Source organism: Ailuropoda melanoleuca, chromosome 16 (assembly GCF_002007445.2).
Source record: "Ailuropoda melanoleuca isolate Jingjing chromosome 16, ASM200744v2, whole genome shotgun sequence".
NCBI classification, from domain to species: Eukaryota; Metazoa; Chordata; class Mammalia; order Carnivora; family Ursidae; genus Ailuropoda; species Ailuropoda melanoleuca.
In genome coordinates, this window is record NC_048233.1 from 34,205,260 (window position 1) to 34,478,809 (window position 273,550).

At 36.5% G+C, this 273,550-nt stretch overlaps 1 protein-coding gene across 5 annotated transcripts; it reads right to left on the bottom strand.

The window, feature by feature from the left end:
* Positions 1-58,299: 58,299 nt before the first annotated feature.
* ADAMTS20 (ADAM metallopeptidase with thrombospondin type 1 motif 20) lies at positions 58,300-233,698 on the bottom strand. 5 transcript variants are annotated; one of them, XM_034645963.1, is made up of 39 exons: positions 233,263-233,698; positions 232,346-232,707; positions 220,422-220,584; positions 193,654-193,910; positions 180,439-180,522; positions 179,820-179,944; positions 178,456-178,496; positions 162,498-162,603; positions 160,523-160,669; positions 158,545-158,686; positions 157,045-157,149; positions 151,802-151,947; positions 150,531-150,649; positions 150,233-150,369; positions 148,063-148,180; positions 145,938-146,033; positions 142,757-142,923; positions 142,476-142,605; positions 135,980-136,106; positions 134,015-134,225; positions 133,711-133,875; positions 133,074-133,238; positions 132,148-132,267; positions 131,451-131,558; positions 130,356-130,520; positions 129,953-130,243; positions 129,110-129,271; positions 127,513-127,689; positions 101,346-101,513; positions 92,477-92,650; positions 92,231-92,401; positions 86,832-87,032; positions 86,150-86,279; positions 85,851-85,945; positions 85,671-85,765; positions 85,025-85,158; positions 79,254-79,345; positions 61,493-61,597; positions 58,304-59,158 (listed from the first exon to the last, which is right to left on the bottom strand). In XM_034645963.1, exons 1-39 carry the CDS (start codon positions 233,351-233,353, stop codon positions 59,069-59,071), a joined length of 5,682 nt encoding a protein of 1,893 aa, XP_034501854.1. In that variant the 5' UTR covers positions 233,354-233,698; the 3' UTR covers positions 58,304-59,068. The 5 variants fall into 5 exon arrangements, with proteins under 5 accessions (XP_034501857.1, XP_034501854.1, XP_034501855.1 ...); XM_034645964.1 differs by having other exon boundaries at positions 58,305-59,158; positions 86,832-86,897; positions 150,468-150,649; XM_034645962.1 differs by having other exon boundaries at positions 58,305-59,158; positions 150,468-150,649.
* Between the last annotated feature and the right edge of the window lie 39,852 nt (positions 233,699-273,550).

A 273,550-nucleotide genomic window follows, 5' to 3' on the forward strand; every position in this document is an offset into this window, starting at 1 on the left:
TATTTCTTAGACTCAAAGAAGATTATGAATTAGTAAAATCTTTCATTTAAAAATACAATGACTTATAAAGTCAGTTCTGGAAGACACAATATCATACCTACATCATTACAATGTAATAATTGCACCATAGATAGCAAGAAAGAGAATCATCTATCCTTTGTGGGGAAAGAAGTCAAATCTCTTAACCCAGTCTTGGAAGACAGTGTTTCCTTAGCAGCCAAATGTTGTGGTTGTGGGAAAGGCATTCTGGGCCAACACAGACACAAAAGCTTAAATTTGGGGGGAACACAAGCTGCCACATAATTTAACCTTCTCCGGGAATATGGACCTTAAAAGAAAAAGAAATCATTTGAAAGCCTTGGGATCTATTTTCTTAAAGTTTTGTTGAGTTTTATCAAAGCTCCTTTTCTTTCCTATATTTAAAACTACTTCAGAACATCAGAAATGATAGCAGAATTTTAAAGGTAGATTGACTATTTAGTCATTACTTATTCCTTTAAAACTATTCCAAAGATATTATTTGATAATTATAAACTTAATTACCTACATATTTGGAGAGATATTCATTTGTTTGTCAGCGTTCTGATAGTTTTATAGACAGAACAGATGACAATTGGCTGAAGATTTTATTTTTTTACTTTTTTAAAAGATTTTATGTATTTATTTGAGAGCACAGAAGGGCAGGGTTGGTGAGGGCAAAGGGACCAGCAGACTCCCCACTGAGCAGGGAGCCCAGGACCCTGACATCAAGACCTGAGCCAAAGGCAGAAACTTACCCAGCTGAGCCACCCAGGCACCCCTGAAATTTTTAATTAAGTATTTTAGATTTATGCAATACCATCCTCTCTAATTATATCATTTTTAATATAAATGCCTTGTCATTGTAATTCTTCATGTACTTGGGGATTCTGCAAGTGAAAAGACATTCAAATGCAAACTTAATTTGAATATAAAGTATATCTTAACTAGTTTCCTGATCTAATGATTCAATCTCCCTAAGTTACTAAGAATACTGATTCTATTTAAGGATAATTATAAAACCTAAATAATTTAAAGCCTGTATGACTTGGTCAATTTCTGCTGGCTAGTAATTATAAATATTAAAAGTATGTATTTGCTAATGACAGTGGCCTAGATAAATTCTAGTTTCCCTTCTGTACTTAGAGTTAGCTGGTAGTCATTGTTTATAGAGTTTGATGATTTCTCATTATTCTAATTGTGAAAGCAGTGGAGTATGCAAATTAGCAGAAAAACCTCCTACTGACAAACTATGCAAATGAAACATCAGGTGAGTGGATCTATTCTTTCGTGTCATTAATCAGTTGATTAAACTGTCCTAGAATGCAAACTGACAGGGCTGACCCCACCTTTCAAGGCTCCAAAGAATCACTTATGTTGCCAATAATGTCACCAAGACAAGAAATGCATGTGCTGTGTGTTTCCTTTGAAAAGCCTGGAGGCTTTTCCTTATCCTGGTGAAGACCCCATACTATAGCTTATCTATAATAGTATTTATAATAATAGCATCAGAATCGCAAAGCAAAACCCGGGGTGAGTGAGCGGCTCCACATGAACACGACAGTAGATGAGTTTTCCAGGCAGCAGTTCTGAGGAAGAAGACCTGTAGGCAAAGAAAGGGGAGGATTTCAAGCATTGTTTGTTTTCTTTTTTAACTTGGCTTTTCTACACTCCTTCTTCTAAGACGCCATTTGTACATACAAATCACTTTAGTTTATTTTTAAAACCCACACAGAGAGATATTGTTTTGTTGTGGTTGCATCCGAGTCAGTAGAAGCCCAAAGCCTCCCATCGTGAGAGGAAATGAAGCCTGGCTGAGTCTTTAAGAGGCCTCGGTATACATGTGGCCCCTTTCATCTCAGGCTTGTAATTGCTGTGATTCAGCCCCAAGCCTATTTCCAAAGGTAGCCTACTGAGAAAATCCTCAGTATCTAACCCAAGATACATTAAAGAAGTTTGGTTCCACAAATGAAGCAAAGATTGAATTTACCTTAACAAGCAAAAGGACAAAGTCACTTCCCTCATCTGAAGCTGTCCGTTGTCCCAGTAAAACTGTATTGCTGAAGTCATCCCCCTACTTGGAGAACCAAGGCACTTTGATAAAACACAACATCAAGACAGATCAGATCCCAGAGCTTCCAAACGAATTTTTTTGAAGGTGCCCGTACCTGGAGAAGCTTGCGTTGTAGCTTCCGTTCTCTCAGGAGTGGCTATTGGCCCACAATGCCCTTTCCACAATCCTCGCACTTGCCTGAGAAGGAAATGCTTTTCTTCTAACATTGGACTAAGAGTATCCTCAAATCTGGTTCCCTTCTCCCAAAGGGTAGAGGGTTGCCTTCCTTCTCACTACCGTTGAAGCAAGAGATTGCTAGGGTGTGTTACGGTTTTGCAACCGGGCCTCCAGATGAGTCAAGACCGTCAATTCCCTGAGGGCTGGGTCATTCTCGTGCCCTTTGCATCCTTGGCACATAGCAGGTGCCAGACCCGAACAGGAATGTCATGAACCGAGGAAACATGGTCTGACCATGTGTCAAAATTTAGACGCAGAAAACTGGATCCCTCCAATGCTGATTCTAATCTCTTTGGGTGGTGATCCATTCTCTGACACTATCAAGTGAGTACAAACGTGTCTCCCCTGAGTGGGGGCATTTAACCACTTCAGAACTGCAGACATTCCTCAGAAACAGAAGAGGAAACTAACAGTTAAAGAAATTGAACTGAAGAAGGAGGGAACGATATTATTAAACAAAAAAGAGTAAAATCTTTTTTTTCCCCCGAGATTTTATTTATTTGTTTTTGAGAGAGAGAAAGCACGAGTGGAAGGCCGAGGCACAGGGAGAGGGAGAAGCAGGCTCCCCACTGAGCAGGGAGCCCCACGAGGGTCTTGATCCCAGGACCCTGGCACCATGATGTGAGCCGAAGGTAGACGTTCAACAGACTGAGCCACCCAGGAGCCCCTAATATAAAAAATCTTTATAAACTATCAGCTCTTATACTGTCATTTTTAGAATATCTGACAAGGCTAGCAGATTTCCCCACCTTCCTTTATTTCTTTTTGGGCACTGCACCTGCAGATTGCCTAGAAAACAACATTTTGGGTTATTTGGGAGAGATTATTCCAAATTTCTTTGTAGAAATATATTTTAAGAATCTATGTGGGACATTGCTATCCTTGTACCATGGTCTCTCTAATGCCTATAACTTGCCTATAATTAAACATATTTAACAACTGGAAATAATTTAATATAGGAGCAATTGTTAACTCAAAAACATTTGAAATCCTTCTTATTTTTGGAATAAACCAAGCTACAGATAACAGAGAATTGCTTACTAAGTGATATGAGTCATTGTGCCCAGAGATCATCAAAGCATTCTAATAATTCCAATCATTTGTTGAATTTTAGGAATTACTGGTGTGCTTTTTTGTTTGATGTCCTTGTTACTAGTTCGAGGATGCTTCTCTCTGAACTACAACTGGACACAGGCAGCCTGATCTCTCCCCATTAAATTGGTAGTATTAGTTTCTTACTGGTACTGCGGTGCTGGTGGTGAGAGGCTGGGTGCTCTGAGTGTATATCCAAACACCTGACCCAGCCAGTGTCACTCACTTGTCTGCCCTGTTATGTGCCTTGCCGCCCTCATCAACTCTGGGCCACTCCAGAGCAGGGGATGAATGACATAGATGTTTCTGTCACTGGCCATCTCAGTCCATTCTGCAGCTGCTGAGTCGCCCTCACCTGCAGGCACTAAACACCTGGGCTCAGGATCCTAAATCATTTACCATCTGGTACAGAAGCCCTTATTTCACCGCTCGTGTGGCCAGTGTGTTTGGAGAGGTGCTTGGCAGCTGAACGGCAGCACTGCCCAGAAGGCTCTGGTCTTCATAGGTAACTATATGATGAAAGTCGGATTTTTCTTAAATTAGCCAAGTAATCATCTAGAGCCTGCCTAATAATTTCTAGAAACTTGGCTTTGACACCCATGAACATCAAATGAAAAGGTGAAATAGACAACTACTTACACTGTCCAATTTCCGTGAATTAAATAAAAAGTGCTCAGTACAAAGCAAGAAATAGTTGTATTTTATCTCATTTAATCCTTCTATCATCTCTGTTTTGAGATATTACTATGATCATTTTGTAGGTGGGAAAACTGAAGCACAGAAAAGTTGGCAAAATTGCCCAAGGAACAGTACTCTGGAAGGGGAAAGGCAGAATTAAAATCCTCATGACGTGTCTTCAGAGTCCGTGCTTTTAACCACTGGGCTCTACTGTCTTCCTAGTAAGTCAAGTCATTTTCTCTAAATGACCAGCTATGTATGGTGAAATGCACAGAACTGTGGTCTGAGTTCTGCTCTCATCACTTACTGGTTGACACTTTAGCAAAGCTATATTGCATCACTGTAAACTTCCGTTTTCTCACCTCTAAACTGAAAAGCATAAAACTTTCTTTGAAACAGTTCTTATGAGAGTTAAATACTATAATACATAATGTAATTCTATTGTACCTGGAACATGAGACATCTTTGATGAACATCAGTTCTGTCATCTAAATACAATGCCTCTCAGCGCTGTGAAGGCAATTGGCCAGATCTGGTTCCTTGACATAATCATAATGACAACCATTCTCTAACTACTACATACTCAAGCTTCATAATGTGGCACTCACATTGATTCATTTGATCTTAATTACCTTCAATATGCATGAGATGTTATTATTATTATCATCCCCATTGTACAGGTGAGGAAACAGGAGCAAGAAAATGAAGAAACTTGCCCCAGGTCACACACAGAGAGTGAGTGGTAGGGCCTGGATTTTCACACAGACAGTCTGGCTCCCGAGTCTGTGCTCTTAGCCATTCTGTTCATTCTTAGCATTTACTAGGGTTTCAATAAATATTTGTAGAAAGAATGTATAATTCCAGAAATTGCACGATTATTATTTCTCTCGTTAGCTTTATGCCTTCCAATCCTTAAGTAATATGAATCCTAATGGTAGACTGTTATGATTTTTTGACTCAAACTCATGAATTTGTTTATGGATCCCATAAGGATAACAGACTTTGATAGAAGAGAGAGAAAATTACAAACAACAACAAATATGACTATTAGAGACCCATTTAAGAAGCTGTATTAAGACATGAGATCCCAAACTTGGGTTCCAAATTTTCAGCAAATGGGTAAAATAAAGCACAAATCAGAAAATAATTGAATTGCCCTTCATCTTTTGGTCTGGATTGTCTCAGGAATGAATCAAATTATTATAAATAATTCTTAAAGTCTTCTGTGCATTTTACAAAAGGAAAATCTTCTTTGATAAAAAAAATATTTTTGCCTAGATTGTCCTTCAATTGACTGGCAGTTTAGAATTTGTTTATACATCATTGTTCAAGTTAGCCACCTGAAAACTGTTAGATACAAATACTAATAAACCTAGTTCTTCCTAAATATAAAAACCCATTGTTTACCATGGTTCTTCAATCTCTGTTGTTGCTTTTGAGGACTTACACAAAAAGTGTAAGTCCAAAACAAACTCCTAAATATCTTCAATGATTTTTAAGAGATAAAGCTTCCCTAGTTAGATCTATTTTCTCCGTCTTATTGATATTATCAGTGAAATCATTCCATGCATTGAATTTGCCACTAAATTTCCTCACATTTACTGTGTCGGGAAACCATAACCTGACAAATGGGAATTGATTTTAACTATATTATACTTTATGGTGGTAAGAATTCCTTTTAGACCTGAGAGGTTGTCTAATTGACCAAAGTCACATAACTAGTACTTGCTGAGGCTAGAGTAATCTCAGGGCTATCTCAACCTAATGCTGGAGGACTAAGTACTCCACATGTGTCTAAATGGCAAACTATCCAAAAAGCGTTCTGTGGAAAAGGAAAGGATCTGAAGACTGTCAAACCTTAACAAACTAATAACCCAGAATTTCGGCACACATCAATTTTTGAAGCAAAACTTCTTCAGGAGAGATGTAGGCAATGCTCATTTCTTTAGGTCCAATTTTGAACTCTTGGGTGAAAAATAACCATTTTGGACTTGTTTGAGAGTTAACAAATGAGAAATCAAGTACAACCTATTTTGAGCTTCAGACATGCTTTCAAGCGGAAAATTCAGAAGTCGTTTAGAAAGACAAACTACACACTGGTACCATCTCGGGTTCTGGAGTCAGACCATCCTAGGATAAGTCTTGCTTCTATCTTTATTGAATTTCCTCTTAGGTCTCCTCATCTTTAGAGGTCTGTTGTAAAAATGAAATCAAGTAACACAAGTAAAGTGCTGAATATAGTGCCTGGCTGAAAATTCTCCAACCCTCCCCCAAACCTCCCATCTGCCAGCTGTTTGACATTGGGCAATCCACATACTTCTCTATGCCTGTTTCAATTCTTATGTAAAAATAGGAAATACAATACAAATTTTAAGGGTTTGTTATAAGAATTAGGAAACACAAAATTTCTGACATTTAGAAGGGACTTAATAAGTGGTAATTGTGATTAGTATTAAGCAAGTCTCAATTTTGCAACACATATTGTGTATGTAAATAGTGTGTCGTGTTTAAATTTTACTCTACAATTTTTAAAAGAGCTCTTGCAAGGCTAAAATTCAGCAAGGAAAAGTGAACTTGTACCTCTGCAATGTTGATGTGTATTTGAATGAGGAAAATAGTTAAATAAATCCTGTTATTTTAGCTTAAATTGGTTCAGAAGCAGTCAAAGTACAGTCCTAGGCTAGGAGCTGGTTTTGAAGGTCAGTCGTCCAAATGATTTCTTTAAAAGTATCTTCCAAAACTCCACCTTATAGAAAAGGCACAAACTTCCGCTTTTAGGTTCTGAGTTAGTCAAGCAGAATACTTTATAATTTGAAAAGTAATTTTCATATCTGTGTGTTCTGGATGCTCCTTTTGATTCTTTTGACTTCCTTTTCTTGATTTTTGGCCCTTTGAACTATGGTCAGTGTGGAAATGATTCATGATTTTGTCCCAATGAGGGAGGACTTCTTGAAGTCTTTTTTGTCTTTTCCTGGTTTTACTCCTGCGCAACACAGTGCTGTTTGGCAATGAGCACCACCTGAACAGTAGAAACTATTTTTTTAAAGTTGCTATTTTGTTGAACACAATAGAAAATTAATAAAAATTTGACTTATAAAAATAAAAGTACTATCTATTTTCTCCCCAAACTTAAGCCAACAAGACTTGCAAACTACAAGCTAATGTGGTTTCATTGTCAGGCCCTATGTAGACACAAGATGGCTACAGCATATCCAGATCCTTCATCTTCATCCCAGAAGAGCGATGCCAATGTACAAAGTCCTCAGATCCATTTGGATTGGGGCTTCGTTGAGTCATATGCTCATTCCTGAATTTGTGTTAGAAGGATGGCCTTTGGTTGATCGGTTTAGGCGTAGGTTACAATCCCTCCCTTAATTGGTCGATGGGGTCCATCAAACCACCTACTCAGAGAGGGGGAAAGAGTTGGATCCCTAAACCAAAATCAGGGGTGACTACCAGATGAGTCAACAACTAATGTCTACCATTAGACATTCATCCTATTTACAAAATCAGCTCAAGTTTCTCTCCCATGACGAGAAGGTTAGTTCCTGAGGGCAGGGTTCCCATCCCAGCCCCTGACATGCAATAGGCATCAAAACGGTACATCTCTGCAAGCTTTATTCCCCTTCGGCTTCTTCTCAACACGTAGGCAAAGTGATCTTGTCAGTAGACAAATTAGATCTGATGATCCTAGTGTCTTTCCAGTTCACGTCAAGTAAAAGCCAAACTGACTGCAAATGACCCAAAGGGCACCACACTCTTGTCTCTCCATTACTTCTCTGCCCTCATCTCCTATCTCTTTATCTGTGCTCTGCTCCAGCCAGTCTGGTCCCACCACTGCTCCTCCAAAATGACAGGTCAGCTTCCAGTGTCCCTCTGCCTGGAACGTTCTTCCCTCAGATAGGCATGAGGCTCACTCCTTCTCTTCAAATTCCCTTCAGTTAACCTTTTCCTGGCCAGCCTGGCTTCTATCTACTCCATAAACTCCCATTCCTTCTTCCCTGCTGCATTTTTCTCCATAGCCTTTATGACCACCTGAAACACCTACGGTATTTACTATTTGTGTTGTTGTTCTATCACCAGAATGTAAGTGCCATGAGGTCAGCGGTTTCAGAGGCTGTAATTTATGACTCTATCATTGAGTAAATATCCACGGAATGAATGGATGATGTTGCCTTCTTTCATTCATTCCCCCAGGCCTTAGTGTGGGAAACGTCCCCTGGCACGCCATGCCCTGGGAAGAGTGAGGCACTCCTATCCTGTACTTCAATAGCATTCTCTCCATCACTCTGGTCTCTACAACATGGCTGCTCTTACCATCACTCACTTGTATTTCCCTAATGCCTAGCACAGAGGACGTGCTCAGTAGATATGTAAATAAAGTTGCATGAAGAACGAATGTTTTGAGTGTGGCATTAACAGTGAATACTCAGAAAGATTTCAGGGAATCTTATATCATACCAAGCTGTCAGTGATCCCAGAGAGAATAGTAAATTCACAGGAAAGCGAATTTTATCATGTGACTATCTGGGCTATCATCCCACTCATGGGGAGTTAGGTAGATACCCCGACGTGCCTATTCTAAATCAAACCAAAGACTCCAACTTTTTCTAGCCATTCATGTTTTCTATTTCTCCTTCAGTGCCCTTGCCCCAACACACACACACACACACAACCTGAGACAGTTTATCGTCCAATACGGCATATTACAGCAATACGTTCATTAACATGAGTATAGTGACAGGAACTATAAAACTTCTAAGTCTCTTGTTTTCACGAAGTGTTCTGAGGAATAAGAGGTAGAAGTCTGATCTAACATGAGAGAGAGTGGGAGGGAAGAGGGAAAGGCCCAGAGGTGATGCAGCTATGTAGACACCCACCTTGGCCCAGTAAACCAGGCTGGCCTCCAGCATGACTCAGTTGGAAGCCCCCTCAGAAGACTTGGCTAACGTTACTTCCTGGCCCAGTCAGACTTGGCTCAAGAGCTGGAACAGGCCAAAACCTGCTAAAGAGCCCATTAGCCCGTCCAACAGGAACTGGGGGCAGGGAAAGAGGAAATAGGGCAAGAACTGAAACCTTCTGTTAAAACAATATTAATTCCCCATAAATGTCGTCTTTTATCAACAGAGCTCACATTGAAGACTTGTGAAAGGTCTGAAGTTCAAAAAAGGATTTTTTGGTGTGCTGGACACTCTTCCTTACCCAATATACCCAAAATAAAACCCAGAATAATGTTAAGTTTCTAACAATTATAAACTTGAAAATCTTAGAACATCAAAAATTCCCAAAAAACAGGGTCCAAAATAATCTGACACAATTATTCTAGTCCACCAACACTGTATGTAAGTAGTTTGAAGATATCTTGTTTGGACATTCGACTACATTTTCAGAGAAACAAATACATCTATAAATGTCCAATGAATTGGGACAGAAGCCAGTTACATATGGAATTGCACTGAGAAACAAAGGTAGCTCGCTCAGAACATCAGCTTCCAATACTGTTTTTAAGACCTTCTAAGTAAATACCGACTTTTTAAAAATTGCAGTGCTATCTACCTAGAGTATTGGGAAACTTTCTGATTTTCTTGGATGATCATACTATTACTATATGTCAAAAAAGACATCCTGAGATTGTGAAGATAATTCACTGAATCCTCGTGACAGCTCTCAAACGTTAACATTATCCCCACGTATACAGCTGAGCAAACAGAGGCACCGGGGATGTAAGTAGCTGTCCTCATACAGCAAGCAAGCTGTAGAGCCAGGACTTAAGGTCCACACCACCTGGTTCCTAAGATCAGCAGGTCAGCCGTCTCACTGGCCATCTTCTCAGTGAATAACAGCCATTTTCAGTCATCACTGAATCCTTCTAGCGTGTCTTACACTGAAAGCCAAAGATGCTGTTTAGGCATTAAATGTGTATCCTCCACCCTTGAAAGAAGCTGAATCTCAGTAAGTTACTGCCTTCCTGGAAGCATGTTGGGCCATCTGTATGTCCTTCCCAAATTCCCATTCTGTGACCATGTGCTTCTTTTTGGTGGTTCTTGGCCTTGGCTCTTATTCAGATGTCACACTATTACATTTGTTCTATTTGGCTCTTGTATCTTCCTCTCATATCAGGAAAATGACTTTGCTTCACACGTCTAATGTGACTTATCTCTCAGAATAGGCTTAGGACCTGCTTCTCTCTGTTCTGCAGCTGGGATAAAACAATCTGGAGGCCCAGCATCGATTAGAATATTGACAGTTCCATAACCCAATATACAATATGCTACAGTGTCTTACAGACACATTTTCCCCCGTGGGCCGTGACCAAGAGTATTTATGTGTAGGAACATTCCAAATGAAGATTTTATAACAATTTCTCAAAATGTCTGAACTCATCCTTAAGCTCTTTTCAAATCTTCTGAAAAAGTGCGAATTCTGTGCCAGGCATCTGCAACACACAACTTAACTCTCCTTTGGCTATTTAAGTTTAGTTGAATTGCAGACTGGAGATTTATGCAGATGCCACAGTCCTACAACATTCTAAACCAGTCAGTGGCTTACTGGGGAAGATTAAACAGTCATCACTGTCAGCTTTCTTTTTGTCCCAGCTATGATTTTATGAGCAGCGGTGCCCAGAGTTACAAAAAGGGAGCCCGGATATCTCACTCACTGGTCTCTGTCCAGACTCAGCTAAAACTTAACAGACAATTATGATTTTGATTTTGGAATTAATTCAACAAATATCTGTTAAATATAAATTATACACAAAGTGGTGTGGTAGGTTGTGGAGATATAAGAACAAACAATAAGAATAATAACAATAGTAATTGTTACTATTTTTACTTCTAATGCTAAGCTCTGTGCTCAGCACTAAAAATTTATTTATTTCATTTGCTCCTCATAACATTATAATTATATTGTGATGAGCCTAAGTCTCAGTAAAATAACTTATCCAAAGTCACACAGCTACTATGTGAAGGAGCTGGATTCTAATTCTGACTTCAGTCTGAATCCAGGGTTCTCACTTTGACCACTCCACGTGAACACACATTTATAGACTAGAGATGAAACAGATGTGCATATAAATAATTTTGTTTATTTAGTACTGTTTCTGCTTGTCTTTGGCCCACAAATTTAAAAAGCCCTCTCTGGGGGCACCTCGGTGGCTCAGTCCGTTCAGCGGCCTGCTCTTGGTTTTGGCTCAGATCATGATGTCAGAGTTGTGACATTGAGCCCTGCATGGGGCTCCACACTCAGCGCAGAGTCCATTTGAAGATTCTCTCCCTCTGCCCCTCCCCCCCAACTCATGCATGCACTCTCTCACTCTCTCTCTTTCTCTTTCGCATGTGTGCTCGCTATCTCTCAAATAAATAAATAAATCTCAAAAATAATAAAAATAAATAAAAAATAAAAATACCTCTCTGGTAGACACTCTTAACCTCCCTCGGTGTGGGTGGGGCTAGAGAGTTCTGCTCCGCAATGTTCAGAGTTCAGCCAAGCTAGTGGGGTAGCTCCACACTGAGCAGTATGGGAGCCATTGCTCCCAGGGTATTGTAAGGCAGCAGAACTGATAGAAGTATCTTATCCATGACTATGTGACCTTGGATCTTTTATTATAACTCGTGTTGACTAAGGCCACAGAGCGAAGGAAACAACAGCTGTTGTTTGTTGTTCACTTACCGTGGCAGATGCTGAAGTGTAGTGTCACATGCTCCTTCCCCTCCCACCAGTGTGTTACCATTGGAGCTTCACCCTGGACTGTCATCATCCTGATTGAAAAAGGTTTCCCTCAGGGACAGGTGGCTATGGACTACTAGGCAATTCTGTCCATCACTGGTAATGTTTTTATTTCTTTTCCATGATTGGAGCTGTTCACTACAGAGTTAAAGCCTAGAATCATGGCCAGATACTAAAGAGCCTTGCAGGCCATGTTGAAGAGTTTAGGATTTACATTTTATATCATTTTATTCCAAATGCCTGACACCCTAACATGGTTTCTTCCCAAGGGCTAGCCATAAATTTATATTAACATTTGATTAAGTCTCTCTCTCCTTGACCAAACCTAAGTCAGATTTCTCAGAGCCCCTTTTTGATTAGGTCCCAACCTTAGGCTCTGTCCTTGGCCGACTTAGGCCAGTCTTAGCAAGAATCCTACTGGGTCAATTTAATGATATCTTACCACTCCAGCTTACCTTCAACAAGAATCCTGACCTGTCAGGTGACCCAGCACCCCCTTACCTTTGGTACTCCCTCTTAGTAATTTTCCATCCACTATCCCTCACCCTGTACTTTGGTTATAAATTTCTACTTATCCTTGTCATATTCAGAGTTAAACCCAATCTCTCTTCCCTGATGCAAAACTCCCTTGACAAAAATATTTCCTACCATCTTTAGCAAGTATCACAAAAAATTTTTCATTAACACTTTTTAATGCCTTTCTTCTGTTTCATTAAAAATATCTTTTGGAATCAACCACTTTTTGTGAATTTTTGATTAATTGTGACAGCTGTGCCATGTGTTTCTGCAGAATTTTTAACTTCATACCATTACCTTTCCAAATGTTCGCAGAACCAAAAGAAATTGATTTTTAAAAATACGGACTCAGTAGAATTATATATACTAAGCTGCTTGGAATACTTTATAAATAATGGTCTGAAACCTGTCAAGTCCCAGAATTAAGCTTGCAAATAAACTCATAATGATTGGCAGTATTCTTTGATAAAAAAAGTAATACTCAGCAGTGTAAAAAAAAACTGGTCTGTAAGTAAGCTCAAAGTCAAGTAAAAGAGCTGAGCATCTTTAATTTGGAAAAGAAACACTAGGCCTCTAATCAACTTGTAGACTTACACCATTTTTCCTAAACATGACGTTGTTGTTAAAGTAATTTTAAAATCTTTTTAATTTAAGAAATTTCACATAATAAAGATGTTTTGAAAACTGTATTTCAATTCAGAAAGTGAGACTTCTTATAATCATACCAAAAAATTACATTTCCTTTCACTAGAATAGATTTTCATGTTTTCTTCTTACTTTCTGAAAATAGTGTTGGTAGGTTAGGTGATAAGCAGATGGACCACACCCAGAGAATGGAGAAGACCAGTTGAATTGTTAACATTCCACTTTCCTGCCTTAATCTCCCTAATCTGATTGCTCAGATCACTCATACCAGGGTCCTAAACTGCATTAAAATGACCACCTAGGGGGCATTTCTAACTACTAATGAGATAAACAGGGTGTGTTGGGTGTAATTCTAAAGGGCTTACATAACTCAGCTAGGGCCTCTGGCAGTGAGCTTACCAAACTGTTTTTTTTTTTTTAAACATTTATTTATTTATTCGACAGAGATAGAGACAGCCAGCGAGAGAGGGAACACAAGCAGGGGGAGTGGGAGAGGAAGAAGCAGGCTCATAGTCCAAGAGCCTGATGTGGGGCTCGATCTCATAACGCCGAGATCACGCCCTGAGCCGAAGGCAGACGCTTAACCACTGTGCCACCCAGGCGCCCCACCAAACTGTTTTTAGACTTCAGGATCTTCTTCCTCCTCCTCTTCTTTTTCTTTAAGAACTTCGAGCATAGGAGCAGACTCAGTCCATACCAACTCTACCTAGAGCCTACTCTTAATGCAGGTGTGAGGCTGACAGACACCTCTTGCGAGGATATTATTTTATGGTTGATTCTAACTTTTACTATAGGGAGCTGTGAGTAGACTTTCTCCAGGTAAGTAGAGGATGAGGAAGAAAAATGCCAAAAGATTTTGTTGTGTAAGTTCCTGAAACTATGATTTGATTTTCTATAATTATGAAAAAAATCAAGCACCATACATAAATAATAACCACCCATGTACCCACAACTGAAATTTATCAAATGTTGGCATTTTTGCCTTAATTTTTAAAAATCTTTTTTAAATAAAGTATTTCATATTATTGAAGCTTACGGTGTACCCTTTCCTCAGTACCCGTTACTTTATTTCCTTCCCAGATGTAACCACTATCTTAAATTTGTAGCTGATTATGCCCATATTTTATACTTTCATCACAAATGATATATTCATTAACAATATGTTGTATCTTTTGTATGTTTTAAAAAATTCTATTCTGCATATATATATTCTTTGTATACTTAAAATAATATGCCATATATATAATTTCGGTTGGTATTTTTTTTTTAAAGATTTCATTTATTTATTTGACAGAGATAGAGACAGCCAGTGAGAGAGGGAACACAAGCAGGGGGAATGGGAGAGGAAGAAGCAGGCTCATAGCAGAAGAGCCTGATGTGGGGCTTGATCCCATAACCCCGGGATCACGCCCTGAGCCGAAGGCAGACGCTTAACCGCTGTACCACCCAGGCGCCCCACGGTTGGTATGTTTTTAATGTTCCATATTGTTTTATACCCATTTTCCCCTGCTGATGGACATTCAGATAGTTTCCAACTTTTTCCCATTATAATAATTTGATTTAGGTGGTTTCCAACTTTTTCCTATTATAATAATTCGACTTTGATGCTTTCAAGTTGAACACAATTTTACAGAATGTCAACGTCAAACATAGCCATTCCACGGTAGTGATGGATCAGAACACAAACTAGCTGTGCTTACCATGTAATCATGCCTGAATATACATAAAACATGAACACTGTTCAACAAAAATGACCAAACATCCCTCTTTAGCTAATATGACTGACAGCTTCTTCTTTACCAATTATAGCTTTAGACTCATTCTAGACTTCTCTCCTTCTAAATAAAATCTAATAAAATACGTGATCATTGATTTATCCCACTCCTGTACAATTCAGAGCAAAGCCACACTTCTTAAGCCCTCTCCCAAACCACCTAACTCAAGGCTAAATCCACAAGTTCTTTCTAGTCTCTCTTCCTTGAGCACCTCCTGGTTCCAAACTGAGCATCATCCTTCATGCAACAAATAAGAAACCCAAATTGTTCAACCTTAGGTATGTTCCTTGTGGCCTGTGGCTGGACAGCAAGGACACGAATGAGGCTGAACATCTTTTCACACTTATATTGGTCAGAATAACCGTCAGAAGTGTGAGCTGATTTTGTCTCCAAGATAATCAGAGAAGCCAAAGCTCTCTAGGGTCTTCTTTTGTTTCATTTTTTGTTTGTTTGTTTGTTTTCTGAATTGTCTCTTTACGCCCTTTGACCATTTTTCTAGTGCCTTATTTTTTGTTTTGTTATGTATTTATTGTCCTTTATATTTTCTAGGTATAAAACCTTCACCAATTGTACTGAAATGTGTATTTTTATATAGTCATCCTTATTGATGTTTTTAATGTTGTATGATCCTTGTGACCCAAGAAATTCTTCCTTATATAAAGGTCATGAATATATACTGTTTCTCTTCTATTTCTAATACTGAAGTTTTCCTTTTTTTTCCTGCAGTTTCACTACTAATCTCCTGCAATTTATATTTGTGTAGGGTGAAAGGTAATAATATGATTCCATTTTTTCCCAATCTGAATAACAAACTATGCTTTTCTCTTCTTTTCTTCTTTTCTTTTTCTTTCTTTCTTTCTTTCTTTCTTTCTTTCTTTCTTTCTTTCTTTTTCTTCTTTCTTTCTTTCTTCTCTTTTCTTTCTTTCTTTCTTTCTTTCTTTCTTTCTTTCTTTCTTTCTCTTTCTTTCTTTCTTTTTCTTTCTTTCTTCTTCTTTTCTTCTTTTTTAAGTAGGCTCTACAGCAAGCATGGAGCCCAGTGCTGGGCCTGAATTCACGACCCTGAAATCAATAGCTGAGCTGGTATCAAGAGTCAGATGATTAGCCAACTGAGCCTCCCAGGTGCCCTGAATGACAAACTATTCTGGTAAAATACATTGGATAATCTTTCCTTTCTCCATCCCTGTATCTGATATTTTTCAAGTTTCTAAAGATGTGTGAATCTATTTCTTGATTCTGTCCTGCCCTATCATTTAGTTTGTTAATAAACTTTAATTTACACTGTTTTCATCATCATTGTGCCCTATTCTTTTCCATCAAAACACCTATAATTTGTAATTAAATGTTTATGTGTAATATCTAACTTCTTCGTTAGACATTAAGTTCCACATAGTAGACTGTTTTGCACAGTGCCCGACACACAGTAGAGACTCAATATAGATTGTTGAATGAATAGATAAATGAGTAGAAGAATAAATTAATATTAGAATAGAGCCATAATATGAAGTCAAATGATCTGACCTTTATCGGCCTGTGGCCTCCTGCATGTCCCGTTCTCAACTCTTCTAATTTGGGAAGATTATTGGGGTTCTACAGATGTCTTCTCAATTTACTTATTGTTTTTGCTGTTCCTCAGAAAGAAAAGTTCCAAGTTTGATCTTATTGTTTCATTTTTATTTCATCCCACCTGTATTTTATCAAACAGAGATACTTAAATTTTCACGCAGATGAAGATTTTCTTATTGTTTCTTTCCTGCTTTTCAAAGTTTTCCCCAGTATTTGCAACAACTTCTTCCTTCATTTCATAATAATAACCTCAATACTAATATAATGAGTACTATGGGCCAGGGTCTTCTCTATATATACTGTAAATGTATGAGTTCATCTAATCCTCACAAATATACCACGAGGTATATGCTCTTATTATAGCTGTTTAAAGAGGAGGGAAGGAAGGCACAGAGAATGGAAGCAGCTTGCCTAAGGTAACGCAGCTACTGCATGGTTAAAACAGGATGTGAACCCAGGCAGTTTGGATTGGGGGAAGGAGAGAATTTAGTCTGTGTTTGTAACTTAGTTTATATAGACAGCGCTGATTCTATACTTTGAAATGTATTTCTAATCATATTACTTTTGTAAAGGTTATCTATTAATTACATAAGAGGGGTATTCAGGGGGTGGGTCTTGCTTCGTTCCTGGAAACTGTGGAGCTGGCCTCTCCAAGCCTACACAGTTACAGCTTCAAATCCTAACGGAAGAAAGATCCTCCCTCTTTCAGAATCTCTATATTAAATAGTATCTCACATACACGTGCATAGGTATACATTACCTTTTCTCTCTTCTCTGAATTACCTGTTTTTTCTGGAGTCAGATGTTCTTGAGTGTTCAACTGACAAGCTGCCTTTTGCATTGCATGAGATGGGAGCTGGCAGGTGAAATCAGGAGAGGAGTCAGCAACCACCACTCACCCTCCTAACTTGCCCTCCCCTGCATAGTTTTTCATCTCTTTTAGAAGATATTTTTTTTAGCCTGCTCTTAAGGTCTTTGTACGCATTAGAGTTGGGGTTGGAGTTTGTAGATTTAGTTTGTATTTAATAATATCTTGTTCTCCAACAAATGTTAGTGAGGATGCGGAGAAAGGGGAACCCTCTTACGCTGTTGGCGGGAATGCAAGCTGGTGCAGCCACTCTGGAAAACAGTATCTTGAGTTTCCTCAAGAAGTTAAAAATAGAGCTACCCTATGACCCAGCAATTACACTACTAGGTATTTATCCCAAAGATATAGATACAGTGAAAAGAAGGGGCACATGCACCCCAATGTTTATAGCAGCAATGTCCACAATAGCCAAACTGTGGAAAGAGCCAAGATGTCCACCGACAGATGAATAAAGAAGTTGTGGTGTATACACACACACACACACAGACACACACACACACAAATACAACGGAATATTACTCAGCAATCAGAAAAGATGAATATTTACCATTTACATCGACGTGGATGGAACTGGAGGGTATTATGCTGAGCAAAATAAGTCAGTCAGAGAAAGATAATTTTCAAATGGTTTCACTCATATGTGGAATATAAGAAACAGTGCAGAGGATAATAGGGGAAGGGAGGGAAAACTGAATGGGAAGTCATCAGAGAGGGAGACAAACCATGAAAGATTCCTAACTATAGGAAACAAACTGAGGGTTGCTGGAGGGGAACTGGGTGGGGGATGGGGTAACTGGGTGATGGGTATTAAGGAGGGCATGTGATGTGATGAGCACTGGGTGTTATACGCAACTGATAATTTGTTGAACACAACATCTGAAACTAATGATGTACTATAAGGTGGCTAATCGAATTTAAATTTAAAAAAAAGAAAAATAAGTAATACCTTGTTTTGAAGCATACAGTCCCTTAATCAATTTGCAGCCTTCTCTTTGCTCCCATCACTGTCCCAAACAGAAATAGTGGAGGTTCGATCAGGAAGAGTGAGTTCCCACTGGTTTGTGTTTCAGGAAGTTTTAAATTTCACGCCTATCTTTCAGTTGGGATTTCTCATCATCTCTGGGCCATTAATATCTCTGTGCTGCTATAGACTTATTTTCTTTGGTGCATCTTTTCTGTACTTTAATGAAATAGAGAGGTATGGTAAATTAAATACATGTGTTTCTTTTGCCGTCTTCAACTGGTGATCAGAACAGAACTTATAAATCCTTGAGAAAGATTTCGAATTTCCTTATATGTGTCATTTGACTTTTACAAGTATAGAAAAATTAATTTATACATGGATACCCTAAACAAAATAGAGCCATCTACTATAACATAACTAGAAGAATGCCAAAGATCACAAAGTAGGCAATATTTTGCAGGAGCTTTCATGACTTCCCACTTGCTTCTAATACATTCTGCCACTTGCTTTCATCTGCTCATTTTATTTTGGAATTAATTCTCCAGGGTAGTGTGAGTTCTTTTTTTCCAGAAAAGGTGAAACAAGGAATAAAACATTTTTCTAAAAATATACTAAGATAGCAATGTATATTTTTAAAAATCTGTCCACAGCCTTTAACATAGCTAGTTCAATCTATCAGCCTCAAGACAAAGTATAGGAAATTATTTTTCACAACTTTTTCTTACTGATTATAGAAGTAGTTTATGTTCATTATAGAAAATTGTGGAACACACACACGCATAATGAATGAAATAAAAATGAAAATGTCTCCTAATCCTATCATTAGAATGAAGAATTTCTTAAATCTCTGCTTGACCTGTGACTTCTCAAAGTGTTTAATAATGATACCAAGAAATGTATCAAACATTTTGCTCATCTGGTCTTACTAATGATCAGTCAGTAAGTTACTTTCTCACAATCATACAGAAAGCTGTCCTAATGAAGACTTTAGAATTCCTTTTCTTTTTCAAAGGCAGAAGTTAGACTCAAAAAATCTGACAAATTATAATTTTTTTAAAACATTCTGTCTCTCTCTCTCTCGATCAAAATAGGGATTCTTCAGCCATTTGGTACGGACTCTAAAAGTCAGCAATTCCAAACCTGGTTTGTCTGTATTTTTCCTCTTTTTGTTTGTGCAAGTAAGATTTGAAAAATGCATGTGGGTTTTGAAACTCCTGCTGCGCCAGCCACGATTTCCCATAAAAGGGGGAACATTTATTTGTGTATATGAAGTCCTGGACAGCAGTACTTGGTCAGACGTGAGACAGATGTATGTGTGTACAGCTGTTTGTGTTTAAGGACAGAATACAGACATAAATAAGGTTAGATATCCTTGGTTTGATGCTAGAATATTTTCATACACCATATTCAAAGGAATATCTGTCATAACTGAAAACAAGGGGAAATTTATCAGAAACAGAGCACAGACCCTTTCGCCAGAGCCAGGATAAACAAAACCAATATGGGCCTATCAAGCTATGGTCTTGTAAAATAAACTTCATTGTACAAAAGAAAACCACCTTATTTATTCATAAAAATATCGTCAGATATTAAAGTCAGATAGTACTGTCTTCTATGAAATTAAAGAGGAGAGCTAGATTTTTCTGGCTTGTCTGTCAGTATCAGAATTGCCATTATGTTTAAAGCTAATAACTCTAGAAAAGAATGCTTCATGAGAGAGTTACCATTACTGTTTTTGCCAGTAAGCTTCCTTTCCTAAGACAGACTATCAACCTTTTTCTTTTCTATGAAAAAAATAAAGTTTATTTTGAAACAAAACTGTCACTTCTATGGTATATTTCAATGTAAAATGATTCCCAGAAAGATGTTTTTCTCTGCATGATACAAAAAGCACAGAATAAAAATGACAAATCTGAGACCTAAGGTCACAGAGACTTTTAGAGAGTCTCAGAATTGTTTTACAGTTATGATGACCCAGAAATTTGAGGAATGCCTCAGGAAAAAAAAGGGGGGGGGCGCTAATGGGGAATTCTGCTAATTGCTTTATTTATTTAAGTTCTAACTCTTTAGCCTAATCTAATTAAGAAAAATCATTTGCATTACATCCTAGCTGGATAAAATAATTTATTTGTAAAGCAAAATGCATTCAAATGAATTTTTCTAGTGGTTGGTCTAAATAATACTCATTTTCACACTATATCTGTCAAGGTTTTCACATCTCAAACCCTCCTTTCCCTCTCCCCAGGTTTTCCCTCCAGAAAAATCCCATTAAAACTTCAGAGCAGGCCTTCAAAGTAACTGCACACTTTGTTTAGAAGGTGCTCTTGTTTTGATGAAAACCCTAAAACAATTCCTTTAAAGGGTTTGTTGAAAAGAATCCAAGACACAGAGATATCCATAAGACTGAAATGCTATACTTTATTTACATAAGTTTGGACTTTGAAGAAGTGTTTTGTTTTGTTTTCTTGTCAACCCAATAAATCATATTGAGAATCATGGGTGACTTACAATGTTTAAGACCCAAAGAAGACAACTTAGTCTGTCCTTTTAACCTCACTCTGGTAATTTGGCCATTATTAGTTTAAGTCATATGATGAAAACAGAGGACTAAAAAATAGAATTTGCTGTTGTAATCTTTGCCTGGATAATTAAGGTAGTCCACACTGTGTCTAAAAGTGGATACTCGCTAAACTTTTATAGGCCTTCAAAAATTGTAAAATCTCTTTGATACATATCTATATCATTTGTGTAACATAATTTTTAGAAGTACATACTTTGTGTCATTATATGTACAGAAAAATATAACAGGAAAACAATGAAAAGGGAACAAAATTATGGAGCAATGAAAAGTCCTCCCCCCCCATAAACTTGAAATTAATACATGAAGCAGTGTTAGAAAGAAATTTATATTATAAAATAAGATATGCTTTTTATGGCCATAGATAAATGGTAGCATCATAATTTGGAGGAGGAAAGGTTACCCTAAAAATTTAAATATTTCCAAGAGGAAGCTTTTAAATTATATTTTGTATGAACTTCTTTAGAGTGTATGCTCATTTTTTGATTTGATTATTTTATTCTCAATCTATTGTTATTCAGAGTACTGTGTCAACTATAAAGACTGAAAGCTGCTAGCAGAGAAAGAAAATTTGCAAATTTACAAGGTAAAACATTATTTCAAGTCAAAGGAAAAATCATGCAACTATGGTGACGCAAAGGATTTTTCTGACACCTGCTTAGTGCCATGCCCGCTGACATAACACCGACAACACCTGACAGTGGCTTATTTGCTTGTTTGTCCTTACCCCACTTCCTTTGTACCGTGAGCTCCACAAAGGAAGACAAGACCCTATCTTAAGTCATTCTTTTCTTCCACACACTTGGACAATGTTAGTTTTGCAGATGAAAGAGGCAGTTCTCCCACATGGAAAATAAGAACAATATGTCACATTCCATCCGCTGGTGTCTCCACTCCCAAGGGTTCCATGTGGAGCCTCCTTCGTGCCACTGGAGCAACACCACTCCATCCTGCTTCCACAGACATGCGTCATAAATAGACCCTCTTCTTTGGTCTCTCTGCCGTAACTCCATGCCAACACACACACACACCACATTTTCTTTAAGATTCCTGAATCACATAGGAATTAACTAGTTTGGGCTCTGATTTCTCCCCACTGGGCCTAACAGTCTCTCTGAAGCCCACCCAGCAGTGCATTTGATTCTAGAGTTTTGTCAAGTGGCTACTACCTGCCAGGACCCATCAGTGGCTTGCCCACCCAGCTCCTGGCCAATGAGATGTGAATGTGGTAGAAAAGAGTGACCAAGCGCTGGGTCCACCTCATTTTAAATGAACTATCCCAAACATACAGAAAATTATGATATAATGCATATCTGTGTGTAATAATCACCAGTCCTATTATATCTCAGTATTTTGTCATATTTTCTTCAGATCTCTGTCCTTTTTAAAACATAGAATAGATATGGTTAAGCTCATCATGCCACCCACCCAGAACCTATCTTAAACCTCCACCCATGAAGGTCAACACTAATCCACATTTGGTGCCTTATGCCCTTGGATAGCTTTGTGCATTTACTCGAACTGAATGCATCTATAAACATTGTATAGTACGGACTTGCTTGTTTTATACAAATATATAGGTTTCATATTCTACATTGAATTCTACAACTTTTCTTTCAACATGATACGTTCGTGATTTATAGATGTTGATTTTGAGTTATCTCTATGTTTGTGCTCAGAAGTATATAAATAATTTAGAACCTAAAATGTACTCTTTATAATGTTTATGCATTCTGGAAGGAATACATTTATTGTAAATAACTAAAATATTTTTCCAAAATATTGCATATAACTTCAAAAGTATGTCTTGTTGCAAAACTGCCAAATTAAACTTCATGTTTGGACAAATGCTAGCAGACAAGCAATTATTTTGTAGGAAATTTCCCCAAGAATGAACAAGAAAGTTGACATATGATACTGAATGGCATACTCATTCCTTGCTTGCAGTTTTGTTTTGTTTTTTTAATTTTATTTGAGAGAGAGAGCATGAGCTGGAAGGAGGAGCAGAAGGAGAGGGAGGAGCAGAAGGAGAGGGAGGAGCAGACTCCCCTTTGACAAGGAGCCCCACAGGGGACTTGATCCCATGACCCTGAGATCGTGACCTGAGCTGAAGACAGATGCTTAATCGACTGAGCCACCCAGGTACCACTCATTCCTTACTTGTACCAAGATTCTGGATAACCGCCAATATTCATCAGAATAATTTAGCAAAAAGAGTTTTCTTCAACAAAAATATTTTTTAAGCAAACAGAAATAAAAAACTAAATATATCCACGTATATTTACTATTAATATTTGGAGTGAAATACATTGACAATATTAATTTTAATTATTGAAATACTATTTGATACTCAGAAAAATATAATTATCTTCCCTCAATTTGTGTGGAGTATATCTAGTATTAATTTTTTTTACAAGTAAGGAGTACACTGCTTAGATTTCCTAAATCTGCTGTAAAACTTATAACCACAAGAGAGTGCATTGAATGAAAAATCCATGGATTCACATTGTTGTTCTTAAATTTGTGATGCAATGGTAATAAAGACCCAAATATAAGAAGGAAGTGGTGGACAGAAGATAGAATATTGAATCAGCTGTTTTATATGTTCCATTAACACATTGTCTGAAAGCTTATAGTTGTTGATTTTCAACCAAAAGTATTTGTAAACTAGGCTTGCAAGTTCCCTCTGACTTGTAACATATTATTAGCATTGACAATAACAATAAAAGCTCCATCTTACTGAGCTTTTAATATATTCTGGACATTATATATAGTGTACATAATATACAGTGTATTATATGTAGAAAGATAACATTATAAATATTGCATAATTTTCTTGATAATTCAGTAAGAAAAGTTTGTGTGGGATTTTTTGGTTTGGTTTTTTATTTTGTTTGTTTTTTCTTTGTTGTTGTTGTAGTTGATGCTTCATTTTATGGTTTGGGAAATTGAAGTTTAGAAAGGTAAAGAAAGGGGAGCCTGGGTGTCTCAGTCAGTTGGGCATCTGCCTTCAGCTCAGGTCATGATCCCAGGCCCTGCCTTGGGCTCCCTACTCAGCAAGGAGCCTGCTTCTCCCTCTCTTCCCTGCCTGTGCTCTCTCTTGCTATCTTTCTCTCTAATAAATAAGTAAATAAAATCTTTTAAAAAAAAAAAGGTGAAGAAAATTTCCAAGGTCCTCCAACTAATAAGTGGAAGATCCAAACCCAGACTATATAATTCTAAAGTAAGGTTGCCAAATTTAACAAATACAGATATAGGACAATCAGTTATTTTGAATTTCAGGTAAACAATGATTTTTTTAGTATAAGTATGTCCTGTGCAAGATTAGGGACATATATATACTGACTACTTATAGTTTATCTGAATTCATATTTATCTAGGAATTCTGTGTTTTAACTGGCAGCCCTCTTCTAAAGCTGATTGAGAGTCTTTTTTTTTTTTTAAGATTTATTTATTTATTTGACAGAGAAAGAGACAGCCAGCGAGAGAGGGAACACAAACAGGGGGAGTGGGAGAGGAAGAAGCAGGCTCCCAGCAGAAAAGCCCGATGGGGGGGGTCAATCCCAGGACTCCGGGATCACGCCCTGAGCCAAAGGCAGAGGCTTAACGACTGATCCACCCAGGCGCCCCACTGATTGAGAGTCTTAACCCTATTATTCAGACTCTCAAGAACTGGAAAGATTGCCCTGGATGAAGAAGGAGACAGCCATTATTTTGCTTTTCTAGACAGGTGAAGGTCAGTTGTAATTATCTAGTTGCTCCTTCAGCATTGTCCAATAGTTCAATGGTTCCCAAATTTTAATGGATGCAAACATCATCTAAGGTGCTTATGGTAAATACATATTCTCCACCAGAGTCTTCAGCTAAGCCTAGAAGTATATATTTTTAACAAGCACTCCAGAAGTTTCTGATGTAGGCAGTCTTTGGCCCGTTCTCTGAGGAAGAGTGAAATAGCTGGCCCACTCAAGAGAAAGGTAATGTCATTGGAAAATATACTAGAAAAAGTAAAAATCATTTTAGGAGCCATGTGGGTGAAGTCTGACTAAAGTTATTAGAAATGCAATCTGGAAAAACATAAGTTGAGAAAAGATCTGATTGACCTTCATGTTGTCATGACACCCAGAAATCAATGATATTTTAAAAAATGGGGTAACCAAGTATACCAATGCACATTTGATAGTCTACTCTTATTCTTCTGGACACTGATCATGGGAATTAAGGCTGATGTCCTTGAACATACCGTAATACATCATATTTTAATATTTCCTTTCCTCTACTGCTTAGTAACTCCTTTTCACACAAAGCCTATTGAGGTTGGCCATTCAGGGTAGACACATTTCAATCGTTCTGATCTCCTTCCAGATTTTGAATTACTTACTGATATTTAGAATCATCATACAGATTAAGAAAATAAGAATCAACTTAAGTAAATCAGTGCAATTGAAAGTTTTTTTTTCTTTTTTCCTTTTTTTAGAGAGAGTGGGGAGGGGCAGAGGCAGAGAGAGAATCTCAAACAGGCTCCATGCCTAATGTGTAGCCAGATGTGGGGCTTGATCTCACAACCTTGAGATCATGACCTAAGATGAAATCAATAGTTGGACACCTAACCGACTGAGCTACCCAGGTGCCCCAACTAGATGTTTTTCTGCTAAATGCTATAAAGGAGTTCAAATCCCAAGAAATCTTAGAAAGATATAATTAAATTACTTGTTTAAATTACTTTGAGATTTCACCTCTCCACATTCTTTCAATTGCTACCTGTAGACATTTTAGTATCCACATTCTTTTTTTTTTTTTTTAAAGATTTTATTTATTTATTCGACAGAGACAGAGACAGCCAGCGAGAGAGGGAACACAAGCAGGGGGAGTGGGAGAGGAAGAAGCAGGCTCATAGCGGAGGAGCCTGACGTGGGGCTCGATCCCATAACTCCGGGATCACGCCCTGAGCCGAAGGCAGACGCTTAATCGCTGTGCCACCCAGGCGCCCCTTAGTATCCACATTCTTAACCACTGTAATATACTTCCTCACCTTAAATGTACACATTATTAAAAAAAATCATATTTCAATAATTGATAACAATGAGGGCCAGAATTGGGGGAGCAGTGTTAAACATGGATAAGAGAGAACAAACACTAAAGACATGCTGATGGTAGAAATCAATAGAACTTGGTAATTAAATATGTGGGGTGAGTATAATATCAATTTTTCTCTATTATTGTCATTATGATCATTTTATTAGTAATTCTGCCTTGCTAAGTAGTATGACATGCATCTTTTTGGTAACTATTAGACTGTGAAGGATTCATTTTCTTTTTTCATTTAATTAGGTGATGGCTGGTGATGGCTCTTCTTGTAAACATTCACTCATAGGCACTGTCCCACTGCCCCTGATTTGCTGTTTTATCCTTCCTAGGAAGACCTGAATGCCACCAGGATACAATAGATGTCCAAGACTTTCAAATGAATATTGATTGTATATGCTATCCAAATGATTCTCTCCAGTTGTGTATACGGAAAGACAATGTGAAGTAGCCTTGAACCCGCAATAACCCTCAGAGCCACGGCTCCAGTAAACAGTCACGGTGACTCTCCAGAGATATTAGGTGTGAATTATTTCCCAACCGTATTAGACTCTGAAATCCTATTTTTCTGAGGATCCTGTCCTGGATCTGATATTCCATCAATACGCATGTACACACATACTCACTTAGAACTACTTTACATAAAATAAAAACAAAACACAACAACAACACAAAGTACTTTATGTTAACATGTTCTGAAGGAATGGTGGAAGAGAGGTTTCTCATTTCTCTTACATAACTTAAAGGAGGAGTATTGAGTAGCCATTTTCTTCCTCCACAAAGACATTGTTATATGTTATATGTCGTCCGCTTTTTCTAGATAGCTGAGTTGCTGGGTAAATGGGATGGTGCTATTCTGTCCTTGCTAGGAATGATATATTCCCACCAGTAAAGAGCATGTGTAATCCCACCTACCTGGTGAATTCTGGGTCCTTTTCCTGTCCACACGAGTTTTTTGGTTTTTTGGGTTTTTTTTAAAGCTTTTTATTTATTTATTTGACAGAGATAGAGAGACAGCCAGCAAGAGAGGGAACACAAGCAGGGGGAGTGGGAGAGGAAGAAGCAGGCTCATAGCGGAAGAGCCTGATGTGGGGCTCAATCCCATAACGCCGGGATCACGCCCTGAGCCGAAGGCAGACGCTTAACCGCTGTGCCACCCAGGCGCCCCCCACACGAGTTTTTTTTAAATAGGTTTATCAATTTCTTCAAAATGCCTGTTAGGATTTTAAATAGGATTGCACTGAATCTGCAGATTACTTTAAGGAAGATTGCTAAGTTAACAAAATTGAATCTTCCATTTCATAAAAATGGCCTTACAATTCATGAAACAGTCCCTCCATTTATTAGGTCATCTTTATTTTATAAAGTTTATTTTTCAGTCTAGAGTTTCCATTTGGTTCTTTTACGGTTTTCTTTTTTTTTTTTTTAACAGAATTTCCACTTCTCCATTGAGACTTTCATCCATTGAAAGCATGTTTTTTTTTCTTCTGCCTGTTTGTTTTTGCTGTTTTTTTACTTTATTGAAGACAGTTATATCACTTTTAAAAACCTTGTCCTATAGTTCTAACATGTAGTTCCTCTTCACTAAACTAATTTTTTCCCCTCCTGAGAATGTGTTTCTTTTTCTTGGTTTTGCATACTTTGGGTAATCTTGGATTGTATTCGGATTATAAATTTTAAGTTGTGGAGATTCTGGATTGCTTCTTCTGTTTTAGCAAGTAATTTTCTCCATTAGGCTTGAACTTCAAACTCTTCTGGATTTCTTGAATGGCCCCGCCATTCCAGTTTAGACATTCTGCCTTTAGCTAGGCTGCTCGGAGTCTACTTCATGCATGCAAGGTTCGGGGAGTCAGAAACTTGGGCAGACAGAATTTGGGGATCCCGTTTTTGGCTCTTACCTGTGTGGATCAGGTTTTGTGGATACATGCTTCTAATTAAGCTGGCCAGGTCTAGGTCTTTCCATGTGGATCCCCACCCCTCTCTATATCCCGTGTATGGCATTTAGTCCTGGATAAGAGCTATCAAGAGGGGAACTTCCTCAAAGAGAGCTCCCTTTGTTCCTTCCTTTAAGGAGGATTCCCCATCAGGTCTGTCTTCTGTTCACCGCCCAGTACCTTCAGGTAATTATTTTATGTGTTACTTCTAGATGTTATAATTACTTTCTATAGATTTCCTTTTTTTCTGGTAGAGTCTTAGCCCATCATTTCAAGAAATGGAACTCCCTACTTAAAAACTGATCTTCCAAACTACAAAGATATTATTGAATCTATGCATTCAACTTGGACTTATTTGAAATACTGTCTTTATCCCAGTAGAAACAACTCATTTAATTACTGGTGAGCCCAACCTGACTAGACACTCTCAATTATTCAGGGTTGGTCATTCATGAACATCTCAATTCCAGGAATTCTTTACTTTTCCATTACACCATAGTATTTCCTTTTCAGTATGGTTATTGACCTACAATTTCAAATAGTAAAGTTGGAAGTAATCAACTCCTGGTCATTGCTTTCAACAAAAACAAATAGGAGAGAAATTGGCCAGTTTTGACTATAGTGAGATTTAAGGAATTCCACAGGACCTATTTTCCCACACTACCCTTGATCCTTGTTTCTGTTTGAGGTGTACAGCCTGCTCTCCCAAGTTGCTGCTTAAAATTAATTTTAATCTCTCTTTTTATTTAGTGGATTCACCAGATTACTCATTGCATATTTATTTTCTCAACTTTTACTTCTTCCCAGTTGTATTTTTTCTCTATTTATCTCTATTTTCCATGTTTACTTCACTTTTAATGGACCACCCACCAAGCCTGTAACCTACCCCTGATAAAGCTTTTTAATTGAGCAGTCCTTGTATTCTTCTTTCATCCTCAAATCGGTATAGGTTTGTGGCAGAGACAGGTTACAAAAGCCTAAATTTCTTTCCTTCTTGACATCATCCATTTTCTCCCAACTAACTTAGAGTAGTTCTTGAAATAGTGTAAATATTTGCTTAGGATTTTATCCTAATACTCCACTCAGTGAGACATCGGTGGTAAAAAACAAAACAAAACAAAACAAAAAACAGCAGGGACATGTCACAGGGAATTTTCTACATTCTACAACTTAATGACTGAAGGGAATCTTTATTTAATTAAAATTTTATATCTGTCTTAATTCCGCTCATAAACAACACTGAATTTCTCAGGGCCCTTATTTGCATTTTCCATTTCCTTTACATTAATGATGTCTTGAATTCTTGGCTAGACCTCATCAGAAAAGTCATTTTCCCTTGAGTATGAGTAGCAAATGGAGTATGCCTCTTAGACATATTCTACATTTCCCAAAAGCTTCAGAATAAAGCAAGTCACTGTCAGGGCCATCATCAAGGGGTGTCCAAAATCCCATAGGTCTAGACATCTAATCAGAGAGCTCAGAGGAGACAAATAACCTGTCAATGATTATGTTTTTAAACGTTTTTGGTTTGTTCTTTTTTTTTTTTTACCTGTAGGTTAAAAGAAAGATAACTTGCAGTTCTATATGAATCGAAAATAGTTACGCAGTTATACTCCATGTGAGACACTGTTTAAGCACTTTACCAATATTAGCCCAAACATGGTGGGTTCTATTATTATCCCCATTCCGTTAAAGTTCAAAAACTTGTATAATATCCTACACCTAGATTTGGCAGAGGTGGGGTTTGAATCATTTGGCTTTAGAGGCTGTGTCCTCATACAGTACACAACACTGCGCTATCTTTTCTGTGTCATTTAGGTCCTAATAGAGAAGAGCACTCGCCAAGAAAGGACTCAGATCCAACAATAAATGAAATAAAGATGCCAAGATAAAATAAGGTACTCAAAAAATCTTGGAATGTATAGTTAAATGTAAATGAATGGTAATAAAGTGAATGGAAACAGGTAATGTGTCAGATTACACCATATGAAATTGCCGTTTTTATATCTCGAAATGTGTGCGTATCAACAATTTCAAATGGTTCAATCAGATATTAAATCAGGATTCTTGAAAACAAAATTCAAAGGAAAAATCTAATATTAGCTTGGAATTAAAAAGATTAGCTGTTTTAGTACGATCTGGGAATTAGTAAGATGTGGCTGGGTGAGATGGCAGAAGTGAATTATTCTTAAAGATCTCCCCTGTCAACGAGGAGGCACGGGGAAGTAAAACCGTGCTCAGGTTTTAGCTTAGTGAGGAGACACACAGCTGGGAACAAGAATGCCTTAGTGTGGTAGGCACTGGGTTAGTATCTTATTTTTGCAGAAAAGGGGAAAAATATGTGTTTGATTACAAGCATCAAAAAAGGAAGGGTGTTTCTGAGGAACTGACCTTCACTGCAGGCACGTAGCCAGAGTCTGGAGAACAGGCGGGTCAGGAAGGGTGGTGGGTGTCCAGGACCCCACCCTTTGCAAAGCCGGTTGGTAATGGCAAAAAGGAATTTCTCACACCTGGTCAGAGCCTCCCTCTCTGTGGGTGGTATCATCCACAGCTGTACATAATCTAAAGATGCTAGTGTCTTTTATGAGCTGCCTCTGGTGGAACACAACAATGTAAAAAAACTGTGACCTAAAGAAATTGCCCCACTTTGAACTCTAGGCAAAGTTGTAAACATTGCTGACATATCTTGATGTCAATTTGATTGTATTTTCTAGCATTCTTTCTTAATTGGTTTTGACTGGACTGAGACATACTGATGACTACAGTATTCTTAATAATTACAACTTTCCAAAAGTCTTCAAGAAACTAGAGCACACTACTAAAACTGCTTGAGATAAAAATTTAAATATGACTTTAATGCTTATGAACATGAACAGTTAGAAGATAATTTGAGGTAACATCCAAAGAACTGTATTTGTCTCTAATGTCCATTTGATGTCCCTTATCTATTGAACAGGATGCTGAGTTATCATACATTCTATGCTTGTGTAGTATCTGGAGTGCCCTTGAAGAGCTGGAATTTCCTTTTTACTTTTTGTACAGAATTAGTATACTAATGGAAACAACACACTTAGATCCAACTCCAGGATTATTGAAGAGGGAAATGGAGAATTCAAAAATAGGGAAAATACTAATTTGAACACACTGTTTGATATGTCTATTCTAGCATGGTATACCAAATCTAGTGAAAAGAGAAGGAAGTGTATTAATAAACTCACATTAAAACAGAGTGAAAAAAGAAAGTTACTTGAATTGGAAGTAGTAATATGATTTAAGACTTTCTGGGAAAAGGGGACTGATTGAAATCATTTGAACCTGCTATATGCTACATGTACATGAGGATGCTTGAAAAAGACAAAAAATATAAAGTATGCTAGAAAAATGTCATACCTACAGATGGGAGTCGTCAAGCGGTCAGTGATCAATTTCTACTAAAAATGAAGTTCAGAGAAGATAAATCATTCCATTAATGACAATGATCAAATAGAGTTAACCCATGAGCAACGTGGGGGTTGGGGCACCGACCCCCAACACAGCCAAAAATCTGGATATAACTTCTGACCAAAATCTTAACTCCTAATAGCCTAATATTGACTGGAAGTCTTACTGAAAACAGAGGTAATTCACACATATTTTGTTGTTTTATGTATCATATACTGTATCCTTACAATAAAGTAAACTAGAGAAAAAAAAAGTTAAGAAAATCATAAGAAAAACTATATTTATAGTACTGTACTGTATTATTGAAAAAAAATCCATAAATAAGTGGACCTGTGCAGTTCAAACCCATGTTGTTCAAGGGTCAACTGTACTTTGATAAGTTTAAGTGATAGATTACATCCTCCTCCTTATACTCTGGCTGTGATGTGAAAAATATTAAGGAAACAACCCAAAAAAGAAAGAAAGAAGAAAAAGAGAAGATGAGGGCTGTTGAGTTGACACAGATGGAATTTTAGGTACTAGAATGGGTAGCAGCAGCTGACTGCAGACAAACTGAAGCCCTAATCTGCTGAGGAATGCTCTGGGTTTTTGGGAAATTGATCTTCGTTGTACCCAATATCTCAGTGAACATTCTGGAATGTGCTGGAATTGTTTACATTAGCCACTTGCTTCTCATGAGCGGGCCAGTCTTCTGAACAGGCAGATGTGAGGGAGATCAAGAAATAAAGACTTCCATGAGAATTGCAAAAGGAGCTTCTCTGTCTAGTAGAATCCTCATTCCTTGTTAGTGATATTCACATTCTGTATCCTTTGTCATTAAAAACATTTCGCATTTTCTTCTGTTGGCATCTCTCCATCAATAACACCATCACCTCATTGTAGAAAACGTGATAAAGTTTAACAACAAGTAGAGTGGATGCCAGAATTAAATTCTAAATTAGCAAGTGGAAAAAAGTTTTTAAATAGCAAAGTCAAATACACAGCAATATAAAGAGGACAAAAATAAAGTCATATACATTATTTGTGTTGGGGACGACTCTGCCGCAGAGTCCTAGCTGGACTTAGAATCAAATTGACATGAGAGAGATAAACAGGAGAAAATGAAATTTAATAGCCTGATGTTCGGGGAATCCACACAGACATGAGATTCCAAAGACAATGGAATATTGGGCTCTGGAGAGGGGCAGGGCCTGAGGATACAAAGGGGAGAAAGGGGAGAAAAGCCATTAGCAGGAAGGTGAAAGGAGGTGTTTGGAAGAACAAAGGTTATCTTATTATGCAGATAAGTCCCTTATGTAGTGGGGGAGCATCTTCCTGGTACAGGCTCTTCTTTCCCATGTAAATTTAGGCCTTGAGGAAGAGGCAGAGAGCTTTTCCTGCATTTGCTGGGTTTTTATTACTTTTAACTCAAAATAATCATTGTGGGTGTTTCATCCTGCACCCCTTCAACTGAAAAACTGAAAGTGATCAAGATTAATTTCTATCTTTATAGTTTTTAAATTGTACTGGTATCAATGAAAAATCAATTATTTTGCTACAAAGGAAGCCTAGATGAAATCAAAATAGTAGGGATTTTGCAGATCATAAATCATAAATGTACTGATCATAAATCAATAAGATACGAAAAGGTAATGGGGAAACTTAATTACATAGAACTCTCTGGAAATTAAGAATTATCTTTCTAAAGAAACTTTAAATCACAAGCTAAAAATTAAAATTTCAAAATTCTTAAAGAGATAACATTATACCAAAATATAGGGTATAGCTAAAGTAGGAATACTTTCAAATTTAAAGAAGTTACATGGTATAAAATTAGAAAAAGACCAACAAAATTAACCAAAAGAAAATACGTAAACAAAGTTAATAAAAAAAGTTGGAAAAGCTAGAAAACAAAACGTTTAAGAAAGTATAGATATATCCAAATTGCATTATTTGAAAAGGCCAACAAGAAAACAATTCCTAGCAAGACTGATTAAAGGAAAAATACAGAAAGAAAAATGATACAAAGTTTAGAAATGAGGAGACTATATCATGCAGTTGGTAATACAAGAATTATTAAAGAATGCCATGTACAAATTATGATAGGCATTTTCAAGACCCAGAGGAAACTAATTTCTTTGCCAAATATAAAAATTTACCCGAGAAGGAGCAGAACGCTTATATAAACTGGTATAAGAGAAGAGATTAACAACGTGTGGTAGATTTCTCACAGTACATACATCCGCACCCTGGTCGTTGTGTATTTTTTCACCTCTTGACTTTAGGCTTGGCAGTGAGACTTTCTTCAACCATGAATATGTGGGTGAAGGGAAAACATGGCACTCTGAGCCTAGCCTTTCAGAAGCTTCATTCAGGTGTTTCTGCTCTCTCTCTTTGCCCATGACACAGCCACAAAAAGGATACGGCCTCCCTAGCCATATCTCCAGGGAGGATGCGAGGGACACAGGAGACAGAAAAGCCAGCCAAGCCCAGCAGAAACCAGTGATCTCCAGCACATGTGGAGATGAATAAGCAAGATCAACTGAGATAAGCAGAGCTGCCTCAGATGATGTGCAGACCTCTGAGAATAAAATGCTGCTGTTTAAATTTCAAAACGTAGAGTTGGTGTGCTATGCAAGCATTACTGAGTAAAAGGGAACACATACCAATGCTATGAAAGTTCTTACATCATAAAGGGCACAAATACAAGCTTTCACAGCTGATTTTCCCTAATCTTACATACAGATAATTTCAGGATAAATCGGATCTCTCCTAGACCATAGTAAAAGAACATAGAGCTTCTTAGTTCATTTTATCAAACCAGATACCTTAACACCAAAACGTCCTATAGTAACAAAGAAAGAGGGAAAAAGAAAGAGGCAGAGAGAGAGTTAGAGAAGAGGGGGCAGGAGGGAGGGATAGAGAGAGAGAGAAAAAAGGGGGAGAGAGAAAAAACTATAGGCCAATTTCATTTTTTTAATACACAGCACAATTTACAAATACAATATTAATTTAAAAAATCTGATTAGTAACTGAAAAAATTAACATATTACGACCAAGAATGGTTAAGGAATGTAACAGTTCAATATTTTCTCTCTTCTCCTTCTGGCATAACAATTCTATGTTTATTAAGCTGACTAAAGTTGTCCGACAGCTTTTGAATGCTCTGTTCTCTCAGTTTCTATCCTTTCTGTCTTTGTGTTTCAGTTTGGGCCATATCTTTTAACCTGTCTTCAAGTTCACTCACTAATCTTTCCTTAGCTCATTCAGTGTACAAATGGGCCCTAACAAGGGCATTCTCTCTTTCTGTAACCATCCCTGTTACTCCTAGCATTTCCATTTGATTTTATTTTGATAAATGTACCACGTGTACTTGAAAAACAATGTGATTATGTTTTATATGTGTGCTAATTAGATCTTCTGTACTTTCTATATTCAACTGAGAAAGGTGAGTTAAAGTCTCCCATAAGATTTATGATTGTGATATCTTTCTGCTGGAAGCTATCATTATGAAATGTTCCTCTTAATCTCTAATAATGCTTTGTGCCTTCAAGTCTACATTTTCTCTGTAAGTATGGACACACCAACTTTATCTTGGTTATTATCTGTATGATATTGGTTTTTTCCCATGATTTTCTTCCTGAGCTTTTTTTGTGTACTTACTTATATTTAAGAGGTCTCTTGTAAGTTGCCTGTAATTATCTTTTGGTTCTTTATCCAGTCTGACAGTCTTATTCTTTTTTTTTTTTTTTTAAGTAATCTCTACATCCAATGTGGGGCTTGACTTCATGACCCTGAGATCAAGTGTCTCATGGTTTATTAACTGAGCCAGCCAGGCACCCCATGACAATCCTATTCTTTTACTCAAACTATTTAGTCCTTTTGCTGGTGGACACATAGATGTTCAGGAAAGGCCTTGTTGCCCTGCTGCAGGGAACATTATCAACAGATAGCCTCCTGCTGTCAGCTCCTTCAGTGTCAGCCTCAGCTGCAGAGAAGCACTTCACCCAAGTCCTTCTACTCTTTCTAGTGCCACATGCATCTGGTGATTGAGCAACTTCTAAAGGCCCTGGCCATTTCAATCCAACACTAGACAACTCTGTGGGCAACACCCGCTCCAGAGCCCCCTGCCAGTTGGTAGAGAATTTGTTGGGCCTGAATTTCAGTCATCCTCTCCCCCTGCCCTATTCACCTACCTCTTGAGTCTCCCCTGTTCCTAAACCATGGCCTATGATGGAAACTTGACAGATCTCTGTCACCTCAACCCTGTCTGTTGGAGATCCAGCTCTGCTCTTCAGACTTTTCTAATCTCTGTGCAAAGCAGCTCAAATATGTCAAATTTCTTGAAAGGGGGGCCTGTGGAATGCTTTGAGATAGGTCTGTGTTTCCTAAGTACTACAACACAGTTATTCTGCCTGTAAAGCCTGCAGGCCTAACTCCTGGCCTTCTGCACATTGCAGAATTCTGCAAATATGTGGTGGGGGGGAGGGGAACAGTGAATTTGAGACATCACACCAGACCCCTAAACCAGTACAAGCTTTGCTGATTTCTATTCCCCAAGCAGAGATTCTTTCTGCTTAGGTAAGCCTAAAGTGGCCTATGCCCACACTCAGAATCAGCAGAATCCCCAAGCAGGAAAAAAAGAAAACAGTGAGGGATCATCAGCTCACCTCAGGAAGGTTCTTTCTCTTCGGAATTTCAGTTGTTCTAATAATCTGTACTTACACAGCTGTCTGATGACTTTAAAAATAAGATTTTAAAAAATTATGCAACTTCTCTAGTTGTTACAGTGGGAGTATCGGTTTGCTGTGACCTCCCACATCCTACTGGAAGTGCAAGTCCCAGTTACTGATAAATCTTAATATTAGTATTTCCCTTCTTGATCCATTCCACTGCCAAGTCCCATTGATTCCGTTTTCCCAAGGCGGTTTGAATCTTGTCCTGTCTTTTTCTTTCTGTGGCCACCACTTTAGTTTGGTCATTCCCGGGTGGTTACCCATGACACCAGGTTCTCCTGCACACCTTTCTAGACTCCTCTGTAGACTCAGCATTGTTAAACACAGATCTAATGATTTTGATTTCCAGCTAGAATTTTGCCCCATGATCTCTCTTGTTTTATGATTCCTATTGCTCATGGTTCACTCAACCCAGACTAGTTAGAGTTCCATTACCAAGCTCCACAAACTGCCACTATTTGCCCTTGTCCGTGTTACTCTCTTTACTCAACAAGTTATATTTAATCATTTTCCCTCTATACATCTGCTTATAGAAATCCTCCCCATGATTCAAGTCACTGTTAAATGCTGCCTCACCCATGAAATCTTCATTTATGTGCCAACAAGTTCTCCTGATTTTGCCTTCCTTTAAATCTTCCTTTTATCTAGTTTTAACTTGTCTTCTGGTGTTTACTAAATCTATCCTACCTTATATTTGTGTATCTCCACTACTAAAATGTAGAATTTCAAGGTCAGGGACATATCTGTACTATGTTGCATAAAATACATATTAAATAGGCACATTTGGCACAACGAAGAATAACTAGCATTTGTGAAGGAACAAGAGAGTCACATGGGTGATCAAAAATAAGTTGATGTCTAATTGTATAGAGAGATCTTCTGATGTGGGACCCCATTCTCCCCTTTTTTCACTTTTTCTCTGTATCTTTGAGATATTCGTTGTGGGACGTATTCAGATTACCTGCAATGGGTGCTTGGACCAAGGTAAACCTGCTGGACTTTTCTCTTTCAGCTTGATCATCTTTAAGTTATTGTTATAGAGAAGCATGCTTTGGAACAAATACAAAATATTGCTCTAAGCAGCATAATATGTTTGTCTTAATTTAAAAGTCAAAGTTTAAAAATTCAGTATTTGTCTGCAAAGTGCTTTCAGCACCTCAGAGGAGTAACATAATCCAAATACAAAGTACCATTATGTTGTTGTATTCAGCTTCCCAGTTTATGAGGTCATGCCGACTACTCACGAAGTTGGATACTTCACATTTCTACAAATCCTTCCCAGAAACAGTCCCACCCTACATAAAACTGCTAAGTGAAGATTCTTAGTTTTAAAGTAAAAATAAATAAATGATGAAACTGGGTAAAATGATCTGTTAAACTTCCTTGGAACAAAGGCACATCAATGAGAAACTTTATAAATGAAGCAGAGGAACACTTACTTGTGCATCAGCTAAACTCCTTTGTCTATCGCCTGCAGAGTATCAACTGTCATGTTCTGTAAAACCGTGAGTTATGAGTCGCCAACAAGTGCTTATCATTGCCCGTCATCAGCCTGTGTGGACTTGGACTTGGGGAAAATAAGCACAAGGGTCTCAAGCTTGAAATGATTAATAACATAGTTGAGAGAGATCACAAAAGGAGAGTTCTTTCCTATCATTGCATACTCCGGTATAAGCTATTTTGGTTGTGTCTACATAAGAAAAAATAAAACTACCTAATTCGGTAACTTGGTTTAAAAATAGACACATTAATAGATAATAGAAGCTGTGCAACCTATATTTAATAATATAAATCATGTAAATAAAACAAGATATAGGTTCCATAATTTACATAATTTTAAACAAATTGCCTTTATCTCTAAACTCCAGAATTAAGTTGAAAAGCAGCTGAGGGTGAGCAGAAGGGTCAAGAGTTTGGACTTTGAAACAGGATTGCCTAGGTTCAAATACCCACCGCAACAATTAGCTATGCAGCCTTCATCAAGTTAGTTAAAATCAAGGTTCCTATATACTGCTTACCTTGATTGGGGTGTTGGCTACTGGCTGTACACATTTATTAAAAACCATTTAACTGAACACTTAAGATCTGTGGATTTTATCTTATATACATTTTATCTCAGTAAAAAAGAAAAAAGTTAAAACTCAGCATTCCTGTAGGAAGGGAAAAATCACAGCAGTTATGACATATGTTTGTTGTATAGATTAAACAAGATAATGTATATAAGATGTCCCAGAAATCGTAACTAGGATCATTTGAATAAGTGATCGAAATTTCGCAAGGCAAATATTTTTTCCCCTTTAAACTAATGAGGAAACAGAGTCTCAGAAATGTGCACTACCTTGTCAAAGATTTGAAGCTGAGCTTTAAATCCTGATCTGTTAAATGCCAAATTTTCTCCAGTCTAAAAGAATATTAGTATGGACTTTTTAAAGGAAGTTCAGCTGGAATGAATGAATAGTTTAGTTCAGATCCTGGTCTTTCCTTGTAGCTTAACCCTGGGAAAAGAGCTCAAATGATTCAAATGTTTTAGTTAGAAATATTCTGTTCACAGAAAATTCAAATTTGAAAGTTTGCAATTGAAAACCTTATAATAGGGCACAATAGGGAGGGATGGCAACATTAAGGAAGATGGAAACTTCCATCTTGCTTTCTGTTAGCTGCTAAGGGAATATTTTGTTGTTTCAAATATGTTTAGACTGGTAATTTTCAGACTGACAGACTAATGGATGATACTACAAAACAGATAAAAACACTTTATGGATGTCTTCCTTCAACATGCGGTGAAATACACAGAAACATGGAATTGGCTGCAAACGTGTTGCATATATGGTTTGAATAAAAAGAAAACCTTCATGAACTATATGGTTTGTCTATGTGAACCTATTTCCAAATGATACTTTGTAGGTTATGAAATATTCACCTAAATTATTCCCATATAAAATGTATCTGTAAAAATTGTTCCACTTTTCTGTTAAGTCACAATTGAATTTAGTTCCACTTTTTAGCTATTCACTTTTTGCCATATGAATATTATCTTAAGAATTAAATAACATTTTAAATTAATCATCAGCTTTGATTCTATGTAAGTATTGTAAACTCACTCATATAATTCATTCTGATTTTTGAAATTTTGAGATTTTAAAGAAATTATGTAAACAGTTTGACTATTCTTTTGAAACCTCATTTAAAATACTTAAATATCAGCATCTTCATATAAAAAAATCAATGTGTTTCTTGTATTCACTCATTAATATAGGCTGCAGTCACACTCAGAAAGAAAAAAAAAAGCCTGCACTAAGTGTGGTTAGTGTACAAAGGCATCCTTAAGAACTTTCAACTTAGCAAAGGGAAATAGAATTTATGCTGAAGTGACTATAGTAGAAATCGGTATTTAAGGACATCATTTAACCTAAGAGCAGTGGGAGCAAAGCAAAAAAGATACTTCTGAAAAGGCAATTTATTCTACATAGAGAAAGCTCAAATTTGAAAATATCATATTTAATAAAGTAAGGATATAGATTTGACAGAGGATAATTCAGTGAGAGGAATTAAACAAGAAGAGACATAAGAACACAAGAGCAGAGACTCAAGAGTAGGAAAATAAATAGGAAGATTAATGGCAATTAGTCTACACAGTTCAGTTAGTAGAGAAATGGGCGATAAGTATTATGATGGTTGCAACCAGATTGTGAAGGTCTGAGAATGCTAAAATATACAGGCTGGACTTCTGTTTCCCAGTCTGTGAGATCCTGGCTTTATCTTTGTTCTATGTAGTGATTCTGAAAGTGTAGTCTAGGGAACCCTGGGGGCTTCCATGAGACTTTTAAAGAATCTACACATCAAAATTATTTTCATTAAAATACTAAGACTTTAATAGCCATTGTCACTCTCATTGTCTCACAAGTTTACTGTGGAGTTTTCCACAATGTGTGATATCACAAAAGATTGAACGCAGAAGCAGATATAAGAATCTAGGTGTCTTTTCTTAAGCCAGACATTAGGAGATTTATAAAAACATAAACATATGCCATTCTTCTCAATAACCACATTTTTGGAGAATATAGTTATTTTCCTAAAACCATTATTTATATTAACATAATGGTTTATTATAGTTGACAATAAATATATTTTAAGTTGTCACTTCTACTCCTAAATATCTATATATATTATATATTGATATAAAGCTCAGTAGATATAGACCCACCTAAACCAGCGTTGTTTGGGGTCTTCACTAATTTCTAAGAGTTTAAAGAGATCAACCCAAACGGTATGGAGAACCGTTGCTCTAATAGTAATTTGGCTTTGATATACACTCAATCCTGACCCCTAGCGGATACATCCAGCAATTGTGGGATACAAGGAATCTGATTCAATCACCAAAATAAAAGGACATCATTAGGAATTCCAGTGTCAATTCTTCCAGGCACTTCATTCAAACTCTTCTATCAGGGGTGCCAAATCCAGTTTCAGCTAGACTCCCTAGGGCCAGGATCTCCCAAGATATCCCTGGACTGGACCTTCAGGATCACCTGTGAAGCAGGCTACAGAGGAGAAATCTTGGGTCTGCCTGGGACTCCCAATCACGTCTTGTGGTAGATCCCCTCTGTGTTCTATCGAGTTCCATATTGTTCTTATGAACACTGCCACTTAAGGTTCTCGTTTTAGTAAATTTGTGGTGTACTTAAGTTTACAAAGAGGCATCATAAAATGGTCATTAAAACTCATACGGTATCAGACATTTCCACTCAGAATCTCAGTTGCCACAGACTAAGGTGTTTTGCCACTAGTACATAACTTGTCAGGCAAAAATCGAGAACCTTGAAGTTTACGGGGCTTGTTCAGGGAAAAACGAAGTACCTGTGCTTAGACCTTACTTAATTCATCAAACAGCACTCTGCCCTCATGGAGCAGGGAAGTGTGGATCCAATCTGAATGTGAAAGGGCATCACCAGAGACTGCAAAACCTAGAATATTTACTATTGACCATTGACAGAAGAAGTTTATCAACTCCTGTTTTAGATCAGTGCTTTTTAAACTTCACCAAATTAATCTTACAGGAATCTTGTTAAAATGCAGATTCGAGGGGCTCCCGGGTGGCTCAATAGATTAAGCAACAGTCTGACTCTTGGCTTCGGCTCAGGTCGTGATCTCAGGGTCCTGAGATGGAACCCCAGATGGTCAGGCTCTGAGCTCAGTGGGGAGTCTGCTTGAAGAGTCTCTCCTTTGGCCCCTCCCATGTGCATGAACCACCCCCCCAAAAAAAATAAGTCTTTAAAAATATGCACAAAGTCAGTGGATCTGGGGTAAAGAATCTTATTTCTAATTAGCTCTCAAGAGATGCTGCTGGCTTACTGGCCACCACAGAAAGGGTGTGAAATGCAGAACCTCGGACCCCACAGCAGTCCCACTAAATTGGAAGCTGCATTTTACCAGAATCCACAGGTGATTTTCATGCTCATCAGTGATGACACCAGAAGCACTGGGGTAGATTTAAAAAAAAAAAAAAAAAGAGCATGGCTTTTGACTTCAGACAAAGCTGAATTGGAATCTCAGTCTTCCTTACTGGGAATATTGGCATGCAATTCAAGGCCTCCAAACCTCCTTTTCCTCATCCTTAACGTGGGGACAAAAATACTTTCTCCGCCCACTCTATAACTGTTAGGAAAATCAAAAGAGACCACGGAAACAATTTATAAATAATAGCGAACATGTATTGAGGGTTTACTCCATGTAAGCCATTATGGTGAATACTTAACAAACAAAGAGAGGTTCTGAGAGGCAAAGCAACTTGTTCAAATCCATACAACAAGCTAGAGAAGGGCAGAACTGGTATTCAGTCCCAGCCGGTAGGTGCTTGCTCCTATACGCCTGATAATCATAACTGTGCCACCTTAAGGGTCTTCCAGCCCTATTCAGATACCTGTGTCAATGACTTCTCTTTTTTCACAAACACATTCCAAGACACATCTCCTTGCGTAAGTGAAAGAAATATAGAATCTGGGCCACTAGGCAAAATGCTGCAAACTATAGTACACACACTTGACCTTCCCCAAAAGTCAAAAAGCAGTGGAGTAAATCAAAAGTTGTCCTAACCCATGTTCAAACAACTTTGCTTAATTAAGTTCAGGCTTCCAGAAAACCAGGAATGGCCAACTTTTATGATGACGAAATGACTTATTGAAGGAGATAGCAGCGTGCAAGTACCCCAATTATATAGTTTCCTTGTCTTTAAAATCACCTTCGAGTGTTACTCTCAGGACAGTTTTGGCACCAAAGCCACCATCTGCTTATAATTTCCCTAGTGTTTTCATGGCTTTTTCAGTCCTTGCTGTTCTGCTCAGCAGGAAGTCAAATTGCATGAATCATTTTCACCAGGCAGTCCCCAACTCTGCAACTCACTTTCATTTTTCTTTCCTGCCCTTCCTAGAGGGTCACAGCCCTGGAAAGCTTTCTTTGAAAGAACACTTTATAAAAGATGCAACAGCATCCTCTACTGACAGTGGCTCAAAGTGCCAAAAAGGGGCACCAACGCCCTTTCGTATTTGAGTGTAGTTTGGATCATTCCTTCTTTAGTGCATTTATTAGTTTTTATTTTCTTATTTTATGGGGTTTTTGAAAATGAAATATTGGTATTTAATCTTTTAAACCACTTTACTGAGGTATGACTAACATACGGGCAATTGTATATATTCAATGAGTACAACTTGATTAGTTTGGAGATAAGTATACATCCCAGAGACCACCCACCACCACAGTCTATGCTATAAACATACCCATCGAACCCAAAAGTTTCCTTCTGTCCTATTTATTATTGTTGCTATTGTTATTATTGATAGGAATACTTCACATAATATCTGCCCTCCCAGCAAATTTTTAAGTGCACAATACAATATTGTAAACTATGGGCTCAATGCTGTACAGTAGATCTCTAGAATTTATTCATCTTGCATACCTAAAACTTTGTACACTTTGACTATTGCCTCCCCATCCCCTCCTCCCCCCACAGCCCTTGGCAATCACCAGTTTCCTTTCTGCTTCTATGACTATTTTAGATTCCTCATCTAAGTGGCATCATGTAGTATTTGTCCTGTGTCTGGCTTATATCACTTAACATAATGCCCTCCAGGTTTATCCATATTGTTGCAAATAGCAGGATTTCCTTCTTTTTCAAGACTGAATAATATTCCATCGTGTTATAAACCACATTTTTTTAATCCATTTATCTGTCAATATACATTGAGGTTGCTTCTATATCTTAACTAATATGAATAATGTTGCAATGAACCAGATGGCCTCACTGGTGAATTCTACCAAATATTTAAAGAAGAATTAATGCCGATCTTTCTTATACTCTTCCAAAAAATAAGAGGAAACACTTCTAAACTCATTTTATGAAGACAGTATCACCCTGATATTGAACCCAGAAAAGAAAAAGACACCACGAAAAAAACTACAGGCTAATATCCTTGATGAGCATGGATGCAAAAGTCCTTAAGAAAATATTAGCTAATAATTTTAATAGCCCATTAAAAGGATCAAACACCATGATCAAGTGGGATTTATTCCTGGGATGCAAGAAGAGTTTGATGTACACAAATCAGTCTGATATACCACATTAACAGAAAGGATAAAAATCACTTGATCATTTCAGTAGATGCAGAAAAAGCATCTGGCAAAATTCAACACTGTTTCATGATACAAACTCTTAACAAATTAGGTATAGAAGGAACTTTACACAATAAAATCCACATATGACAAACCCACAAATAACATCATACTCAAAGGTAAGCACTGAAAACTTTTCTTCTAAGATCTGGAACAAGGCAAGGACGCCCACTCTCATCACTTCTATTCAGCATAGTACCAGAGGTCTTAGCAACCATCAAGAAAATAAAAGGTATCCAAATCGGAAAGGAAGAAGTAAAATGATCTCTGTTTGAAGATGACATTTTATAGGTAGGAAACACTAAAGACTTCACCAAGAAACTGCTAGAACTAATAAATGAATTCAAGAAAGTTGCAGGATACAAAAATCAACATAGAAAAATCAGTCGTATCGCTATGCACCACCAACAAACAATGTGAAAAGGGTAGTGCTTTTGAACAGTAAAATATAATGGCTTTCAGCAGAATAGCATACCAATGATTTTGAAAAGCATATAATTCTTCTCTCCAGATGGCATAGTCTTGCTCCAGAACCTCAGGGCCTTGCACTGTGATTCTTCCACCAAGTCTTGTTACAAAATTCACATATTTTCCCCCACCATCGATACCTCCAACACTACAGAGTGTGTCAGATCACATGGCCCAAGTGGCAGGGTCACTGTCACATAAGCTAGTGTAAGGTCCAAGGTAAACTCACACAGCACCTACAGCATAATAAGTATGTAAGCGGTGTTTCTTGAATGAGAGAATAGTTGAACAAATGACATGCTTTCAGGGCGGGAAGTCTTAGGTCTACTTCTGAAATTTAATTATAGTTTAGACATTTCCCAGACTTTCTTACTAAGGTGTGTAGAATAGAATCTCAATAAAATAGAGCTCTGACATTGTCAAATATATGTTTAACTCAATAAAGAGAAACTATTTATAACCTTCTTGATAACAGTAATAACAGTATAACTAATATTGTAGCACTTTGGAGGAACATTTATATTGTTTACATTTGCTATGCATCCTCAAATGTAGCTGTAGAAAAGCTATCCTTGGAACTGACAAGATTGGCAGCAGGTATGTACCACTAAAAATCTTCACTTGGATATCATGTTTTTATTTTTAAATAAGACTCCGTGTATTTTTAAATTTGTTAAAATCTTTCAGAGACTCAGGTCTTTTATCTTGCCTAATTGCGAAACTCCTATCTCTATCCTCAAATTTTGTTTAAGAAAAACTCAAAAGATTCAAGAAAATCATGATGACCAAGAAAATAAATTTAACTATTTTGGTGGAGTGTGATTTGACCTAAGTTTAGATTTAGAAACAGAGCTCACTCTCTCTCTCTCTACATTATTCGGAGAAGTACTTCTAGCAACACTGAACACAGATTGATACTACATACCTTTGCATACTCATAATTTTATGTTTTGTTCCTCCTTGCTTCAGAAACTGATTCTGATTTATTCAAGACAAAATAAAGTGTATCTGGTTGAAGGCAGGAAAAGGGCCAAAATCACTCCAATAGTTGGTGTATTGAAGATTCAGTGACGTAACAGCAGTCCACTGGTCTCCTCAGCTTGCTGTACTGAATGATATAGGATGCTCTCACTGCTGCCTCTGTGCCTTGATGGTAGCCATCACCAATATCACCGTTTGTTACTAATCTGGGTTCTCCACTGCCTCTACTCCCCAGAGTCACTAACTTCTGACTAAAATCAGAGATGGTACTTCTGATTGATCAAATAAGAGTCACATGACTGAGTCTTAGCTGCAAGAAAGGTCAGGAAAGCAAATATCTGATATTTTCAGTTTCTACACAGGGAAACATGGTCCCCCTGATAAAATGGGGCATTCATGGAACCTAGAAGAGTTAGTTGAGAGGCTGTGCACCAAAATAAATGATGACTGTCCTCCAGAATCCATCTCCAGCAAGGTTTTAAGGTAGACTACACCTTTGTTCTAAATTCTGTGCAACTGTCCTTTTCAGTTTCTTTCTCTCATATCTCACCCAAAATCCCAAGTCTAGGATTTGCCCTGCTTCTACTCCAAAGACACAATGCTTCATGGGTTTTTCCTTTGGTTTTGCTTTTTGCTTTTTGTTTTTTGGGTTTTGTTTTGTTTTGTTTTATGGCCAGTCTGAACTAAAACAAAAGGGAAGCAGAAGAAAACACACACAGAAAACTCTCTCTACTACTTATCTTATTAGAAGGCTCTGAAAATCTACGTGCCAAATTACATACTGTGTGATGGCAGGGACTCTGTCTACTTGCTCAACCATTCTTAGCGCAGTGTCTGGACCAGAGTTGGTTTCTATAAATACATGCATAATGGCTTCGGGAAATTTTTCTCTCCCTAATTAGACCACAAAGCTAGGCTCTGGAAAATTCAGTGTTTCCTGGCTAGCTATACCTTATTTACAGAGAGCAGAGAGGTACCCCATTATGTGGCAAATGTGATATATTGGTAGTGGTTACCCCTGGAACTATACCAAGGAGAATTTTGAGGATACATCTGCACTGATTAGTAGAAACGTCTTGAATGATTAATGCTCACTCAGTGTACCAAATGGAAGAGTGCTGGCACACTTCCTGGTATCTGCCATCTCTGGCATAGATAAAAAGAGATTATTATTATTATTATTTTATATTTTATTCGTTCAAAGCAAAATAGGGTTTCTTCAAAAGACACCTTTTGTAAAATGATGGAAAGACAGAACCAAAAAGAAGAATGAATACTAACTTAGGGGATAGATAAGTGTCTGCCTCTAAAGATAGTTTTATGCTAATGTAAAAGAAGTTGACTACCTTCTGGCTTGGCTGGCACTTTAACAGACATCATACTGAGATCATCTTTTTCTGTCGTCCAGGTTTGATGAAGCTGCTAAGAAATCACTCGGCATTACCTTCCAAGATGGTGTTATAATAGGTCACACTGTTGCATTCATTATGTGGTATGTTGAAAAGGAATAGAAATCAGGCAAGGGGAAAGAGCAGATGAATAGGAGAAAGCGTAGTCAGAAGGGACAGAAATGGCAAGTGCTAAGTGAGACCAATACTGAGAAATCTAATCTATAAACTGTACTGTGGTAATTATTTCCAAGGTGAGGGGTGGTGCCTAATTTAGAACAGGTCAGGAATACAAGCAGTGGTATTGAGTAGATGAAAGCAACAGATTTAGGTCAGATTGCCCATGGAGATCTAACTGGAAACAGCACACGAAAAAGCAAAAAGCCTTTCCACTATCCCCGAGGCCTGAGGTTACCAAAGAAGCACACTGACCACCTTCCTACACATTTTTGTATATGAGCCGCTCTGATCAGAGGTACAGAGAGAGAGGCAGCCAGCCATTGTTGCACACACCCCTACATACACACCCATTATTTCAAGCCTTTCATCCTCAGGCAAAGCAATTTCCAGATTTAAAAAGCCAGTTCCTTTCTCCTTTGGGGAACCAGATATTAAAGAGCAGGAAAATAAAAACAACAACAAACCCCAAAACTGCTTTTAAATTTACAAAGCTAGTGTGCATGTTCAGGGAAAGGCACAGACTCAGAAAAGACTTGAGAAGACTTTAAATTTACACCCAGACTGATCCTTGGCACAGAAACAGCCTATGTCAATCAAGATCAAAAGAGAAAAAAAATAAATAACAAACCCTGGGTAAAGGGGAGAATCCGATTACCAGAATTACCACATAATTCAAATACCCCGTTTTCAACAAAAAAGTCATAAGACATACAAAAAGACATACAAAAAACATAGGATGGTGTGGACCATTCAAAAGAAAAAATAAACCTACTATGAAACTTCCCCTGAAAAAGGCCAGATGGTAGACCTACTAGATAAAGACTTTAGAACAGTTGTCTTAAAAACGCCCAAAGAGGGGTATCTGGGTGGCTTAGTTGGTTAATCCTGTACCTTTGGCTCAGGTCATGATCCCGAGGCCCTGGGATTGAGCCCCAAGTCAGGCTTCCTGCTCAGCGGGGAGCCTGCTTCTCCCTCACCATCCCCCACTACCCCCTGCTTGTGCTCTGTCAAATAAATAAATAAAATCTTCAAAAATAAAATGTTCAAATAACTAAAGGATGACATAAACTCAAGAAAACAATGTAGAAACAAAATGGAAATATCATTGAAGAGAAAACCTAAAGAGAAAGCAAAAAGAAATTCTAGAACTGAAAAATACAATTTATGAAATACAAAATTCACTGAAGGGATTCAATGGCAGATTTGACTAGGCAGCAGAATCTATGAACTTGAAGATAGGACAGTTAAAATTATTAAGTCTGAAAAACAAAGAAAAAAGACTGAAAAAAATATTAATGGAGCCTAAGGGACCTGTGGGACATCATCAAGTGGACCAACATACAGATTGTGGAATCCCAGAAGAAGAGAAAGTGGCAGAGAAATAAGGGCCAGAAAAATTCCCAAATTTGATGGAAGACATTAACAAAAACATCCAAGAAGCTCAATAAATTCCCAGATGAATTAAAAGAGATCCACACTAACATGCATTATAATCAAACTGTTCAAGCCAAAATCAAAGAGATAATATCAAAAGTAGAGAGAGAAGCAATTCATTATGTACAATAATCCTCGATAAGATTATGAGCAGATTTCTCATCAGAAGTTTTGGAAGCCAGATGCAATGGGCTGATGTATTCAAAGTGCTAAAAGAAAAACAAACAAACAAAAAGCTGTCAGCCAAGAATCTTACATCTGGTGAAAACTATCCTTCTAAAGTGAGGGAGATTAAGACAGTCCCAGATAAATGAAAGGAGGGAGTTTGCTACCATTAGACTTGCCCTGCAAAAAACCCAAAAACAACAACAACAAAAAAAACTAAAAGGACTCCTGAAGGTTGAAATATAGAACACTAGCTAGTAATTCAAAGCCATAAAAGACATAAAGATTTCAGTAAAGGTAAATAAAAGCTAGTAACAGTGGGTTGTAACTCCACTTATTCTCTACATGATTTAAGAGCCTATCACATTATAAAAACTAATTATCAGGTTATGTTTCAAGACACGCAATGTATAAAGATATAATTTTCTGACATCAATAACTGAAAGTAGTGGGAAGGGGCTGTAAAAGAACAGGTTTTTTTATGTTATTTGAAGTTAAGCTGCTATAAATTCAAATTAGAGTGTTATAACTTTAGGATGTTAAATATAATCCTCACAGTAACTTCAAAGAAAATAGTTATAGAATATCACAAAAGAAAATGAGAAGAGAATTAAAATGTTCACTACAAAAAAGAAAATCAACTGAATACAAAGGACAACAGTAATACAGGAAATGAGGGACAAAAAAAGTCATGAGGTATATAGAAAAAATAGAAAATAAAAGAAGTCCTTATCTGTAATTATTCTAACTGTAAGTGGATTAAACTCTCCAGTCAAAACACTGAGGGTGGAAGAATAGGTTAAAAAAAACAGCAAAAACAAACATGTTGTCATGTTTTCATGTCAACTGCTATCTACAGGAGACTTATTTTAGCTCCAAAAACACCAATAGGTTGAAAGTGAAATGATGCAAAAAGATATTTCATGAAAAGAATAATCAGAAAAGAAGAGACTATACTAACATCAAACAAAATGAATTTTAAATCAAAAAAGTTTATGAGACAAAGAATGACATTATACATTAATAAGAGCTTCAACATAGCAAGATATAATAATTAGAAACATTTATTCACCTAATAACAGACTATTAATATACATAAAGCATATATTGGCAAAATTGAAAGGAGAAATAAACATTTCTACAATAATAGCTGAAGATTTTAATACCCCACTCTCAATAATGGATAGAAAACCCAGACAAAAGACACCTGAGGACTTAACATAATAAACCAACTAGATCTAACAGACATATATGGAACATGCTACCTAACAACAACAGAATATACATTCTTCTCAAGTGCACATGGGTCATTTTCCAGCAAGGACAATGTGTTAGGCCACAAATTAAGCCTTAATAGATTTTAGAAGACACACATCATACAGAGTATCTTCTCTGACTGCAATGAGATGGAGTTAGAAATCAATAACAGAAATAAAACTAGAAAACACACAAATCTATGGAAATTAAACAATATACTCTTAAACAACCACTGGAGCAAAGAAGAAATCACAAGAGAAATCAGAAAATAATTTGAGATAAATGAAAATGAAAATACACCATGCCAAAATTTATGGGACATAGTAAAAGTAGTGCTAAGAGGGAAATTTATAGCTAAAACACTTACATTAAAAAAGAAGATCAACAATCTAACTTTACAACTTACAAAACCAGAAAAAGTATAAACTAAAATTAAAGCTAGCAGGAGGAATGAAATAATAAAGATCAGAGCAGCAGTACATGAAACATGTAGTAGAAAAACAGGGAAAAATAAATAAAACCAAAAGTTGATTCTTCAAAAATATCAATGAAATGAAAACCTTTAGCTAGATTAATGGAAAAAAGAGAAAAGACTCAAATTATTAAAATAAGAAATGAAAATGGAGACATTACTACCAATTCTACAGAAATAAAAGGGATTATAAGAGAAAAACATGAACAACTGTGTGCCAACAAACTGGATAACCTAGATGAAGTGAACAAATTCTTAAAAACACAAAACCTCATCAAGATGGATATACAAAGATATAGAAAACCTGACCAGACTTATAACTAGTAAGTAGATTGAATCAGTAATCAAACACAATGCAACAAATTAAAGTCCTGGACCTGAAGACTTCTCTTGTGAATTCCACCAAACATTTAGAGAAGAACTAACACCAATCCTTCTTCAACTTTCCCCAAAAAATTGAAGAGGAGAGAGCACTTCCTGACTGCTAATTCCCCCTTTGAAGCCAACACTGCTCTGATACTAAAGCCAAACAATAATGCTATAAGAAAACTGCAGACCAATAGCCTTATGAACACTGATGCAATGTATGCAGTGGGAGAAAATATTTGCAAATCATGTATTTGATAAGGGACTAATATCCAGAATGAAAGAGTAACCATAACCAGAATTTCTACAACTCAACAACAAAAAACAAACAACCTGATTAAAATATGGGCAAAGTACTTGAATAGACATTTCTCCAAAGAAGATATACAAATGACCAATAACCACATAAAAATACTCAAAGTTACTAATCATTAGGAAAATGCAAATCAAAACCGAGAAACCACCTTATATTTATTACTATGGCTAATATCAAAAATAAATAAATGTTGATGAAAAGAAATTGGATCCCTTTTGCACTGTTGGTGGGATTATGAAATGGTGTGACCACTATGGAAAAGAGCATGGTGGTTTCTCAAAAAAGTAAACACAGAACTACCATATGATCCATCAATTTCACTGCTGGGTATACACTCCAAAGAAATTAAAGCTGGGTCTCAAAGAAATATTTGTACACCCATGTCCATAGCAGCACTACTCACAACAGCTAAAATGTGGAAGTATCCTAAGTGTCCATCAACAGATGAATGGATAAACACAATGAGGTATGTTGATGAAATTAAATATTACTAGCCTTAATAAAAGGAAGGATATTCTGACATATGCTACAACGTGGATGAAACTTAAATAGGGCATTGTTATCTAATGGATAGTGTTTCTGTTTTACCAGATGGAGAGTTCTGAAGATGGATGGTGACAATGATTGCACAAATATGAGTATACTGAATACCACCAAACTGCATGTTTTTAAAAAATGGTTAAGGTGGTAAATATGTGCATTTTACCAAACAAAAATCTAAAGAAAAAAAAAAAACCCAACTGAAGTGCATGACCTAGTACCAATATTTTACAGATTAATATTCTCAGCAACAAAATGAGAAAGATACTATTAATATCTCAAATTTATAGCTGCAACCATGAAATTTGGAAAGATTGAGGGATTTTCCCCAATGTCACAGAGCATACATAACCAGAGCTGCAGTTTAGATGCCCCTGACCCCCGAGCCTGCCTTCTAGTCACTACAGTACTTTCAGAGCTATCTTCTTTATTTAAAATGGAGGGGGAAGCTAATTTAGTACTTTCTACTATTCAAAACACATTCACAAGCAATAGCTCATTTGACCTCATAATCTTTATGTTAGGAGCGTAAGCAAGGCAATTTTTCTTCTATCTATCTTACAATTCACATTACAGAGGTTCAGATGGCGTGCTTTGTTATGAGACCCCACAGATAGAAAAGAGCAGAGCATGTCAAAAACTCAGGTCTTAACCATGAAACACAGGGTATTAAACTGTGAAAGGAGCTTATCTTTGCTTTGTTTGCTAATTTGAACATTTTCTGTATAGTAAAAATGCAAGCGTAGAGAGGTGATGACTCTCACAGAACTGTGTTTTTTACTCACATTGATTACTAAATAGCTTTACCAATATAACAAAGAGTAACTGCCAACTAATGTGCCAGACACAAATTATATGTACAAAATTTTGGAGCTGAAAAGCACCTGAGAAGTTATTTATTTCAAATCCCTTATTTTACAGCTGACCAAACAGACCTAATGTTTCATGTTACACTATTTATTAATATTAGAGTATGGTCTAGAAAGCTGCAGTATCCCCAAACCCTTGATCTTATTTCAAGTTTCTTCGGTTTATATCATAAAGATTCTCAAAAAATATATATGTATATTGTATTCAAAACAACTTCTTTATTTGCTCTTGAAAGCCAAGGAAGATTTTATGTCATTAAGAATGTTGTCAGATTGAAGCAGTGAAAAGAATAATGCACATTTATATGACAAAGACATAGATATAGATATGATATGGATAGAGGTATCACTATTAAGGATAACTCAAAGACAGTTTGCCCAGTGCATGGCAAGCAGTTGCTCTTCAAGCTCTTCAGAAAATTGCAGAGAAAAATCCATTTGACATTTTTTCTTTATTCCACTGAGAAATAGTTAAAAGTGGCCAGCAGATGCCACTGTTGTCAGTTGTAAATAATTTTTTTACATTTCAAATGAAGGAGATGAGTCATTACAGAAAAAAAGTAATAGGTTAAGCAAAAAAATAATCATGTTATCTTAAAAAAACAAATGACAAAAGTCATGCATAATTCAATCTTTTTGTTTACCTTTAGTTAAATACTTGGCAACTAAAAGACATGAATTATTAGAAAAATTAAGGAAAACAGTCTTCTTTGTTTGAAAATAATGCTCATGCTTAAAACTTGGAAGTTGATGGGATGACCAATGTTGTCTAATGCTGTATCTAATATCAAAGATATGTTGTATCCCGATGAATGACAACAAAGAAACATAAAATTAAAAAAAAAAGGAACTTCTGTTGTTATTTTGCATCATAAAACAGTTTTGTATTTAGCAAACCTATACTAAGTTGTAAATGAGTTCTTACTGAAAATATGCTATTACATTACTATCTTCTATTTCCATCAATGTTTGTAGTTATTAAGTCTTCTTAAAATAACTTAAAACATATAAATTAAGGCAGACCTACATAGCTTATTCCTTGAGGAAAAAATAATCATTGTGGCTATTGTGTACTTCTAGGATGACCTCACAAATTTCACAGTGGAACCTGATTAAACTCTCTAGGAATACCTGTACCTTCCTGAACATATTCTTGGGATGCCTCTTCATCATTTTTTTAAATATCAATCACTCCATACATCTGTAAACTATAGTTCATATAGATTTTCTCATATATTTTCACATAGAATTAAATTCTTGAGTATTTTAATTTATTCACAATGAAATATCAAATCTATGCTAATCAACGTTAATCTATGCTATCAAATCTATGTTAAAAACAAACACAGTTTCTGTCCTTAAGCAAATAATAAGGTGGAGAGAAAGAAAGTCTTTGTGTTTAGACAGATCTGCACTTTGCTGAAGTTTCTGTCACCACATAAAATGATCTGTAAAATGGTGATGCTGCATAAGGTTGTTATAAAGACTAAACTAGATAAGGATGTAAAGTGTCTCTCATTATCTGCCACAAAATACTAGATAAATAAGTGCTAATTTTTATTCAAATAACAATGTGGGAGAGCAGGTAGGATGAATGGTCAAAACCCTAATCATATACAAAGTAGAAAACAATAAGGGAGATAAGGGACAGAATATATGCAAAATTAAAATTAAAATATTCCAGGGGCACCTGGGTGGTATAGTCAGTTAAGTGTCCGACTCCTAAGTTTCAGCTCAGGTTGAGATCTCAGGGCGCTGAGGTCAAGCCCTGAGTTGGGCTCCATGCTCAGCGGGGAGTCTGCTTAAGACTCTCTCCCTCTGCCCTCCACCTTCTCACTCTCTCTCAAAATAAATAAATACATCTTAACAAAATAAAATAAAACAAAATACTCCAGACAGAACAGTCTAGGAATTTTTATGGAGAAGGTCACATTGAGCTCATACTTGAAAGAAAGTCAAGCATTTAAAGTACAGAATAATGTGAGATAGTTTCATTTAAGATAAAGAATAGAATATGAGAGAACCAATGAATGGCACTCAACCCAATCATCATTCCTACTAGCAGATCCAAAATAGTGTATTTTAAAGTCTGTTTAGAAATTAAGTGGTGAAAATTCTGAATTTCATAACTATATTACCGTTATGTTAGAGATTATCTGTTTTCTTAACAAATACCTACTAAAGTATTATGGAATAAAAGGTCATGAGGTACTCAATCTACCCTCAACNTCGATCCCATAACACCGGGATCACGCCCTGAGCCGAAGGCAGACGCTTAACCGCTGTGCCACCCAGGCGCCCCTACCCTCAACTTATTAAGAATAAATAATATGTGTATATGTATGTCTGTGTGTATATATTGAAAGAAGAAGATTGATGGAGCAAATGTGGCAAAATGTTAAAAATTAGTGAATCCAGCTAAAGGACATATGGGAACTATTTGTGCTCTTCTTGTAAATATTTGTAAGTTTTAAATTATATCAATATTTATAGATGACGTTTAAAACAATGAAGGCGAATTGAAGACATTCAGGTAAATGAAAGCTAAATTTGTACCAGCAGATTCAAACTGTAAGAAATTATGGAGAAAATTCTTCAAGCCGGAGAGAAATTATAATAGAAACTCACATCTATAGGAAAGAAGAAAGAGCAGGAAATAATAAATATGTGGATATATAAAAAGAATAATTGTATAATATTTATTTTAAAAGACTACGTGGCTAAAACAAAAATTTATATAAAATGTATTTTGGGTTTATAACTTTCGAAGTAAAGTGATAGGTTAAGGATATATACTGGAATCCCTAAAGCAAACACTGAAAAAAGGAAAAGGGGGGGATACATAAAAAGAAAATATAAAAGTGAGCAAAAAAAATAATCAATTAATTCAAAAGAAGGCAGAAAAGGAGGAATAATAGAAGAAAGAATGTATGAGACAAATAGAATACAAATAACAAAATGGCAGACTTAATTCCAACTGTATTAATAGTTGTATTAAATGTAAATAGCCTTATATTCTTCAAGAAAAAAACCCAAATTTTCAAACTGGATTTAGAAATTTAAAAAGCACAGAACAATTATAAGCCATTTACAAAAGGCGTTCTAAATATAAAGATATATATTGGTTAAAAATAAAGGATGGCAAGAGCTGTATCATGCCAATGCTAATTAAAAGAGAGCTGATGTAGTTATTTCACTAGTAATGTAAACTTTAAGCGAAGGAGTTTTGCTACAGATATATAAGAATATTTCATAAGGAGAAGAGTGTCACTTCATCAAAAAGACATAACACTCATAAGCACATAGATACCTAATAACAGAGTTTCTAAATTCATGACAAAATTTGGCAGAACTAAAGGAAGAAATAGACAAATCCACAATTATAGTTGAAAAATTTAACATTACTATAATAGAATATCAATATTAGGATTATATTAATAGAATAATTAATAATTATCAGTACTATCGTTAGAAAAGTAATCACTATTACAATCAGAAAAAACCTCAATCAATACTATAATTGACACTACAATTTTAAAAATTGTATCTCTCGATAATTGATACAATTGGAAAAATAATAAAAATACAGAAAAGATTTGAACAATAGAATAAACTAACGACACTACTTACTTACATAAATCTACACAAAATAACTGCAGAATATGCATTATTTTCAAGTGCACACGGAGCATGCACCAAGACAGATCACATAGATCATTAAACAAATCACAGCCTTTCATGGAATTCTCCCTCTCCCTTTCCAAATGCTATTCAGAAGTTAAAAGGAAAAAAAAAACCCCAACAGCTCAGAATATGTAATTGTGCTTGGCAATTAGGAGTTCGTTGTGATTTTAGTGAAAGCAGTACCAATCAAATATTGAGGGTTGGAAGTCATGTCATAACAGACCAATGCTCAAATGAAAGGTGAAGATGAAGAGACCATGAGGATAGCAGTTTCTCTCAGGAAGTTTCTCTCAGAAAATAAGAGGAAGAATAGTGAGTAGTGATGGGTTAGGGGGGAGACATGTTTTTGTTTTAAAATAAAAGAGGACCTAGTGTATCACCCTAAGGGAAATAATTCAGACAGAGAAAGACAAATACCATATGATTTCACTTGTATGTGGAATCTAAGAAACAGAACAAACAAACAGAAACAGACTCATGAACACAGAGGACAAACTGGTGGTCCCCAGAGGGGAGGGAAATGGGGGGGAATGGGTGAAATATAGTTTGTAACTTCCAGTTATAAAATAAACAAGTCACAGGGTGAAAAGTATAGTTCAGGAAATACAGTCAATAGTTTTGTAATAAGATTATATGGTGACAGGCGGTGACTATACTTATCGTGGCTAGCACCGTGTAATGTTTGGAATTGTGGGGTCCCCAGGGGGTGCACCTGAAACTAATAAAACATCGTAAGTCAACTCTACTTCAATAAAAAATTTAAAAAATAATAAAAAATAAAATGGAGAGAATTGAACACGTTGTTTTTTGGATGAAGACAAGGAGCCAGTAGGCAGAGAAAGAAAAGGGAGGGAGAGAGAATAATCTCTGGGGAAAGGTTCTGGAGAATTCAGAGTGAGAAGAAATCAAGAGCAGAGATTGGGGGACTGGCCTTCAGCATAAGCAGGGAAATCTTTCTCCTTAAAGAGTGGGAAAAATAGATAAAATACACGTAGAGAATGCTTCATCTTAAATGATAAACAAGTATAGAAAATTTCTATGCACTGCATATTAATATTTGCAACTAATTTAAGGCAGAATCGAAAGCATGATTTTGATAAGAGATTCTCAAATGTTTTAAATCACATTCACATAAAATGCTTTACTCCCTCATGTGTGTTTCTTTCTCTCTCTCTTTTTTTTTTTTAATGAAGTGAGGCGTGGGGTGGGGGGTATGAGAAAGGCAGTATGGGAAAGATGGGGGAGAAGAGAGGCAAAGAGAATAAAAATGATCAAGCAATTCTCAGAAAAAGAAACCTAATAGCAAGATATATGCATAAGAATCCTCATCCAATCTAGTAATCAAATACAAATATTCAAACAATGAAATACTATGCTATACCCCTGCAGATAAGATTTAAAAAAAAAAAATCATGTACCAATGAGGATGTGGATACTTTAAAATTATTACACCTTACCAGTGGTAATTTAAATTGATTTAACTGCTTTGGATAGTACTTTGACAATTTCTAAGGAAGTTGAAGACGGATGGGTAAAACACATTATTGTTTACAAGAATCTGCTCCCTCCCCTTAGGAGAGAATTCTAAGTCTTCACCCAGTTCCCTGTGCCCAGCAATCCTCCCCTGTAGGAAGAGTATATTTCCCTGACCTAATGACGAGGATTTGGGCATGTGATTTCATTTGGCCCATGGAATATGAGTATATATTTAATGACATGAGTATCCCTTATATAAACAGAAGCTTTTAAAAGCATTGCAAGTTTTTGTCAGCCTCCTACCATATTGCCTCTGCCAGGAGAAGGGTGTACGGCAGATATGAGCCATTTCCTTTCCAACTGCAACAATTTGAATAAAAAGTTCTTTGAATTTCTGGAGTGGTTTTAGGGTTATAGAATTTTTTGGTGAAGGATTCTTTTTTTTTTTTACATGTAAGGAAAATGAAAACAAAATGCTAACATATCACACAAATATGTTTATTATTTAAATGTTCATAAGCTATAAGATTTTATGAATGAAACATTTCTAGAAAATGTTACATATTTTGTATTAATGATTGTAACTGGTTTAAGGCACATAGTGCAAAATACTTCATTTCTGATACAGAGATCCCTAAATGTTTATCTAACCACATTGGCACAAAATTGCTTTAGTACCTTATATGGCACAATATATTTTTGGGGGAAAAATGTTTGGGGAAAAAATAAATAATAAATGGGAAAAAAACTTTGTGGGTAAAACTAGTATACTACTATTTACTGGCAAAAATCTATTAGTAGATTCATTTTTTGGTTTACAGAATAAGTTGCCATAGAAAAATACTGATTCTTTTAAAATTATATTATTATATAATACACAAATTATTCACCTGAAAAAAATCTCTTACTACCTGAGAATTTGCCCACAAATACTTAATTTTTATACTATCTTTTATGTTTTGGCTTTGAGTAACCTCAGATATAAAATAACTTGAACATCCCTAATAAAAATTTTGTATATGTAAACATAATTTTGTCTACCAAAATAGGATTTTCAAAATTTCGATAATTCTCACTGCTTTAGTTGATTAACAAAATACAGTACATAACTTTGAGAAAATAGATTTTTAAGAGTAAATATATACATATATGAGTTAAGGAGACAATATAAACATTATAAAAACAATGTATTGCTCTTATAAGTACAAATTAGAGGTAGGTGTTTTAAGTAAAATTCTATTATATCATAACTTCTGTGTTATATCCACAAATTTTCATATTTAGTATTTAACTCAAGCATATATTTTAATATAAAAGTGTACTGCATTTTTAAGACGATTTTTATTTGAAGCACCATAACCCACAATTTAAAATTAAAGGAACTATAAAACAAGGTATCTAAGCTGTATCAGTAGAAAGTATAATGGCTATGTACTTTTTGGTGTGACTATGGATTTGTTATTTACCTAACAGATTCAATAATGTTTATAAGTATTTTAAATAAATTCATTTTCCTAATTTTTACTTGCTCCATTTTAACAAGTAGAATAAACATTCATTGTATGGTACAATACTGAGTAGACATTTATATGTGTGTTTATAGGCATAATAACAGTCCAAGCTGTTCGTTAACAGCAACATTTTCTTGGTATAATTCATTCAAATATCTCTGTATATTATACCATAAATTATTTTGTCCTTTTAAAAAGTTCCTAATTAGAGTCATATATCTGTTGAGTTTATTTTGAAGGCTTTGGAAAAGTTAACCAGTGATTTGATTCCCTGATGAGCACCCTGAAAAAAAAAAAAAAGCACAGACATTTTGGACAGGGATATCTCAGGAAAAGAAGAGAAAAGAAATGAGCACCGGTTATTTGCAGATATTCCAGAGAATATCTCCTCATACTTCCCACTTCTGAATGTTCATACTACTTGAACTGGGAGACCAGTAGTCATGTGAGGAACACACTTTCCACAGAACCCTCCACATCTGCCGTAGACTTTGGTTCCATCCTGAAAATAGGAAGAGGCAGAAATATAGGAGAATCGGGCACAAGCTCGTATCTGTGTATATAGGCAGAAAAGCAAATGCTTTGAATCATACGGCTGAAATCATTACAATTACATTTGAGGTCAAAGATCATACCATTTCAGGATTAGTTGAAATTGGTGGTCATGGAAATCAGATAATCTGAGATTCATATTAGCTACTTGATGATTACAAACCACATTATAATTTAGACAACTCGTCTCAATCCACATATTTTTCATTGAGGTGTCTATTTGCTTCAGTGAGGTTGTTAAAACCTCTCCAATTTGCTGTCCAATATTTACATGATTTTATAGGCTAAATAAGAAATATATTATACAAACTTGACCTTAAATGTATATGAGTCACATTCTCCCCCATTAACCTCAAACATCTCATGGAAGCCTTAGAAACACAGCTTGAAGTACAGAATTTGTGATAAAATGGGGGAGAAAACTAGACTGAAAACAGTAATTATAATTAGAAGAGAACTAAGAAGGGAGTTTGGGGGATTTTTGTTTCTTTGTTTGTTTTTTTGTTGTTGTTGTTGTTGTTTTTTTAAGAAAAGCAGAGCCGTTCACTGAGGAATAGGTTGACGGAGGCTGGTGAGAGGGGTGGGGCAGATGTTCTCTCTAGACTGCTTTCCATCCCTTGGTCCAAAAGTCAAAGGACTGAAGACAGTTTGATAAGATCAGGCAAAAACAGTTTGAGCTCCTATACGAGTTTCTGGAGAAAGTCAGGTTTTTTTGTTTTGGGGGTTTGTTTTTGATCTAAAGAGGGAGGGCCGAGAAGGAAACTGAGTTCCTAGAACATTTTGGGATAAAGACTGTTTTGATATCAGGGGCTTTTGAAGTTGCTTTTTCTTTCAAAAATTTTTCTTAGCTCTCAAGAATCTAAGTAAACAGAGAAGAAGGGAATGGCAGTAAAAATTCCCATTTATGTACATTCCTATTCCCGGATTGTTTAAATAAACCTAATCTTCATTAAATATCCCGGCAAATGAAAAGAATTTTGCATTTCCATATGTAAACATGAATTCCACCAGTCTCAGCTTCATACCAGGCCACATGTTTCAGGAAATACTTTCATGTGCAATATTTTTGATCAAGGTAGAAGCTGTCAGTAGATTAAATAATTAACCTTTAGAATGGAACTTAAATAGACGCAAAAGGAATGATTAGACTGAATATTCATATCTACTGATGACCTCTTTACAAATAACCAAAAGATATCTAAAAGCTGGATAAATAAGGTCAAAATATTTCATTGAGCTCTTTTACACTGAGACCTGCTCAGACTATACTTTAATTAATTTATTTTCATTCTTCTACCAAAGGGGAATAGACCTAAATATGCCAAATAAAAATTTAAAAATAGCTGTTCATTCTAAAAGCTGACTTCTTACCCAAATGACAGAACTAGTGAAAAATTTAAATCCTTTGTTAATTAAAACTCGGTTTTGTAGTCTTCAGAAATAGAATGTTTTAGTCTATGAATATCAGAAAATTGAATTTCATTACAAATAATATTGATACAATGTAAAAGAAAGAAAAACCGTAAAGCAGAATGGGCAGGGCCGTTGATGGTGTGACCGATGAGCAACATAGGTAAGAACACTTAGAAAATAAACCCTGATTTACTATAAATAGAGTCAGGCTATCTGAGACACGGTCACTGTAAGTATCCGGAACCATTCGGGAAGTCTACGTGCCAGTACACTATACCAGCAAAATTAAATGTGTCCTGCCTGTAAAAGCCAAGTACAATGTTACCTGCATAAAGGCAGAGGAAAATATGCATACAACCATAAAAATAGTCCTAATTCTTATAAAAAAGATAAAGAATATATGCTGAGTGAAAAGGGCCACGCCCATCACTAAATCAAAGCAGTGAGGTAAGTAAACCAAAAACCTACTCCACTTTGAAATATTAAAACTTTAATACTTAATACTTTAATACTTAAAATACAGCTAACAGCATTACCTCTTTTTGAAGTACGTGCATTTGAAGTCATTAGCCCCAAACTTGAGCTAGATAGAATCTATATGCCCTGGCATTTGATATTTCAGGTTCAGATATCGGTAGCCTATACATGAATTTATATGCATATAAGACCACATATGTACATTAATAAAAATGACCCCGGTTTCATTATTTCATAGATTAATATTATGCCCCATTATATGCAATATGCCTCACCTATGCAATAACTTATCATCATTAACTTTATAACTCTAAAGTTAAGGTAAAGTGCCTTTAATTCTATTTCACAGCACAGAAGTATTTCAAACACACATTTTGGTTCCAGCAGGACTTACTTGTGATCTGTGTATGGTGACAGAGGCATAACTCCCTTGAGCAAGCCACTTTGCTGTGCTGGATATCTTCATCCCAGTTCCTGCCAAGTTAATGCTGAACTGTCCCTAGATTGTAAACAAAACAGATGAAATTCATAAAACATTTAAGAATGCTCTTGGAGAGAAACACCTGTATTTGAATTATATAAGGCCTCAAATTGCTTTTCAAGGGTATTCCTTTAAAAAACGAAAAAAATATTTCTTTGAGAGAGGGAGAGAGTGCACGCACAGAGGAGGGGCAGAGGGAGAGGGAGAGAGAATCTTAAACAGGCTCCACGCCTCACCCAGAGCTGGAGGAAGGGCTCAATCTCCTGACCCTGAGATCATAACCTGAGCCAAAATCAAGAGTCAGATGCTTAGCTGACTGAGCCACCCAGGTGCCTCAAAATGAAAGGATATTGATACAACTTTACTCTAAAGGAAATGAACCACCTAAAGTTTTTCAAAAATTGATTACAAACACGTCTTCTCAATATGAGATATCTGAATCTATACTATATAATGTGATTTGTGCAAAAGTAACTCTGTCCAACCCTAGGACTCTAAGACTCGACAGCTAGAGGTAGTGTTCCTGGAGCAATAGGCAAGTCCTAACAGAAGTGGTGTTCATAGGGACTAATACTAGACTTTACATTTCTCCAATTTCTATATTTGACCCCCTCTTGCTAACTTCCCTGATAATTCCCTTGTTTAATATATTTTCTAGAATCTCCTGTCAATGGGCTCTTCTCTGGTGCTGTAAAAATATTACTGCTTAACCCCTCACACAAAGCTACCTAATGCATTATTGTCCCAGCTATTAATTCTTTTTAAAGTACCCAGAACTGTATATGGGATGTGTGATGCCACACGATTTACACACAGTGTGTGAGCCCCCTAGTGGCTTTATGATCGAATTCTTTTCAAGACACAAGGGCCATTTTCATGTTAAAATATTTCAGATTATCTCTGTTAAAAATTAAATCTTAAATATCTGTGAACTGAGAAAATGTGTGACTAAAATGGGTAAAAATCTGGCACATTCATATGATCTTGCAGTACAGAATTACACATTGAAAAATAGATTAATTAATGCTAATTAAGCCTATTGCCAATATTCAGATACACAAAGATTCAGATCACTCTGAATTATCACTGATTATTATTATGATCACACTGACTATCACTAATCTTAGATCACATCAGTATCTCCCACAGCCTAAACCTCATGAATCTTGAGCAAGGCTGTGATAAAATATTAGGGGTTACATTATGTGAATGAAAATATTATCTTGTCATGAAAGCAAAAGTGAAATAGATTTCAAATATATGTATTATAAATTATTACTATTGCTAAAAAAATTATATACCAATTTAGTTTATTCCTAAGAATTCTAAGTTATTTCTTATTAAAATCAAAATAAATTCAAATACATTTATAATACAATTTTAATATATGGAGAACTTTCCCTATAAAAGAAATAATGTTTAGATAAATTCCAAAGAAGATTTCTTATTACATACATAATTTAGTTATAAATTTAGAATATAACCTAGATATTTCATTGGTGTATTCTCGGAGTGTAGAATATGGCTTGGGTACTCAGTGTTTTTGAAATAATTAAGTGCAGCATTACAAATATTAAATTTTAGCATTACGTACACATAAATACACAAATACACGTCTAAATCCTTCATATGCCATGATAATGAATGACATTAACACTAGACACATTGGTATTTTATATCGGTAAGTACTTGAAAAAGAATTAATTCTAACTACTTCTCTAATAGTTGAGAGTCAATCTGATACAACCTTTGCAGTGAATATCTTCATCCTACATCAACTCCTAAGTGGGTTTCTCACCAAATAAAGTTCCTCTAAAATAGAAATATATTCTGTGATGTAGGTTTCCCATGACCAGGCACTTATTGAATACCCCAGTGAGGCCACAGAGTGTTTTCACAACCTAACATTCTACACTTTCAGTAATTCTTTACCTCCTTGCTCAAGGTTGCTTGGAAGCATTCAAATACATATATACTGGCAGTGAAAGGAAAAAAATCCGACTGACTATTGAGAGACTTAGGTGGTCATTAACACAACTGGTTGGACAACAAATATCTATTGCTCCATTTCTCCAGACTAGTTTCATAAGCTTTATGTCCTTAGTCTTCATTAAAAAGCAACATAATACGATCTCAAAGAAATGGTAAAACGATTCGTCTGAAATTTGAGATAGTATTGATAGACATAAAAATACATTTCACTTACTCGTTCAAAATTACCTGAGTGACAGACATAGTGTCAATAACTGTGGTGGTACAAAGGCAGATCTCACTCTAAATCTTTTAAATGAAGAACAGATTGGTAGTTGCTGGGGAGGTTCCGGGGGAATAGGTCCTCACCCATGGTGAAAAGATACAAACTTCCAATTACAAGAAAAATTCTGGGAATGTAATGTGCAGCCTGGTGATTACAGTTAATAATACTGCACTGTACATTTGAAAGTTGCTAAGAGCGTTGCTCTTAAAACTTCTCATCCCAAGAAGAAAATTTTGTAACTGTGTGAGGTGATGGATGTTAATTAAACTTCCTGTGATGATCATTTTGCAATATAAACATAATCAAATCATTATCTTCTTACTTTACACTAATGTAATGTTATATGATAATGATATTTCATCAAAAATGGGGAAAAATAAATAAAATAGTATATGTATATAAATAAATGTAATGACCTGTAGAGAATTATAGGACATATTTACTTATTTCCATATAACATAAAAGGTACTGGACACATTCAAAAGTAATAAATGATTGGATAAATTATTTCAGTTCCATATTTCATTTAATATTAAAATGCAAACGTTCTTAAACCTAATCTTTAATTTAAAATTAGTTCAATATAGCTACTAAAATTATGGTTTTTTAAAGCAGTATGAGATTTACCATCTCTTCTACTCTCAACATTTTTTTTAGATTAGGCAAACAGAAGGAGTAAAATTCTAATAGCAAAATCACAAGTGGAAGGTGATTCAAAGATTCTATAATTGAACAAATTGGAATATCTGTCCTTGAATTATTAACTGCATCAAAGAAAAAAGTACTTATGGGCATAAAAGAAGAACCATAGAGGGATATACAAGTTTTAATGTTCTGCTTCTCTTATTGACTGGTTGGTCCATGGGTGTTCATTACATCATCATACTTTTGTAATTTTAAAATGTGTTGTACATATTTTATTATGAATGGGCTCTATTATCTAATGCAATTTTAATAAAAATTCCATTGGGAATTTTTGTAGCTCTAGAGAACTGACTCTAAAATTTATATGAAAAGACAAAGAAATTAAAATAGTTAAAACAATTTTTAAAAAGACAATTTTTAAAAGTGTTTGAAGGACAAACACTACCCTATTTTAATGTTTATTATAAAGCTATCATAACCAAGACACTGCTGCGAGAGGTATGTAGATCAATGGAACAGAACAGTCCAGAAATAGACCCACATAAATATGTCCACTTGGTTTTTGACAAAGGTGGAAAGGTAATTAAGTGGAGAAAATACTGTCTTTGCAACAAATGGTTTTTGGACAATTGGATGTCTACAGGTAAAAACCATCAGACTTCACATAAAATTAATTCAAAATCAATCATAGGTCTAAGTGTGAAACTATAAAACTATACAAATTTTTTAAGGAAACATAGGAGAAAATCTTTGTAACTCGGAGTTAGTCTAAGAATTCTTCAATATGAAACTAATTGCAAAACCCATATAGGAAAAAAAGTAATATATTTGATTTCATTAATATTTAAAATTTTTGCTGTGTGAAAGACACTTAAAAGATACAGTTCAGACCAGGAAAAAAATATTTGCAAATGTCTAATGTAACAAAAGACTTGTATCCAGTATATGTAAAGAAATCTCAAAAGTAAACAGTAGGAAATGAACAATCCAATTTTTAAAATAAGAAAAAGACTCTAACTTCACCAAAGTGGATATGCAGAGGACCATTAGTGAAATGCAAATTAAAACCACAATGAAATTCCACAGAACATTGGGGTTGGGGGACAGAAAACTTGATGATACTAAGTGCTGACAGGGAAGCAAAGCAACTAGAACTTTAATCTTCACTAGTGGGAATACAAAATAGTACAGCTAATCTATAAAACAGTTTCGTAGTTATAAGTCAAACATACACATACCATTTGACCCTATAATCCCATTCATAGGGTATTTAACCCAGAGAAATGAAAATATATGTTCACACAAATACCTGCACACAAATGTGCATATCAACTCTATTCATAATCTCCCCAAACTGTAATCAACTCATATTCTTCCAATGGATGAATGGACAAACTATAGGACAACTATACGACATCTGTATGATGGAATAATTTTCTCACCAATAAAAAAGGAACAAATAACTGACACCTTCAACAACACAGATGAATCTCAAAGGCATTATGTTAAGAAAGCCAATCTTAAAAGGTTATATATTGTATGATTCCATTTATATGACATTTGTACGACATTCCAGAAAAGGCAAAACTATAGCAACAGAGAAGAGATTAGTGTTTACCAGGAGTTAGGTCCAAGGGAGAAATTGACTCGATGAAGGGAGTGTGAGGAAACTGTCTTATATGCTAATTATGATGATGGTAAAATGAATCTGTACATATGCTAAAACTGTATACTAAAAAAGGTATTTTTTCTGTATGTTACAAAAATTTTTTTAAAAATGTGAATGGGTATAACATTTTATTTAAAGAATAAATTTTTCAATTCGCTTGCAAATAAAATCCAAAACATGTTATATGTAAGAGACACACTTAAAATAAAGTGATTCATAAAGGCTAAAATTAAAAGGATAATCAAGACAATATACCAGGAAAATGAACATAAACAAAGAAGAGGGACAGCAATCCTAAGGGACAAAATAGAATTCAAGTCTCAAATCAAGAAAACATGACAAATAAGTACTAGAAACCATAATCTACAATGAAGAAATAACACGTGAATATTATGAATTGAATAACACAGAAACTTCTATGAAGCAAAACTACAGGAGATGCAAGTAGACATAGATAGATAGAAACCCCAAACAGGAAATTTTAATATACCACTTTTAGTAACAAGACAGATCAAACAGGCAAAAATAAGGAGAGAGAGAATCTAAACAATATAATAAAAAAGGTAGACCTTATGGATATATATCAAACTCTATATTCTTGTAGTAAAAAAACACATGGTCAAAATATTTAACTGGCTCTGAATATTCAAATAGATGCTGCCCATGATCTATTGACATTGCCAAATGTGGTTATTTCTCTTGCTCCTATGTGATCAGTATCAATTACACAACAGCTGAAGGGATACACTTTGGGTTGTGTTGTCAAATTTTTGTGGCTCTTTGAAAAGTACCAAACATTTTACTTTACTCCACTTTTGATATATGTATTCTAAAGTCACATCACACTCCTTAACTTCATCTTATATTGCAATGTGGCAAAGTTTATTTTCCCTAAAGAGTGCCATATGTATCCATTCTCTTTTTAGCATTCATGTCCCAGTGTGCCCTGTCATATGCAAACACAGAGGATGTGGTTTTGATGAATCCCAAACAAAAGAAGTTCTTTCTGTGACATCAAACATCTGGAGAGTATTCATGCAAATGTTGTATAACTTAACACAAAATCTGGTTTATATATTTGACAGAACATCTCTAAGAATACTAGACATTTTGTATTTTTGGTAACAGAAAACTCAGTCAGTTGAATAGAGAATGAATATAGATGGGCAAAGTTCCTACCAACAGCATGTACCTATTTATTCCCAATAACATCTAACTTGGGAAATAAAACCTTGCATTCACATTCCAGAAATATCTGGAGAACTGTGTGAGGGAGGCATCTCACCTTGATGAGTAGAAAGGAACATTTTATTACTGTACTGGTTCTGCTTCTGACTTTCTCAAGGATCTTGGGTAGGTTATTAACACAGAATGTCTGTTTCTCCTAACTGTAGAGTGGGATTATCCAGTTTACATCTTTCTCACGATATTATAGGGAGGAAAAGGGGGAAACACTGAAACTGAAGAAAAGGAGTTAGAAATTCATGGAAATAGCTATCTTGCCATTTAAAAACCTGATTGTGCTAACACCTCTTATTCAGATTCCATGCTCATCAAGAAATCTTCTGTTTATAATAATTAACTTTCTGTTATTTCCCATTAGGAAAGTTAAATGAGATAAAAGTTTTGATTCCACTTGACAGGTATATGATTTACTTGAATATCAGCTCTCTTGTGAATTTTGTTGATGTCTCATTGACCAGAACTTACTCAGTTCAACATGTAATAAAAAGGACTAGATTCCCAGAACTTGGCAGCCTCTCCAAAGTAATGGCATCTTTGAGAACTTGTATCACACTTGCCACAACTCTACGTGGCATTCTCAAGTATTTGATGAGAAGGCACAGCTTACAAGAAGGATGTGTTGCGGGACAAAGTTGATCAGTCTTGACATGGGTTGATCATTGGAAAATGAATAATTTCTATTTAATCTCTATTAAATCTCTATTTAAATGAAAGTGTTATTTAAAAAAATCAACTTTTAACTTTTTGAGGAACCTCCGTACTGTTTTTCGAAGTGGCTGTATCAACTTGCATTCCCACCAACAGTGTAAGAGGGCTCTCCATTCTCCACATCCTCTCCAACATTTGTTGTTTCCTGCCTGTTAATTTTTGCCTTTCTAACTGGCATAAGGTGGTATCTCATCATGGTTTTGATTTGAATTTTTCTGATGGCTAGTGAAGTTGAACATTTTTTCATGTGTCTGTTGGCCATTTTTATGTCTTCTTTGGAGAAGTGTCTGTTCATGTCTTCTGCCCACTTTTTTGATTTGATTATTTGTTTTTTGGGTGTTGAGTTTGAGAAGTTCTTTATAGATGTTGGATACCAGCCCTTTATCTGTAGTGTCATTTGCAAATATCTTCTCCCATGGGTTGCCTCTTAGTTTTGTTGACTGTTTCCTTTGCTGTGCAGAAGCTTTTCTCTTGATGTAGTCCCAAAAGTTCATTTTTGCTTGTGTTTCCCTTGCCTTTAGAGACCTGTCCTGCAAGAAGCTGCTGTGGCCAATGTCAAAGAGGTTGCTGCTTATGTTCTCCTCTAGGATTTTGATGGATTCCTATCTCACATTGAGGTCTTTCACCCATTTTAAGTATATCTTTGTGTATGGTGTAAGAGGGTGGTCGAATTTCATTCGTCTGTATATAGCTGTCCAATTTTCCCAGCACCATTTATTGAAGGGACTGTCTTTTTTCCGTTGGATATTTTTCCTGATTTGTTGAAGATTAGATGACCATAGAGTTGAGGGTCCATTTCTGGGCTCTCTATTCTGTTCCACGGATCTATGTGTCTGTTTTTGTGCCAATATCATGCTGTCTTGGTGATCACAGCTTTGTAATATAGCATGAAATCTGGCAACGTGACGCTTCCAGCTTTGTTTTTCTTCTAGAGTTACCCTATGACCCAGCAATTGCACTACTGGATATTTACCCCAAATATACAGATGTAGTGAAAAGAAGGGCCACATGCACCCCAATGTTCATAGTAACAATGTCCACAATAGCCATACTTAGGAAGGAGCTGAGATGCCCTTCAATAGACAAATGGATAGAGAAGATGTGGTTTGTATACACAATGGAATATTATTCAGCCATCAGAAAGGATGAATACCCAATATTTGCATCGACATGGATGAAACTGGAGGGAATTATGCTAAATGAAATGAAATAAGTCAAGCAGAGAAAGACAATTATCATATGGTTTCACTCACATGTGGAACATAAGGAATAGCATGGAGGACATTAGGGGAAGGAAGGGAAAACTGAAGGGGGGGGAAATCAGAGGGGGAGATGAACCATGAGAGACTATGGACTCTGGGAAACAATCTGAGGGTTTTGGGGGGGGGTCAGGGGATGGGTTAGCCCAGTTATGGGTATTAAGGAGGGCATGTGTTATAATGAGCACTGGTGTTATATGCAAATAATGAATCACGGAGCAATACATCAAAAACTAATGATGTATGGTGACTAACATAACATAATAAAAAAAAATCCAAACATGAGTAAAGATTTTGCTGAGAGGGACATCTGGATGGCTCAGTTGGTTTAATGTCGGACTCCTGATTTTGGCTCAGGTCATGATCTTGGGTTGTAAGATCAAGCCCCATGTCTGGCTCTCCACCCAGCAGGGAGTCTGCTTCTCTCCCTGTCTCCCTCTCCCCCCTCTCCTGCACTCTCTCTCTCTCTCTAAAATAAATAAGTAAATCTTTAAAAAAAAAACTTGCTGAGAATGCTAAAAAGTTTAGATTACACATTCTTGACTTTAGAAGATGTGCCTGAATAGACAACAGTATAAGACTTCAGAGTTCATCAAGGTAGGAACAGTCCTGGGAAGAGAACTGAATAGAAGATGTGGATCAGAGAGTCACATTCTGGGAAGTAGACCAATCATCTGCTAGACCAATATATGCAAACTGGTAACGGAGAAGAATGGACACGGATAGAGCTAGCCAGCTTCAAAGATTGAATGAGAACAAGAGCCTCCCCTGCCAAGTTATTTACCTTTAAATGTATAGACAAGAGAGGAAACAAATGGCAATTTGAGAAGCCCTGTGGCCTCACTCTCCTGCAAAAAAACCATAACTGGTAAAAATTATAAAATATAACAACCATTTAAAGTCTCTGAAAATTATCCTAAGGTTATACAACAAATGGAAAAACATTAATTCACAAAAATTTTTATCTTGGTAAAAACAGTGAGTGTCCATGCACTCTCCTCCTCTCCTGCCCTCTCCTCCTCCCTCAGCAAGATGACAGTTTTACTCTTGGTGGGAACACAAGACTATTTCCCCAGCCCCCTATTAGGATTAAGTTTTCTCCCTGGGAGGGACAAACCACCAGCAATTCTCATCTTACCCAGTTCATAAAAGCTCTATTACAGGCAAGAGTGGCTGAGGCTCTGCCACTCAGTCCCTACTCATAGAACAGAAGATATATCCCAGGCATGGTAGTCTAAGAACACAAGTCTCAAATCATCCCTGTTCAAAATCACTGGTAGGGCAGAGGTTCTATGCTTAGAAGGGCAAGCCAAAAAGACCAGGTGCTATGATTCAGCATCCTGCTTAAAAAGTGGGATTGTTACTCTGAGAAGTTGACCCTGTCCCTAGATCCACAGAATTGGTGCAATGTTTCTTCCTTACGAGAGAGTCAAGACGTAAGGACAAAAAGTTCCATAGCTTTTTCTAAGGGGTATAAGCTTCATTTGAGAGAGAGCATGGGGGAATTTTAAGCTTAAAGATGCTATTGAAATCAAAATTTTAATGGTGCTCAGCTAAGAGGAAAGTGGTGATCGCTCAAGGAGAGCAACACACAAAATGGTAGATCAAATTGTAGTTTAATAGATAGAACCAAGTAAAGAGACAGCTAAGAAGGGCTCCTTTTGAGATCTTACCTGACCTCAAAGACTGACCTGTAATACCACCCTGGCCAAAGGCTTCAATTTAATTGAATCAGACGTGGAGTAATTTACTCCTCCAGGATGTTATTGAAAGAATAGAGAAATCATCTAGCAATTAGGGGAGACTAAGAGCTGAGTATGATATCAGTAGATTTAGACCAGCTTAGAAACTTAATACGGAGTCAGGAAAAAGACAGAGATCCCAGCTAAAAACACTGTCACTCCAGGAGGATCAGAGTGACAGTGTACATGTCCAAAGCTGTGCCTTCCAAGGAGTGATATTGACAACTGCACAGGGAAAATAGATGTCACTGACATAGTCCAGCCAAGGAACTAAGCAAATAAATAAGCAAGCAAGCAACAAGTCCTAGAGGGGAGGGGGAAATTTAGTGTCCACAGTTACTAAAATACATGCTCTAAAATGCTCAGTTTTCAACAAAAAACTGAGATATGCAAAGAAACTGGAAAGTTTGACTCATATTCAGGGAGAAAAGGCATTCGAACTGCCTTTGAGAGGTTTCAGATGTCTGGCTGAGCAGATAAAGACTTCAAAGCAGCTATTATAAATATGTTCAAAGAGCTAAAGAAAACCATGTTTTAAAGAAAGGTATGATAATAATGTCTCATCAAATAGAGAATATCAATACAGAGATAGCACTTACATTTAGAAAAAGAGAAAAAGGACAATTCTAGAGTTGAAATGTATAATAACCAAAAACAAAAACTTCCCTGGAGGGGCTCAAACAGTAGATTGGAGCAGGCAGAAGAAAGAAGTGAACAGATATCAATAGTAAAGATACAATCTGAAGAACAGAGAGAAAAAAGAATTAAGAAAAATGAACAGAGCTTCAGAGAAACAAGGGTACACCATTAAATGCACCAACATATGCATAATGGGAGTACCAGGAGGAAAGAGAAAGGAACAGAGAATATGTTTGAATAGATAATGTCTGAAAATTTTCCAAATTTGGTGAAATGCATTAATCTATACAACCAAGAAACTCAATAGATTCCAAGTTTGGTAGATGCACAGAGATCCACATCCCAATATGTGATACTAAAGATGATGAAATTCAAGACAATCTGAAAGCATCAGAGATAAATGACCACATACATAAGAAGCCCAATGAGGTAAGTAGCTGATTTCCATGTTTTTATCTAGAAGCCAGAAGACAGTGGGGTAACATATTTAAAGTGTTGAAAAATTAAAACTGTAAGTGGAGAATTCTATAACAAGCAAATCAATCTTTCAAGAATGAAGGCCAACTAAAGACATTTCCAGATAAACAAAACAGGATTTGTTTACTAGTAGATCTGTTTTACAAGACATGCTAAAGGAAGTTCTTCAAGCTGAAATCAAGTAATACCAGACATTAATACAAAACAACCAAAGAGTACTGGTAAAGGTAATTTTGTAGGTAATTATAAAAGATGCTGTAATTGCACATTTGTTTTCCTTTCTTCCCTTAACTTATTTTAAAACAATTGCATAAGCCAATGAGTAGATTATATTAGTGATCTATAATGTATAGAAATGTCATAAATTTGATAATAATGAAAAAATGAAGCAGGTGGAAGCAAAGCTGTTTGGGAATAAGGAAATGACACCAGCTAATAACTCAAATCCACAGGAAGAAAAGAAGAAACCTAGAAATGCTAAATATAAAAGTTCACATAAAAATCTCTATGAATATGTAATTTCTCTCGTTACTTCTCTCATATTCTCTAAAACCATAAAATTATATAAAGTTATTATAAAAATGTATTGTGGGCTTGTTACATATGTAGCTTGTATAACAAACATAACACCACAAAAGGGAAGAGAAAATAGAGCACATAAAGGAGAAATGTTTCTGTGTTTCACTGGAATTAAGTAGTATAAATATGAAGTCGATTCTGATAAGTTAAGATGTATTTTGTAAACTCTTCAGCAGCAATTAAGAAAGCAATTAAAAAATATAGTGAAAAAATTATAAAGGAAATTAAAATGTTACACTCAAAAACATTCAATTGATAAAAAAGAAAGCAGTAAAGAGGGAATGGAGGAACAAAAACAACAGAAGACATATAGAAAACAAAGTAAAATAGCAAATATAAATCAAGGCATATCAATATCATAATTCAATCAAAGGCAGAGATCCAATAAAATGCCCTCTATTGGATACACTTTTAAAATCCAAAGATATAAATAAACTAAAAGTAAATGGGATAAAATTATATATCATGTAGTATCTGTGAGAGGAATGGCCATTGTAATGTCAGACAAATTCGACTTTTAAAACAAACAAACAAAAAATGCTATTTCAGATAAAGAATAACATTTTATAATGATAAAAGTGTCAATATATCAGGAAATTACGATGATTATAATCATAATCATATTTAAAAGTCCCAAAGTAAATGAATAAAATACAAAATAAATGAAACAATAAGATTAAAGTGAGACACAGACAATTCAACAATAATTGCAAAGTTTTGGTGAATAGAACAGCTAGGCAGAAGATCAACAAGGAAATGGAAAAGTTGAACAATACTTGAAACCAACTAGGCCTCACAAGCCTCTATAGAATATTTCATCAACAACAGAATACACATTCTTTCCAAGCACATATTGAACATTTTCCAGAATAGCCATATGCTGGTGCCATAAAACAAGACTCAATGCATTTAAGAGGTATAAAGAATACAAAGTATATTTTCTAATCACAATGGAAAGAACTCAATAACAGAAGGAAATTTGGGAAATTCACAAATATGTGGGAATCAAACACTACACTCTTAAAGAACCAGTAAGTCAAAGAAGACCTCACAGGTGAAAATGGAAAATACTTTAAGATGAATGAAAATTAACACACCATACACCAAAACTCAGAGGATGCAGCAAAATAAACACATAAAGGTACACTTAATCAGGATATGCTTATATTAAAAGAGAAAAAAGGTATATCAAAAACCTAACCTTCTACCTTAAGACACTGGAAAAAGAGCAAATTAAATTTAAAGCAAGCAGAAATAAAGAAATGATAAAGAATAATCTGGAAATTGATTAAATAAATTAAAAAACAGAGAAAATCACCAAAATCAAGTGTTGGTCTCTTTGTTCCTACATATAACCTGCCAAAATTAAAGCAGAAAGAAATAGAATATTTGAACAGACCAATTACCAGCAATAAAATGAAATTAATAATAAAAAACTCCCCAAAAATAAAAGCCCAGGACCATATGGCTTCACAGGGGAATTCTACCAAATATTTAAAGAGTTAAATTTAACCAAATATTTAAAGAGTTAGTACCAATTCTCCTCGAACTGTTACAAAAAATAGAAGAGGAAGGAAAACTTCTAAGTTCATTCTATGAGGCCAGTTATCACCCTGACACCAAAAGCCAGATTGACACCACAGAAAAAGAGAACTACAGACCAATATCTCTAATGAACACAGATGCAAAAATCCTCAACAAAATACTAGCAAACTGAATCCAACAATACGTTAAAAAATCATTCACCATGATCAAGTGGGATTTGTTCTTGGGATGCAGTGGTGGTTCAATATTCATAAAACAATCAATGTGATACATCACATCAACAAGAGAAAGGATAAAAACCGTATGATTATTTCAATAGATTCAGGAAAAGCATTTGACAAAGTACAACATCCATTCATGATTAAAAAAAAAAAAAACCTCTGTAAAGTAAGTCTAGAGGGAACATGCTTCAACATAATAAAGACCTTATGTGAAAAATCCACAGCCAATACTATACTTAACAGTGAAAAACAGAGCATTTCCCCTAAGACCGGGAATAAGGCAAGAATGTCCACTCTCATCACTTTTATTCAACATAGTACTGGAAGTCCTAGCCACAACAGTCAGACAACAGAAAGAAATAAAAAGCATCCAAATTGGTAAGGAAGAAGTAAAACTCTCACTATTTGCAGATGATATGAGACTACAGGAAAGCCTAAATATTCCACAAAAAAACTACTAGAACTGATAAATGAGTTCAGTAAAGTCGCAGGATACAAATCAATGTACAAAAACCTGTTGCATTCCCATATACTAATAATGAAGCAGCAAAAAGTGAAATTAAGAAAACAAGACCAATTATAAGTATACAAAAAACAATAAAATATCTAGGAATGAACTTAAACAAAGAGATAAAAGACCTACACTTTGAAAACTATAAATCATTGATGAAAGAAAAATTGAAGACAACACAAAAAACGGAAAGACATTCCACGCTCAAGGGTTGGGAAAAGAAACACTGTTAAAATGTCTATACTACTCAAAGCAATCTACAGATCTAATGGAATCCCTATCAAAATACCAACAGTATTTTTCACAGAACTAGAACAAACAATCCTAAAATTTATATGGAACCACAAGGGATTTCAGATAGCCAAAGTGACCTTGAAAAAGAGAAACAAAACTGGAGATATCACAGTTCCAGACTTCAAGTTCTATTATAAAGCTGTAGCAATCAAAACAGTATGGTACTGACACAAAAATATATGCATAGATCACTGGAATAAAACAGAAAACCCAGAAATAAACCCAAGATTATATGTTCAATTAATCTTTGACAGAGGAGAAATGAATATTTAATGGAAAAAGACAGTTTCTTCAACAAATGGTGTTGGGGAAACAAGACAGTTACACGCAAAAGAATGAAGCTGGGTCACTTTCTTGCACCATACACAAAAATAAACTAAAAATGGATTAATTACCTAAATGTGAGACCTGAAACCATAAAAAACCTTGAAGAGAGCCTAGGCAGTAGTTTCACACTGGTCATACCAACATTTTTCTAGATATGTCCCCGAAGGCAAGAGAAAAAAAAGCAAAAATAAACTATTGGGACTATATCAGAATAAAAAGCTTCTGTACAGCATAGGAAACAATCAAGAAAACTAAAAGGCAACCTACTGAATTGGAGAAGGTAATTGCAAATGACATATCCAATAAAGGGTTAGTATCCAAAATATATAAAGAACTTATATAGGGCACCTGGGTGGCTCAGTCGGTTAAATGTCTGTCTTTGGCTGAGGTCATGATCCCAGGGTCCTGGGATGGAGTCCCACATTGGGCTCCCTGCTCAGTGGGGAGTCTGCTTCTCTTTCGCCCTCTGCCCCCCACCCGCTCATTCTCTCTCTCTCTCTTTCAAAAAAATAAATAAAATCTTTTTTTTAAGAACTTTTGTAACTCAATATCAAAAAACCCCAAATAATTCAACTACAAAATGGGCAGAAGACATGAACAGACATTTCTCCAAAGAAGACATCTGGATGGCCAACAGACACATGAAAAGATGCTCATCATCATTCATCATCAGGGAAATGCAAATCAAAATCACAATCAGATATCACCTCATATCTGTCAGAATGGCTAAGATCAACAACACAAGAAACAACAGGTGTTGGTGAAGATGTGGAGAAAAAGGAACCTTGTTGGTGAAAAGGCAAACTGTTGTAACCACTGTGGAAAACAGTATGGAGTTTCCTCAAAAAATTAAAAAATAAAACTACCATATGATTCAGTAATCACACTAGTGGGTATTTATCCCTAAAATACCAAAGCACTAATTCAAAGGGATACATGCATCCCTATGTTTATTGCAGCATTATGTACAATAGCCAAATTATGGAAGCAGCCCAAGTGTTCATCGACATGAATGGATAAAGAGGAGGTCGTGTATATAAATTTATACACAATGGAATATTACCCAGCCATAAAAAGAATTAATCTTGCCATTTGTAACAACATGGATAGATCCAGAGAGTATAATGCTGAGTGAAATAAGTCAGACAAATTCACATGATTTTACTCATATGTGGAATCTAAGAAACAAAGGAAAAAATATACAAACAGAAGAAATGCTTTGAGCTATAGAGAAAAAACCGATAGTTACCAGAGGGGAGGTCGGTGGGGAGAATGAGTGAAATAGGTGATGGGGATTAAGAAAACATTTATCATGATAAGCACTAAGTAACGTATAGGATTGTTGAATCACTATGTTGTACTCCTGAAATATAACACTGTATGTTAACTGTACTGGAATTAAAATTTAATAAAAAGAAAAAAAAAGAATTATTCACAAACTCTTCCAGAAAAGTAGAAGAGGAGGGAATACTTCCCAATTCACTTTACAAGGCCAGTATTTCCCTGATAGCAAAATCGGCTAAGGACCTCACAAGAAAATGATTAGGTCAGTGTCCCTTATGAAAACAGATGAGAAATTCCCAACAAATCAAATAAAATCTAACAACATATAAAAAGAATGATACTACATGGCCAAATGGGATTTCTTCTAGGAATGCAAGGTTGTTTCAACATACAATACTCAACCAGTGTGATATACCATATCACTACAGTAATAGACAAGAGCCACAGGATCACTTCAGCACATGCGGAAGCATTTCAGACACCAACACTCTTTCATGATAAAACCACTTAAATTAGGAATAGAAGGACACTTCCTCAACTTGACTGGCGGCATCTACAACATATTCACAGCTAACACATTTAATGATGGAATGAATGTTTTATCCCTAAAATCAGGAATAAGACAAGTATATCTACTCTCATCACTTTTTTTTTCACTCTCATCACTTTTATTTAACACTGCTCTAGAAGTTTTAGACAGGATAATGAGGCAAGATAAAGAAATAAACAGCATCCATATTGCCAAGGAAGAAGTAAAACTATGTTTATTTATAGATGACATCACTGTGTATATAGAAAATCCCAAAGAATCAAATAAAAAACTATCATAACTAATAAATGAGTTAAGCAGGGTTTCAGGATACAAGACCAATTTATAAAAACTACAGGCAAAAATTAGTGATTTATTTGGGCCCTGCATCTGGGGGTCTTTTTACTGGACAACTCTCCCTTGTCAGAAACCTTCTTTATCTTGAGCTGGAATCTTCTGCTCTATTAATGCCTCCTGGAATAACACACTGACCTCATTCCTCTTTCATGGAGCTCTTTAAATATTTAAGGACAGTTACCATAACCTCCCATTCTTTTCCTAGCTACTTTCATTTTCTTTATGTGACATTATTTAAACACTCCTTTCCCTCCCCCCCCCCGGTTGTTGCCTCCTACTCCTAGATAGATTAAAAACTTACCTTTTTCAAACAGCAATGTAATATTTTTTAGTGTCAATACTGTGTTTGGGTACTTTATGATTATATGGGGTGGTTTAGAAATTACTCCATAATCTATGTGAGCCATATTGGACTCATGATGTTTGAAAAAAAACACCTAGGTCTTTTTCATATGACATCAACAGGTTATATTTGCATTTCTGGACCTAAAATTTATAAATTTATTCCAGTTAATTTTTTTCTTAGTCGTTTGAGCCCATAGCTCTAATGTGTTTTGTCTACTTTAAAAGTCCTTCTATAGTATAGAAAATGCACTCTCTTTTCAACATAAGCATACCTTCTCTGTCATATGATGAAAATAGTGAATGGGAATTCCCAAGAAGAGAGGGCTCTGGCAAACCATTAGCTACTTCTCTTGAAAATATCAATATTATAATTATTACTCCTTGCATATGATTTTTTCAATTAGTGATGAATCTACCTAACCATCCTATATTAATCTAGCTTACATTTATCCATCTTATCATAATACTATTGTTCACATATACTTTATAAAATCTCCTGTTAAAGATGAGATAGTGAACTACTTCTGGAAAGCATACTCTATACTGGAAATCACAGAGATGGCATAAAGGGTGTATGAAGAGAACTCTGGAAATGAAAAACAAAATAAGAATGAAGTCATGGAAATACACTATTTCACAAATAAAAGTTACTCTGGGATTAGTATGGACCTAGACAGCTAATAGAGCAAATGTTAGCAGCAGTGTATGGAGGCCACATGCCTGTGATCCATTCCTTCACTTAGTTATGTACATCCATTCATTTCCATAGGCTGGGTGGAAAGACTAAAAATGAAAATGCATGATGGAAGGAGAAATAGGCTCTGAACAATTTGAAATCCTTGTTATTGCACCTTTCAAACAAACCTAAAATTGGCAAAGATGCTTTTCCTCCAAAATTTATCTACCACCTTTGAAATAAAATTCATATAGGAAATTTGCATTTTTCTACTTATGTTTCTCACAATATTCTGGTCAAGAAAACTCAGAGAAACAGTATCCATTTTTTTTCATGTGAGGGAAAAATAAACAAATATGAAATACCTGTGGGCACCTGGCAGCACTGTAGCAATCTCCAGCTGTGGCAAATGGCACTGCTTTTCCAAATATTGTCTGGGCAAAAAGAAGATCTGTGGCTAAAAAAAATAAATGAAGCTTTTTAGCACTGACACATTGCATATTTTCCAATCTTCACTGCAAAATATACAGTCTTCATATTATATTCTTAAATATATTTATATAATTAATTCAAAATTTTAAGCAAATATGCTATGCAATTATACATGTATTGGCTTTTCAATAAATAATTTTTAATACAAAAATGTTTATCTCAAAAATTTCCCTAAAAATGTCAGGGACGTGTGTAAATTTAGTTTTAAAAAACTAAATGCCTTATTATATTTTACATTATAGTGAATATCAAAAATAAAGTGGGGTCAGGAGCAAATTATAGAAGAAAAAAACATTAAAGGTTAATACATCATGACAAAGCCACCTGAGTGCTTATAAGCCATATATATATATGATGTATATATATCAACTCATTTAGGCAACTCAAAAACAAAAACATCCAGCTAAAATATTTGCTATTTTGATTTCTTTTTTTTTTTGAGTAGACAATGGTATTTTAATTGAATAGTAATTCCACTGAATAAACACAGTATATAAAAATATAAAACAGAAACCAGATTTGAGTGTATACTGTTTCTGTGGATCTGGCTTATTAGGAAAGTTTTATTGTGCTATTTTGATTTCTAATATTACTACATTATGCTATTTTCTTTTGAATCTTACTTTTGCTAACATCATTAGCAAAATTTCCCGATTGGCAATAATGCTGGAGATTCTATATGAAGTATTAAAAATAGAGTCATAGAATCAAAGTCAGGTTAGAAGGAACCCTAAAAGTCAACTTGCCCAATCACTTATTCATGCTTGAATCAAATAATATTCCAATCAACAGTCTTTCGGTCCGTGGCTCTCACCTCCACTAATGTTGTTTCAAATCACTTCACTTTTCTTTTCAAGAAGACTGAAAGATCCCTGCATGCCCCCATGATGACACCAGTTCCCTAGAGGCAATCCCCAAAGGTAGCATTGCTGGAGATACCATATCACCAAGGGCAGTTTCCAAGACTAGGAGCCTTTCAGTTATATGCCAGTCAGCTTGTTCCAAATCATGAGAACCAGCTGGGTGTGTCTCTTCCCAACATCGTATACAATGAACTCATGTTGGTAGCTTAATGTTAGCATGGGTGGGAATATATATGACCATGGACATTGGCAAATGCTATATAACAGACTTCGTTTCCTGGCTGTTAAATGCTGGTTGTTAAACATTTATCCACACGTCAGTGCTTATGCTGGCAGTTACGGGTTAGGCTAAGGCAGAGCAGACACAACTTTCAAATCAAGCATCCTTTGCTATCTCCGCCATCATAACCTGGATAACCCAGAGATAGCTCTAACTCAATATGCCCAAAATAAATGCATTATCTTTTTCTCCAAACTTACTTCCTCTGCTATATTTCTCATCTCACTGAACTATGTCACCATCCACCCTGTTATTTTGGAAATCTTTCTAAATATTCTGTTGCTAATCCCCATATTCCTTCTGTCTGAAAATCCTACAAAGTGTACCTCTTTAATACTTCTCAAAGGCTCACTATTCTGAACCATGCCCCTCTTTTAAGCCCATATCATTTTATATGTAGATTATTATATTAGCTTCTTAACATCTTCATGGATACAATTTGTTCTCCTTCTAAGTCTGGTCCCTCCCCTGCTGAAATTTTCCCCCAGTGGTTCTCATAATCTACAAAATTCAATTGTATAGTTAGTACACATTGTTCTTTATGATCTGCTCTCTGAGAACTTCTCTAATAAGCTGCCATCCTCCAACCTCCATTTAATTTATGATTAGAGAAAAATGGACTTTTTATTCTTTAATGGAACCAAAATGATTCACCTTTTCAGGCTTTTGTTCATGCTGTTCCCTCCTCCTGAAATTCCTTTTCTCCAGTTCAGTTAATTCAAAATTTTTTTCAAGATTTCCTCAAGATAGCTTCTTGAGGAAAGTTAAAGACTTTTTACTCAACAAATATTTTTTTTAGAACCTATTGTGAATCAGATATTATTTTAAGTACTTAAGAACACTTCAGTGGAGGAAAGAGGGGTTGATGGAACCTGAGTCCTTCAGAGTGAGACAGGTAATAAAATAAATATTACATTATATTAGGGGTGATAATTGCAATAGAAAAAAATAAATCAGTTAAAAGGAGAGAAACGGATTTTAGAAGTGGAGAGTGGTCCAGGATGGCCTGATTGAGAAGGTGAAATTAAGCAGAAACACAAAGGAAATGAAGGAGTAAACCTTACAGGTAACTGTAGCACAATTGGTCCAGGCAAATAGAACAAAGTGTAAAGGCCTTAAGGTGAGAGCATGTTTGATGTATTCAAGGAACAGCAAAGGGACAAGTATGTTTGGAGCAGAGTATGCAAGGAGAGAGCAGAGAGGTGATGGAGGTGGGGAGGTCATGTTGAGTTTCGTTGACTATTGAAAGGATTTTTTATTTTACTCTGAGTTAGATAGTAAATGTTTGGAGAGTTTTAATCAAAGTTCAGCGTTGTTAAAAAGATGAAATGTGGAAATGTATAAAATATGATGTGGCTTATGTTTTATAGGCTCACTCTGGCTTCTCTGTTGAGAATGTAGGTCAGGAGGTGGGAGAGTGGTAAAATACTGAAATAGGAATACTATAATTTTAGTAGGCATAATAATCCAGAGGGAAATGCTGTGGACTCAGATGAAGGTGGTAGCACTGAGGTAGTGAGGAAGTGATATTTGATATCTGTATTAGCTCAGCTGCCGTAACAAACCACCATGAACTGTGGCTTAACCGACATAAATAAATTTCTCTAAGATCTGGAGCTTGAAAGGTAGAGATCAGTGGGCCGGTATGGTCACATTCTGGGGAGGCCCCTCTTCCTGGCTTGCAGATGGTCGTCCTTCTTGCTGTGTCCCCTCATGGCAGAGAGCTCTGGTATCTTTTCCTCTTTTTAAGGGCATTAACCCCATTATGAGGGTCCCACCTTCATGACCTTGTCTAAACCTAATTACCTCCCCATAACAAATATCATCACACTGGGGATTAGGGCTTTATCATATGAATGTTGGGAGACATGATTCAGTCCATAGTAACACGTATGTTAGCGATTCACCTGACAGAATTTGATGATGGATTGCATGTAGGTGTGAGAGAAAGGGAGGAGCTAAGATGTTGCTAGATTTTAGCTGGAGTATCTAGGAGATTATACGTGGCATTTCCTGAAATTATAAAAATTTGAGATGGAAAGAGTGGATGTGGGAAGAAATACTGAGAGTACAGTTTTGGATACATTGAGGTTGAGATGCCTATTGGATATTCATGTGGATTTGCTGCGTCAAGAGCAATATTGAGTATTCTAATGTTGAATATTGAAGTTTAGGGTAACAGTCCAAATTGGAGACAATACATTTGGGACCATCATTTGAAATCTATAAGTAGCATGAGATTCCCAAAGTGATATCTGTGTCCTAAAGCTCAACATTCAGTGTGGTGGAAGATGAAGAGTAACCAGTCAAGCTGAGAAACCATGAGAAAGACAGAGAAAGTGGCCAGGACAAGAATCAAGTAAGATAAAAACCAAGAATTTGTCATTGGTTTTCGAGAAATGGAGGTAGAATTGGTAATTTAAGAGGGAAGGGAAAGTTTGCTGAGCAAATGTTCTTGAATAGGTACAAAGTGATGAAACTAGAGCACAAGAGAGAGTTCCTTAGGTGGGAGTGGGAATAGTTCACCCACAGTAAGCAGGAGAGAAGGAAAAGTCTGTAGGTAAAGATTTGGGTAGGTTGTAGATGGGGTGGTGGTAGGTTGTGGAAATGCTCTTCCAGTTGTTTTTATTTTCTCAGTGATATAGGAAGCAAAATCATCAGCAATGAGTAGATAAAATGAGTAGATAAAATGTTAGAAATTTTAGAAATTTGAAGGCAGAGGAGAAGATGTTAGTTAGGCATTCAGGGGAATGGGGGTGGAAATGGACTAGGGAAGGGCAAAAGGATTACTCAAGCAGCATGTAGATTCGTAGTCATGCATTTAAGGGGAGATCAGTCAGAAGGGCAGTATATAAGGGGCCACATTCATGTTTCATGTTGCAAGTGAAGCACAGGGGAAATGTTTAATCAAGACTGGGTTTTCGCCACCCAAACTGGAGGAAAGAAAAGAGAGACCAGGACTTTGAAAATGCATACATTTGACATTATATTCTCAGGGCCCAGCCTAATGCCTGGCAAATGGCAGTGTTGTTTGATAAAATAATGAAATATAACAGCTTAATAAACAGCAAATAAGTTACCAAGTTCCCCTTATGTACTTAGCAGTACTACAACATACATAACAACCAACATTTATTGAGCATTTACTATATGCAAGGCACTTACTAGGTATGTTGCAAGTATTATCTTTTAATTCTCACCAGAAAGGAAAAAAAGAAGGAAAGAAAGAAGAAAGAAAAAACACCTGAGAGGCAGCTTTTCACTTTACAGATGAGGGAATTTAGGCTTAAAGAGATATTTCCAAGGTCACATAACTGGGAAATGGATGCAAAGAATTTACTCCCAGACAGTCTAACTCCAGAGCTGTAAACATAACAGTATAATGCTTCCCCAGTGCAGTAACAGTGAGTGTTCAGGAAATGGTAGCTATTATTACTAACAATAATAGTTCATCATCATGTGACTATGATTTGGAGATTATGTACTCATGCATTCCCTGTCTCAATAATTTTTTTGTTTCTTCCTGTAGTTTATACACCATGTTAGGTACTGGTGATTCAATTGCAATTTAGTTTCTGCTTCTGAAATGAACTTCTTTGCCTTTTCTTGTAGGTATGCAAGCTCCAGGATGGAAGGCTGCATCATGTTCAGTGTGTATTGGGTTCCATAAATATATTTTGATTTTACTATACTCTAAATTACTTCCCAGAAAGGCAGCAGGTACAGAAGCTAGGATCTGTGGGTGGGACTTTATCTCTCAGTGCCAATTACTAACTGTATGAATTGGGACAAGTCACTTAACTTTATAAATACATCTTAATTTCATCACTTGCAACAATGTGATGCAATTCTGCCTTAGCTAGTACAGAGTTATAAAAAAGATCAAATGAGACAATTTATAGGAAAATACTTGACAAATTGTGAACTGAAACTAATGTTAATTATTACTTTAAGCCCTGCAAAAGGCTTATACAACTATGTTGAGGATATTAACTTCCTTGTCCTTAATGTAATTGGGGATTTTAAGATAGAGGCTTATATCTTGGAAGGGCAGCATCTTATCACTGTCATTACCACTACATTTTTATTAAGTGTTCCCATGGTCCATGTTATTGCAAAGGAATTCTTGTACCCAATAAGTTCTTTTTAAAAAATTATGGGGCGCCTGGGTGGCACAGTGGTTAAGCATCTGCCTTCGGCTCAGGGTGTGATCCCGATGTTATGGGATCGAGCCCCACATCGGGCTCCTCCGCTATGAGCCTGCTTCTTCCTCTCCCACTCCCCCTACTTGTGTTCCCTCTCTCGCTGGCTGTCTCTATCTCTGTTGAATAAATAAATAAAATCTTTAAAAAAAAATAAAAAATAAAAAATAAAAAATAAATTAAGCAATTACTGCACAATGGTAGGCCCTTCTATATACCCTGGCTACCACACATGCCAGCATATTGTTGGAATTTCATTAGCAAATAGAGACTTTCTATTTTGGAGATTCAGCACTTACTTTTAATTTGCATGGAATTGAGATCAACTCTTATTTTGCTGAAAACAGTGTGTCCAGCAGCCAGGTAGTCATTTTTACACGCACAGTCTTGCCTCCTACTTCCATTAAAAGGACATTCATATGGATTTTGTAGTCTGAAACAACATTAGAATATTTTTGTATTATATGCTGTAATTCCCCCATCACGTAGATAAATGGTAAACTTTGCAAGTGGGAAGATACACTCTTCAATATTATACTGTCAGTAAGTTAAATGAGAAAGAAGTAAAAATCACTCAAAATTAACATATAATTCTCAAAGGGAAGTTCAAGAATGGTTTATGGAAAATAATTCAGCTACAGTTCTCCTAGCTTTTATTACGTATTAATTACATTTCTATTAAAATACACATAGCTCGTAAACTCTTCTCTGTTCCACAGCTCATCCTCAGTGTTCTTCTTAGTCAATCTCTCTGTGGGCACGTTAATACTCAAGTCTTCAGTATTCAACAGGCATGGACGACATCTGGCTTAGGTCCTAATATGTCCACCTGCTCCAAAATTACTTGTCCCACTTGTGAGATGCTCAAGTGCCACTCTGAAAGCTGGGACTTCTAATTCTCTTGATGGACCATAAAAGTGCACACATAAGCCAAAAGTCTCGTACCTAACACCATACACTTCAGAAAAGTTGTCTTCTTCACCTTTGACCAATGATAAATATTCCTTGGGGTTCTCCAAGTGCATGCCTGCGCAATAGATCTAAAGGGAATATGCAAACATTTAGAAAAGCTTTTTCTAGTCAACAGCCAATGTTAAAATCAAATGCAAACTGTTTTCAAAATACCTTTATTATTCTTCCATTAATGTTAAGGTAATAGTCACCATCCTTGGTAATGTTGTTTTTTACTTGGATTTCTTTGCAGCTGGTAAATGTTTTACCTTCAAGGACAAGTGAACACAACTTATCAACACTGAACAAATTACAAACAGAGCATGAATGTATTAGCTCAGTCACACAAATATTAATATGCTCTGAAAAAACAAACGTCTTGTTTTGTGGAACATATGACTTCTCCAAATATTTACTTTGAAATTTTAATTAAAACTTCCTAGGAATGTAGATTTTTAAAGTCTATTACTTACAGTCATTGACGTAACATTTCTTTTGAGCATCTGGTTTTAAACGCTTTAAGCAGAAGTTACTGGACCAACCACTTTCAGCCATGCATTCTACTCTTCTCTCCATTGTCCCAGCTCCACAAGTCACTGAGCACTGTGAAAAGGGTACAGTTTGGCAGTGAAGTATACAATGGACAAAAGAATGCTGGGATCATGACCTGAGCCGAAGGCAGACACTTAACCGACTGAGCCACTCAGGCGTCCCTTGATATGCATTAATTAATGATGGTTATTAAGACTACAGAGATTTTCTTATTGTTATATGCTAAGATTGCAAAGCAATATTCACTTGCTTTCTATCAAATTGGAAATGGAATATAGTGCCAATGACTTTGATTACTCATATGTTAGATCTATTTACTTCTTCACTTAACCAATAAATATTTCTTAAGCATCTACTCAAAATACAAGTCACTGTGCAAGACTCTCAGAGGAACAGAAGTAAGTTGTTAGTTATGGTCCCTGCTTATAAGCAGGTTATAGCAAGCATAGAAAAAGAAATATTTATACAAGTAACTGATAGTGGTTTTTATAGACAAAAGGGGTAGGAGACAACTCTGAGATCTAGTTAGACATGCAGATTACCAGGCATCTTACACCTAGAAAATCTCATTCAAAGGCTTTCAATTCATAATTATATACTGACCTTGCTCCATCTCCCCACTTTCCAAGTGGCCATATGCAAACAGCTCCTAAAATTGCATTTGTAAACCTGAGGGGAAGGCAGCACAGGACATTCTCGATAGTCTATAGGCCAAAGCTGATGAAGCTTATATTTCTCAGTAGGCCAGATGGCAATGCAATATGTAATCCTTTGTCGGTAACTAAATCCACAGTTACCTGCACACTGAGAAATACACAATTATAAGGGGAGAAAAAGATGCCCTTAAACTAAGGGCCTACTATTTGCCAGGTGCTAATATGTACTAGGCTATATCATTCCCACAATAATCTTATTTATTAGCCAAATTTACAGATAGGTAAACAAATGTCCAGAGACATTAGGGAACATTTCCAGAGTTTGCCAATAAGTGGAAAGGATGCTAGACTGTCTATTTGTAGTGCCTCTGTTTTTTGTTTTTTTTTTTTTAAGATTTTATTTTACTTATGTGACAGAGAGACAGCCAGCGAGAGAGGGAACACAGCAGGGGAGAGGGAGAGGAAGAAGCAGGCCCCCACGAGGAGCCCGATGTGGGACTCGATCCCGGAACGCCGGGATCACGCCCTGAGCTGAAGGCAGTCGCTTTAACGACTGCGCTACCCAAGCGCCCCTTGGTTTTGTTTTCTGTTACACTGTAAGAGTAGTTTAATTGGATGAAGATTTATCTCCTGGTAGACAACTTCAGAGAAATGGAACATATTAGGGGTTCTTACCTGAAATAAAGAATAGTTATTAGCCTTAACTTACTAGAAACTATATAAGAGTTAGCATACATTTTTCTTAAAACATATAATGTGATCTATAATACAATTTGACTAAAATACATAAGTGATACAGACTACATTAAAGATAAAAAAAAATGGGCAAACAGATTTTTGCTTCCAGCAATAATGGGGTAACATGAAATAAGTTGCCTTCTAACCTGAAGCAATAAAAACATCTGGAAAAAATATATCAAACAATGGCTTTTCAGACACTGGACATTTGGCAATAAAGTGATACCTGGGAGATGGAAATAAACCAAGTGATCCTATAACAGCTCTAGTCTGCTACCTGCTACCTTGAGAGAGATTCCAGGTCTTGGAACAAGAAAAGGAAACACAAGGGAACAGCGGAGTTCTGACCAGTGCACACACACATGTGAGGACACCAAGTGAGGCCAGAGAATGAACCAACAAAAGATACAAATTACTGAATCTGGTACTCACATGGGACCAGATAGAGTGCCTATTCCCTCCAGCTAGACTGGAAAACTTTATATACAAGGAATAGTAGGTAGAGGACTCAAAGGGGTCTTGCTACAGTAGAGGGGAATAATTAGCCTTAGACCAAATAATGCACTGGTCTGACCTAACAAATCTTAAGAGCAAGACAAGAAGGGATCGAACTGTTCCCAGAGAGAACAACTTCATTCTAGAGTGAAGCTTAAAATATATGCATAGGAGTAAGAAATATCCAATAGCCATAAAGGTAAAATTCATATCTAACACACAATCAGAAAATTAGTGAGCGTGCAAAGAAGCAGGAAAATATAACCCATAATGAGGAGAAAAATCCATCTATCAAAACAGACCAAGAGAGAGTGAAAATATCTAATGTAGGACCTCTGAATATTCTTCCCTCCATAAAAGCAATGAGAAAACTGGCAAAATTTGTCAGAATTAACTTTCCTAGAACTTTGAAAATTAACCAAAGGCTTACAGAGATCCGGGAAGCATTTATTTAAGAAACAAGGCTAAGTCTCAGGAGGAAGAGGGAGTTTTGTGGTGTTTTAACTTACCGTATACCCATTATCCCCTCTCTAGCTCCATAGTAGCCTTCAAAATCAATAGTCCTGCAAACGTGGTGAAAACCAGCAGCCTGGCAGCCACAAGAGAGGTGGAACTGGGTTGGACATCCTTCAAAGCCTCCTTCCCATAGAACTGTCATAATTTGAACTGTTTGATGGTTTTCTAGAAGATCCCACTTGCAAGGCTGCCTTTATTTGACTTGACTCAGAGCTTGCCCAGTACTAAAAACCTTTTCCCTAGGGGTATTTGTTGAACCCAATTAAAGGCCACTGTTTAACATTGCAGCTTCCAGAGCAGGGATAACGGAGCAAAAAATAAGCTAGTCAGAAAAGCTTAAAAGAAAACCTGGGAAACGAAATGTCTGTAACAGCTCTGAAAAGCTCTAATATATTCATAGGAATCTAGAAGTCTATGGACATGCATAGGTTGTGCTCATGTCCAGGACTCCACACATGCTCGGGAAGCACCTGGGAAGGGCCTACATGCTCATCTCTGACTGACATCTAAACTATGCACAAAAGCAGGATGTAAAGCTTAAGGAACAGTTGTCAACTCCCTGGCTGAGTGTTAGAGGTGCCTATACATACAGAGCTTCTTGGCAAAGGCTGGAGATTGGTTCTAGGTATCTAAGGAAATCTCTATTCAATTAATAGCTCACAATTAAATGAATCAAGCAAAAGCTATAGCGACTACACATGACAGAGGATACAGACTTTACAGTGAGATTTAAAAAAGTCCCTAAACGGGGCGCCTGGGTGGCACAGCGGTTAAGCGTCTGCCTTCGGCTCAGGGCGTGATCCCGGTGTTATGGGATCAAGCCCCACATCAGGCTCCTCCGCTATGAGCCTGCTTCTTCTTCTCCCACTCCCCCTGCTTGTGTTCCCTCTCTCGCTGGCTGTCTCTATCTCTGTCGAATAAATAAATAAAATCTTTAAAAAAAAAAGTCACTAAACAAACAAACAGCAATAACAATACATTCTGGGATGGAGAGAGAAAGAACAGCACTGTAACAAAGAGACTGAATTAAAAATCAAAAAAACGTTACACAAAGGAAAGCCCAGGACCAGAGCCTTTGCTGGTAAATTCCATCAAATGATTGAAGAAGAATTAGCATTAAACTTTCCAAAACTCTTCCAAAAGAAAGAAGAGTAGGGTCACTTCCTAATTCATCCTACAAGGCCATTATATCCCTCATACCAAAACCAGGCAAAGACATCACAAGTTAAGAAAACTATAGACCCATATCTCTTATGAATGTAGATACAAAAATCTTCAACGAAACACTAGCAAAAAATTCCAGAAACAAATAAAAAGGATTATTCACCATGACCAAGTGAGATTTTTTTCAGGAGTGTGTAAAATATGTAGGATTGCAAAATGGTGCAGCAACTGTGGAAAACAGTTTTGAATTTCCTCAAAAAATTAAACGGTTATCATAAAACTGAGAAATTTTACTTCTAGGTATTGACCCAAGAGAATTAAAAGTGTTCATAAAAAAAAAAACTTGTACTCAAATGTTCTTAGCAACATTATTCAGAATTGATGAATAAACAAAATGTAGCATATCCCTAAAATGGAATATTATTCATCCATAAAAAGGAATGAATGATGGCTATTTACTACATCATGAAGGAACCTTAAAAATACCATGCTAAGTAAAAGAAGCCATATACAAGAGATCACATATTGTGTGATTCAATTTATGTGAACTGCCCAGAGCAGGAGTATCCATAGATGTAGAAAATAGGTTAAGTGGTTGTCCAGGGCTCAGGGGAAAAAGGAAATGAGGAGTCACTACTAATATGTATGGAGTTTCTTCTTGAGGTGATAACATTTTCTAGCATTAGATCATGGTCCTGGTGGCACAAACTTGAGAGTATATTAAAATACTGCAATTGTAAATGCACATACATAGATGTTAGAATTAGCAGAAAAGGACATTAAAAAGTTATTCCTAATTATAGTATATTCAAAAAGTAGAGACATGAAAGAACTAAAAAAGCTGAAATCAAACTTCTAAAGATAAATATTACACTGTCTGGGATTAAGAAAAATAGAGAGGATGGCTGGGGCGCCTGGGTGGCACAGCGGTTAAGCGTCTGCCTTCAGCTCAGGGCATGATCCCGGCGTTATGGGATCGAGCCCCACGTCAGGCTCCTCTGCTATGAGCCTGCCTCTTCCTCTCCCACTCCCCCTGCTTGTGTTCCCTCTCTCACTGGTTGTCTCTATCTCTGTCGAATAAATAAATAAAATCTTTAAAAAAAAATAGAGAGGATGGGAATTAATGGCAGATCAGACATCACAGAAGATTAGTGGACTGGAAGAGAAACATAAACTGGAATATTATGTAATCATCAAAAGGAATAAGCTATTGATACATACTGCAAACTGACTGAATCTCAAAATACTTAATAATCATCAAAATAATCTACAGGGACTCCTGGTTGGCTCAGTCAGTTAAGTGTCTGCCTTAGGTTGTCAGTAGTTCCATTCCCTAGGTTGATATGCATACCATTATCTGCCCCCTTATTCAAATTTTTTAAAAGATTTTGTTTATTTATTTGAGAGAGAGACAGAGAGAGCTCGCGCATGAGCAGGGGGGAGCAGCAGAGTGGGAAGCAGACTCCCCACTAGCAGGGAGCCCCATGTGGGGCTGATCCCAGGCTCAGGTTGCGATCCCAGGGGCCTGGGATAGAGTCCTGCATCGAACTCCCTGTTCAGTCTGCTTCTCCCTCTGCTCCTCACCCCCCTCATTCTCTCTCTCTCAAATAAATAAAATCTTTAAAAAAATTATCAGACAAAAAATAGTACATCCTGTGTGATTCCATTTATGCAAAACTCTAGAAAATGCAAAATAATACAGTGAGGGGTTCCTAACATAAAAAAAACAGATTAGGTTACCTATAGTTGGGAAGGAGGGGGAAGGAAGTATAAAATAGCACAAGGAAACTTTTGGGGTGATGGATATGTTCTTTATTTTTAATATAGTAATGGTTTTATGGGTGTATATACCCATCAAAACTTAGCAAGTTATATACTTTCAATATGCGTGGTTTATTGTTTGTCAATTATACACCAAAAAGCTCTTTTTAAAAAGCAGGCAACTCCTCAGGGCCAGTGTGCCACACTGTCCCGGTAGCTGATTTCACACTTAGCCCCAACTGACACTTAGAACTGAACTAGCACAGAACTAAACTAAAGGTTAACTAACGTGCATGTTACTATTACTCTAACTGCACCACCCAAATGTCAGTGGTTCCACTCCCTAGGTTGATACGCATACCATTATCTGCTCCCGTAGTCAAAATTCTTTTAAAGATTTTGTTTATTTATTTGAGAGAGAGACAGAGAGAGCTTGCGCACAAGCAGGGGGGAGCAGCAGAGTCCCCACTAGCAGGGAGCCCCATGTGGGGCTGATCCCAGGACCCTGGGATCATGATCTGAGCTGAAGGCAGATGCTTAACCAATTGAGCCACCCAGGCATCCCCTCCAGCCCCCGTGTGCAAATTTAGAAACAGTTTCAACTGCATCAACTTTGAGACTCAGTTGTTTTTTCCAGGAGCAAAATTTCTTAACTTTCTTTCTTTGCCTTACCTGTGATGAGTCTCCTGTTACCACAATATACCTGCAGGAAGGGTTCCTGCACTTTTTGATTGAAAGAGGTCTGGTTGAAGGATCACAGAAACTCTCATTCACTTGAATGTTTTGTGTATCAGTGCACTTCACTTGCCGATGTGTCTCTTTTTTGTTACATGATGTTGAACACTAGAAGTGCAATGACAAAATGAATAACACATCCTTTCATGCAGTGTTTTTGAAAGTCTGCTTGTCGATACTCACGTTCAGCCACTCTCCTGCCACCCACTGGTACTGTGTGCAGTCCTGATGCCAACATTGCTGCTGAAAATAAGGCCGGGTGGATCGATCACACATTTCTTCAGCCACCCGACCAACGCCTCTGAGTCTACAGTACACATCCCTTTGCTGAACTCCAGAGCCACAGGTCACAGAGCACTACAGAGAAGCCCAGATGATTTGAACAATTAGCTAACAAATATCAAATTATGTAAAGATGGCAAAATAGTACCATGGCCTGTTTTCTTGTTTCTTTCAAACATAGCCTGATATTACATCAGGCATTAGATAGAAAATACATGCAATTAGTATTTTTAAGACTGTAGAGTGTGAAACGTCTATACAAATGTGCAAATAAATTTTCTTTATTTTGCAATACCTACTCAAACCTTATGGACACTATGACAAGCTATGTGACAAGTTGTATCAGTCACTCCATCCCAACTGATAACTCTCTATTCTGACTTAAACATTCTTAATATCTTTTGAACTCACTGCACAATGAAGCTATTCTATGACATTGTTTTTATTTTATTTATTTTTTAAAGATTTTATTTATTTATGTGACAGAGAGATAGCCAGCAAGAGAGGGAACACAGCAGGGGGAGTGGGAGAGGAAGAAGCAGGCTCCCAGCGGAGGAGCCCAATGTGGTGCTCGATCCCAGAACGCCGGGATCACTCCCTGAGCTGAAGGCAGAGGCTTAATGACTGCGCTACCCAGGCGCCCCTACGACATTGCTTTTAAATATCATTTAAATCCTTATACTATCTGCATAATCTCCCTCAAAGGAATAATAATTTTCAAGCTTGTGTTATATTCATCTTCATACTTGCAGCACCTACTACAGTTTGGGGATCCAAATATTTGCTAATCTGTTGATTCGTGATTATCTTTCATTGGACAAGTGTTTGGGGAAGTTCGTTGTATAAACTGTAAACTTAGATCATCTTGTCTTAGCATTTCCAAATCTCATTTTCCTTATGTGCACAAAGAAGATTCTGTATTATTTGTAAAATGTCATAGAACATTTCCATACATTTATTCCTGACAACAGCTCTACCTCTGACAAGCAGTGCTGAGGACCTGAGATCCTGCCTCTAGTTAGCAAGATGAGGCTCAGTTATTTCTGATTCTAGATGCCAAGCTGTCTTTGTGCTGCCTGAGGGGAATGGGGAAGGATTTGGTAACCTCTCAGGGCCCTTGCAGTTCTAAAATGCCAGGTCATATTACAACAGAGCTTGGCTACAACCAAAAGCTATGGTGCCAACATTAATAAAGTGTGGAGAACGCCCAGGGGTATTTAATTTGCAAGTTTAGTTTTCTATACTCCTTGTGATTCCAGAAGGGATTGGAAGTCCCACTGAGGAATATCTGTGGTCTCATTACTGTTCCCTGTGATACTGTAAGGGTAAAAAAATCAGGTCCTTTGGGGCATCTGAGTGGCTCAGTCAGTTAAGCGTCTGACTCTTGATTTCCGCTCCGGTCATGATGTCGGGGTCATGAGATGGAGCCCCACATCAGGCTCTGCACTGAGCGGGATAGCTGCTTGAAGATTCTCTTCTCTTTGCCCCTCCCCTCATTTGTTCTCCCTCTCTCTCTCTTGAAAATAAATTAATAAATCTTTTTTAAAAAATCAGGTCCTTCACCAAGTTCTATATTTCTGCAGGAGTCTCAGAGTGGCAAATTTCTTTTTCCACAACAATAAATATATATCTGCAGAATATGGATTTACCATGAATGAAAAAATATTTAGATCCCACAATAACACAGAACTTGGTTCACCTTGTAGACTTGAATTCCTCATACAAACTGTTGTTGCATTTTACTCCAAATATGCTTGAAAATTTAGAATTATAAGCAGTATAAGCAGTGGGTATAAGCAATGGGTATAAGCCATAACCACTGACTTGAAAATAATTTATATACATTTTTTAAACCTATGAAGAATAGTATTATCTACATAGCTTACACTTACCTTCATTTTATGCTTAGGCAGTTGAATTTTGCCCCCATTGAGTGTTTTCACAAAAAACAGCTCCATTGTGTGGAGACAACAATAATTTAATGTATGTTTTATTCAGGGTACAATATTAAGTAGACTAAAATGTCTGGAGGTAGTTTAGCTTATCTGAACCTCTTGTGAAAATGTTTAGCCAATAAAAAAAGGCTCCTGCAAACATTTTCCAGGGATAATTTCAGAAATATAAGCTACATTTGAAAAACTTCCTGCCTCTAAACCTGAAAAAAAAATTTCCTGGAAAAAATAATTCACAAAACACAGCTTAGCAAGAAGTTCTAGCAGACAAATATAATTTTCTAAAATTCAATAAAACAGTGGTTTATTGGTCCTCTGGTTATAGCGCATGTTTAGAAAAATCTACTGTGACTGTGGGTAACTACTATGTGGACCTCTTCCCTAAAAGGAAAAAAAAAATGGTCTACTTCTTGGAAGAAAACAAGTAACCTTTTGCTTTTCAGTTTTTTTTTTTAAAGAGTACAAAAAAGTAAACTGATGCAATTTTAGATTTGAACAGAAAAGAGAATATATGGCTTAAATGAAGTATTTCTGAACCAAATGTCATCAATAACCCTAACTGCTAGATCCAACAAAAACATTTCAAATCTTTTCTTAATCTCATGGACACATCCAGCAGCACTGACCACTTTATGTGGAGCCATTCCAGCTGTGATTGAAATCCCTTCTGGTTCCAGGTACTCTATTCTTAAATCGCTCCTTCTTGAGAGTCCTTAACTGACTCTGTTTTCTCAGTTAAGCCTTAAATGTTAGCATATCCGGGGATTCTGTTTATAACCTGGTTCTCTTTATACCCTGAGCGCTCCTGAGCAGTTTCTTTCATGCACCAATTTTCTAAATCTGTTCTCTCCTGCCTCGATCCTAATTCTGACCTTGACATTTACATTTGCATGTGTTTGCAAGAATGCTTCATGTGGGACACCTGGGTGGCTCAGTCAGTTGGGCATCTGCCTTTGGCTCGGGTCATGATCCCAGGGTCCTGGGATCGAGTTCCACATTGGTCTCCTTGCTCAGCAGAGAGCCTGCTTCTCCCTCTCCCTCTACCTGCCGCTCCTGCTTGTGCCCTCTCTCTCTGATAGATAAATAAATAAATAAATAACATCTTTTTTTAAAAAAAGAATGTATTATGTATTTACAGAAATTCCATATGTTTTCTACATAGATATGTCAAAGGCACCTCAAATTCAACATTTCCAAAGCAGAAATTTTGCCCGGCCAGGTCCCCCTACAGTGGTGGATGTTGTGAAGATATGATTACTCACTCTTTAGTCGAGTGACTTACAAGCATGAATTCTCAAGGAATGCTTCTAACTCTAAAACAGTCACCCTTATTTAACAGCTTAATAGAATTACTTATTTATAAGCATGTTCCATATTATCTTTTTTAAAAATCCAGAGATCTAATGTGAAGGCGATATGAGACCGTAATTACAAGTACAACACAAATGATTGAATATACTAACTCACCAATGCTGCATAGTTAATTCAGACAGGAAAAATCAGCCAAATATCCTATTTATATGTAATATACTATAATACCACACAGACTGGCACTTGAAAGACTGGACAGTGGAATTGGAGAAGGTGAATTTTAGCCAATCCACAGGTACTGTAGCCATTTTAGCTACTGTAGAGCAGGCTTAAAGAAATGTTAGAACGTGCATTGCAAAAATAGGTTCATCAAACTGCTATTTCAGAAATTATTTAAAATGCAAATATGAAGTCTTCTCTCTTGGTGCATTATTTATTATTTCCTATTAAGATTTAGGTTTTGATTTCCTCGTAGTTATTTGTGACTGTGGCTTATTTCAAGTGAGTCAATAATGGAGCAGTAGTATTCGCAATAGTAGAGCATTTGGGGTTAGGAGAGACTCTAGGAATATGTAACTTCAATTTCTCATCAATTTTGAAATTCCTTTTACAGCAATAGTAAACGAAGGGCCATCAAACCTACCCATACTTTCCTATCCTCAATCGGGGTACATTCACTACATCCTGAAAGTGGTCATTCCGTTTTTTGGGTGACTCTAAGGTTAGCGAATACTCAGTTATTTTGAGCTGAAATATTCTTCGTTAAACATTTACCCATTGTCCAGAATTTGTCTTCCTTCCCAACACAGAACAAATACATATTCACTTTCATGGGCGAACGTATGATGGTATAAGGCCTAAAACAGTGATAGCTATTTTATGACCAATAGGAGTTGACCAATAACATCACAGAGATGCCAGTCCAGCACTTTGACATTATAAAGCTGCTGAATCAAACTTAAAACCAGTGACCTAGTTTTGTTATGTAAAGAAGAAATGTCTTTGAGTTTAAGCCAATAAACATCAGGGCTTTTCCAACTTGCAAGAGAACACAGTGGGGCTGACAGAATAGTTGTAACCATTTAATCGTACTTCTCTGGGGATTTGGTAAATTTGTCAATGCTTTTCTTAAAATGTGGGTCCTCTGGAATAGGCACTGCTCCAAAAATCTGAGCAGGATCTGCACCAAAGATATGAATGCTATCCATCATTTATATAGCCTAATATGCTGCTAATAATTTTTTTTTAATTGCATTTTGTGGATGTTTAATGTATTTATCTATTGATCACTGGAAAAAATTGCCCATTCTTATCCAGGTAGTGGGGTTTTACCTGACAAGAAAATGTCATTCTTCAATTAAAAAAACAAAACAAGTCATATTAAGTAAAACACTTGGAATCACTTGCTTTGCCTGTTTTTAGCTGTTAGAATGTATTTAAAACTCTTTGAAAATCCACACAGCATTAGATAGTGATGTGTTCCTTTTATACCTTTTAATAAACTCTTTAAAATTATTTACATGGGCAATCTAACCTTAATATTTGGAAAATGTTTTACTGCATTAAAGCAACTTATGTCCTTACTATTCTGCTATATCTTGAACATAAGCAGCTTTCTCCCACCTGAGGGCATTGGGCTCTCCACCTGGAAAGTTCTTTTTTTTTTTTTTTTAAATTTTATTTTATTATATTGTGTTAATCACCATACAGTACATCCCCAGATTCCGATGTAAAGTTTGATGCTTCATTAGTTGCGTATAACACCCAGTGCACCATGCAATACGTGCCCTCCTTACTACCCATCACCAGTCTATCCCATTCCCCCACCCCCTCCCCTCTGAAGTCTTCAGTTTGTTTCTCATAGTCCATAGTCTCTCATGTTTCATTCCCCCTTCTGATTACCCCCCTTTTCTTTATCCCTTTCTTCCCCTACCGATCCTCCTAGTTCTTATGTTCCATAGATGAGAGAAATCATATGATAATTGTCTTTCTCTGCTTGACTTATTTCACTTAGCATTATCTCCTCCAGTGCCGTCCATGTTGCAGCAAATGTTGAGAATTCGTTCTTTCTGATAGCTGAGTAATATTCCATTGTATATATGGACCACAGCTTCTTAATCCAGTCATCTGTTGAAGGGCATCTCGGCTCCTTCCATGATTTGGCTATTGTGGACAATGCATAATATGCTGCTAATAATTTAAACAACTACAGCATATTTAATATATGATCAACTAAACTCTATTATGTTCCCTAAGCTGTAAAATCCATATATATCTTATACTTATGCAACATACTTTTTAAAAAATATAAATAAGCTTGCAATGAATTCAGTGCAACATAGAAATTAGATTTCTATTGAATGCATTACTCTGTGTGACACAACGACAAGTTACACTTGTTGACTTTAGGTGCCCTCGTAAGAGTGGAGATATGTTGCTAAGGAAATGTAAGAATGAGCTGATGTATAATGATAATAATGTAATAATTATGACAGCAACTATAGTAAGGAAAGCTCAGATAGACCTGTGTTCAAGTCCTTCCCCCTCCACACACGCGCGCACGCGCTCTTTTGGTCTGTGATCTGTGCAAGCTACTTAGCCTCTTTAGTGGTTGTTTTCTCCTCTCCAAGCAATGTCAGGAAGTGACTGTCCCTTGTTGCTCCCTTCCTATTTACATTTCTTCACCTTTCTTGCAGAGATAAAGATATTTCTGTCTTGAAAATCTTCTTGATACATGCCTTAAACCAGAGAGTTAGTCATCTCAGCCCACTCAAAGAAAGGCCATCTTAAGTATCAAGAAAGAGGAGAAAGGAAGAGAGTGAGCAGGCAGCATAGAAATCTAAGAACAGAACTACTAGCACCAGCCAGAAGAGAGAAGCAGAGTTTACTCAGCCCCAGAGCAAAAAAGACATCCTCCCTGTCCTGGGGCTCTAGCCTATCTTCAATGGTAGAAACATTGCTTGGGAAGAGGGAAGAGGTTCTGGGGGTTCTTGGTCAGTGGCTATGGGGACTCAAGATTTACTATCTTTTCAGGTTATAAGAGATATATATATGTATACATCAGAAATTTCTGAAAATATATAAATATGGATTTATGTATTTTGAAAATATAGAAAATATGGAATTGTAGAAATACAAAATCACTTAAAATGCTAACATTTAGCATATAGTTTCAAAAAATATTTTTCAGGGGCTTTGGGAGAAGTGGGCACTAGCTAATAAATTTGTGAGATTTTGGAACTTCTATCACCTTTGGTTCCAGCTCTGATCTTAAACACGTAAAAAGAAAATGATGGGTCTCAGAGAAGGGGAACCAGGCAAGTGGTTGGTATCAGGCGACTCTAGATGCAACAGGGTTAAGTGAGATTCTTTAGGGCATCTTCCTAAGTTGTCCAGCAGATTTGTCATGATCAAGGGGAGGCAAGAATTCTAGACTTTTTTTTCCTGAGCATAAAAACTATATTTGGATGGTACTGAACTAAGTAGATGGACCACAAGACAATGAGGACTCTAGCCCCATGCTAGCCTTAAAAACTTGAATATACAAGCAAAGCTAGTATTCCCAAATAGGTAAAATTAAGTTTTTTTTTTTAAAAAAGCAAAACAAAAAACCTTTCGGTTTCAGAAAGTGGGGGGAATTTTTTTTTCTTTTTAAATGATTCTAGTATTCCCTTTTCCTCTAAAGGTATACATCTGGAGCCAGAGGACAAATGGCTGTGTATACTAATGTCTGTTTCTGTATAGCAGCAGTCACAAAAATGCATTACTAAATCCTTTCATTGAAAAATGATCTCAAATACCAAATGAAGAGTATTACTTCAAAACTCATTTGAGCACCTCTGTGGTCACAATTTGCTAAATGAGTCTTTCCATTTGAGGTATAATGTAAAATAGTAATAAAATGAAATTATTTTATAGTGAGTGATTATACTAAAGCAATGTTACAATTTATACAGTCAGAACAAAGTAGCAACCAGTGATTATCTCGTAACTACCTCTGAAATTACACTTCTGCTGAATATATTATTACATGTAGTGCAGTGACAGCCTGCAATTGTTAACTTCATGTGGGTACTTTTTATAGAATAAATCAAAAGCCAACAACTTCACAAATGGTCATTTGTTTCTGGCAGAGATTTGAGGGCTGTGTGGGTGTATGAAGCTAATTTCTATGACAAGGAAAACCAATTCAAAGAGAAGAAAGCAGACTCTGTACAAAAGCATCTGTGTATTTTATAGTCTTTGAATATTCATATCTGTATCTTAGAAACCCCTTAAATAGGTTCATCTAAGTGAGTCTTACATAATTTCATACTTGATGGTAAGCCAAGGCCAATTTGTCAGCACTGATGATTGACTCGCTCTTACAGGGCTGGAGGTCAAGGGTAAGAGACCATCCCTCGTGAATACCGACCACAGCAGCTGCAGCAGCTGCACAACCACAAGGGAATCCTGGCGAATCAACAGGAATGATGGTGGCCAAGAAGAAAAAGTCTCTTTCACTTCCACACCCATCCCCCCGTGCTTCCCGGCTGATGTCAGAATTAGGAAGTCTCTGACACAAGCTGGGTTCAGTGACTTTACAGTGTTTCACTATTGGGAGAAACCCACTTTGCCATAATTCTGGCACATCGTGGTCCAGATAAAGTAAGGCAAACCCTGACCTTAAGCAAAAAACCACAATATAACAAATATATAAATTAAGAGTTGGAAAGTGTTTTTTTTACAACCAAATCACAATATTCAAGATAAGAAGTATTCAGCTAGATACTAATTTAGGTGCTTAGTGAACAAGTTATTCATTATCCTTGAGATTCAGTGGCCCAAGACAATGCTGAAGAAGTAGGCATGGGTTAGGTTGTAGACTGACCATGGAGACAATGGCCAATCACAGAAGATAGTAAGAGATACAAGGATATTTGAGCTATTCTAGAGCTCACAGTATATGCAAGTAAATAATGGCAAAAATACATATAGGGAGGATATCATACACCCAGGAATGGTGATGAACTAGACTGGAGGGTTTGCACGGAGATTCAAGAGTTACTTTGGAGGAGAACTGGAAGAACCTGTTGAGTGACTGACTACAAGATCGAGGGAGAAAGAGACAGAATGACACAGTGTTTCTTTCTTGAACAACTTAGTAGGTAGTAGTGGCATTTATGAAATAAATTAAGTTAATGGGAAATCTTTTAGATCATAGCCTTTGCTAAAGCATGAGCAAGTAGACTACCTGGAATAATACTATGATTATCAGTAACCCCCTGCCCCTGGTATTCAGTAACAGAATTTCTTGTAAAGTTTACAGCCACCAAAAATAAACTAATTTGTTATTTAACTATAGACTTCACAACTGTACATTATTAATTAAGAGCATAGTGCAAAAAAATGTGTAACAGAATAAGACACATTTTAGTGGAGTAAAACCTTCAAGGTTATTGAAGCAAACTTGAGATTTTCTTTTTAAATGCAAAACTACATTTATAATTATAAAATATAGCACGTACCTCCTTCCATCTATTGGCTTTCCATGAAGGGCATCTGACAGATCTACAAGCTTTGTGAGTTCGAGGTTTCTGTAGATGACTGCAATATTTTTCTTCTAATTTCCCTTGGAATTGGTCAATGCAAAGCACCTCACGGTACTTTAAACCTTTACCACAAGAAGCTGAGCACTAGAAAATAAACACAAATACACTTAATTTTATCTTGACTAATTTATCTTCAAAATGTACAAAACGAAGAATCAAAACATCATTTCTTTGATGTTATCATTAAGGTATACTTTTGATTTTTCTAATTAGAATTTATAATCTGTCCATCTGCCCTGGACCATCAATAGATGTTGATACCATAAGGTATCTATTAATTCCATAAAAAGTACTGATTGACTACAGTATACCAGGCATTCTTCTGGCACATAAATGTTTTAGATCTTTTAAGGGTAAAGACTATCTGCAGCTAACTCCTGTTATCACACATGATGATTTAATTTTAATTTTGTACAGTTACCACTTATTCTATTTTTAACCCCATGTTTCCCACACTGCAAAGTATACTTCGGATGATAAAAAAAAAAAGGCAATGATTTCTCAATGCAGGGATGGAGAAAGGAGAAAAATCATTTTTTTAAGAGCAATTCAGTTCAGCTTTGTTTTTTGCATTAGTCTGGGAAAATATCTCTGTACCATCAACCCGCCAATATACTCAGTTAAAAAAATATAAAATCTATGTAAAGATATAAGTGAAATAATAATTTGACTTCATGTTTCAGCCCGTTGCCATTTAAAGAGTGAGGTCAGGGCAATGTAGTGGAAGAGCTTCGGTTCTGGTATTGAACACCAGGTCTGCCTCTTACTACTTGCGCAACTCCAGGCAAATTTCATCACCTGTCCAAGACTCCATTTCCTCACTTACAAAATGGAGATAATGACACCAATACTACAGGTTTATTATGAAAATAAGATCAAGAATATGAAAGGTCTAATCCAGTCCTGTTACATGTGGTGCATGCTCAGTAAATATTATCTTCCTCTTCTGTTGTCCTTTATATAGTCTCAGGACATCAGCAATTTTCAGCGTGATATATGTACCAGGGAAAACTTAAACAAAGACATGGATTCCAGACAACTCCTCTCATACCTCTGAGACAGCTGTTCACATATGGTTTCATTTAGAAACGTATACTGAGTTCAGAGAGCATTAGATAATATATTATGCATTTTATCTATCAGTTCAAAGACTGTTAGACTAATACAAACTATTAGATGATTAAAATATTTTAAATTAAAAAATAGTTGGGGATAATTTATCTTTTTATATTATCTACAATACTATATTTCATTTGTGTAGATAATTAATTTAATACAGTGCCTTGACTATTAAGATATTATTAGCATATCCAAAATGTTCCCTTTAACACAGCCTTACATGTCACTTAGAACATACTTAACTCTGTGAAAATCTCTAAGGGATCTTTATAACTTGTAGTAAGTATGCATTCTTTCCTATTGACCTTCTCTTTTGGATCTACCTATATGTCTACTCTTCCTGACTTGGGTACTTCTCAGTTTCTTGTCTTCACTGTCTATTTTTCAAAGATATGGCATGTTTTACACCAAAAACATCACATATTATTGAGTATCAAACATATATCATCAAGTAGTACATGTACATGTTCACACATGGAAAAAATGGTTTTCTCCTTAGGTATATATTATTTTTTCTAAACTTTAGGCTCTTTAGAACAGAAGAAAGCTCATTACTCCCCTGTTAGCCTCTTTTAAAAAGTAAGCATTACTGTGAATATTTAAGATCAACACAGTTGTTCTCATGGAAGATGTAAAAATATTTAGTATCTTATTCATTCTATGAATATTATTGAGTTTCTACCATATACCAAGCGTTGCAGATTCATTAAACATCTCTTGTTTTTGCCCTTGATGTATTCTCAAAGTGCTTATAATCTAAATGACACATACTACTGATTGGATGAATACCAAACTAGATCCTAGATAATATTAAACCCAAGAAAAATCAAGAAAAAACACAAGACATAAAGACCATTAAAATAATACAATAAGAATTATGAATTTAAGGAATTCTGAAAAATAGCCACTCCTTTCTGGGCAGTTGGTAAGTACTCAAGGAGAAGGTGACATTTAAACTCAGTTTTGAAGAAGTAGACTTGTTGATGGAAAAGATGGATGGTCATATATTTGTTTAATATCCTTATCTAGACATTGCCCACATGCCTGTTTTGTATAATTCTCAGAGTTCTAACAGTGCCAAGAATCCAAGTATCACACAGTAAGTATGCAGTAAATTATTGGTATTTCTGATAAGAATGACCAATTCATTTACAAAACTATGTAATATAAGAGGGGATACTGAATATCCTCCTTTAGAATTCAGCAATATATTTCCCCTATGAGCAATATCTATGAATGGAATGTAAGCTCACACATTGTAGTACTGTGTCAAAGTCAAGATTATTCTTCACAAGACTGAATAGTGTCTCCTACTCTAACTCAAGATCTTCTTTCTCTTATTATTCTAATCTTTAACCAAGACTATTATTAAACATAATTTTAAACATTTTTTTTGCTCAAAAACTGACAATGGCTCTCTATTATCTTTAATAGTAAATAAAAACTTATCTTCTTGTTTTCTTGATCCACTAAATTTCAGTCAACATACTTTTCTGACCTTACATTCTGTTACTTTTCAACATGCAGTGTTGCTCTACTTAGGCATATGTTGTATTCACTCAACAAGAATGCTTAATTCATGTTGTTTCCTTTTACCTCAACTAATCACTTCCCCTGGTGCTTTCCAAATGTGACTTATCCTTAAAGCTCTAAGTCAGCTCCACATCTAAGGTAAATACATATCAATCTTTCACTTCTCTGAATTTTTCTGAGTCTCACTCTGTTTTTTAGTATTTCATCATTTTCTACTTTTGTCACATGCTTTATCTACCCAGACTTCTGGAGGTCAAGGACCTTTTAGAGATTACCCACATCACCCACAAAATGGCAGGTACAGTAAATATTGGCTGATTAATTGATGTTGATCCTTGGTGTAAGCATTTATTTGTTTTTGTTAAACTCTAAAGTGATTTATTAAAACATTTTAAATTCCTTGAAATGTATTTATTGGTTTATAAACACAAAGTTTCTCTAAGACAAAAAGTACAAAATCAAAGAACTGCAAAATAAATTATGCTTGGTCATACTTTTAAAGTAGAGCTTTTTTCCTCAAGTTTTGAAGAGGAGTAAATACATTATTTTATCATGTCCGATGAATTCCATGTGAGGATTTAAGTAAAAGAGAACATGTTATGCAAAGAATAATGTTTTAGTTGGCATGAGGTAGTCATGAAGTAAATAAGTAGTGAAATGCTACCTTTTTCTCAAACCACAGTACGTTCTGAGTTGTAAAGATACCACAAAAAATTCTTTTCTCTGGCACTCCAGCAATTTTTGTTTTGTTTTGTTTTGTCTCTATTTTATATTCCTGATACGATCCTACTGCTTTAAGATTTTATTAACACTGTATATGTTCCAGCATTCTTGTCAAAAGAGCTCTTAAAAATCACCCTTATTGGGGCGCCTGGGTGGCACTGCTGTTAAGCGTCTGCCTTCGGCTCAGGGCGTGATCCCGGCGTTATGGGATCGAGCCCCACATCAGGCTCCTCCGCTATGAGCCTGCTTCTTCCTCTCCCACTCCCCCTGCTTGTGTTCCCTCTCTCGCTGGCTGTCTCTATNATCTCTGTCGAATAAATAAATAAAATCTTTAAAAAAAAAAAAAAATCACCCTTATTGTCCTTAGTTGACAGAGCCTTAAATTTTGAGATATAGTTTCATGAGTACCATGGAACAGTAGATATAGGGTACAATCCACTTCAGAAGTAGCAACATTAAATACAAGTAACCTGAACTGACGATTCCTATAAATTAGGTAAAGACAAATGTCTATGTAAGGAAAAGAAAACATTTAAAACAAATGTAGAATTTGCAAGCCCTAAAAATGCAATAGAATCTCCAGAATTGTGCAGGTTGGATGGCACTTTCGATTCCAAGATGGAATTTTGGAATTAATCATTCTAATATGGTTAGCTTTGGAACTAGTCTATTCAAGTTTTTAAAGTTATACGTAATTCCAGAATAAGATTACTTTTGATATTCAAGGTGCGGATTCTTTAGTTTGTTAACGATATCACAGAAGAGTGAATCAATTGACAGTTTGTGAAAGATGTTGATTCTAGACACTTCAATTGTTAAACAATATAGGGCAATGAAGTTTATTTAGCTCCAGTTCTAGGAAATGGAAAACATCACCATCGGGTGCATGAAAAGATGCTCAACATCATTAATCATCAGGGAAATGCAAGTCAAAACCACAATGAGATATCACCTCACACCTGTTAGGATTACCATCATCAAAAAAATGAGATAATTAGGGGCGCCTGGGTGGCACAGCGGTTGAGCTTCTGCCTTCAGCTGAGGGCGTGATCCCGGTGTTATGGGATCGAGCCCCACATCAGGCTCCTCTGCTATGAGCCTGCTTCTTCCTCTCCCACTCCCCCTGCTTGTGTTCCCTCTCTTGCTGGCTGTCTCTATCTCTGTCGAATAAATAAATAAAATCTTTAAAAAAAATTTTTTTTAAAATGAGATAATTAATGCCAGTGATGATGTGGAGAAAGGGAATCCTTGTACACTGCTGGTGAGATTGTAAACTGTTACAACCACTATGGAAAATAGTACAGAGGATCCTCAAAAAATTAAAAATAGAACTACCATATGAGCCAGTCATTTCTTGAGAATTTATCCAAAGGAAATGAAAACACAAATTTGAAAAGATATCTGCACCCCTACGTTCATAGCAGCATTACTTTAAAAAGGCAAGACACGGAAACAACCTAGGTCCATCAATTGATAAATGGATAAAGAAGCTGTGGTATACATATATACTATGGAATGTTATTCTGCCATAAAACTGGAGAAAATCCTGCTATTTGCAACAACATAGATGGGCCATGGGGGCATCATGCTAATAAGTCAGAGAAAGAGAAATACCGTATGATCTCACTTATATGTGGAGTCTTCAATAAAAAACAACTCAGAGATCACATTTGTGGTTACCAGAGGTGGGGGGAGTTGAGGGGGAAACTGGAGAAAGGTGATCAAAGGTACAAACTTGAGAAGTACTAGGGATGTAATGTGTAGTATGATGACTATAGTTAACACTGTCATAATATATACAGGAAATTGTTGAGAGTAAATTCTAAGAGATCACGAGGAATTTTTTTGCCTTTTTTATTATATCTATATGAGATGGATGCTAACCAAACTTATGCCAATGATCATTTCATAATATAAGTCAAACCATTATGCTGTAGACCTTAAACTTACACAGGGATGTATGTCAATTACATCTCAATAAAACTGGAAAAAAATTAGATGAAGTGAATTTTTTCTATATTTCTAGATATCATATCATCTGTTAGTTATCTGCTGAAAATGTAAAAACTCACAGCCATATGGCTGGGTGTCATAGCTATCCAATTGCTTACTGTATGGCAGGTATTTGCTAATTTCCTCATACGAACAAGGAAAACCCACTACCAGGTGACAAAATTGTTCACACAATCTTTTTGTTTTAGAAGAGCTAAACACACAGAAATGAAATCATACCCATTACAAATCTAAATCCAAATACGCTTTATTACAAACCAGAAATCATTCCCATTAAGTGCAACTGAAGAAGCATCAAATTATAATGTATAAAATGGAGCGGTTTTGACTTAAACACAATTAGAGCTAAAATATAATCAGGTATTGGAGTGTCTCTTGAAATAGTTTGAATTTGTTGTGTTTTCCTTAGCCTTAAGTGACAATTCCAAAACAATCAATGAATTTCTCAATATAGGGACATGTATTATTTATCTTTATTTTGATCTTTTTCAAAACTGGACTATGTTATGCTTCTGTAGTAAAGTTAAAATTTTTAATGGAAAATTTTGACCATAGCTACTTTGCAAGAGAATTTTTTTAATGTTTTGGTGATTATATGTTAAATGTCTTTATAACATTATCACAAAACAAGATTTATGAAATGATATAATAAGGAAATGATAGTTTCAGATCAAGACAGACCATAAATTAGATATTTTGTGGAATAAAACACTTGTGTGTGTGCATTCATGCATGTATGTTTTATCCTTTTTGATTTTTAAGAAGCCTGTAATATTCTCTAAATAAAATAAGAGGCTGCATCTGTACCCCAGAAACAGCATGTTTTTTGAAATCCTCAGCAAGCCAGTAACACCCACATATCTAAGAGCCCAATTATAGTAAAATCTTAGATATGAGTTTTATACGATAACTCAGTAATAAGGGGCATTCCCCACATTGGTGGAACACTATTTTCAATTGAGCTCTCCTCAGTTATTAAAGAAGTAAAACATTAACATGGTTAGAATAAATAGCCAGAATATGCTAGAATAGGGTATTCCTGTGTTTAAACAAAAAATGACAAAATATGCATATTAAGAGTAGGATGTTAACTCTGCAAAATAGTACTGCTACTGTTCCTTTAATTCAATGCATATGTGCACTAAAAAGTAAGATACTAAATCTATCAACAGGAACCCTATTCATAGTATTTCCTGAAAGGTTATACTTAGAGTTAAGTGGAGTTTGAAAATTCTTTTTAACCTGTTACAGACATTCTTTGACTATGCAGCTTTAATAAACCAAGACAGCATTTGGTCTTAAAAATAATCACTACTGAAATAGTTCATATTCTATTGCATTGCCTGTAATTGAAAATTTGCAATTTCAGACACTTAACATTTTTTAAAGTCAGATTCATTTGCAAAAATGTTTTGAGTCCCAACTGAAAGGGAAAAGAAATATATTATTAACAAATATAATAGCAAACTTTCTTTACATTCACATCGTTGTGCTAATTATAACGTTTTAATTTCTATTTCATGTTCTAAAATGTTACTTCCAAATATATATGTATATTGTATATATGTATATATTAATGTACACAATGAATTTACAGTTCTAAGCTAATATGATTACCTCATGTGTAATTAATTTGGCTAACTCAATTGGAAGTACTAAACATAATTTATTATAAGATAATTGGTAATATTTTTTAAATTATGACTTTGGAAAAGTTTTGTGATTATTTTCACTTTCAAATATAAAACCTGAAGTAAAGTTGCAATAATTAAGGCAAGTACATTAGAGAAATTTTTACTTATCATATAGTATTTTCTACACATAAAATATTAGAAAATCAGAATGAAAAATCACCTCAGTGAAAGATAACTAGAATACTCAATTATTGGATTAGTTTTCTTTAATAATAAGATGAACAATCACTACAAACAGGTCAAAGTTAAACTCAGGTTAATTTTGTTATATGGAATAGTAAATGTAATTCTAATTCAAAATATAAACACTATCTGTAGCAAAAGAAATAGGAAGAACTATCATTAGTTTAAGTATTATAATTTATTCTTTTAGCTTTCTTATAGTTTGTATGTACTATAAAGGGATAAGGAACATTTCAGACTGTTCCATAAAATCTGTTTAGCAAGTGGAACTCATCTAAAGAGTTCCTGTTTAGAGTTTTTATTGGCTCATTGAGTAACAAATCTTTGCAATTATATGGTAACAGGAAAAAATGGTATTGTCAATATGAGAATAATAGAAATCTTGACTAATTTCAATAATTCTTTTGGGGCCATTATTGTAAGTTTACTCACAAATCACAACTGGGGTGTTACTTTTGTAAGACCATATGGCACATTCCATGATGAATGGAATCCCCTGGGAGCCTACATCCAGAATCATGAGCATCTGCCTCCCTGGATGGAACAAAGTAGAAAACTATTCAGTGTGGGTAGACCAAAAAAAGAAAAAAAAGTAAAAAGATCAGAAAAATAACTAAAGCATACCTTTAAAGAAATAAGGACTTTTAAGGCATTACTATGGTAACATTTACAAAATTCTTAAAATCAAGTGCCTGCAGAATAGCAGGATTTACCATTTCAAGTTTCTACAAATGTTTTTGTGTTAGCTGTGGGAGTTAACAGAGATAAAGCCAAGTAGTTTGTTTTCAAGTAGGGTTATAAAGGTCTGAAAAGGAATATGTACGAGAATTCTCAGATGAGAAGTAAAAAATGAGATCTATGAATGCTTGATAAGACAAAGTCAGAGTTGAAATTAAAAGAACAATATCCATTGAACGTATTTGTCTATTGATCATATGTAATAATAGTTGTGATGCAAGAATATTTTAGGGATTAATTTCAATGAATTTAAGCTAATTTCAAAATTATCCTAATTAGATTAAAAATGAATTCTTTATGTCAAATTTCAGGTGGGGTTTCATGGTTTTTAAAATTGCCAAGTAGACAACAGAATAAAAGGGCATGGGATTTGGAATCAGACACCTACATTTGAATCTCCATTGTCAGTAGTTGAGCAACCTTGGGCTAGATGCTTAACCTTACTGACCTTCAGTTATCTCATCAGAGAGTGGAATAATACCTATCTTAGGGTAGTTGTGAGATTAAAGGGTAACATATGAATAACCTAAAACAGTGCTTGATGCAATTCTTTAAATGCATATGAACCTTCGATTCCCCCTTTTCTTCCTTTCCTAATCCTGAGGAAATATAAAATGGTGAAAATACAATCAATGACATGGATTTCTCTCTGAAACACTTGAGTGGAACATAGGGATTTTTCAAGGTTCATACAGATTTCATTCAATGGTGAGATAGGAGGGTAATCACTCCAATGGAATTCCAGTAAGAGCCTATCTTGTTATCCCGAAAAAAACAAAACAAAAAACAACAAAACAAAACAAAACAAAAAACTCTGCTTACCTGGATACTGAAAAACACATCAGATACAACTTAAATTATAGTCACAGTGGGCATAAGAGAAACTGGAAGGGAAGGCAAATAGACATCTGTTTTAAAAAATTAACCAGTTATGGGGCGCCTGGGTGGCACAGCGGTTAAGCATCTGCCTTCGGCTCAGGGCGTGATCCCAGCGTTCTGGGATCGAGCCCCACATCAGGCTCCTCCGCTATGACCCTGCTTCTTCCTCTCCCACTCCCCCTGCTTGTGTTCCCTCTCTTGCTGGCTCTCTGTCAAATAAATAAATAAAATCTTTTAAAAAAATAAATAAATAAAAATAAAAAATTAACCAGTTACAGTTAAAAATGGTGGAGTGACCATATGTATGCATTTCCCCTTCATCAATTTTTTTCACCGCACAGAGTGTATCAAATAGATTTCAATAACTTTGGAAGATCTAAAGAGGATAAAAGGAATGAAGACGACCAATATGAAGGAAGACAAACTTGCACCTGCAGAGCCCAGAGGCTCAGCAATGGATGCAAGGAGGGGAGCTGCTACTCTTCCACTCCTCATTGGCCAGACCAGAGGCTTCTTCTCTGCAGAAATTAAATGTGTGTGTGGGAGAGCTTTTGAATTGGGAAAGCTGAAGGAAAAATAGTGGAATTCTACACATTGAACTCTTGGCCCTTACTTAGTTTCTCTGCCCATATTACCCTTGCTCACAGACAGGGCATTAGAGGGTCCTTCTTCAAGAAATTGGGTCTCCAAAAGAACAGACCTTCAAGTATTGACTTACAGGGAAAATCAGTTACCAAACTCTACCCAAATGCAGAGTTTCCAATCAATTTTCTAGTGCCTATTTTTTAAATAATAATGAGCTACAGAAAATCATCAACTTTTAAAGAAAATCTTTGGTAGGAAAAACAGAAAACTATTCCCACCATCACCTTAAAGAAAAGGTATGAAGGTTAAAGAGATAATCAAGAATCACCCCTCCAAAAACTATAATTAATGTAAGAGAGTAGATATTGTTTGATGAAACAAGAATAGGATATTATGACCTCAAAACAACCAGAATGCAAGAAAAAGCTTCTGATACTTAAAAACATAACTAAAATAACTCAGGAGATGGTTTAGATTTTGACAGTTTTCCACTGAGTAAAACCAAATGGTAAAGATAGCAGAATATAAAGAGAATTAAAGGATCAATCCAAGAATCCCAATATCCAACTAGAACGAGCTCAGTAAAGAAAACCATTGCATAGAAATTATAAAAAAAAAATTCTGAACATAATTCTCCTTAATGAAAGAGCCTAAAAAAGTGACTAGCAAACTGAATTTTAAACACACAAAGTTGCCTCATCATGTGATATTAGAATAACAGGGATAAAGATACCAAAAGCTTCAGCAGCATAGAGAGAGAGATAAGGGCACATCGAACAGATCAGAATTCAGAATCACCAGAGTTCTCAATAAATAGGTCAAAATGCTGGAAGATAATGTCTAAAATATTCTAAGGGAAACTTTTTTATTTCCCTCATGTGGAATTTAAGAAACAAAGAAAGATAAAAAGGTGAAGAAAAAAAAACAACCACCCCACACCAGACTTTTAAATATACAGAACAAAATGGTAGTTGCCAGAGGGGAAGTGAGTGGGAGATGGGTGAAAGAGACAAAGGGGATTAAGAGGTACTAACTTCCAATTACAAAATAAACAAGTCACAGAGAAGTATAGCACACTAATTTAAAAAGATGTATGCACCCCTATGTTTACTGAAGCATTATTTACAATAGCCAAGATATGGAAGCAATCCAAGTGTCCATCCACAGATGAATGGATAAAGATGTTGTGTATATATACAATGGAATGTTACTCAGCTATAAAAATGAATGAGATCTTGCATTTGCAGCAACATGGATGAACCCAGAGGGTGTAATGCTAAGTGCAATAAGTCAGACAGAAAGACAAATACCATATGATTTCACTCATATGTGGAATTTATGAACAAAGAAAAAGCAGACAAAAAACACTCAAATACAGAGAAGTGGTGGTTGCCAGAAAGGCAGTGGGTAGGGAGATGAGTGAAATAGGTAAAAAGGATTAAGAGTACATTTATTGTTATGAGCACTCAGTAATGTATGGCATTATTGAATTATATTGCATACCAGAAATTAATATAACACTGTATGCTAATTATACTTCAATAAAAAATATAGAAAAAATTGAGGGAAATTATTCTCAAACTAGAATTCTATACCTATCCAAATTATTAATCAAATACAAGGATTGATTAAAGACCTTTTCAGGTTTTCAAGATGGAAAAATGTTATCTCCTGTTTTTCTTTTTTTCAGAAGATGTGTTAAAGTGTTTGAGAGAAGAAATTTTAAAAAGAAATATCTGATGCAAGAAAATGTCATCCAAGTTGAAGATGAGCAAAAAGACTTTCACAGGATGAGAGAATGGGACAACAAGGTTAAGTTCATCCAGGCCAGGTCAGAGAAGGAAGATTTTGGAGGAGGGTGTCTGTCTACAAAGCACCTAGGAGAGAGGAAATATCTGGGCACTTAAGAAAAAATGTTCATGGAGATTTTACATACCTGTTCAGGCACTCGAGAGAAACACTAGTGGTTGGACATTTAAAAAACTAAGCAATTTTAAAAAACAAAGCTATTAACTCCAGGAAAATTAAAGAGTTGTATAAAAAGGAGCAATGCATGACAGTACAGACACTGAAATTAACTGAAATTTACCTGGAAGATAGGATTAGTGGCCTATATAAGAGAGTTATAATCTCAGCCTCTAATAAATGAAGCCAATAGGTAATTTTTTTGATGCAACAAGAAATAGCAGAAAAAGCCTATTAATTGGAAATATGGAGGCAAATACCAGAAAACAGGATTTAAAGATTATTTCTGGGGTAGGAAAGACTGCAACAGGAGATAGCTTTTTCTTCATCAACATTTTAGCACCATCTCTTAACTATGTACAGGTGTCACATCAATAAGACTATTCGAAAACTATAATCGATGATATTGGGTTCACTAATGAAGATTAAGGTCAAACTGGAGAGTTGTCTATAGAAGTATATTCTAGAGCCCTATGCTCACCCTGTCATGGAGGAGGCTATTAGCTACTTTATGAACACAAGTAAAGTATGCTTCCTGATTTACCTGTGACATGAAGTTGAGAGAACTTATTTTAAGATTTTTTTTTTATTTGTTTGACAGAGAGAAACAGCCAGCTAGCGAGGGAACACAAGCAGGGGGAGTGGGAGAGGGAGAAGCAGGCTTCCAGCAGAGGAGTCTGATGTGGGGCTCGATCCAAGAACGCTGGGATCACGCCCTGAGCAGAGGGCAAACGCTTAATGACTGCGCTACCCAGGCGTCCCCGAGAGAACTTATTTTAAAGTCACATATGAGATTTAAATAAAAACTTGAAACTAAGAAAAAAAAGTCAGCCATGAGAATTAAAAAGTAAATGAATTGAGGATAGAATAAAAATAAATATACTAGAAATCAAACTTCTATACCATGGCTTAAAAATATTCTCTACTGCTAAGGATAAATAAAATGATTAATGACAGTATCACATACAGGTTTATACTGATGTAAGATCAGTATAAGAAAAACTGGGTGACTACTAAAAACAAATTTGATGCAATATTGAATATATTGGGTGCAACCAAGGGTTGCAATATTCTTTACAGCTAGAGAATTTTGCTAACAAATGAAATTCTAAATGTCACATTTTGAGAATAATAACAAAGAAGATTGGATGGTTAGAGTTAACATAGATATATTTAACCGGGAACACAGAAGAACAGCTGTCTTCAAATATTTGTCCTGTGGAAGATGAATTTAATACATTCTTACTTCAGTGTGCAGAATGAGAATTACAGGTGAATCTTTCATACATATCGGTTTCAGCTCAAAAGCAAGAACAACCATATAGTTTTCCTGAAAAGAAGTGGGCTATGTTGTGTTTTGGCATGTTTTCCAATTTTAGAAAAATTTGCTAGACATGGAAACTATGCATACTTCAATTGCGAAAACTGAATTTATGCTTTGTGTAGGATATGGAAATTGAAATTCTCTCCCAATTTTAAAGATGGGATACTAAAAAAAAAGAAAAGAAAGAAAGAAAAGAAAAAGAAAAAGAAAACACTACGGTGTTTTTCAAGTATTTTAAGAATCACAATTTAACTGTTTAGATATGTATTTAATGGGTTGACTTAAAAAAATTCAATTGTTTGCTCAAATGAAAAAATGCAATTTTTTTTTTTTTAAAGAGAGAGCAAGCTTGGGGGTGGGGAGAGGGGGAGAGAGAATCTTAAGAAGATTCCATGCTCAGCATGAAGCCTGACATGGGGCTCAATCTCACAATACTGAGATTATGACCAAAGTCCAAATCAAGAATCAGATGCTCAACTGAGCCACCCTGAGGCTCTGAGAAAATGCAAATTTCTGCATACCTGGATTATGGGGGCATCTCTGGCAGAAGAATAGGTCATTCCTTAGTTCTTAAGAATTATCAAATAAATCTCATAGTTTTATATATTGCCCCTCTTTTATTAACATCAGTTACCTGAATGAAATCCTGAAGTTATTACCAGACTTCAAAATTTTAGTTTCTGAGAAAATAGCCTTCCAAAAAAAATCTGCCTTTTTTTAATAACCACAAGCTAAAATTTTTCCAACTAATTTCTCTTTTAAAAAGATCTCTAGGATTTTCCTAAGCATTAAAAAATATGTAAAAAACATTTCCCAATGTGTGAGATTTACTCACAAGTTTTCTCCATGTTTTGACTTACAAACTATAAAATATTCTCATAATTCGAGCGACAAATTTGAAGACAATACTGAATTTCATAAAATGCAAAAAAATCTCCAAAGTTCTCAATATAAACCCTAATCTTAAATAACCTACTCTACCATATCTAAATAAAGGGATTATCTTAACATAACAAAATTGGATATTAGGATGATTTTCATGTAGAAATTATGTGGCAGCAAAAGTAGCTAGACTTTCTACCAAAATATACCCACACATTAGATGTTGAGGAATTAGAATTCTAAACTTAAGAAGAGAAAGCAGATTTATGTTTACTGAACAAGTAAATGCCATGTAGAAAAAAAAAACATGAGAAAATATATACAAAGATCTTTTAAATATGCAATCTGTTTTATATGAATGAGATAGAGTTGAATTTTGTTTTACAAAAATAACACAGAAAGGACATCTTCATATAATAGAGCTCTTTCTTCAAAATTTTTGTTGTTGTTCTGATACTATGGGGTGCCCTGTGGATCAACAGAGATAAGAGCCTCCTTCCAGTTTCATCTAAAATTCAGATCTTGCCAATTTCAACAAAGAAATGCTGGCATGGAGAAAGGAGCCCACATGAGCTACTGTTTTTGAGCCTGGTCCCTAACACTGAAGAATGCTCAGGACTGAGGAAGGAGCCATGCCTGATTAACTTCCATACGACTAGATGTGTAAGTCCTCCAAAAGCCCAGATGGAAGAATGGGGACTCTCTCTGGTGGCAGAATAGGGAGTCATTTTTTTATTAATGTGGCATTTTTATAATGTGACTTTTATTCTTTCATTCTCCTAAAAATATAGTACATTACCATTTACAGAGCATAATTTGCATTTTAATTCTTACACTATATCTAATGGTATCCCCAACAGAATGTTTAATTATTAATCATAGAAAATACTTTCTATGGGTTTATGATAGACAAAATCTACTATAGAAAAAAACTTCCATAAGTATATGTTTATACCTTGAAAAAAATTACAAGCTAGTAAGAGAAATTATTCTGCTGTGGGCAAGCCTTCTTCTGAAAATTTAATGACTGCGCCAAAGTTATTTTCCACAGAAATCTAACTGCTTGATACAATATTTCCATTATTTATATTTTGGAAGTAGTTTATAGTGCTTGCTATTAAATAAGATCCCATAAAAATGAACATTTGTCTCAAAAATAAATTATGACAATCATCTCTACTTCTTGTGATGAGTACTGGGTGTTAGTAGGTGATGAATCACTAAGTTCTACACCTGAAACTAATATTACATTGTATACTAACTGGAATTTAAATAAAAATTTGGAAAGGAAAAAATAAAAACATTTATAGCCAAGAAACAAAAGGCATTTATATATGGCCAACTTTTTAGCCTTCTGTAAAATTCTTACATGTGACTCAAAGGTTTTTATCTGATATTTTTAATTTATAATTCTCAAAGGCTTTTTCATATTTAGTTTACATAATTACTAGTTACTGTTAATAAAATGCATTTATATTTCAAATCTTCATATGAAGAGCCAATTAAAATCAATTATTTGTCTTAAGATAATTTCAATTTGCTTCAATATTATTTAATTTTTTCATTGCTTTTTCTTATACTTGGTTCTTTCATACTCAGTCATTAAAATCTTTTCCAGATAATAATAGCAGTCCATCTGTCAGTATATTGAACAGCAAGTTGTAAGATATATAAAATGTATGCTTTAAAAACAATAAAACAAATATCCACCTTCCAAGTCAAGACACAGGATATTATGCCCAAAACCTTCCATGTCCCTCTCACAATGGCACTCTTCCCCCCTTTTTCAGGGACCACTGCAACCCCTAATTTTTATTAATTATATCCTTCCTTTTCTACATAGTTTTAAAATTATGTTGTATCTGTAAGGTTTCAAACTGGAAAGGAAAACCACTATGAATATTATGAAATATGAGTTATATGAGTTAGTCCTTACACAACTATAGGAGGAGATGAGGAAGAAGTCCAAAACGGATCAGAAAAAATAACCATGCCTGGTGGTATTATCAGGTCAGAGCTGGCAGGATGGTGGTCATGTCCAGCTACTAGAGTGGAAGTACAAAGAGGTTTGGTGGAATATTCAAGGGAAGGTTATTGGCTCTTGGGACTGTTGCCTCGTATGGAATATGCACGTACGTTTATATTTTTAAAAAATATGTAATATCTCATCTCCTGATCCATTCCTATTGTTCTCCCCCATACCAAGTGCTTTGTAAATATCACTAACACACAGTAACTGCTATGTAAATATCTTCTGAATAAGTTAGACATTCATGAAGATTATTAATTTAAGTCTGATAATATCAAGTATTGACAAAGATGTGAAACAACTGGAATTCTCAACCACCCTCAGAAAACAGGTATCTACTAAGCCCAAACCTATGCATACACTGATCTGCATACATATGCTCGCCAAAAAACACACGGGAGGAATGTTCCTAACAGCATTATTTGTAAGTCTCAAAGTTAAAACAATCCCAAATGCTTATCAACTGGACAATAACCATCTAAATCATATTTGCTTATTCATAAGTTGTACAATTGTATATTCCTACTAGACCACAATGACAATCTACAATTACAACATGAATCTCACAGATGTAATATTGTGACTCTCAAATTATCTAAGTTCGATTTATATAAAGTTCAAAGGCAGGCATATTTGAGGTCTGAATAGGGGTTACCCTTGTGGGGGAATAGTGACTACAGTAGGGTACACAGGGGAATTTCTAGGGTGCCGATATCCTTGGTTTGGGTGCTGACTACATAGGTGTGTTCACTTTGGAAAATTCACTGAACTGTACCTTTGATTTGAAATTTTGCTGGATATATTTCCATAAAAGTTTACTTAAAAAAAAAAAAACACCAGTCCAAATTGATTTCTCTTATACTACAGTATAACTTGCTTCAGTAGATCTTGTTTCAGATTGTTCAGTGTGTTATCAGCCTCAGATACTATTTGGGTTTTTAGCTCCTTGAAGAAAAATAATTACTGGATAAGTCATAATAAGCAAAATACATCAAGCCTCTATGTAATAGGCCCTATTGCCAACCACCTTACCTACATTCCATTTAACACTAAAAAATGTCCTCCTTAGGGAGTCACTGTTTTTATCCCGAGAAAACAAAATCTTAGAAATATTAATTTGCCAAAACTCTCTCCATGAACTCAAACCTAGGCATTCTGCTACCACAATGTTTACCCCTAACCACAAGATCTAGGATAAACTTAATATGTATATCACAGCAGGCTTAGGAATAATGATCTCTCTCCAAATTCTTCTGGTAAATGAAAGTTTACACTTTTCTTGTTGAAATTAAGATTATATTCCCTTATGTGAGACTAATGTAAAACCAGTTTATGCACCATCCATCTGTAGTTTGTAATCCTAGTACTCCAGATTAACTTCTTGACTCATTGCCCAAACTCAATTGATCTCAAAAGCTTCCATCATGACTTTTCTCAACTTTACTCTCTTAACAATAAAGCTCTTGATAGGATGTTCTCCTGTATATCTTTTCCTTCCATCTCCAAATGCCATCTTATCTTTTGACCAAAAATAGTCCATCAATACCTCTCCTGGCTGCTTCTACTCCACAATTTGTGTTATAACTATAAATATGTGAATAACTGAATGGTCCCTAAATCATCACCCTTAAGAAGAGCCCCCTCTTGAACTCCCCATCTTTAGTCTGTCATTTTCAATGTGTTTGTTTTATGAGAATTACCTAATCATCTTCCTAAAACACAACTTTCACATCCACTCCAAAAAATTTAATGGTTAATATATATTCAGAATTTTTAAATTTTAAAAAATCTTTTAAGCATGATCCTTATTAATCCTCCTTGATATGGCCCCAAGTCATAACTTTTTCAAGTTATTTAAATTTCAGTTAACATACAGAGTAATATTAATTTCAGGTGTAGAATTCAGTGATTCAACACTAGAACACCTGGTGCTCATCACTTAGGACACTAAGTGTCCTCCTTAATTCCCATCACCTATTTAACCCACTCCCCACCCACCTCCCCTCTAGTAACCATCAGTTTGTTTTCTATAGTTAAGAGTCTGTTTCTTGGTTTTCCTCTTTCTCCCTCCAACCCCCGTGTTCATTTGTTTTCTTAAATTCCCCGAGTGAAATCATACGGTATTTGTCTTTCTCTGACTGTCCAAGTCATATTTCTAAACTTACGCTCACCCCGTTTCTCTCACAAACCCATCTGGCCTCTGGTTTTGCTAGGGAATGGTCTTCCACCCCAAGTTCTCTCCACCAAGGCCAATACATTCTCCTCCACAAATCCTTCCAAGTTCCTGCAACTGAAAGCATACTTTCTGACTGCCCATGCCATGTTTCTGCCTTGTTACTTGTGTGTATATTTAATTTCCCCTGAACTGTGAGTCCTTTGAGAGGAACACGTCATTCTTCAGTTTTCTACAATTCCTAGCCCAGTGCCTGATATAGATAGGCTGTTAATGATCTCAAATGGATCGATGATTTTTTTTTTTTTTTTTTGGCAGTTCAGTGGCCACCATCACCTTCATAGTTACTTTCAAAGTCTGAGTTTCCCCGGGGTCACAACTGCAAAATATCAAAAGTCCAGGAAATCAAAAGTAGTTCAGAACTGTCTTAGAGGACCACTTTGGAACTCAGTTAGCTGGTAAATAATTTATGTGGTTTACCAAAAACTTTGCAATATTTCATTTAATTCTCACAAGGATATGTATATCATGATGTATGAGACTTAATACAAAGGTCATATTACATTTTGATGTGATAAAGTACCTTCCTAAACATATCCTACTAGATTTAGGATTGAGGCAAATTGGTGCAGGAATTTAAGAATCTTTTAAGAACAATTTTTTCTCAACTTTATTCTCCTGACAACCAGGAAGCAGATGGTACCTATGAAGATAAATTAGGTAATTCCAATCTCAACTGTAGTTTGAGGTTTTAGACAGGTTACTAAACTGTTATGCCTCATAGAAAACTATGAAGATCTAAGTCACAGTCTCTAAAAAGTCTCTCTCAGAGGTGGCAAGGTGATTCAATGGAGTACCAACAAAATTTCTTAAAAGAATTTTATATGTGTTTATCTAAAATAAGCCTTACCATATGGGTTTATATACTAACCTGACATATAACATACTTACGGTATCCTGACGGAGATCATTACTCTGCCATTTCACTTTATGTACCAACTGCTATTCATACATGCCCACTTATATGTATAGATTCAATACTCTAATGAGTGACAAACTTTTAGTTTAAGGCTCAGAGTTTTGCTGGTTGTGCTCAAATTATCAAAAAGGCTCATAAAGATGAACTGCTAATTTTTCCATTACAAAAAGAGGCGTGCTCCAAATTTGATTTTTTTCTATAATGAGTAATACCTAATACTTTAAGAAATAGACCCATAATTTGTCCTTTAGAGGATACACTTAAGAGTGGATGAGACAGCAATGGTTTTTGGAAACTACTTCTTCTGAACATTTTTAAACATTTGGAAGTGTTTCTAGTATTATGTGATTTTGTTAAATATATCAACTATCAAAACTTTGAAATGTGTATTTTTAAAGTTTTGAAGCAAAAATTTTGATCTTTCAAAGTTTCATTGAGTTTTAACACTTTGTTAAAACATATATAAAGCTGTACACCAAAAAAAACCAATCTGATTAAAAATGGGCAGAACTGAATAGACATTTTTCCAAAGATGACACACACAGATGACCAAAAGGCACAAAAAACTATGTTTGCTATCACTAATCATCAGGGAAATGCAAATAAAAATCACAAGAAGAGATCACCTTACATTTAGCAAAACGACCAGTATCAAGAAGACAAGTAGTAAGTGTTGGCAAGGATATGGAGAAAAAGGAACTCTCCTGCACTGATGGTGGGAATGTAAACTGATGTAGCCACTGTGGAAAACAGTATAGAGGGTCCTCAAAAAATTAAAGAAAACTACCATATGATATGGTTATTCCACCACTGATTTTTACTCCCCCCCCAAAATGAAAACACTAATTTGAAAGGCTATATGCACTATCTTGGTTGTGGAATTATTTATAATAACCAATATATAGAAGCAAACTAAGTGTCCTTGATAGATGAATGGATAAGGAGGTGGTATATATACACAATGGAATATTAGTCATAAAAAGGATGAGATCTTGCCGTTTGTGACAACATGGAGGGACCCAGAGGGTATCATGCTAAGTGAAATAAGTCAAGGACAAATAGGATTTCACTTATATGTGGAAACTTAAAAGCAACACTAAAACAGAAACAGACCTGTAAATATAGAGGACAAACTGGTGGTTGCCTGTGGAGGGAGGGGCAAAATGGGTGAACGGAAGTGGGTACAGGCTTCCAGTTATGGAATGAATAAGTCACAGGAATGATAAGTACAGAGTAGGGAACAAAGTCAATAGCATTATGATAGCATTATATGGTGACAAATGGTAGCTACACTAGTGGCGAGCATAGCATGGTGTATAGAGTTGTAGAATCATGTTGTACACCTGAAATTAATGTAACATTGTGTGTCAACTCTACAGCAACAAAGAAAATTACAAACCTGAAAATATATAATTTATTCTAGTAATTTTCAAGAACTGAATGACATCATGGAAAATGGAAATTTGTCACAGAAGTTTCCATAATTTTTTTTTGCATTATTGGCAACTGGATTTAAAAATCAGTTACTAACCTCCAACAGGAACACCCAGTGATTAAGTTTTCTATATGGAGGTATGTATTTTCATGTGGTAATTTTTTCAGCTATGGAAGCTACAGAAATGACAAATTGGGATAAACCAGATTTTTAAACTGCTTTGACAGTGTTGAACCAAGATTTTCAAAACTAATGAAACACTATCCTTTTTTTTTTACAGTTTTTTTATATTTTTACTTTTTTATAAGAATTTTTTATTGTGTATGCTAGTCACCATACAGTATATCTTTACCATCCTACCTTTTTAAAGTGCTTAGTTAAGTGCACTCCTTAGTCCCCATCATCCCACTACTTTTTAAAAATGAGATTACTACCACAGTTCAATAAATTATTCATTAAAAAATATTTCTTATTCTAATTCATGTTTGTATGTTTCATAAATCACTTATATATTAGCTTGTAATGTCTAAATATAAAAAGGCGACATGATCAAAACATGTTACAGAGAAAGGTTATCTATGATCAAAAGATTAGAAATCAACTACCTAGAAAATGTCAAAGAGACTCTTTATAAGATTAATACCAAAGTCTTTGTTGTTCCTGTGATTATATAGGAACTAAAATGGTTTTCTTCCTAGTGACAGAAAAATTAGGGTATCTAAATGAATATTAACAATGCTGTATGTCCTAATCAGGGTCATCATCGAGCACAGAGATACTGCAGAATACTGAGAATATGTGGTTCTAAAACATCTAAAAATCTATTTCCAGAGATTCTTAAACATTCTCAGGCAGTATGTCTGGGAAAAGAGAATTACCATAGAAACTTGTCCATTTTAATATAGATGTATGAAGAAAAACATGGCATATAGCCATTTCATGTTGAGTTGTTTTAGACTTAACATTCTAACTTCATTCAATAGAACACACAAGTCTCTTTTATGATCTCATCAGTATATTATCTACTTAAAATTTTCTTAGGTTTTACATTTCAAAACTGCAAGGCCCATTGGTGTCTCCAAAATTATTTTCATACCATCCTATATCTTGGTCCATGTTCTTTTTGGTGAGATGTGAAATCCACCTACATAAAGGAGGAAAATGCTGCAATTATGCAAAACACTATTCTAGCACAGGGACTTAGGACACCACTCACCTCTTGCCAGGTTATAAAGGAATAGATTCGACTAGTTTAGGCTTTCTAGAAAAATCTACTGGCAGAATTATTGTGTTGTTAAGTACCATCCTCATTACTAATTCCTGGATAATAACAACCTATTAAGGTCTTAGTATTATGAGTCCTCAACATACAGTTGCTGAAATCAGAAAGGAATCCCATTCTGCATTCTGATCTACTTAGTACATTCATCACTTAACTGGTAACTTCTTGTACACGGGGATTGTGCCTGATTTGTCCAGTGCACAATGCCTAACTTGTAGGGGATGCTCATCTTTGGGAGAAGTCAATGAATGTACTGTAGAAAGAGTAACAAATAAATGGAAACATTAGTTCAATACTTACTAATAAGGTACGGGAAACTATGATAAATGAGGAATAAAATAGATTTCAAGCATTTACCATGGATATGTAGAACTTTTCCAAATTTAAGAAAACAACTTATTACTATAAATAGTTTTACTGAGTTCTACACTCCACAAAGAATTGACAGTTTCTTGAAACCATTTCCCACACATTACCTCTCCCCTGACTGCTCCTGGCCTTATGGAGCAACAGAGGCAGTAACAAGTTTCTTCCTGAGTGCATTTCGTCCTCAGTGAGAGCTACACTGGAAGAAGCCTCCCAACCTGAGTTCAGACCTTCAATGTTCTTCTGTTACACAAAACGGTGAAGGTGACAAGCTGCAGATTTACTGGGTGTGTGCTGCTACCACATGCTCATTGCTAAAAGTTTTTCTGTTTGTTGTATTCCATCATATCGTATTAGAGGTTTAGTATAGCGCCTGTGTATACACATTTTAAAAAATAAACACTTTGGGGGAAAGCACTAGAATCTAGAAGATTCGAGTATCAAGCTTTCATTTTTTAAAATGAATTTTCTCATTTGTGGAAGAAAAAAAACAATCCTTAATGGAAAAAAATATGCCCTTTAGTTCTCTGGTATCATCATTCACCCCAGAACACAATGGAATACACATTTTCTTACCAAACAAGATTGCATTCTAGGTAGAGAATAAAAGCACTCAGGAAAAATGAATCAGCTAAATGAGACTTACTGAGAAAATAGAGAAATTATTATAAATTTACTTAAAGAGCATTTGCTAGAACAGTTTGATTTTTATGTAATGTTCCTTAGTATACATGAGAAGAGAAGAGAAAAATAAAACTTTTACTCACCTTTTAAAGACTATCTGGGTCATGAGCTTTTACCTTACCAATAAGTAAGTTTACATCATAGATTTTTATTGTTTATAAGATATAAATTTTCTAGTATTTAAAATTGATAGCTAAACAATAGATCTTATGTTTTTAAACACCAATGTTAGTTTCTAATGGATTTAAAATATAACAATATCTTAAATACTCAAATTACGAAAACGTACACTATTCAGCAAATAAATGTTTAATAAGAAATTAATAGTTTGTTAATTTAAGAAAAACAGCACCAAGAGAAAGGAGGCATTCATTATAATACAGGATCTGTTCAGGGACTTAAAACATTTTAGGTATTGATCCAAGTAGTAAAAATACAACATACATATGAATTATGCAAAGCACAAAGCCACAACACAGGTCATTAACAAAGGTTAAAATACAGTCATTTCACATTGACTAATCACAAAAATACAGTCATTAAATTAACAGACATAGGTTAAGGTTTGTTTCCTTAATCATGCTTATAAATTATTACAATACAAGATTTTCCACAAGATGGAGAAAATTTAAATGTATATTTACAACTTTCTTCCTAGTTACATTTTAATGATTTAACACTTATAATCCTGCTTTAAAATGAAATGTTTGAGATTTCCTGTTATTCATATATGTATATGTATACATATACACACACGCTTGTAATTTTCTAACCTAGTGAGTAGGAGCTGCTGAAATTAAAGTTACCCTTGAAAAAATATTAATCTGATATGTTAATAAGAGGTATTCTGAAGTCTGGCTAATATGTAGCAACACAAAGAGGTAAAAGGTTATATCTAGTTTTAACAACAACAAAAGAAACTTCAGATCCCTTAAACCCTTTTAATATAAAAGGCTAATTTAAGGAATAAAATTCTTCATATAATAAAAGAAATCCAGGCACTTTAAGATATATGTACTTTATACCTATAAAAAGTGAATAAATAAGTTTGCAAAAACTCTGATATAAACATTGTGATTTTTAAAATTTCACCTTCAATTTATGAAAAAAAAGAAAGATATTACAGTTCCTCACTAGTGCAAAGACTGAATTAGTCAATGAGCTCCTTTAGCAATAGGCGTGTAGTAAACAATGAAGAATGTGTACTTTTGTGTTACTATTTTGCAACTGTGGTTATTTTCTTGGTTATTGGTTTTTGTGAGGTTGAAAAAGTTATCTATGCAGAGAACTTTACCGAACATTCAGGTTTTTTTCACTTATAATATCATTTACACACAAAGAGCATGACATGAATATATTGAACTAGAATACTAGATCCCTTCCAACACCACATATAAACATTGTGTGACAGTGCACACCTCAAACTTACACATGACATACCAAGTATATCTCAAAACTGGAAAAAAAATTGTCTAATACCCTAGTGAATAGGTAGAGAAGGTTGATAAACCTTGTAAGAGGTTTTAAAATATTAATCGAAAACATCTAAAATTGACCCCAAATGAATATTGGTAATTCTAATAGTCTATAACTTTAAGTACATTTTATGCTAAATTTAAAAAGCCTCATGATGTTTATTAGGTAGAACAGGGGTCAGCAAACTTTTCCCAGAAAGGCCAAATATAGTAAATATTTCAGGCTTTCTGGGCCAGTCTCTATTTCAATAATTGTAGTACCAAAAGCAGCCATAGATAATACCAAAAAAAAAAAAAAAATGGGGAGGGTGGGNAAAATGTGGATGGCTGTGTTCCAATGAAACTTATTTACAAAAATAGGTAATAGGCCAGATTTGGTCCATGGGCCATAGTCTGCTGACCCCTGAAATAGGAAATATGATTGAAACAATTTTAGGTATTTTGATACCTAGCACAAATGTTTACTGCTTTATGAATTAATGAATTGATGAATGAGTAGGAAAATAAAACTTTTGTGCTCGGAAACAAATGCCATTACAATTTAATCTTCTAATTAAGTGGTCAGGAGCCTGCTTTCCTAATTAGGATAAAACTCCAAGAAAGCAATCCATAGTCTTATTAAGAACTGGTCTTGCAAACGAAAGCCAAAAAAAAATGAAAGACAATGTAACAGATCTAGTAAAGAGAAAGTGAATTTTTGGTGAAAGATAGCTAACAAAAGGCTTTTTATAGTTGAGTTCCTACATTATTTCAAATCTCTCCAAATAGACTAGAAACTCCATAGGAGTAAGAGATGGGTCTTTTTTTTTTTTTTCCTCTCTGTAGCACAGTGCCTAGGATATAGATATAGGTCAATATTTTATTAAGTAAATATGTGAATGCTTTCCTTGGCAAAATATGTTTTTGTTAGTTCCAACAAAGTGATGCACCAATTTAAGATCCTCCTATAAAGTTACAATTTCCTTGTGTTTTCTATCAGTCACACTGACTACAAAGAAGCATTTCAGCCTGAACTAGAACTTGACTTATTCATCAAATAGCATGAGTTTGAAATTTAGGTTTACATCACAATGTAAGGCTTTGACGTGGGAAAAGCAAACCAAGTGCAGGCATCCGGTTGGTTATAAAGCCAGAGTGATAATTATTTTCCAAATAAAGAACTGTATAACTTTATAAATTATAAATAAATACACTTATCTGTTTCTCACCTGGAAAAAGTGTACTTGGTTGTTTAGGATTTAAAATATCAAAAGTGACCAAAATGCTAATTTCAACATATTTATATATTAATTATTCTTCAAAGCCTGGATATTTGAAATATACTAAATAAATCAGTCATGAACAAATCTAAAGAATTTTGTCTATGGCTCCAAAAAAAATAAATTAAAACATCCCCAAAACACAGTAACTCCACACAGTGAAGAAATATTCATATAAATTACTATATAAATATTTTTCCATGATGTAACAAACTGTAAACAATTCACTTTAAATTTCTCTATCTTTTAATATTTTCACATTTCCAAACAAAATACTACGTTTAACAATGATAAAAAAAAAAAAGTTTTAAAGAATGTTATTTGCTTTTGGATCAGTTACCAGACATTGACAGACAAAAGCCACATACAGTTACACACTTAAACAAGACACAGCCTTAATTTGCCATTGTAACAAGCACAATGTTAACATTATATACAAATGTATATGGTCAAACATTTACAATTAGAGGACAAGCCAAAGATGTACTGGAGGAAAATATTTCCATTAGAATAGTGCTATGGTTCAAATTACTTATAAAAAATAAATACATGTAAAACTATTATATATATTATAGTACTTGAAATTGAATGGATTCTTCTTTCAAACTATCAAATTTAATACCACAAGCCAAGATGGCCAGTAATCTGCTTAAAATTAAAATCAGAAGATACAGCATGTACCATAATTGATAAACAAGCAATTAAAGTAAAGGGGGCACAGTAAAACAAAACAAAACAGACAAAAATAAGAATACTATCGTACCGATTTCCATGGTCCCCGATGCCATGTCACATCATCAGGGCAAGCATGCACATGACATTGTACCACACTAGCTGGCTTGTTTAAGATTTCACAGTTTTGCTCTTGTGACATTTGGCCATTGGGAAATTGACATATTACGAATCTTGACTTTATTCCTCCTCCACATGTTTGTGTACACTAAAAATAAGAAAATTCAAAACTATGTGGTTTTAAAGACAATATTATATTTCTTTATTCAATGTTTAATACATAAGTATTAATGCTAGAATTTTCTTCCTGGGTAAAAAAAAAAAGTTTTAGTTCTATAATTAAAAAAAAAAAAAAAACCTAGACAAACTTTTGAGAATTAGTACCATAAAATGTTTCAGTAAGATATCAACAATCTGTAGGATAGACAAACCTGATTTACTTAAGTAATAAGTATTAACTAATGTAGGATAGCCTATCAATAGATTACTGGGTAACGATGAAAGCTAGTAAGATAGACCTAAATTTATAAAGAGGGAAAGATGTTCAGTATGTGTCACATGAAAGCAGCAGGTGGCAAAGCAGCCTATGTAATATGAATCTAATTGTGGAATCCACATAAGACTAAAGTCTGGAAGCAAATGTATCAAAAGTTAAAAATCCTTATCTCTTCATAATTTTTCTTTTTTTTTTTTTTAAAGATTTTATTTATTTATTTGACAGAGAGAGAGAGACAGCCAGCAAGAGAGGGAACACAAGCAGGGGGAGTGGGAGAGGAAGAAGCAGGCTCATAGCAGAGGGGCCTGATGTGGGGCTTGATCCCATAACGCCGGGATCACGCCCTGAGCCAAAGGCAGACGCTTAACCGCTGTGCCACCCAGGCGCCCCTCTTCATAATTTTTCTTATCATTTCAATTTTTACAATGAGCGTGTCTAAACTCAGGAGTAAAAATGCCATTTTCATTTCGGAAATTGTAAAAGAACATTTTTAAAATGTACTTGGTATTTATTAGCACCTGGTCAGAAGTGGTCAGAAGTGTAAAATATATACTAAAGATCATTAGACAAAAACATTTGACTAATTAGTTGATTCTGTTCATCCAAAGCCAATATAAATCTTTCTTATTCTTTCTCATACATAATATAGGTGAGAACTACTTTAAAATTCATGAGAACTACTTTAAAAATTATCTTCATATCCCCAGTGTCTAGAAGAATGCCAGGACAGGAAGTGCTCGATAACTGACAACTGTCTGCTTAGAAAATCCACCACATGAATGGCTCGGTAATAGGATATCAGCATGGCTATATATTAATCTAATTTTCTATCTTTATATCAATCAAATCTAAGAAAACAGTAATATACTAATTTTAGAGAGGCATTAGTGGTTCACACACATACTGGTTAGCATATTAGACTCTGTTAAAAAAAAAATCTGGAGTATTTCCTATCACATAGGAGTGATTTATACCAAGACGGTCTATCAAAAGAACAAGATTTTCCTAAACATAAAACCTTTCTGTGTAGTATTGTGACGTAAGATTATCCCACAGTAACGGTGTGAAGTACTTAACTTTCAGTCTTCAGAGATTCACCATCTCCACACATTTAGAAAACAATATGACTTACTTCTCCCCAGCTTCCATAGCTCCACCGCGGACAGGGACCGGAGTCGCAGTGCTTGGCCTCTGGGGGCCTGGAGGCTGCATCACAGTAACTGGCACTCTGTCCGTCTTCATCCTGGCAGACCACAACTCTGTGCTGAACACCTCCAGCACAGCTGCTGGAGCACTGACGAGGATAAAACACACACTGTGAATGCCACATCATGAAGTTACACAGTGGAAAAAAAAAAAAAAATCAGTGTCTGGACTCAGACTCAAAATCCCCCTCACCAGCATAATCTGAGTCGAGAAAAATCTGCCAAAAACACGAGTGTATTAGAATGTGTTGAATAGTAAAATTTGCAAGGGCCAGTTCAGCCCTGTCCTAAGTGTTAAGTAGAAAGGAAGTAAAAAAAATAAAAATTAAAAATGAAGTCACTTAACTTTGATATTGTGTTTCTGTCTCAACTTTCATGTAAAATAAAAGCTACAATTGTACCTTTTATAGTTTCATGGTTTTACACCCACTTACTGCACTATTACAATAATTTCTAGGTTTTTTTTTTATAAACATTTACAGTCTTAACCTCTTAAAAAATTATTTTGTTTTTGTTCTAATGGACTCTAATCAGATTGTTTTTAAGTGCATTCCTCTGTAATCATAATATCACATTAGTGTATAGTTCAATTAGAACTCTGGGGACTTGTCAACTGCATCAAAAATCACTTAATCCTTTTAAGATTTAAACTATTGATCTTCAGATAAATTTAGCATTAAAAGTATTTGATGTCATTACACACATATCTGTTAAAAGGCTATAATATAACAAAGTTACAGAATTAATATAACTCAATAAAGACAACTTACTGATCCCCATGGTCCTGTTCTCCATTGGTTTCCTTTGATTGACGGATGGACCCCCTGATTTTGATTATCTTCTGGTTTGTGAGTTAATGGAAAATTCCTGCCTGGAAAATGGCTGGGCTGCTCAGAGGAACTTGGAAAGTGACTGTACATGGGTGGGCAGGCTGCCAGGTTACATTCTTGTTCTATCAAAGGGCGAACTGCAGGGTCACAGTAATTCTCATTAATTGGCTGATGGTAGTTGATGCATAAAACTTGTCGTGTTGTTTTTCCATGGCCACAGGAAGCTGAACACTGATCACAAATTTCGCCAACATTTAAAATTTAATAAATTACATTATTATACTAAATATGAATTATATTTAAACTTTTCATTTTGTTTATTTTTTCTCATAAAAATACTTACAGGTGACCAATTCCCAGTTTGCCACTCCCCACAAGGGTTAAAACAAACAGATATTTCAGCAGGTCGGGGTAAATGGGCACAGTAGGATTCATCGGCTATTCCATCGTAAGCATCACGACAGCTTACATAGCGGGCTTGATTACCTCGCCCACAAGACACAGAGCACTTTAAAAAGAAAAAAGAAAAAAAAAAAAAGATTATACCAAAGTGTTATACAGTACCTCTCTCTGGTAGCTTTTGCTCAAATTTCTAAGACATGAATTTTCTTGAAAAAAAATTTTAAATGGTATCACTTGGTTTCACTTCTGAGTCAAATAAAGACAGGGCAATGAATACCCCACTCAGTTTAGATTATATATTTGCAATGAGAATAAGATACTACTCAACTTCTTGGAATACTGATTATCATTTGCTAAAAAGATACAGAAAACATTTTATGAGACGATCTTATTTTAAATAACTTCAAACATCTAACAGGGTTGATATAATCCCATAATTAGAATATTCAGAGAATACCTGAAGCTTACTAATATAGCTTCTATATAAGATTAAAGCAAAGCATATACTCCAAATAAAGGCTGATAAAAAGCCTAATTTTATGTCTGCTCCTTATAACCACCTGTGAGATAAATATTATCATCCTCATTTCGTAGATGAGAAAACAGACCTAGAAAACTTCAATTTCTTGCCCAGAGACACAGAGCTCTGGGTAAGAGCAGGCTAGAGCAGCATTTAGCCATTAAATTATCTATTTCTGAATGCTACACCACTTCTACTCCATTGAGCTACCTGAGAATAAACACATAATTTTAATTTGGCTAACCTGAAGCAACCATTTTATTGATGTATAAAAGCCTCCATAATACAAACACTGTTTTTTTTTAAGATTTTATTTATTTAGGAGAGAGAGCACTGGCGGGGGGGGGGGGGGGGGGAGAGGGAGAGGCCCAAGCCGACTCCCCGTTGAGTTGGGAGCCTGATGCAGGGCTCAATCCCAGGACCCTGAGATCATGACCTGAGCTGAAGTCAGATACCTAACCAACTGAGCCACCCAGGGCCCCCCAAACACTGTAATTCTTAAAGGAATTCACTTACTGGGGTCCAAGAACCATGTCGCCACTGGGCTATCTTTCCTATGGGAACAGCTGGCAATGAAGTGGCCCCAATTTTAGGGATAACTGGGCAAGGTATGACTATACAGTCCTGTTCAAAAGAAAAATGCATCTCAAAACATCAATGAATTAATCACTCTGATTTATATTACATTCTATACTTCATTTCTTCCACATGGCTAATTCAAGAATAGCTGCATAATTACTAATTCATAATATAAAAGTTTTAATTGTTCAAAAGTACAAAGTACAGTCACGGGCTACAAGTGGATAGTACAAATCTGAATCCTAAGGTTTGGCTCATTCTATCTGATGGTTGAAAAGAAAAAGAGCAATAGTCCTTCAAAAATACCACTGAGCTGAAATACCTTGCAGTGCACATAGAACACTACCCTCAGAGGGTACAACACACAGAATTCACAACAGATACTATCCTTCTGCAGTGCGAAGAATGAAAATACCTAAGTTACATGAGTGAGCCAATGGCAGATAAAAAGTAAAAAAATTAATTAAGCTATAAAGCCAAAGCTGGCAACACTTTAAAAAAGATAAATTCTCCAACACACACGTGCACAAACATGTTTTTCAAGGGATATTAGTAGGAAAAATATGAAATAAGTTTAACACATTAATCCTCCTGTAACAAATCTGTTTATCATCCATGAAGAGGTGTCCTTTACCTGCCTGTCACTTGGGCGGCTGGCTCCATGGCACACTCTGTCATCTAACACTGCACTGAGTAGCTCATTGACACATTTAACAGCACGCACCTGATACCCACGTCCACATGTGGCCGTGCACTGGAAGAATATAAGGACGTGTTAAACACCGCTATTCAAAAATTGTAGGAGCTTACTTTTCTTAATACAGTTAATATACTTTCAGATCTTTTTATTAGTCCTTCACATCAGATTCTATATAAAATTAGCAAATGTTATCAATACACATTTATTCCAATGTAGACAGATAATATTGAAATTAAAATGAACAAGCGTTATCGTATCTTTAAAAAGTTACGTAAAAATGTCAATAGAGTCTTGATATTTTGGGGGCAGAGTTAATATAATTAGGAGGATACATTTTCAAAAGCTACCTGGTGTATGTATGTCTTTTAACATGCTAAATAAATGTCAAAGATTTGAAGAAGGAAGAGCATAAAGTTAAATGGAAGATGAGACAAGGTTTCCATCCACAGTGGCAACCTCCATGGGTTAACAGACTGTCCAACTTCATCCAGCCTGACCACTGCTCATCCTGAAAATTCCTAGCTGCCTGTTTGGCAAAACTTCTAAACAATGCCTACGCTAAATGCAGTAAAGCTAATTCAGACACAGAAGTTGAAAATATTTATAGTTTAAACAAAGCTGAAGAATAAATTTGCAGCATTTTGGTTAACAAGTGAGTTCAAAAGCAAAGCTGAATTATTTACCACAGCTGAACTATTTACCACTGATAAAATTGTGTAGATAAGAGTTTACATATCAAGGATATTTTTCCAAAAAACCAACCCCAATTTAGCTGCATCCATTAAGAGAATGAACACACCACAATGTTGGTGCTATTCTATAAAGATGAATTAAATCAGGAAAACCATTCTCATACTCACAGAACCCCACGGTCCTACTTGCCAGGAAGCACATGTATGAAGCTCACACGGTCTCAGAGATTCAGGTTTGGTACTTGGATTACAGAGACCATCACTCAAGTGATCTTCATTCAGCTGACACCACACTTGCCGCTGTTTTGTTCCTTTTCCACATGTAACAAGACACTGAAAGAACACAACTGATCATTATTTTCAATATTAGTCAACATAAATGCCTAAGAAAATGACACAATGATCAAGTCACACATTAAAATGCACACGAAAGACCATTCCTAACATTTTCCCTTCAGTCCTCCAGAGATATTCACCAGGTAAAATCAGCCACTTGCTGCCCAAATCCCAGTGCAACATCCATTTGTCCTAGAAACAAAGGTATAAAACTAACCTTAAGTATATATCTAAAGCTACTGTAGACACTGGGACTTTATGAAAATGGTTAGTGATTAAACACCAATCAATGTTATTGTTAGCCAGATAGTATAAATAATTTAAGAACAAACCATTAATTTGTTATTGCCTAGATAATAGTTATTTACAAAGCAAGGACAGATTATTTTTCACTTCTTTAAAGCCTTAAATTGCAAAGCTTTCCTACAAAATATTATAACATTTCTTAGCCTCATCTGTTCAATGTTACCTCACTCCACTCACTAGTAGCCCAACTGGGACAGGAAAATTCATTGCAATTCTCGGTTGTCACTCGGGGAAGCTCTTGGCATTCTCTGTCAGCAAGATGGTGACCAAAGTTATTTATACAGTAAGATTCTCGAGACCTTTCCCCTCCTCCACAACTCCTGGAACACTGATTTAAAGGACAAAAACAAAAACCAGTGGTGATAAATGAAAAAAATTAGATTTTAACAAAAATACACTTCAGAGTAACAAATATTTTTTAAAAAGGGGGGGGCCAAATTTTCTTAAGCATTACTGGTTATTCATACCTGGGACCATTCTGAATAATGCCACCTTGTTAAGACACAGTCACCATGGCAGGGCTCTCGTGTGGGAGGTTTAAGTTGGTCACCACAGTAGCGGTCATCTACAGGAACAGTCTGTCCTTTATGAATGGAATACTTCATGCAGTGGACATCCAAGGACCTATATCCTCGACCACAATGGGATGAACATTCACTTTTGCCAATGATATGCCACCTAGAAAAAAGGATGCTATCACATTTAGGGATGCCAGTTAATGCAATTTTAAAAAATGGATTCAGAGAAATTCATGCATACGATTCAGTTTTGAAAATTCTGTTAGAACTGATCGACAAGCCACCTGAAAATACTTGATATATCATTGGATGAAAAATTCTGACATAAGCCCAAACTTTCATTTTTTTTTTAAAGATTTTATTTATTTGACAGAGATAGAGACAGCCAGCAAGAGAGGGAACACAAGCAGGGGGAGTGGGAGAGGAAGAAGCAGGCTCACAGCAGAGGAGCCTGACGTGGGGCTCGATCCCATAACGCCGGGATCACACCCTGAGCCGAAGGCGGACGCTTAACCGCTGTGCCACCCAGGCGCCCCAGCCAAACTTTCATTTCTATAGATGAGAAAATGAGGCCCAGAGATGTGTGTTCACATGATACAAATGCTTGACTTCCGTTAGAAATCATTCTCCCCCCCAAAATAAAATCTAACTTGCTCTCCAAATATATAAAAACGGAGGTGGTCTGGTTAAAGCTGGAGATAGGCAGCATTCTACCTAGTGACTTCACTCTGGTATTTGGTGGTGCCTTTGGAGGTAGGTCCAAGGAACCCCACGCTTTCCCAAAAGGCTTTGAAAACAACCGGGTTACATCAAGATTACCTAATTACTTAGTGGCAGATTTAAGACCGAATATATCTGACTCACAATCAGGTAGTATCTCTATGCAACCACATTCAAGTATTTCACAATCAGGAAATATCTGGGAATCCGACTGCACCAATAAGACCAAGACTTCAACAGTTGGCACGCTAGGTTTTTGTAAAGCCTATCACATTTTCTCATTCTTGTAATCTATTTTTAGATATGTTTTCAGAGAAAACATTTTTTTTTCTGCAAGTAAAAATCTTCTAGTTTTTGCCAAATTATCCCAAGTATAGTCTAGCAATCTATCAAACAATAGGAGTGCAACAGTATAACAGAGCATAGAATTCACAGAGTTTGTTTCAATTCCCAATAGCATCTGGAGGATTTCACTGTGCTTCACTCCATGGCAATAAGTGGATGAGACTTACTCAAGCAGCTCTTCCATTAAGTCTTCAAACAACATAAATATATAAAAATGATCTTCCTTGCTGAATGAGAGGTTCTGGCCATCCCTGAATGTTAATGGTCACTCACTAGAACGGGTTGTTCTGAGCTTGGCTCTAAGACCAATTACCGCACCCTGCCCCCACAACCCCCACCAAAAGACAGGTAATTTAAAAGTGGATATTTCCCTCTCCATAATCTAGATGTTTCTTGATGTTTAATGGACAAAAATTGATAAGATCAAGAAACTAATCTACTGATTCTTTAACCCTCAAACTTTTAAAGTTCATTGGTTCATAAGTTCACAGGGAATTACACAACATTCCACACTCTACAAAATTTATTGTTTCAGATCTTTAAACCATGGATTTTAAGATTAGAGTTTACCCATATATTTTACAAATTTGTATCCATTTCCTACATAAAATTTTGAGACCTATGTACTGGTATTCATCAAATACTATGAACAAACATTCAAATCAGTTCCCAAGTTTCACAATAGATTAGTGAGCCTGAAATTTTATACTAGCAGGGACACAGGACAGACATTAATTACACGTCCATCTGAGCAGGCTCTGTACTAGATGCTTTCCATCTTATCTCACTTATTGATTTTAACCTGGTTACATTATACATAACTGTTTACATCATACGTTTTTCTTTTACCTTAGTTCACAGTCTGTATTGCACCTTTCGGTCACAAACAATGGAAGTGGTAAGTGGTCGCATCTTTGATCAGACACTACCATGTGATCACTCTTCCGGATGCAGGTAATTTTTCTTCTGCGAAGACCTTCGCCAAAGTCAAAAAGAAAGTCCTTTTTAAGCAGATGTTCTAGAATTATTTACTTCTGCTAATAGCTGAAAGGATTCAGCTAAGAAAGCAAAAAAATTCCAACACAGGATACAGGGTAGATGAGGGTATTAATATAGTCAGGAATGACTTTCTGGAGTAAGCAAGCTGAATCCTGAAAGATTGAGGAGTTTGCTTAGTAAAGAGACAAAAGGAGGGTGGGCCAGATATGGAATAGAAAGAAATTCATTAGAGCTGGCTGGAGCAGTTAGTGGAGAACTGAGTCGTCAGCGTTGGCACTGATGCTATGTACTACATTATTTATTCCCTATTTGCTTCCTTTTTCCTCATTAGAGAATTGCATATCTCTACTTACTACAATGTTACTATAATTTCCCATGAGAGGAATATACTTCCCAGTTCACTGACTGGGCTTATGCCAACCAACTGCAAAAGGATGTGACTCTTTCCATTTCTAAAAAGGTCTAGGGGCGCCTGGGTGGCACAGCGGTTAAGCGTCTGCCTTCGGCTCAGGGCGTGATCCCGGCGTTGTGGGATCGAGCCCCACATCGGGCTTCTCCGCTATGAGCCTGCTTCTTCCTCTCCCACTCCCCCTGCTTGTGTTCCCTCTCTTGCTGGCTGTCTCTATCTCTGTCGAATAAATAAAATCTTTAAAAAATAAAAAATAAAAAAAATAAAAAGCTCTAAAAGCCACTATATACTTCTGCCCAGCTCACTTTCCCTTTCCCCTCTCTCGAAAACAGCCTTTCCCAGATGGGGTTGATCTTTCAGCCTGGAATCATGAATGGAAAAGATACAGACTTTAAAAAGATCGTTGGTTGTCAGGTTTGAGGTGGCATAGAGGGAGGGATTTTTAGGGCAGTGAAAGTATTCTGCATGATACTGTAATAGTAGATACGTGCAATTAAACATTTGTCAAAACCCATAAGATGTATAACACAAAGAGTGAACCCTAATGTAAACTATGGACTGTAGTTAATAATGCATCAAGTATAACAAATGTGCCTAATTCAAGATGTTAAAAGGGCAATGGGAGGGGGGAGGTGAAAGAGGAACGTGTGAATTTTCTGTACCTTCTGCTCAATTTTTCTATAAACCCAAAACTGCTCAAAAAATATAGTTTTGTTTTGTTTTGTTTTTAAATGACACGGATGCAGATACCAAGCTGAGAAGAGTCATAGTCAATTAGCAGCTAAAACTTAGTGGGACCAAGAAATAAACCTTTGTCTTTCAAAGCCATTGAGATTTGCTGGTTGGTTGTATGCAACATAAGCACAGTGAAAGCAAAACTAAGTAATTATAATGGGCCAGCGTAGACAAAACTTTACACTTTCTGCAATAAGGAGACAGGACAAAATTTAAGCAGTCAGTGACATGATCAAGTTTCTGTTTCGTCAAAGTTCAACTGTATACTTTGTTAGCTAAACATGAACATGCATGTTTATCTTTGCTCCTTCCTAAATACCATCTGAAAAAAACCATAAGGAATTCTGAAAAGGAATAAACCTAAAAGAACAAAAAGAATAAAAAAAGGAAACACAGTAGGTGAGAAAAGGAAATATTGAATATGAAAAGTGGATGGAAATAACTAACACAGCCAAGGAAGCTGAAACTTAAGCCTGTGGAGGAAACAAGTGAATAATAAACCATTCAGTCCATAGAATCCAAGAAAATCCCAGGGTTGAAAACACCAGGTTCTGCTGAAGAGGTGAATGTGTGAAGGGTAGGCTGGATAATGGACTGAAAAGTATTTATGAAGCATAGTTAGACTCCTACCCTTCTAGTCAATAGAAATAAAATGTGAGCCACGTATGTAATTTCACATTTTCTAGTGGTCATGTTAATAAAGTAAACACAGGTAAAATATTTAATATTAATATGTTTAACCTCAAGTATCTAAAATATCATTTTTACATATCAATATAAAAATTGATTTTTTTTTCCATACTGAGTTCTCAAAATCTACTGTGCATTTCACACTTACACCACATTTCAATGGGCTAGCTACATTTGGCTAGTGGCTACCATATTGGACGGCAAAGCTCTAGAGAAACTGAACTTGAAGGCATAGACGTAGCTCGGGGAAGCAGGGGAAGCACTGTTCTAAAAATAGGGGAATTAAGAAAAAGTCTCCATACTGAATGATGAGAACAAGGCCTACTGGACTCTGTTTCTATTTCCCTCTGGCCCCAAGCTTTTATGGTTCCCAAGTCTCCCTGCTGACCATTAGAAGATGAGAAGATTCTGCTCTTGAGAGGCTCTTTACCCCCCACAAAAGATCAACTGACAATGACATGTGGGCTTCTCCTCCAATGACACATGAAAGGGCCATTGAGTGATCCAATTACTCTATAATGAGGTCCTACTTGACTTGTCTGACCAACATGGAACTTTCAATCAGTGTTTTAGTCTTAAACGTGAAAAAATTAGCTGAGGATCAGCAGATATTTCAGGAAATCCACTAACACACACGAGACCAAATAAACAAAAACAAAATAAAACTAAAAGGAAACAGATTATGTCAGAAGAAAATTTAAAGACTGATTAATACTGTCAGAGACACATATCAAACATCTATGAAACAAAAGCAAGACGTTAATGTAAATTCAGAAAAGTAATAATGCAAATAGTGATTAGTCCGGGAAGTTGAATATCTAAAATAAACAAATTTCAGAAAGATGTAAGAGAAAATTCAACATGAGGAAATTACCAAAGAAATCACACAGTAAAATTTCTCAAGTCAAAGAATCTGTTTCCAAATGTGAATGGCATCCTAATGACCTAGTTAAATAGATGAAAGACACACCAACATCAAGGCAAATCGTCCTGAAATTTCATACCACTAGAATTAAAGAGAGGAGCCACAAAACTTCTACAATGGAAAGTGTCACACAGAAACACAGGAAACCAGAAAACAAGATTTTCAACCCTCTAAAGTGTAATAATCTAACTTAGAATTTATTCCAAACTACTGATCAAATGTGAGAATAGAATAATGCCATTTTTGGATATGAAAGGTCTCAAAAAACTACCTCTCTTTCTCAGGAATATCCTGAGGGGTATATTCCACCAGTGGGGGAAGTAGAAAGAGGAATTCATGGGATTGAGGAAACAGGGAATCCAACACAGAAGAGAATCCCCAGAACAATAATGAAAGGGAAGTTCAGGATGACAGCCTTGTAAAAGGACTAAAAGCAAAAAACCAAATTAGAGCAAGAGAAAAGGGGGCCGTATTACCAGTAGACTGATTAAAAAGTAAAAGAAAATTGAAACTGATAGATAATGCACTCGAAAATATTAAGATAAAATTTATAGCTCTCAAAATTTGGGGAACTCATGGGGCACCTGCGTGGCTTAGCCGGGTAAGTGTTTGCCTTTGGCTCAGGTCATGATGCCAGGGTCCTGGGATAGAGCCCCACGTGGGCTCCCTACTCAGCAGGGAGCCTGCTTCCCCCTCTCCCTCCCTGTTTTTATTCTCTGTTGTTACCTCTCTCAAATAAATAAATAAAATCTTAAAACAGCGACAACAAAGTTTGGGAACTTGTTACATTCAGTACACAGAATAACAAAACTGAGGGAATTTCATTTTTTATTTTTTTAGAGAGTGCACGTGCACACACACAGGGTGGGGGAGGGGCAGAGGGAAAGAGAGAATCTTAAACCGGCTCCATGCTCACAGCGGAGCCTGATGAGGGGCTCGATCTCAGGACCCATGAGATCATGATCTGCACTGAAATCGAGATTGGGATGCTCAACCAACTGAGCCACCCAGGTGCCCCTGAGAGAATTTCCTTCTAGAGAAACTAAAAAGTGATGCACAAAGAGGGAATATAATCATAGTATACTCTGTGGCAACTGAACGAATAGTTTTTTCCCCTCCAGCCCAGAATTGTTGAAGAGATCTCCTTCTGGCTCAGACACCCAAACCATTTCATCAGGTCACGTCCAACCTTCTATTTGGATCTTGCTATTCTTTACTTTGTGCGTTCCCCACATTTTTGCATGTTCCTTCAGTCACCTGATGTTGGGATTTGTTCCTAGCTCCCTGTATCCACTGCCCCAGACCAGTGTACCCACTCAGTGCTGGAACGCTGCTCCCTGCTCCCAAAATCTCCATTCCCTTTGTAAGGCATATCTAGGGTTCTTCTGTCAAATGAATTTCTTCTCCATTACCAAAACTTTGTTCCTCCTTCTGGTATTTATGCCAGTTGGTCTTGCACCATTTATGGCAGCCTCCCTCCAGAGACACCATCCCCATGAAAACATCTATTGCCATGCAAGCATTCTGAGCACCACTATCCCAACATCACAGGACCAAGCCTGTGTTTTTTTTCTGAATGGGACACCATGATTTCTTTGGACCTTGAGGTCAGTTTGTTATTCTGTCCCTCACATTCCCATCACCCATGGTCACTGCCTCTGGCTACCCACCTTATTTCAGCTCATTTCTACAGTTCTAAGCACCCTCTCCTCTGGACCACTGTTCCCCTAATTCCCAAAACTTTTCTCCAGTCCCCATGAGAACTACTTTCCATTGCACCAAACTCCCCTGTACCTTCAGGTTGAATCTCCTCACAAACTGCTCCATCTTTTCTGTGGTTCTCTGTGCATGCCTGTAGCACTGCATTTACTACCTATGCCAAGAAAATCTACTCATGTTGGTTTTATCCACTACAATTTAAAACTTGAATGCAGAATTGGGGTCTTAATTAAAAACTAATTAGTCCCTCAAACTTACTGATTTGAAAAGTATTACACAATTAAGTATCCATAATTACATATTTCCCAAAGACTCCAGTCTCTTCGTTTTCTTTCACTACTGTAAATGTCCCTGCTTTTCCATTTCCCGCCATGCTCCTTTCAGTTATTCATGCCAACGGTACATGTATTTTCTTGTGGTCATGGAAGGAAAATAAAAGAATGAAAGGATGTCAGATACCCCAATACTGAAAGGAGGAGATATGTTACTGAGAAAGTATATGGAGGGGAGCGGGTGATAGAACACTTATTTCATTGGGAAAGAGTATACATTAGTACTCCCTCATCTGTAGTTTTGCTTTCTGTGGTCTCCATTACCTGCATCGACCACGGTCCAGAAAATTATCTACTTTCTAATGTACCGTCTGAAGGTCAATAAAGCCTAACGCTGTCACAAAGCCTACACAATTCACCACACTTCATCTCATCACATGGGCATTTTATGACCTCACATCATCACAAGAAGGGTGAGGACAGTACAATAAATTTTGAAAGAGGCCACATTCACAGAACTTTTATTAAGTACAGGTGCCCCTTCAATGGCATGCATTTGAACTGTGCAGGTCCGCTCGCACATAGTCGAACTGAGCAGGTCCGCTCGCACATAGTCGAACTGTGCAGGTCCGCTCGCACATAGTCGAACTGTGCAGGTCCGCTCACACATAGTTTTTCGATAAATACACTATAGTACCATAGGTGTAGTTTGTCTTCTGAATTTCTTAATATTTTTTCCCTACCTTGCTTTACTTTAAAACTACAGTACTTAATACATATAACATACAAAATATGTGTTAACTACTTGTTATCGGTAAGGCTTCCAGTCAACGGTAGGCTATCAGAATTAAGTTGTTGGGGAGTCTAAAATTTACATGAATTTTGTTTAAAGATTTATTTATTTGAGAGAGTGAGCGAGTGAGAGCACGTGAACAGGGGGAGGAGCAGAGGGAGAGGGAGAAGCAGATTCCCCACTGAGCAAGGAGATGGACTCTAGGATCATGACCTGAGCCGAAGGCAGCCACTTAACTAAGCCACCTAAGGTGCCCCTATATGTTAAAATTTTCAGTACATGGGGTGTTGGTACTCCTAAGCCCTGTATTATTTAAGGGTCAACTGCATATTGTTATAATTGTTTGATTTTATTATCAATTATTGTTAATCTCTTACTGCACCTAATTTATAAACTTTATCATAATACGTATGTATAGGAAAAACACAGTACATAATGGAGTTTGATACTATCCACAGTTTCAGGCATCCACTTGGGGTCTTGGAATGTATCCCCCACCAATAAGCTGGTGTGGGGTGGATTACTATACAAGTTAGAGAAGCTTCTTCTAACTCTAAGAAAGAATGAGAGAAAAAAAGCAGTAATAGAGAATGTTGGAAAGGAGAGAGATAAATGAGGCTGTTAAGTATCAGAAAGAATGGGTAGAAAAGTAGAAGAAAAAGGGTAGAAAAACCTCTGTATGTTGGTGTGGTGACGTGTGTGTGTAGACAGCTGGAGGACGCCACAGGCCAACTGCCCCAAAAGTACTCCAAGTTACACCAGCATGCACAGGCCAACTTCTCTTTTACTTAATACCAGTGTACCTTGACACATCTTGATACAATCTTGCCACGGTCCATATGGATCCCACGTGAATAGGTCGCTCTTCTCTTCCACAGGTATGTTGAAGGAATATCGTACATCAGGGTTGTACAAATTACCCACACACAAAACCTCAAAAGAAATACACAGGAGCATATGATTAAATCATAAAAAGATATTCTTCAAAGACATCATTTTTATGTTTAATAAATGCAAAGCCCTTAACCATCAGTTTACTAATAGGATTAAAACTAAGTCTTATTAATGACTCTTGAGAATTTACCTGCAAAACAACTTCTTCTTCCAGCCGATCGGTACTATTAATTCTTTCAATTGAGCTGTTTGAACCACTGTATTCAAAAATAGCTCCTTGTATGTTGATTTCTTTCTTTGACATACTTACTACAAAATTCCCATTCAAAAGAAAATTCCCTTGACTGTCAGATAATGCTGTAAAAGAATAGTACTTATGAATAGTAAAACAGTACAGTCAACAATACAGAAAGTATTTTAACTTTTAAAATGCAAATCATTTTCTGAAATTACTGTAAATATAAATTAATTTTGAGGAAATAAACTGTATTTTACTACAATGTGTTATCTAATCCATATGAAGGGAAGCTACTGCATATCAGCTGAAGATCTTAAATTTACCCTATACTTTTCAGAGAATGTCAACTTTCAAGAGGCCTGCAGCTTCAGGAGTGACATACAAGATGAGGAAAAACAGAAATCAGAGAGCCCAGGACACATCAGCTCAATCAGTCCTGGTCATCAACGGTGAGGAAAAGACCACCACCCAGACAGCTGCAATGTTCCATTTATGCTTCTCTTGGAAAAAAATGTACAAAGCTATAAAATTCTAGGGGTCAATATTCTAAGGAGCTATGCAATGACCATACGATTCTCTGTATAAATGTCTGGATCTTTTTCATGGAGAAGAACTCTCTCACTATTGACATACATTGAATGACTGCTTTCCAGAATACTCCTATCTCTCCGTTCTGGCCCCTTGTTCTCATTCCCATTGACGTGTTAATATAAGCCTGTCAAATATGCATTTGTGTATACTTATATGCTATATAATGTAAAAGACATATATATCATGTATAAAATTTTATGTGTAAATACATAAAATAACCTAGTATGCACTCACAATTATATCCTTTTAAGACATAAAATTGCACGGTGTCCACGGTAGTGGGGTAGTAAAGTGAAACTAAATTGGTGTTAGAATAATGGGTTTAAATTCAAGCTGTTCCAATTAATTCCTATGTGATCTTGGACAAACCACTTGCTTAGATTCCTAACTGCAGCAGGCACAGATATTCCTACTTTTAAATCAGTCTTTTAAATCACAAATTTGGAAAATGTTTGTAAAAGTAAGTTGTAAAGCACCGTGCACTTAATTTTCAAAAGGATATATAATATTTGAAGTGTTATGCTAATAAAAATTCTGTACTAACCAAATACTATTTTGCTTCCTTTACTTATATATTTTTCAGTGGAAAAACAACCTCTTTGGGAAACATTTGTTTGGCCTTCCAGGGAACTCTACATCCAAAGCATACAAGTTACCTAGCACTAAGCTTTATAATAAATACTACACCCCTGGAAAAAGCAACCTCGAAAGGGTTATCGCCAAATTTGGCATTTCTGTGTCTGTATGGACTGTCTTTTCATATTACACTGAGTTCAATCAAAAACCAACACAATTCTATATTTATCCTATAAAATGAGAATTCCTCTAAAGAATCTGTACTTTATCAAAAGTGGATAGGTCTATTTAAGGAGCTATTAGTTATAATTAAGAGAAATAAAACTTTATGAGAAAAAATATATACATTTCACTGCTTTTGGTTACCAAAGCCAATTTCATAAATATAAGTGTTTACAAATCCCTTCTAATATTTTCACGTATTTGCTCAAGCTAGACTTTGATAGTTCCATGAGTACCTCTTTTACAAAGTATATTGATACCTTATTGGTAAACATTTCTAATTTTTAAACTTGGGCAGAACCTGTTGTCCATTCCTAGGAAGACATAAATATCACATTTGGAACCTAAGAGCAACATGGTAAATATGTACGATATGGTTGCATACATCTATGTATATGCACCCAGGTAATATTTTTGGCAAAAAAAAAACTGCAACAAGATGTAAAAGGAAAATATATCAAAATATTTACATCTGATTTTGAGAAATTTATTCTGCTCTTTTTTTATAAAGGGGAAATTGACATAACATAAAATGAACCATTTTAAAGTGAGCAATTCAATGGCATTTAGATATTCATGTTATACAACCACTACCTCTAACTAGTTTCTAAAACTTTTCATCATCTCAAAAGGAAACTCTGCAACCCTGAAGCACTTGTGCCCTTTGCATTTGACCTTATAATGTCAAATTTAAGTCTTGTGATAAGCTGTTCATTATAGATTCAGATTCCCCACTTAATAGCATTGATAACTTGGGCCAATATTTCACATTAATATGAAGCAGGTATTCTCAATATCAGCTCTATACCACCCGCTAGTCCAGCTTGGTGAGTTGCTGATAAAGTCAATACTAAGTTATTTCCCAGACAGAAGGAAAGGTTTGTAAAGCATTCTTTTCATCTTTGGGCCTAAGTGAAATTTTTTTAAGGCTAAAAGCTAATTTCTAAAAATAAACATAAAAGAAGCCTATACCCTAGAAGTAGCTAAAGGACCATACACTGGGGCTATATTCATTAACATTTAAAAATCTGAAATCAATTGTTTTTTTGTCTTGCTTTAACTTAAGCATTTTGTTTCAAGTTTTTATTTAAATTCTAGTGAATTAACATATAATGTAATGTTGATTTCAGGAGAATTCAGTGATTCATCATTCACATACAACACTCAGTGCTCATCACAAGTGCCCTCCTTAATGCCCATCACCCATTCAGCCCATCCCCCCCCCACAACCCTCAGTCTGTTCTCTATAGTTAAGTCTCTTGGTTTTGCTTCCCCTTTTCCCCCTTCCCCTCTGTTCGTCTGTTTTTTAAATTCTACATGAGCGAAATCATAAGTGCTTAAGTCTATATTTAAGTACTTTGATACACAGTAGAAACACTTAATAAAATTCTTTAAAGAACATTTAACCATAAAGAAGTCTATAATTAATTTTAGATAAGAAGAAAAGAATTTTCTTCTAAATATACATGCAACTTTACCTGAATATAACCTTTGGTTATTTAAAACACTCTTATGGGGAAAAAGCAAATTTTTCAGAATTTTGTTCAATGTTTTTAAAATAAGATATAGCATATAACTCAAGAGGAAAACATGTATAGGAAGTCAAGATGATTTAAGCTCAGTGTGAACTGAAATGCATGTTTGTTCAAGGGACTCTTCTTGCCTTCTAAGAATTTAGATCAACCGCAGACCTCCACGAAATTGCACACGAATCACGTATTTGTTGTTTACTAGAAATGTTTACCAAGGTAATTGTCATCTTCTGGTTTTCCAGAATAGCTGTGCTGAAGAATATCAATGTTTGTTGCTCCTGTGGGAATCTTGACAACAACATTATAACCTGAAATATAATTTTATATATGTTAACTTTCATAAGCTGATGGCCCAGAGGCTATGATGGCTGAATAACTGAAAACATGAACAGCACAGTCAGACTTAATTTTACCTTTGAAAAATGATACAGTGTTTACTCTTTCTGAATTCATGCATTACACAATTAATAAGGATTGAGAAAAAATGATTGTCTAGAAATAGAGAGTTTGGGATCCTTAAGGTACACTTTTTTCTTAAAAAATTCTGAACACAGAACGAGAATGGAGTTAATAGTATAGTTCCTAAGATATTTGGAACACATTCATTTTTAAATTTAACACTAATACTTTTAGATTTTATACTTCCCAGTGAGGAAAAAATAGAGAATCTCAAATGTTATTCACCAGTCCAAAAGATATCAAAAGAGTTGGTCATTGCATTACGTTTACACAGAGATTCAGTGAGCAGGAAAATAACAAAACTTAACATTTTTTAAGTTTTTAGTTTCTAGTGTAAGCAGGAATTCCTATAGCTACCCCCAAAATTTTACATTACTTTCAAAAGTCTACTAACAAATTGTCATGAGAAAAATAAAACGTTTATGTGAAGGAAATGAAAATAATATTTCTATTTTATGAGACCAAATTCAACAACACTGGCAGTGCTCGAAAGATGAAGAAATACTACATATTAACAAAAAAGTGTTTTCCCTACACAACACTCATTACATAGTTTTCCAAATAGTCTCAGATTTTAAGTCAGCAATTAATTTTGCTCTAGAGATTATTCTAAATTGTTCCTTTTCCTTATTCGTTTTTCCTTCAATACATGAGTAAAAGGAGTTGTATGAATTTTTCTCATATACAAACTTGATAAATATGGGATGAAATTAAGAGGAAGTTTTTAAAAAGATTAAATTTGCAGCCCTGATGTGAGATTACCTTGTATATTTTTAGAGTGCTTTTCTTTATATCTGTTTAAGGTACTACATTTTAAATACAAAGTGATAAATGGTCTGCTGATTCTGCATACACTATATGCATATTGGCTGAAACTAATCCGTCTATAAGAATAATTTTAATTTATGGTTTTTTCACTATAAAATATTCCTACTACCTCCTATTTATGTCGTTGCAGTTATGGTTTTTGAAGAAAGCAATTCCTCGGCATCACAAATGTGAAAGACAAATGCTACCACCAGGGGGCAGAAATGTGACAAATGCTGCTCTGTACAAATGAGTTTAATATCTTTTTCCATTTGCAAACTGATTAATTCATAATACAATTTTGGCAAGGTTATATATTTGATCCTATTTTGGCAGATATGGTTTTAAATAGAAAAAAATTGTTTTTCAGTGAACACAGCCCAAACTTACATAAATGTGCCATTGGTTTTAACAAGGGATCAAATGTGTATGGCTCCCGTGAAATAATGAATCCTAACTACAAAAATAATGTCATATCTAGTAACTAAGATTCATAAGCATCAAAGTATAAGATGTACTTCTGATACAGATAAAAATATAAATTTAGTGTTTTAAATTGCACTGCTTTAATTGAAGCAATTCATACTAACTTAACACTGTTCACTGATCATTTTTAATACAGCAATAAGAAACACAGCAGATAAGACAGGTTATAGAAAAAAGTGGTTCAAATGATGAAAGTAATTGAAAGCAAGTTTCCTGAAAAAAAAAAAACCATAAATATATGCATATCAAATTACAAGAACAGCAATAAAGACACTATTAATTGAGGGACTATTCAAACATCATTGTCAAATAGCACCGGAATTACTCTAATAAATGTACCTACTTGTATTTTCAAGAATCAGATGAATTCATTAATACAAGGATACATCTGGTATAATATTTTATATTTAAGAATATAAAATATTTTGTTTTTTATATTTATGATTTTTATATTTAGGAAATTTTTACTAATCATTTTGAACTAAGGGTACAGAGAGGGTAAAATAAAAAACCATTATGCCTTCATTATATATGCTATTATTATATCAAATAAAAGGAAAAATTAAAAACAAATACACAGCTTACCGTAATGAGCACTGTTGAAGACACCTGCCATCGTCCTGCATGAAGAGTTATCCCCACCACACACTCCACATTTGTCTCTCTTTGCCTTGGAGTTTAACACGTGATCACAGCCAGCTTGCTTCAAAATAACAATGATTATAATCAGTATTATAAAAGTGACTCATTATAAATATGGTGCTTCCACATACCCCCTTGCATCAAAAATCACATGGGATGGCATTTAAAAAGGCAGATTCCCAGATTTTCTGAATTAAAAGTCCTTGGAGGTAGAACACTAGGAATCTGCATTGTAACAAACATGGACAATAATTCCTATGTCCACTGTCCATTTAAGCCATTCTTTAAAGAAATGTAATTCAAAGAGACAAAAAAGTATGATTATATAGGTAACACATTTAAAATAACTTCAAAAAGAGGTCTTTCATGATTTTTAAACTTATGATCTTAGAACTCTGGAAATAAATTGAGTACACTTGAAAATTTATTTCTCCAATTAATAAACAGCCTAATAAGTTGTGTTTCTGTAAAGAATGAATAATTGGATAAAGGTTGAAAGTGAATGGTTTGGTTCAGGGGCTTAAAAAAACAAGTGCAGTTCTCCATGCAGATACACTACAATAGCTCTTAGTTCTTTAGAACGCTCCTCTGAAGTTTCATGATCAGTAAAGAAAATTTCATAAGCCTCATTCTTTTATACACAATGTGCATATTTCCAAAATGAACTTCAACCAGATATGTTCTGAAAGTAATATGCATCTGCAAGTTCAGATAATCATTGTTTTTCATTGTGTAGGGCTTGGTGCTGTTAATTTAGATAAAACTTAAATTTTTCAGGCCACTGAGGACCCTTTTTCTAGTCTCTTGTTTCCTTTCCTTTGAACAGCTCATTAGACCTTTGAGTGCAAAGCATTTTATCACCAGGTAACTGGTAATAGATGTTTGGGTAAGAAAATTGGTACCTTCACCCAAAGAATGAGTTCATAATATTACATTTGTATTCTTTGGACAGAATTCATTATCCTAGTTCTCAAGCTCACCATTTTTAAGAACACCTTCTGCAATGCGTGTGCTTCAATGTAGGGTCTCATCTGCTTCTCACCTAGAATCCGAAGTGGCCGACCCATCTCGAATCCTCTCCTAACCCAGTATATTCTGAAGATTCTAACGTGCAGATCAAATCACATCCCTCACTCAACTCCAAATCCTTCTAGGCACCTCCAGGACTTTAGCAAAAAGGTGCATTTAATAGCTAGTCCCTACGTCCAACCAGTCCTTTAGTTCCTCACCTTTCTAAAACCTATTCATCCTCAATAACTGGCCCAAGCCTCACACCCTCCATGGGCATTCTCTGAACATTTACACACTTCCCCACAAAACACTCCTTCCTCAATATCCCTCTGCCACCTTGCTGATGACCCCATAGTCCTGCATTTAGATTGTTCATGTGTCTATTTCCCCACAAATCTGTGACCACCTTGGAGTTTATGGCTCTGTTGTAGTCTTTCATCCGGGTGACTAGAACAGTATCCAACATTTAGTAGGTACTCAGTGAATGTCTGTTGAATATACCCAGGAAGTAAAAGACAAGGATGAAAAGAGGGAGGGGTGAGGGCTGCCTGGGTGGCACAGCCAAGTTAAGTGCCTGACTCTAGGTTTCAGCTCAGGTCATAATCTCAGTTATGAGATCGAGCCCCACATTCGGTTCCACATGGCATCTGCTTAGGTTTCTCTCTCCCACTCCCTCCACCTGCCGCTCTCTAAAATAAATAGATGTTTAAAAAAAAAAAAAAAGGAAAAGAGGGAGGGGGGAATAACACCAGTGATCAACGAGGAGGGGTCACCAAGGAAGGTCACATTTGAAGTAGCCAAAGGACTTTACAACCCTGTGTGCTAGTATTTTCCATCTTTTTAAGAAGCCAATTCTCATGACTGGTTTTGTTTTTACCATACGCAAACCAAAATCATTAAACTTGTCTTAATGTTGAATGAGTCACTCTTGATGACAGAGAGCTGCCTAAGTGACAAAGGCTTCTGACTACACTCCTCAAGATAGGGTGATAGCACTAAAGGGTGCTGTGCTGGAATTCACAAGAAAGTATTCTGAGGTAATATTTGGTTAGAGAAAAAGAAGACTATTCTGACAGTCACGTTAAACGTTAAGTTCACTTACCCGGCAGAGGCCTTGAACACAGACGTCATTAGTTTCGGTGCCACAAGGAGTGCCGTCAGCAACCCTATCCTTCAACTGGTAGAAGTTAGTGGTTCCAGCAACCCGACAATACAGTTTACAGCGATCTTTTATGGCAACTGTAAGAAAAAGTTAAATTTGGGGTGTACGATAAGACAGCTGTATGTTCCTAGGTCTTAAGAAATTTTTTACATCAAAAAATATTCTAACTACTTACTCCCACTGTATTTTGGAAGCCACCTCACATTAGGGGAAAGACCATTGATGTTGAAATGTTTACCATCAAAATCAGAGCACTGCTTCTCTCGAAAGTCTTGCTTGCCTTTTGGACATGAATCAGTATTACATGATCGAAATTTCATCCTGCGGCCCACACAGTACTTTCCTCCGTTTCTTGGCCTAGTCAAATTCATTACATTTTAAAGCACATCAGTACAATATTCTTTCTGCCATTTCCTTCTAAAACTGTTCCATTCTGTCCCAGGATCTGGAAAACCACCTATGTCCCACTCACACTTTTTGTTTAACAGAAGTATGTTACATGGTTCTTAAGCAGTTCAATGGCTAATAAACTGTAAAAATACTCATCTTCAGGTGGATACCGTGGCCTGCAGGGCAGCAATGATAACTTATTTGTGACTTGGTGAACTCACAGGGAACTGATGGGAATTTGTTTAAAATGTAGGGTTTGTTCATTTTGCGGGGGGAGGGGGTACAAAAAGACCCAGTGAACCACGGATGATAAAGACGATGCCATGTTGAAGAAATATATGGGCATCTTTGTTGTATATATACTACTTATCACTCACTTCAAAGAGTTTCGTGGCATTAATCTATATCCATCCATCTCTTTATTTCAACTTATGCTGGAAAATAAGAACTCTTTTTGTCAGCATTTTTTAAATATAAAGACTTCTGGCATAATTTAGATATTCTGAAATTCAGACGAACTACATCACTTCAGAGTGTGTCCTATCTATGCATTAAAAAGTCTTTATTGCTTACTAATTTATATAACAAACACATTTATAAATCTTTATGGAATCTCTATATTCTTTTAAATATTTCGATGAGGGGGAAAATATGCTTCAGAACTTATTCCAGCTAAAAACACTGATGCATCTATAACAGGAGAAGCAGAGAAAGAAAATACAACATGTCAAACTACATAAGACAGTAAAAAAAAAACGGGTAATGAAAATACGTATTTTATGCAGAAGAGCCAAGACACCTTTAAAGAAGCCAGGAACTTCAGTGGAAATACAGTAAATGTAAAAATGCCATTATAGTACTGTCATTTTTACAACTTTCCTCAACTTTACACTAAATCTCCATTCATATTGTAAAGATTAAGCGAGTTATTTTATTATTATTATTTTTTTAAAGGTTTGAATCTACCGAGATAAGGGAATATGGCTTAAAGTATTCCGGAAGTTTTCCAAATCTCAGAGACTTACAGACTGACCTCCAGTTTAGAAGTGAATGAAACTGATGTTTACTTTCTGGTGCCTTGAGATAATCTTAATTTACAGTGACATAAAAAAGACATACTCGGGGCGATTACAGAGCCTGGTTGTGCTCTTGATTCCACCTCCACATGTTCTTGAACAAGAGCTGTATGGTCCCCATGGTCCCCATTCACCATCTACAGGACGTGCTTCCATTTCTTTGTTTACACACAGCCCATGGTGGCAATGCTTTAAAAAACAAAAACACAAACACAATGATTCATATGCACCCAATTAGAATATCAGTAATTATAATAGTGTAAATATCAATAAAGAAAATGTATACAAATGAAAGCACAATATTAATTCAGAAATGTGATTACATTTGACGCTCATAAATATTTTCTGAATATCTGCTAAGTAACTGTAAAAAGATCTGTGGAATGAAGAAAGAATAGGAAATTTCCCTTGCCTTCGAGATTTTGAGTCTCAATGGCAGAGGGAAGACCTGCTGTATGGGGAAAGTATAGTAACATGGAATTTTAAGTGAATAACACAATATATGTCTGTGGTTCTGGTTTTCTGTGCAAAGATATAGATCACTGTCCCATTCTTGTACCTAACTTTTTACTTCATCGCATCCAAAGTCTCAATGACCACTTTCTTACTTTCATCAAGAAAATGGAAATGTACAGAAGAATCTGCTCACAGTCTCCTAGTACTCCTTTTACCCACCGAACAGCACCTGGGCTCAGTACTCAGCCTTCCCACCTGTTAGTGTGTGTGAAAAATCCAGGATCCTAGGGAAAGTCAATCCCTCTACCTGTGCACTTAATCCCAACCCCTCACTGCTCAAAACAGCACTCCTACATCATCACTGTTCCAGTCTCCTCTAGATCAAAGCTAACAAAAAAGGGGTCCATGCACTGTTGCCAGTCTATGAACTAGTCACTGCAAGGAGTACGGAAATTGAAAGCATTTAGAAACGTTATTGGGTTTTGACAGTAATTTCATGCTTATCAAAGTTAAAGTTGGCTTATATTTGTTTTCATACACAACATAAAATTTACCATCTTAACCATTTTTAAGCATACAGTTCAGTGGCATTAAAATGCATTCACATTGTTGTGCGACCATCACCACCATCAATCCACATAACTCTTCATCTTTCCGAACTGAATCTTCTATACCTTTGAAACAATTAACTGCCCCCATTCTCTCCTCCTCCCTCCCTCAGCCCCTGGGAACCACCATTCTACTTTCTGTTTGTATGTATTTAGCTACTCTATATTAATATCACATAATTAAAATCATGCATTTGTCTTTTTGTGACTAGCTTATTTCACTTGGCATACTGTCCTCAAAGTTCATCCATGTTATCCCATGACAGAATTTCCTTCCTTTTAAGGCTGAATAATATTCCATTGTAAGCGTAGATCACATTTTGTTTATTCATTCATCATCCATGGATGGCCACTGGGTTACTTCCACCTCCTGGCTATTGTGAATAATGCTGATATGAACAGGAGTGTGCAGAGATCTCTTTCAAGACTCTGTTTTCAGCTCTTTGGGATATACAATATTTAGGTGCTGCTGGGTCAGATAATTCTATTTTTTATTTGAAGATGTGCCACATTGTTTTCCATAGAAAAATCTGGCTTACATTTCAAATGTCTTTTTTCATTTTGTTTTCCTAGTCATTTTTATCATTTTTTAAAACTATCAGTTCAAATTATCAGAAATTTTTAAAAACACTGGTCCTTTACTACAGATAATTTGAGAAGTACTCCACTGGATCATTCTCAATATACAAGCATACTTATTTCCCCTCCTTTATTTCTTAAAGATTTATTTAGAGAGAGAGTACGTGCACAAACGGGGAGGCAGAGAGGGAGAGAAATCCTCAAGCAGACTCCCCGGTAAGCGCTGAGCGTGATGCGGTCTCTACCCCTGAGGTCATGACTGACTCGAAATCAAGAGTCGGATGCTCAACCCACTGAGCCACCCAAGTGCCCCTATTTTCTCTCTTTAAAAACAAAACTCTTAGATCTAACTTTTCTCACTAGCTGTCCTGTTTCTCCTTGAAAGAGCTGTCCATGCTCACTGTCTAATGCTCAATGCCTGTGCTCTCATGGTCCCACCCTTCATGGATCTGCTTATGTGTGCATCACCAATGGCCAGTTCTCAGTCTGTCTTCCTTGATTTAGCAGTATCATTCTTTCCCCCCCCGCCCCCACCCATCTAGGTTTCTAGGGCTCCACTCAATGCTGGAATGTCCTGGGCTCAGATCTTGGTCCTTTATTCTTCCTTATTAACAATCACTCCCAGCCTAGATCCCTTTCCTGAGCTCCAGACTCATGTATACAGCTATTTATCCATCTTGACTCTAATGTCCAATAAACATTTCAGACATCATACCCAAAACCAAACTGCTGACCCCTCAAAATTCTGCTGAGTTGATTTGAGTTGATTAGCTAAAAACAGTCATCCTACCTCTAACAGTTCACATTAAATATGTCAATAAGTGATCAATAAGTTTTATTCATTCAAAAACAAACAAACAAAAAAAACCCTTTCAGTCATCACCCCAGTGATCCCAACTCTGGCGTAAGCCATCATCCTGTCATCTCTATCACTGCCATACCTCTCTAAGCACATCTCCTGTTTCCAACTCTTGGCCCTATAGTTTAGTTTCAACAGTGATCAGAATGGTCCTTTTCAACTTATATTTCAAAAATTAAGTTAGGTGACTCCTCTGCTCAAATCCTTCAATTATTTCACTTTGAATAAATGCAAAGTTTTCACAATGGCTCAAAACGCCCTGCAGAATACTCCTCAGGTTACTTCCTATACATCTCTCTTCACCCCAGCCATAATGTCTTTCCTCACTCTTCCTTGAACATTCCACCAAAACTCCAGGATTTAGGAGCTTACCTGGTCCCTTTGCCTGGAACTCACTTCCCCCAGAATATCCTCCATAGCTAACTCCCTCATTTTCTGTAAGACAGTTCATGAGGCAACTTCCCATAAGACCTACTTTGACCACTACATTTTAAATTGCAACCTCCCCTCTCCTACCACAAAACTTCCAGTCCTTTTCTTGCTCTTTTTTTCTTGTTCATGACACTTATCGGCTTTATGGTAATATTATATTGTTTGTAATACTGTAGTCTCCCCCTAGAATGTAAGCTCCATGAGGGCAGGGATCTTTTCTCTTTTGTTCACTGGTGTTTTCTAATCATCTAGAATAGTGCCTGACACATAGTGGGCCCTTGATAAATCTTTGTTGAATGAATGAATCCTATAACCAAGCTTATTAGCAGGAAAAATGCTTTGTGTCCTCCATTAGAACAAATCATTCAAAATGAGAAAGCCATATTAGAAGTGAACAAAAAGAAAATCTCAGAATAGAAGGTACTATGTGCATGTAATTTTGGAGGCATCTCCAGAAACATTTCAAATAATCCCTGAGCACTATTTCTGATAAATCCAAGAATGAAAAAGATAGGATGCTATATTGTACAACCATGTACATTAAGTCATTGTCAGGTGAGTTCCACCATATTTTCATGCAAGTGGGTTTACTACCACTTTTTTTTTTTAAAGATTTTATTTATTTATTTGACAGAGATAGAGACAGCCAGCGAGAGAGGGAACACAAGCATGGGGAGTGGGAAAGGAAGAAGCAGGCTCATAGAGGAAGAGCCTGATGTGGGGCTCGATCCCATAACGCCAGGATCACGCCCTGAGCCGAAGGCAGACGCTTAACCACTGTGCCACCCAGGCGCCCCTACTACCACTTTTAAGTATTTAAAAGATAGCCTTACATGTAACACAGTCACAAGATAAAGAGACTAAAAGAGTGTTAAGGTATAATATAGGACATTTATTTAAAATTTCTCTTGAATAGAAGGCCCATTGAATACTGAAAATGGCTAACATGTAGGAGCTCACTATTTTCAATTAATTAGAAAAAGGAATTTATATCTATCATGATTCACATGTTTTTACCCCAAATGCCATTTCTGCTTTTAATCTACATAGGATTTAAAGTAGGTCCCGGTATCTCAACACATTTACCTTGAATTCCAACAAATCCAAGCCCTTCAAACCACCTCACTGGTGAATTATTCAAATGGCTAGTGAGTAAATGAAAAGGTGCTCAAGATTGACGTGATCAGGATAATACAAACGAAAACCACAATGATATTCCATTTTGCACCTAAAATGACTATTATTCTGTTAAAAGATTGACAATATCAAAAATTGGCAAGAAATGCAGAGCAACTGGAACTTTCATACATTGCCTGCGAAAGTTTAAAATGATATGGATATTAAAGATCAAACATTAAAATTCAGTTCTAGCTCCAAACTATGAACTGAAGAAGTCCACTAGAATTTTGGTCCTAAAATAATGTTCCACCATTTCAGAGTACTTTGGCTACTGCAAACATTGTTGAAGTCCCAAATACAACTTAAATATTCAATTCATTTGTGATGCAAGCTATATTCATGGAAAACATGATGGAAGGCATCAGAGACAAGGGCAGTAGCGGGTACAAACATTTCAATAAGCAACAGCTGGTAGAGCACAAGGTCAGCTGGTGAACCTATCTCAAGTTTCTACTTGTACCCAATGTGAAGTTAACCAAAGAGGCAGCACTAGCCAACCCAACAACCAAGCAAGTCCTCTGTTTGTGCTGAGGTAGCTCAGAGAAGGTGTGAGCAGACTAAAACTTATTCAGTGCAGACAGCACTGGTTACCAAGGCCAAAGGAACTTGCCTTCATTCTGAAGCACCAAGTACAACCTGACTTCATCCTTACATGTTTATCATGGCAAACCCTATCACTCAGCATCATATTTGCAGATTTAGATTATTTCATGCTGATGTTAGAATGGTAAAAATGTAGGATGTTTACGCAATTTTACAGATATATTTTAAGACATTTACAACCAATAAATATCTGAAGAAGCCACTTAAAAATTTCAACTATACTTAATTGAATTTTATGGGAGAAAATGTATACAATGGTAACACCCTTGAATTTGGGGAAATTGCTGAAATATTAGGACCTTTATGTCTATACTCATTGTTAACAAGTCTATAATATACTTAGATATCTATGTTGTTACCTATATAACTATAACATTCATTTGCTAGATCTTAAAAAAAAAAGGTAAAATTAAAAATTTAATTCACTTGACTGCGTACTATATTAAATCAGCATGGCAGCATTGATTCACTACAGCAAAAGTTGACGAACAATGAAGAGTGTTGAAATGCAGAGCAATCACATCCTTGGATAATCTCCTGATACAAGACTCACCCTTCCAGAAAACCTACCATCCCAGGACCACAGTTCGTCCCATCTGCCAGTGGCATGTGCTGAGTGCGACAGCCCTTGTGAACTCCTTCTGCACTAGTGCACCAGAGACGTCTGCATTGCTTCTGCAGAGAAACAAAAAGGCAAGAGTAAAAGAACACTAGAACCACCTGATCAATTTAGTGCAATGCATTGGTTTATACGTAGATCTTACATATTTTATGGTTTCATGGTCAGAACTAGAAATCATCAGCAAAAAAATCTTGAAATTCTTGTCATCAATTTACCTCTAAACACATAAAATGGCAATGTGTAGTTTTGAAGAACTTTTAGACTTTCATCATACATTAAACAATGAGGAGAGAAAAATTAGAGTGGAAATATTTAAAATTATGGGAGACATTTTTCTCTTTGCAAAACATTTTTCTAAAGGACTTTTTGTTGTTAAATGTTATTCACAAGAAGTTTCCAAAAGCCTCTTTTGATACGATGATAGAATGTATGAATAATGTGCATAGAAATACTGTATAATATATACTGGTTTCCTACTATGTGAATATAATGCATACTTTCAACTTTTGAACAAAGGGTTCTCAAGTTTTCACAAGAAACAAAATCCACAGAGGTTCACAGGAGCTATACCCAAGATAATTCTCTTCTTTTTCTGAATTTAAATTCAAAGTTTATTTAGTGTATAAGTCAGGTAAAAAAGAAATGCATCTGTAGCAAAAGAATTAAGTTAAATCTTCCCTCCTCCGTAGTGGATATTTAAAAGCTTAGTAACATTTTTTATTATAAGTTTAAGATTTTAAAAACAATATTATTATGTGGAATATTCCTTGCCGATCCCTGCACTGTTTTACTACTGTTATTCATTCATTCAACAAGCATTTAGTTTGTGACCCCTAGTTTGTGGCAGATCCTGAACCCTGGGGATACATATTTCAATGAGCGAATGAGGCTGCATTCCTGTTTCAACGACCCTCATGACCTAGGAGTGTATCTAACCTATGAAAAATCCTCAAAGTTATAAAATAAAAGTTTAGTAATAACAACTGGGCCTAAATTTCATTTCTATGGATTCAAATCTATATAAATTAAAATGTAGTCTGTTAGGTTCCTGGAGCCTTTAATATAACTCATTATCAAGACACTTAAATTTTCTCCCCCACCCAAAAAAATAGTATTTGAACATAAATATTTGAATGCTTTTAATTTTCAATAAGCTCTTGGTGTATATTTTTTAAATGGTAATACTTCACATAGGATTTTGTGAGGGTTAATGAAGACAATTTTTAAGTACCTAACATAGGACATGGCATATAATAAACAATAAATTTTAGTTTCCCTTTTTTTAACGCCTTTCTGGCAAACAGCAAATCTAAGACTTACAAACTTCTAGGATACATTTAGTTCACCTTCTGTTCAAGAGAATAAACGTACAGTTTTGAAATATATTCTAACCATAACTTTATATTTTTCAAAAAAGAAAAAAAAAAAAGGACAGAATTTTTTCTTACCAAGTAGGGACATACTTGCGATCCAGGACCAAACATAAGTTCACATTGCTTGTTTACATCATACATTAATCCAGGAAGTTGTGAAGACAGATCATATATTCTTCCATTTGGTTTGTCAAGAAGGCATTCCCCATGACCAGTACTGTACCAATGACAGAAAATATTCTGAATATATGTGGATGCATAAGATTCTTTATCACATTTACTATATTCTACAGTTTCAAAGAGTATCAGTATTTTTTCATAATTTAAAAACCAGTTCATATAAAAGTCAGGAAGAAAACCTCACAGTTCACAAAGGACTTTAAGGTGTTTGCTCTCATTTGAGCCCCACAACTGCTTTGAAGATACAATTCTTAAAAAGAACAATAACAAATTCATCAGGGTATAATTTATGAAACCTATTCATATAATCACTCTACACTTTTGATCTATTTTGTTGCCCAACAGTAATGCCTTATATTTAATGCCCAAATTGTCAAGATGTGGAAAAAAATTTTCAAATCATTTGAGGAAGTACATTAATAGTTCTAAACAACAAAACGAAGGAATTTCAGTAAGCGTTACGCTGTCTCCACTTTAAAGAGGTAGAGTTTGCGTCTTGGTTCTACCACTTCCCAGGATGCATGGCTGTGGACAAATTAACTTCCCTGAGCCTGAGTCTCCTCATCTGTATTAACAGTGATACTGATCACCTTGCAAGTTGCTATGAGAGTATATGTATAAAGGACTTATAGAAGTGGTAAATAGCAGGGGAAACTTGTGTTTATTACTCCTAGTTTGTAATGCAGTATCTAGTGTACAAGAAACTGAAAATGTTCAACTATTCCAATTGGGTTAAAAAACAATTTGTTCCAAAAAAGTAGAAAGTGTTCCATTGTCATAATTTAAAAATTTAGAAATTTTTACTGGCTACAAAGATATTAAATTTTGTCCAAAAATGAACATATAAACTTAAAAAAAACACACATTTTTTTTAAAATTCCCATTGGAGAGAGTCCCGTTAACCCCTTTCAAAAATAAATACATCCACTAATATTGTTAATCAATATCTCAGCTGTTGAACAAAGCTATATGCAATCACGTAGAGATCAGCAACTGTGTATTATCCTTTTAAATCAACTCCCCATACAAGGATAAATAATCACTGATAATTTGGGGATATATTTATGAACATATATTCCAAAGCATGGTTTTATTTACTCCCACAATTCTCATAAAGAGACGTAACCAGAAACTGCATAGATTGGTGATTATAATATGTATAAGAAATAAATATCGCATTTATACCAAAAAAAAAAAAAATCCCCGGAAAGAGCTTGGCCTTGCCTTTTGGCAACTTTCAGTAACTATGATAGAAATATCATTTGAATAAAAGTGGGAAGTAAAGAAACCTGGTGGGAGATGGAGAGACAAGGCAAAAAGTCTGGATCTGCCTCCTTTCTTCAGACCTAGGAAAATCCTCCAAAAGAATATGTAAACATATAGACTCCACATCTGTCTGGCTGTACAGAGCTACTGGGAATGTGTATAGTTTGACTTTAGCTATTGTCCGTCCTTCAAAGGCACCTCAAACATGAGCCACTCAAACTCTTCTCAAAATATTACCCAGTAGCTTCTGAAAAAAATGCAAATATACACAAGGAAGCTGTGAATCTCAGGGCTCCCCTTGAAAAGGAGCAATCCTAATTAGAGCACCTAAACTGTTAAAACAAACAAACAAACAAAAACCAAAAAACAAAAAGAGGATAGTTAGGTCTGACCTGACCCCCCCTCCCCCGCCAAAGTATTTTAGGAGTGAAATATGTATATACAACTCTTTCCTTGTTTTTAAAAGCGCATTGTACAAAGTACACTTAAATTTAAACAGAAAAACTAAAAAGAAATTGAACCACTTTAAAAGAACATACAAATTTCAAATTCTATAGTCTCATAAATGTTTCCTTATTTAACTAAAGTAATATAATTTCAGACTTACTCTAGGAATTCAGTGATATATTTCTGACTACATTTTGACCAGGTCCAAGGACTTGTGTGGTAATTTAAAGTTGGAGCCATTACATGATATTGATGTTTAATTCCAGTTTCTTTACATTTAAAACTATCATCATGTGGAACATTAAATCTAAAAATAAAAATAAACACTTAAAAAAAGAATATGAAAATATGAATATAACATTAGTAACAGATCTCTTCTCCTTATAAGGTAAAATACAGGTAAGTCCAATCACATCAAAATTTATACTCTTGATCTCTCCCATAAAACATTATAAAACCAAGGTTATCCTCATGTTTAGAAGCACATGATCTGAGAAACAGTAGATTATAACTTTGATCAGTAGCACAGCCTACTGATTTGGCATGTGAGTCCAAACAATCAAAATATGTGGACTCTGGCTCACCTCATCACGATATGGATATAGCATTCACATAAATACTTGCAGGTTTCAGCATGCATATCCTAAGACATGTGTGTAGGTAGGTTACATCAAAGTGATACCACACTAGTTTGCAGATCACTGACTATTACTACAGTATCAAAACTTCTTTAATCCCTAATTCCTTATCATTCTATAGTATCCATCTGTTTTATATGAAACAGCCTAAGTACTGTTTCTGGTCTATACTCAGTACGTGATTATTGATAGAACTGGAATAACAAAAATGTTCCTAAAGGGCAACCAAATCTTCCTAAGAGCAATGATATTCAATAATTAGCTGGCCAGCAACAGAGCCTATGCATTCTTTTGAGGACCTAAGTATGAACTTGCATTTAGAAGGAACACTGAAACCACCTAGCTCAGCTCTTTGCCTGCTGAGATTTGTACTTAAAAATCAGTCTTTTAATTAAACTACTTACCCATATTCTAAAGACACCTAAAGAGTTTTTCAGGAAGAAAATAAATGGCTAAGATGGTAGTCTCTGCAAGAACAGTTTTCCATTAGTTAGTAGCCTTGGAAACAAGCTAATAGTGCTTTCCAGATGCTGTTGCAAGGCAACTACAGCCCTCAGGTAAGCTCATGATCCTATCCCCATTTCAACAATTTGAGTATGCTCCTTGCTGACAATCATGAAACATAACCGTGCTAAAAGGGAACTGAAGACGCACTAATTTAAAAAAAAAAAAATGATTTCCACTTGAAACTATTCCTGATTACTCTAATGATGTAAAGCATGACCAGGAAAAGAAAATGTAGTCAAACTAAAAGAGGCAACTCTAGCCCCAATTCCTTATTAGCATATAAACAAGAAATCCCAGGAGTGCTGGGGGTACACATATGGAATCCCTTTCAGAGGATGAGTTTGTAGGAGTTTCTGACTTTCCATGGAAGCTCTGAGGCTATCACAGGGAATTATGGCCTCTATTCTTAGAGCGTAGAACCCCAGTAGAATTTTTAATAATGCAGGAACAGATAGAACCCCTGATTTTTACAAAAAAACAAAACCGAAACCAAAGAACAACATCTATGAAGCTGGAGAAATAACTTTAAAAAAATCTTTTAATGATTAAGAAATTCCCACATGCCACATTCTCTGCTGGGGCTCTGAGCTATAAGAGCAACAAGTGAGTTGGTATATTACAAATATTACCGGGAGTTCCCCAGAACCAGAAGCCCCGGCAGGCCCTCCCATAAGATGGAAGAGGACAGTACCTGGTCATGTATGGGATAACAAGGGATAGAGGCCAGAAGTGCTTGTCATGTAATCCAATACAGTAAATGAAATAAAAGAATTCCCAAGTTCTAGTTCTTTGCTTAGTCTGTTGATCTGTGCAGCCTGTCTGACCTAACATAGATCACAAAAGAGCCAGAGTTAGCATTTCAGGGATGAAAATTACACTAACAGTATTTTTAAAGACATAAAGCTGCTAATTACTCAATTGAAGATGGAATTTCAGGCATTCTGTGCAATGATTAATAAAAAGCACACTACTGAGGTCGAAGGTACTTACACATGCCCAAGCTCATGGGCTATGGTAAAGGCAGCACTGAGTCCATTTTCTTCACTAATAGAGCAGCTCCGTAAAGGATCACACAGGGTACCTAATTCTGCTAAGCCTGAAAAATTTCATGTTTGTATTTCAAAATGGGGAAACATCAAATCATAAAGAAATTTAAAAAAAATTTTTTTATTATGTTCAGTTACCTACCACATAGTACAGCATCAGTTTTCAATGTAGTGTTCAACGATTCACTAGTTGTGTATAACACCCAGTGCCCATCACAACATGTGCCCACCTTAATACCCATCACCCTGTTACCCCCTCCCCTCTGCAACCCTCAGTTTGTTTCCTGGAGTCCATAGTCTCTCATGGTTCGTCTCCCTCTCTGATTTCTCCCCCTTCAGATTTCCCTCCCTTCCCCTATGGTTCTCCATGCTATTCCTTATGTTCCACATACGAGTGAAACCATATGATATTGTCTTTCTCCGCTTGACTTATTTCAGAATAATCCCCTCCGGTTCCATCCATGTTGATGCAAATGGTGGGTATTCATCCTCTGATGGCTGAGTAATATTCCATTGTATATATGAACCACATCTATAAAGAACTAAATTTTAATGCATTTACTATTGGCATTACTACTTAGAGAGGGATGCAGAGTTGGCTGTTAGTATCACAAATATTTTATAAGGTGAAGGAAAAAAAGAACAGAAGGATTTATCTGCAATTGAAATCTTTTTGCCAATTCCTGGATTCTTTTACTGATGAAAATAACTCAAAATATGGGGTGAATAATTGTTTAAAAAAAGGAAGGGGGAAAAAAGTATTTGTTAAAGGAAGGATGAAATTTTAGGCAACATTAGTGTGGATACTAGAAAAGGCGATGAGTGTTTAAATTGGTAAAAGAATATAGAAAATAGCACAGAACACTATAAATTAATGAATTTACTTTAATATTTAAAGTTTTGAGGCCGTATACAATTATGTACCTATAATTGAGTGATTATATGTTAAGTGCATAGATTAGCACCTGGCATCTAATATATGTTGAATAAAAAGATTGACATATTAAAGGCACCCAATAATTTTTTTAATATTTTAGAATATGTATCCTATTAAGATCTATTCACTTTTTAATATACAGAATATCATGCAGTGCCAATGTGCTGCTGAAAGACATAGTATGAACTGACTGGAAAGCAAAGACAAAAATTACAGCTGATAGAGTCCTTTAAAATAATCCAGAATAAGAAATTGAAAATAAATATTCCTTACAAGAATCTATAGTCCATCAACTCAGTTGGCATTTATTTACCTTAATGGCACAGTTTTTCCCACTATTATCCTTCAGTATTTTCTTATAAATTATCTGCTCTCCTAGGACAATTCCTTTCATAAAAAAGCAGAATTTTTCATATATAACCAGTTGCTTACTGGAAAGTTTTTGCATTTGGAAATTTCTTAATATAGAGTAGACCTGTATTAACTACTATGCTTTAGCTCTATATTCCTCTGTATTCTTTTCATAAAGCTGAAAAGCATGGACATTTTCCTAGCATTAAGGTAAATTTCCTAACAATGAGAATGTTTTTGTTGTGTTTTAAAAAACGTTGAACTGAGGAATCTAAAAATGCTGGAAAAAGTTCAGACTAATAAGTTCAATCACCAACACTTTTATTTTAATAAACAAAAAAAGTATTCAATCTCTTTCTGAACACACAGTTAAAGGGATGGCTTGGGCAAAGGTCCTCCCAAAAGCATTTTCTTAGTTACAATTAAGGCCAAAAATGAGCAAGGGAAAAAAATAATATTATTTAACAATCTTCTGTCCCAAATATGAAAGAATTGTTTTCCTAAAGTATGACTTCCTACTTGTATGTGTAATTTTTTTTAGTCAATTTTGGTCAATTTTATATCTCTCCTTTAGAAGTTAAAATTAAACACATTTGTATTGAATATCTTGCTATTCCCGTGCCTTCTTTAGTATTTTCAATCTGTTAAATGGCTCAATTTCCATACATTCATTTTCAGGACTATGTAGGTTTTTTTTTTTTTAAGATTTTACTTATTTATTTGACAGAGAGACAGCGAGAGAGGGAACACAAGCAGGGGGAGTGGGAGAGGGAGAAGCAGGCGTCCCGCTGAGCAGGGAGCCCGATGCAGGGCTCGATCCCAGGACCCTGGGTTCATGACCTGAGCCAAAGCCAGATGCTTAACAACTGAGCCACCCAGGGGCCCCAGGACTATGTAGATATTTCAAAAGACTATTATCACCCAAACTTTAAGTTTCATGCTTTAAGATGAATATATTCCAAGCTAAACGTTTTAATCACGTAACAGATCCAGGGAAATATGCATTGTATACAGTTAAAGACCCAACTCAAATATGCCCATAAACAGGCAACAACAAGTCAAAGTGAATACATAACATTATGGCACCGGGAAGCTAACTGATGGTTTGTGCCTAAATTCACTCGAGCTGATATTGGGTTCTATAAAAGTGGTTGGTAAAAGAATATAGTAGAATGGGCCCAAATCTGTTACAGGTTCCCTGTGTTTGGAAGTTCAAGGAACTGCACAGAGTCACCCAATCTAGCCATTTTAAAGAATGAAAACCATTTTTCAACATACTTTGCAAAAAGGGCTCAGAGACTGGGACAATGATATCTACAAAAGATAACATATATAGCAAGATATCTGTGATTTTTTTTTTCATATTTTGGAAGAGAAAATAAAATACTAATACCTGTGTTAATACAAGTTGTGCAGCCTTGGGCAAATTATTTATTCTCATCTATGAACTGAAAGTTGTTCTTACTTCGTAGGTTTGCTGCAAAGGTTAAATGAGTTAAATCACATAAAACCTTATAATAGTTTAAGATATATAGTAAGCACTCAGGTCAGCTATTATTATCATTACATTAATGAATGATTTCAGGGGTGCCTGGGTGGCTCAGTCTGTTAAGCATCTAACTTCAAAAAGTTTAATTATTCATTAGCATTACATATTAATAGACATGTCAATATTATTAAGGATACAAATCTCAAAAGAAGACCTACAAATGGTCAACAAACATAGGGAAAAAAATGCTCAATATCACTAATCATCAGGGAAATGTAAATCAAAACCACACTCTACACCTGTTAGAATAACTGTCAGCAAAAAGACAAGAGAGATGGGGCACCTAGGTGGCTCAGTCAGTTAAGCACCCGACTTTCATTTTGGCTCAGGTTATGATCTCAGGGTTGTGAGATCAAGCCCCATGTTGGGCTCTTCTCTGGGCATGGAGCCTGCTAAGATTTTCTCTCTCTCTCTGCCCTGCCCCCCCTAAATGCTTTCAGGGAAAGAAGAATAAAGCTGGAGGTTTCATAATCCCAGATTTCAAGCTACACTACAAAACTAGAGTAATCGAAAGAGTATGGCACTGACACACACACACACACACACACACACACACACACACACACAAACACAAAGAAACAAAAACAAAAAACCATAGACAAATCAATAGAACAGGATAGAGAGCCCAGAAATAAACCCACACTCTTATGGGCAATCTATAAGGAGGCAAGAAAATAAATGGGGAAAAGATGGTCTCTTCAGTAAATGGCGCTAACAAAACGGGAAAGCTACATGGAAAGAATGAAACTGGACCACGTCCTTACACCATACACAAAAATAAATTCAAAATGGATTAAAGACCTAAATGTGAGATTTCAAACCATAAGACTCCTAAATGAAATCACAGGCAATCATCTCTTAGGTATCAGCCTTAGCAATGGGTTTATGGCCATCTGGACAGGTTTCCTGAGGCAAGGGAAACAAAAGCAAAACTAAACTATTAGGACTTACACCAAAATAAAAAACTTCTGCACAGCAAAGGACTCCATTAGCAAAATGAAAAGAAAACCTACTGAATAAGATATTTGCAAATGATATATCCAACAGGGATTAATATCAAAAATATATAAAGAACTTAACTCAAAAAACAATCCAATTAACAAATGGGCAGAGGACCTAAATAGACATTTTTCCAAAGAAGACATACAGATGGCCAACAGACACATGAAAATATGTGCAACACCACTAACCATCAGGGAAATGCAAATCAAAACCATAATGCGATATCACCTCACACCTTAGTCAAAATGGCTGGTATCAAAAAGACAAGAAATAATAGGAGTTGGCAAGAATGTGAAGAAAAGGGAACACTCATGCACTGTTAGTGGAAAGGTAAACTGGTACTACCACTGTGAAAAACAATATGGAGGGTCCTCCAAAAATTAAGAGAAATACAGTATGACCTAGTAATTTCCGTTACTGGGTATTTACCCAAAGAAAACAAAAACACACAAAAAAAAAATCCAAAAAGATATACATACCCCTATGTTTACTGCAGCATTATTTACAATAGCCGGGATATGGAAGCAATTCATATCCTTTGATAGGTGAATGGATAAAATGTACATATGGGTGTATATATACAATGGAATATTACTTGGTCATAAAAAAATAAAATCTTGCCATTTGCAACAATATGGATGGACCTAGAATGTATTACGCTAAGTCAGAGAGAAATATGATAGGATTTCACTAATATTTGGACTCTGAAAAACAATATACTCTTCAGTACAGAGAACTGGAAGTTGCCAGAAGGGAGGCAGATGAGGGGATGGGTGAAACAGATGAAGAGGGATTAAGAGGTACAAACTTCCAGTTACAAAATAAGTCACAGAGATGGTAAGTACACTGGATAGGGAATATAGTCAATAATATTGTAATAATATCTTAAGGTGACAGTGACTACACTTATTGTGATGAACACTGAGTAATGTATAGAATTGCCAAATCAGTATGTTATACACCTGAAACGAACATAACATTAACTGTACTTCAATAAAAAATAAAGGAAAAATGTTATGAAAATTTAAGCTAATAAGAATTATTACTAATAATTAAATATATAGTAACTAGTACTTTTTAAAATACATTTGAGAAGGGGCGCCTGGGTGGCTCAGTCAGTCAAGTGTCTGCCTTCAGCTTAGGTCATGATCCCAGGGTCCTGGGATCAAGCCCCATGTTGGCCTCCTTGCTCAGCAGGGAGCCTGCTTCTTCCTTTGCCTGCCCCTCCCCTTGCTTGCCCTCACTGTGTCAAATAAATAAACTCTTAAAAAAAAAATACGTTCAAGAAGATAAAAAACATAGTCTGATTACCATTGGAGAAATTACAGAGTTAAAAAATTTTCCCAAAAAACCTACAAAACAAACAAAAAAACCCATGAAACAGATGGTTCATTAGGTGGGATCACCTAAGCTTTCAAGATATAGATTTAAAATATTACATAAATTTTCCAGAGAATAAAAATAGTGGTATACTCTGACCAGTTCTATAAGGTGAATAAAACCTCATATCAAAATTAGACAAATATGATAAAAGGTCATTTCACTCCTGAAAATACACCCATGGAACAGAATCTGTGTTTTAAAAAAAAAAAAATCCTCATCAAGATTGGCATAGCATTAGAAAATCTATAAAACGAATTTACTGGTTTAAGTAAATACTCGTATCCATGTCTGCAAAAATAAAACCATTTAAGAAAAGAAAGCACATGCCTGGGCAAGGGGGAATGAAGGAGTAGGAAGACGCTGAGCTCATTCCCTCCCACAGACACATCAAGGAACTCCCCAACAACAACCTAAAGACTATTGGAACAGCAATTTCAAAGCTAAAGTTATGAAGAAAGAGCCACATTGAGAAGGGTAGGAGGGGCACCGATACAGGCTTACTGGGAACCAAATTCCTAGGAAGGCAACCCACAAGCAGGAGGAATATCACAGGTACAGGGCTCCTCCTTGAGGAGTGAGGATTTCAAGCGCCACATGAGGCACTCCCTCCCACCTTGAAGATAGACACCAGGAAGATGAGCCTCCTTGTCTGGCTTTGAAAATCAGCAGGACCTCTGCTCTTAAAGGACCCACACACAATCTCACTCACTCACTCTAAGACCCAACACAGAGGCAGCAGTTTGAAAAGCACCTGGGCCGTACATGAAGGAGATTTTGTTTACTAACTTATGTGCCAAAGGGGAAGGAATCTATAGGAACTTTCTCCAGGAACACAAGCTTTGGTGGGCAATATTTCCTAGCCCTCCTTCAGCCTAGTTAGCCTGATGCTGGCAGGCACCAGTTCTGACACTCTCCATATACCTTGCTAGCAACACCCATACCACACACACACTCTCCCCCACATTCCTCTGTGGACCTAACACACTCACGCTGACAAGTACTCTTCCACAGTGGCTCCCACCCCACCACACCCAGTGGGCAACCTTGTAGGTCCAGTGATCTTCCAAAGCGACCCCCATGCCAGTGTAGGATACCAGCCCTGTCCAACAGCACACCTACAACAGCTGGAACCAACCACACTGGGTTCTAATCATACTGACTAGCACACAACAGCAATCAGGCCTATCAGCCAGCCATACCAGGGGCCAGCCCACAGCCCACGCTAGTGTGCCCACAGCAGGGATAGCCAGGTATTATAACCATCATGCCACAGGCCAGCCTCACCCACTGGTACACCCACAGCAGTTGTGGACTAAACAGTAGGGTGCATGCACTTCACACAAAGGACACCACTGGAGCATCTAGCTCTAGTGACAGGGGGGACTATACTTCTGGGATGCATAGGCTGCCTTCTACAAAAGGACAATACCTTTAACACCAATAGATGTAGCTGACCTACCTAATACACAAACACAGAAAATCAGACAAAATGACGAGACAGAAAAATTTTCCGAGCGAGAGAACAAGATAAAAACCTCAGAAAAAGAACCAAATGAAATGGAGATAAGCAATCTACCAGATAAAGAGCTCAAAGTAATGGTCATCAGACTTCAGAAAAGATGAACTCAGAACTTCAACCAAGAGATAAAAATATAAAAAGGAACCAGTCAAAATGGAAGAATAACTGAAATGAAAAATACAGTAAAGGGAATCAACATATTAGCGGATGAAGAATGAATCAGCAATCTGGAAGACAGGGTAGTGGAAATCATCCAAGCTGAACAGCAAAAGAAAACAGAACTTAAAAACTGAGGATAGGTTAAGAGGCCTCTAAGACAACATCAAGTGTACTAACATTTGCATTTTGGGGTCCCAGAAAGAGAAAGGGTTAGAAAACTTATTTGAAGAAATAGCAGAAAACTTCCCTAACCTGAGGAAGGAAACACATCCAGGTCCATGAAGCATGTAGCCTCAAACAAGATGAACCCGAAGAAGTCTACACCCAAACACATAATAATTAAAATGTGTAAAGTTAAAGAACAGCAGAAGAAAAACTAGTTAACGTACAAGAGGACACCCATTAAATTAACAGCTGATGTTTCTGCAAAAACTTTGCTCAGTTCAGCAGGTAATAGCATGATATATTCGAAGTGATGAAAGGAAAAAAAAACCTACAACCAATAATACCTTATACCAAACAAGGTTATCATTTAGAATTGAAGGAGAGAGAGAGTTTCCCAGAACAAAAAAGTTTATCACCACTAAACTGGTCTTACAAAGTAGTAGAGCAATCACTTAGAAAGCTACTCTGAAGGTTAAAAGACAAAAGCAGTAAAATCAACTTTATAGTTAAGGGATACAAAAAATAAAAGATTAAAATAACATGACATCAAATACATAAAGCATGGAGTATGAGGGAGTAAAATGGAGTTTAGAATGTCCTTGAATTTGGGGCGCCTGGGTGGCGCAGTCGTTAAGCGTCTGCCTTCGGCTCAGGGCGTGATCCCGGTGCTCTGGGATCGAGCCCCACATCAGGCTCCTCCGCTATGAGCCTGCTTCTTCCTCTCCCACTTCCCCTACTTGTGTTCCCTCTCTCGCTGGCTGTCTCTATCTCTGTCGAATAAATAAGTAAAATCTTTAAAAAAAAAAAAAAGAATGTCCTTGAATTTAAGCAACTAACTTAAAATACTGCTATATATATAGGATGTTATATATAAAACTCATAGTAACCACAAATCAAAAACCTGTAATAGATAATACACACACAAAAGAGAAAGGAATCCAAGCGTAACACTGAAAGTCATCAAATCACAAGTGAAGAGAGAAAGAAAGGAACAGAGAAGAACTACCAAACAACCAAAAAAAAAAAAGATAACAAAATGGCAGTAAGTATATACCTATCAATAATTACCTTAAATGAAAATGGATTGAGTGCTCCAAAGACATCAGGTGACTGAATGAATAACAAGTAAAACCTATTTGCTGCCTACAAAAGACAATCCGGACCTAAGGACACATACAGACTCAAAGTGAAGAGATGTAAAAACATATTCCATGCAATTGGAAGTGGGGGGAAAAAAAGCTAGGGTAGCGATACTTATGAGACAAAACAGACTTTAAAACAAAAACTAACTGAATGGGAAGTCATCAAAGAGGGAGAAAAACCATGAGAGATGCTTAAGTATAAGAAACAAACTGAGGGTTGTTGGAGGGGAGTTGGGTGGGGGGTGGGCGTTAAGGAGGGCACATGATGTGATGAGCACTGGATGTGTATATGCAACTGATAAATTATTGAGAACTACATCTGAAACTAATGATGTACTACAAATTGGCTAACCGAATTTAAATAAAACAAAGAGTAACAAAAGACAAAGAAGAGTATTACATAATGATAAAGGGGTCGATCTAAAAGGATATAATATTTGTAAATATCTGTGCACCCAACATGGGAACACCTAAATACACAATGCAAATATTAACAGACCTAGAGGGAGAAACTGATAGTAATTAATTAATTGTAGGAGACTTTAACACACTACTTACATCAATGGCTAGATCATTCAGAGAGAAAACCAGTGAACGGCGGCTTTCAATGGCACATTAGAACTGAAGGACTTAACAGATATACACAGAACATTACATCCAAAACCAGAATACACATTCTTTTCAAGTGCACATGCCACATTCTGCAAGATATGTCATATGCTAAGCCACAAAGCAAGCCTTAAGGAATTTAGGGAGACTGAAATCATATCAAGCATCTTTTCTCACCACAATGATATGAACAACCAAACTAAATCACAAGGAAAAAACCTGGGGAGAAAAAAACACAAAAATTTGGAGGCTAATCAATACACTACTAAACAACCAATGGGCCAAAGAAATCAAAGTGGAAATAAAAAAATACACGGAGAAAAATGAAAACACAATGGCCCAAATTCTTTGGGACACAGCAAAAGCAGTTCTAAAACGTAAGTTCATAGCAATACAGGCCAGGCCTACCACCTTATGAAATAGGAAAAAAGTAAGACTATCCAATCTTATACCTAAAAAAACTAGAGAAGAACAAAGCCCAGACTTATAAGGCAGAAAATAAAAATCAGAGTGCAAATAAATGAAATAGAGACAGAAAAATAGGAAAGGCTAATGAAACCAAGAGCTGGTTCTTTGAAAAGACGAATTTCATAAACCTTCAGCCAACCGCATCAAGAAAAAGAGGACTCAATCAGAAATTCAAGAGAGATTACAACCAATACCACAGATACACAAAAGACTTGAAGAGACTACCACAAAAGATATGCCACAAGCTGGATAATCTACATGAAAGGTATAAATCCCTAGGAAAAAACCCACCAAGACTGAATCAGGAAGAAATAGAATTTGAGCAGACCAATTACTAGTGATTAAAATCAGTAATCAAAAAAACTCCCAAACAGAAGTCCAGGACCAGATGGCTTCACAGGTGCAATTTATCAAATAATTTAAAGTTAATACCTATCCTTTATCAAACTATTCTGAACAAATTGGAGGAGGAGGAACATTTCCAAGTACATTCTATGAGACTAGAATTACCCTAATACCAAAACCGAAGACACACACACACACACACACACACACACACACACACAAACACACAAAAGAAATTACAGGCCAATATCCCTGATGAATATAGATGGAAAATTCCTCAACAAAATATTAATAAACCAAATTTAACAATATATTAAAAAGGATCATTTACCACAAGTGGGATTTTTTTCCAGAGATGTATAGACAGCTCAATATTTTTTAATGTATCATGTTGATTTGTGAATAAAGGATAAAAATCAACTTGATACGTGCAGAAAATCATTTGGCAAAAGTCAACACCCACTGACGACAGAAACTCAAATGGATATAGAGGGAACATACTGCAATATGTTCATATATGCCATATATGACAAATCTATAGCTAACATCACACTCAATGATGAAAAACTGAAAGCTTTTCCCGTAAGATCAGGAACAAGACAAGGATGTCCACTCTCAACTTTCACTCAACACAGTACTAGAACTCCTAGCCATAGCACTCTGACATTTCAAGAAATAAAAGGCATCCAAGTCCACCAGAAAGTATTAGATTAACTGAATTTGATAATGTTGCAGAATACAAAATTAATATATAGAAATCTACTGTGTTTCTTTACACTAATAGCAAAGTAGCAGAGAAATTGGGAAAATGATCTCATTTACAGTTTTAGGAAAAATAAAATAGCTAGGAATACATTTAACCAAGAGGTGAAATTTAACAAGTAACCTGTACTCTGAAAACTAGAAAGCACTGAAAAACAAATTGAAGATGATACAATGGAAATATATACTATACTCATGAATTGGCAAAATTAATATTAAGATATCCATACTACCCAAAGCAATCTTTGGATTTGATGCAATGCCTATCAAAAGGTCAATATTTTTCACAGAACTAGAACAATCCAAAGATTTGTATGAAACTGCAAGAGACCTGAAATAGCCAAAGCAATCTTGAGAAAGAAAAACAAAGCTGAAGGTATCACACACCCAGATTCCAAACTATACTCCAAAACTACAGTATAAAAACAGTTTGTACTGGCACAAAAACCAGGAGAGCTCTGAAGTAACCCACACTTTTATGGCCAATCTTTAACAAAATAAGGCAAGTATACATAATGGGGAAGGGCAGTCTCTTCTATAAATGGTGCTGGGAAAACTGGTCAAGCTGGTCAGCTACATGCAAAAAAATGAAACCACACCACTTTTACACACCATACACAAAAACTTGAAATGGAACAAAGAACTAAATTTAAGACCTGAAACTATAAAACTCCTAAAACAAAAGCAGTAAACTCTGAAATATCAGTCTTAGCAATATTTTTTTGGGTCTGTCTCCTTAGGCAAGGACAGGAAAAGCAAAAACAATTGGGACTACATCAAACTACAAAGCTTTTGCATAGTGAAGGCACCATGAACAAAATGAAAAGGTAACCTACTGAATCTGCACCAAATCGATAAGGGGTTGATATCCAAAATATTTTTTAAAAACTCCAACAGAATAACAGTCCAATTATGAAGGGCAGAGGACCTGAACAGACATTTCCCCAAAGACGACATACAAATGTCCAGACACGGGAAAAGATGCTCAATGTCACTAATCATTAGGGAAACACAAATCAAAACCACAATGAGATATTACCTCACACTAGTCAGAAATGGCTAATATCAAAAAGACAAGAAACAAGTATTGGCAAGGATGTAGAGAACAGGGAGCACTCATACAGTGGGAATGTAAATTGGTGCAGCCACTACGGAAGGCATATGGGAGGGTTCAAAAAACTAAAAATAGAAATACCATGTGATCCAGCAATTCCACTTCTGGGTATTGACCTGAAAACAAAAACACTAATTTGAAAAGATATATGCATTCCTATGTTCACTGCAGCATTATTTACAATAATCAAGATGTGGAAACAATGTGATTTCTAAGACCACTGATAGATGGATAAAGAAGATGTGGTATATAAGTATACAATGAAACATTATCCGACCATAAAGAATGAAATCTTGCCACTTGTGACAACACAGATGGATCTAGAGTATATTTATGCTAAGTAAGTCAGCGAAATACAAATACCATTTGATTATACCTATATGTGGAACCTACAAAACAAATAAAACCAAATAAACCAAATAAAAAAACAAATAAACCAAACAGTCTGATAAATACAGGGAACAAACTGGTAGTTGCCCATGAAAGTTGGGGGCAGGGGATGGGGTGAAATAGGTGAGAGGGAGTAAAAGGTACAAGCTTCCATTTATAAAATAAGTCACAAAAACATGAAGTACAGCATAGGGAATAAACTCGATAATACTGCCATAACTGTGGTGATATATAGTAACTAATGGTGACCATTTCATAACATATGTAAATGTTGAATCTCTATAGTGTACAACTGAAACTAAAGTTGTATGACAATTACACTTCATTTAAAAAAAGGAAGCATGTTTTTTAGGGATCATAAAACTAGTATTAAATTTTCTGCCAAGAACTTATGGCAAATATTCTTAACGGTGTAACTTTATAAGTATTCCCTTTAAAATCCAGAGGAAAAGGCTACTATCATCTCTTCAACATTTTACAGAGGTTTAAGTCTTGCTGTAAGGAAAAAAAAGGATTGAAAAGGAAGGATAACACCATAATTCACAAATGATATAACTGTCTACATTGAAAAGGTAAATTATGAGGTTTTGAGTGATGAATCAGGTAGCTAGAATTTTTAAAATCAATAAACCAAATAGTCTATTGCATTCCTATCAATCAGCATTCTATGCCATTTACAATAAAAAAGTAACAGAATTTGTGCATGACTGGCTTGAAAGAAAACATGTATTGCTGAAAGACATTTAAAAAGACCTACATAAATAGACAGATAATTGTTTTATAAGGAGTTGAAATGCTGATCTAAAATTTTTATGGAAGAATAAAGGTCTAAGAATAGCCAAAAAATACTCTTGAGAAAAATGAGGTAAAGGTATACAACCTACCAATTAGTAGGACTTATTATAGGGCTATAAGTATTAAAATACAATTGACTCTTGAACAACATGGGAATGAGGGACACCAACCCTGTGCAGTAGAAATCTGCATATTAACCGTTGCCTCCCAAAAACTTTACTAATGGCCTACTGCTCCCCAGAATAACAGAGTTACTAACACATTTTGTATATGTATTATACATTGTATTCTTACAATAAAGCTAAAGAAAATGTTAAGAAAATCATAAGTAAAATAATTTATAATACTGCACTGATGGAAAAAATCTATGTATCAATCTATGTATAATCTACATATAATTTGACCTGTGCAGCTCAAACTGTGTTGTTCTAAGGTCAACTGGTAGTGTTGAACTGGTACATGGGCTAATTAGGAAAGTAATTGACTAATGGAATGGAGGAATGATTTGCAGGCACTTGTGCAAATATAAATTTTTTATGGCACTGCAGATTCTAAGTAAAGGAGGTGAACTATTCAATGCATGGTCTGAGGAAAATGATTACCCAAATAGAAAAGGAACAAAACTAGATACCTATCTAGTTTTATCCCAAATGGTTTAGAAAGTAAAACATGAAAGGACAAATTTTTAAATGTTTATAAGAAAACAGGATATGTGTAGACTGAGTTACAGAAGGTTTCTTAAAATACAAAATTGTTAACCCTACAACTATAAATTCAGTTCTGTTAGACATTTTCATAACACAAAGAAATGAAAACTAAGCAACAAATTACTGAAAGGTAGTTGCAATACATATAAACCAAAATGGGTTTAGTATCACAAAGTTATAAATAACATCTAAAAAGCAGTAAGACAGTCCAATTTGTTGGCACATAGTTTTTCATAATATTCTCTTATTGTATTTCTGTGGGGTTATTTCCTTTCGTTTGTGATTTATTTGGGTCCTTTTTGATAAGTATGGCTAGGAGCTTGTCAATTTTATTAATTTTTTCAAAGAAACAGCTCCTGGTTTCATTGATCTGTTCTATTATTGTTTTTAGTGTCTATATCATTTATTTCTGTTCTAATTATTTCCTTTCTTCTACTGATTCTGAACTTTGTTGCTTTTCTAGCTCCTTTAAGTATAAGGTTAGATTTATTTAAGATTTTTCTAATCAAAACTACAATTAGGTATCATCTCACACCTGTCAGAATGACTAAAATTAACAACACAGGAAACAACAGGTGTTGGCAAAGACACAGAGAATGGGGAACACTTTTGCACTGCTGGTGGGAATGCAAACTGGTGCAGCCACTCTGGAAAATAGTATGGAGGTTCCTCAAAAAGTTAAAACTAGAACTACCTTAGGATCCAGCAGTTGCCCTACTAGGTATTTAGCCAAAGGACATGAAAATACAGATTCAAAGGGATACATGTACCCCAATGTTTATAGCAGCATTATCTACAATGGCCAAATAATGGAAAGAGCCCAAATGTCCATCGAATGATGAGTGGATAAAAAAGTTGTGATTGATATATATTATATATCACATATATAACATAACATATGGTATATAGGTAATGGAATATTACCTAACCATCAAAAAGAATGAAATCTTGCCATTGAAATGACATGGATGGAGCTAGTGCATTGTGCTAGACAAAATAAGTCAGAGAAAGGCGAATACCATAGATCTCATTCATATGTGGAATTTAAGAAACAAAACAAATGATCATGCAGGGTGGGGGGGGGGGAAGGAAAACCAAGAAACAGATTCTTAACTATAGAAAGCAAACTGATGTAGGGATGTACTGTATGGTGACTAACATAATAAAAAATTATAAAAAAATAAATAAAAGAAAAAAAAAAAAGAAAGCAAACTGATGGTTACCCGAGGGGAGGTGGGGGAGGGCTGGGATGGGTTAAATAGCTGACAGGGATTAAGGAGTGCACTTCTGTGATGAGCACTGGGTGTTATATGGAGGTGTTGAATCACTAAATTCTACACCTGCAACTAATATTATATTGTATATTAACTGGAATTTAAATGAAAACTTGGAAAAAAATTAAAATTAAAAAAAATAAATAAAAAGCAGTAATGACAAACACCACAGTGGAAAAATAGGTCATATTTCTTTCATTCCTCAGAGTAAAGAAAATATAAATGGCCAGTAGATATGAAAAGATGTTCAAACTCAACCATGGAACTGAAAATTACTACAGTGATGAAATATATAACATTTACATTGGCAAAAATGATAAATCTGAAGATACCTTGTATTGAGAAGGACATAATCAAAAGGAATGTTTATACACTATTGATAAAGATGTAAATTGGTACAACCACTTTAAGATACACCGAAGTTGAACATCGGCAAATTCAATGACATAACAATTTCAACTGCAGGAATACACCCTAGATTTTAAAGTGAAGTTCATTATGAAAACCTGGAATAGGTCCAAATATCCACTGATAGCATGTAGACATGTAAACTGAAGATGAATTATAAAGGAGTGAAAATCCATGAACTACAACTACAACGCTCAAAAAGAAGCAAAACCAAACAGCTTATGAACACATAGATATATAGAACTATTTTTCAATATGGATGAAAGCAACTGGAACATATAAAATTCATGGTATTGGCTACCTCTTGGAGACATGCAAAGAAATAGAATAAGGACTTAGCAAAGGCCATATGACTGTATTAAGTTTTGGCTCTTAAATCTGGTGGTGGATTTATGGCTATTCATTTTATTATTTTGCTTTAAATTTGCAAATAGCTTTTGCGTACGTAGTAATTAGCAAAATATCAGTTATTCTTTAAAATGTATTGAAGCAGAAGCTAATAATGACAATCATTAATCAAGACAATCAAAATGATTACAGTAAAAGGAAAATAAACATTTTAATTCAGTAAATAATTATACGTTATATTTATTCATAAAAGTTTTTTTTTTTGAGAGAGACAGAACACACAAGCTGGGGAGAGATGCAGAGAAAATCTTAGCAGATTCCACTCTGAGCGTGGTGCTGAGCGTGGAGCTGGTCACAAGGCTCTATCTCATGACCCTGAGATCACAATGTGAGCCGAAACCAAGAGTCAGATGCTTAACCAACTGTGCCACCCAGGCGCCTCTATAAGTCACATTTAATTTGCAAAGTAACTTACCCAATGTGTCACATTTCTCTCTAGCTCCACAAATGTCTTCCCTTAAAACAAAAAATTTTGAAGCATTTTAAGAAAATAATTTTACAAGTCAAAACAAAGATAAAGAAGCTTGAACTATGATGTGACTATTACCACAAACTCACTTCCAAATCCAGATCTTATTAAGCCCTCAATAATTTAAACCTAGGATAATACACCATTTGCATATACCAATAAGTAACAGGTGCTATATAAAAGTGCTGAAAAGAGTTGAAGCTTTAACCACACTCAACGACAAGCTTTCTAAGTATACTTTTCACTTCTCCGCCTTTACTTACATGTATGTGTAATATAGTTTATGCTTTTCTAGGTGTTCCATAATTATGAGCTTCAGATGTTATTCTCCACCACAAATAATGTTCTGATATTACCAAATTGCTTATTTTTTTTTTCTTCTGCATTACTTAGTCCCTATGCATTCAATTTGACAGTTCTCTTGTCTTTCCTTACGGTCTCCCTCTTCTAGCCTTTTTTGTCTAACTCCCATCTTGTAATACATTATCCCCAATATTTGTTGCTTGGCCTCTAATTACAACCCAGGGAAGAACCATGGACTGATGATATAAAATGGTGTATAAAATTAAGTCAATTTTGCTTTTGTTCTGAAATTTTACAGCTATTTTACATGGACTAAGTGTTTCATTTCAGAGTTCTAGAAAGCAGATATTTTGGAGTCTGACCCCTAAGTGGAAGAATTATTTCCTTTTATCAACCAACCAATCCTAAGATCTAAATATCCTGGTAGCCATAGTGTTGCTGAAGCAAAGGTATGAATTAACAATATATAGTAATGCTTGTAAAATGGACAATCATTTTATAACAGCAGAAGTTGTCTTCCTTAAGCAGGTTGAGAAAGACCCTCATAAATGCTGTCTAGTAATTAAGACATTTAAAAAAAAATCTGTTCCATGTTTTGATGTTCAAGTACAAGAAGTCCAAAAAAAGGACAACCGATTAAATTCAAAAGCTCTTCTTTCCAAGTGATTGAAATATCAAGTGGGGAATGAACATAACCTGTATCCAGTTCCATAACTATGTTCATTTGCAATTATTTGTCATAATTCTGTCACTAAACAAGGAAATTATTTTGTTTGGGTCAATCCATTACTCAGCAACCTAACATTGCTAATTTCCTAAGGAATCAGCTAGCATCCTGGTCTGCAAGAACAATGTTTTCATACAATAGTATCTTTTGCAATACAAGTTCTCATAGAACACTTCTGTGTGTTATCAATAAGGAATTAAGGTAACAAGAAGTATCAGTGATCATGCAGGAGAGAAAGGGTGAATGACTGCAGTTGGAAGGGTTATTTCTAAAACTGTACCTAGTGATAAGAACAGCAGTGTCATGGTGAGAAGGGTGAGCATCATCAAGAACATTCTGAGTTTGTTGCCACAAACAGAAGTTGCGCAATGTGGTAGCTGCATTGTAACTGATGACTGGTCCTTCCTACACAAAAAAATGAGTAATTCAATATTACATTAAAACATCCACAGCCTCTTTTTCTCTCCAAGCTTGTCAGCATCCTTGCAATTCATCAAATAGGATTTTCAGAGGCAAGTGAAGCGGAATTTCTCCCTTATATTTATTCAAAAATATTTTAGCAATACTTAAAACATGATCAAAAGGGAATCTAGTGAGACCTTTTCAATGTAACCATCCAATATTGAGGATCAAAAAACTTCTAAGAAAAATTTTAAATCCTTCAGTGACAGGATTATAAAAGGGAATACTTCATTGTTTTTAAACCTTAGGTTTTCAAGCTGTTTTTGTTACTTCTTTTCCATCACAACATAAAAAGTTAATCTCACGCCTTTTCAAATCAAGTTTTTAAATGTAAATTTTAGAAACATCTCTTTTCTAATAACAATTTTGTGATCTATATGTATTGTTACTAGGAGCTGACTGCAATTAAGATTAGTAACTTCAGGCCTGTTTCTTACCTGTTCATTATGAATTACAACTAATTTTACGATTACTATGTTGATAAGATTTCCAATACTTGAGTCCTTGTAGATTGCTGCAACCTGCAAGGGAAAAAATGTAGGATTATCTGCACTGTAGAATGTTAAGAAGCACTGGAGTTCTAGTTCTTAATAGAACTGCACTTAATTATTAATATTGTGCTGTGCTCTAATGAGAATATGCTCTATCTTAGAGTTAAATTCTTATTACATACAATCTAGGATTTTCTAAGACAGTCCTTTAGATGTTGTAAATGTAAATTTTGATGTAATAACTGCTAATAAAATTATATTGAAAGTGTTTTATTTAAAAAGTATAGGATTAGATGCCTTAAATGAGTTATTTCTTCTCAAACATAAATTGAAACCAGTCTAGAACATCTATGCTCTGATTTAGCTGCGCACTGGAATCTCCTATGGACCTTTTCACAAATCCAGGTACCCAGGTCACATCCCTTACAAATTAAATCAAAATCTCTAGGGTTGAAACCCAAGCATCAGTGTCTTTTAAATTTCCCCAGTATTTTGTAATGATTTGTAATGATTCCAATGTGAACCTGAGTTTGAGCATGAGTATCCTTAAACCTACTACTGAGATCAGTCTGTGGATTGGCAGCGTATAGAGCTGATCAGAAATGCAGAATCGCAGGCCCACCCTGGACTAGTGAAGCAATCTGCATTTTAACAAAATCCTCCAGTAACCTGAACACTCAGAACTTGGAAAATATTTTAGATGATTCATCAGGAATTCCACTTCCTTCTGTGTCACAATCCATAATTAACATAACCATTTTTCTCCATAAAAATATATGTTACCTATTTTTCTGGTAGTTTTACCTAATATTTTCCACAACAGCTGCATATTTCCAATTCTGAGTGTGCTTATAATTTTTAATGGTTAGCACTACTGGAATCCATGGAAATAGATTCATCCAAAATCACATAAGGAACCCTAGAAGGGGTCACAGGTCACAACCTGGTCTTTAATTCTCTAAGACTGAAAAATTCAATTCTATGAGGCTCTCCACATGGGCTCAGTTTGTGATTCCTGGTTAAGGTGCTAATTCACTAGATTCATCCCCTCCTCTTGTAGCCATCATAAAGGTTTCCACCGCAGTAGTGGTTTCTTCCACATCCAATGCCTCTGTCTTGCACTCCTTCAGAGACATAATCCCCTCAGGACCTGGGCCACCTGTGCAATGAAAATCATTTCCGAAGGTAGGCAGTAGTCTCTTTGACAATGGCCTTAGTAACATCTTTTTTTGCTAGGTCTCCTCAGGCAAGGGGCAAAAAGAAAAACTAAACTACAAGGACTACACCACAATAAGAAGCTTTTGCACAACCAAGGACACCATCATCAAAATTAAAAGGCAGCCTACTAAATGAGATGTTTGCAAATGATATATCCAACAGGGGTATCAAAAATATATAAAGAACTTAAAAAAAAATCTGATTAAAGTAGAGCAGAGGACTTGAATAGACATCTTTCCAAAGATGACATACACGTTGCCACCAGACATATGAAAAGTTGCTCAACATCACTGACCAGGGAAAGGCAAACCAAAACCACAAAATAACACTTTACGCCTATCAGGAATGGTTAGTAACAAAAAGATGAGAAATAAGTGTTGGTGAGAATGTGGAGAAAAACGAACCCCTGTGCACCATGGATGGGAATGTAAAGTGGTTACAACCACTATGGAAAACAGTATAAAGGTTCCTCAAAAATAGGAACACCATATGATCCAGTAATTCCACTACTGGGTATTTATTTACCCAAAGAAAATCCTAATTCAAAAAGATACATGCACCCTTATGTTTATTACAACAGCATTACTTACACTAGCCAAGATATGGAAAATCTAAGTGCCCACTGATAGATGAATGGTTAAGACACAGTATATATGTAACAGAATATTACTCAGCCATAAGAATGAGATCTTGCCATTTGTGACAACAGGGAGGAACCCAGAGAGTATAAGCTAAGTGAAATAAGTCAGACCAAAAAAAGACAAATACCATATGATTTCACTTATACATAGAATCTAAAAAGCAAAACAAAGCATTAACAGACTCGTAAATACAGAGGACCAACTGGTGATTGCCAGAGGGGAGGGGATGGGGGATGGGCAAAACAGGTGAAAGAGTGGAAGGTACAAGTTTCTAGTTATGGAGTAAGTCATGGGGATGACAGGGACTACATAGGGAATACAGTCAATTTTATTTTAATAGCCTTGTACGGTGACAGATGGTAGCTAAACTTGAGCATAGCAGAGCATAACATGTACAGTTGTCACATCACTGTTGTACACTTTGTCAACTATACCTTAACTTAAAGTTTCTGAAACCTGGATCACCATCTCCTGGACCACTACCCAAACCAAAATAGCAATTGCTTGAGAAGGTACTACTCATCTCATCTTTTTGATAAATATTCAGCATTTACACCCTGCTTTGTTGGCTAGCAACTCAGAGATAAGGAAGTCATGGACCCTGACCTTCTGGAGCTTAGAATTTGCTAGAAGTACTAGTGGAGCCCTCATTCCATCAGCCAACGTGGTTTCAATATAATGAATAACATATATGGCTGTTGCTGTTTCTTTTGCTACATGGAGTATAACCAGAACCAGAGCCAAAAGCATCTCTGGAAATGCTGACACTGTAGGGTCAGCGTGGACCTCCATACACATTCCAGCACCTTTTTCTACTGTTTTAGCCACACAGCCACAAATATTTACTGGTTGGTCTACCAACAGTGGTGGCTTCAGGTCTGGCAATAGCATTTTTTGGCAAAAGTGGGGGTCTTGTGGGGTTGAGAGTAAGTTAAGACAGGGACAATCAAATGGTTGGCAATTTCAAGCACGTCTGTTAACACTACAGTATTGCTCACTTGAAAATGGGAGCTGTGGAAATTTGTAGCTGAACTGATAATATCCATGTAACTTTAAAAAATACTTATCTCCCATAGAAAACAAAGTATACCCATAATTTAACTAGAGTCATCCTTTGATCCAGTGAGTTTAAAAGTGGATGCTTTTCTAAGTCAAATTACAAAGTAAATAATACACCTCAAAGGTATGCACAAAGGCTCTTTTCCCCCTTAAAAATGAACAGTTGTGAAGACTTCTATGTCACAGGAGACCATGCATTCCCAGTTACTCCACACAGAAAAAAGCTTAAGTACTATGAAGTATCTACATAGCTAATTTCTTCACTCGTTGCCCCAAAGATGTTGACTAAAAATGACAATCTGGATATTTTAGCATCAGCTACAAAATATAGAGTCTTAAAAATATTGAGTTTCAGAAGGAAACAGATACTGCACCTGACAAGCAACAGATCTATAAGGAAGATGTAATATATATACCTACAATGGAACATTACTCAGCCACACAAAAGAATGACATCTTGCCATTTACAATGACACGGATGGAGCTACAGAGTATTATGCTAAGTAAAATAAATAAATCAGATATGAATACCATAGGATTTCACTCAAATGTGAAATTTAACAAAGTGGAGGGGCAAACCAAGAAACAGACTCTTGACTATAGAGAATAAACTGATGGTTACCGAAAGAGAGGTGAGTGGGGGGGAATGGATGAAATAGGCGATGGGGATTAATGAGCACACTTTCTATAATGAGCACGGGGTGTTGTATGGAAATATTGAATCACTATATTATACACCTGAAACTAATATTACACTGTATGCTAACTGGAATTTAAATAAAAACTTAAAAATAAAACCTCAATTCTTCCAGAGGTAAAAAATACAAAAACGGGGGCTCAACTTAATTCTTCACGAACTCTCCCCCCAAAACCCTCAGATTGATATTTTGCTTTCATATTAAAATGGTATCATGAAGTAATTAAGGTTATCCTATTTAATTGTATGCATTTCCTGTTGTATGTGCTGACCGTCATCTATGTGCTCATATTCAAGGTATACACCTTTTACTATATTTGGATATTTAAAGGTGCTATGGTATAACAATTCAGTTAAATGGAATTGTGAAGCAGGCAGATGAATGACCACAAGGCCCATTTCATTTCTCAGAGGGTTTTCTAATTGGCATGTATAATGTGCTTCTCTCATCCCCAAACTATCACCCCATATTAGATTGCCATTATGGTAGGGTACCATGTTTGCTGTTTCTTCATGAATACATTCATAAGTTTATTGGCTTTAGCTCTCACCATTGAATCTATCTTAGGGAATTTCAGCATTCTACCCTAAGCCCTTCTAATTAGCTCTTGGTACAAGAATTTCTTTCAGAACCCTGATCTGTTTATGGCATTGCCCTACTATGGTCACTTGACCATGGCCTCAGAACTCTTATGTAGTCAGGAGGCCTTGGCTTTAGTTCTAGCTCTATTACTAGTTAAAAGGAAGTTTCTCAACTCTGGAACTGCATCTATCTACTTTTTGCCTCAATACCTGCAACCATGATGACACAGTGAACACCCTGGTCACAATGCCCTAGAGTATTTAATTAGTATTTACCACATGCTATTGGGGGAGGGGTGTGGAGAGCATTTGTTTTAAAGAACAAAATCATTCCACAGTTTGATAAATGTTGAGTAAAACTGTTAAGTAGGTATCTTCAGCATCTAGAATAGGCTAACATATATACACATGATCTAGGAGAGGTGTTATTTCACACAAACGCTTAAACATTTTTTTCCCTTCTTGCTATGGAGCACGTCACAGGACTAGTACCCCATTCCATAGACTACACCTTAGAAAATGTTAGAACAGATTTCTAAGGTAACCTCTTGTTCTACAGAACCATGCAATATTGATATATGTAACTATAATCACAAGTTAGAGTGCTGCATTTTAGAATTTTTATTGATCTAGTTAAAATGTATTGAGTCTTTTATTGTTTAAGTGTTTGTTCCCCTGGCATATCAGGTTTATGTTTCTTTACAGGTCTCACAAAACAGTAATTCACAGACATTTATCAAAAAAGATAGAGAAAAAAATGGTATAAATTCTATTGTTTAAATATTTTAAGAAAATTCTAGGCAAAATACACTTCATGCAAATCATTAAGTTACTGTCACCATTAACTGACCAACTATTTTGAAATAATTTGTATATAGAGCTTCAGCAAATGTACATATATGAAATGCCTAAAGGCTCTCTTCATTTTTATCATTTTAGCCATTTTTGAGATAATGGACATAATTAGTTTTAGATATACAATGATTTGATATATATACACACACATATATATATAGTGAAATGATCACAATAAGTTAACATCCATCACCACACAGTTATAATTTTTTCCTGTGATAAGAACTTTTCAGATCTACTCTAAGCAATTTTCAAACATAAAATAATCACCAAGTCAACTATTCACCATGCTGTGCGTTACACCCCTAGGACTTATAACTGGAAGTTTGTACCTTTTGACCACCTTCACCTTCAAAATTACCTATATAAAACTGATTTTAACAAAGTATAGAGATTTTGTTTATAAAGATCACTATTCTTGTCACATCTTTTTGCTCAAAGTTAGAAAATTACATTCCACTATGTACAAAGTAAATATGTGCAGAGAATTAAACTAAAATATTGTAGGTCAACTATACTTCAATTTAAAAAATAAAATTAAAATTAAAAATAATCAGAACACTGAATTGAGGAAAGGAAAAGCAAACATTAATGGTCATACCTGAAATATGGAAAGTATATTATTAAGTTTTTATTTTAGTGTGGCTGAAAATTCTCTATCCTGAATAACATCAGTGAGCGCAATGACATTAAGTCAGTGTAATGCAAGTGAGGGCTTTAGTTGATAAACGTCTCTAACAGTAACTATATCAGGTCTAATTCCTGATGATCACATTGTGCTCCTTTTACATTAAATCTGTAAGAAGGTGAACATTATAAAGTCAAACCTTTGTGAACAAAATGAGTATAGAAGCCTCTGATCCAGTAAATATTTTCAAGGTTTATTAAATAAGCAAACATTTCCAAGGTTTATTAAGTAAGTCACTGAATACCAAAGTAAGTCTGTTGTAGAAAGTAACTCCTCTAGTTGACAAACACTTTGGCAGTTTATACGTAAATGCCATTTTAGTCAAATATTGTCACTCAAATTCTCTAAAGATAAAAGCTTTGATATAGAAAATAGTTGAACATCTCTGATCATTTAACACAAACTCATTTCATTAGATACACTATACACAATTCTTTCTGATTTTAATGTTGAAATCACTTTGAATAAGATCACTATGCTATTTGTACAACACCCTAGTGAATTAAATCACACATTTCTGTATCACTGTACGCATTTTTTTTTTAAGATTTTATTTATTTATTTGACAGAGATAGAGACAGCAAGCGAGAGAGGGAACACAAGCAGGGGGAGCGGGAAAGGAAGAAGCAGGCTCATAGCAGAGGAGCCTGATGTGGCTCGATCCCATAATGCCGGGATCACGCCCTGAGCCGAAGGCAGACGCCCAACCGCTGTGCCACCCAGGTGCCCCCACTGTACGCATTTTGCTAAATTGTTGAAAGTAAAGAAAAAGTTGAAGACACTACAAATGTTTACTTTGTGCAGGATGGTTAAGGGTAGATAATCCTCTCTCTAAGTGGTGTATATAATCCATTTGCTCAGTGTTGAAGCATTCAGCTATTTCCCCTATTTTATCTGGAGTGAACACATAAAAACACTGTGACTTTGAACTTTTCTTTAAGTGGTTCACAATTATACTTCAAGCCTAAATCACATTTTTTTGTCTTTTTCCTAAATTACTATCACCAAGAACATTACCAATATCCTGTGTGTGTCTGAATAAATGCAGTTAAGGCCTTCTTAAAAACGAGGACAGAATGTGCAAAATCTCAATGGCTCCTTCCTCAATCAGAAGCATCTGCTGACGCTTACATGGAGACACCATTCCTCTTACTTCCACAGAGCAATTTTGGAAATGGAATTCATGAGTGGAGATAAAACAAGAGGACTAGATTTGACCAACTCTACAATGCATGCCCAACTGTCCCAGTTTGCCTAGGACTACAGGGTTTCCAGGGACATGAGTCTTAACACTGAAACTAGGGAAGTCCCAGGCAAATCAAAGAGAGTCTGTCCACTCTTGCTCAGTTTCCTTTCACATGGTTTATATCTGCAAATATAGCTGTGGTCACGGCTTTTCACTAACAATAATATATATATATATTTATAATATATATATATTATATACAGAAAGTCTGCTGACTTTCCTGTATCCTTATCTGAACACTCTTTAACTTTTTATTTAAATTCCAGTTAGTTAACATACAGTGTACTATTAGCTTCAGGTGAACATTATAGTGATGCAACACTTCCCATACATTACCCGGTACTCATCACAAGTGCCCTCCCCTTCATCACCCTCACCTGTTTCACCTGTCCTCCCACCCCCAACACACCTCCCCTCTAGTAATCATCAGTTTGTTCTCTATAGTTAAGAGTGATTCTTGGTTTGCTTCTTTATCCCTATCCTCATTTTTGTTTCTTAAATTCCACACACTCTTTTAATGAAAAAAAATGTAGAAAAAGCATTAAACCCAGGTAATTTACAAATCATCTGAAATTTGACCTCTGAAGAGGAAGGAAAGCATATACAAAACCCAAACCACCTCAAGAGAGAGACTCTAAATTTTTCCTCCTACTCATCTACATTTGGAATGCTTCCCTTTTTCCTAACCCCACTGTGGTCCATCTCCTTGTGAATGAGAGCTCAACACAACCAGTTGACTAGATCTATAAACATCTAATCTTCAACTGAAATTGGCTCTCTTAGTGGGGATAAGAACGTAGAAAGTGATACATGCACACATTGGGCTACTCTTTCAAGCAATCTGAGAAGCTGATTTACTGACTTTCTATGAAGTCAAAAGGTCTGTTTTGCCCTTGATGAACTGTGGCTTTAAAACTCCCATGGACAACTTCAGTAATCTCCAGGTTATGTCTCAGTATCTTCCAAACAGTGATTATATTGATGTTTATGTGAAATACAGGTAACAAAACTCTTCTAAGGATGCCATTATCACCAAAACTGTGTGTAGCTATTCCAAAATTTGTTCAATGAACATTCCTCTTGTTCTCCTTTCCTCCTTCTAGTCCATATTTCCATAGCACAGGTATCAAAGTTGCCCATCATTAAACAGGCTTCACAATCTGTTGCATTTACAAAATCTAATATTTTCTTTTGGTATTTCTACCCTCTTCCCCACCATTTTCTTAATGAATATCTCCTTTAACCATTTAAAATTACAAGCTTTATCCTATACTGTTCCATATAATTGATTCAATTTCCTACATTATCAATGAACATCCTCTATGTCACTGCTCTCATTAGAATCCTCTCATAATGAGCATGCCACACCCATATGCAGATAATTATACATCTAGATAATTACACACCTAATTACTTCAGATTTAGAAGTAAAAGCATGTTATCAGGATAAATTCCTAGGTATAGCTCTGTTTTCATTTTAAAATTTCAAGTCAACAAGTGTCCATTTTGTACACTTCAAAAATCATTTTGAATCATCCGGTTTTTTTGGCCTATTACAAGGTTATGCATTCTGAAAAAAAGTATTACTTTAATCACTTATTCATTCTATCTTTCATTAACTATTGAATGCCCACTTTGTACCAGATACAGTGCTTAGGCAACATAGGCCATGTATTCTTAGCACATATAATCATAAGAATTTAAGGTAAAATGTTATACATAAGGGAAATAACAGGGTCTTAGTCTCTTCAAATCAAAATGTACTTAACTGGGCATTTCTAGCTAAGAAATATTTACAATGGTCAATAGAATTATCCTGGCCAAGTCTGTTCAAGTGGGCCTGAACTCTCTACATGTGAATAGAGGTACTTCCAGCCATTAGATATGTTCCAATACCCTAAATCTGTATAAATCACTATATAATTCATTAACTAAACCAGGAGACTTCTGAGCATGAAAAGGGGGTGCTTTTAGTAATTACTCCAAAACAGTCCTAAATCCAGAAATGTCCCAGACAACAGATTTAAGTAGGTGTATGTATAGGATATATTTTTACAGATCCTTCACTAGGTCTAGAATTCTGTTCCATGGATACTGCCACCATCACTGCTCAACAGATATTAATATCAGATCAAGAACTCTTACAGTTACTGTGATCTTACATTCCAAATTCGCTAAAGCAGTTCTCTCAGTAATAGCTTATCCTTTTATCCCCATAAATACATTTATCATTTAAAATATCTCTCCTAATGAAAATGAAAACAATGGTCCCAAGTCTTCGGGATGTAGCTAAAGCTATTCTAAGAGGGAAGTTTATAGCCATACAGGCCGACCTCAAGAAGAAAAATATCAAATGAACAACCTAACCTTACACTACACCTAAAGGAGCTAGAAAAAGGGAAAAAAACCAAAACCAGCAGAAAGAAGGAAATAATAAAGATTAGAGCATAAATAGAGAAATTAAAATAGAACAGATCAATGAAACCAGGAGCTAGTTCTTTGAAAGAAAATTGATAAACCTCTAGCCAGACTCATCACAAAAGAGGACTCAAATAAAGTCACAAATGTCACAAATGAAAGAAATGCCAACACCACAGAAATACAAACAGTTGTAAGAGATTATAAAAAAATTATACACCAACAAATTTGACAGCCTTAAAGAAATGAATTCCTAAAAATATAACCTACCAAAACTGAAGCAGGAAGAAACAGAAACTTTGAACAGATTGATTACCAGCATGAAACTGAATCCGTAATCAAAAAACTCCCAACAAACAAAAGTCCAGGACCAGATGGTATCATGGGCAAATTCCAAATATATAAAGAGTTAATACCTATTCTCCTCAAACTATTCCAAAAATAGAAGAGGAAGGAAAAAAACCAAATTCATTCTATGAGGCCAGTATCATCCTGCTATCAAAACCAGATAAAAACACCACACAAAAAGAGAACTACAGGCCAGTATCTCTGATGAACACAGATGCAAAAATCCTCAACAAAATACTGCAAACTGATTCCGACAATGTGTTAAAAAAAAAAAAAATCATTCATCACAATCAAGTAGGATTTATTCCCAGGATGCAAGGGTGGTTCAATATTCACAAATCAATGTGATACATCAATAAGATTAAAAATCATATGATCACTTGAATAGATGCAGAAAAAGCATTTAACAAAGTAAAACATCACTCATGATTAAAAAAAACAAAAAACAAAAAACCTTAACAAAGTAGGTTTAGAGAAAACATACCTCAACATAATAAAGGCCTTATATGAAAAACCCACAGGTGGGACACCTGGGTGGCTCAGTTGGTTAAGCAACTAACTACAGCTCAGGTCATGATCTCAGGCTCCTGGGATCAAGCCCCATGCTGGCCTCCCCACTCAGTGGGAAGACTGCTTGTTTCTCTCCATCTGCCTGTCCCCCTGCTTGTGTGCTCTCTCTCAAACAAAATCTTAGGAAAGGAAAAAAAAAAAGGAAAGGAAAGGAAAACCCACAGCCAAAATCACACTCAATGGGGAAAAACTGAGAGCTTTTCCTGTAAGACCAGGAACATACAAAGGTGTCCACTCTCATTACTTTTATTCAGCATAGTATTGGAAATCCTAGCCACAGCAATTAGACAACAAACAAAATAGGCATTCAAATTATTAAGTAAAACTTTCACTATTTGCAGATGGGGTGGTACTATATATAGAAAACCCTAAAGACTCCAAAATACTACTATAACTGATAAATGAATTCAGTGAAGTCACACAGTAAGGTCACAGGATACAAAATCAATGTACAGAAATTTGTTCCAAAAAAAAAAAAAAAAAAGAAATTTGTTCCATTTTTATATACCAAGAATGAAGCAGCAGAAAGAGGAAAGAATCAAATCTACAAGTGTTCTAAAAACAAAATATCTAGGAAGCTTAATTAAAGAGGTAAAAGGCCTTTACTATAAAAACTACAAAACATGGATGAAAAAAGTTCAAGACCACCTAAAGAAATGGCAAGGCATGGAAATTCCATGCTCATGGGTTGGAAGAATATTGTTAAAATGTCTATAATACTCAAAGCAATCTACATTTAATGCAATCCCTATCAAAATACCAATGGCATTTTTCACAGAGCTAGAATAAGCAATCCCAAAATTTGTACAGAACCACAAAAGACCCTGAATAACCAAAGCATCTTAAAAAGAAAAGTTGAAGACATCACAATTCCAGACTTCAAGTTATATTACAAAGCTGTAGTAATTAAAATAGTATGGAACTAGCATGAAAACAGACATGTAGATCAACAGAATAGAAAACCCAGAAATACATCCACAACTATATGGTTAATTAATCTTCAACAAAGCAGGAAAGAATATCCAATGGGAAAAAAATCAGTCTCTTCAACAAATGGTGTTGGGAAAACTAGACAACTACATGCAAAAGAATATAACTGGATCACTTTCTCACACCATGCACAAAAATAAATTCAAAATAAATTAAAGACCTAAATGTGAGACCTGGAACCATCAAAATCCTAGAAGAGAACACAGGCAGCATTTCTCTGGCATTAGCCATAGCAACAGTTTTTGTTTTGTTTTGTTTTGTTTTGTTTAGAGATGTCTCCTGAAGCAAGGGAAATAAAAGCAAAAATATATGATTGGGACTACATCAAAATACAAAGCTCCTAAAAAAAAAAATTACAAAGCTTCTGCACAGCAAAGGAAATAATCAATAAAACTAAAAAGCAACCTATAGAATGGGAGAGGATATTTGCAAATGGCATATCCAATAAAGGGTAGTATCTAAAATATATAAACAACTGATACAACTTAAAACCCTAAAAACAAATAACCCAATTTAAAAATGGGAAGAAGACATGAACAGACATTTCTCCAAAGACATCCAGATGGCCAACACATGAAAAGATGCTCAACATCACTCATCATCAGGGAAATGCAAATCAAAACTACAATGAGATATTATCTCATACCTGTCAGAACGGCTAAAATCAAAAATACAAAAAAAAAAAACAAGCGTTGGTGAGGATGTAGAGAAAGAGAAACACTCTTTCACTGTTCGTGGGAAGGCAAACTTGTGTAGCCACTGTACCTCGAAAAGTTAATAGAACTACCCCACAATCTAGTAATCATACTACTGGGTATTTGCCCAAAAATAGAAAAAAAAAAAACCCATACCTAATTCAAAGGTATACATGCACCCCTATGTTTACTGCAGCATTATTTACAACAGCCAAATTATGGAAGTAGCCCAAGTGTCCACTGATACATGAATGGATAAAAAGGTGGTGTGTGTATACATACACACACAATGGAATATTACTCAGCCATAAAAAACGAAACCTTGCCATTTGCAACAACATGGTTGGAGCTAGAGAGTATAATGCTAAGCAAAATTAGTCAGAGAAAGACAAATATCATATGATTTCACTCATATGTGGAGTTTTAACAAAACACACAAGCAAAGGAAAAAAAAGAGAAACCAAGAAACGGACTCTTAATAAAGAACTGATTGTTACCAGAAGGGTAGGGATGGGGATTAAAGAGTACATTTATCACAATGAGCACTGAATAATGTATAAAATGGTCGAACCACTGTATTTATTCACCTGAAACTGATATAACACTATGTTAGCTATGCTGGAATTAAAAACTTAATAAAAAAAATATATCATTTGCCCTAATTTCTGATTTGGCAAGTGTAGCAATAGTAAAATAGTATCCCCTTTCTTCTGTGCAGAAATAAGAGTGTTTAGGGGCGCCTGGGTGGCTCAGTCGTTAAGCGTCTGCCTTCGGCTCAGGGCGTGATCCTGGGGTTCTGGGATCGAGCCCCACGTCAGGCTCTTCTGCTATGAGCCTGCTTCTTCCTCTCCCACTCCCCCTGCTTGTGTTCCCTCTCTCGCTGGTTGGCTGTCAAATAAATAAAATCTTAAAAAAAAAATAATAAGAGGGTTTAAAAATCAGATTCAAGGGGCAAAAAAGATCAGTGCTACCAGGATCTCCCCTCTCACCAAGGGGTAGAAAGCATACACATGACAAAGAATAATTCAATCTTCAATAAGTGTTTTCAGAGATTTTCCAGCGTTTTAAAAAGTTGCTCAAGTAACTTTTAAGTTAAACGTAAGGAAAATGTTACATTAAACATCTTAGAAAGTTTAAAGGACGAGTTTACTTACAATTGACATTAGAGTTAGTACATAGTGCTGCAGATTGTGTCCATGATGATGAACCATTTTAGCATCAGCTGTAACCATGACTTCCACATATCTTGGATAGGATAAGAAACGCTTTTTCCTGGAATGTAATTGACTTCTTTCATCTTCCAAGGATTTATTTTTTGAAGGGTACCCTAAAACCATTTCCTTCTTTACATTAAGATCCTCGTTCATGTTGCTGTGGTTGTGAAGTAAAGTGGTTTGCTTTATTTGACTTTCTAGGGGAAAAAGACAGTATAATGCAGAGCCATTAAATTAGATTGGACTAAAAATATTGCACAGAATAGCCAAAAATTTAATACGTACACATCTGCTTCCAATGTGAAATACAAGGATAAAAAGAAGTTAAGCAATGTTATGCAGCAGTATCATGCAGATTACTATTCCTAGTAATAAAATGTTCATTTTCATAGATTGCCCTAAAAAAAACCCAAACTCCAGGTGTTTTGGGTTTTTTTTTATTATTGTTGTTGTTTTTAAACAGCTATGATTGTTCAAGTCCATTTATTAACCACTGGGTTAATAAAAAAATCAAGGAGTCCCTATTTTTTTTTAGTAGATAAATTGGGTCCTCAAGCCAATGGCATTTCAACTCATTACAGAGTAATCACATTTTGTATAAAATACAGAAAAGCTTTTGTTAAACATATGTGAAGATCATCATAGAAAAAAAAATCAAACCACATAACAATGGTGGTTTTTTGAATCCAGAAAATCAAATGTGGATATAGATTTTATAATACTTGATTATATAAAATACCCAATAATTTATGTTTGCTTATGTTTAAATTCAGCATTCAAATTATTCAATGTTAGAGATTATTACAGAGGCCATATTTAAATCCTACGCATTTATAGAAACTAAGTTCTTAATTATTTGCACTATTAGAAAAAAAATTATAAGCAGCATAGGTGCTTGTCCTATGTCCTTCTCCATGTCTTCTCTCCTTTATTTTTCTCTATTTCTTCTGACAACTGTTTGGTGGAAGTATTTCCAACAGAAGAGCAGACCAAAGGAATCAGGTAAAAAGAAATCAAAAGTCTGGAAACTACTCAGACTTAGTTGTACTATAAGGATTAGACAGAAGTATAAAACTATTACAAAGGTAATTTCCTTTTAAAGAAGCAGCAATCCTATGCCTGTAAGAAACAAAAGCATTGCTTCCATAGATTCTAAAACCATCCTACCTTTTAATATTACTGTGTGCTTAGGTTTTAAAATTCACCTCAGTGGGAAATACTGAATTGGGCAAACTGAGTATATAGCCCTAAAATTCTGTCCTACGATCTTTCTCTTGGGGTAATTCCACCACTAAGATATCCATGACCACTTATCAGACCCAGAAGAAGAGCTCAGACATAACTTATATACAAATCTCAGAGTTATCAGGAAGAAGGTAAATATACGGATTTGTTCATCTATTTTGTTTAAACACTGATGCCTACTCTACACCAGGAAACATTAAGAAATTGAGGAGCCAAAAGACTTTATAAAGTTTACACTCCAGTAGAAAGTGACAATAAGTACACATATTTAAGGATAAATTTCAGAATAATTTTAAGTGCTTCAATAACAATTCAACCTAGAGGGGAAAAAAGTGATCCTACCTATCCAAATGGCTTAAATTTGAAAAACCAATAATACCAAGTGTTAGAACAACCACTTTGGAAAACCACTCAGCAATTGCCAAGTTAGACATATCTCTATGCCACCCCTGCAAGTCTACTAGATAATACCTAAGGAAAACCTACATCAACAAAAAGATTTACATAAGACTGCGCATAGCAAGACTGGCATATAAATCAATGGAATAGAATACAGAGCCCAGAAATAAACACCCACATATACGGTCAAATGATCTTCAACAAGGGTGCCAAGACTACTCTATGGGAAAAGAATGCTCTCAACAAGAGATGGAAAAACTGGACATCCACATGCAGAAGAATGAAATCAGAGCATTATCTTATAAAAACTCAAAAATGGATTAAAGACCTCAAATGCTGAAAGTCCTAAAAGAGAACATGGTAGAAAAGCTTCATGACATTGGATTTGGCAAGGACTTCTTGGTTGGGTAAGACACCAAAGCACAGTCGACAAAATAGACAAGCAAGACTACACCAAATTTTAAAATTGTATCAAAGGACACAACAGAGTGAACAGGCAACCTATTGAATGGGAGAAAAGACCTACAGATCTTTTTTCCTGAAGAGGAGAATTAAAATGCCTTCCTTGCATCTGTTTTTTTAATGGTTTTTAGTTCAAAGTAACCCTTATGCCAAAGTGGCATATATCTTGGATTGGCATATTCAGCCACCCATCAAAGACCATAAGGTTTTCAAGGAATAAATTAGATAATCCAATAAAAGCCATTAGATCAGTACTCAGTAAATGGTAGTTCTTACTTTTATTACTAATTATATTAAAAATTATGTGCTCTTGACAGACATATGCCCTTCAAATTAACTTTTAAAAAATTGACTATAACCGCTTTGTTTAGGAAAAACAGTTGGCTATTTTGCTAGGTTTATAAAGTTAAAAAATGCCTATTCATAGAGTTGTGCTGTGATGCTGCTCAAATTCTTGAGGCAGAAGCTATGTGAGATTCTGTTTGGCAATCAGAGTGCATTGTTTTTTTTGTTTTTTAAAGATTTTATTTATTTATTCGACAGAGATAGAGACAGCCAGCGAGAGAGGGAACACAAGCAGGGGGAGTGGGAGAGGAAGAAGCAGGCTCCCAGCGAAGGAGCCTGATGTGGGGCTCGATCCCATAGCGCCGGGATCACGCCCTGAGCCGAAGGCAGACACTTAACCTCTGTGCCACCCAGGCGCCCCCCAGAGTGCATTGTTACCCAAGCCTGCGGCAAGTGGAAAACAAAGTTTTTCATTCTCACTGCTTTCGGGGAATGCTCTACAAGTGTTTCACAGTTCTTATAGCAGAGTTGGGTGTACCATAATTTCCTTATTGTAAAAATTTCAGATAAATCTCATGAAATGTGTAGCCTTAGTTTTAGGGTGACGGTGATATATAACAGCAGCTGCTTTATATTTGGGGTTTTTTAAATTATCATTACTGAAGACAAATGGCTTTCCAAAACTATTGAGGCGTGTTTCTATTCTCACAAATCTTGATGTGCCAGGTTCTGGAGCATTTTCTTAGCTGATGCTTTGGGAAGCCTGAAGACAAAGCACTGATGAGGCGTTTTCAGGCTGAAGTCCTATTCAGCTATTTAACTGGCAGGAAAGCCTTCATTTTTTTCATTAAGGGAACTAGGGGCAGCAGAATCTCGCCCAGCAATGCTGGCTGGTCATGAGCACTGTCCACTGTCTACCTGTGAGTACTATCGGCAAGATTACGGAAGCAAAGGAACATGCTTGAATCGGTGTTTGAGTTTTTTTAAATGGATCTCTTCGTCAACACTTACTAGATAAAGCTCATGAGATTTTCTGTGTATTTGCCAGGATAAATCATTCTGTGATATGCCCCCTAAACTCAGAGTTGAATGTACTGTAATCTGATTTGAAAATATAGGAAATTTCAACATTTTTTATTGATGAGTATCAATTTAATAGATGTGTGCTGTGAACCAGTGCTGTAGGAACTTGACAGACTACAGTGATTATGGTCATAGTAAGTGCCATTCACTCAAACATCATATGAAAAAAAGCATTAGAACTATAATGAAATGCAGAATGTGGTTTTATTTTTAAATATTATTTATGGACTGAAAAATGTAAGCTCCATTAACCCACTGTTCTTTATCCCCCCCATACCCCCGAGCAAGATAATTACATTCTATTGGAAATATAGGAATGTTGGTATCATAAATACAGCCCCTGAACAAGTGGGGAGACACACACAGACACAGACACAGACACACACACACACACACACACACAGGATGTGTTTTTAAAAGATTCTTACAACTCCACAAAAACAGCCCTGTTCAATCATGGGCAAAGGATGTGAGCAGACATTTCACCAAAGACCATATACGAATAGCCAACGAGCATGTGACATGATATTCAACCTCACTATTTAGAAAAATTCAAATCAAAACTACAATGAGATATCACTCCACACACATTAGGATAGCTACTATAATTTAAGTGTTGGAGAAATTGGAATCCCTGCACACTATTGGTGGAATTATAAAAATGGTGCTACTACAGAAAATATAAAGGTGCCTAAAAAAATTACAAATAGAACTACCATATGATCCAGCAATTCTACTGAGTATATATTCAAAAATATCAAAAACAGGGTCATAAAGAGAATATGCACGCCCATGTTCATTGCAGCATTATTCACAATAGCCAAAAGGTAGAAGCAACTCGAATGTCCATCGATGGATAAATGGATAATGAAATGTGGTATATACATACCATGGATTACTCAGCCTTAAAGGAAATTCTGTTACATGCTACAACATGGATGAACCTTGAAGATGTTATGCTAAGTAAAATGAGCCAATCACAAAAAAAAAAAAAAATGCTGTAGGATTTCACTTACATGAGGTGTCTAAAATAATCAAATTCATACAAAGTTGAATGGGTGGTTACAAGGGCCTGTCAATATCTCACTGCCTGAGAAATCTCCTAAAGTCTGCCCAGCCTCGGTACTAAGAAATCAAATATCTCACTAGCTAGCAATAGTAGGTAAAATAGGAACACAATCCAATTAAGGAAACACAGTGGTCTGAAGTAGTCAGACTTACAAGAGAATAAGTTAGAATAGAGGGCTCCGTGTAGGCTAAAGTAACAAATAACTCCAAACTGGAATGAAAACATTACAGGAGACAATATAGTCATTAATAGGAAATGCAAAAATAGGAAAGAAAAAAAATGGATAGTGCGGTGGGGTGGGAAGTCCCTAGAACTAAACGATTCTGGAGTATTTTTTTTTTTAAGATTTTTTATTTATTCATTTGACAGAGATAGAGACAGCCAGCGAGAGAGGGAACACAAGCAGGGGGAGTAGGAGAGGAAGAAGCAGGCTTCCAGCAGAAGAGCCTGATGTGAGGCTTGATCCCAGAACACCGGGATCATGCCCTGAGCCGAAGGCAGACGCTTAATGACTGAGCCACCCAGGCGTCCCCTGGAGTATTTTAAAAAGGAAAAAATAGCCTGTATCAAGATCCCATAGACATTAACAAGTATTTATTACAATCAACTTGATGGAAACAAATTTAGAAATGTTTTCTAGAACATTCCTGGAAAAATACAACTTACCCAAACTGATCCATAGAGAGCTAAAAAGCCTAACGAGCCACATAATTTTTTAAAAACTGAGTCCTGGGGTGCCTGGGTGGCTCAGTCGGTTAAGCATCTGTCTTCTACTCAGGTTATAATCTTAGAGTTCTGGGATGGAGTCTGCTTCTCCCTCTCGCTCTGCCCCTCCCCACCACTCATGCTCTCTCAATCTCTCCCTCTGTCTCAAAATCTTTAAAAAATTTTTTACGTAAATAGAAATTGAGTCCTAATCAATCTTTCCCAAAAAAATCCAACCTCAAATGGCTTTACCACTAAATATTTTTTTAAAAGAGCTCTACTTTTTCTAATACTCTAAGAATTGCAAAAAGGGAAACAAGCTTCATAAGGTTCTTAGAAGATGCTGCAACAAAATAGCCTCATAATCTTGGTTAAAATTTTAAAAAGGATTCCTTAGGACACGCACAATACTAAGCATAAAGACTATTCATTTGATTAAATCAAGACTGAACTTGTGTTCACTAAAAAACACCATTATGGAAGAAGATATTTGCAGTATATATAAAAAAAGAGCTTTCATACATATTACATAGTTAAATCCTCAATCAACAAAAAAGAAAAATAAGGGAGACCTAAATACCTCCAAAGAGACAAAATCCAAAGGCAAGACATGCCCCCAAAATTGATAATCATTAAAATGCAAATTAAAATACAATGAAACATTATATCACCCCCCCAACAAAAAGGATAAAATGAAAGATAATGGCAACAACAAGTTATGGTAATATAACGTGGGGCACCTGAACCTGCCATATCCTGCTGCTGACACTGAAAACTGGCATATTCAACTTGGGAAACAGTAGGGCAGGAGGGAACTGGGATAGGTCCTATTGCTTAGTGCAAGAGAGACAAAATTATTGTTTACTTTTAAATACCAGACATAAGTGTATATATAACTACTAAAAATAAGCACATTACCAAAGAAACAGATAGCCAGAACTTCCAATTTTAAAGGGAGGGGTTAATTTTTAAGTCACCATAAGTAAGGAAATGTGAAAAAAGAATCAGAACATCAATATAAAATATGAACAATACCTAACACCTACTGCTTACTGTCAGTCAAGTGTACTTCTGGTAAATTTACTTATATTAATTCACTTAAACAGCACCATGAGATAGGTATTGTCAATTCCATATTACAGATGAGGAATATGCAACATGGAGATTAAAAAACTCAAAACCGCAGTTGATCAGTGATGGAACTGCAAATTAAAACAAAAGAAACAAAACTAAATAGACCATTTACCATAACAGCAGTGAACAGTTTAGATTTGCCCATCAAAAACAAAAGTTTCATAGAACTGGGTTAATAAAACCCAGTTGTATGTTAAACAGCACATCCGGGACTCAAATTCTGGGACTGACTCCAGAGTCAGTGGTTTTAACCGCTAAAAGATAGTTTGACAATGAAGGTTAAAGGAAAAAGACCAGAATCTAACAGGTACAGCATTAGAGATCTCAAAAGTCTAATTTCTATAGTAAATGAAATGGGAATGTTCTATATAACTTTGTCAAAATAATTGAATTCAGAAGAAATATAATTTCATATTCCATTAACACACAACAGTATGAGTGCATCTTGTCACTAAGTTTAAGAAGTGAGAAAAATTAAATAGAACCTATTTCTTGGTGGTTTATAAACTACACACTTTTGTAAATACATATGGATACATAGAAAGCAAGATAGTGACATATATGGGATTTAAAATGATGGGTGCCTCAGGTGAGGGGAGGCAGGTGGACAAAATGGGAGGGTAGGTAGAAGTGGAATTATGCGGCTGCATATGGGTTGCTGTCCTAGTCCTGCATTTCATGTTGATTCATATATTTTTTAATTATATATTTTTTTTAAGATTTGAGAAAGTGTGCACGTGCACAAGCAGGGAGAGCGGCAGGCAGAGAGAGAAGCAAACTCCCTACTGAGCAGGAAGCCTGATGCGGAACTCGATCCTAGGACCCTGGGATCATGACCTGAGCCGAAGGCAGACATCCAACTGACTAAGCCACCCAGGTGCCCCAGTTCTTTAATTAAATTCTTAAATAGTAACATACCAAACTAATAGCTATTAAAATATGACATCTCTCACTACTACCATGTACTATTGTTTTGGTAATGCTACCTAACACAGTAAGACAATAAAATGAAATATACAGTATGAATATTAGGAAGAAAGTTTAGTTTTTATTTTGTAGATAAATGGCTTTTATAACTAAAATCCCAAAAGACTCAATTTAAGACTTTTCAAGCTAACAACCTCAACACAGGAATAACTGAATGAAATTTTTTTGTTTGTTTTTTAAAGATTTTATTCACTTATTTTACAAAGAGAGAAACAGCCAGTGAGAGAGGGAACACAAGCAGGGGGAGTGGGAGAGGAAGAAGCAGGCTCCCAGCGGAGCAGGGAGCCCGACACGGGGCTCGATCCCAGGACTCTGGGATCACACCCTGAGCCAAGGCAGATGCTTAACAACTGAGCCACCCAGGCGCCCCAACTGAATGAAATGTTATTCGGTTGTTAAAAAATGAATTAGTTCTGTGTGTCTGGTATAGGATGTCCATGTGTTTTTAAGTAAAAAAAAAATTAAGTATCAGTGATGTGTACAGTATGATCTTATTTTTGTAGAAACTTCCAAGGATACAAGCATTTAGCCATAAAAATTTATATAATGAGCCAAAAAGGTATGTAACTATACACCTCAAACTTTTAACATTGGCAGTACTGGAGGGGAACTAGAAGGTGGATAGATCAATCTAATTCTTTAACATCTCTGTGTTCATTAAACTATTACAATAAACTTGTTTTATTATTGTAATTTTTTAGTTACCCATGTTTTTAAAAACAGCATCTCTAACTTTTACAGGCTAAACATTTAATGTCATTACATTTTGATATTCATATCAAGCAGTGTAACAAATGATAAAATGACCTTTCCAAATATCCAAATGGGCATTATTCAAAGCTCATTTGTCAATTACATCATCTTTATGAAATGCTTGTCTTTATTTATGTTCCAAGTCAAATGCTAAAATGATGTGCCATCCTTTATTAATAGCAAATGTATTAGGACCCAAAAATAATTTAGAGCAAGTCATACCCATCAAATCAGGAACGTCATGCAATGGATAATCTGCCCACTGGAACATAAAATTTTTAATTTCATCTGTAAATATAACACTTAACAGTATACGTATTATAGAATGTAAGGAAATTGTTGAAAATAATCCCTAATATAAACTCTAAAAAATTTACTATTAAACAATGTAACTAGAAACCCATCATTCTACATGAACACCCTACTGGCATTTCATACTCAGATTATATAAAGTTAAATTCATTTTCTTTTCCTATTCCCAGTTTTGCTCTATTAATAGGAGTAATAACTTCCTAGTATGCGGAACTCACGCTAAACCATGCACTACCATTGAGTTCTCCCTGTCCTTTTATCCTTTGTAACTGGTCACCAAGTTTTGCCATTTCTCTTTCAAAATTTTCCTTGTTTTCTTCCTACTGTCAACAGTGCCCAGGTCTCTCAACTCTTTCAGGTCCTTCGCAACTTAGAATATTAGAATCATGAATGCAAAATTAAACCAAGTCTCCAAAATGGCCCCACCATCTTCAATCCCTGTCCCACCCCCCTTCATCCTTCATTCACATCCAAAAAATCATTTTCAGGAGCATCCCTTTTATCTCAAGAAATTACCACTGATCTACACTGACCATAAGTCCAAGCCCTTCCCCACAGCCCACCACTAAGCAATGCTGTCATACCAACACTACCCACGAGCTATGAACTCTTTAAATACTATGAACACTGTTGGGCAATGGGTTATGCCTTTTGTAAGTGCTCAACAAATGTTCACAGAGAGGATAATTAGGGAAAAGGATGAATAGAAAATTGGGAGAGAAAGGGAAGAAAGCAACACACTGAGGGACAAAAGTTTTGTTAAGACCAGAAATTGAGGGTATGAGTAATTCTAATTTTGATGTACAACAGCAGCAATTCAAAGATGGAGAGGTTGCTTTTGATTTTCCTGACAACAAGTAAAACACTCTGGTTTCCACATAGGTTAGAACTGATACTAATGCTTTGTATTTGACCACATGAGCAAATTTTATACTTCTGCAATAGCATGTAACTATTTTGAAAATGAGCACAAAATCAAATGAAGCTTATTCTGGATTGTCAGCATTTAAACCACTTGTTAAATGGCCAACAGGGCTTCCAGTTCAAAGAACCGTGTGTGCCCTAAAATAGTGATAATATCAGATATTGTGAAATCTAACTTATTTCCTCAGGATTTAAACTTTTCTGGATTATATGTCTTATTATGCCATGTTCTGGAGTTGTGTTATTAATACTACTATAAACAATAATAAATGTAAAAGCACTTGAGTAATTTACCATATACCAGATACTGGTATACTTCACATAAGTTATCTCCTTTATTATCAATTTTGTAAGGTAGGTACTATTAGTATCCTCATTTTATATGTGAAGAAAGGAGGCAAAAGGAAGGTTAAAGTCAACTATTCAGGTAACCGGTAATAAAATATAATTCTGGAACATTTTTTAAAATATTATATTCAATACAAAGACTTATGAAAATCTATAGTCTCTATGATTTGTCAATTTTAGAAATCACCACCACCCTTATAGAATTATGGCACATAGCTTATGAAGTATTTTATAAAGCTTTATTTCAAAGAGGTTCCCCAGTTAATTAGAACCCCACCTACTAGTAATAAATGTGCAGATTATGGACTTGCCCATGACCGGCTGAAACTTGAAACATAAAAGAATCATTACATCACTAGTCCTCATTGCATCCCTGAATCGGTTTCTATTATAGTGCACATTTTAAAACAGACATGTGACACAGGTTACATGCAATTTCAGTAGCCACCAACTAAGTGGCATAACAAAGAAATGAATTCAGATTTCCTCAATATCAATTATTACATTAGAATTCCAGATCACATGACTCTTCTAAAGGTCATATGTGGTAATATGTTTAGAATGTTAAGAATTTAGTAACCACGATCATAACGGCAAATGCTGTCTCCTACAGAACTAAAAGAGGAGTAGCTAGTCATATTCATGAAAATATGGGGTCTAGTACTTCTTGAATTACAGAATCAGAGCTGAGCCAAGATTTGAATATAAAGTCATTCAGCTCTACCGTGCATAGACTTGGGACAGATCCAGTACTGTCCTTTCACTCTAGAGGCCCTGAAAGAAAAAAAAAAAAAAAACAAAACACTGGAAACCCCCCAAATTATTCCCGTTAATCCTACATCCAGCAAGAAATTCTAGTTCCTTCTGCTATGTGGGCTGACAGGACAAAGAGCACACAAGTCAAGCATTACAGTAAATACCCTTTCTTCACCTACATTCTCAAGAAGCCGCCCCATGAGTTCACTCCAAAGACGCAGAAGACAGGTTTCCTTGACAAGGTGAATCAAGAATCCTTACACAGATCAGGAGTTGAAAACACGCACACGTTCATACATAAATTCAAAACCTTTAGGATTATTTTTCCTGGAAAGGAACATGCACTGGCAGTCTCTTTCAAGCTTTTGGCATCCCAATCTTTACACTCGAAGGGTATAGAAAAACTGTGTAACCCTTTGCATTTTATGAAGTGCTCTTTCCACAACTTCAAATCCTGTCCCTTATCAGAAATTCTAAGCAAAGTGAGACTAAGATAAATTAGCCAACGGACACAAGGGTAAGAATTTAGAGGGACAACTATACACATGCCAATATGATATTCTAAACTCCTACTCTATGGCTTCTTGAAGGGATGTTTGAAAATCCTAGAAGTTAAATTTATACCCTAGCATCTGAAGATCCAAATAAAATGCAACATTTCACTCTTTGAAGAAAAATCACTTCAGAACTCATGTTAAACATTGATCTCTAGGATGTTTTTCTTTGCAAGTGTGGCTGAAGTTAGAATATAGCAAAACACTAATAAAACTGACAACAGTACAGAATTCTACCTTATTTATCTTACCTTCCTACCTTCAAATGAGCCTTCGTGGCAATCCAATTCTAATCCATATCCACTTACCATTTTTTTTTTCCACCCAGAGAAAAAGAGAGAGGGTGTGTGGGTTGGGGTAGAAAAAAAGGGAGAAAATCCCAAGCAGGCTCCACACCCAACATTGAGCCTGATGCAGAGCTCAATCTCAGGACCCGGAGATCATGACCTGAGCTGAAATCAAGACTCAGACGGTTAACTGACTGAGCCACCCAGCCACTCACCATGATTTAACACATAACTCATTAACTAGAGGAGTTGTTCCAGAACTACAAGATTTCCCACATTATTGGACAGTCTGCATCGTGCCTGTGGAATCATTCCAAAAATGCACTGAGGTCATTTTCAGTATTAATTATTCTAATATCTCCCAAAATGCAGTTAAAGTGGGCATTTGCAAATATTATAACCTCTATTTGCTCTATCACAATTCAAGTGTTGGTGTAATACTGTTTTTCCACACTAGTACTAACTTGTTAAAAATATTAGTATTTCCTATTTGTCTTGAATTTTTTTTGGATAATAAAGTTATAACTCATAAAAATCTAAAAGGTAATCTAAACTTAAACTTTAACTCATTTTTGTCGATTGCTACTCTGGCCATTATAATTTATTCCTCCTAAATTTGTCATTCCTGAAATAGCTTTTGACTGAAAAATAGAATTCTCATGTGAAATATTCTTTCAATCTTTGATATTTGCTTAAGAGTCTTTAAAAAGAAAACACAATTAATGATATTTTTCAAAGTAATTTTAACATTAAAAAACAGGTCTAATTAACGCCAGTCACTGAATACAAAATGTGAAAAATTAAAACTGACATCGTAGTAGTACTTAATATCTGTATTACAGAATTAACTCTTATTCATATTGCTTTTGTCAGCTTTTATTAAGTCCACTAATTTTAGTTTGAGATACATAGAGAAAAAATAAACCAAACTTCTGAAGTCATTGATAAACTGAATTCTTATTTTCAAATCAGTATTTTATGGTACATCTCAGAATTTAATCAATCACGGTGTTTTTAAAAAGAATGTTTTTGTCAATCTTGACATCAGAATGTTAATCTAACATCTAGGTACATTTATGTATATGCAAAGAAAGTTGTGACCTGTTAGTCTGGAGTCTACAATGAGGGAGTTTTATCCCCTCAGTTTTCTGGCTCTCTTCCAAGAAAGAAAAGCCCAAGAAAGCAGCCTTCTTGGGGTAGGTCCAAAGGTATGGATATTCTCCACATGAAACAGTGTATCTGTCACCTGACCTGGCAATGGGCCCAACTCTTACTCCAGCAGTAATGATTTTCACAAAGACTAGAACACAGTCAGGGACCAGCCAAGAGCATGGACCATGTTTGTGCAGTTTCCCCTGCATTTGTACTCATTGTGAGAGCAGCCCAATTTCATGTCTCCAGGTCTTTAAATAGGGCACCAATACTGAATCAGATTCTAATTGCAAATAATTAAAGTCTTTACTTCCTTTTCATGAGGAATTATCACATGGGCAAGCAGTACAGAGCCAAAGATTAAAATGTACTTCACTAAGCATTTGCAATTAAATCGTGTTTGGTAGACCAAAGGAAAACTGTAAAATGAGCTATATGGTTGACTAGTAATCTAAAACTATACATAGAAAAATTTACATTTATTGCCCTCCACAAGTCTATTGAGTTATTTTCACTTTAGTCAGATCTATAATATTAAGTGAACAAAACAAAAATGATGACATCCTTATATGGCTCACATACCGTGGTCCATCATTGTAATCATTCCCTTCAATAAGCCATCTTCTTGCTTTCAAGGCAAAGGAAAAGTTACAAACCAAATTGACTCATGAACACACAGAAATTCTAAAGAAATTACCAAACCCAGTCTGGTAAAAACAAAGTGGACTTGCCATTTGAAAATCAATTATCTGGGGGCATCTGGCTGGCTGGGTCGGTTAAGCATCAGACGCTTGGCTTCGGCTCAGGGTCCTGGGATTGAGCCTGCATGGAACTCCATGCTCAGCATGGAGTCTGCTTGAGATCCTCTCCCTCTGAGTGCCTCTGTCCCTCCCCCTGCTCACACTTGTGCATATGATCTAAAAAATAAAAATCTTTTTAAAAAAAAGATGCAGAGGGAAACAGTTTTGATAAATTTCAACATCCATTCACAATAAAAATTCTTAAGCTAGAAATGTAGGGAACTTCCAGACATTGCACATGTGAGAAAATGTTTGAAAGCTTTCCTTCTAAAGTTGATGATGAGGCAAGGATTTTCATTATTGCCATGCGTAGTCAACTTTGTTCTAGAAATCCCAGCCAGTGCAATAAGAGAAATAAAAGGTTGAAAGATTGGAAATAGCTGTCTACATGATTGTTTGTGTACAAATCCAAAAGCATCAACAGATAAGCTATTAGAATATATGATCAAAGTTGCTGAATATTAAAATCAACATAAAAATTGCCTGCATTTTTATGTAGAAAAAAATGAAATTTTAAAAATTATACCACTTACAATAAAAAATCTCATCCAATACCCAGTAACAAAAAAACACCTCTATGAAGATGTATAAACTATTATGTGGGAAATAGAGGATATACCATATTGATGGGTTAGAAGACAAACTATAAAGATATCACTTCACCAAATTGATCTCTTGATCAGTAAAATCCAAGATTCTTTTTTCCTTTTGCAGAAACCAACAACCTGATTCTAAAATTCATATGTCAATGCAAAGGGTAAATAACCAAGACAATCCTGACCAAGTCAAGGGGTTCTTCTACCGCATTTCAGAACTCAGAGTTTATGTTTTTGGTGTTTTTTTTTTTAGTATGATTGTAGCACAATGAATAGACCAACAGAAGTCCAAAATAAATCCACATATAGGGACACTTTTCTGAAAAAATGTGATACATTTTTAAAGTTCCTATGAAGTATGTGTTAACTTTAACAAAATAGAGTTTTATTTACTATTGCTTTCCATAGTTGTTTTTTTTTTTTTTTAAGTCGACTATCTTGGGATTTTGACAAAAGTAATAGATTTAAAACTGACAGATGGAGCTCTTATTTTCAGATAGATTTAATGCTACATCCCAAAGTTTAATATAGGACTATTTTTAATGAACGTTTTTACAACAGGATTAGTTCCCAACAAAGGCAGCCTATAATTCATTTAAGTCTCCTCCCAATACTTAAGTTCTATTCACGTCAAGATTCTTGAACCCATTTCAATTAGCACATTTGAAGTCACCAATCACCTCTACTTTGCAAAATTCAATAATCAGTTCCAAATCTTCATATTCTTTGAATTCCTACCATTTAGCCAATTAATCTGTCCTACCTTTTTGAGAAGTCTTCACATGGCTTTGGGGCACACATTCCTGTCCTCTTACTATCTTCCTGGCCTCTTCTCTTAAATTTTCCTAGTCTAATCCTCACCTCTCCAAGTGCTAAACATTGGCATGCCCCACAGTTCAGTTCTTGGACTTTTTCTGTATTCTATTCCCTGTATGATTTCATACAGCCTTAGAATATAGGACAATACTCTAATTCCTGTTATTTCAAGCCCAGACCCCCTTACCAATCTTCTAACTTATCTTCTATTGCCTACTTGACTTGTCTCCCTCTGGACATCTAATTGACAGCTCAAACCCAAACTTAAAAATAATAATAAAAAAAACCTCCTGATATTCCTTCCTAAACCTGTAGTTCCCACAGCCTTCCCCATGCTCAGTAAATGAAAACTCTATCCTTCCATTTGCTCAGGCAAAAATTAAAAAACAAAACAAAACAAAACAAAACTTAGAATGATCTGACCATTCTTACTCTTAACACTCACCTCCCTGCCGGCTGTCAGCTTGACCCTCAGAACATATATTGCATGTGGCTACTTCTAACTTTATGGCTACATCTAAATTCAAGACCTCCTCATTGCTCACCATGAATACTGCAGTATGTAACCCCTCCTTGCTTTTCCCTCGTTCTATTGGTTTTTTCTCCATTTAACAATCTATGTGATCCCTTTAAAATGTAGGATGATCAATGTCCCTCTTCTGTTCAAAATCCCTTCCATATTAAAGCCAAAATCCTTACTGTGATTTGCAATGTCCTATGTGTTGGGGTGGATTCACCATGAACCAAAAGCAGATTAAACTTCTGGCCTCTCACTTACGAAATCCCTTTCCAAGGCCTTGAAACGAATCCTAGAGATTTTGCATTCATAATTTCTCTTAAAGCTCCCCCCACCGTCTCTTTAGTCTTCAGGCTCCACAACCTGGATCCACCCATTAACTACTCGATCTAGCCTCCCACTACCACTGTGACCTCATCTCCTACACCCCCCGCCCCCGTACGTGCACAGGCTGGTTATGGGACATGTTAAACAGGCCCCGGCACCTTCGTAGCTTCAGTGAAAGAGGTACTCAATAAATATTTTACAAATGAAGGAACAAATGAATAAACAAATCCATGTTGGGGCAAGGTGGAGGCCTCAGCCTCCAGAGTTATTAATGCAGAACAAGAATCTCCCCTTAGCAGCTTTTTTTTCTTCACTTATACACGTGGAACAGGAAAAACCTGAACATGTCTTACCCCTGCACTCCTCTTGTTTTCCTTCTCCCAGCCCACCATGAGGTGGGAGACAAAGGGCAGACTACTGACCCTACACCATCAATTTTCTTCCCAGCTGAATGCTATGAACTGAGGCTGGTAGAGGATATACGAAGGAGAATTTAGAAATTTCTATTTGCTGTTGCAAGATCAGATTCTGAAAACCATAACCTGAATATTACCCTTGGCCTGCCGATTTCTATTTTCCCCATCCCCCAAATAAAATGCTGAGGAATGTGTGTCCCAAAAAGCCAAGTGAATAATCCCAATTGGCTAGAATATATACAGAATTACTGGATACAGCAGTTGAAAAGTGAATTAACCTAAAACTCTAAACACTAAGAATGTTACCAGTCCTTTTACATAGCCCGTATGTTACTAATCTCTCAGTCCTCTATCCATTCCACTTCTCAGCACAAATGAAGTTTAGCTCTTAATCTACTGATGTCAAGAACATCCTTCACCAGGGATGTACTGTATGGTGACTAACATAATAAAAAAAAAATTATTATAAAAAAAAAAAAAAGAACAACCTTCATTCTGTACTTCCCATGTTTTAGGCGTCTCCTTTTGTAGCGCTCCAAGTACCTCAATTTTCATAACCCTAATCACAACTATTCACCTGTTGGTGCACATTCTCGTTTTCTCTGCCCAGCATCTCTTCCTCTATCAGTCCCCAGTTTCAATCTGGGTGCCTAACCCTGCCCCCCCCCACCCCTGCCCCACTCAACCTATGTTGTATCGTCCTAACCCCCACAAGCAGGGTGGGTCTGGCTGATTACAGCTCTGCTACCAATAACAGCAATTGGTTCAGGCCAAGTCAGGTCAAACAAGATAATCAGACCCTATACCAGGACCTTGTTTTGAACTACTGGGGGGAAAGGACTGCCAATACTCACTGGATTGGTGTGGTTAAAGCCCAAATCCCTTAACGAGGCTTACAGATACCTTCATTAGCCTGCTCCTCTGTCCCTCTCCAGCATCCCATCATCTTGCCATCTCCTGGCATCCCACACTTTACTGCTTTTAGCTCCCTAAGTGGTTCAAGCACTGTCTCCTCTCCAGGCATTTGTACATGCTGTTCCTTCCATCTGGAATACTTTTCGCCCTCTTCCTTTCTCCTGACCAATTCCTGCTCAGCTTTTGGGCCTCAGATAAGGAGTTATTTTTTTAAGTAAGCCTTCTCTGACTTCCCCATCTGAACTACATCTTCATATAAGGCCCCAAATCATCTTCTGAATGAACCTTGTCTCACACACCTGACTGACAAGAAAGGTTATTTTGGTACTAAATTTCTCATCTGTTTGTGCAGCAATTATTATACACATAATGTCATATTAGTGGCTGTGAAGAATGTAAAAATATGGAATAAAATGCCCCTTTTACTTTAAGGAACAATCTTAAAATAGGTGGGACAAGAGAGGTATATAGCAAATTTAAGAACAATGTAAGACAGTGTTAATTACATGCAGAACAATATATCCCCTAAATTATGAGATATTTCAGAGCTCAAGATTCCAGAGACCACATTCTTAATCTTACAAAATTGTAAGCAGGTATATTAACTACAAGATGCTAATTATAAAACAATTTAACAGCAATTTTCAGTAAAGCCAGAGTCTAAGAATATACCATTAGTGACAGACCTAAAAATGACTCCAATCACATTTTTTACTCATATTTTTATTTGTATAAATGAACACCTTAAGTATTTAAATCAACAGAGTAAAGCAGGGGTTTGGGTTTTTTGTTCTTTTTTGGGGGTTTTTTAAATAAATTTGAGGAGATGGTATGGAAGGAAAAGCTTAAGGAAAATCACATAAAGACTGACAAAATATGAGACAAGCCAAAGGACATACAAGGTGGTAGATCACTGAAGAGCAAGCAGGGCTAGGAGGGTAAATGGAAATGTATCCAATTCCAGCAGTGGAGGCTTACACTGCTGTCAAGTGAAAACTCACAGGAACTTTACCAAGTTGCAAAGTGACTAGAAACCTTACCTATGAATTTCAAAAACAGGAAGTGCACCAACGTAAAGCAAAGATGGAAAAGTTCTTAATGGAGGTAAAACAGAACAATAAATGCACAGTATATTTCGAAGGGTTAATAGTCTGTCCCTCCTCAGCAGATTCGACAATTACATGAACCAGAACAAGGTGACAGGAGTAAAAAACAAAACAAAAAAACAACTAGCAATAAATGAAAAGCTCTTATTTTACAAACTATGGAAGGAAATAAAATTGTAACTGATTTAAAGTAGTTTGACATAATTATATTCAAGACACCGGCAGATCTTACTTTCCAATTAAGAGTTAGGGTTAGGATAGCTTTTCTTATACTTTATGATTCATAATCCTTTCCTATTCATTTCCAAGCTAGCACAGAGAAATCATCAAGGGAAAAAACCTTGTCTTCAAAACTGACAATGAATCATTTCTACCCAATTTTTCAAGTTTAATGATATAGTATAAATAATCCTTGTATAAAGAAAAGATTTAGACAAATTTTATTCCCAAGAGTAGACAGGTAGTTCTTCCTAGAAAGAACTGTTGTTACTGCACCTAAAAATGTAAGGGATTCAAGTTACTTTCCATGTTCGGTTTTCAAAATTAACCTGACTCTCGCGTTCCTAGTATATTGATTCCCTTCCTCATTTACCCATTACACACAATTCACCCGAAGTGGGAATTAACCACCTCATTAGAAATACTGGATGATATAAGATTCCAGGCAAAACAGAAGCTCTGGGACACTGCTACAGACTTAACACAAAATAAGCATCATATATGGAAGATCAATTCTTCTCTTTGGAATACACTACTACACGTAAATTTCTTTACACAGGCAGAGCATGCAACTGGCAAAATAGGTCCACTAATAAGAACCCTGTGTGTGTGGAACGACAGTCACACCACTACTAGGTTTTCCCCCTCAGAGAACACATCTGTAAGAGCGATCGTAGCTCAGAGTTACTGTGAGGATCAGTAAAAGGACCATGAAGAGCTCTTTTCATAATCCGTATTAGCCAGCTGTATTGCAGAGGATTCACAATATCAAACCCTAATGTGTCAAATTTCACAATTTAGGATTTTTCTTTGGGGACAAAATTTAACTTGAGACCATTACTAATAAGACTGAAGAATAACTACTTAAAATATTTGCTATCCAAATACACTTCTCTAGATACTAGGACTTCAAAAAGTAACACTTGCTAAGTTTCCATTATAACAGGTGTTTGGATTTAGATAAATTTGGACCTCCCCACCACCAAAAAAAAAAAAAAAAAAACTTCTTTGGTGGGGATGGGTACAGATGGAGAGGCAGGTGGAAGAGAGTGGTGGCTTCAAGATTTACATGTACTGGATCCAAGTGCCACTGAGACACCCAACAAAGCATGAGCAGCAGACAAACACAGGCCTGAGATTTAATCTTAACAAGCTGGAATTAACATGTAAAGGGTGTATCCTTTAACTAGGGAAGTAGAAAAAAAATCATGCAGACTATTAAAAATGGTCTAAGACAGTGGCCACGAAAAGCACTTTTTAAAAATTACTTAACGTAGACAGATGAGCAGTAACCAGCAGGGAGAGAAATGGGAAGAATGCTAAGAACCCGAGATGGAAGCAAATTAGGTCAGAGAAGCCAAAGGTATATGACAATTACACTAAGAGTCAATCAACAGGGGCGCCGGGGTGGCTCAGTGGGTTGAGCATCCAACTCTAGATTTCAGCTCAGGTCATGATCTCAGGGTTGTGGGACTGAGCCCCGCATCAGCCTCTATGCTCAGCAGGAAATCAGCTTGAGAGTCTCTCCCTCTGCCCCTCCCCCCACTCGGGTACTCTCTCAAATCTTAAAAAAAAAAAAAAAAAAAAGTCAATCAATAGTGAGAAATATTCCCTAAAAATGAATTAATGGTGAGATTATTGCTTTTGGCAAGTAGGTCCTAAGTGATCTTTGAGAGTAGTTTTAGTAAAGGGTGGGCAGAAGAGTTCTCTGTAGTTATTTATGTATTTAGAAACTTCAGCTCTTAAAAACACCATTAACAAGTTTATTAGCTCAAAATACTGGCCATGGTCAGAGATCTTGGCAAGTTAAGGTTTTGTAAACAGGTGGCTAACCAGCCAGCCAAATGTAGCTCTTGTGTTTCTTCCCCATCCCCACCCCTCACACAAAAATCATAGATTTTCAAATTATAAAATACAAAAGATCTGGTAATACTGGTCTCATATTCGCCGTGCATCTTTTGCACGAAGCATGCCTCTATGTCCTGGTGGATACCTCAGTGTTCTAATGACACCTCACTTTTCTCATGTCCTATAACTGCCTGGTCCCTATAGCTGTGAGGTACTGAAGTTAGAAACCTGGAAACTTGACCTTTACTGAAACATGAAATTAACCTACAGTAGGTAGTAAACGGCTAAGACCCAGAAAAGTAAGGTCTCAAAGCCAGAATGCTTTCTCTGACTCCCAGCTTCCTAAGTCAACTGTGGCCCCTGCTGACACTAAAGACGTCCATATTCCCCCAAACTGATAGGTTATTGACCATTTAAAGATTTAATCAGCATGTCAATGAAGTTTACAAGGATTCTCATGCGTTTACAGGAATATTATCTACACGGATTACACACAGTACAAGCTTTACCACCGCAAAGCTGAGGAAAAAGCTCTAAGGCAATCATCTTCAATTTACTCTTTAAAGTTCACTGTACTTGACCTTCGAATATTTTGTCTACAACATAGCAGCTTTGATTCAGTCCCTTGGCCTTCAGTACATTCTCATTCAAATCCAAAATTATCTTAAAAATAAAGTTGCCAACTGAGCAATACCTTAAAAGATATCCTGGATGTTTCAGCTTTAAAACTTCAGTCTCCTCAATGCCTCCAGGATAGCCTACAAAATCCTATGGTCCTTTCAGATCTGCATCAGTGTGCCTTCAGAGCCCCACCTCCCTTACTTCCCATGCTCTTCTCCACACAGGTCAGGACTCTGAGCATAAGGACACTACTCCCCTCTTCTCCATAGACCCGTTCTAATGTGTACGGATTAAATAATTCCTGATTTAACCTTTAACCACAGGACCAGACACTGCAAAGCTTATGGCTGCCAGCACACTCATCTTCACAGGCACACTAAAATCATTAAAAATCCTCCAACTACAAACCCCAATAGCAGATCAACAGGACTAGAAGCTGGTTCTTTGAGAGAATCCATAAAATTGATAGACCACTGGCAAAACTTGTCCAAAAACAAAGAGAAAGGACTGAGATTATTAAAATTATGACTGAAAAGGGAGAGGTCACGACCAGCACCATTGAAATTGCAAGGATTATTAGAAACTTTTATCAACAGCTATATGCCAAAAAACTAAACAATCTGGAAGAGATGGAGGCCTTCCTGGAAACCTATAAACTACCAAGACTGAAACAGGAAGAAATAGATTTCTTAAATAGGCCAATTAACTATGAAGAAATTGAGTCAGTGATAAACAACCTTCCAAATAATAAAACTCCAGGCCCAGACGGTTTTCCTGGGGAATTCTACCAAACATTCAAAGAAGAAATAATACCTATTCTCCTAAAGCTATTTCAAAAAATAGAAACAGAAGGAAAGCTACCAAACTCATTCTATGAGGCTAATATTACCTTGATCCCCAAACCAGGCAAAGACCCCCTCAAAAAGGAGAATTACAGACCGATTTCTCTAATGAATATGGATGCCAAAATCCTCAACAAGATCCTTGCTAATAGAATCCAACAGTACATTAAAAGGATTATCCATCATGACCAAGTGGGATTCATACCTGGGATGCAAGCATGGTTCAACACTCGCAAATCAATCAATGTGATACATCATATCAACAAGAAAAGACTCAAGAACCATATGATCCTCTCAATTGATGCAGAAAAAGCATTTGACAAAATACAGCATCCTTTCCTGATTAAAACCCTTCAGAGTGTAGGAATAGAGGGTACATTTCTCAATCTCATAAAAGCCATCTATGAAAAGCCTACTGCAAGCATTATTCTCAATGGGGAAAAGCTGGAAGCCTTTCCCTTAAGATCAGGAACACGACAAGGATGCCCACTCTCGCCACTATTATTCAACATAGTACTAGAAGTCCTTGCAACAGCAATCAGAAGACAAAAAGGGATCAAAGGTATCCAAATCGGCAAAGAAGAAGTCAAACTGTCTCTCTTTGCAGATGACATGATACTCTATATGGAAAACCCAAAGGAATCCACTCCCAAACTATTAGAAGTTATAGAACAATTCAGTAAGGTGGCAGGATACAAAATCAATGCCCAGAAATCAGTTGCATTTCTATACACGAATAACGAGACTGAAGAAAGAGAAATTAGGGAATCCATCCCATTTACAATAACACCAAAAACCATGCGTTACCTTGGAATTAACTTAACCAGAGACGTAAAGGACCTATATGCTAGAAACTATAGATCACTTTTGAAAGATATTGAGGAAGACATAAAAAGATGGAAAAATATTCCATGCTCATGGATTGGAAGAATTAACATAGTTAAAATGTCCATACTACCCAGAGCAATCTACACTTTCAATGCTATCCCGATCAAAATACCGAGGACATTTTTCAAAGAACTGGAACAAATAGTCCTTAAATTTGTATGGAACCAGAAAAGGCCCCGAATCTCCAAGGAACTGTTGAAAAGGAAAAACAAAGCTGGGGGCATCACAATGCCGGATTTCGAGCTGTACTACAAAGCTGTGATCACAAAGACAGCATGGTACTGGCACAAAAACAGACACATCGACCAATGGAACAGAATAGAGAACCCAGAAATGGACCCTCGGCTCTTTGGGCAACTAATCTTTGATAAAGCAGGAAAAAACATCCGGTGGAAAAAAGACAGTCTCTTCAATAAATGGTGCTGGGAAAATTGGACAGCTACATGCAAAAGAATGAAACTTGACCACTCTCTCACACCATACACAAAAATAAACTCCAAATGGATGAAAGACCTCAATGTGAGACAGGAATCCATCAAAATTCTAGAGGAGAACATAGGCAACAACTTCTATGACATCGGCCAGAGCAACCTTTTTCACGACACATCTCCAAAGGCAAGAGAAATAAAAGATAAAATGAACTTATGGGACTTTATCAGGATAAAGAGCTTCTGCACAGCCAAGGAAACAGTCAAAAAAACTAAGAGACAGCCCACGGAATGGGAGAATATATTTGCAAAGGACACCACAGATAAAGGACTGGTATCCAAGATCTACAAAGAACTTCTCAAACTCAATACACGAGAAACAAATAAACAAATCATAAAATGGGCAGAAGATATGAACAGACACTTTTCCAATGAAGACATACAAATGGCTAACAGACACATGAAAAAATGTTCAAAATCATTAGCCATCAGGGAAATTCAAATCAAAACCACACTGAGATACCACCTTACGCCAGTTAGAATGGCAAAGATAGACAAGGCAAGAAACAACAATTGTTGGAGAGGATGTGGAGAAAGGGGATCCCTCCTACATTGTTGGTGGGAATGCAAGTTGGTACAGCCACTCTGGAAAACAGTGTGGAGGTCCCTTAAAAAGTTAAAAATTGAACTACCCTATGACCCAGCCATTGCACTACTGGGTGTTTACCCCAAAGATACAGACGTAGTAAAGAGAAGGGCCATATGCACCCCAATGTTCATAGCTGCATTGTCCACAATAGCCAAATCATGGAAGGAGCCGAGATGCCCTTCAACAGATGACTGGATTAAGAAGCTGTGGTCCATATATACAATGGAATATTACTCAGCTATCAGAAAGAACGAATTCTCAACATTTGCTGCAACATGGACGGCACTGGAGGAGATAATGCTGTGAAATAAGTCAAGCAGAGAAAGACAATTATCATATGATTTCTCTCATCTATGGAACATAAGAACTGGGAGGATCCCACATGCCTTTCTGACTCCTGACCAACCCAGATGCTTCCCCACATAGCTTGTCATGGGGCATGTCCTCTTCGCTTGCAAATTGTAAGTAAATGCTTTCAAAGGCAGTTATCTCCATGTCTGTCACTTCACCACACTTGATCAAAACAAATCCTGGGTACCTTTTTAATGCAAGTCCCCCTCTAAGACCACCCTTTTTATTTTGCTTGGAAAATGCTTATAAAGCCTTCATGATGGAGATTAAGTGGTTTAAGTATCACCTCCTTGGTAAACACCCAGAGCAGTTGTTCTCAGCCCCTTGAGCTGCATACAATATTGCGCCTAACACAGGGCAGTCTTGGTTGTTTTGTGATTTCTGTTCTTGTGTTCTTTTACACCCACTGGGCTTTGAGAACCTGAATGAAGAGAATCACTCAAGTCTTACCCAATACAATCCTTTGCACATATTAGGGACTCAAAGACTAAGAAAGAATAAATTTGGAAAAAAAAAAAAAAAACAGGAAAAGCACAGAAACTTTAAAGCTGACCAACATCATCTAAAACCCATTGAATGACATTTCACTCATGTCAAGTCCTGTTTAATAGAACAAATGTTTTAAGCTCCTAACCCCATGACATGGAGATGAGAGGGACAGAGTAGCAGTGGAAGAAAGGGAGCAGGGAAACCAGTTCTGCTCCGTCTTGGATGATAAGCTATATAACTACACTTAAAACCCAAATTTTTCATTCCTGCCAAAAGTTTCAGAGCTTCCCTTTCTGAGGTTTTAGTTTTGTTTTGTTTTTTTTTTAGTTTTTTTTAGGGTAGATGATGGTAGTGAGTGTGGGGGGGGGTTGTTCACTCATTTTGTGGGTTTTCTGTTTTGCCAATTCTACTCAATTTTTCTTAGACTATGTCTGAGGTCTACCTGGGAGCCTGGTATCCATAATAGCTAGGTTTGGCTACTAAATACAATTTGAATGGCCTCAAGGCACATGGTGAAATCTGATGTTGAAAACAACCTAATTCATCAAGGCTGAAACTGCTATGAATTGTAACATTTTAGGGTCATAATGAATTAAGACGATCAACAGATATATGGAAAAAATGACTCTTCCTTTTCCACTTAATATTTTTGGTTCAGATGCTAAATCTTTGAGCCAACCTATTTGAAGAGGTTCTCATGAATGTTCACCTATAGAATATAAGATCCTGTAAGTATTTCTGAATAATGTGTGAATTGGGGAAGAAAAAGCCTTTGATAACATTTTACTAATTACATTCACAACTCTCCATTTTTACTAACAAAATGATGATTAGCAGCTAATTATTTAGGCCATTAATTGATTGCTTTGTGATTAAAGATATGTTAATTGTACTTAAAAATGGATGGACTTTAAGAATTGAAAAGAATGGATACTGACTTCAATGTTTTAGTAATTAAATGTTGTGGAAAAGTACATTGTGATTAAAAAACAAAATCCCATAGCTTTCTATTTTTTGTGTGTTTTTTATGATAAATCTTTAGTATAAAAAATTTTTTAAACAAAAGACTCTGGCTTTTCTTGTACCATTCTCTTTCTGATAATGAACACTGAGTGTGAATGCAAAACCCTGCATATCATTATGTGAAACATTTATGCATTCAGAGTGTCTACTTGGTGGTTTTCTTCTTAAGAAGCTAAACAATTCATTAAACAAGCTGCTCCTGAATGGTAGATCAGAACAAGCATAAGCTGCCTTCTGTAGAATTCTATTGTGAAGCTGTACCCATTTGTGTTTTCTTTGAAGCCATAAAAATGAAACCCTTATGCTCATATTAAAAGCATAAGAAAGGCATCTATTATGTCAATAGATTTAAAACACGGCCTTAGACACAGTGAGAACCACTCCAAAATGGCACTCTTATAATAGCAAAGGTTAAGAAGTGCATTCCCAGAGAAAACCTTCAAAGGCCTACATATCATTATATCCCAAAACAGATGGCATTGCAGTGTTTGGAACTATAGTTTATGGACACCTACAATCTCAGATAAATCCTTTCTAATCCCACTCCTTTGTCTCGATTTTGTACTTTGATGATAACTGCAGGTGCCTTTCTCCATTCTTCAGAGAATGACAAGGATATGAAGATTCATGTACGTATATGGACACAACTCTTACTAGGACTTCAATGCACAAGTATTTTACTAGCAACAGATTTATACTTTACAGAGAACTAGGATTCCTACCTTCTAATCCATTATAAATCTTTAGTCTGCATTTTGTAGGAAAAATCAAAAATATACATCATGCTGGTGGAAAACGATTTTACAAAACAATGTGGAATTCTCTACTATCCATGTGTATACTCGGGAGAACCTCGAACAGCAGATGGGGACAAGAAAATTCACCGCAGCATGGTTTATAAGGACAAACTGCAAATAACCCAAAGTTGATTAACAGGAAACTGGATAGATGCACTGTAATGTACTCAGTACTGCACAGCAATGAAGAATGAACTTCTGCACACAACATAAACCTCAAAAACAATGTTGAGCAAGAGTGAGATAACTATAAAAGGGTTTCTTTTATATATAAAATTGAAAGGGCACAAAATTGAGCAACGGGTTGTTACTTAACTTGTTCAATTATCTAAAATTCTGCTAAGAGAAAGCATACCAGCGTGACTAACCAATTGAAGGAAAAAGTTTATGATTTGCTACAAATCTCATACCGAATACTTTTTTGGATCTAAATTTAGTTTACAAAATTGCCTACAGACACTAATTTCTAATGGGTCCTTAATGGGTCAAGAAAATTTGTTTAAAATATCATACTTCAATATTTCAGGAAGATACGTCAATTATAACACCTACAGAAATATTTAGGTAGTATGATTCTACCAAAAAAGTTTTACTTCGTAGTTTACCTGAAACTTCACAAGGCTTGTGAGATTGCAGAAAATAGTTGCTCTTTAATTCCTGTCTGTATATGAGATGTGGTTTGTTATGATCATCCTCATGTTCGCTCCCATCTGCCTTCATTATAGGTTCTAAGAAATATTCACCATCATGGGCTTTAAATGTTCCCATCTGAAAACAAAGAAAATAATTAACTTGGTCACTAAGGGAAAGCAAGCAGTGCCACAGGTTAAAGTGAGCACACAAAAGCAGGACTTTCAGAAGTCTGTTCACTAAATGTCATCCACCGAACATTTCCTTTCCGTGGTTCCCTTCACGCTCTTACGTGTTCTAATAGGCAGAGTTGAGATGACCGGCATTCCAGGTATAAACAATGGCATAGGTAATGACACCAAACATTCTAGTAATAAGAAAGCCTGTTTGGCTTGGTCTATATAAGGCAGTGAGGAAACAAGACTTAGGTTGTCTGGACAGTCAGATAAGAGATCTTAAAGGTGATGCTACCAATTTAGAATTGGTAAACAGTGCAGAGCCACTGAAGAGTTTTCACGAAGACCCACCTTATGAATTCCAGAATCCACTATGTAACTTGCCTTTCAACATCTCCACTTACATAACTAGTAGCATTCTCACCCTAAACATGTCCAAAGACAAACCTGATTTTCAGTCCAAACCTGCCGTTTCTTCAATGGTCCTATGTCAGTAAACGGCAAGAGCATTATTCCAATGGTTTAGGCCGAAAGTTCTTAGAGAAATCAAGAATGGGCTCTTGTGCCCACGCTAACATCCCATATTCAATTCATCTGTAAATCCTGATGGCTCAACCTTCAAGACATAACTGAAATCCAACCACTTCTGCTAAGTTTTACTACTGCATCCATGATCCAACCTCACATTCTGTTTCCTCTATAAACAAACAATCCTCTAGTCTAGTCTCTATGGAGGAGTCATAGTAATTTCTAGGGTCTAGATCATGTCACTCAAAACAAACATGACTAAGTCATCCAGTAAAATCCAAAGTCCTTACAATAGTCTGCAATGTTCTGATGTGCCCTGCCACACTGTCCCTCTAAACACACAGGTGACCAACAATTGTGACTTCCCCCACTTCCACCTTAGCTCATTCTAGAGCCTCTGGTGCCTCTGATATTCCTCAAATAGGACAAGGAAATGCCTCAGGACTTCCCCCCACTAGCTCTTCTAGCACTTACTTCAGGTTTCTGATCAACATTCATCACCCAATATAAAATGTCACCCTACCTCCTAGATCTATCCCTTTCACCCAGTTTCATTTTTCTTAAAGCACTTATCACTACCTCATTTTTTGTTTGATGCTATCCACTAAAAATAAGCACCACAAGAGTAGAGCTTTTGCCTAGACTCTTCTCTGCATGCCTCTCATGCCTACCACGTGCCAGATGTTGGCGTATAACATTATTGACTAAGGGTCAACTTTACAAAAAAAAAAAAAAAAAAAAAAAAAAAAAAAAGACAATAAAGGTATGACGTTTAACTTAGTAACATTGTGTGTTATAGATGGTGGTCAAAAAAAAAAAAAGTACTAGCAGTTCTAAGATAAAGGCTGGAACCTTGAAGAGAGGTAACAGAAGCTGATTTATAGTGACAGCAATGGTATGACAGGTGGAAGAGAAAGATTACAAGATGCCAATGCCTGAGGAAAGCAAAAAAATACAGTGAGGGAGAATTTGACAGAGATAATTTTCTGGTAAAATAGGATTTACCAAAATGACTCCAGAAATGTTAAAACTGCAAACAGACCCAATCAAAGACCACTGACCACATCTATTTACATAAACTATGGTACGGTCATACAGTGGGATATCCTGTGGTTACAAAGAATAAACATTCCATGTAGTGTACAAAAAGACCTCCAATTATTTCTAGTGGCCTATGCTCTAGCATATCTAATTCTACCAGTTCCTGTTTTCCAACTATAACTATAAATCACTTATTTTCAATATATAACAAAAATTCACCTCCCTGTGGCTTCCCAGAAAAAAAAATAATTTCAATTATGCTTATAAGTAACAAAGACACTATTTTTGAAACCTGAGTAAATGAACTGATGGAAAAATTGCTTTCCGCCTTTTTAAAAAAGCATGAAGAAGGGAAATGTGATAGTATCTTGGTAAAAGATACCAATAGACATGAGGTGGCTTATTATATATATAAATGCATCTGCAGAACTACTTTGAATACAAAACTATTTTTCCCAAGCTATACTGAAGACTTACCTTGGAAATTTTTATACTCTTTTTGTATTAAGATCTGACAATGAGGTAGTTCTATCGTAACGTTCTAGTAAGACTGCACAAAGGTCAAACTTCAATTCCTACAAGGACAGTGAGAATAGCTCCATCCAGAGTCTATCAGAACCTCTTTTTACGTTGTGCTAGAACACTGTAGTCTGCTAAGAATATAGCCTTTATAACTCAAAGGCTTTTCTTCAACAAGAACCTTATGTTTTAGAATACTTAATTCAAGAATTATTTGTCTTCAAAGTGACTCCTCTGTATTTATCAATGAAGAACTTATGTTACTTCCATCATTTTTTCTATAATTCACCCCACTGCAGAGGACTTTCTGTTCAAGTATTAGAGCTTTGCCTAAAGGGTCTTAAGGATGCATTTTTTTTTCCCAACTTGGAAAGGAACCTGGTAAGAAATTGGAGACTTAAAACAGGTGGTTCATAGAATTCTATTTAGATCATGCCATATTTTTAGCAACCTGCCTATCTGCAGAGGGCCACTGCAATTTGATTCATGAGAAATGCCAATCAAATTCCAAACACTTTCTTTTGAGGACTATTAAAAGCAGCAAAACTAGGCTTCACTTGGGCAAGGATTTCCCAGTTATTAGAGCAATGATCTATTTGCCAAGCTGTACTGAAAGGCAGTAAGTGATTATACATACAACTGGTTCCAATTTATTCTCATAGGTCAAAATTTTTATGTTTAGAGTATTTTTATATATGTAATTGTTTTTCCAAAATGTTACTTCATATTGTGGCATTTATACACACTTTTTTCCAAATACATGGCAAACACATGTACTGTAGCCACAACCAATAATGTACTCAGATTTCATTAAAGAGTAAAAACAAGTAGAATATATAAACTATTTGGACTCTTTTTGCAAATCGTTTACAGTTATCACATTAGTATTGGCAACTACAGAACATAATGTCTGATTAAGGCAATTAGAGCCTCCACTGAGAATTTTAGTAACAAATTGCTCTCAACAATTAATAAAATTAGGTTTTAATTTCAGGGGTAATTAAGTGTTCCAGTCTTCATGGTGGTAGTTATTCATAAGTCATATAATGAGAATCAGTTTAATGCTATTTATAATAGGAACCTGAATAGGAGTCCTGTGTTCGCACTTACAGAAACTTGGGCAAGTGACTTCGTATCGGACTCTCAATTCCATGACTTATAGATCAAAATAGAAATAAATCTACCTAACTTCCTAAGACAAGGTATTAAAACATCAATGATTTTGAAATGGGATGAAAAAATTCTCCACTCAAACACAGACGTTACAGCTGCCCTTCTCCCCCCAGGCAGACTGTAACGGTTATGTAATAAAAGATCGTGAAGATGAACTCTGATTCATTTTTACTTCAGGATCCTTCATTCGACGCATAAGGTTTTTCTCCCAGACAGTTCATTATAACACCACTGATCAAGCCTAGGAAATAGTGTTATCATAAGCACGCACTGAATGAATCAACAATATGAAGAAAACCTAGTTGGTTCCTCGAGGCTGAAGTAGAAAATTCTAAGGTTTTCAAGAAGAGGAGGCTTTCCTCTAGCAGCATTCCTTATTCCCCTTTCCATGGGAGAACTCCAGATCTCCAGCATAAAAGTGAGAGGAGGCAATAAAGAGAAAATGCACTGCCTATACTTCCCCCCGAAAGAGAGATCACTCTCACCAATCCTTGCTTATAAGGATCAAGAAAAGGACTCTGAACTCACCCACCTAAGCCTTAGGTGGGCAAGGGAGTCTGATGCAAGTGTTGTCCCGGCAACATCAACAACAAGGGATAAATTTTGTAATCTTTCTTTCTTGTAGGCACAGAGGTGTTTTTGAAGTTACAGGAACTCACTAAAAGTGGAGAGAATGGTCAATGTTCTTGGGGATTTAGGGAGTGGTTTTCAGGACAGTCTCTCCCGACTTCTTACTGAAGTATCTGGAGACCTAAAACCTAAAATCACTGCAACAATTAAGAACTTGTAAGAAATCATTCAGAACTGTTTTGTAGGCGTATAATGGAAATATATTCATGATTGTTGAAATGTTATAAGTTAGTTGAAAATATGTAACATCTAGAAGGACACATGCCATACACCTGCCAGACCATGTCATACTTATAGCATGTTTTCTTCTAGTCTCTTATGATTTACAATTAAACATATGTACTCTTCAATTTAGGCAAATATTCTTCATTTTCATGTCTCCCATATTTTTCCCTAAAGGTTACCATATACTGTGGCTTTGTTCTTCTTTAGTACAGATGGACTTCTATTGAGCTCAGTGAGGTGAGAATCCAATATTTTGCTTTTCAGCAGGAGATATTCTTAGCATTCAGATTTAACATAAATGCCTTTTAGACTTTGGCAACTGTTGCAGAAAACTTGAAGCAATTACCAAAACTCGATCTGCCACAAGAAGTCAACTAAGTTTTTGAGGTATTAAGCTGTCAAAGAAACCATGGGCCTAGACTGAAGAAGCCTTGACTGCTTTATTTGTAACATAATCCATAGACCCTCAATTACCTCAGCATTCCTGAAAGCTGTTCCCACCCCCACCGCCTGACAGCATCCTCCCAGAAGCTTAGATGTGGCCATGGAGAAGGACGGGCAAGACCCTCCCAGAGAGCAGAAACAGGGGTCTTGGGGACTGGACTTCCCAGAAAGACTAAAGGAAGGGAATCAAGGAACTCTCTTGCCAAAGCAGTAGGTCTCCACAGCCGCTCCACGGAAGTTCAAGACTGCTATAAATCAGTTACTAATAGGTGCCTCTTCTTTCTATAGGAAGTTTAAAATTAGGGTTGCAGTCATGCTGACTGTAGGGTTGGGGATAAAGACAGTGCCTCTGTGAGGTTGTCTCCTTGTACATAAGATTACTATGATGTGTAGGAAGAGGACAAATGGATATTTGGTGAATAAAAGGTAAAGCCTGTGGTAAAGACTGGTGGTCATCAACTGTACCTATTCTCTCTTCCTCCTGGTCCTATTACCTGCCCCTCCCTTTTCCAGCCCTTTGCATCTGGGTAGAGCCAGGCATCAGTAGAACATAAACAGAAGTAGTGTCACTTTTGGACTAAGGTACTCAAGAGCCAGTATGCCTTCATGCTATTACTGTGGTAATAAAGCATTCACAGTTCATGAATATTTGAATGCTCTTATAAAGACATTACCGTACCCCCAGTATCTAACAGTGACTAGTATATAATGAATGCTTTCTGAGTATTTGTTGAAAAAGAATCTTCCCCTGAATAATAGTATGAATCAAACAGCTTAAGGTTTTATAGAAAACAGGAAGTATGAGCAAAACAATAAAACCTCAGATAACAAGGTGCAATATACCCCCATATGAATGACACCACTTAGATATTTAAGATTTAACTGATGCACACTTCTTCTAAAGTATGTCCAAGTATTTCAACTAAAACTGCTAAAGTAATTTCCTTGCATTGCATGACTGATGTAAAGAACTAGCCTAATTACTTAGCACATTAAAAGCTGCTTTAGCTCATTCATCCATCTATGTATCAAGCATTTCTATGTTCTGTATTGGGTGTTACAATCATCCCCACACTTAAAATCTATAAATAAGGTAGAAGTGTGAACAACCACAATTCAATATATGGTGTATAAGGAGTTGTCCAGGAGTGAAACAAAGGTAGGCCCAGTCAGCTCTGTCTAGAGAGGATCAGGGAAAAGGAAAGGCTTAAAATTGAGCTGAAGGATGAAGAGTTTAAAAGAAAGGACATTCTAGACAAAGTAAATATAAACTCAAAGTATTATGAATAATATATAAACCTATTCTAGAACCAAACACATGTTTCTAGAATTATCTCTTACTTGCCACCTGTTCTGTCATTATCTTTCTTGGTTAATGGTCACAGGATCATGCAGTCATTTAAGTCAAAAATCACCTTGATCTCCTTTTAGGGTCCAAAATTCTAATGTGTCTTCTACAAGGCTGTTCAACTCCAGCACCAACATTTTGAGTTATTTGTGTAGGAGGTCCTTTTATGTATTGGGGGGAGTATTAGCAGCATCCCTGTCCTCTAACCAGTAGAAGTTAAGAGCATCACTATACTCACCCCCAATTGTAACTGCCAAAGTGGTCTCCAAATAGCACCAAGAATCCCGAGGGACAAAACTGCCCCCAGTTTAGAACCTCCGGTCTATAGTAGCATATCTTCCATAGGTACCCACTCTTCCCCTTTGCTGCTGCAACCACTTTACTTCAAGGAGCTCTTCTTCCCCACCCATGGTACAGTAAAGGGTGGTCCTTTCAGTGACTCTCTGCCTCCCCCATACCCTTCACAGTAATGCATTAGAGGACGCCCCTCATAGCACGTGAAACCAACCCACCATCCCAGCTCAAGCCTCACTCTTTCACAGTGAGTCCAGGCCTTAATATGAGTTCTGCCTTATCCTCCCCTCCCAACCCACCCACTTTTCCAGCTGCACAGGGCCATAAGCAACCATTGACTTTCCACATCCACATGGAGTCATCCCTGAAAGTACAGTTAAGAGTCCTATTTCCAGGGGCGCCTGGGTGGCTCAGATGGTTAAGTGTCTGCCTTTGGCTCGGGTCATGATGCCAGGGTCCTGGGATCAAGCCCCACGTCAGGCTCCCTGCTCAGCCTGCTTCTCCCTTCTCCCTCTCCCTCTGCTGTTACCCCTGCTTGTGCTCAAATAAAATCTTAACAAAACAAAACAAAAAAGTCCTATTTCCAGCACAGGTCTCAATGCCCGCACTCCTTCCTCAAAGTTCACACAGCATTTTCCATATTCCTCTCAACAGCATCAAACAGACCTCAAATGTTTGTGTGCCTGGTATCAGTATATGGTGGCCCTGAGAATGCTAAGCATAATTGGCCAAGGGCCCCAGCTATTGGGGTTTGAAATCCATCATTGTTGGCAGCCCAGCCATCTCGCTCTCAAGTGCTACTCCCATTTAGTAATGGAGTATGACAATACTAAGGGTATACTCCTCCTTAGGGAGGAGACTCTTCTCCCACCCAATTTGGCTTGGGGCAAGCTTCACTGAACCTTGCTCAGGCTCCCCAGCAGCCTTGGATGCCTCTCCCCAACATTCTCATCCTCCCGGTTTCAAATTTCACCGCTCTGTTTTCTGACAGAGGCACTTCTAAATAAAATGCTTGCACACACAATCCCATCTTGTCATCTGCTTCTTGGAGGACTCAGAATAAGACTAGAATTTTAAGAAGCATAAGAAATTCTCCTTCATATTGGAGTACTTGGAGTATGTGAATAACTAAGAGGTCCTTATGAATTTTTCCCACAAAAGATTATGAATACAGAATGGCACATGTAATGATCTGGGGCTGTGTTAGTTGTGGGCAAGTAGGAAATTTAGAAAATTTTCCTAGAATAGACAAAAGCCAGTAAAGACACAGATAGGAAATAACCGTATGGAAACTGAACAAGAAGTCACTAAAGCAACTCAATTATCAGAGCATTAGTGCCTGACATGCTGCAGAATGGTTATGAGAAACTTCAAAAAAGTACACAGCGCCACTGCAAGTTACTGCTTGAGAACACTGTATAAGCCAGATGCAATGTCTGGTTTTATGACATCTGGAAACGGTTTCTTTCAACCAAAAAGACTGCATTGCTTCAAATCCCACCAAGAAATAGTGAAGTTAACAGTCTAGGCAGTCGGGTTAGTCCCTGAGGGCCTTTGGAAGAAGGGAACCCACTGGGTAATATGAGAAGAGGGCTAGTAGGCACAGGGGTTGTTGGGAAAAGCCTGTGTATAATTTATACATGCCATCCTGACAAGTATACACCCAAAATTCAGCTCATTAAGATACTGATCTCTACTTCAGCAACAGTGCTAACATTATGAGAAGATAAAGCATAGGACCATGAACACAAAGCTTAAAGTTGAATATAGAGGTATTAAGCCCTGATAACTATACACTCTGACAGTTTATCAATGGACTAAGAAAGTTTGATTAGCCGTGACTCACAGGTAATTTTAGGATTCAGTTCCATTTTCATATCTACTGTAAATTTTACAAATGAATAAATCGGTTTAGACATGTTTGAATAATGTTACACTTAGGAGAAATTAAACAGAAAAGCAGAAGTTATACACACATGAAACAAGACTTCTGGCAGACTCTTAGCCCCTTCTCATTCTTGGGCCCAAAACACTTAAAAGTACTAGTCACGGTTCAGTGATTTAGTGAAATATGTAAATACCAAGACTTTTAAGAATGGAAAAAAAATAACTATATAGAAATGAAAGTGTGTATGTTTAGGGTTAAAGCAACACTAGCATTCCACTAAATGGAATGTCAATTTTTTTTAAGTGGTTGCACATAGATATTTTGGAAACATTTTGGTTTTCATTCCCTTCCTCTAAAATAGACATTCCTCAGTAGCCACCAGAAAGGGTAGATGCCACCTGAAATGGAAGATGGAAGGAGAACTGATCAACTAAGTAAGATGTGAAGGGAGAACTTCGTGGATTCTCGGAAGAAAAGAGGGACAGGAGACATAAGAAACAGATGACAAGATGTACATGTGCCAACTTCTCCAGCAAGGGTTAAGATCCTAGAGACAGAAGACATGTTAGTTTAAGGGAAATGCCAAGAGAAATGCTTTAGCATGCTAAGTGGGATTCAGGGAAGGGACCACTTTGAAAGGGATCCCCCCCCCCATGTACACCTCTCCCCAAAGTTAGAGGCATGGCAGAATTTGGTAAAGGGAAGAACGAAGTTCCCCTTGACTTTCAAATGCCATGGAGGGTTTCAGATCCTTAGAGGGTTCTGGAAGGTTCCCAACAACATCACTAAGCCACCTTGCATGGTGAAGGAACAGCAACAGAAGCAAAGTGCCTGATAATGGCTGCATAGTACAGCAGCCAGACAGATCAGGTAAGTGCTGCAGCCAGACCTCACAGGGAGAGGCAGCACCAGTGAGAGCCCAGGAGGGATGTCCAGGAGCCTCAACTGAGTGAAGGAGGCCACAAGTTCTCAGGCCTAGAGTTCAGCTAGAGAAATTGAAAAAGATCATCTCTCCACCTTCCTTCCTCCTAAACAAGGACCTCAGGACAAACACTATGGCCTGCTATGGGACCAGTTTTCATCAGTAGTCAACGTATGCTTGAATCTAGAAATGGAGGGGACAATACATATTAACAGAAAAAAAAAATCACATGCTCATTTCAATTTTTTCAGGAAAAGTAAGTACAACATTCATTTATAATTAAAAGCAAACTTAGAGCAGAAAAACTAGGAAAAATGATCTACTCTAAATTTTAGTGTGGCTCTAACAATCCTTCCATAAACTTCAATCTTAATGTGCAATGGACTGGTAGAGGTCAAAGCTAGATCACAGTCACATACACAAAGTCAAACATCAGTCCGGAAGCAAGAAGGAGCAGGGCCAGAAGATTAGCAGTAGTAACTGCACAGGCATTGTATCAAGGTTGATCTACAAACAATCCAGCTGGTCTAATTTGTCAGTACAACAATTTTATCCAAATCTAAAGACTAATCTGAGACTAAGAAAAATTGCATATAATGACAAATGGACTGTAGAACCCACCAGATGTTCAGCTATTTGAGGACACCATTATTCTAAAGGAAGTTAATGATTGATTCAGTAGAAAGAAGATACACAGTCATATAGTGAATATCAGTCCTGGTGGAAATATCAAAAGTGAGAAAGTCAAAGAAATGTCACTAATCTCGTTAGTAATTTAGAGTTCTGACTGGTCATGATCACACTACTAAAAGATACTTAGATACTGGTATTTGCTGTATTACTGGACATTTTCTATCTCTACCATGACCGATGTCCTCAATGCAGCCTTACAAGGAAATTAAAACACATAGGTATAAAATAAGTTTTTAAAATGTTAGTCTAAGGGCAATAAATCTTCCAAAAACAAAGTGCATACATGAGTCAGATTAATAATGTATAACTTAGACAACTATATCCAAATTGGCACAGTAATGGGTAAGGATGAACTCAAGACCTAAAAACATTTCCAACTGTTTGATTTCAAAAAGGGGATACTGAATAAAAATATGAACTACACCAGCATTATGAATCAACATGAGCAGATAATAATGCTTCCCATCTGGAATGTTTTCCATGCCGTGAAATACTAAATCAAGAAAACATTAACCATGACAAATTGTGATAATAAATCTAGAATTTTTCAGATGAGCTAACCATTCTGAAAGGTTCTAGGAAATATTTTTCTTTCTTTTGAAATATATAGGTGGCTGTGTAAATATTAGTGTTTCTGCCATTCTGGTGTTGCAAACTTTCTACATTTAACACAGGAGAAAGGAAGGAAATTGTCCAAGGCATTCCATGTAACTATAGTTCAAAGCAGCATGAAAAAAAGAGCAAGGAGACCTTCCAAATTTACTAGTGACCAAAACTCACATCCAGGAAGATATCCTACAACAATTAACCTGAGAGGAAGCATTGCATTTGAATGCTAGAATCCAGTAGCCAAATTCCAGTTGTTTCTTTCTTGAACAGGTCTTTAAACAGGAGTTAAGTATTTTAACAAAACTATTAAAACCTGTGGTTTCATAAACTTGGATGGCAAAGTGTTAGACGTATTTTCACCAACTTCTGATATTTAACATTTCCTTCACTATTGTAGGTAAAATCACAAACATTATGACTTTGAAATCAATAAGTTACCTTTGCACCAGAGTTGATGTGGCTATCTGGATAGTTTATACTCATTATCACTACCACAGTAAATAGACCCCTCCCCCAGTGATCACTTAGTGCATTAATGAAGTGTATTGTGAAACTGTAAGTTGTAGTATCTGTAACATTTTGATTACTGTTAGCACTTAAAAGGAAGCCAATTAACATTTTACACATTTAAAGTATGTTGAGAAGACATCCTAAGTTTCCCCAGACTGAAGAAGTTTATGGTTAAGGGGGGGGGGGGAGGTTAGAACCTCTGCCTTCAAGGGAAAGGAACAAAACACAAAGAACCCACTATACTATTTCATTTCCTCTCTCCACAATAAGGTTTTTTTTCTCCCCCCTCTACACAAAATCCCCATTTTTTTTCTCCTGTCACTCTAATGATCATTTCTCACGTGCTGGCACTAGGTCTTTGTAGATACTGTCAGATGTGGTGCCTTTTGAACACGGGCAGATTCAGCCTCTATGGCCATCCCCAAACTATCAAGAAAGCCAACTTTTCCTTTTGAGATTTTCATTTTACCTATATCCATTTCCTTCTAAATTCAAGGATCAGATTTAATTCAGGGGAGTCTGCTTAAGTGGTCAGGAGTTGGTGTGTCGGTGAAGTCAACTGCCCTCCTGTTGGAAGAGACATTGCACGTGTGGAACGGGCCCCATACACTCCTTGACTCACTCGCTCAGGATCTGACATTTTCAGGAGCCTCCTTAGCTTTGCACAGAGGGGTCAGTTTTGGAGCAGATAGAGACTAGGGATCCTCCAACCCCCACCCCACCCCAAGAAAGAGTGGCCTCAGGCTTGGGTTAATCTGCGTGTTAATCCCCCTTGATAACTCCCTCTGACCTCTGGGGTCACCAACCATCAACTTGGAAAAACCCAACTAACCAACTCTATTAACACAGCCCTTAACTGGATCCCAAGAAAAACGCCCTAGGGGCCTGAGGGCACTTACCAGTCCTCCACAGAGGCTGAAGACCGCTGTGTGATCCTCCCGAGCATTGACCTGGCCTCGATAGAAGCAGTGGCGGAGATCTGGAGGCACCACGCTGCGCTCCTCCGCCCCGCGCGCGGGGGCTCCCAGGTGCACCTCGGTGTAGCCGGCGGCCAAGAAGGCCGCGTCCGCGCTCAGGTTCAGCTGGAAGAGCTGCCCGTAGGCGCTGATTCGGTAGTGGGTCCTGAATGGCGTGGGCTCCAGCGCCTCCGAGCTGCGCTTCCTCCGGCTGAAGTGGTGGCTCTGAGGGAATACTTCGCCAAACTCATTGACCCGCGCGGGGGTCACCACTTCGTAGGAGACCAGCGTCCTTACCAGGGCTTCTACAACCACAGAAATATGGCCACTGAGCCCCCTCCCCGGCCACGCGTTTCCAACTCCACGACCCCAAACTTCAACCAAACGCCCCAGGTCCCAATCCACCCGGGGGCACGACAAATGCACACAAGTGGCGAGAGCGCGCGCACACACATACACACACACGTGCTCTGCTTTCCCACACCCCCGACTTGCTCCAACCTTCCCAAGCCAAGACCCTGACACTCACGGCCGCGAACAACCCACCTCCTTCTCCCATCCCTCTTTGCTTCCCAGCCGCCAACTGGTGCAGTCCCGGCGCACGCGCCTCTCTGCCCCCACGCGCCCCCACCGCGTGGTCCCGGGAGCGAGACCGGTCCCGGCGCGCGCGATTCCTCGAAACCCGGCGCAGCCGCAACCTCTCAGGATGCTTGGGGCTGGCTGATCCCGGAGTCCCGCGAGCCCCTCCAGGACCAAGGTCCTCACAGCCGGGCTGAGTCACCCACCCCACTCCGTCCGCCAGTCCCACTCGGGCCCCTCGCCCCCACCTCGCTGCTGGAGGCGTCCCACAGTGACCTTACCTTGCCTGGGGTGGAAATGAATTTCCCAAGACCTGGTGATGAAGAGCGAGAGCTGGTAGAGCAGCCCCGTCAGCCACTTGGCCACCCACATGGTTCCACCCGGGGGATCCCAACCGGGGAGGCCAACCCGAGCCGCCGGCCGCCCAGCCCGGCTTCCCCGCGCTCCGCAGCCTCTCCGCCTTCTCGCCCGCCGTGCTCTGCGCCGGCCGCCGCGGCGCCTCAGCAGCCTCCGGAGCAGCAGTCCCGGCCCCGGGCCGGACGGTCTCGCCACACCGCCAGCCTCCGCTCCCTGAGCCGCTGCTTCATCGCACTGCAGCCCCACAGCTCCCGGCTTGCTCTCGGCAGCCTCGCTCCGCTTCCTGCGCCCGCACTGCCCTCAGACACCTTCTCCTTAAATCCAGACCAACGCGAGGAAGCAACTCAACCTAGCAGGAACGGTGCCAATATAGCCACCCCGGGCCGGGCGAACGCGAGGGAGAGCCCGCCTCTAGGGGCCGGGCCCGGCCAATCAGCAGGAGGCGCGGCCCGGGCTCGCCCTCCCGCGTGCAGCCCTCCCCCAACTCCCAGCCGCACGAGGAGTGCGGTCCCCGCGGGCTCCAGCATTGGGAGAGCAACGTGGTGTGTCTAGTCCGAGGGCCAGCTGGACATCATCCCGGTACCTGTAAAACCGAAAACTGATCAAGCTGCGTGCGGTCGCGGTTCAGATAGGTGATAGGTGTGTGAGGTTTTCGCTCTTACAATGAAATGAAAAGCATCAGTTGGAAAGTTTCTGTTATTTCTGTTTCACGGTAATTTTAGACTTATCAAGCAAGATAAAAGAAGCTACAGCGGGAAGTTCCTGTAGGCAAGGGATGAATCCAGTGAAGCTTAATGATCAGGTCTCATTGACGAGGGCCCCTCTGTGTTCTAGGAGTTGATGGGAGTTTAAGAGCATTGTAGAGGGGAATGTGCGGTTGCAGTCAGCAAGCACTTCTGGGGGTGAATTTCTGGCAGTTGTCTAAAGAAATTCAAGATGAAAAGGATCTCAGTCTCCACAGTTTCAGTACTTGTGATTTTTTCCCTTTTAATATTCATCTTTGTACTTAATTTTGTATAAAGGACCCCCAAATTATGGAAGTGTCAAGCCCCACAAAACTTGTGTCTGCATGTCATTTTATGAGACCGTGCTGGTAGTTTCACAGTATTAATATGTCCTCTCTTTATGATATCCAAATGACCCCACGTATCCACAATTATCTTCATCATCCTCAACACTTACTCTAGCGCTGGATGCCATTGTGTCACCTGAGGTCTGTTAAATTCTATAAACCTCACTAGCAGCAGAAAGCAATTGTCATTTCAGAACTACTTTCTCATTTCTCAAATCCACTGTTTGATTTGCAGGTTCCATATTGCTTCTCTCTGTCACCTGTATGGGGAAAAAAAAAAAAAAAGAGGAGGAAGGGGTCCAATTGTCTTGAAATCCAACCAAAGGGGAGAAAGAATGTGAAAGAAAAAGTAAAGGAATATAAGGGTAAATCTTCACAAACACAAAGGAATAGATTCTCAATTTAGTTCCTGGCTGCCCTTCCTCTGAACTCTCACAAAAAAAAATAATAATAATAATAATAATAATTCGGTTCGCTTTGAATTGACCTCTTACGGCATGACTCCTTACTTTTATATCGGACACTTGGTCCATCTGTTGTTTACCACGGATGTGAACAAATCTTGTTTGAGGAAGGAGAGTTTAATTTTACTTTTACCAATGAAATTACCCAGCTCGGTGATGGTAATTCTTCCACAATCAGTCCCTTTCTTTTGTACCCCTTCCTCACAAATGTCATTTCATCTATCACAGAATTACAGACATCTAATTTTTTCCCCTAAGTTAACCATACTGTTACTCTAAACAAAACAAAAACAGACTTTACCCACACCTGTCTATTTAGTGGTTACCTTCAGTACATTGTAATTTAGAGTCATTTTAATTACATTGCAACTCTAAATGTATCTTTACATCGGGAGCCATGCCTTCCCTCATACAAATAACAGAAAACAGAACTGCACCAATGTAATTGGCTAGCTATTTAATGAAGGCAAAATAAATACTTCATTTCCATTACTGAATGTTTGTCACTCAAAGTAGTTTTCACAAAGGAATATTTGATTTTCAGCCTGTTCTAATTTTTTGGAAATTCTATTTTAAAAATAGGACTGTTTTACCTTTTATTAAAGAAATGGGAAGCTGTATGAGAAGCATATTCTATGGTAATATAATCTTTACCATGTTCAGTCAAGAGCATTATTTCCCTCATTTTATGAGGATAAATGTTACATTTTCATACAGTATCTAAGTAACTAAGCTGGGTTTCCACAAATCCTTTCTGGCTTCAATGCCTTTTCATTATATTAGGCTTAACTGTTATGATATTCATATTATCTCTCTTCCTTTCTCCTTCTCTGCCAATGACAATGCCCTGAGTAAACTAATCTATGCCATATCAATCAAGCAATTTCCTCACTTTGATAATTATAGCTACCACTTACAGAATCTCTTTGACATATAGGTACCATACAAGGGACTTTAGAAAGATTGCCTCATTTAATTTACACATTGCCCCCACAGAACTCAGAAATTAAGTAATTTACCCAGATCACCATATCAAGTTAGACTCAAATCTCTTTGTTTTCAAATTCCATACTTTTTATAAGAAAATTATACTCTTCATACCATCTCAAATCTCATGTAGTATAGTTGTAACCAGCAACAACTCAGAAAATGAAAGCCATAGTCATATTAAATGTAATTTTGTTTGATTTGTAATTGTGACAATTATCATTATAAGTATAAGCTATGCTATGAGGCTGGCACAGTGTAGAGAAAATATTTTCAATCTTACAAAGCAGGAATATGCTCACTATATGCAAGCTAGATCTTGTTTTTATAACTGAATTCTACCACAACCAGCTGTGTAAAGTTCAACAATTTACCTAAACTCTATAAGCCAATTGTAAAATGGAGGTAATAATAGTAATCTCATGCAATTGTTAAGGTGATTAAGAGATAATACAGGTAACACACTTGGCATAATATTGGACAAAATGTGCTCAACACATGTTCATGCTGATTATGATTTTTATTACATTATGAGACTGATGTTCATACCAAAGGAACAGCTATTTGAATAGAGACTGCTTTTCTAATATTAGTAGGTTGAAAGGAGGGTAATCAATCTTCACTATGACCTGAGACTGGGGAGTTTCCTGAGATGCAAAACTTTCAGTGCTAAAACTTGGGAAGTCCTGGGCAAATTGGGATGAATTGGTCACACAAGTTTAGGGTTTTTCAACTGAGGCAGTATTGAGTTTTGGGGCTAGGTAAGTCTTTGTTATGGGGGGAGGGAAGCTGCCCTATTCAATATAGAATGTTTACAGCATCCCTGGCCTCTACTTACTCAATGCTGGTAGTCCCCCATCCCAGTTGTGACAACCCCAATATTTCCAGACATTGTCAAACATCCCCTGGGAGCAAAATTGGCCCCATTTGAGAACCACTGACCTAATAGGGGGATAGAATTAGAAAATGATAAATGCACAGAAGTGGGTTTGGCAGGAAATCCCACAGATGCTGCTCCAGTCTTAATTACAAATGGCCAACTGCTAAGTAAAAACATTATATATTGTAGCAGGTATGGGAAGTTATCCATCATTATAATTAAAACAGTATAAGCTATGGCCATTGTGTCAATTTTTAAAGCATTGTTATTTCCAGGTATGCAGAGAAGAATCAAGCTCCTCTGCCCAAGCAATTATTACACTCTGTTCTAATTTTTTTATTTACTTGTCTGCATTCAACACCAGATTGTAAGGGTCATGTGAGGAAAGACTACAGACAGGCTGTTTGAGGCAGGATCCCACACACTAAATGTATCCTCTTGGAATAGAAAAAAAGTAATTATTCATTGTATAAATAAGTACTAATATTAAAATTTTTATAGCCTAAGAGAATAGGCAAATTACCAGCCAATCTTACCATCTGCTTTTAATTAGGATATTTATACCATTTAAATTTAATATAATAATTAACATATTTATATTCAAGTCTGTCATCTTGCTATTTGTTTTCTAATTGTCCTATTCTTTTTTTTTTCTTGCCTTCTTTTGGATTAACTAAATGTGTTCTATCATCCCACTTAATCTGCATTAGCTATAACCCTTTCATTATTTAGGTTGTTACTCTAGGATTTATAACATACATAGTTAACTTATCTCTGACTATCTTCTAGTATGCAAATTCAATTCCATCCCTCCCAACTTTGGTGCTGTTGTTGTCATCACACATTCAACATTTGCATATGTTACAAATCCCACTTTGCATTGATGTTATTTTTATTTAAACAGCTATGTCCATCTGGTATCATTTTTGTTCTGCCTCAAAGGCTTTCTTTAACATTTCTTGTGGTACAGGTTCTACTGAAAAGGAGTTCATTCTTTCTTTCTTTCCTTTTTTTTTTTAACCATGCTTCTTTCCTTTTTAATTTTTTTTATTTTTCTAATTTAAATTCAATTAATTAACATATAGTGCATTATAAGTTTCAGAGGTAGAGGTCAGTGATTCAAAGTCTTCTATAATACCAAGTGCCCTCCTTAATGTCCTTCACCCATTTACCCCATCCTCCCACCTCCCTAGTTCAAGTTTATTTTATTTTATTTTATTTTTAAGATTTTATTTATTTATTTGACAGAGAGAAAGGCAGCGAGAGAGGGAACACAAGCAGGAGGAGTGGGAGAGAGAAGCAGGCTTCCCGTTGAGCAGGGAGCCCATTGCAGGGCTGCATCCCAGAACGCTGGGATCATGACCTGAGCTGAAGGCAGACGCCTAAGGACTGAGCCACCCAGGCGCCCCTCAAGTTTATTTTTGAAACCTATTTTTTTCCAAGTATAGAATTCTGGGTTGAAAGGGTTATTTTCCTTTTATATCTTGAAAGCTGTTGACCTACTGTCTTTTACATTTTTTATAACAAGAAATCAGTCCTCATCTTCCGTACAGAAAATACCTTTTTGTGGTGGCTGCTTTTAAGATTTTCTCTCCATCACTAGTTTTGTTCAACTTATTTACGGTATACCTTAATGTGATTTTTTTTTTTTATGTTTCTTAGGCTTGAGTACATTGAGTTTTGGGAGACTATGAGTTTATTATTCTCATCAAATTTGTAAAATTTGGGGTCATTATTTTTTCTTTTTTTTCAGATTTTATTTATTTATTTATTTATTTATTTATTTTAAAGATTTTTTATTTATTTATTTTACAGAGATAGAGACAGCCAGCGAGAGAGGGAACACAAGCAGGGGGAGTGGGAGAGGAAGAAGCAGGCTCACAGCAGAGGAGCCTGATGTGGGGCTCGATCCCATAACGCCGGGATCACACCCTGAGCCGAAGGCAGACGCTTAACCGCTGTGCCACCCAGGCGCCCCTCAGATTTTATTTAAATGTTAGTTAACATACAGTGCATTATTTTTTGTAAAAAAATATGCATGTTTTTTATTTTTCAAATATAAATTTTTGTTCCCTCTCTTCTCCTTTCAAGGCTCCAGTTATGCATGCATGAGACAGCACATAGTTGTCCCAAAACTCTCTGAAGCTCAGTTATTGCTTTAAATTCTCCTCTTCCTTTCTGTGTCTCAAATGGATAATTTTTATTTCTGTCTTCAAATTCACTATTCTTTTCTTCTGCAATGTCTAATTTGTAATTAATTGTATTCACTGTATCTTTTATGTCACAACTATCATTATCACTAAAACTTTAGTTTGGGCCTTTTTTTTATCTTGCATGCCTCTACTTAACTTTTTGAACATATGGAATGCAGTTATAATCATTCTTTTGATGTCTATCCTAAAATATGGGTCAGTTCCTGGTCAGTTTTGATTAATTGATTTTTCCCTCTCGGTATTGGTCATACTTTTCCTCTTCTTTAAAGCCTGATAATTTTAGATTGGATGAATTTTACCTTTGTGGGTGCTGGATAGATTTGTGTTCCTACAAATCTTCTTGAGTTTGTGCTGAGATGCAGTTAGGTTTCTTGGAAATAGATATTTCCTGATCTCTCTTTTAAAATTTATTAAGCAAGAACAAAGCAATGGTCAGTCTAAGCATAATTATTCCCCACTACCAAAGTAAGACCATTCTATGTACCTTCCCCAGTGCTCATTATTGGAGAGATTTTCCAGTCTGGTTAGTGGGAATGGGCACCACTTCCATCCCTGTAAGAGCCAAGGGCAGTGTTACTTTGAAATTCTGTTGGGTGATTCTTCCCCTATTCTTGTGGAATTTTGCACATGTATGTGCACTAATTTTAAGACTGAACTATTTCATATTGTTTGAGTATAGTGAGAAAATTAACTTAAAAGGTGAATATTGCTGCACACATCAGGATGGTTCACCATCTCCTCCTGGAAATTTCTTTTAAAAAGAGAGAATGATAGCTCCCAGGTCATATAAAAATTACCATGAACAAGTAAGGTAGAAGCCATGTGAAAGAAGTAAAGAAAATATTCAGAAAGGAGCAAGAGAGCTCAACAGAGACACATATCAAGTAACACAGGGAAAGAAAAAAAACTAGCTTTCTGAAGGTGAGTGGTCACCCTGTTTTGTAAAAGCTAGAGTCCTTGTGTGGAACATAGAAGATTATGTACGTGAGCAGGTCCACGTTTGGCCAGAGAAGCAGAGCAAGTGGGCTATGCAAGTAATAGCAAAGAGGAGCCAGAGCAATAGGAAGCAGCCTATCTCTGCGACAGCAGAGAAAGAGAGCAGCTAGAAGGCTACTCTGTACATCTCAGTCCAACAAAGAGCTGGTCCAGGAAAACAAAGGTCATTCAAGGATAAGGTGGGTTGTTTTGTTTGTTTTTTTGTTTTTTCTGAAAAGGATTATACACAATAAATGCAGTATACTATAAAAGAAATTGGGAAAGAGCATCAAAACTTATCTACAGGTGAAGAAAACATACCAGAAAAATCTTGCTATGGAGCGTATAAAAAGTGTGACCAAACATTTTGTTATGGATTATTTAAAAAATGAAGAGATTACTTTTGAAGTCAGACCTAAATCAGAAGTATAGGAACTCAGGGAAGATATAGAAAGACAACAGGAAGAAATAAAATAGATTTAGTGGAATTCAAAAAAGAAGTAGAGGGGAAAAGCATCTTAACAAAATCAAAAGCACCATAAGAGACAATAGAAAGTGTGTGTGGGGGGGGGGGAATATAGAAAAAATGGGAATGACATTGAAATGGAAACAAAGAGAGGAAAGAGGGAAAGAAGGAAGAATGGAGGAAGGACAGAAGGAAGCAAGGAAGGAAAAATGAAGGAAGGATGAAAAGGAGGGAGGGGGGGTTTGGGAGGAAAAAAGTAGAAACAATATGCATTACGGATCCATATATACATATCTGGAGTAGCCTCTGAAGAAAAAAGAATCAAACAAATAAACAGAACATATTTTAAAGTTATAATTCAAGAGTGCCTTTGTTGAAATAAAAGACCTGAATCTGTATATTGGAAAGACAATGGGTACAAAGAATTGACCAAGAATGGTCAACATCAAGACATTTCCTAGTAAAGCTATTGGGCTTTAGAAAGAAGTTTATGTTTTGGTTTGGTTTTTGTTTTTTTCCCAGTGAGGCAAAATAAATGTTATTTACGGACATAAAATAAGTAGGTTATATTCATATTTCTCCACTGCAGCATTCAACATCAGAAGATAAAGGAAGGAAATTCTTGACAGATATACTCAAGGAAAGAAAATGTGAGACAAGGAGTGTATCCAGCCAAGCTCTCCTTTAAGTACATACTAGGGACAAACAGTTTTGAATATGCAAGAACTCAGAATATTTTTCTGGTGACCAAAATGCAGCCAACCAAAGAATGGGTGAATTATGGCAAAATGATGGAAAATGAGCTTTCAATAATTTTAACTTAGAACTCAGACTGATATAAATATTGAGTAACAGAATGGAATGCAAATATTTAGAATAAAATGAAAAAGAAAGATAAAAATAAATGGTTATAAATATATAACTACATATCGTAGCAACTATCTCATGTAGCACAAACAGTATTATAAGAAGACAGGAAAGGGGCGCCTGGGTGGCACAGCGGTTAAGCATCTGCCTTTGGCTCAGGGCGTGATCCCGGCATTAAGGGATCGAGCCCCACATCAGGCTCCTCTGCTATGAGCCTGCGTCTTCCTCTCCCACTCCCCCTGCTTGTGTTCCCTCTCTCACTGGCTGTCTCTATCTCTGTCAAATAAATAAATAAAATCTTAAAAAAAAAAGAAGACAGGAAAAAACAGTTAGTATTAAGAGTTTTTAATTCATATCTATCAATTCACAACAGAGTAAAAGGGCAAAACATAAGTGAGAATATAGAAGACATATATAATATAGTTAATAAAATAGTTCTGTCTTGAAAAGATACCTTTTGTATAAGTGTGTCACATTCATAAATTCCAAAAAATAAAAGTAGTTCAGACAACATTCTCTGATCACAGTTTAATAAACCCCAAAAATAGCAAAAGCAGAAAAATCAAAGTTTGTTACAGAGGAAGTTTTAAAAGTCTTGGGTCAAATAGAAAATGCAAACATATATTGAAAAAATGGTTTAGGAAATCAGCAATAATAAAAATCTATATATTTGAACATATGGAATAGAGATACGACAAATTTTAGAACACTTTAAAACAGGAATGAAAAGTTAATTCAGCAAATAATTCAAATATTGGTAAAAAAATTAAAAGAAAGCAGAATAAAGGAATTAGTGAAGATACTGGCAGAAATGAAAGAGTTAGAAAACAACCTACAGGCCTTTAAAAGTTATACTAAAAATAATGTGTTTAACTGACTTTGGTGGGAAAATTTGTCACAGGAGAAGGAAGATTCAAAGTCCACCTGAGAAGTTAGTCTGTAATGTGTGAAGCTGAAAATTAAAAAGGTACTCACACTATCCTAGGGACAAACTTTTGTGATTTGCTTTGTTTTTTTGTCATGGGTGATAATAGTGAATGTCCAATAAAAAGAACTAGACATCTTATTCTCAGTTTACATAACTGAGAGGAATAAAAATATGAATAGTAAGTTTTATAACAGTACCATAAAGGAATGAAATTAATAAATAATAACAAAAGCTGTGTGTGAAAACATGCACCACAGTAACAGGTACGGTATTCTTGGATGGTCGATCACAGCTAATGTCTATTCTCCATGTTTCTCTACAATGAGCACATATGCCTTAAGTAATAATAATTAAAAAGTGATTTCCTACCTTACAACATACCTAAAAATCAATTCCAGATGGATTGCAAATCTAAATGTAAAAGATAAAGCAATTGAGCTTTTAAAGAAAACTTATTTATGACCTTGGAGTAGGTAAAACTTTCTTTAGAAGAATACACGTCAACCAAAAATGATAAACTGGATTGCAGTAAGATTAGGAACTTCTGTTCATCAAAAGATATTATTATTATTTATTATTTATTAGAAGAATAAAAAATGTGGAAGAAATTATTTGCAAGTCATATATATGACAAAGGACTAGTTTCTAAATATATATAGGTAAGAATCATCTTGGAATTATGGTAAAAGAACTTTTCAAGACACAATTAAGGGAGTGGAAAGTGTAAGGAAAATTATTTGTAATACATTTATCTGAAAAAATTTTGTATACAGAACACATTAGAAAAACCTCCACCAAATCAGAAAAAGACAGATGACCAAACAGAAAAATAGTCAAAAGACTTAAAAATATATTTGATAAAGGAAAATATCAATATAGCCAACAAAGGAAAATGCACTCAACATGATTAGTCAAGAAGGAAATGTAAATAAAAAACACAATGAGATACTACCACACACTGTACTGACAAAATGAATAAATTTAAAGATAGGGAAAAAAATGAAAAGAAAATACCAAATGGTGACAAGGACTTGATGTAACTGGAGCTCCCAGACACTGCTGGTGGGGGTACAAAGCGCTACAATCACTTTGGAAACTGCTGAATATATAAATACTGTATAACCCCACAAGAAATGCATCCATAAGTTTGGAGAAAGAGATGTACAAGAATGTTCACAGAAGCACTATTTCTTTAATAGTCAGAAACTAGAAACTACCCAAAAGCCAATTAATAATACAATAGATCAATGAATTGTGCTGCATGTACACAATGGAATTCTAAAGAGAATGAGAATATACAATCTTACAATGGCACACAGCACCATCAATGAATCTCATAAAAATATTGTTTATAGAAAGACCCAGATCCCCTACCGCACCCCAAAAAAGAGTACATACTGCATGATTCAATCTCTATGCAATATACAGAAGCAGGCAAAACTATTCAATGCCATTAGAAGTTAAGATACTGCCTAACTCTTGGGGTCAAGAGAATAGAGACTGGAATAAAGATGAATGCACTTCTAAGATACTGGTAAAATTCTGTTTTGTGATCTGGGTTATAGCTGTGTAGGTAGAGTTGGCTTGTAAAAGCTCATATATCTGCACTCTGATGATGTATATTCTCATATCATAATGCTATGTATCATTTTTCTGTGTATATGTGTATGTATAATACTATATTAAACATTTTTAATTAAAACATTTTACTATAGTGAAAACTTATATAGAAAAACTTTTTTTAAATGATTTTATGTATTTATTTGTCAGAGAGAGAACACAAGCTGGGGGAGAGGCAGGCAGAAGGAGAAGCAGACTCCCCACCCCCTCCCTGAGCAAGGAGCCTGATGTGGGACTTGATCCCAGGATCCTGAGATCATGACCTGAGCTGAAGGCAGACACTTAACAGACTGAGCCACCCAGGCATCCCCCTATGTAGAAAAACTTTAAAAGAATTTCGGGTAATTAAATATTAAAATAATCTTTTAAAGTAAATATTTGATTCCCCCCAGACCCACATTAATCCAATAACCGAGCCTATAACTAGAATCTCATGAGCCAAAAATATCAGGAAAATTCTGACAACAATAAATATCTTCCATGGCCATTTTCTGACACTTAACCACTTATTGAATTTTTCTTTTAAAAATAAAACGGAAACGGGAGCCTGGGTGGCTCAGTTGGATAACTGACTGACTCTTGATTTCAGCTCAGGTCATGATCTCAGGGTGGCAAGGTCAAGCCCCACATTGGGCTCCGTGCTGTGGGCAGATGTCTGCTTGAGATTCTCTCCCTCTCTCTGCCACTCCCCCCACTGGCACTCAGCACTCTCTCTCTCTCTCTCAAATAAAGAAGTAAATCTTTAAAAAATGATAAAAATTAAAATAAAAAAGGAAAGAAAGAGGTATATATTTTCCTCCAAGGAACATATTTGTATTTAATTAAAATACATTGCTAACTACATGATATTTAGCTCATAAGTTAGAAAAAGAAGGAAGGAAGGAAGGAAGGAAGGAAGGAAAAGGAAAGGAAATTTAATAACTTTTTCTTGACTTTAAGGGATTCATTAATAATTCATTGGTTTTCTTTTAAACTATGTAGTGCTAACTTTACTCAGGAGAATGTAGAATTCTGATGAATTTAATCATCATTTTACATCTTATTTGTAACTTCTTGACCTTTTATATTGTACTGAATGTTAAGGTCCATAACCTCTCGGTTGTTACAAATATTATAGGATTTCTTGATAGAGGTATTTTTCTGACACAGTAGATTCTCATTGAATACATCAATTGACTTTCTATTCAGATGTTAATATTTCATGATTGGAAGAGTCAACTGCTTTAAAAGGAAATAAGGTTTTCTAAACACTGACACAATTTTTATCTGCTTAAAAGAGCTTTATATTGGAATAAACTGATATGTCTTGATTCTGAAAATAGGTCTTTTGGCCAAATACTCTTGAAAACAAGTTCTTGACAGTTTATGGTCTAAAATCCATATTAACAAGATGTTTCCTTCTAGACAAAGTATTTAATAAGGAACATATTTTGTATTTCACTTTGTTAATGAGATGAAATTCTAGAAATCTATTAAGAATAAAAAAGGTCAAAAGAATTATTACCACTATTTTTTAAAAATTCTATGCTAAGGCAAAGATATACTATATTTAGGAAAAACAAAAATAACTTTCTTTTAAGAAGGTGTTAAAATGAAAATAGACACTGTGGCATTTAACCACTAGAATTTTTTGCCAGGAAAGAACAAATGGTAGATCAGAAAACACAGGAGCCAGTCTTGAAGCTGACTCCGATGACATGATTGACGGCCAAATAAAATGGAGTACCACCAATATGAGGTGAAAATAAGGCAAGGAGCCTGTAGCATCCAATGAAGGAAAGGATGGCATCACTCCAAGGGCTAAAGAAGAAAGGAGTGCTCTCTCCAAGGTCCAGCTTGAATTACAAAACTCTGGAAGCAATGGGAGGAGCTAATAATACAGCAGTATTCTAGCTGGGGAGGTGCCTGGAAACCCATCAGACTAACAAAATGATGACTGAGTGGTTTAAATATAAGACTAGTCGTGTTTGCAAGAGCCAAGTAAATGTCTGCACTCAGGAGAATATGACACCAAGCAAAAATTCATTCAGGCTTTTTCATTTCAATATGTATTACCACATTTTTCAAAAAATATAATCATTTATTTTCTAAAACTACAGACTGGTTAGAGTGATGCTCAAGGACATTGTCACATCAAAGAACAAATATGTCAAATCTCTTAGTCTTGAGGTCTCGATGTGTTTTCTTACCTATGAACTGCAAAGACTAAACTGGATAACTTCTGTAACCATTTACAAGCCTAACATTTTATTTGTCTGTAATTTTATAATTTGAGATAAAATATGAAATACCCAAGATACACCAGAGAATGGAAGAAATGGCAGGGCTGAAGAAGGCCAATATGAATACTGGCTCTTCATTATAGTGGGAAGGTAGCAAAATGGATGTTGCACTTTGGGATATAATACAGGAACTTGAAGAAATTCTTTATTCCTTAATGAAACAAGATATGATGGGAGTCAAAAGCTGAAATAAATATTCCGGCATCTAAAGGAGGTCAGTGAAGCTCAGATGAGTTACATGTAGTCAACCAAGCTCCATAAACAGGGTAGAGAGAAAAGTATGCATTGCAGTTTATTTTGAGATGTTCTATAGAAACAAAATTTATGTACACTGACCTCTTCAGTTCTATCTTTTTACATAAATATAGAAAGAATTCCTTAAGTATTAAGGTGATAAAAACTGAAATGTACTCTTAACAGAAACACAATGTCTTCATGACTTCATATGTGCACACGAGCAAACTGAGACCAACAATATACTTCATGTCAAGGTGTATACTTTTTACAGAACACTAAAGTAAGAAAAACACCTTATGAAATAAGTATAAGTCTATACAGTTTTCCAACTGTTTGCTTTTTCCTAATTTTATTTACAAGTGCAGGAAAAGTGGTTTGAAAAGTGTACATTTCAGAGCCCAATTATGAGCCATGTAAGTAAGTCACTTTACCTTTTATTACCACATATTTTTTAACCCATTGCCCAATTTGTATACTTACTTCCAACTGAGTAGTGAATGTATTCAAAACTTAAAATACTTCAAGGCCTCCACCGAGGATCTTAAAATTTTTTTCTAATGACTATAAAAGAAATTCTATAAGAAAATTTCAATCTGTTTTCAGGAAAAGCAATGGTCCCTGTCCCATAGCATAGTAAAAACAAAATGTAGTTTTGTTGAATTAATATTAAACATTTTTGAAACTATGAGCATAATCTATTATCTATATATCTATCACATAATCTACTTGACCAAAATTATTCAATGTATATGATTAAAAGATAAAATGATTTTCAGACTGGCATAGCTAATTAAGCAAACTCTCAGGAATTAAGGAATGCCTAACACAATCTTTCTTCACTCACATGGTTTTAGAGAAATATACATAAGTGGTATCCTAAGTTTCTCTTCCCTATGAGATGATGCCAAGAATACACAAAGGTTGTGGTATCCCAATTAGAAACATTGCTGAAATGCAAATAATATTTTATCATCTCTTATCATCATTCTTTCTCCATTCTTCTAGAAGGAAACAAAAATTCTAATAAGCACACAAAGCTGTGCCACATGGACTTGGAACTTTGAAAATACCTGGATACTCATTTCCTTGAATAAATATAAAATAAGAAATGGTAGGTTAATTATTTTTTCTTTTTAGAAAATAATTAGAAATTATTTTTTCTTTTCAGAGATAGAGAGAGAGCATGAGTCGGGGGGGGGGGCAGAGGGAGAGGAAGAGAGAATCTTAAGCAGGCTCCATGCCTAGTGCCAAGCCTGATGCAGGGCTCAGTCTCACAACCCTGAAATCATGACCTGAGCTGAAATCAAGAGTTGGACACAACCCACCGAGCCACCCAGGTGCCTCTAATAATCTATTTTTGACAATGGTTTTCCAGGATCTGTATCAGAATTTATAGCATTGAAATATTTACTAATAATTCTTATTAGCTCTTTGTCTCATTTAGTGTAAGCTACAATGAAGGTAGGAGGAGCAGGGTGGGGAGCCTGAGCTATGTGTGAAATCACCATGGAAACCACATCTACGGTCAATCAGTGAGAACTGGCATGATTCTGCAATTACTATTACAAAGCCCCACATGTGAACTTATTTAAATCCTCTATCTCTCATTGTGTATCTATTTTTTTAAAAAGATTTTATTTATTTATTTGACAGAGATAGAGACAGCCAGCGAGAGAGGGAACACAAGCAGGGGGAGTGGGAGAGGAAGAAACAGGCTCATAATGGAAGAGCCTGATGTGGGGCTCAATCCCATAACGCCGGGATCACGCCCTGAGCCGAAGGCAGACGCTTAACCACTGTGCCACCCAGGCGCCTCTGTGTATCTATTTTGACTTAATACAATACTGAGACTTTCCAGAGTCATCCCTAAGTTCCATGGAACCACAGATCTCCACCAGCCATTTTTCTTAAAACTTCGCCCCAGAATCATCTCTTGATGCACATTGGGGATATTTATTCTCTCTTTCTCTCCCTCTCTCTCTCCCCTCTGCCTGCTCCCATGCCACTTTTTCAAATATAGGAACAAGGATAGAGATATGTCCACTTCCGAGGGATTAGTTTATTACAGTTGGGATTGGAAACAAGCTTTAGGATGGTTCATTTTAAGACAGTGTCTTAAAGAATCAGGACAGAATGTTGAAATATGAGCCAAAGTATTTCCAGAAGAATAGTAGTCAACGAAGAAGGGGGGGCTGTCAAATAAAATGAGGTGTGAAAAATATCTATTGGCTTTCACAAAAAGGAAATCATTGATGACCTTGCTGGAGTCATTGGTATGAAACTGGAGTCGATAAAAGTGGACCAGAGGCTGAGGAGGTGTAGACAGTGAGCTCAGATGTGCTTTCAAGTCACTTCATTATGAAGAGAGAATAGTCTCTGAGAGATATGTGGTTGAAGAAGAGCTTGTGCTTTCTAAGCTTTTCTAAAGTTAAGAGTGTCGTGAGCCTATTTAAATCCCGGTGGGATGAAGCCAGGTAGAGAGCTGGCAGTTAGGACTGAGAGGAGAAAGGGGAGCAAGGATGGGATCCTGGGAAGTGGTAGATGGTTTGGTCTTGGGAAGGAAGAAATAACCAGCTGGTAATAGGGTGGGTTACAATTCAATAAATACATCAATGTGGAGGCAGCAAATTGAGGGAATTCCACTCTTAGACTCCTATTTTCCCTGTGATGTATGTAACTAAGTTACCTTCTAAAAAAGGAAAGGCAGGACAGGGGGTAAGAGGTTTTGGGTAAGTCGAGAAGGTTTGGAAGGTCTTTTCGTCCTTCTAAGGCCACAGCAGGCAATAGGGAGGAGAATGCTAAAGGATGGCCCAAAAGTATAGAGAAGGTTGGAGAAGCTTGGAGAAGCTTCAAGTGGTACTAGACTGCTATTTAGGCCATTTTCTTCAACAGAACCCCACCACCCATAGAAAAGATATTGAGAAAAATAAAACAGTACTTCTAAGGATTCCGGAGGTTGTGCCACTTAATGGAAATTACATGGCTTTTGCCAGGCTTTAAGATCAATTTAAATACACGAATGCTGAAACTTCCAAGAGGACCCAAGATTTCTCATAATTCTGGGTAATATCACTGCAAGCCTCCTGAAGGCAGTGATCATGTGTTTTTACATTCTGGCCCAAGGACCTAAAAGGGCCAAGCATGTAGCAAACTTAATACATTTTGATAAGTATGTATTGAAATCAATGTTAAACACATGGATTTCTTCATCCACTGTAAAAATAAAGCATGGCCCACTTGTCTTCAGGACCAAAAGAAATCAGTATAAAGTGTAAGCATAAAGTAAAAGGAAGGTAGACTACTTACTGGCAAATTGCATGTGGAAAGACATACATGTCCTTTCGATTTGTTACTTTCTCACAGGAGTATGTATGTATTTATTTATTTATTTTTAAATTTTATTTATTTATTTGACAGAGATAGAGACAGCCAGCGAGAGAGGGAACACAAGCAGGGGGAGTGGGAGAGGAAGAAACAGGCTCATAGCGGAAGAGCCTGATGTGGGGCTCAATCCCATAATGCAGGGATCACGCCCTGAGCCAAAGGCAGATGCTTAACCGCTGTGCCACCCAGGCGCCCCAGGAGTATGTATTTAAAAGAGACACAAGTACACCTATGAAAAGGAGATCACTGTAGTTAAAGTATCAGGTAAGCAGTAAAAGGAATTAGTAGCCACATAACAGAGGGCTGAACCCGGGAAATGCAGTGAGCACAAGTACAAATTTCACAGTCTTCATTGATGGTCCATGGACTTCATCATAAAACAAGAAATGAAAGTAGTTATTTATCATTAACAATAACATTCTGGGATGCTTATTGTGTGCCATGTTCTGGGATCAGCACTTAGATAAATTTTCTAATCCTCACAACAACTCTAGGAGCCAGGTACTACTCGCATCCTCTGTTTGCACATCAGGGAAGGATTCTTGGAGAGGTGGAATAACTCGCGGGTGATGACAGATGGCGTAAGTGGCAGAGCTGATATAGATCCAGCTCTGTCACCAGAATCCACACTCTTTTCCACGCTGTCTGCCCATCCAGTGCAACACCTTCATTTGTCAAATGTGGAAACCGAGGCCCAGGGAATAAAGTGAGTATTCATATACTTTAATTGTCAAACCATAAATTGAACTCAGATGTTTTCATCCCCAGCCCGACAATCTCTTATCTATTCCTGAAAACCATAAGCCCTGATACATTAATTGCTAGTATTTGAAACTTAACTCCAATCCACTGACTTAATGAATGAAATTTACCCTTAGTTAAGCGACTGGATCCATTTTCCACTTTCATGTTTCTGACCAAACTGAAATGAATCTATTTGAATTCATTGATTACATAGAGGATATATTTTTAACTGAGATATTTGAGAAAAACATTGTCTTAATACCTCTCACTCTTCCCCCCTCGCTGTAGTGTGAGAGGAGCAAGAAGCAAAGGCCACTACAAGAAGCCTTTGGGAGAATACTCAAAATAGAAAAAAAAAAAAAACCAATAGTAGCTAAATATTACTATGATAAAACATTATCCTAAGCCCTTCAAATTTATTAATTCATGTAACACTCATAGAATTTGTACCACAGAAAATGGGTCCAATTAGCATCTGCATTTTACGGTTGGGAAACGTGAAGTACAGAGAGCTCCTGTCATACAGTCAGGAAGTAGCAGGCTCAGTGTTTGGATCCTGGCTCTCTAGCTCCACAGCCCACACTCCTACTGAGAATATTTCACTTATATCCACATTTACAAATATAAACGAATGTTAAACAGGACTTCTCCAGGTTTTTTATTTTGAATTTCAGCTGAGGCCCCAGATCGGAGGTCAATGGATAAAAAGTGCCATGTCTACGATCTAAAGGATACAACATCACAGGGCTCACTGATAGGTTTTCAAACTGTTCCAGACGCCGTCATCTCGAATAGTCTATGGAAGATAAGACTAGATTTATTGGAGAGGCATTCCTTCTAGGGCAATTTGTAGGATGATTCCCTAGTGACAGAGGGCAAAGAGAGATCTTTAGATAGACTGGTGGGGTGGCATATTCATAGGGAAAGTCAACTGGCATCTCATTCCCCAACTAGATGCTTCCTCAGCTGCATAAATTCCTTGGCTCATCCTGGGCTAATACAGGAGTGGAGTATGAGAGTCCTTCAGGGAATCTAATGAATTCCTGGAGATTGGAATACAGAATCTATGAATCTGACTCTGGCCTGGAGCAGTCTGGAGGTGGTACGTGGCTGCAGTTGCCTTTGGCAGTTAAGTGAGTAGAGAGAAGAGGGCAGTTGTGGAAGTGGCCAGCTTGCAAGTCCAGAATTTTGCAGAACCTGGATGCATGAGTTCTGGTGGACCAGGCAAATGTCACTGGAGCAAGCCACATTTCAGCCTAAGAGAGGTGTCTACCTAACCCCTGCCTAAGAAAGTTGTCTGATGGAGGAAGAAGACCCAGCAGAAAAAAGACTGTTTGGGGGAACGCCTGGGTGGCTCAGCCAGTTCAATGTCTGAGTCTTGATTTTGGTTCAGGTCATGATGTCAGGGTCATGCGATCGAGCCCTTTTCAGGACCATCAATGGGCATGGAGCCTGCTTAAGATTCTCTCTCTTCCTCAATGTTCATAGCAGCATTGTCCACGATAGCTAAATTGTGGAAGGAGCCAAGATGCCCTTCAACAGATGACTGTATTAAGAAGATGTGGTCCATATATACAATGGAATATTACTCAGCCATCAGAAAGAATGATTACCCAACATTTGCAGCAACACGGACGGGACTGGAGGAGATTATGCTAAGTGAAATAAGTCAAGCAGAGAAAGACAATTATCATATGGTTTCGCTCATTTATGGAACATAAGAAGTAGCAGGAAGATCGGTAGGAGAAGGAAGGGAAGAATGAAGGGGGGGGTGAACAGAAGGGGGAATGAACCATGAGAGACTGTGGACTCTGGGAAACAAACTGAGGGCTTCAGAGGGGGAGGGGGGTGGGGGATTGGGATAGGCCAGTGATGGGTATTAAGGAGGGCATGTATTGCATGGAGCACTGGGTGTTATACGCAAATAATTATGGAACATTGCCTCAAAAACTGGGGATGTACTGTATGGTGACTAACATAACATAATAAAAAATTATTATAAATAAATAAATAAATCTCTCTCTTCTTCTCCCTCTGCCCCTCCCCCACCAAAAAAGAAAAAGACGGTTTGGGGTCCACCTGCAGCTCAGAAGTGAGGTAAGAGGCCAAAAAATGAAGTGTGTGGGATCAGTGTGTGCACAGGCACAGGGGAAGTAAAATCAACAAGGCAGCTGTGTCTGTGATGTTATGAAGTGTCAGCCTGAGCAGTGGCCTTGGATGAATCACAAAATTAATAGGAGCTATAGAAACAACCTCTCGTGGCTGCAGGAGAACACTGAAAATCAAAAGAAGCATATGTAAGTCACTTCACCAGGGAAAGAGGTTGGATTTTAGTTTTGACTACTATCACTCCTATATCGCAGCCCAGGAGAAACTGCATATCAAGGGTTACAGACACTTGCTAAATGCCTGTTGAATAAATAATAAACACACTGTCATCTGTAGAGTGTCTCATTACCAGTTCTTGTAAAACAGCATGTCTGGCAATTCTCATATCTTCCTAATTTTTTTTTCAATTTTTTTCAGATAATAGACACCTATATCTTCCTCAGCTAAACATGCCTCTTTCCCCTTCTTCTAGTAAATGCAACCTCTTCTTTTGTGAAACTGGTCCTCCCCTGCTTAAACTTTTGGACATCAGCAAGGCTGCCAGTCACAGGCACATGAACCAGGCTCACCATTCAATGGTTCCCATTGTTTTAGCAACAGGGATTGTGTAAAGGATTGGCACCAGACTCAAACCTGGTTAATTGGCATGATTCCACAGAAGTGTTACATACAGAAGCAGAAGAGAGAAAGCCTGTCTTTCCTTGGAGTCAGGAAGCTATCATGTTTACAACCTTAGAGCTGCTGCTACCAGCCATGTTCACTGTCACACGGAGAAAGCCAGTCTGAAGGAGAGAATGAAAGCCAGCAAAGACAAGCTCAGGGTTATGTGTGCATGTGTGTGCATGTGCATACGTGTGTGTGTGTGTGTGTGTGTGTGAGAGGGAGAGAGACAGAGAGAAGCAGAGGAAAAAAACAAGTTTTATAAGGAAGGTAGTAAACTATTACATTTTTCAGTTTAAATTTTCTTTATTAACATTTTCATGTTGCTTAAACAAAAATTATTTTCGTAAACCAAAAGAAAACACAAACATACATAATGGAATACACACTGATATTGGGAAGACACATGTGAACGTTTAGCATCATTTAGCTGACCCAGCCTCACCAGGCTTGCCTATTCTAGACTGTTTATTTCAGCTCTGTCACCATGTGTGACAGTAACGAAGACTCTACCTCCTGGCCCATGTGCCGGAGCTGCATTGTTTTCTGTAACACTCCGGAGTCTGCCATAAATATTTAAAGCATGTCAAGCTTGTTATCTACAAAGGAGATTCTGGGCAAGAAGGGAGCTCTAAAGCTCCCCTAGAACGTTAGAATGGGGTAAGACAGTCATCATAAAATCATAAAGCTTTGTAGAATTCAGGCTGACTTCTCCTTATTTTAGAAGTTGTTTTTGATTTTTCTCACATATCTTTCTCTGTATATCCTGTTTCTGACTAGATGGTCTTGTTTAATATTTCTAAAGGAGAAATTCTTAAAATCAAAGAACTTAAGGCAGAGAGGGAAAAAAAAACTGTGGTTGAAATCTAAGCAAAGTATAAAATGCTAAAGAAAGGCAAATCAAAATTGTCATTGAAACACCAACAGATTTGAAAGTTGAATTATTCAAGACGGCAAATTTTCTGGATTCCAGCTCTATGCTGCAAGAATTGGAAACAGATAACGGAGGCATTGTTATATATTTTTCACTTCCAGCCTTCTGCTGCCACCACAAAGCTCCCCAGTCTCTGTCCCCGTTGCCAGTCGGCAAGAACCTTGCGTGGAAAGTAACAAGCAGACTCCCTCGTTTTATTTTTCAGCAATAGACACCCCTTTAGAATTCTACAAAGAAGTTACTCTGTCTAAAGTTGTACCTAATCCATTTGTGTAATAATGTACCAGGGAAGACTTGCTTTTATCATTTTTTTTCTACAGTCAGGCACAACTGCAAATATAAAGACTGGATACAACAAGGCAGTTTTGGAAAATGCATAAAATTCCCATCATTTCTCTCCAACTTACAATCTTTAAATTGACACTGCCCACAATTATGCTAAGATCACATAAATCACAGACTCTCTCCAGCTTTAACTTCATTACGGAGTTTGATACCTCCTAACTCCATACATTTTTTAAATAACTGAGACATCAACAAAAAATTGAATTAAAGCCTCTTTTCAGAGACACTCTTCCTTTGTTTTCTTGTTTTTGTTTTTAATTTTCTACCCCTCCCTTGAACAGTACTTATGCATAGGATTTGTTTCTTGCGTGAAGGCAGTCCTAGTCTCCGTGTGATGTGAAGAGTTCTGAGGAGGAGCCCTGCCCACGTGCTTACTTTTATTCTCCTCAGACTAGTTTGTATGAAATCCCACATCTCTAGAAAGCCACAGTCATGCTGCAGGGAAATTCCTGAAAGAGAGAGGAGGAGGAGAAAAGCTGGAGTGGGCCAGTCACTGCCTAGGAAAGGAAATGATCATGGCAACACCCAGTGAAGGAATAACTAAAAGGGTGTAGCGTCAAAGGAGAGGGGAGTTTTTCTTCAGACTCAAGTGATAAAACATGAAAAAGCACTACTACAGAGCTTGACATACAAGCTTTTGTGCAAGTATTTCCTTCCTTCCTCTCCTCCTTGCCAGTTCTCCATGTAACAGAGAACAAGACTGACGTGGGATGCCCCTAAGACCCCAAAAAGATGCACAAATGTCCACATTCCCAACAACAGATTGGAGTTCAGCTAACTTGGTAGGTACCACGCGCGCAGCAGACTTGTTCTAGACAATGCATGTCTAACAAAATAAGTTTGGAAGGACTAAAAGTTCCCACTATATCTCTCGGCTAAAATTACGTACAGATGCTGCTCAGTGCCTGTATTAACTTGTAACCGTGAACAAATTATAAGGTTTTAAGATCACAGAAAGGTTTTTGAAGTTGAAAATAACCACCATTACAGACAAAATAACCTGTCGCTTCTTTTAGAGTTCAGGAAAATAAAATGTTGGTAAGAAAATAAAACATTCTGGCTTCATGCCAGAACATAACATTTCACTCTCTCGTATTCTTCTAAAGTGCTTATCTGAAGTGTCAGCAAATGGCTGTTTGTTTGAATCCATCTCCCTTAAAAATATTCAAGGTCTTTTCAACTGACAGTACAGAGTGTCTGTTATATATAAGATTATACATTAACTTTGATCTAAAGGAATAGCGTCCGAATTTTTATTTCATCTGAGTCAAACTCACATTAATTGTAAAACTCACCCACAAATCAAGGGAAGAAAAATATTTGATGTGTTTAATGAAAAAGGTGACAACTATCTGCATTTTGATTCTGCAATATGATTGTCTTTTTCCTGGTTTTCATTGTTTGAAACAAACAACGTGGCAAATTTCGAATCTATGTATAAGTTAAAATTTCCGTCTACAGACAGTATATCTTGTAATAAAATTTTGAGAAATACATACGTTCAGAATTTTATTCCATAGTTTTGAAAGTAATCATTTAATCACAAAGAATAAGTACCTGATAGAAATTTAAAGGAGGTTGCTTCACCCACACTCTGATTAATCAGAAAATACGTGGTATTAGCTCTCAAAGGGGAAAAAAACCAGTTCTCTTGAGATTTCTCCTCTGCAGCTGTATTCTATAGAGCTCTAAAAATCATTGAAATGAATTGCCCCAAGGTTCAACCCCAATTTTTTCTTTGAAGGGCACACTGAGGGTAAATGTTTGAGCCTAATTATTATGCCACTTCAAATACACCCTTTCAGCTGGATCAGTGGGACACAGCCATCCACACCCAGGTTTGGCATCGCAAATGCCTACCCTTCTGACCCTTCCTTAGTTCCTCTTCCTGCATGCCACACTCTTCTGGCTTTTATTTTCCTTCTTGCATCCTTCTGAATCTCAGAGAAAAAAAACTAACGTGACAGAAACTGAACCAGGATACCGAGTGCGTGGGCGTGTGGCTTGGCAAAGAGAATCGGACATACACAGAATCTAAGCTCTCTCTATTGTTTGCTTCAAATAATGACTATCAGGAAAATGATTCTTAATTGTCAGCAGCGATACAAGGCCTCATAGGATATGCCAAAATGCCAGAAAAGTTCTGAGACTGAGAGTACCTTCTGAAGCATAGCACTGATACATCACCGCATTTAGCGTGAGGATTATCATTTAATTTTGTGTTAGCAGTTCTAATGCTTTTGGCTATTTGGGGATTGTACTAATTGGTCTAAAGGTCAGAAGATCTAGGCTCTACTCTATCCTTAGAACTCTGTGTGACCTTGAGCCATTCATGTAAATGACCTGTTCCAAATCCCTTGTTCCCTCCTTTGTAAAATAAGGAAGCTGGGCCAAATCAGTTTCTAACCTATGGGTCAAAAACGCTTTTAGTGCCCTGAAGTTGCTAAAAAGGGTCAGATAAATCCAATGTATAACAGAATAAATACTACTATCACACAAACACATGTAATACTATTGTCTTCAAATGGGTGCAGGTACTATGGCTGTTAATAAAATATAAGTTCATCTAAAGGGCTTATTAAATTCAGAACAGCATTTTGTTACCTTACATTTTTATTAATCATCCAATAGTAAAATCACAACTGGTATTATGGGAGCAGTCCCCCTAAAATGGTGAAATCGGAGATTACTAACACCTCTAAAATTCTAAAAATCCTTGGAAAACAAATTCCATGCAAAATTCTAGAAGGGCTATAGAAATTTTAAAATAGAGCTAATGGGCATCTCTCTGTCCCGTGGCATGTTTTCTGCCTCACTAGCCAAGGGTGACCATTACTGTGTACAGGGGTATGGATTCTAACCACAATGCCTTCAGAATCCAACTTAAGCTAGGCACACCAAAGACCTTGAAACATGTCTCTTTCTCTGTCTCAGAATTACCCATGGAGATACTCTAGCCTGTAACAACCTCAATGTTCTTTGAATGCAAAACATTGGCTATGAAATTCTATGTTAGAAAATAGTTTTGAGATGCCACATGAAAAATGTCTAGTAATTATTTTAAAATAAAAAAGTAGTATTGGGGAAGTAAAATACTTTTACAAAGTTAGTCCCAAAGACAGGAAAAGCTATTTTCTGTATCCATTGTGATGCTTTAGACATGACAGATTTTTCTCTCCTCTTTTTCTTTCTTTCATTAGTCTTATATTAAAATATATGTGTCCCAAACTGCCGAGTAGGCTAAAGTCCTTATCAGGGATAGCAACCAATTAATTATTAAGATAATTGAAAATTGTTTCTTTGGTTGATTCATCCACTGTCTTTATCTCTATTGTCTACATAGCCCCACAACCCCTCCAGTGGAATTTTCTCATACCTTCCAAATCTCAGAGCTCTGGCTCCCTATCAGCAGTGGTCACAATGTTAATGCTTACCTTCTCTGTACATTCTGATTAATTCCAGTTAGATTTCATGTTGTCCTAGTCAAACCACCCCTTTCCCATCCTTGCTTGATTCCAATTCACTCCCTACTCAAGTCCATTCTGCTCTGCCATCAGAACTGTTTTCTCTAGAATAGATTTACTTACATTAACAACAGCACCCAAGTTTTTAAAAAATCTTCAATTACTAGCCTACAAAGCTTTACAAGCTGGATGTGAACCTGACTTTTTAGCCTCATCTCCAACCAGCTGATTCTTACTATTACTTGAATGCACCGTGATGTTTTTGTGGTGCTACTTATTGTGTCTAGAATATTCTGTCTCCAAAGCCTCCTCACCCCTGCATCCTCCCCTTTCAAGCTTTTATTTATTTTTCCAGATCAAGATTAAACACCCCTCCTATATTTAGCTTTCTTTTACTCCTTTTTCCATAGTGGAATTGATTGAATCCTCTGTGAGACATACCAGATACTCAGAGTACAAACATTATAACAAGACAAGTTCTTACCCTCAGGGAGCAGACTAGTAAGGAAAACAATCTGTAAAGAAAAAAATGCTACTTCTGTCAGTTTTAAGACAGAAATCTGTACCCAGCACAGTTGAGCACAAACAAGAGAGTGATCAGTTCTAACAGAGAGGAGGGAAAATGGATCAAGCAAGGCATCATACAGGAGAAAATACTTGAGCTGAATCTTGAAAGAACATTAGATCCACAACCGGGGATAAACAATGATCAAGAGAGTAGAGAGAGTCTGTTCACTCATTCACATTCGACCAACATTTATTGCGACCATGATATGTCAGGCACTGCACTAGGTACTGAAAACATAAAAATAAAATACGTCCTTATCTTATAAAAGACAAACAATTAAATAGGCAATTGTATTACATAGGATATAGTAGACAGCCTCTAAAAAAGCCCTCTGTGATAAGGAGAATGACTCCAACTTCATTTTTGATATTTGACTCCTGACAGCTTTCATGCCCTAACCTCCTGCTTTCCCTTTTGCTCCATATCGGGGCAAGAATATAAGAAGCATTGACTCTTTCGGTTAGTGCTCATAGAAAACTTCAAACCATCCTAAATCCATTCCTGTGTGAACCCTCACTAAGGTCCTACTTTCCACCACAATAAAAACCAAAGCCACTGTCTTCTCTCTCCTCTCAAGACATTCCAGACTGGCTTTTGTGCCTGCCCCGCTTTCTTCAGAAAGACACATTACATGAGCAATACTTATAAACCATCTTGGTGCATGTGTGGTGTCATCTGTCTTAACATGTGAACCAATTATGAGTGGGGGTTTATTGCCCTCCACAGGGCAACCACAAAATACCCTCAAGGATTCCAGCCTCCTGGTGTTTATGTTCTTGTGTAATCCCCTCCGTTTGAATGTGGGCTGAGCATAACAAATAAAATATACCAAAAGTGATGTATCCTATCACTTTTAAGTAATAGGAGTAAAGTAATCCTGTCCATTTAGATTGCAAAGACTCTGGTTTCTCCCTTGCTCATGCTGTATTGCTGTCTTCCTCACTCTGATGGAAACCAGCTACCATGTTGTGAGGTACCCTATGACGTCCACATATCAAGCAACTGAGGGAGGCCTAGGGTCAAAAGTCAAGGAAGAATGGGGGCCCTCAGGATATCAGCCTATACAAAACTGAACCTGCCAATAGCAATGTCAGTGAGGTCTGAAGTGGACCGTCTCGCAGTTGAACCTTCAGATGAGACCACTGCTTTGACCAGCACCTTGATTGTAACCATGTAAAAGATCCTGAAATAAAAGACCCATTTAAGCCATACCTGGATTTCACACAGAAAGTGTGATTTAATAAATGTTTGTCGTTTTAAGGCACCGGGCTTCAGGGTAATTTGTTAAACATCAATAGATAACTCATATAAAGGAGAATGGCAGTGCTAAAACTATGCAAAGATAGTATGATACTTTGGGGGGGTGGTGAGGCATCGGTGGCTAACCCAATCTGAACATCATGGTAAAGCACAGAGACATGAGAAGCTTGAAGAATTCATGAAATGTGGGTACTTAAAATAACTCAACGTGGCTGAACTAGAACGTTGGAGGAGGGTTTGTCTCTGGCTGGACCTGGAAAGATGTACTAAAGCAGGATATGAGAGTGCCTTGTAAGGCCAGGTTAAGGGGCAAAAAAAAAGTCATTAAAGAATTCTAAACAGCGCAACAACATGATAATATTTATGTAACCTGAGCCTGTGCTGTTTTCACCCTCAGATTTAGACATGTCTGGGCAAGTTTTAAGGGCTAGTGGTTCAGGCCCTCAGTAACCGGTTTGCGTGAGTTGTCAAGAAATATCCTGGGAAATAAGTCAATCTGCAAGAAGCAAGGGTTCCTAGGACTCTTAGAGTCAGTGAGAGAAGAGAAGTAGTTCTAAACGTAGCAGCGCAGTATCTGCCACTCTGATTAGCCTTCATTCCAGCCTCTGTGGACCGATGCCTGAGCCCCATGAAGAAAGAACTGCAGTCAGAAGCAGGAAATCTAAAAGGACTATTTCACAAGGTTCCCATGGGACTCAGATCCCAAGACAATGCCATCAAATCAACAGCAGTGTAGTCAGTAGATTTGGCAGGAAGAAAAGTACTGGCTGCTTTGCAAGGACATTGGCATCTTAAATACTGGACACCAGCATTGGCATCAGTGCCCTGGTAAGGACTCCAGATCTTTCAGAAGGCATTATTCTCTTTTTTAGGAGATAGAACAAGAGAGAAGAAAAATAGTGGCCAACAACAACAAAACAACCTTAAAAACAAAACAAAACAATACAAACTAGAGCACACATGAAATATCACTGGCCCCCAGGTTCCCATATCTGGAGAAGAATTTGAAGAAACTAGAGTTTCTTTGATCAGAGTGTATGGAGGGGGTAATAAAAAAAAAGAGGAATGCTACTTTTTATTAAACTTTATTCTTTAGAATAGTTTAGATTTACAGAAAAATTGATCAGATTGTACAGAGTGCCCAGATGCCCACTCCCTGCAGTTTCCAAGATAATTCATTTCTTAACGTTACTGTGGTACATCTGTTTACAATTAGTGAAACAATATTGATACATGATTGTTAACTAACAGCTATAGTTTATTCAGATATCCTCAGTATTTATCTAGTGTCCTTTTTCTGCTTTAGGATTCCATTCAGGAGACCACATTACATTTAGTTGCCATGTGTCCTTAGGCACATCTTAGCTGTGACGTTTCCTCAGACTTCCCTTATTTTCAATGACCTTGACAGTTTTAAGGAGGACTGGCCAAGTATATTGTAGGATTCCCCTCTATTGGAATTTTCTGGGGTTTTTCTTTTTCTTTTCTTTTTTTCTTTTAATTTTTTCTTGTTTTTTAAAATATTTGTTAATTTAACTTCAATTAATTAACATATAATATACTATTGTTTCAGAGGTAATGATCAGTGATTCATCAGTCTTATGTAGTACCCAATGCTTATTACATCATATGCCTCCTTAATGTCCATCAGCCAGTGGCTCCATCCCCCAACCTCCCTCCTGTCCAGCAACCCTCAGTTTGTTCCCTATAGTTAAGAGTATCTTATGGTTTGTCTCCCTCTCTGGTTTCCTCATGTTTTATTTTTCCTCTCTTCCTCATGATCCTCTGTTTTGTTTCTTAAATGCCACATATCAGTGAGATCATATGATAACTGTCTTTCTCTGATTGACTTATTTCACTTAGCATAATACCCTCTAGTTCCATCCATGTCGTTGAGAATGGTAAGATTTCATTTTTTGATGGTTGAGTAGTATCTACCTATCTATAGATAGATAGATAGATCACATCTTGTTTATCCATTCATCTGTCAATGGACGTCTAGGCTCTTTCCATAGTTTGGCTATTGTGGACATTGCTGCTATAAACATTAGGTGCAGGTGCCCCTTCGATCACCACATTTGTATCTTTGGGGTAAACACCCAGTATTGCAATTGCTGGGTCATAGGGTAGCTCTATTTTCAACTATTTTGAGGAACCTCCATACTGTTTTCCAGAGTGGCTGCACCAGCTTGCATTTCCACCAACAACAGTGTAGGCAGTTTCTCTCTGGGGTTTTTCTTATGATGAGACTGCATTATAAGTTTGGGGGAGGAGAAATATTATTTTGATATTGAGGTTATGCCCATTTTTATCTCCTCACTGTTTTGGCCTGGGAAATGTATAATTTATTACACTTGTATTTTGGAAAGATCACTGTGGTAGAGGAAATAGGGAGTGGGGACAATAAACTAAGCTGCATGACCAACTTGAAGACGACTGCGATGATTTAGCTAAGATATAATAAAGATCCGAACACAGGCAGCTGTCGTCTGAAGACTAGATGGGGAAGATACAAGATAGGTTAAGAACCTAGAAATGGCAGAACTCTAAAACCAATTTTATATGGATGGGAGGAATCTGTAAAAGTGACTAAGAAGAAATGGTTCAAAATGTGGAAGAAGAACCAGAAAGAGCGAGTTGCCAAAGCCAAAGGGGCGGGGGGGAATCTCAGGAATGCTGTAGTCCAATAAATGAGGGCCAACATGATCTTTGGACTTGGAAATTAACAGGGCTCTTAGGGGCAGAAGCATGATTAGAAGGTCTAGAAAGTGAAATAAAAAATAGTGAATGTCAATATTTCTGATTCTAATTATAAAGCAAATAATCCTCAGGGTAGAAGTTCAAGAGAGACTGAGATTTCAGAGTTTAATGATACATAGGACATGAGCATATTTTTGTGGGTCATATGATGTGGAAGAAAACAGTAAAAAAAAAAAAAAGATTGAAAATATGGCAAAATGGAAAACTATTCTGAGAGCAGATGAAAAGATGAGATCAGTAATGATAATAAGCTACATACAGTCAGTATTTACCTATCCGTTCCGGGCACTGGCATCGGGCTTTGATGCATTATCTGCATTAACCTTAACAACACTCCTAGGTGGTTGAGTGCTGCGATTATCCTCACTTTATGGATGAAGAAACTAAAACATACAGCAGTGTGAGTCAAGATTTGAACTGAGGCAGATAACCTCCACTTGCTTCATCACTGCTATATATTGCTTCTCCAAAGTGTGGGTGGTAGGCTGAGACAGCAGAAGAGGAATCTGTAATATGGAGAGAAAGCTACAAGCATGGGTGGCTCAGGGTGGTTGCATAATAAATATTTGTAGGATGAATGGAAGACTAACAGTGTACAGATATAGATATGTAGCTATAGGGGCAGGAAGTTGTTGGAGGGCACACCTTACAGTACTGCTTACATCACCATCTATGAATGTGTAACACTTCATACATGAATGGCAGAGCACTTGTTTCACTACATTGCAATTCTGCATTTCACCTCCGTTCCTCACTTACTGAAATCTCACTTCCTCGGCAAGGAGAGAGGCTGGGGCTGATCTGTCTCTTGGATTCCTTAGGCCAGAACTGGGAGAGGCTTCAGAAGGTGTCGGGGGCAAGGAAGGAGCAAAGCTCAATGAAGAGTTGAAATCCAAAAAACTGAAAATCAAAGTTCCCCAAATAGATGGAAGCCACAGAAGCAAGTTTGGAATCCAAGAGAGTAGAGGCAAGGATTTGAAATCCTGGGAGTCCAGAACCAGAAGGAGGCCTGGGAAAATGAACTCAACAAGTGTCACGTTCTCAGTCTGACTTTCAGCTGCAGGTCACCGTGATGGATGGCCAAGCTGACAAGTGTAAAGGGTTGTGAGGACTCCATACCTCCAGGGAGTGAACATCTTAGGGGCAGGGGATTTGCCTTTTTTACCTACAATTAAGTTCTTAGCATCTGACACAGTGCCTCTCTATACTAGATAGAGAATGTGTTAAGAGCACTGAATAGGCCAGAACTCTCAACATCTATGGGTTTGAACTAAAATATTTAGAGTGATTAGTGACTATCTAAATTATAACATCTGAATTCGAACTTGAGAATTATGCTATAATGTCATTTGAATTTGCAGTATGTCCCTAGTTTATCATTGGATATGACTCACACATATACTATATAGTCCTATTTAAGATGATAAATGATTACCCTTCAAAGGGAACAATAATAGAAACACAATTCATAAATTGATTAATCATTCTTTCTAATTACAGACAGTCATAGCCTTCCCAAGCATTTTTACTGGATACATGTGCAACCCAGCTGCCTCTCTCTAGTCTTCAGGTTTCCCCAAATTTAACAGTTAAATTTGATCAGGGAAATAGAAACACTATTAATAACTGTAATAAGCAAATTATCATAGGGATTAGGCCTTAAGAAATTTTGGGAGTTAATGAAAAAGTTTATAGAAGACCATTGTTTCTGCCTCTGGTGGTGGGCCCAAAGTCACAATAGGTCAAAGTTCTGGTGATCTGAACACGAAGAAGGGATGTCTGAAGACAAACTGCTACCTGAAAGCCATGAATACAAACTAACCCCCACATCTGTCCTTCACCATCTCCAAATTTGAGATGCAGATGACCTGAAGAAGAGACTCATCCCTTTCTCCACAGGGCTGCACAGCTACCTGGCCCTGGACTCTAAAGATGCTGGAGGAAGACATGGGGGAGCTGGAAACCCCAACAAACTGGGCCCACAGATTAGCCACAATGCACACAAGCTTCAAAGGTGCCTGGAACTCTTCAACCTTCAGATCATAGTTGCTGCTGCTTTACTTATGTCTCCCGGATCTCACACAATTTTGTCCTTTGTCAATTGTAACCTAGAACCGCGCTGAAAGGGGAATTCTGGGGAATGTAGTTTTAGCTCAGCTGGGTCGACACGATATAAAACAACCCTTCTAAATAACACTTACACACTCTGCAAATTTGTGTTTGCCCCTCTATGGGGATCTCCCCTGCTGCAAAGCTGTGCAGAATGTTTCCCGGTTGGCAAAGTACTCACATCATCTGTTTCTACTTGAGGATAAGCATTGCTAAGTCTCTGCTAAAACTGTGGATACCTGGGAGCAGTGGAAGTAGGACACAGCACTAGAAGTGGCCAGGCCAACACACCTTTTACTTCCACCCACCAATAGGAAACGCTAGATGTTAATGTCACCTTCAGTTCCTAGAACAGCCACCCACAGTACTACAGAAATGAGGAAGAGTTCAAATTCTTAATTCCACATAGCTCCACATCCAGCTTCCATATCTGCCTAGGCCTGTTCCCCCCGTTAAAGCCACCAAGGGAAAAAGACAGTGGGAACATGCATTCCTCCAGGGAGAAAATATTCCCCTGCACCTGTCAATTGTGGTTTGGGCCCCATGGTCCAGACAACAAAATAAATAACAGTGGTCAACCTAACACATTTCCAAAACCAGCTAAATGAGTCTTAAATAACACCGTTTGTGAGATGCCAGAATGAAGTCAAGTTAGTGTTGTGCAATGTGTAGGCTGGTTATTTTGTTAGCTTTTCCTATAGTAAGATGAAGCAATCAGGTCTGACTTTTTTCTGCTGCTATCTAGTCTCACGACTGTCTAACACCAATGTTTAGACAAAAAGAAAATTCTCTCTCTCTCTCTCTCTCACACACACACACACACACACACACCTCCCAAGAATAATCAATGCTTTTAGACATTTAGCAGCTCAAAATCAGACTTGGTTGGGATAAGGGAGATTCTGTGTCTTCAGTGTTGAGTGGTCCTGCTAAAAATTACCAAATATATATTATTAAATAGAAGCTCTAACATCTCATCTGAAGCATTTGCTTTCCCATTCATGGTTGTGTCGTGGTTTTCTCCAAAAACAATAGGTCAGTATTTGTCCTACACTTGCAAAACTTAAGCCTCACCTCTGGTAATTCCCACAACCTCTACCACCAAATCAAAGTCTCTTCCACCAGTGAATTGACAGTCCCACCTCTAGAGAGAGAAAACTGTGAGTAACTTTTAAGAAATCCTTCTCTAATTGAAAAAATTAAAAAGTTCAATTACACATTTCATTGCATATACAGCTCACCTCCCCACAGAAATTCATTAGCATCTCTGAGCCTCAGTTTGTGAAACTGGGATAATACTTTCTTACAAGGTTATTTCAAAAAATGAATGACATTTAATGTAATATTCCCTTGACACACACTTAGCATATATTAAGGACTCACTAAGTAGAACCTATATTATATATTATTCATAATACTCAGTTCACATGTATGCATACATGTATGTGTATAAACATGTGTGTGTGAATATATAACTTTATATATTATCTGTTACTTATATCAGAAGGAAATAATTACTCTTTCCATATTGAGCACATATGCAAAGAAAGAAATTCATCTATACAGAAATGGGAAATGGAGTGAAAGATGCAGAGAGGTATTGAGTGAGGAAAAGTTCAATGAAGTAAAACAGACACTCTCATTAAATTAACTGTTGCAAAATCTCATCCATATTTTACATCCATATTTTGAATCTACCAACAGATATGCTTCAAAGGTCTATATGATGTCAAGTAAATGGAAGTCAACTGCCCTTGACCTTTATTTTTACTATAAAAACAATACTAAAGTTTTTGAGGATAGTGAGTTCTAACAATTTTCCAGGGTTTCTTGTAAGAACAGATGGTTGCGTACTGTCTAATTTTTCACCTTATTTTAAGCTGCTAAATGATAACATGTCTGTATTATGCTTAAATACATATAGTTGAAATGATGTTAATTTTTTCCCGGCATTTCATATGCTTCAAATGTTTTTTATTGTTTTCCTAAATAAGGCTATTTTAGTCATATGGGGGGGAGGAATTGCTGTATTTACCATGTTTTTCTAATTTAGCAAAATAATATAAATAATAAATCATTTGACTCATATTGCTAATGAATTCCCTAAGGTGCCCATTACTTACCAAATAATTATTGGGGGATCCTACTGTGTGCCAAGTATTGTTCTAGACCCTGGCAAGATCTCTAGGGATCCCTGGGTGGCTCAGTTGGTTAAGCATCCACTTTCGGCTCAGGTCATAATCCCAGGGTCCTCGGATGGAGCCCCTCATTGGCCTCCCTACTCTGCAGGGAATCTGCTTCTCTCTTTCTCTCTCTCTCTCCCTCTGCCCCTTCCCGCTGCTTGTTCTCTCTCTCTCTCAAATAAATAAATAAAATCTTTTTAAAAAGAGAGAGAAACAAGTCTCGGTTTTTTATTCTAACAGACTTATTCAATCTATTACTGGGGTAGACATGCATTTTTCCAATCACTATATAGTGTGATCAGAAGTAAATACAAAATACTGTATGGTAAGAAAGGAAGTAATAAATATTCTGTAGGGAACAGAAAGAAAGAAATTAGAAAATAATGGTATTGTGGAGGTAATATATTCATTGGGTCTTAAAAAAGTGGCTCAGACAGAAATAGTCAAAGAGGATTATAAGCAGAGAAAATAGGAGGAACAGTGTCAGGGAGAGCTGAAAGACAATGAGACATGCTGGTTTAAGATAAATGATGCCCCAGGGTGGAAGCGTTAGCAACAGAAGCAAACAAACACACCAGGTAAATTTGGAAAGGCATTTGGAAGAATTTGGAGTTAGTCCTGTCAGAACAGAACCCCTTAAGGATTTATTTTCAAAATATTGACTTGGCTCAAATATTCAAAAAGTGAAAATCAAATGAAATGGTATAGAACTGATATTTTTCTGTGTATATCTCTTCTTGAATTTAGCCTGGGCACCACAATATTATACTAGGTTTTCAAACAATTTGGACCTGTTAAAAAGATCTGCTAATGAACTATGCAATGAAGGTACAAAGTAAGGAAATTTTAGCTGATAGAAGTCTGGGAGTAAGCTCAGAATAGAATATTGCTTCCAGTTGAAGTTTCTCACTCTCTTTCTCTCTCTCTCTGCCATTATACTGTGGAAAGATTTATACCTAAAGGATTCGGGAGTCTTCTCCTTCCAGTTTACCCATTATTAGTAATTATCAGCTATCTGTGAAACAATATTTTTAATGATTCAATCCCATAAAAATATAAATAAATATTTAAAACCGTATAAGAGCAATATATTTGTTTGGCATGAGGCGGAGCATTTGCATAGAAAAGATGGAAGAAACAAAGACTCGCAATTTCAAAGAGGCCAGGGAGTGATTCATTAGAACATGGCAGAAGAAAATTTGTATGTAGGGGTTTATGTTGTGATGCAACATCTTTGAATAAATAACAAATAATCCCAAATAATATTTAAAACAACTCCGGAAGCCAACATTCTCAAAAAAGAAGCAAGAGCACTGATAGAAGGAATGCAAGTCTCAAGTAGATTGATTTTCAGAATGTCACCAAGTCAGGGAGGAAAAGGAGCAGAAGAGATCATGAATTTTTGAAATTCCGATGTCAGAATTTCTAAGAGCTAAAATAAGAATAAACTTTTATTAATTTCAGTTTTATAGAAAAAATCAAATCTATTTCAACTTATAACTATTTACATCCATTGGCTCCTATTCATTGACATAAATATATCACATGTAGTTGTTAGTAGGCTGTACATTCAAACTTGTATTTTTATTCACTATTTCTCCATGTACTTATATTCACGCACAGTCATTGCTCATGACTATAATGTATTCTAATTAGGATCTCTAGTCAGACCAATGAGTTGAGAAGGAATTTCTACCATCTCCAAATCAAAAATCACTACCATTCATAATCTAATTGAATTACATCTAAAAGTACACTAGACCAGGAATTAGGAGACTGTATTTTAGTCTCAGCTGTACTGTTAATATCCCAAGTAGCTTGCTGTGAACTATTTTGCCTCCTTCAGACTTTGTTTCCCCGACTGTAAAATGAAATGGTTGTAAGGAAGATCTAGATATGGTTCACTCTTTGATTCATTTATTTACTTGTTTACTTATCCATTCAACTGATATTTACTATTATTTATATTTATTTTATGATATTTATATTTATTTATCCTATCTGTATCAGGTGCTAGAGATACAGCCCCTTAGGATATAGCAACAGACAAGACCATCAGAAGGCCCTGCTCTCCTAGAATTTACATATTCATGATAGAAGACAGATAATAAACCAAAAACTCACTTAGTATCTCACTTAGATAATTTTGGGTAGTTATAAATGCTGGTAATATGATTAAGAATATCTGATGAAAAACAGGGATTTGGTTTTTATCCATGTGTACAAATGGATGCAAAATGCAGAATGTGCTTGGACCCATCATGCTTCATATTTGAGGGATATTTCTTGCAGTTAAATTACCCACTCGTACAAACAGCAAAAATAAGATGCTTATAGACATTTCACATATTGTTCTTTATAGATTAGCTGCCCAATTTAGGCAAAATCCCTTTTAGAATATAATTATAACCTGGAACTTATAATCAGAATATTAACATAGAAGTAAAAAGATATTAAAGTGAAAAGGAAACGAGAAAGGGGTCATTTAATTGTCCCTTCTTGGGACACCATGACAGATCAGAAGGTGGGTAATATTTGTCATGTCCAGAAGAGCAAAACAAAGGTAGAATCAAGAAGACTGTGAATCCCAGTTTTCCTTATATGATTTCCCCTGGATTATGGACATCTATGTTTCAATTGTTTTCTTTCATTAAATGACAAAAGTTTGGATACACATCTCATAGCTGAGGAAGGCTCCACCTCACACCTGGTCCTGTATAGATGCTGGAGACCTCCTAATCAAATTGTCAAAGAGGAGAAACAGCCAACATAGACTATAGACAATAAACTGCTTCCTCCCAAGACCATGAATTAAGACTTCATACTTAAACTAAACATGAAACCCTTTCTCTTTCATTTCTTTTATTCTAAAATTGGTCTGGAAAGATAACACCCTCAACCACATCTCTCAGGCCATTGCTAAAGTGGGGTTGGAAGGAGCCTCTGGAAATTAGCCTTTTATTTCAGGCTAAGAGAAACTCTAACTATGCCATTTAACTTTTCACAAGCAAACTAAGAGACTTCATTGGTTGACTCCCCTGAATTTACACTGTTGAGTTAGAAAAAAAACCTACAAAGAGGCTTCAGGATTCAGGACACAGGCCTTTTGGCAGGTTCCTGCCACCCCGGTTAGGGATGAATGTAAATGAGGCTAAGATCAGAAATTTTAATTCCTGAAATTGCAGAATTCACTGCTAAAGCAATAGCTGCCCCATAAAAATCCTTAGATTCTGGCCAAATTTCTTGATAATAGAATAGCCTTTGATTATCTTTCAGCAGAAAAGCAGGGAGTCTGTTGTGGCTAACACCATCTGCTGTATCTGGATTAACACTTCCGGAGAAGCTGTGACTCAGTTACATAAAATCACTAAGAAAGCCACTTGGCTTGAAAGGGTGACTCCTTCAATGGGGTCTTTCTTTGATTGGTTTGGGCCTTGGGGACAATGGCTCTAAAGTGCATTGAAAACTTTGGGAATTATCCTGCTTATGGTTATCATAATAATATCCCTGGTGTGTTGTATCCTCTTAAAAGGGGGGAATTGTTAAAAAGGAAACCGCAGGCTCAAAATGGCATTGCTTAGCCCAAGCCACCAAACCCAGCACCTAACCTAATTGCAGTTTCAGCCTCCCCTAGAAATTAAGTCTTAACTGGTCAGCCAGAAATGTTCTGATCAGCACCAATCAGGTAATCTGTCATATGGGCCCCCTCCATCCCTCAAAGGAATATGAGGTAATCCACCTGATAAAACCCTCTGCCCTTCCACCTAAGGGAAGGTGACCTTGCCTGGAATAATCCTATCTTTTCTTTTGCTAATAACTTTCTTACCCCACCCTGTTTCCTATAAAAACCTTCCATTTTATACAACTCTGCTGAGCTCCCTTCTACTTGCTAGACGGGATGCTGCCCTATTCACGAATCACTTAAAAAGGCAATTAGATTTTAAAAGTAGAAATAGAAGAAGGAGAAAGAGAAGGGGGGAGGAGAGGGGAGAAGGAGGAGGAGAAGATGATGACTAGGAATCCTAGTTTTCCTTATATGATTTCTCCTGGATTATGGACATCTATATTTCCATTTTTTTTTCATTAAATGTAAAACTGTTTGTCTTTTTTCATTTCATATAAAGGACATAAGGACAAATTTATAATTTCCTCAAATTTGAGACACTATGCTGTTTGCGATGTGCATATAGAGTTTGCAGAAGGTGCTTTTATCACTAAAACAATCTGCATATGCAAGAACAGTCAAGCAGAGGTTTGTTAGAATAAATTTTGAAAGCATGCGTAATGTCACTATAGAGTGATTGCCAATTTTTTAAGTAAACATCCAGCCTGTGTCTTAAATCATGAAGTCAAGATATCCCTTACAGTCATTTTTATCTCTGCTGATTTGCTGAACAAGTCCTATATCTTCCAAACACGTCATCTATAAGGTACTTCAAAAAATACTACACCAAATGGAGTGGAATTTAAAATAATAGACAAATAGCTCAAATTATGGGTGATGAAGGCTATCTACTTCATTTGTTCACATAGGAGATTTGGAAAATAAAGTTAAGTGTGGAGTGAATGAGCATCTTCCCTTTACAAAGACATCACATTGAGTATAAAAAGCTCTTCTTCAATAGGCCAAATTGTATCTCCTTTAAATCATGGATGGCTTGGCCCCAGAATGCTACTCACACCAGCTCACAGCAAAACAGCTGCTGCCTCATCAAGGAGCTCTGGGCAGTGTAGTAAAATGGATGGAATCAGTTGGCCTTAGCCAGACTACAACCGTAGAAGAAATCCTCCCAATTTAAAAAAGTAACAAAATACTCTGAAAAAATACTTCAAGTTCAGAACTAAAGATAGTTCCAGTATTTATTTAGATCTACAATTTTTCTTTCACAATTCAGAATTGAAGTGTACATACTTAAACCATTTTAGATAAGACTGGTTTATTTGTGTGGAAAATTTTTTATTTCAAGACAATATCCATTTTTCAATCTTTCAAGGTAGTAAAGATTTTTCAGTGTTTCAAAGTAGTCAACAATGACCCATTTGACATTGAAGAAATGACCTAAGTATTTTTAAAACAACTACTTGATAATTATAAATCCTCTGAAAAGAAAATTTCTTTTAAGATAAAGGTTTCTGGTCATACTAGATACCCTGAGATCTAAAAGGAAAACTTAACTTAAAAAAAAAAAGGGACAGAAGTGTCACCCTGGAGATGCTATAAGAAATACAGAGCATTGTTCTGTGTGCCGTTGTCCATATGGTCCCATGACAAGTTTGGTGCAACTGTGTCCTAACCCCCAAGCTTTAAAAACAGGACATTTGTGAGCAAGTCGGTTCTCTTTTCTTTCAGTCTTTTGCTCTTTGCTTGAGGTACACAGGCACAGCTGTCACACCAGGAACAGAAGAAAATGGCCTGGATAACTTTCAAACTGGCTGTGCTATTACCAAAGATGGTGAAGAGCTGTCCAGCCACAGAAATTTTATGAATTGACTATGATTTGCTTACCCCAGAATTAACTTGTACCTTAGTTTTTAGATTAAATATGGGGCATAGGCTTATTCAGTGGACACTATTCATTTTTTTAATGATTTTTTATTATATTATGTTAGTCACCATACAGTACATCCCCGGTTTCCGATGTAAAGTTCAATGATTCATTAGTTGCGTATAACACCCAGTGCACCATGCAATATGCAATTCATTTTTGCTTCCAATTTGAAAGAATGCAATTTGCTCTAGTTGTCCTAAGATCTGCCAAATTGATGTGAATGGTTATAATTCTGTGTAGGGCAATGATCCTCAACCTGTGGGAGTAAGAGGCTACAGTGTATTCTTCCCAATTTGGAAGTAAAATAAGTTAATAAGATGTGTTTCTAATCTTAAAATAACATCCTGTTTTGTCGGCATGCTTCCAGGACAATAGCAGAGACCTGCCCTCTACCACTGCACTAAAGCTGCAGAGCAAACACACACTTAAAGTATTTCTAAAACATGAGAAAAATAAAATTTATTTTAACTCTCAGGGTATAACCACATAGTTGATGGTTGACGCAGCACACCTTTACTTACGCCTATCTCTCTTAAACTACTTTTGCTATCATTTCCCCATTTCTCCATTATTGTCTTCTGAATTATTCTCAACAAACTGCCCGCAAGGATTTAATACTAGCTCAGTTTATCTCAGTCATTAACACTTCCTAAAACGCATTGTTGCTTTTAACACATAGACATCCTCATTGCTTTTAACGTTGATTGTTGCTGTTGGTCAATAAATACGAGCTGTAACATCTTACAAATGCTTTATGTCCTTAAAATATTTTTGCTAAGTTTTTGAAAACACAGAAGCACCAATGAAGAATGAAAGAAGAATGAGTAGGCTCCATGTGCTTGAATAAAGAATGTCAGCTTGCCTGATTGCTGCTTTGACACCTGCTACAGAAATGTTGTGAAGGCTAATGGGATAGCAGCCCACACATGTCACCAATCTGGGGTGGGAGACAAATCGGGTTCACCCTGTCTAGCCCTTAAAACTCTGATTCTGTTACTTGTGTTGCTGCTGTTGTATATACTTACAGAAATGGAGTCATTTGGTGCTAATTTAATAGCATATTAGTTTTAAAAGAATCAAAGTATGGGGGAGCAAGGAGTGTGTGTATGTATATATATATATATATATATATATATATATATATAATATATA

What these genes read in the sequence shown, in the direction of transcription:
- ADAMTS20 (XM_034645962.1), bottom strand. Translation starts at nt 233,353, where the DNA reads ATGTGGGTGGCCAAGTGGCTGACGGGGCTGCTCTACCAGCTCTCGCTC. An exon ending in CAAGCCTTGTGAAGTTTCAG is followed by an intron (nt 193,911 to 220,421) that starts GTAAACTACGAA and finishes TTTTTCCCCTAG; the next exon opens with AAAGTCAAATAAAGCAAACC. An exon ending in GACATGGTTCTTGGACCCCA is followed by an intron (nt 130,521 to 131,450) that starts GTAAGTGAATTC and finishes TTCTTTTTAAAG; the next exon opens with TGCTCTGTGTCTTGTGGGCG.